The following is a 288,358-nucleotide window of genomic DNA, read 5'->3' on the forward strand; positions in this document are numbered from 1 at the left end:
ACTGCTTAAATTGCTATTATTATGCTCATAAAAGCTGCTAAAAATAATCAGTTCATAGGACAAAAAAATTCATATATATATTTTGTTCCTGACAGATACTTCAGAAATTTGACCTATAATAGATGTTAGTTTTTTTTAACTTGTAACAGAATTAAATTACCAAGAAAATGACTGTTGCATCTATAAATCTTTAATAGCACTGGTATTTACGTAAGTTGGGCTTTTTGGACACAAAATGATAAATGCCCAAAGACAATTTGAGCCATATCTGTCTGCCTTTGTTTCTGATCCAACTCAAGAAATATAGGTAGGCGATAACAAACACCACATTACAAATTGCTTTGCTTTTACTCTTAGGCACTTTTTGTTTCGTTGAGTAAATATGTCCACTGGATAGTGGCTGTCCCCCATCTCTTCTCAGTCCCCATTAGAGCAGGAGCTATTTGAACATGAGAAATAGAGCTCTTCCAAATAACAAATCTTTGCTCATATTTTCAAGCATGGAGGCAAACATTGGCAGCAAACATGAACAGCAATGAAAAAAAGTCATTTGAAATGGATTTTTCCTCTCTTTAGAATCAGCAGCACATTGGTTGGCGCAGTCACCACAGCAAAGAAGTGCATCCTGGTGACTAATGCAGATGATCTTGACCCTGAAAAGGCTTCCCAGAGGTTGTTCTCCTCTATCTCCCACTTCTGGAATTAGAGTGGCCCAAATGCTCTTCCTTTTCAAAACATCAGCTATCTGCCTTTTCCTATTAAATATACAAAAAACAAGCCAACAAAACCTTGCTTTATACTTTGTGTCAACAATTCCTAATCCAGAGATTGAAGAAACTCTAATATCCTATTACCTTAGTTCCATTTTTGACAGTTCTAGACATTTCCCTCCTGTCTACTGAGTAAAAACATAAACTTGGGCTATATGACATTCTAAAATTATTTTTTCAAGAAACATTCAACAGTCTAAGTTAAATGTGACTTTTTTGAATTATTAAAGATTGCCTTATATTTCAACAACACTTTATAGCTTATAAAAATTATTTTGTATAGAACCTCATCTGACTCGACTAACAACCTCCCAAGAAGGGCAGAAGAGATATTGTCCCCAAGTGCAAATAAAGAACCTGAGGCTCTGAGAAGTTTAATAACTTACCTCAAGAAAGTAACCATGTCAATTCAGAGTCAAGACTAGTATTGACTCATCTGATTGCCAATTTAGTGCCGTCCACTCCAGCAAATTGTCTTTCTTTCTCCGTTGCATTTGGTGTTTATTTCCCTTGAACCTTCTGAAACTTCTTTCACTTCAGATAGAAAAAACTGGAGCAGAATATGGATTTTTTTTGTTTCTTGTTTTTGTTTTTGAGACTGGATCTCATTCTGTCACCCAGGTTGGAGTAAAGTGGCCCAGTCACAGCTCACTGCAGCCTCGACCTGCTGGGCTCAAGTGATCCTCCTGCCTCAGCCTCCCAAGTAACTGGGACCACAGGCCAGTGCCACCATGCCCAGGTAATTTTTTGTAATTTTTGTAGAGACGAGGTCTCCCTGTGTTTCCCAAGCTGTTCTCCAACTCCTGGGCTCAAGCAATCCTCTCACGTCAGCTTCCCAAAGTACTGGGATTACAGGTGAGAGCCACCACGCCCAGCCTAGTGGTTTTATATAAAGTGTATTTATGCATAAGAATTAGCATACTTCTGAATAATGACTTTATATTTTAGTACGTCAGTGGTGATGTAGATGTAATTTGAAAACCATGATGCCTGTAGATATTTTTCTAACTTATTTACATAATATTAGTCCTTGAGTGATCAACAATTCCTAAATTTTATTTGTAGTTGTTTTATTTATAAATAGTATTGGTGTTGATATGAATGGCAATATCAGGAGAATGCAAGAGCTGACAATGAGAGGGCTAGTTTTGATACAGTTTTATCATATGTGATTAGAAAACATATATGTGACTAGTGATGCTTTTCTGAAGTTTTACGCTTTTACATAGTCCCCTTGCAATGCCCTACAAAGAGAGGAGATCCTTTAATGAAATGGAGATTCATCCTGTACCTTCGCAGCTGCCTTTCCATTTGGTGTGCAGTCAACTGTGTATTTAATACAAATATTGCTTCAGGATTTCCATAGCAGATAAGAAGGCTGCTGATGTCAGAATTCAGTACAGAGAGAATCTGCACACAGGTAGCCCTGTGAAATTTAGCTTGGTGAATAATTACCGTGATGATCATAATTAATAATTATCTTGTGCCAGTGGAGAATTGTACTAATTGGTAATCTCTTCTCTTAAAAGTCCTAATATTTTATTTCTGCTTATTGCTAACTATCAAGTGGAATGCTAATGGAAGTGTGGATGACTGGTATTGTAATAATTATAACTGTAATCACATTCAGCAGCTAACCTCTAATTAAAATAAATCAGATGATGTAGCAAATTGGCTACGTAGACTTGTGTTTCCAATAATATATCTTATTGGGAAAAAAATTTTTTTTTCCCACAGAAAACCTTTGAAGATCAGATTAAAAATTATGTGGATGTATTGTATTTCTAAGGAGATGTTTTCTGTGGTAATAAGTAGGTTAATTGCATATTCATCAGGTGATGAAGTTTCAGGACAAACACAAGTTAGCCTGTAATAAGTACAACTCTTTCTAATGGAATTATAATATTGTTATCTTGCAATTACATGCAGGTCACTCTTGGATATTCAGCCAGTAATGAATATATGTACACAAACCTCAAATTTCTTGACTGAATTCTAAAAAGCAATCAGGTTAAACTATTTTTGAATTTTTAAAATTTTGAATTGTGTGATTAGGGGGTAATCATGTTTTCTTTATTTCTGAGCATTTTCCAAAAAGAGTCTAAAATTAAAAATGATATATGTCATATACATGTGCATATATGTATGTCTCTATGTGTGTGTATGTATATATATATATACACGGATTGATGGATGGATGGATGGATGGATGGATGGATGGATGGATGGATGAACGGGTGGATGGGTGGATGGCTACATATCCCAAATATCAGTTCAAGTTATCTTGGACTGATCACTATTATCATTCACCATCAATAAAGACAAGAAAGCTGACAATAACTGCATATATTCCTATCTTCATGTGGATGGAAATGGAGGACAGGGAAAATCTCCTGAAATGACAAATGTGAGTAATAACTAAATATTTTTAGAAACATTTTATGCTGCTCTCTGATCTTGCCTCTCCCTGCTACACAACCCATTTTCATTCATTTGGTCAGAAAATTTTCTGTGGAAAGTGCCGTATAGTAAATATTTAGGCTTTGTGGGCCATACAGTCTCTATCACAGCTACTTAACTCTGCCATATAGAGAAAGCATCCATAATTAATATGTAAAGGACTATGTGGCCGTTGTTCTGGTGCGGTGGCTCATGCTTGTAATCCCAGCACTTTGGGATGCCGGGGTGGGTAGATCACTTGAGCCCAGGAGTTTGAGACCAGCCTGGGCAACATGGCAAAACCTCATCTCTACTAAAAATACAAAAATTATCTGGGTGTGGTAGTATGTGCCTGTTGTCCCAGTTACTCGGGGGTGCTGAGGCAGGAAGGTCACCTGAGCCTTGGGAGTTCAAGGCTGCAGTGAGCCATAATTGCACCACTGCACTCTAGCCTGGGTGACACAGTGAGAACCAGTCAAAAAAAAAAAAAAAAAGAATATGTGGCTGTGTTTTATTAAATCTTTATTCATAAAAACGAATATCTTCAAGAAAGGAAGATATAAACTGCTATTGCATAAGATTTCATGAAGATGTTGCCATTTGAAGATTGTCAGTCATAGTTATATCAAAGGCAAAGAGCTACAAAAGATGAGGGCATATTTGAGACCCAGTGAGTGTCCTGGGAGAACACTAGTTAATAAGAATCAGTGATGACGGGCCTGGAAAGTTAATTCGGACTGAATCATGGATGCTCTCAATCTCCATATTGAAGACTTTAAACTTTACCTAGAGTGACTGGTGTGAAGAAAGTGGAGCATCACAGAGTGTTTCTAAGCATTAAAAGCCATGATTTGATCTGAGTATCAGAAGAATGAGTGTAGGGAGAGTGTGGAAAGCAGATTCGGATGGGAGCTTTGTGGGACTACAGGTCAAAACTACAATTCAGAGTGTAATATAATAGCCTTATAAAATACAATGAGGGCCTGAGGTCACTTGCTGTCCAGGGTTATGGAGAAAAAGATGGCTTCTAGAGGCTTCGTCTAGAAGGGGGTTAGAAGATCTTGGCCTAAAGCAACTCATCTTGCTCTAATCACAGCCTATCTAATGCTTACACTTGAGTTCAGCTGTCCTATCACACTTATTGTTAGCTTTCAATGAAAGAAAATGAGGAACGAGTAAGTGATGACAAACAGCTCTTAGAGACAGGTGCAAAGCTTAATGTACTTTTTCTTCCAAGTCTGAGTGGGAGCAGGAGAAGAGGGTCACAAAAGCTAGTAAATGCTATCCATTTTTAATATGTTTGCTTCCTTTCTAAATGGGCCTGAGTTCATCTTCACTGCCTTTCCTTTTCTAAAAACAAAAACAAAACAGAACAAAAAAACCAAGCTTAAAAAAAAAGTTTCCTTGATGTTCTTGCCTGTCGAGGTGCAAGCCACATGATCCGGGGTCATTGGATTCTAGGATTAGTTTAAAGAAGGACCCTGACACCTGGACTTGCAGCACTGCAATCTAAAATGTCTACAGGTTTAAGTGGTTTCTGAGTTCTAGAAATAGGATAAAGATGGCTGAGATTCATTTATTAAATGTATCACTCCAAAAAGTAACCCAGTGGAATGATAAAATACAGAAACCTATTTCAGCGATACAATGTTTAACTTCAACAGATTTAAATTCAGGTATTGTGTATTAATCACATCTATTCACATTATCAGATGATTTTTATTATCTACTTTTCTTTGGGAGCCAAAAAACCCAAAGTGTTACGTGAACATGAAAAATTTGCCAAAATGGGTGTAATTCAAATTCTACAACTACATGAGGAAACTCACCCCCATATACAGACATGCATGAATGTTCATACAAATTCTATTTGTTAAAGAGAAAAATTAGAAACTACCTACTTTTTAATCAACAGGATAACAAAGAAATAAAATGAACAATATGTAGTAGCTGAAAGAAATGAAACAGATACATATAAACATGGCTAAATCCAAAAAGCATAGCATTAACTAAAGACAGACAAATTACAGAATGGCATATTTTATTTGACACCATTTATAAATAACTTTCAAGACACAGTAACAATATATTGTCCAGACATAAAATTTATTAAAGTAATTGTCTTTGGAATGAGAGATAGTAATGAAACTATTGAGGACTTCAACTTTATCTGTAATATTTTATAACTTTTTATTCTACAAAGATTTGAAGGAAATGTTAAAAATTAGCAGATCTGTGTGGGATTATTCTTTGATCACAGTCAGATTTCTTGGAGGCAAGAAATACATTTTCAATCATTTTAAAAATAGTTATGTTTTAAGAGCATACAGGTTTATTTCAAGCTAATTTTTGTCACATGTATATTTTCCTTGTATTTATTCAGTTTGTGACATTACGTTCGCACATTTTACTTAAATATTACTGATTAAATAGCAATTTTTTCAATTAAGTGCTGTTTTTCAATTAAAGCTTCTATATAATGAGAAACTTTTCAGATCAAATTTTGACCAGCAGTATTTACCTAGATACTTGCATTTTGACTCAGTAATATGGACAGTGCTTTGGAATCGATAGAGGTGATGGTTCACCAGTAAAATCAAGGTATATTTTGCATTTAACTGAAAAACACACACCAGAGCTAGGAGAGCAAATGAAAAGGCTGAGTATATCTAAAGCACAAGCCAAAGAAAACCACTAAAGCACTAACATCTGTGAAAAAGTTTTTGTATATAAATATATATATATAAACATATATATATTTACATATATGCTCTGTGTGTGTGTGTGTGTGTGTGTGTGTGTGTGTGTGTGTAGCGGAATGGGGAATATGATACATATGAAGGGACGTCAAAAAGTTTGTGGAAAAAATGAATTAAAAGGTAAAAATTAAAAATATAAACCTTATTTCTCAACATGAACTCTGTCAAGTTCAAGACATTTCGGTATGCAATGATGTCAGCTGTTTAGTCCATCCCTGAAGATCTGAGGGTCTTGGGAATTTAATCATGTCAATGCAACCTTTTTTACATTATTAATGGAAGAAAAGGGGGTGCCCTTTAAAAAAAACTTTTAAGAATAAGAAACAACAACAATAAAACCAGAAGGAGCCAAATCTCATAGTCTTATAGCAGACTAAAGCCTAATGCGTTCCCGTTGAAACGCTCACAAAATTGCCCCTGTTTATAAGAGGAATGAGAAGGGCATTTTCATGGTGGAAGACTCCCTAGTGAAGCTTTCCTGGGCATTTTTCTGCTAAAGCTTTGGTTAACTTCCCCAAAGCACTCTCATAATAAGCACGTCTTATCATTCTTTGGCTTTCCATAAAGTCAACAAGCAAAATGGCTTGAGCATCCCAGAAAACTGTTGCCATGACCTTTGTCCTTGACTGGTCTGCTTTTGCTTTGACTGGACCACTTTCCACCTCTTGGTAGCCATTGTTTTGATTCTGTTTTGTCTTCAGGATTATACTGGTAAAGCCACACTTCATCTCCTTACAATTCTTCAGAGAAATGCTTCAGGATCTTGATTGTACTTGTTTAAAATTTCTACTAAAAATTCTGCTCTTATCTGCAGCTGATCTGGGTACAGTTGAGTCGAAAGTTTCCTCAACTTTAATTTTTCTGTTAGAAATGTATAAGCCAAACTAACTGAGATATTTGTAGTGCTGACTATCGTTTCAGCTGTTAGTCACCCATCTTGTTCAATTAGTTCACAAACAAGGGTGGGCACAGTGGCTCATGCCTGTAATCTCAGCACTGTGGGAGGCCACGGCAGAAGGATTGCTTGAGCCCAGGAGTTCAAAACCAGCCTGGGCAACATAGCGAGACCTTGTCTCTATGAATTTTTTTTTTTTTTGAAAAATTAGCTGGTTGTGGTAGTATGCAACTGTAGTCTCAGCTACTTGGGAGACTTAGGTGGGAGGATCTCTTGAGCCAAGGAGGTTGAGGCTGAAGTGAGCCATGATCATGCCACTGCACTCCAGTCTGGGTGAGTGAGTAAGACCTGATCGAAAAAAAAAAAAAAAAAATTAAGAACACAAACAAGATTAATTTTTTTCTGGCAAATTAATGTGGATGTCATCTTCAACATCATCTTGTCCCTTCTTAACACAAGTTATCCATTTGTGAACTATTGATTTCATTAAGGCCTTGTCTCCATAAACTTCATAAAACATCAGCGATTTCAGCATTCTTCCACCCAAGCTTTACCATAAATTTGATGTTTGTTCTTGCTTCAATTTTGGCAGAATTCATGTTGCTCTGACAGAGGCTCTTTTTACACTGATGTTTTATCCTTATTAGCGTCTCAAACTAGATTCTGTTCAGACATGTTGTAACAAGTTAGTATGAGTTTATTTTGGTGCAAAAAATTGGAATTCATGCACAGATTTTTTCATAATATGCACTTTCCATGTACATTTTGAAGGCCCACATACATATACACATACACATACATATTTGGAAAAAATTAGAACACTATTTGACTTCTTTATACATATTTTACTATTTAGATTTTTTAAAATTTGACATCATATGACTGGTTATTTTCTATACTGTTTTCAGTGTTTTGGGCATCTTAATCTAGTTCTGCACATGCTTTTTGTCTGTTCACGTTTACATAGGGAGAGACTCTTCTGGACTTTTCCAGATAGATCTCTTTGCAAAATGGTCTATTATCAGGGATCAACTAGCTCTGTTTCATATAAACTTGAACTTTTCAAAGTCCAAAGTGAGTACAGGAACATGGGGCAGGCTGTACTCATAGACTCCACAGAAATGACCTCTAATTCATAAAGCGGAAGGAAAGTCTGCTCCCCAAAACCAAGGGGGTTGTGGGAATGATGAACGCAGGCCAGTCGGCCTGTGCAGATGCCAATCAAAAGGCAAAAAAAGCTCTTCACCAAACGCTACAACCTGGGGGAGAAGAGCAGACGCTTGAGAGGTTTGACTCCAGCACGTCTGTTTTCCACTTTGCCTGAGATCTCATGGAGGCTGCTCTTTGTTTTTCCCTTGGAGATCATGCAGGAATCAACTGCCAAGCATGCCTTACACCTCCATGCCATCTAATTATAGCCTGTAACTCTCCGGAGTGCTGACAGTGCTGAGCTATTGACTCTTGACACTCTCTAAAGCTCTTAATTATCTTTTCACATAAGCCCCTTTCAGACCTGTCAACTTCTTTGTATTGTTTATGGAGGAAAAAAAGTAGCATATTAAGATTTCAGGTCTGTGCACTCAGAGGCAAACTTGCAGTTACACTTGTGAGTGCTCTTGAAGGTCTGTGCACTCACACACACACAGACAAGTGAAAAGTGTGGAACACACCTGCCGGATGACAATTCAGATGCCGATTTGTCATGGGGATAAGTAAACTTAATCAGGCAAAATAAAATTAACCCAAACCTTAATTCATATATTTGAAGTCATTTTAACCTTTTTCAAAATTCAAATATATAGGGATATAGATATAGGTATACACATACACACATTGCAATGACTGAAAATGTTTTTTTAAATGTATTCAAAACCTTACGAGGTTTTTTAGCTCATCATGGAATCAGGGAATTTCAAAAGGATACCAATGCTTTACACTCTCTTAGAAATTATTATTATATAACTCAAATGTTTAAGTACTTAAAATATGCACATATATTTTTTCTTATTAAATATTCAAAACCTCTGAAAGACACAGACATTTGGGCATTACTGCTAACTGTGAATATTTCAAATAAAGTGTAGCTCAAAGATCTAGTGATGTGACCAAAGTCCTCTAATAAATAGCGAAATAAAACTACATTTTGGCTGGGTGCAGTGGCTCATGTCTGTAATCTCAGCACTTTCGGAGGGCGAGGCAAGTGGATCATTGGAGGTGAGGAATTTGAGACCAGCCTGGCCAACATGGTGAAACCCCATCTCTACTAAAAATATAAAAATTAGCCAGGCATGGTGGCGCATGCTTGTAATCCCAGCTACTCAGGAGGTTAAGGCAAGAGAATTGCTTGAACCTGGGAGGGTGAGGTTGCAGTGAGCTGAGATTGCACCACTGCACTCCAGCCTGGGTGACAGAGTGAGACTCTGTCTCAAAAAATATATAATAATAATAAAGACTACATTTTTGCTGCTTTGTCTGTTGAGTAGCCATTCTTAATTTCCTTTTCTTTCTTAATAAACTTGCTTTCTAAGAAAACAAACAAACAAAAAAACCCCAACATTTCAACTTAAAATTTGAGTTTCTATCCTAAAGTTAGCATGTATTGCAAAAATTGTAATTAATTAAAATTACCATTGAAAAATCTATTCTATATCATCCATAAAATAGAATGCACGGATGCACTGTGCACCACTTATTTGGCTGGTGTTGTCTTGGATGTTGCTGCCACTGCTATTTGTTTCTCTTACCACTGGAATCAACTTCTGCCTCCTCCGCAGAGAATTCTGTGATGTTGTTGGTTGGCATTTAGGTACCATGTTGAATAGGAAACATATCTGAAAACCCCAGCATCCCTGTCCAAATGTGGGGATGCTCAATGAGAGGTAACAGGAAATGAGGCCGTTTTGAAAGGTCAGGGATTTACATTCCATAAAGCGCCCACCCTCTGGGGCATACCATCACCCACCAGCATCGTTGGAATTATTCCATTCCCCTAACTTTCTTACTATTTCTTTGCTGACGTGTATGGTTGAAGTCAAGTAAGTTAAATAGACGTATCATGACCCTCTGCCAAATGAGGCTTTGGACCCTGATTTCAGCCCTTTCCTCATATGTTCTTTCATTCATCTCTAACCTGCTGAGCTGTGGAAGCAAATGGAATAAAGCCTGGCACTGAAAGAACACAAGCCTGGGCAACATAGTAAGACTCCATCTCTACAAAACATTAATTAAAAACAAATTAGGGGGCCCAGTGTGGCGGCTCACACCTATAATCCCAGCACTTTGAGAGGCCGAGATGGGCGAATCATGAGGTCAGGAGATCGAGACCATCCTTGCTAACACGGTGAAACCCCGTCTCTACTAAAAATACAAAAAATTAGCTGGGCATGGTGGTGGGCACCTGTAGTCCCAGCTACTCAGGAAGCTGAGGCAGGAGAATGGCGTGAACCTGGGAGGCGGAGTTTGTAGTGAGCTGAGATCGCGCCACTGCACTCCAGCCTGGGCGACAGAGCGAGACTCCATCTCAAAAAAAGAAAAAAAAAAAATAGCCTGGCATGGTGGTGCACACCTGCAGTCCCAGCTACTCAGGATTCTGAGGTGGGAGGTGAGGTGACCTGCCTGAGCCCAGGAGGTCAAAGCTGTAGTGAACTGTGATTGCCCCACCGTACTCCAGCCTGGGCAACCAGGTGAGATCCTGTCTCACAAACATAAAATAAAATAATAAAATAAAAGAACACAGACTTCTTGGTTTTCCTTATGGAACAGAAAAATAGTGAAACTGCCCATGTTCAGCAATGAACCTACCAAATGCTTCAGGCCTAAAAGTAAAACTGAGAACAGGACGGCAAAAAGATACCAGTGACCATGAAATGGGAAAGAAACATTCATTTACAACTCAGGACGATGCTTTTTTAATTGGGAAAGACAGAAGGGGTCATCTTTCATTGGATGGTTTATACCCCAGACACGATGTGAATGAAGAGCAAGGAGCCTTAGCTGAGAGAGCAATGTGAGTAACGCACCTAGAAGAAAGTCCTGGCCCTTACCTAAATTGTGGTACTTTGTCCTAAGATATGAGGGGTGCCCAGCAGACCCAGGTGTAAGCAAATCTCAGACTCAACCATGTGCAGTTAAACAAATTCTCTAACTCCTTGGGTATCAGTATTCTAATCTATAAACTTAGAGTCATGATACTTAGTTCACAAAGTTGCTGCAAAGATCAAAGATGGAAATATGCACAAAGTATCTGCAACACGAGGTTTGGCATTCAAGTCTTATCTTTCACCAAAATCTTGCAGGGGCGAAAGGGACACAGAAATTCACAATAAAGAGACGAAACTATCAAATGCATCAGCTCTAATCTCACAATTGCATTTAATAATGATTGAGGATAAAATTTTATCAACATAATAATGACTGTAATTGCTTAGATAGTATATTATAATGGGATTAAATTATAAGAATTTTAAGAATAAGATAAAATTATAAGATTTTTTGTGCTGCTTACATATGAAAGACATCTTCTATCAAAAAAAGAAACCATCATATTTCAAGAAGCAGCGTAAGACTGAATTATCAATTCTCTCATTTGTAACTTCGTTGTAGAACCAATTTCCAGACATTCTTTTCTTTCTTTTTTTCTTTTAAGAAATGCCATTTCTTAGCATGAAAAGACTTGTAGGTTGAAAATCTGAAAAGTTTAATATAGAAGCAGTGGGTGATAGTTCCACTGCATAAAAGCAAAACCAGGACTGTAAGATGGATATGAGTGTGCTCATGATCTGGTGGAAGACCACCAACATGTTTTATTTCTCAGTCTAATTTTTGCACATCCCTGCAGGTTTCTCCTTCTTCTAATAGCAATAATGCAGAGTGGACTCCAAGGAGGAAAGCTGCACTGTAACTGCCTTGAAAAATTCACTATGAGGTAGAATTTTATAGTCTGGGTTAGAAAAGAAGAGGAGGCCTCCGGGCAGGAGGCGGCAATAGGGAGGTAAAGAAGAGAGGTAGCAAAGCTCAAAAGATCAAAGGGCTGAGCAGAACATAGAAAGCTCAGCCTTAGTTTACATCTACCACTCAGACGTTAGCTCCAACTCAATCTCATTGGATATTAAATGAAACATTTTCCAGAGCCACTTCCTAGCAGGGATACAGCATCTCCAATAGTCCCACCTTCCACAAGCTGCTTTCATATGACATCAGGTAATTGGGCTTTATTGGACATTTGATATAGAAAGATATAAGAAAATATATGTGATATTCAGAATAAGTGAGAAGACCAAATGTACCAGTTAGGATGATTATCAACACTGGTAAATGCTGGCTAGTCTTCATTTCCCAAGTAAGCTGTGTTAAAAATAATTTTGTAAACCAATGTCTAAGAATCTAGAATATATTTTTCTCATAGACACTAAATCACCAGTAATTGTCATTTTTGAGACTAGTCTCCACAGTCTATTTTATCCGCATTCTAACAAACATGTTTTGCAATGTGCATGGTAGAGGGGACAGTATAAGGAAATGGAACACGAGAATAGCTTTGGCTTAATTCAAATTTTTCGTTAGAACTTATTACAAGATAAGTCAAACTTGTTAAATTGCACATTTTAAGCTTGTGCAGTTTACTGTATGTCAATTAAAGTTCAGTGAAGCTATTTTTTTTTTTTAAGTCCAAGAAGAGTTAAGGGAGCTCTTTCTTTTTCCTGTCTTAGGCATCACATAATAAGAGAGAAGACAGTAAATTTCAGTTTCTCTTATCAGTGCTGAAGCTAAACTAAATGAAAGTTTCAGAGGTCTTTGTGAGCTGACCTCAAATCAAAACAGAATTTAAATTGTCATCTTTATCTAAAAACGTGGTCTTATCTACAATCAACATATTTGCCAATGAATTAGGCTTATTCAGAATTTGAGAATTGGCTCTATCTGTTTATCAACAATTATCTCCTTTAATTTGTGTACTAACCTGTGTTAATTGTAGAACAATCAGAAAATAACAATGTGCAGACAAAAATCACATTAAATCCTATCCCTGGAGATCTTCTTACCATCAACTTTTGATTTTTTAAATTCTGCTTAAAGGCTATGGATACAAATTATCTAAAGTGGTACAAAAATCAAAAATAATATGTATTTGGCTTTAGAAATTGCCTTGGATTTGATTTTTATATATTGGGAAATCATTCACCTATCAAATTACTACTATCTTCCTGCCTTGAAAAAGTAATTATTTCATTATAAAGGGCTGCTTCACCAGCTCCTTATGAACTAGAATAAGTAGTAAGATTTATGCCCTTATTATTAATTCATATAAATTAGATACAGTTGCAATATGATGATTTTCTCAATTCAGAATTTACTTCCTACATTCATACTGATAGGTAGATATGACACCACAAAGATCCCATCCCTGCCCCTCTCATGCACAGACACACACTTAAACAGGATATCGTGCAGTCTAGCTTGTTAACATTGTACTACTTGTGACATTAAAAAGGGATCACTGAATTCTGATTATGCTTTTTATTTATAAAAAATATAAATATTTGGAAGCAATTTTTATCAATATTACTTCAAGAAGTTACTGCCATGATTTTTAAAAAATTTTCTGATGCCTAAGAATGGTGGTGGTAATAAAGCAAAATATAACAAATGGTCTGTTTTTCCTTTCACTTCGTTTTGGCTTCCATTATTGTCTTTTCCTTGCCTTATCCATTTCTTAGTCCTCATTATTTTCTCTTTCCTTACCTTCACAACAACACAGCCCATTAGCAAAAACCCCTGTTGCTTCACATATTCAATTACATGGTCTTTCTGACTCTTGCCTCTAATTCACCACCAACAACAACTTTTATTGCAAATCATACTCTAATTTTACTTTTGTTAATCTCACAGAATAAACAAGTTTGGAAAACACTGGTATGGATTCTACTAGGGAAAGAGTATTTGTGAATTAGAAAGCATGGTCTCTGAGATCACACACAGTTGGGTTGTAATCCCAACTCTTTCATTAACTAATTAGGTGACTCAGTTAATAGCTTAAAAACACTGATGCTCATCTATAAAATACCATGAAAATGTATACTTCATAGGCTTCTTCTTCTCTTTATCATTCATAGAAACAGAAGTAGAATCAAAACCTAAAATCAAAATCTCTCAGAAGGATTTTTCCTTTGACCTACAGCAGTCCCAGAACTTCAGGGTAAATTACTTGTCTTCTCATCTGTAGGCTGCTCTCCTCTTGCTGTCTCCTACCTTTTCTGCCATCTCTACTACGTCCTCAGCTCCAGCATGTATCTCCTGCCATGACTCACTCGAGATACCAGTATCCCAGCCAGAAGCTCTGGTTTGATCTAGAGCAAATGAAAAGGCAGAGAACCAGAATCAAACAGTAGGATACAAATCTAGACTCTGCCACTTACGATCAAACTTTAGCAAGTGATATAGTTTGGAGGTTTGTCCCTTCCAAATCTCATGTTGAAATGTGATTCCCAATGCTGGAGGGAGGTCCCAATGGGAGGTGATTGGGTTATGAGGGCAGATCACTCATAAACCATTTAACATCATCCCCTTGGTAATAAGTGAGTTTTTGCTCAGTTAGTTCACAAGAGATCTGGCTGTTTAAAAGCCTGGGACCTCCTCATTCCTCACTCTCTTGCTCCTACTCTCACCATGTAATGCATCTGCTCCCCGTTCACTTTCTGCCATGATTGTAAGCTTCCTGAGCCTCTTACCAGAAGCATGCTGGCACCATGGTTCCTATGTGCTCTGCAGAATCCTGAGCCAATTAAACTTCTTTTTAAATTACCCAGTTTCAAGTACTCCTTTGCAGCAGCACACATACACTAATACAGAAAATTCATACCGAGAAGTGGGATATTGCTATAAAGATACCTGAAAATGTGGAAGCAGATTTTGAACTGGGTAATGAGAAAAGGTTGGAAGAGTTTGAAGGGCTCAGAAGAAGACAGGAAGATGAGGGAAAGTTTGTCACTTCTTAGAGACTTGTTAAGTGGTTGTGACTGAAATGCTGATGGAAATTTGGACAGTGAAGGCCAAGCTGATGACCTTCACTGTAAAGTTTACCCATGCTATACCTTAGCAAAACACTTGGCTGCATTGTGTGTATGACCTAGGGATCTGTGGAAGTTTGAACTTAGGAGTAATGACCTGGGGTATCTGGCAGAAGAAATTTCTAAGCAGCAAATCTTTCAAGATGTGGCATGGCTGCTTCTAACAGTCTATGATTAGACAATGAAGTAAAAAAAAAAAAAATGACTTAAAGTTGGAGCTTTTATTTAAAAGGGAAGCAGATCATAAAAGTTTGGAAAATTCACAACCCGGCCATGTGGCAGAGAACAAAAAAAAAGCATTTTAAAAGAGAAATTCAAGTAAGGTGTAAAGCAACCACTTGCTAGATAGATTAGCATGACTAAAAGGAACAAAGTGCTAATAGCCAAGGCAATGGGAGGAAGTTCTTGGAAGCACTACAGAGATCTTGGAGATAGCCCCTCCCATCCCAGGGCCAGAGGTCTAGAAGGAAAACATGATTTCAGGGCTCAAACACAGGGCTCTGTTGCTTGTGAAGACAGGACACCGCTCCCAGCATCTGGGCTGCTCTGGCTCCAGCCTGGCTCAAAGTGCTCCCAAGTACAGCTCAAGCTGCTGCTTTGGAGAGTGCAAACCACCACAAGCCTTGGTGGTTTCCACGTGATGTTAAGTCTGTGGGCACACAGAACGTAAGTGTGAAGGAGGCTTGGCAGATTCTCCCTAGATTCCATAGGATGTATGGAAAAGCCTGGGTGCCCAGGTAGAAGTCTGCACCAGGGGCAGGCCCGCACAGAGAAACTACTAAGGCAATGTCAAGGGGAAATGAGTTAGCACCCACACACAGAGTTCCCACAAGGGCACTGCCTAGTGGAGCTCTGGGAAGGGGGTCTAGTGCCCTCCAGACCCCAAAATGATAGATTCACTGGCAGCTTGCATCCTGAGCCTAGAAAATCTGCAGGCACCCAACTCCAGCCCAAGCCGCAGAGGGTGTACCTTGCAAGGCCACAGGGGTGAAGCTCCCAATGCCTTGGGAGCCCAGCCCTTGCACCAGTGCACCCAAGATATGGGAGATGGAGTCTAAGGGGGTTATTTTGGAGTTTTAATATTTAATGACTGCCCTGATGCGTTCAGACTCGCATGGGGCATGTACCCCTTTTCTTCTGGCCAATTTCCCCCTTTTAGGATGGAAATGTACACCCAATGCCAGTTCCACCATTGTCTTTTGGGAATAAATAACTTGTTTTTTGTCTCACAGGCTCATTTGTGGAAGGAACTTATCTCCAGGTGAGACTTTGGAATTGGAACCAGGGAATTGGGACTTTTGAGTTAATGCTGGAATGAGTTAAGATCTCAGGGGACTTTGGTGGAGGCATGACTGTATTTTGAAATGTGAGAAGGACATGAGATTTGAGGGGCCAGGGAGGGAATGAAATGGGAGTCCCAGTGTTACAGGTGGGGCCTGGCGGAAGGCGGTTGGATTGTGGGAGTGGATCGCTCATGAATGGCCTAGCCCCATTCCTTTGGTGGTGACTGAGTTATTGCTCATTAAGTTCAAGTGAGATCTAGTTGCTTAAAGGTTTGGGACCTCACCCCTCCCATTCTCCCACTCTCAACATGTGATATGCCTGCTCCCCTTTGCCGTCTGCAATGATTGTAAGCTTCCTGAGTCCTCATCAGAAGCAGATGCTGGCATCACACTTCTTGTACACCCTGCAGGACCCCGAGCCAATTAAACCTTTTTTCTTTATTAATTACCCAGTCTCAGGTATTCCTTTACTGCAATGCCAATGGAAATACAATTTAACCCCTTTGTATTGCAGTTTTCTCAACTATAAGATTGACTCAATGATAGCCACCTCTCTTGCTTTTTTTTGAGACATGAATATAAAGTGTCTGGTGCAGTACACTTTAGTGGAAAATAGTAGATGCTAAATAGCTGGAGTGATATCAGCATATCTCTTACAATGCCCACAAGTTATATTACCTGTTTGATCCAAATCTAGTGTACCCTTGCTGACTTCCTAAAATAAAAAATAGGAGCAAATATTCACTTGGCGATGATAATCATGTGATAGTTTGTCATGTTAAGAGATACAGAAAGCTCTTTGTGTATACTTTACACAAACATGAGCAAATTATATTAAATCACCAAATCTGTATTTCCCAAAGTAGAAGGAATTATTTTGTATGAGGTTTGTATTAAAATTCACATTCCCAGATCTCATACTTACTGATTCAGAATTTCTTATAGGGACCATGGAGCTAGAAATCTGGAATTTTTGGATAATTTTATGTTGGCTTCAATTTTTTCCAAGGTTTACATACTGCTGCTAAGTGAAGGTCATTCACTGAGCATGAGTAGTAAATTTATTTGAAAAGTTCCCAGTGCATAGAATTATTCTCTGACCACATATATGGGGGGTTTCTTTTCTTTTGAAAAATAAAATAAAATAGTCATGAGGAATAAAAATGTGTGGGAGCCTGAAGCTAACAAATCCAAAGTCGACATTGTTATATTTGTTTATAAAAATCCTGGTTGAAATGCAATTATGTGGTACTTGGAGGTGCTTGTAATTCAATGGCTGAATGCCTTTCATTCTTGTGCCCACCATCAACCCAATGGGTCAGTTTCCCTCAGTTCATGGTCCTTTCACATCATGAGTTCTTATATGCACATACCTTCAAGAACTATAGAATTATATATTCATTAACAAGGCTTATTTTCTGAGGCTAGCCCTTGACCATGAAATCCCTTCTGCTTGAAAGCTAGACCAGGAGATTGCTGTCCACATATAAATGGTTGTATGGTTCACATTTTTTTTTCCCCCAAAAGAACTAGGAAAGCTTACCAAGACAAGTCAATCAACACGGGCTGTACTCTCTTACAGATCTTTTCATTACATTCCTGGAACAACAATTTTCCAGAGAGTGTTGCAAGGTAAAATAATCTCAGGGGATTATTGAAGCGTTTTTGAGTTGAGCACTAGGGATCAGGGTCTTCCTCCTATGTACAGCCAAGCCAACTTAGTCAGCTCCTATGAGAAGACAAAAGGGAAAACATTACACCTCAATTGGGATTACGCTCTGCCGATGCCTCACACAAGCATACGCATATCCACTACTGCTGAACACGGCATTCCTGAATGCCCTCTGGGGATTCGTGAAAAGCCTGGTCTTTTTATTCTCATTAACTGATACTTCAATTAAAATAATCAATTTACCTGTATGACAGTCCAGATACTTCATGAGTTGTTGTTCTGACCCAAAATTTTAGCAGATACTAGCTGGCTGCTTACTAATCCCATCTCATCTTCTCCTCAGGCACAAAAATCAAGTGTATTCTCTAGCCTTCCTTGCAAAGACACATGGTTGTGAGCCTGAGTTCCAGCCAATGAAATTAAACAGAAGGGATGTGTGCCACTTCCAGAGCTGGCTCATAAACAGCCTTCCACACCATATATACTACGTTCCTTCTCTGTCCAGTGGCTTGTATACATAACTACGTAGGAAGCTATGTGTTAAAGATAATAAAGCGAACAACAACAACAACAAAAAACCCAAGTTCTTGAATCACCACTTGAAGAACAGCCCACCAATCAAGACTACCTATTTTATATGTGCAAGAAATACACTCCTATTGTATTAAAGAATTGCAATTTTAGCTTTTTATGTGGTATGGTGGTTAGCACTACCCTAATACATAAACCTAGCACACGAGTGTATCATATGTTGGAAACAAACCAGTTACAGCCACCAGACATTGAGTCCTCCAAAACACACTTCCAACTCAACTGTACACAAAAAAAGTTTTACATAGTTCTCATATTAAGAACTATTTTTCTCATAGTTTACTTAATTATCACTGAGAAAGGAATTCAGTTTTAAAATAATGATAATCCTTGACAAGAGTTTACAAAACATTTGCACATTGTCCTCAGATAAAGATGACAGAAAACATTCTCATTTTCTCAGAAAAAAGAAAACTAGGGGAGATGAAATGACATTTACAAAATAACCCCGGTAGGTGAAGAAACTAGAAATCAGACTTTGGTCTTCTGACTCTAGATCAGACCAATGTTCTAGAATTCAGAACTTGGTCTTTTGATTATTTCCCTCAAACTAACTTTTTCCTTTGCACTCTTGATGAAAACTCATAGCCACTTCTCATAGAGAGCAAAATCAGCTCAAGCCTGTTTGCCATAAGGCAAATGTAGCACAAAACACTCCTATTTAGTGTCAGGGTCAGTTGATAACTTGAATAGAAACCAGTGTATTGAGAATGTCCTGCCTCCCCCTAAAAGTCTATGGGGTCCTATTCCTGATTCTTATTTGCATTTTTGAGTTGCTAGTGTCGTCTTAAAAATAATCTGGTCTGATTTGAGGCTCCTGATTCCAAACTCTGACTCTCAAATCATATTGTACTTGCCTCAAGCTAACATCCTGTATCTAAACTTATTTCGTTTCATTTAACCAAGTTTTCTCAATTGAAAGTACCCGATTTTGAATCTTTTCTTGTGTAAGAGGTCAGAACAAATGTAAGCAACCAAGTTTGTTTTGCTGAGATCCAGTAGAATGACCACAGCTGGATTTGTTCTGATTCTAGACTCTGAAGAACATTTCTGTCTGTCACTAATTTTTCACTACCCTTAAAAACTTCTGCTGGCAAAGGATTAGATGTTAGTTTGTGTTCTTCCACAGGCATTTTTCTTTTAAGCCCAACAGATTTTCTCTCCATGAGATGCATTGACTTCTTAGCGGACTCTAGGATAATCCATCCCACTGGAACACCCAGTTTGCATCTCAGTGTGACAGCAGCCCTAGCACGCCAGCACCATGATGGTAATAACTTACAGCTGAGCTTGCTGCATTCTAGCCCGTTTAATGTAACTGTGTGTGTACAAGTATAAATATTCCCAGAGACGAGGAAAATATGCTCAATTATTTTATTGCATTATTCTACAGTGTACATCGTGTTTCTGCAGGCATTGAAAATAGCCCAAGTAAACCACAAATAAGATAAATCCTGTGATCATCAAAATGAGGACACAATCCAAAATATGACTTTGGTTTGTGGTTGAATATATTTGAGTGGAAGATTATTGTCTGTTTCATCTTGATTCTGTTTCTTTTATGTTATATTTAAATTAATTACATATGGAAATACTTCTACAATGAGATATAGTGATGATTTCCTAAGAACGAAGTGTGGCGGAAATCCCTGAATTTATCTGGGAAACATTTGATGCGAAATTACTTCAATTTTTATTTAGTTATAACTCTGACATCTAACAACAACAACAACAACAAAATGCTGCATGTGACAATTCTCATTGTCAATCTTGTTTCTTCTTATTCAAAAAGAAGAAAAGAAAAGAATGAGAAAAACAAAAATCATTACTGTAACGATATGAAGGTCAATTAAAAAAACATATTGCAAGACCCAGGTAATTGGACTTGCCAATCATAGTTTCCTTTCTCATGTATTACATTATTTAGTGTCTATTAGGCATCCTAAACTCACAATATGTTATTTACCACGTAAGAAAGGCATGGATAGTTTTTACTCTAAGTGGAACACGAGTTCCTATTTTATGCTGTATAAATATAGTTTCTAAAAGCATTAGGTCCCACTTTGAAATGCCTATGTGAGCCATAGATGAGGTGAACATTTCATTTCTAAAAAGCACTGTGCTTTGTCTCTTTATCTTGCCCAGAAAAGATGTCCAGAGAACTAGCCTGGATACTCAATCAGAAGGAAATAGCCAAAGTATTTCATTAATATACTGCCTTAGTTATCATAAATAATAAAAAGACTAGAAAGAATAGCTAGGTTTAAACAGAACATAGGTGTACAATAATTAATTGTTGAATTAATGCATGGAGGGATGAATTGATGAATGATTGGATGAAAATAGATGGATTATTGCTGCTGGGTAGGTCCATGTCTGAGCTGATGTCAAATGTGATGATAGAGGTATGAGGAAATTTCCTATGGAGACCTTGCTGAGGAGGAAGGGGCCCACTGTGATGGTTATCATCAGTATGGAGCTTTCACAAATTTAAATAAATTTCTTTCCATAAAAAGTATCTACTATTTTTCCTTACATGACCCTTTACAACGACATTCTGGGAAAATAAGACTTCATAGAGGAAAGTGTTAACATGCTCTTCCATAAAAAAAAGTAAAAGTCTGAAGAAGGAATAAGATTTGGTGAGTGTCACCATCAGAAATATCCATGGTGACACAATGAGAGAACACTCTATACTTGTTAGAATGGTTATCTTAAAAAGAAAGAGAAAGAAAACAATAAGTGTTGGTGAAGGTGTGGAGGAATTTGAATTCATGTGCATTGCTGATGAAAATATAAATGATGTATGCACTTGAAAAAAGGGATGGTGATTCCTTAAAAACATTAAACCTATAATTACCATACAATCCAGGAATTCTATTTCTGGATATATACCCAAAAGAACTGAAAGCAAGGACTCAGATATTTATGCACTCGTGTTTACCGCAGCATAATTCACAATAGCTAAAAAGTAGAAGAAAGCTAAATGTCCATTAATAGATGAATGGGTAAGCAAAATGTGCTGTATAAATATAGGGAATATTATTCAGCCTGAAAAAGAAAAAAAACTTGACACACACTACAACCTGGGTGAATCTTGAGGACATTATTTTACGTGAAATAAGCCAGTCACACAAAAAGACAAATATTGCATGATTCTACTTGTCCAAAATAACTAAAGTAGTCAAATTCAGAGACAGAAAGTAGAATGGTGGTTTCTAGGTGTTGGAAAGTGTGGGATAGGAAGGGAGGAATGTGGAGTTAGTTTTTTGGAAGGTATAGATCTTCACTTGGGAAAGAAAAAGTTCTAGAAAGGGATGGTGGTGAGGGTTCACAACAATGTAAATGTACTTAATGCCACAAAACCATTCACTGAAAAGTTATGTGTATTTTACCATAATAAAAATAAATATCCATTAGAACAAAAGCGTAATTATGCAATTAAATATTCTCCCAGCAGAAGTCCAGGAACTATGAATCAAAGGCTAAGATTTAATGACCTTTGTAAGAGTCACTGGATCTTTGCATTTTCTTCTTGTATTAACACTTTTTCTCTCTGACTTCACTTATTATTTATAACAGAAAAGAAACTTAAAATTCTAATGTCCTGTTTGTTGACCTTTAGGAGGAAGAAAACTACCAGACTTTCTTTAACTCTGAAGCAAGCAAAAAAAGGCAGAAAATGCTGAAGGAATTCATAATTATTATTATAGACAGAAAGGAAAAGAAAACTAGGACTAGAACACTATGGCAAGAATGAAACAGTACTGGATGACATCATGTTTTATATGACTTTCCAATAACAGTTCAGATAGAGCCTACAAGAGACCAAAACCTCACCATCAAGAGAAATAGAAGCAGAAAGAATAAAAAGGGCACCGAGGAAGCACAACATAAAGCTGAGGTATGGCAGATCACCAGCTCTTTGCTGTATCTCGATTGTGTCATTCTTCTACATTGAATTCTACTTAGAAGTATTTGTGCCGATCTTGCCTACTAGGCTTGGAATTCTCTCAGTTGGCATGTAGTAGTCATTCAATAAACATATGCTGAGGAAATGCATGATGAATAAATAAATATGTGAATATGCTAACATCAGTTGGAATTCAATTCAATCCATAAAACCTTTCAAGTGCCTATGATGTGCAGTGAATTTTCTTCTCCAGGAATTGCAGTGTATCATGCAAGCCAAATACATAAATAATTAATAGTAGTGGACTCTGATAAATGTATAATAGAGTTGAAAAGAAGTTAAGAAAAATGAAGACCACAGAAAGGCTTTTCAGAGGAGGTTAGATTTTAATAAGCCTTTGAAAAACGGGAAGATTCTGGAAGGTAGCTAAGAAGCAATTAGAATCCTAGAAAGACAGGAAGACCAGTGTGCTTTAGGACACAGAAGCAGGAAATATACAAGCTGTCATTGGAGAACGGCAAGTACCGTTTCTAGTCTCATAGAATTAAGAATGTATTAGTGAAGGTCTTTTGGGAGTTTGGGGAAAATTGTAAAAGTTGGGTTGGAAGCCTGAGAAGCTGTATGTTATTTTTCACATAATGGGAGGCTATTGGAAAGCTTTGGGTAGGAAATAAACTTAGTTCCTGTGATGGTTAATACTGAGTGTCAACTTGATTGGATTGAATGATGCAAAGTATTGTTCCTGGGTGTGTCTGTGAAGGGGTTGCCAAAGGAGATTAACATTTAAGTCACTGGACTGGAAAAGGCAGACCCACCTTCAACCTGGGTGGGCACAATCTAATCAGCTGCCAGTGTGGCCAGAATAAAGCAGGCCGAAGACTGTGAAATAACCAGACTGACTTAGCCTCCCAGCCTATATCTTTCTCACATGATGGATGCTTCCTACCCTCAAACATTGGATTCCAAGTGTTCAGCTTTGGACTCTGACTGGCTTCCTTGCTCCTCAGCTTGCAGCTGGCCTATTGTGGAACCTTGTGATCATGTGAGTTAAAACTCCTGAATAAACTCCCCTTTATATATACATCTATCCTATTCATTCTGTCCTTCTAGAGAACCCTGACTAACATAGTCCCTTTACGTTTAAAAATGATAACCCTGGAAGCAATGTGGATTATGAATCTGCAAGAGGGAGTAATGAGAGTGATTATGAACAATAAGGAGGATATTTCAAACAGCCAGGATAAGCATCAAGGACCCAACTAGGGTGATGGCAATGGAGATGGGGATGCACATGAGAGACTCCTACAATTCTATCTTCTGAACGGTTTGGGAACTTTGGGAAATGGAAATATAATGGGCATGAATACCTTTGTATGGTAAGATGGAAAACAATGCATGCAAAAGAAAGTGGTTGAAATAATATTTTTTACTATGTAACAATTTCATCCTTAGAAAATTCCTTTAACGTAGCCCCCTACAGTGTTCTGCTGAGGTTTTTTTTTCACCTTACATGGTTTCTGCACTGATTTTACTTGAGCAATTGTAAGTTTATCAGCACAGTCTTTGTTGGAGAGCATAATCCATCTGTACTGATCAAAAATAGCTGTGGTCCCTAATTTCAGTCCTGAGCACTGTGAACATTATCATAAGCTGGGACAGGACCTAGGATGCTGAATGGACATTGACACAGGCTTATAGGAGGAACAACTGACAAAAAAATGGGAACAATTCACCTAGAAATGGAGGGAGGTTTGGAGAAAAGAGTCCCAACAAATGAACCAGAAGAATCTTGGTTTTTCCTTTATTTTAGCTGAACCTCATTTTCCTTGCCTGTAAACAATTAATTTCCCTTACCTCAGAGGGCATTTCAAACATGATTTTTAAGTGGTCCATAAAATTAAAACTAAGAAAGAAATAAGGGTTATTTTTATTGTACTGGAAGGGTCATGAGCATTTCTGAATGCTCTCTGTGTGGAAGAAATGGGAGACATTTTCACATCCTCTTGGAATAGGATCAGAAGCTTTGTGCTCAACAAGGGAACAAGTTTGGTACAATGGGAAATGCTGTGAAGATACAGTAGCTTGTTTTAGGCTATGGAGAGTGGTCTGTTGTGTCTCTAGGAAAGCATGCTAGTCTAGTGGTTGGTAAGATTAAAGCATGAAATGGAGAAGTGGAGTATGTGTTTCTTAGATCCCACATTCTATAAGTCTAAGAAAAGTTTCTCTCTCATTATGACTGAACAATTTTAGATGGCACTTTAAAATGCGGTGCCAACAGGTTTCAAACAAACTAAAAAGTAATGTGAACACAACTATTTTCTTAACGGCAAAACAAAGAAACAAACTTCTCTGTGAGAAGCTGGAAGAAAAGCAAAGAAGTCTAGTTTCCCAGTGATTCTTCAATCTGGAGAATTTGAATGTGACTCTGTTGGAAAAAACTCTCAAACCATTTTTCCTCCGCTCTCTTACCAAAAGAACAACAACCATCAACACAGAAGACATCTGTGATCACAAAATATGTGGTGATTTCTCCCCACCAGCAAGAAAGCAATCAGTTCTGCAGCAGATACCAGCTGGGTGTCTTCCAATGCAGTTCTGACCCTACCTACTTAGAGATATTGTCAGATCCCACAGATTGAGGGCTCAGTCCCCAAAACTGCCTCCTGCCTTCAGACACTTCAGTCACAAGTTTGGGCCTCCAGAACCTCTGACTGGCTACAAGTTGGGGTTCCTGTGACCCCTCTTTGGGTTCAACTAACTTGCTAGAGCAACTCACAAAACTCAAGGTAACACTTGTTTTATGTTTATTGCTTTATTATAAAGGATATCACAAAGGATACAGATGAAGAAATGCATAAGGTAAGGTATGGGGCAAGGGGTACAGAGCTCTTATGTCCTTCCTGGGTCTGTTCTCACACTGCTAATAAAGACATACCTACCTGAGACTGGGTAATTTGTGTAAAGAAAAAGAGTTTTAATGGACTCACAGTTTCATGTGGCTGGGGAGGCCTCACAATCATAATGGAAGGCAAAGGAGGAGCAAAGTCATGTCTGACATGGCGGCAGGCAAGAGCATGTGTGTAGGGGAACTGCCCTTTATAAAGCCATCAGATCTCATGAGACTTACTCACTATCATGAGAACAACATGGGAAAAACCCACCCCCATGATTCAATTACCTTCCAGCAAGTCCCTCCCATGACATGTGGGGATTATGAGAGCTACAGTTCAAGATGAGATTTGGGTGGGGACACAGCAAAACCATATCACTGGGTGTGTCTAGGAACCTCCATGCACTCAGCTCTCCAGAAGCTCTCTGAACCCTGTCCTTTAGGCCTTTTACAAAGATTTTATTTGTTATCCATAATTGACAACCATGTAGAAATGTGATTGGACAAAAAGGGTATGATCTAAACCCAGTGAGGCCTGTGTGTTCAGATTCTTCTTGGCCCCTCTGTGCAGCATGTGCAGCATGCCTTTCTCTGGGGTATGGGCCAGGATTCTCTTTGGAATGATAGACTCAGATGTAATGATGACAGTCAGATAGAGTCCTGCCTTGGGCGGGTGAAAGGAGGGCAGAAGAAGGTCAGAGAAAGACATGCTGTTTCCTGAGACCTGCTTCTGAAGGCTAAAGGACCACAACATTATAACCAAGGCTGTAGGAGCTACAAGCCAGTAACCATGAATAAAACCCTATAAAATATCACATAATCACTTCCTGATGAATGAGAGAGTAAACAAAGAGGATAGAGATCATTTCTCCTACCACTTTCTACAAGAGTTTTCTCCAGGAAATGCTACATTTTTATGCTATACCACAGATTTAATGGAAAAACAAGATACAGTAGATATGGTCTGGCTTTGGAATCCATAGTACCTCTCACTGGATGTGAGGCCCTGAGCAACTTCTGTAAACTCTTTAAGGCCAAGTGTACTCAACTGTAAAAATCAGGTAATAATTCATAACCTTTATACCTAGTATTAATGTGATAAAGTGGGGAAGTGTCCAGATTTGTGTCTTAGTGGGATATGTAACTCATAATGTCTAGCAGATAGTTGGCCCAGCCTTCCATAAACGCCTTGAAGTAGAGGTTGAGGAGCTGTCCATGAGGGAATCCAAGCTCAGTTCACCACTGAACTGATATACATGGACATGTCTTATAAGCTGTCGAGTTTTGTGCAATCAAAGCCAAGAATAGGCTGGGCACAGTGATGTACACCTGGAATCTCAGCACTTTGGGAGGCTGAGGCAAGCAGATCACTTGAGCCCAGAAGTTTGAGACCAGCCTGGGCAACAGGGCAAAACTCTGTCTTTACGAAAAAATACACACACAACAAAAAATTAGCTGGGCATGGTGGTGTGCTACTCAGGAGGCTGAGGTGGGAGGATTGCTTGAACCGGGGAGGTTGAGGCTGCAGTAATCATGCCACTGCACTGCAGCCTAGGCAACAGAGTGAGAACATTTCAGAAAAAAAAAAAAAAAAAAGCCAAGATTATTTATTGGGAATAAAAGACTCATGTTAAGTGAAATTGGAACCAATGAAAACAGTACAACAAGAACAACAAAAATAAATATAATAGAAATATAATAGAACAAAACCTCCATTTGTGGAATAGATGAATGAGATATGAGCCACAAAAATCTATTTGTAGTAGCAATTATTAATAAGAGGCTCCTAGGGGGAATGTGACCTTAAGCAGTAACAGAACAAAGGATTATGAGTTGGTCCATTCACAACACTCAGACTTCTGAATGACATCTGCCATTCACAATGTCTCCTGACTCGACAAGAGGAGTGGTGAGAGGGATGAAACTGAAATAATAATTTCTTTTAAAACCCTAGCATATATCTGGCTGCAGCCATGCTATGTGATATTTTCCAAACACTGTAACCAACAGAGGAGAAATGTTTTATTTCACTTTGCCATGGGTGGCCATGTAGGTTTATCATCACCAGGACTCCAAGGAATCAGTTTGGAAGCTTCTAGTTGAAGAGTATGGGTGAGCACATTCAGCCTGGAGGTTCGCTGGCAGGTTCCCAGGAGCCAGGATGCTCCACAAGAGAGCATGATACCAAGAGGGTGCCCAGCAGAAGGACCTGGTAGAAGACTGGAGTGCTAGGAAGGGTAATGTTCATGGTAGAACAAAGCAATATCCTGTACCAGAGTGAAGAAGTCTCTGCTTAATGAAAATATTCTTTCAAACCCTGAATGCATAATAGTCAGTGTTTAGAAACCAAAAAAGAAAAAGGTATATATCAGGGATGAAAAGCCACAAAATGTTCACCCATCACTTCTTAAAGAATTTTTAAGATGTTACTAATGTATGTAAGTTGACTGACAGACTAGCTGTCCTTTCATAATGCAGTGCTCCAAAAGAAGTCGGCCTGATCACAGAAACGACAGAATCAGAATAGCTAACACACTAAGAAACCCCAGGGTTTCCAGTTCTTATGTTTTCTGTGACCTTCAAGTTTAACTTCAAATCTCAGATTTATGTGAACTTTAAAATAGATTCATGAGTTTCATTTTAAGTCACTGTGATTTCCATGGGTTTCTTAAAAAGACATTAGCAACAAATCACTCAGGGCTCATTTCAATTACACCCTAGTCTTTTGATAATTCTAGAACCTAAAGAAGCAAGAAAAGTTTGGGGAAATTTGTTCTAGTGTATTTATATTTTTTTCCTATGGATACAAAATGGGCTGGGAGAAAGGATTCAGGTTCACGCTTGTATGACAATGGTTGTAAAGAACTCTGGCTCTGATTATAGTAAAGGGGGAGATTAACGGGTTGATAAGACTTCACTGATCAAACGCATACTTTAGTATTTAGTTTAAGAATCTGAAGTGAACTCCAGATGTGTTTATGAGAGCCAGGCACCCTGGTAACCAGACTGTGAAATAAACCTGCTTAGGCAATGTCTAGGTGAGGGTAAAATAACTGGTTGACTCGGAAATTTCAATGATCAGACAAGACATTGTAAAATAGAAAAGCCATCAATTTGTTGCGAAATTTAGCTAGCCAGTTTGGTCAGAAAGATCATTTTGTTAGACCTGACCTTTGAATTATGAAATATCTAATAAGAAAAATTGTGATATGATAAAATATTAAATTTCTTGGGTAGCCAGAGAACTGCCTACAACGCAGACACAGTTTTGAAACAGAAAATGTAAAATAGATAGCAATCTCCAGGAACAGCATCAACAATTTCAGCAATTGCTAGAGAAGTAAACTAAATGAAAATATTTACAAAAATTATTTAGGTAAGATCCAGAAAATATTTTGTAGCACTCCTCAATTAAAATAGCATTCCATTACATAGGGCCAACAAGAGAATGCATTTTTATAACCCTGGATATCTCTCCCAGTCCTACTTTTGGTAATGTAATGGATGGAAAGAAGGTAGGCACTGCAGTAAAAGGAAACTCCATTTAATTGACTCTCCATTCATTTACAAGGAAACTCTGCTCCTTGAGTAACATGCAGTATTGGGTATGCTGGATGCTAGAGCTCAGAGGCTGGCTCTGACACATCTACTCCTCATGTCTCCTACCACCTATGCAGCTACACGCTTAACAAGATGGGTAGTGTTTGTTCCTAAAACTATTACAGCTACTTTTAAGGGGATGAACTATGAGGAAAATAAAAGTATTTCAGAAAAATTGTCATTTCTCTGAAAACTAAGTTGAATGCTTAGTAAAATCTCAGTAAAAATGAGTACTAAAAATGCTGTAACATTAAGTTTGAGGAAGAAAATTGTAAGGTGTCCTGTTTTACATTGTTCTGCAAGTGTGTTTAAATTGTCATTCATCTTTAAATAAGCCAGATCTGGAATGTAATGACTTATGGGCTTGATCTACACAATAAATATAATATTCTAACTGATGATGCCAAATTCTAATCAGTGCAATAAAAGAGGTTTGATTGATGCCACATAAGAACTCAAACTGTATTGACTGATTGGCAGAAACTCTACAAATATATAGTTCACATTAAAATAAAATGTGTAAGATATACGAATACATTGCATGATATTGTGTATATATGTGTATGTATTACTGTATGAATCATATTGTATGATTCCCTGCTTTAATTGAAATTTCTGCTTAACTGGCCAAATACTTAGGGAAGTCATTTTCAATAAGAGGACTTCTACAGAATAATCATGTACCCTTTTAAACTATCAGCCTAAAATGATAGAAATTCAAGAAACCCTTGATATATAAGACCATTTATGTCACTCAAGTGAATTTTTTTCCACTTAAAGGAAAAACTAGAAGTTGCTTCACCCTGCCTTTTTCCAACATAGAGTGGAACTTTGCACAAAAGTACAAAATGAAACAAGTAAAAAAATTCTGAGAAATTGCAAGATCAAAAAGAAAATGTGAACACAATGCAGTTGAACAAACTGAAGTACAGTATAACTGAGTAGACAGGAGTAAGCTCGGAATCAAAAGACAATTTGGGTATCAAATATCCTGGCTGTGATTTTGGACAAATAAGTGACCTTCTCTGTCTTACTTTCCTCTTCTGTTAAATAGTAAATGAAAAAAAAATACCTAATCTATAAAGATATTTTAAGTATTAAATAAAATGCTATACTCAAGGTGCATAACAAAATACATAACACATATATGGTATTGAATAAACGCTATCATTAGCAATTTAAAAAAACATTTGTTAACATAGTACTAGTAGCTACTTATATGTTGTGCTGCTAAAATCCTCTTTTCAGCTATGAAAATTTTTCCCAAGTAGATGAAGAGTTACTTCTCTGTTCTAAAAATATACCAGACTCACACAATACAATGTACTTATTTAATGTATAAAAATAACATTTGTCTTCATACAGTGTGTGTTTATGTGTATCTATGTGTATATATAAGAATAAAGTAGAATTAAAATTGATTATAAATGTATATATGATTTCTTATGTAACACATATTTTATATTAGATTTAAATGTATATACAGATATGTGTGTATACATAATACATATATATATATATATATATATAGTGAGTGTTTGTATGTGTAGTTTTTTCTGCTGGCCTTAAACCACCAAACATATTTTGCCTAAGATGATGCAGTCTTTAAAGAATACTGCATAGCTACTCATTCACAGATGCATCTGTCTCTGAAATGGGATGTACAAAGAGCCTAGAAGCCACTCAAATCAAGGTCTTATAAAAACTTTATCCCCTTAGAACCAATAAAATAAAACAATGAAAGATGAATGAACACAAAATGCATTTTTCCCCTAAGATGAAAACAAATGTAATTTTGTTCTTATTTGATGGAATTACTATGTCTTCTAAAAATTGATGAAACTCTGTATCCAATTTTTAAATGCAGATTGAATAATTTATATAGAAAGTTATTAAAATAAATTAGCACAATGGTTATGCTATAATCCTTTTATAAAAAGTATGTATATGTATATAAGTTTGTGTATGTATATATAAAGGTAAATATAGAGTTATACATACTGGAGATTCGGTATTTTAAGGAGCAGAGGTTAGTCAAGGACGTGAGAAAATGAGGAGAGAAATTATTGCTTTTATTAATATATTTTATATTAGTGTAGTAGAGTAGATACATATTTTTCTTATCTAATTTTAAAAATCCAATGTAATAAAATGAGTAGAATAGAATCCAGGTTGTTCTCTACAATGATTGACATGGGTAAACTAATTTCACATTCTCAGGTGGCAGAAAAAAAATAACTGATATTCCTACTTAAATAATTCTAGGGTGTTCTATTGCAGTAATGATACCCTAGGCATTTTATACCAAATCTCCCATTGAAAATATGAACAAGATTAAAAATCTCTTTGAAGGCAATGGAGAAGTAACCTTTCCATGAAGAATTACAATGCCAAGATCCAAGAAAAGAAGAAAATCTAGAAAGTTGAACCCAGCATTTCAGGTTGCTTTTCTTCTGGGTTTCTTCCAGTTTCTAATAAGATAGTTAAGAAGCCAACTTGTTGATCTGTGTAATCAAACCCTCACAGATCTAGAGAGATAAAAATTAGAATTTGGGTCTTGGCAATGTAGGTAATGGGTCCCTGGAAAACTCTCCAAGTTTTCAATTAGGATTCTGAAGGGCCACATACCCCTAGAAGCAAGGTAAGCCAGAAATAAAACAATCCTAGCAAAGTCTAAAACTTATCTTGGCATCATCTCAGTTTTTGATTGGACTAATGTGACCTGGGATGGCTAGTTCCTCTGTCAAAAAAAAATATGTATTTTTTTATTTCCAGATGCAAATGTAATTCTTTTCAGAAGGAAGATACCATTGACAAAAGTAAATTTATCTTTTCAATTTTTCATATACAATGTCCAGCATTCAATCAAAACTACTCAGTATGTGAGAAGACAGGACAGTGTGATTGAAAATCCAGAGAAAAAGACCCTATAGGAACAAACCTACAAGGATTCTAATAAATAGAGATAACAGACACAAACTTTAAAATAGCTGTGCTTAATATGTTCAAGAATAGCAAAGAGTTAGAATTTCAGTGGAGAATTAAAAACTATTGAATAAAAAGATTCCCTGTAAAATAAATTGCTTTCTTCTCTATTATGTAATTTTGTATGACTTTCAGAACCTTTGAATTAATCGTATCAGTAGCTAAGACACCAATTAACCCAAACTTAATGACCTTATAATGTTTCTCGTCACAGTATCTGTTTTCCTAGACATTTTAAAATTTGGAGGATCAAAAATTGATTTACCAATGTCAATTTCATAGTTTCCAAAGATTATGGTTCTTTCTGATCACATTATAGTTTGGAAACACTGTTTTACTCTTTTTGATAAGTGACTCATTTCATCCAATTTTTGGTCTCTCCCTTCTTATTCCCACATAATTTTCAACTTGATTCCCTTCCTATTGAAAATGTCTTCTAACAATTTCCTAATTATAAGTATTATGAATATAGATGAATAGCTACAGAAAACGAGCTATATAATGTCTGCACTACAGATAATATACCATTAAACCATAAAAACTGAGAATTTAATGACAGAATAAGTGTTGAAAGGCATAAAATTACATGAAAATAAATTAAAAATTAAAATCAAGCTTATTGTTTCTTTTATTTAGAGAACAGCAGCTGCTTCTGCGTTATTTTTATTTGAAAAGTTTTATTCTGTATTGATATCTCAGCGTTCTCTATATATGTATGCATGCATACACATTCATCATATTTACAAACCATGGAATATATAGAAAACAGCAGGCCAAATTGACATAAATTTTGTGTTCTAAAATATCTCCCTTGGCCCAAAATTAAAAATGGAGAATTTCATCCAAGAAAAACAAATTCTAAAATTATGAAGTTATGGCATGTTTGAAAGTACAAGTTTTCTTTTTTGAAACAACGTAAATGGGTACACTTTAGTCATAATCATATTAGAAAGAAAGCAACCTTTGATAAAAATTATATGTTAAAAGGTTGACCGGGAGAATTCTGCTGCTTCTTGATGCTGTAGCTCATAGCATACCAGTGCTGCCGCTGAGAAAAACTCTTAAAGCCCTCAAAATACAAAACATCTGTTTGTAGACATCAGCATGCTACTGTGACAAAAAGGACTGAAGGACCCAGAGTATACACCAAAGGAAAGCTCGTTGAAGTGAGCTCAAATTCTGCCTGTTGATATATCCTACAGCACTTTTGAGCCATGGCATGAGATGATGGCCTAGAAAGGAAGGCAAAGTTTAGTTGCTAAGACATGGGAGTGCTTTAGGCCGTCTCATGAGCATGGGAAGACAAAACTTGAAGTTTAAGGCTGCCAAAGCAGCCAGATATTAAGGATCCGAAATGTAGGACAGACAGGCCGAGCATGGTGGCTCACGGCTGTAATTCCAACACTTTGGGAGTCCAAGGTGGACGGATCACTCAAGACCAGAAGTTTGAGCCCAGCCTGGGCAACATGGTGAAACCCCGTCTCTGTTAAAAATACAAAACTTAGCCAGGTGTGGTGGCACAAGCCTGTAATCCCAGCTGCATGGGAGACTGAGGCACAAAAATTGCTTGAACCTGTGAGACACAGGTTGCAGTGAGCCGAGATAGCACCACTGCACCACTCCAGCCTGGGTAACAGAGCAAGACTATCTCAAAAAAAAAAAAAAAAAAAAAAAGGATAGTATTGAGGTATAGAGAACTAAGACTAATACACTAATATTTGGAACTCATTTTCTTCTTGAGTCACTTGCTTAATCTAAGACAGACAATAGGCTAAAATGTCAAGATTAAGATGGGTGAAAGGCATAAGAAAACATTATCCCTTTTTGCTAGGGAGCAAAAATTAGAGTTTATGACATGCAAAGTTGGAAAGGGCTTAGGAAGCTCCAGGCTGTGAGTTGAATCCACTGAAGGTGGATGAGTGGAAGAAAACCAGAAGTAGAATGATCCTTACAAAGATTGCAAACCAGCTTTGAGTCAAGACAGTCTGAAACTTAGATTGAGTTGATCTGACTTTCTGCTGTCTGCCAGAAGAAAGAATGAATCCCCTCTGGAGGAAGATGACATTATTCAAAGCCTCTACAATTTTTCATCATAATATTCAATATTTAATCAGAATTACCAGCATACCAAGAAATAAGATGAAGAGAAAATAGAAACAACACAAACAAATCCAAAGACCTAGATATTGATATAATCAGAATGTATTTTTAAATAAGTTATACATTTCAGAAAATAGAGAATAATGTGAAATACCTCAGGAAAGAACTTTAATGTAAGAAAAAGAGTTTAATGGATGTTAAAGAAATGAAAAATATGGTAACAGCAAATAGGAACTCAATACAGTTGGCCCACCATATCCATGAATTCTGCACCATGAATTCAATCAACCACAGATCAAAAATACTTGAAAAAATAAAATAAAAAATAACAATACAATAACAAACATAATCCAAATAAAATATGCCGCATATCGACTATTTACATGGCATTTACATTTTATTAGGTATTATAAGTAATCAAGAGATAGTTTAAAGTATGCAAGAGGATGTGCATAGTCTATATGCAAATACTGTGCCATTTTATACAAGGAACTGAAACATCTGTGGATTTTGGTATCCACAGGAGGTCCTGTAAGCAATTTCCTGTGGATACTTAGGGATGACTGTACATGGTTATAAAAGTAAATTGATCAGAGTTAAAGAGAGATTTAGTGAGCTGAAGAAAGTCAGTAGAAAATATCTAGACTGAGGCATGCAAACAAAATATATGGAAAGTACAGAAAATAGCATTAGAGATGTAGAGAACCTTATGCAAAGGGTGAATATGAAGGAACTTGGAGACACAGAAGGGAGAGAGAAAGACAACAAGTTAGAAGCAGTAGCTCAAGTGTGGTGGCTGAAAATTTCCAAACAGGTAGAAAACATCAAACCCCAGATTTCTTTTTCTTTTTCTTTTTCTTTTTTTATTATACTTTATGTTCTAGGGTACATGTGCACAACAAGCAGGTTTGTTACATATGTATACATGTGCCATGTTGGTGTGCTGCACCCATTAACTCATCATTTATATTAGGTATATCTCCTAATGCTATCCCTCCCCCCTCCCACCACCCCACAACAGGCCCCTTCCTGTGATATTCCCCTTCCTGTGTCCAAGTATTCTCGTTGTTCAATTCCCACCTATGAGTGAGAATGTGCAGCGTTTGGTTTGCTGTTCTTGCGACAGTTTGCTGAGAATGATGGTTTCCAGCTGCATTCATGTCCCTACAAAGGACATGAACTCATCCTTTTTTATGGCTGCATAGTATTCCATGGTGTATATATGCCACATTACCCTTTGCCCACTTTTTGATGAGGTTGTTTGTTTTTTTTCTTGTAAATTTGATTGAGTTCTCTGTAGGTTCTGGATATTAGCCCTTTGTCAGATAAGTAGATTGCAAAAACTTTCTCCCATTCTGTAGGTTGCCTGTTCACTCTGATGGTAGTTTCTTTTGCTGTGCAGAAGCTCTTTAGTTTAATTAGGTCCCATTTTTCAATTTTGGCTTTTGCTGCCATTGCTTTTGGTGTTTTAGACATGAAGTCCTTGCCCATGCCTATGTCCTGAATGGTGTTGCCTAGGTTTTCTTCTAGGGTTTTTATGGTTTTAGGTCTAACATTTAAGTCTTTAATCCATCTTGAATTAATTTTCGTATAAGGCATAAGGAAGGGATCCAGTTTCAACTTTCTACTTATGGCTAGCCAGTTTTCCCAGCACCATTTATTAAACAGGGTATCCTTTCCCCATTGCTTTTTTTTGGTCCGATTTGTCAAAGATCAGATGGTTGTAGATTTGTGGTATTATTTCTAAGGGCTCTGTTCTGTTCCATTGGTCTATATCACTGTTTTGGCCACTGTGGCCTTGTAGTATAGTTTGAAGTCAGGTCACATGATGCCTCGAGCTTTTTTCTTTTGGCTTGGGATTGTCTTGGCAATGCGGGCTCTTTTTCGGTTCCATATGAACTTTAAAGTAGTTTTTTCCAATTCTGTGAAGAAAGTCATTGATAGCTTAATGGGGATCGCATTGAATCTATAAATTACCTTGGGCAGTATGGCCATTTTCACGATATTGATTCTTCCTGTCCATGAGCATGGAATGTTCTTCCATCTGTTTGTGTCCTCTTTTATTTCATTGAGCAGTGGTTTGTAGTTCTCCTTGAAGAGGTCCTTCACATCCCTTGTAAGTTGGATTCCTAGGTATTTTATTCTCTTTGAAGCAATTGTGAATGGGAGTTCACTCATGATTTGGCTCTCTGTTTGTCTGTTATTGATATACAAGAATGCTTGTGATTTTTGCACATTGATTTTGTATCCTGAGACTTTGCTGAAGTTGCTTATCAGCTTAAGGAGCCCAACCTAAGCCATCATATCCCCTGTGACCTGCACGTATACATCCAGATGGCCTGAAGCAACTGAAGACCCACAAAAGAAGTGAGAATAGACAATTCCTGCCTTAACTGATGACACTCCACCATGGTGATTTGTTCCTGCCTCACCCTAACTGATGAATTGACCTTGTGACATTCCTTCTCCTGGACAATGAGTATCAGAAGCTCCCCACCGAGCACTTTGTAACCCCTGCCCCTGCCCGCAAGAGAAAACCCCCTTTGGGGGTTGAGATGGGGCTGAGAAGATGGGGTGTTCTAAATATACAATCATGTCTTCTGTAAACAGGGACAATTTGACTTCATCTTTTCCTAATTGGATACCCTTTATTTCTTTCTCCTGCCTGATTGTGCTGGCCAGAACTTCCAACACTATGTTAAATAGGAGTGGTGAGAGAGGGCATCCCTGTCTTGTGCCAGTTTTCAAAGGGAATGCTTCCAGTTTTTGCCCAATCAGTATGATATTGGCTGTGGGTTTGTCATAAACAGCTCTTATTATTTTGAGATATGTTCCATCAATACCGAATTTATTGAGCGTTTTTAGCATGAAGGGCTATTGAATTTTATCAAAGGCCTTTTCTGCATCTATTGAGATAATCATGTGGTTTTTGTCTTTGGTTCTGTTTATAAGCTGGATTACATTTATTAATTTCTGTATATTGAACCAACCTTGCATCCCAGGGATGAAGCCCACTTGATCATGGTGGATAAACTTTTTGATGTGCTGCTGGATTCAGTTTGCCAGTATTTTATTGAGGATTTTTGCATCAATGTTCATTAGGCATATTGGTCTAAAATTCTCTTTTATTGTTGTGTCTCTGCCAGGCTTTGGTATCAGGATGATGTTGGCCTCGTAAAATGAGTTAGGGAGGATTCCCTCTTTTTCTATTGATTGGAATAGTTTCAGAAGGAATCGTACCAGCTCCTCCTTGTACCTGTGGTAGAATTCAGCTGTGAATTCATCTGGTCCTGGACTTTTTTTGGTTGGGAGGCTATTAATTATTGCCTCAATTTCAGAGCTTGTTATTGGTCTGTTCAGGGATTCAACTTCTACCTGGTTTAGTTTTGGGAGAGTGTATGTGTACAGGAATTTATCCATTTCTTCTAGGTTTTCTAGCTTATTTGCCTAGAGGTGTTTATAGTATTCTCTGATGGTAGTTTATATTTCTGTGGGATCGGTGGTGATATCCCCGTTATCATTTTTTATTGTGTCTATTTGATTCTTCTCTCTTTTCTTCTTTATTAGTCTTGCTAGTGGTCTATCAATTTTGTTGATCTTTTCAAAAAACCAGCTCCTGGATTCACAGTTTTTTTGAAGGGTTTTTGGGTCTCTATCTCCTTCAGTTCTGCTCTGATCTTAGTTATTTCTTGCCTTCTGCTAGCTTTTGAATGTGTTTGCTCTTGCTTCTCTAGTTCTTTTAATTGTGATGTTAGGGTGTCAATTTTAAATCTTTCCTACTTTCTCTTGTGGGCATTTAGTGCTATAAATTTCCCTCTACACATGACTTTAAATGTGTCCCAGAGATTCTGGTATGTTGTATGTTTGTTCTCATTAGTTTCAAAGAACATCTTTATTTCTGCCTTCATTTTGTTATATACCCAGTAGTCATTCAGGAGCAGGTTGTTCAGTTTCCATGTAGTTGAGTGGTTTTGATTGAGTTTCTTAATCCTGAGTTCTAGTTTGATTGCACTGTGGTCTGACAGACAGTTTGTTATAATTTCTGTTCTTTTACATTTGCTGAGGAGTGCTTTACTTCCAACTATGTGATCAATTTTGGAATAAGTGCAATATGGTGCTGAGAAGAATGTATATTCTGTTGATTTGGGGTGGATAGTTCTGTAGATGTCTATTAGGTCTACTTGGTGCAGAGCTTATTTCAATTCCTGGATATCCTTGTTAACCTTCTGTCTCGTTGATCTGTCTAATGTTGACAGTGGGGTGTTGAAGTCTCCCATTATTAATGTGTGGGAGTCTAAGTCTCTCTGTAAGTCTCTAAGGACTTGCCTTATGAATCTGGGTGCTCCTGTATTGGATGCATATATATTGAGGTTAGTTAGCTCTTCTTGTTGAATTGATCCCTTTACCATTATGTAATGTTCTTCTTTGTCTCTTTTGATCTTTGTTGGTTTAAAGTCTGTTTTATCAGAGACTAAGATTGCAACCCCTGCCTTTTTTTTGTTTTCCATTTGCTTGGTAGATCTTCCTCCATCCCTTTATTTTGAACCTATGTGTGTCTCTGCATGTGAGATGGGTCTCCTGAACACGGCAAACTGATGGGTCTTGACTCTTGATCCAATTTGCCATTCTGTGTCTTTTAATTTGAGCATTTAGCCCATTTGTATTTAAGGTTAATATTGTTATGTGTGAACTTGATCCTGTCATTATGATGTTAGCTGGTTATTTTGCTCGTTAGTTGATGCAGTTTCTTCCTAGAATCGATAGTCTATACATTTTGGCATGACTAATGATACAGACTTAACAGAATTAGTTTAGGAAAGTTACTAAAGAACAAAGCAGCAGAAACAAAAATAAACAGTAGCAATGACATCTAGAGATGGAGGAAAAATTTTATTTTCAGAGTTATATTAACTTAATATTAACATAAATATTAATCTATTAATATAATTATATTAATTAGAATGAGCAATTTTGACAAAATTAAGAGAGACACAAAATCAAGAAAGTAAGAAAGTGTGGCTTATACAGAGAAAGAAAAAATTAATCAATAGAAACTGTCCCTGAGGAAGAACAAACATTAGACTTACTAGGCAAATACTATAATTCAGCTTTTTAATTTAACTTTAAATATGTTAATTTAATTTAATTTTTAATTTAACTTTAAATATGTTAAAAGAATTAAATAAGACCATTTTGTGAGCTATAGAGAGTATTAAAATAATTTCTCACCAAAGAGAATATTAGTAAATAAGGAGAAATTACAAAAATAGAACAAAATAGAAATTCTGGAGTTAAAATAATAACTAAAATGAAAACTTTACTAGATGAGCTCAATAGCAAATTTAAGCAGACAGAAGAAAAAAATGAGCATACACAAAAACAAGTCAATTGAAATTATCCAGTTTGAAGAACCAAAAGAAAAGGAAAGAAGGAAAATGAACAGAGCCTCAGGGACCTGTGGGATATCACTAAGGATATCAACATACACAAAATGGGAGTCCCAATAAGAGGGGAGAGAGAAAGAGGGCAGAAACATATTTGAAGAAATAATATCCAAAAATTTCTCAAATTTCTTGTAAGACACGAATCTTCATATCTACGAAAGTCAACAAATTTCAAGTAGGATAAATTCAAAGACATTCACCCCTTGACACATCATTTGAACTGTCGAAAGAAAAAGACAAATAAAGAATCTTGAGAAGCAAAAGAGAAGTGACACATCATGTACAGGAACTTCATAATGATTTACAGCTGATTTTTCATTAGAAACCATAAGATCGGCAGGAAACAGCAAGGCAAATTCACAGTGCTGAAATAAGTCAGGTCTTAATCAAGAACTCTACATCCAGAAACATACTCTTTAAAAATGATGGAGACATTAAGAGATTCTTGCATAAACAAAAACTGAGGTATTCTTCAATGGGATGCCCATCCTACAAGAAATCTTAAAGAGAGAATTTTAGGCTGAAATGAGAAAATACTGGAGAAAAACTCAAGCACACATGAAGAATTAAGAGGACTCATAAAGGTAACTGCATTGGTAAATGTAAAGGACAGAATACATCTGTTTTTTATTTGTCAATATTTTGGTCCTCTTTGATTTAAAAGGCAACTACATAAAGAAAAATAGTAATAAATCTGTGTCAATGGGCATATACAAAGATTTAGTTACTATGGTAATAGCATAAAGAAAATGAGAAACAAAGGAGCTACCCATATAGGAACAAAACCTGAATAATATTGGAATTAAATTGATAATATTTCACACTAAATTTGTATAAGTTGATAATTGGAAACCACAGTGTGACTATTAAAAATATATTTCAAAAATGTGGTAGAAAACCCTAGAAAATGAAAATTATACACTAAAAAATATTTATTGTCAAAATAGATGGCAATAACGGAGAGACTGAGAACCAAAGTAAGTATAAAGAATGTGGAAAACAAATAGCAAAATGGCAGATGTAAATTCTACTTATCAATATTTACTTTAAATATAAATGAATTGAATACTTCAATAACAAGGGAGATATTAGAATAAAAGATAAAAGAATGACATGATACCATTATATGCTGTCTACAGGAGATACACCTTAATTTCAAAAGCACAAATATATTGAAATTAAAGGATGGAAAAGTGCATGCCATGCAAACAGTAGCAAAAACAGAGTTGAAATGTCTACAGTAATATAAAACAAAATAGACTATAAGGAAAAAGATGTTACTAGGGATGAGGAAGGATATATTACAATGATAAAAGAGTCATTCTATCAAGAATCTAGAACAAGTATAAGTATGTATGGGACTTAATTGTCATTTGGGATTAACAACATAGTTCCAAAATACATGTAACAAAACATGACAGAACTGAAGACAAACATAGATGAAGATTTCAATACTCCATTTTCAATAATGGATAGAACAACCACACAGATAATCAGTAAGGAAACATAGGACTTCAACAACATCATAAACTAATTTGGACTAACAAATGTCTATAGAACATTCTACCCAATAAGAGAAGAATATGCATTCCTTTTAAGTGCACGTGGAACATTCTCTAGAATAGATCATATGTTGTATGGTCTCAATATATATTAAAACAGTATCAATATTTTTAATTGAAATGATACAAAATATAGTTCCTAAGATATATTTCATAACCACAATGGAGTGAAATTAGAAAGTAATAACAGAAGGAAATTTAGGAAATACACAAATACATATATTTTCAATGACACACTCCTAAATAGCCAATGAGTGAAAGAAGCTATTATAAAGAATATTAGAGAATACTTTGAGATGAATGGAAATGAAAGTACAACATACCAAATTTTTAGGATGCAGTGAAAAGAGTGCAAAGAGAGAAATATATGTCTATGAACACCTACATTAAAAAAGGAGAAAAATTTTAAATCAATAACCTAATCTTCCATCTTAAGAAACTAGAAAAAGAAGAGTAAATTAAACTCAAAATAAGCAGAAGGATGAAAATAAGTATCTGAGGGAAATAAATGAAGTAGAGAATACAAAGACAACAGAAAAAAAACAAATATAACCAAAGTTGGTTATTGAAAACATAGACAAAATTGACAAAATTTTGGCTAGACCAACCAAAAAGGGCATGGGGAAGAGAAGAAATTAAAATTACTAAAATCAGAAATGAAGGAAGAGGCAATACTATCAAGCTTACAGAACATATTTCAAAGGATTATAGAGAAATACTGTGAACAGTGATATGCCAACAAATTAGATAACCTAGAGGAAACAGACAAACTCATAGAAAACAAATTATTGAAGCTGATTCAAAAGGACAGAAAATCTGAATAGACAGTGATATTTAGTTTTATGTGTCACCTTGACTGGGCCACGGGGTGCCTAGATATTTGGTCAGACATTATTCTGTGTGTTTCTGTGAGGATAGCCTTGGATGAGATTAATATTTAAATTTTAGACTGAGTAAAGCTGACTACCCTTCTTAATGTAAATGCCCTCATCCAGTAAGTTGAAAGCCTGAAGAGAACAAAATACTAACCCTCTCCTGAGTAAGAAAGAATTCTCCTGCTTGATGGCCCTTAAGGCTATCAGCTCTTCCTGGTTCTATAGCAGCTTCCAGCCTTTGGACATAAGCTGGGACATCTGCTCTGCAGATTTTGGACGTGCCAGCCTCCATAATCATGTGAGACAATTTCTTATAATAAATTACACACACACACACACACACACAGAAACAAGATATATATCTATATATCCATCTTGTTTCTGCTACTGCAGAAAATCCTTACTAATGCATAGGCCTATAACAAATAAAGATATTTAGTTAGTAATCAAAAAACTTCCCACAAAAAAATATTTGAGGTTCAGATGGCTTCACTGGTGAACTCTACCAAACGTTTGCATCAAAGAGTACTATCAAAAGTGTGATAAGACAATGCACAGAATAGAAAAGGAAACTGCAAATTGTATGTCCAATAAGACTAGTAGTCAGAATATATAAAGAACGCTCACAACTCAACAATAAGAAAATAACCTAATTTAAAAATGGGCAAAAGACCTGCGCTGACAACACAACAAAGAAGATATACAAATGGGCAAAATGGAGACAGAAATACTCTGAACATTATTAGTCTTTAGCAAATGCAAATCAAAGTCACAAAGAGATACTACTTCACAGCACTAGGAGGGCCATAATTTAAATAAAAAGGAAAAGAGTAAGTGTTCACAGAATGCAGAGAAATTAGAACCTTTGTAAATTACTAGTGGGAATTTAAAATGGTAAAGCTTGGCTGGGTATGGTGGCTCATGGCTGTAATCACAGCACTTTGGGAAGATGAGGTGGGCGGATGGCTTGAGATCAGGAGTTCAAGACCAGCCTCGCCAACATGGGAAAACCTCGTCTCTACTAAAAATTCAAAAATTAACCAGCATGGTGGTGCATAACTACAGTCCCAGCTACTCAAGAGGTTAAGGCAGGAAAATTGCTTGAACCTGGGAGGCAGAGGTTGCAGTAAGCCAAAATCACACCACTGCACTCTAGCCTAGGTGATAGGACAAGACTCCATCGCAAAAAACAAAAACAAAAATAAAAATAAAAATAAAATAAAATGGTATAGCTGCTGTGGAAAACAATTTGGAGGTTCCTCAAAAACCTCAACATAAAATTAACATACGACTCAGCAATTCCTCTCTTAGATATATACCCTAAAGAAGTAAAAACAGGTACTCAAACAAATACTTGTACACAAATGTTCATAGCAGCATTGTTGATAACAGGCAAAATGTGAAAACAACCTAAATATCCATCAGCTGATGAATAGACAACCAAAGATGGTATATCCAGATATATCCATATAATGATATATTATTCAGTCATCAAAAGAAGTGAAGTACTATATCCAAAAGAAAGGAAATCAACATATCAAAGCAGTATCTGCACTTCTGTGTTTGTTGCAGTACTATTCACAATAGCCAAGATATGAATTCAATCTAAATGTCCATCACAGATGAATGAATAAATAAAATGTGGTATATATACACACAATGGGATACTATTCAGTCATGAAAAGAATGAAAGCCTGTCATTTGCAGCAACATGGATGGAACTGGAGGTCATTAAATTAAATGAAATATGTCAAACACAGAAAGAAATATAGCATGTTCTCACTCATACGTGGAGCTAAAAATGTGGATCTCTTGCCAGTAGAGAGTAGAATGGTGGTTGCCAGAGGCTGGGAAGGAAAAGAGGAAGGGGAATGAAAAGAGCTTGGTTAAGGGGTACAAAAATGGAATAAGTTCTAGTATTCGACAGTACAGCAGGAAAATTATAATTAACAATAATTTATTGTATATTTCCAAATAGCTAGAAGAGAAGAATTATAAGGTGTCCAACACAAAGAAAAGGTAAGTGTTTGATGTAATAGATACCCCAATTACCCTGATTTGGTCATTACATATTGTACACTGATATGAAAATATCACATATACCCCCAAAATACATACAACCATTATATATCAATTGAAAAATAAATCAAAAAATGAACAAAATGCATGAAATGGTGGTTTAAAAGACATTGCTTATCAACCAATGAAGGATAGTAATACCCAAGACATGTGAAAAAAAATGATACGAGCCCAACTATTGCCTCATGTTACTGCTTTGAGGGAGCTTCTCAGCTGTGTTGTGGTAAGGACCTGGGAAAATTTTCTGAATTACAAAGGCAGAACTAAGAGTCTAAAGAACAAAGTAGTTCAATATCATTAAGTCATTCTCCACATTCAGTGATGAGAAAGAGAGCAGCCATGCCAGTCCCATCCAGACATAATTGCTTTGTTTTGTCATTAGTCCATGGAGACATGGGTCATAACACTACAGGAACAATCCAGAAGAAAAACAAAAGACACAAGAAGGCCTTCAACCCTTTCATTGTATTCCTGACTGCAAAAACACAAGGTACTTTGCATGACATGGACATCTTACAACAAGTTCAAGAATGAAGGACTACCCATTAGAGATGAAGGAGATAATGTGTATAAGTAGTTTGAACCACCCCATGTGGACCATAACCTGCACCTCCTGTGATTTCTTATTATGTGTGGCTGATAAACGTACGACATTATGAAATTGTTTTTAAAAAGAAAGAAGTGAAGTACTGATACTTGCTACAACATGGGTGAATCTTGAAAACATTATGCTAAGTGAAAGAGCCCACCACATAGGATGACTTATTGTATGACTCCATTAATATGAAACATCTAGAAGAGACAAATCCATAGAGAGAGTAGATTTCTGGTTTTCTAGGGCTGGAGACTATGAGAAGATTTGGAAGTGATACCTAAAGTTTTGTGGGGCTTCTTTTCACAGTAATGAAATAACTCTAAAATGTATTGTGATGATGGATGCACAGCTGTGTCAATCCACTAAAAGCCCCTGAGTTGTATATAATATAAATGGGAGATTTGTATGGTATGTGAATTATATCTCAATAATGCTATTTTTAAAAACTGGTGAGATTCTATTGAAGCAGTCATAGCATATATGAAAAATAAGTTAAATGATTTAAGATCATCACAAAATGGTCTAAAAATTCACTTCGTAAAAGGGAATAGGCAAATGGATACTAACTACGAAAAATTTCTCAAAATAATTAGAGAAATGCAAATTTAAAATGCAAGATATTACTACATACCCATCATAATAGTTAAAATGTTAAAAACACTGTCAAGACAAAATTCTGGCTAAGTCCTATGATTACTTCATAATAACTAGAACGCTGGTATAATGCTGGAGGGATTATAAATTGAACATTTTTCTTTGGAAAACTCTTTGCCAATAACTAATAGAGCTGAATCTGTGAAGACTTCTGATGCAAAAATTCCACTACTGAGAGGTATTGTGAACAGAAATGTATATATGTAAAATAATCAGACCAGTCCAAAGTGAGGAACATTATGCTAAGTAAATACCCGAGATGCTTCAAAAATATTAATGTCAAAAAAGACAATAAAAGGTTAAGGAATTTCTTTTAACCAGAGGAGATTAAAATAACCTGGCACCTGAATGCAAGATTCTTAATTCTAGATCTTACAATAATAACCATTGTTTTTAAAATGGCAGCCATAAAACACATTATTAGGATAAACAGAGAAGTCTCAATATTGATGGTATATAATTATTAAATAATAGTATCACACCAAAGTTACATTTCCTGAGTGTGATAATTGTATTTCCATAGAAAAAAATGCCCTTGTTTTTAAGAGATAACTCAGTAAAGTACTCAGAGGTGAAAGAAATAGAAACAAAGAGAAAATGTGATAAAATGTTAATAATTAGTAAAAGTAGATGAATGGCATAGGGGTATACATTGTACTATTTCTCAATATTTTTTAACTTTTATTGTTTCCCAAATGAAAGATTGAGGAAAATTTTTAAAACTCCATATAAATGTACACCAAAAAATGCATGCACAATATTCACAGTAGTAATATTTTAATAGTCAAAAATGTAAAAGTCCCTGACAATCACCAATAGTAGAATGAATAAATAAATTGTTATAATGAAATATTTTACTGCAATGGGAATGGATGAATTCATGCTAGAGAACATAACATGAATATCTTTCATGAACATAATAGAGACGGTAAGAAGCCAGCCACAAAAAATGGAATAGAGAATTTGATTACATGAATTTCATAAACAGGAAACACTGACGCGGATAGACATTAGGACTGTGGTTACCTTTGCAAGTATAGTGGCTGGGATGGTGCAAGAAGGGGCTTCTGGGATGCTGATAATACTTTTAATCTGAGTCATATTTATAAAGTTATACTCTTTATAAAGTTATATTCATCAATCCATACATTTAAGAGTTATTCATCTTTCTACACGTAGGTTATTCTTCAATAGATATATTTTTTTAATTTTGGTGGCTTAAAAATTATGAGTAAGAATCCAATATAAAGTTGTTGATGTTTCCCCAAAATATCTTCAAATCCCAAGTGAAAATTACTGTAATTTGCCAGGCACTGCGCTAGTTATATTTACATATTGTCATTTACATTTTTATCTCCGTACTGTGAAGAAATCAGTCTAGATGCTTATGCCAATGAGAAAACAGAAACTCACAAAGGTGTTGGCTCAAGATTCATCCCCAGGTCATAGAGCTTTAATTTCAGTGACTTTTATTCTTCTTTACAGAGCCTTACATATTATAAGTTACAATTAACTTTGAAAATTACCGTAACAATAGAACATAAAATTTATTCTCACCATTTATCTAAAATCACCCTGCTAGTAAGTGTCTACCAACTAGGTCTTCTGTCTATTGTGACAAAGCCAACAAGCTGTCATCTAAATCACTTTGCTTATTTGTGTCATTATTTAGACTGTGCTTGTCAGTGGCAGCAACTAAATACATCACCAGCTTGGAAGAACAAGTTAAAGAAATTATGGAGATTATTGACTAGCCAGAGACAAAATGAAAATTGGTTGATGCAGAAAGAGACTTAAACTATGCATTTCTAAGGTTAAATGTTTCCTTAAAAAGCCCTGGCCACAGCACTGCAAAGTTAATCAGAAAAATTTTACACTTTGCAATCAATAGTGCTTCCTAGTTAAAATGAGTATTAAAGAAAGAAAGAAAAAGGTGCTGAAATTTGTCCAGGTAAAATAAAACAAACCTCAAAATGCTGAGTGGGATCTTTCCTATTCAGGTGGAACATTGCCATATTATAAAAGGCTTCTGCCCCACACCTCACATTCTACTTGTTAATATTTAAAATAAGTATTAAATAAAATGTGTTAAGTGGGCAAAGCAAACTTCTTCTCCATACTACTCCTTTCCTCTAAGATGACAGCTTTTACTCCAAATAGCCAGGATTCTTTCCTCTTCTCTATCTCCATGTGGTCTTGAAAATGATCTGAAATTAGGCCTTTATACCTCAGAAAGAGCACATTTATGCTTTTGGAGTCAGATGCCCCATGATACAGCCTTTTTTCCCCTCAGTGAAAACATCTTCCAGCAGCTCTTTGGGTAGACAGAAATAGAATGCAACCTTTATGCATATCATAAGTAGCACCATTTGACAAAGGTGAGTAGAAGAACCCCTGGGCTGGAGAGGAGCAACATTAGTTTGAATTAGCAAACAAAAGCAGGCATTGTGAAATGATGGCATCTGAGGAAGGGAAAAAATGTCAAAGGAACTCAGTGGTGCTTCCAGGAGAGAAGAGAGTTATATACAGCAAATCTCTCTTCTCTCTAGGATGTAGAGTGAAGGAGATAGAGTAGGACTGTCAAAGCTCAACAAATGTCCAGTGGAAAGGAATGAGAACGTCAAAATGAAGCTCCTAAGTAAATTGTGTGTACTGAGAAACATGATACCAATGGCCCTCTTTCTCATCATTGCTGCAACCTGAACATTCTACACCTGCTAGAAGAAGCTACCTATGACAGTGACTAGTCAACTCCAGACATGACACGTGGACATGACCTCCAGAGGCCAGCTCCACAACTGTGAACAGGGCTGACTTGCCAAGACTCCAATTCAGGATCCAGAGAGTGTAGCTGCTGTTCTGCTCACTGCATAGCTTCACTGCAGAGGCTCTGCTACCTGCTGTAGGTAACTCAGTCTCCTTTCCACCCCATCCAGTTGCTTCTTCCCAAGGCAGGGGCATACCCAGTGTGTTTGCTGAACATGAAGGACAAGCAGTAAAGAGGGACAATAATAGATGACAAAAGAAACAAGTAAGAGCCAGATCTTGTATGACTTTGTAGTTACAGTATGAATTTCAGCTTTTATTTTGAGTGAGATGGGAAGCCATTGGCAGTCTGTGTATAGAAGTGACATCATCTGATTTATATTTTAACAGGATTATTCTAGCAGCTGGGCTGAGAATAAATGACAGAGGAAATAGTGGAAGCAGAAATACCAGTTTAAAAAGTAATGACTAATAGAGGGAAAATATGATGGTAGTTTGAAATAAAGTGCTTGCATTGAAGGTGCCAAAACCAATATTTATATACTTTAATGACTGCAGTTTTTTTAGTATATTATAATATCTGCTCTCTATTCTTACTTTAAATTATTTCTAGATTTCTGTTGATGCTTTTTTCTTTCAGATGAACTTAGGAGTTCACCAAGCAATTTCAAACACATGAAAACATCATATCTGTACTTCAATTAGAATGATCATAAATTTGATGCATTTGGGAAGAACATTCATCTTTACAATATTGAGGCATCTTATTTAAAACAATTTTCCATCTTAATTTGTGTCAATAAAAATTATATTTTGAAACAAGTCATGCATATTTTAGTTGAGTTTATCTATACATGAAGCATATTGATTATTGTATAGTGAATTATACACACAGGTCACTAAATTTGTCTTACTAGTTTTAAGGGCAATTCTCTAGGCAAATATAGATTATCTGAAAATAGTAATGGTTTCAACTGTTTTTACAACATGAAGGTGACTCCTAATATTGAATAATAGACAAAGAACATTTAAAAGTTATGATCAGTATGTTTAAGGATTGGAAAAGTGATCTTAACAAATGAAAAGATGGAAGATATCAGCAGAGAATTAAATACTGTTAAAAATAACTAAATGCAATCTGGAACTAAAAAGTGTAATCTTAAAATGAAAAACTTATTGGATAGGCAAAGCACATTGAAAACAGAAGAATGGACCAGTGAACTTAAAGGCAAAACAGTAAAAGTTATCCCAGCCAAAGGAAAGAAGAAAGATGAATTAAATAAAATAAACATAGTTTAATGACTTATGAGCTAGTATTAAGTAGTATAATACATGTGTAACTGAAGTCCCAAAAGGAGAGAAGAAAGAGAATGTGAAAAAAAAAATTGGAAGAAAAAATTGCTTTACAAATGTCAAATTTTGTTCCAAAAATATAAACAAAAAGATTTAACAATCTCAGACATCCCAAAGTAGGATAAAACAAAGAAAATCATAACCAAGCACTGCAAAGTCAAACTGATAAAAATCAAAGAAAAGGCTGGGCATAGTGGCTCACGCCTGTAATCCCAGCACTTTGGGAGGACAAGGTGGGTGGATCACGAGGTCAGGAGTTCAAGGCCAGTCTGGCAAACATGCTGAAACCCTGTCTCTACTAGAGATACAAAAAATTAGCCAGGCGTGGTGGTGTGCGCCTGTAATCCCAGCTACTTGGGAGGCTGAGACAGGAGAATCACTTGAGCCTAGGAGGCAGAGGTTGCAGTGAGCCGAGATCACGTCATTGCACTCCAGCCTGGGAGACAGGGCGAGACTCTGTCTTTAAAAAAAAAAAAAAAAAAAAAAGTCAAGGAAAACAAATCTTGAAAGCAGCCACAGGAAAAAGATACATTCTGTATATAGAACAACATGAAGAACAGCTAATTTATCATTAGAAGCAATGGAAGCCAGAATATGCTGAAAGAATATCTTCAAAATGCTGAAATTAGAAAAAAAAAAAAAATGTCTCAAGAAAACAAGAAGGCTAGGAAAAAATATTTGCAAAAGACATATCTAATAAAGGACTGTTATCCAAAATATACAATGAACTCTTTCAACTCAGCAATAAGAAAATAATCAATCCAATTTAAAAATGGGTAAAAGACCTGCACAACTCATTGAAGATGATATACAGATGGCAAATAAGCATATGAAAAGATGCTCAATAGTATGTCATTAGGGAACTACAAATTAAAACAACAATAAGATACTACTACACACTTATTATGATGGCCAAAATTTAAAACACTGACAATACCAAATGCTGGCAAGGATATGGAACAATGAGAACTCTCATTAATTGCCGGTGGGAATGCAAAGTGGTCACCTGCTTTGAAAGGTAGTTTGGCAGTCTCCTTCAAAACTGAACATACTTTTACCATATGACTCAGCAATCACATTCCTTGGTTTACCCATAGGAGTTGATCAATAGAATGGAAGGCTATTTTTAAACAGTTTTAAGATGAATAAAATATAGAAAATACTGATAAACAAAGTCAACCTTGGATACTGACAGTTCCAAAGTCTGCTCAATGCATGAAGGATGCTGACAAGGAAGAACGAAGAAAAATAATAAGCTGTGATCTTTTTATTTATGCATTATGTTTTATAGGCAAATTGTTTGTGTCATGGTTTGTCTTCAGAAGCTGTTAGCATATTGTCTTTATCTTTGGAAGTCTGAAATTCTGCCACATGGTATACCTAGACAGATTTTTTTCTTTGTTTTCATTGATTTTGGTAGGCCCTTGGGAAGCACTTTTATCCCAAAGTTCCATGTTTTACTTTATCAAGTTTTTAAATATTATGTGTTTATTTCCTGTCTTCCAGTTACTGTTCTCTCCTTTTTTAATTCTTATGAAAAGAATATTTGAAATTCTATATCTATGATTCCCACTTTTTAACTATGTTTTCAAAGTTCATATTCTTTTGCTCCTTAGTGATAAATGCTGGACAATTCTCTGGCTCAATATTTCTGTTCAACAATTCACTCTTCTGCTGCCTCCACTCTGCTACTGAGAATTGAGCTTCTGTTTACAACCATAATTATATTTTTTACATTCTAGTTTTTCCTTTTTCATGAAAAACTATTCTTTCTTCCAGATGAAATATGCTTTATTTTTATCTGTGTATATTAGTTATATTTATTTTATGTTTACTATACTATTTTCTCTTTTATGGTGTTCATTTTCCTTAAATATGAGTGGGGTGAATGTGTGTGTGCACATGGGGGTCCTTGCTAATTTTCAATCTGATATTCCATGTTCATCTGTTGATAGGTGTGTGTGTGTGTGTGTGTGTGTGTGTGTGTGTGTGTCTTTGTGTTCTAATGTATTCTTCAGCCAGTGTTGGGCAGTGATTTATTCAAATAGTCATACCTACTTGACTTTGTCACTTCATTATTCTTTAAATTACCTAATCCACTGATGACACTTCTGTGTTTCCCATAGCTAGATTTTATTGTAATTCTAAAATATCCCTCTTTCACAATTTCTAAAGCTGTTTTTGAAAATGAGTATGCAGATACACGTACCTAGTCTTGCAGTTTAATCCATTTCTTGTATATAATGTTATAATAATAAATTTATTCCAATATGCAAGACTCATATTTATTAAGTGTGTATAATGCATAAAGAGTTTTTTGCTGGTTGATAGGAAATATAAAATACAGAAAGAACTCAGAAAAAAGAACTCAGTGTAGGGAGATGGACAAACATATAAACAGATCATTATAACATAAAGTGGCATGTATGAAGATGATAGAAATAAGTAGAAAGTATATAGTGTGGGCCAACCGTGTGTCAAGGGAAGGGGTGGGAACAGTTTGGTGGCAAGGAGTATTTTATTACAACATTGCTTAATGGTGATAATTAAAGCAAACCAACAGTTTTATTATTTTTTAAAATTTTTCACAAACAGTAACAAAAACAAGACTTCTAGCCTGCATAGGTGACGGATCACTCCCACTCTTCCCCCTTGTTATACCAACTGTGGAGGCTCAAAAAGGCCAGTGATGTGTTCTACTGGGTCTCATCACTTTAGAGATGAAAATCTTTGTAAGTTGGCATGTTAGAGAAGGTGAGGTTTGAGAGGAAGTGATAAGACACAAGAATCGTAAAAGCTAGACACGAGGGTTCTTATTGGTGATTTGGGTACTGAGGACGAAAGTGTGGACAGAGTCTAGGGTGACTCTTAGGTTTTTGATTGGCAAGACAAGTAAAAAAAGGAAGCGCAGGTTTAGTGGAATGAAACATGCAATGAATATGAGATACCCACAGAGCACTCAAGAAAGTAAGCTAGTAGCTCCCTCTAGAAACAGATTCTGAATTTCAAGAAGGAGATCTGGATTAAAACACAAATGTTATTTTAGTAACATGTTATCAACAAGTGATGCCCAGGTGTTTTAAAGTGAGGAGAATAACCTGAATCGCTTGTTTAAAATGCACATTCTAAGGCCCTCTCCATTTAGAAACTTTCGTTCAGTCGGACTCAGATGGGACACAAATATCTGCAATTTTTAAAAGGGAAGTGGATCCTGTAAAGGTGGCCCTCTGATACTTTAGAAAATTCTGCTATAAATACATCAAATCAATGGCCTTGTCTAAAAGACCCTCTTCTACGTGGCACCAGCAATGCAATAAAATGTGTCAACCCCATGAATAGTTATCAGCTTAATCTAGCTCCCACAAATTTTCGCCAATCCATTAGTTGTCTCCTTTTTAATACCAGTTTTTATAACACTGTGCTAGCATTTTAGAAAAAACAACAGTGAATATGCTTATCACATGGTATCTTTTCAAGAAAATAGAATGTGCAAATACATATTTACATAATTGATATTATTCACGGGCTAAATATTTGCACACTTTAAATAAGGTTAAAGTGAAAAATGCAAGTTATTGACAATTAGAGAGACCAGTATAGTTACCTTACTTGTATGCAAACAGAAAAGAGCTGAGCTCACAAGAATATATTGAAAACATGAAGGAAACACTTTGGAAAAATTGGGAGAGGAAATGAGGATTTTAGGGACAGTGACTTAAAAGGATGGGCAGGATTGGAAGTGAGAATGCTAGTATTTTAGCTTTTTTATGTGTTGCTATAAATTCTTTGCAGGAAGAATTTGAATTGCCTATAAATAAAATAACTTATGCCCTCTCATTTCCCTCTGCAAATATCTATAATGTCTCTATGATGAGCGATCCCAAAGAGTTGCTGCTACACAGAAGGAAAGAGATGAATATTGCCACTGACAAGAATTGATACACTGTTTTTATTTTCTCAGACATCTATTAAAGTTATCAATGGATCAATTTATTTTCTGTAGATTCAAAAAAGTAATGTTAAGTAGCAGGCTCTGGAAGCTGTGGGAATCTTCTCCATTTATTATTTCTGCACTACCTGGGAAAATATGTTCCTTTGTTGTATTAAATTGTGGTACTGGAGTTAAGTCTTTCAATTGAAAAGAAAACAAGAACGCTGGAGAAGGAGCTTGGGAAAGTATTTCAACAAGTTATTTACATATTTTCCAAAGCAATTGCCAATGTCTGGCAAAGGAGGGCCAAAGTATTTTTATGTATTCTGGAGGGATTAATGGGAGGCTTTATATGTTATATATCAAACTGATCTTGTATAAAATACATAGCACTATTTTAAGAAGTTCAAAAGGGTTCTTTCTGGCAACACAAATAAAACTAGAACTTGCAGGAAATACAATATGCTCATCCATTATCTGAATATTGTTTTGCTTTGTTTTTGTTTTGTTTTGTTTACAAGACAACTGTTTCTGCTTCTTGTCTCTTCAACTAAAATAGTTTATAGGCCAATTGAAGCTGGACAAACAGAATCGTATCACTGAAGCTGATGCACAATGTCCATGAGGAAAACTTCACAAAACTAGAAAATGTACTTCTGAGAATAGAAGACTACAAAGGTTGTCTCTCAAATACCTTTAGGGAGTGGAATGGAGGTAATGCCTTAGTGATTTATCTATTCTTGATTTAAATTCAAGGAAATGGACCAAATAGAAATGAGGGCCCACAGTTATGCATGTGGAATGATTTAGTAATAAAATGATTGATAGGTATTCAAATATTTTATCAAGGGAAGTTATTAAAAATAGGGCAAACCACAAACTCTGCATTACCCATTGTTAAAGCCTAAGGAGTAATTTTTTAGAGGCAGAAAAAAACTCAATTACCTGCTATATTTTTTCCTAGACCTAAAATTTTATGACTATTTATAGTAGTTTTTCATGTACAGAAAATATTAATATTTGTTCCGGGGGTCTTCCCTGACCTCCATCCCTATAGCAGGCCACATGCCCTTCCTTCACTATGATTTTTAAATTCATTTGGCCTCATTCATTATGTACAGTCCATAGTCAGGTGCCATTGGTTCTCCCTGCAGAGAGTTTGTCTTGTCCAGTTCTCCCTCTCTACTCTACAGACAATTTCTCATCCCAGCCTCTGTGTTCTCCCCTTCGCAGACTTCAACATTGCTTTGCTTTCCTACCCTACAGCTACTTCCAGCTGGCAATGGTATCAACATTCTTCCAGTCACTTGAAAATGAAATATGAATTAGTTTTGACATCTTCCTTCCTTTCCACTCACCACCTCCATATATCATCAGAGACCAGGTCAATTCTTTCTTCCTCACGTGCCTTGAATCTGCTATTTGCCATTTTCTCTGTGTACAAGCTGAACTTCTGTTCCTCTAATATGGCCTTTCTTAAAATTGTTTAATAGTTCATAGCTTCTTAAAAGTGTTTAATGGTTCATGGCTTCAGTCTCATTAAAATAAGCATCATTAAAACCTATCTTATTTCACATAAACAATGGTCTACTAACTTCAAACTATGTGTGATGGTTAAAAAAAAAAAAAAATCACAGGATCCCTAAATAATTTAAATAATAAAACAGTGAAAAATAAGCTTAAAGTCAGATTTTCTAGCTTCCAGTCTTGTTTCTGCCACAAACCTGCTTTGTGATCTTGGGTTTTGTGTACTCATTTGTGCTATGAGCAGGTTAATAAGCTTCAAGGACCCCCTTTCTCTTAAAGTCTAGAATCCTCTGATAAATTTCTTTGAAATTAGATCCATTAACTACTGAGACTTGCTCTTCCTGACTCTTTTATCTGTGACAACTATCTTAGTCCATTTGCATTGCTATAAAGAAATACCTGAGACGGTTTTTACAAAGAAAAAAGATGTATTTGGCTTATAATTCTGCTTGCTGGACGACTGGCTGTCTGGTGAAAGCCTCAGGTTGCTTCCACTCATGGCAGATGGTGAACAGAAAGCCAGCATGTGCAGAGATCACATGGCCAGAGACAGAACGAGAGATGGGAGAGGTGCCAGGCTCTTTTTCATAATCAGCTCTCACAGAAACTAACAGAGCGAGAACTCTTTACCACCAGGACAGCAGGATAGCACCAAGCAATTCATGAAGGATCGGTCCTTGTGGCCCAAACACCTCCCATTCGGCTCCATCTCTAACTTTGGGGATCAACTTTCAGCATGAGGTTTTGGGGGGATAAATATCCAAACCATAGCAGCAATGATGTGTCATGTCTTCTGGTCCCCTTTCCTTCTAGGACCAATAATTTTTCTCAGCTTCCACCTTAGAGTTCTTCCTTCATTTACTTTGGTGTTCCTGTTGTACCGTATTTCTCTTGTATTTTCTCTTCCTAGATTATGCATACTCACACTGGATTTGGATTTTTCTAATATCCTGCACATTTACCCATCAGAACATTTATCATGGGGTCTTGTTACAATGTTTTACTCACGCACATTTCCAGTGCCTGGCCTAGGGCCTGAAACGTAAAGATGGCTCCTTACTTTCTTCAAGGGAACTAAACCAAGAAGGTAAACACTACGGCACCACAAATGATTGCATCACTTGGGCACTGTCAGTTCAAATGGATCCATGGCAATTCTACTATAATACAAGCAGAAAGCTGGTGCTTCTGTCTCATGGCCCTTTTTTCCCAATGAAACTGTCCCCAAGGTTTGATTTTAAGTGACCATTCTTCTCCTCTTTCCTCTCCAAAGCAACATGATAGCAAACACATTATTTGGGGCACCGAAGGAGGACATCGCATCTAACAAGCAGGAAACATAGTAAATATTCTCAGGCTTATCACTTACTTCTGTCTTTCTGCATGTTTTATGTAATCGGATTTTTTAAACAAGCCTTAAGTAGATGTAAATTCTAGGCCTTTAGATTTTTGGTTGACATGGGTGATAAGAGAAAGTTCTACATTTTATTGACTGATTATATTACATTATGAACATAAACATAGCTTAATTCTGAAAGTTTGGTCTCTTGTTTCCTCTGAGCTATTAGTTTTATCATTTTGATATAAAGAATCATAGGCAGTTGGGGTTTGAAAGAACCTTAAGAATCTTGTAGTATGACCTCACCTAAGCTGGGTTACTACAGAACACTTGATTTGCAAGATTTGATAGGCGTTCTGAGAAAAAATTTAAAGATTTGAGAAGCAAAAAAAGAAATGAAAGTTCTGTGAGTAACAATATTTGGGAAATGCCAAGTTTTTAACATCAGATTTGTTTTTCATATATATATACACATTTATATGATATATACATACATTTATTTCATATATATTCATATATATACACATATGTATATATGTATATGTATGTATATATGTATTTTTTAGAGACAGAGTCTTGCCCTGTCACCCAGGTTGGAGTGCAGTGGTGCGATCTTGGCTCACTGGAACCTCTGACTCCCAGCTTCAAGTGATTCTCCTGCCCCAGCCTCCCAAGTAGCTGGAACTACAGGCACGTGCCATGACGCCCAGCTAATTTTTGTATTTGTAGTAGAGACAGGGCTTCACCATGTTGGTCAGGCTGGTCTCAAACTCTTGACCTCGTGATCCACCCACCTCGGCCTCCCAAAGTGCTAGGATTACAGGTGTGAGCCACCGTGCCTGGCCTTTCTTGTATTTTTGATGCTTTAATATGATAACATTCCTAATGAATTTTCAAGACTACAACAGGATATTATATAACATATCCCCAATTTTTTGATTTTTGAAATCTTTTTTTAGTGAAATGCATATGAATATCCTTCAGATGAGTTTACTGAAAAACATATTTGGAAATTCTGAGATCCAAAAGATTATAGCTTATCTATAAATATAGATGATTAGAGAGTCCTAGAACCAGAACCAGAACACTTAGAACCTCTCTTTCATTCTCTATGACATCATGTATTCTGACACCAATCTATACTGTTTTCCCATATTTTATGCTGCTTTGGATAAAAGGACAACACCCAAGAACAAAAACTACTCAGTAACAATAATCATATTTAGACAATATTTTAAAAATTTTGACCCGTTCCTAGTGCCAGTACTGTTACCTGAAAAAGCAAAAATTGCTAATCAATTAAAAAGTCTTAAAGATTTCTGGCAAATTATTTATAACATTGAGAAAAAGCATAAAAATAAGTCTGAGTAATATTTTATATGGGTGTATATGTATGTACTTATACATGGTGTTTATAAACTGCCCCATTTTTATTTTTTAAATAGATACAAATTCTTGATTTTTAAATAAATATGTCAGTTAAAATTGCTTCCATTATATAAGCAAATCAGAATCTGTGGTAGATTCTGATCTCACACAGATTTGTCATTTTTATTGTGCTGTGCAGAATAAGTCAATTAATTTACATTTTTAAAAATATTCTTCAGAGACAAAATATCAGACGAGTCCAATTTTCAGTTCAACAATGACATGTGGCTTTATGTATCTTGCTAGTCTAAATTTGAATTTGCATTAAATTTTCCAAATAGGAATGTTTTTTTAAATGGAGTTATGATGGCTTATCACCATGAAATAAATAAATAAACAAACAAACAAATAAATAAATAAATAAAACTACACATTGTTTTTGCAATGGCAAAATGCTTAAAGGTCACCATTAACAAATAGGAAAAACATGTCGCATAGTGCAAGAGAAATGGAAACAAATTTGACCGTGAAAATGACTTCTGCTCTTGTATGTCTGCAGAAATCTGGAAGACAAGTCAAGTCAAGACACCCGCTTAGCCTTTGACTCCACTAAGTATAGAAGACAATTTATATGAACACTGTTGGTAACTCCTCCATATTGCAGTAAAGAAAATACAATGTAAGGAACAGAGACTTATAGAATCCTATGCCTGAAATAAATGTAGAAAGAACATTTTCTGTCTTGAAAATAATTCTCTCTAATAAAGTAAAAATACCAATACCTATTGAAATATGTTTGGACAAATATTTGATATAGAAAAAAAGAAAATATCCCTTCTTTGCTTTGGAATCTTAATAGGCCCATATATATATATATGCCAAAATCCCAAGACAGAAAAACTCATCCAAATAGAGTGAGGTGGATTTGGGATACGGAGGAGAAGAGCCCTTTCTAGGAGCGGTATCATCAAATGTCATGCATCACCCATATGTTCACTCACCTAAGGATTAGGCTTTGAACATCTAGGTGCCCAGTCTGAAATCTTACATTGAACAGATATTTACCAAAAAAGCAGTATGTGCCAAACATTATTCTAGATATTGGAGATTCAGTAGGGAAGTAAACAAGTATGGTCCCTGTTTCAGAAGCTCACAATTTACCAGGAGAGATACTCCATAAACAATATCACACAACGGAAATGCCATGAAGAAAATAAGAGAGAATGATGCTATTGGTGGTTAGAAAGGGACAGTCTGAAGAGACGGCATCTGAAATGACAACTAAATGACAAGAAAAATCCATCCATAAAGGGTTCTGGAGGAAAGATATTCCAGGCAAAAAAGGATGGCAGATGCAAAAGATCTAAGGTACAAGCGAACTTGATGTGCTTGATAAAGGGCTACGGATTGGAAACATACTCAGCAGGCAAGAGGGGCTGTAGGATCAGGAGGTGAGACAGGCAGGACCAGATCATGCAGGGCTTAAGCAAAGAGATTTTATTCTATGTATCTGAGAAGGTATCGGATGGTTTTATGCAGAGGAGTAGCATGATCAGATTTACATTCTTAAGAGGACTGCTTCCACTCCTGTTTGGGGAATCAATTGTAGTCAGAAAAATAAGGAAGAAAAACAGTTAGCAGGCGAGTGGCTTAATCCATTTGCAATGGTGGCTTAAAGACTTAGACTAAGGTTAATAGTAAAAATGGGGGAGAATAAGATAGATTCCAGATATGTTTTAGAGATTGAATTGCCTTGACATGCTGATAGAATCAATTTTGGGGAAAGTGAAAGAGAAAAACAAGAAACATCTTCTAGCTGTTTGGCTTAAACAATTGAGTAACTGGAGGTGGGAAGGTGCCTTTACTGATACAGGTAGTCCTAGAAAAGGAAGGGATGTGTGTGTGTTTGCGGTGGTGTGTGTGTGTGTGTGTGTGTGTGTGTGTGTGTGTGTGTGTGTTGATGGAGACAGGCCGTTTATCAAGACTTTTAAAAATATGTTAAGTTTAAGATGCCTATCAACATTTGAAAGAAGATGTCAAGTAGCACATAGATCTAGGAGCTCAGAATTCATGAGAGAAATCTGGTTTGGAGATAAGAATTTGGAAGTTATTATCATATAGATAGATATGTAAAGTTACAGACCTAAAAGCATTCACCCAAGGAAAGCGTGAAGGCAAGAGGGCTCACTCCGAAGTCCTAGAGCACCAAAACATTTGAGCTGTCAGGAAGGTGAAGAGAAACCAACACTGAAGGCTGAGAAAAAAATAGCACTGTGTGCCCATCTGTGATCACGAATGGAAAGTATGACCAGTCAACAGAGAAGGTGTTTCTCTTCAGTGGTGTTCACAACATGAGTTTTTGTCTTTTGAATACAGTCCCCTAGGTCCTCTGTGGAGTAAATGATCTAGGATTTCAGCTTATTACACAGCTCTGGAATAAAGAGGTCCTCGTGGCTAGAAATCTGTGGACCAGTCTGACAAGACTAGATGATTTGGACCCACTTTTATGTCCATTTGAGGAAAAACACCAAGAGTGGCTGATCTCCATGAGGGGGAGGAGAAGGGAGAGAAAGAAAGGGAGAAAGGATGAAGCTCAAGGTTAGAAGGCCTCGCTGGACTGACGTTTTTAATGGCACTTGGTTTTTCCCCTCCTATGCCTTACTCTATAGCTTCCCTTAAGTGGATTACCTTCAGACACAGTAAGCCATGGAAAGGACACTTTCTGTCACAAAGATAATAGCCATTTTCATGTGAGCTGTTGTTGCGTTTTTAAGTTCTCGTGTCCTTGAATCAATTTTCTAATAACTAATTAGCATCCCTTTCAAAGTTCAGAAGCCTTGGAAAGGGCAGGCTATAGTGAAGTAGCTAATTTCTGTCTTCTGATTTTCAGTCCACACATCTGTTACTTTGCAATCCATCAGATTTCATGCAGTCCAGCTAAGATGTGATTTAACTAACAAGTATTCAAGCATAAGGTATGGTTTATTTCTGTTCTCAGCTATGACATTTGAGGAAGAGTGTATGATTAGAATCTTACGATCATACTGATGCTGGATTAATTCTCTACAACTATTTATTGAGGTAAAGGTTTATGAAAATAATCCATTAGCTTTGGCTGTCTCCCTTTTCTTTAAGGTTCTTTGGAGGGCTGTCATGAATATTAATGTTGTTGTTACCACTTAATTCTTCTTCCTGTACCATTTCCTTCTCTGCAGCATTCTTTTTGAAATTCACAGGGCAGTTACCTCTCACCAAATTCACCTAGAAAAACTGTAATTCTCAGGGCAACATAAATGTTCTGTTTAATTAAATGTTCTTATTAACAAGGGGTTAACCCAAAAACGAAGCAAATAAAATGGTGAAATTCTCACCATTCTTATTTAAAACAATTATCCACACAGTGATAGTATTGGCTACCTCAGGAAAGCCTTGGTGTTTGACACTAAACAACACAGAGGGCAGAGGAAGAAAGGCTCAGTCTCCAGACAAGCTAGACTTTGGTGTTGGAGAAGACAGGAATGATAATATAACTCCATCTAACAGAATACTCCGCCAGAATAGTTTGAATATTTCGGAGTTTGTTTTTCTCACATCACAGGACGCCAGGAGATAGGTAATTGCTGTTCTCAGTTCTGGATCTGGGTCTGCAGAGCTCTTGCAGCTTCCATTTTGCCCTTTGGACCCTAGCCATCACGTAAAGACCTGCTCTCCTGCTGGAAGAGAGGCCATGTAAAGAGAGTCCCCTGGAGCATGAGAGAGAAGCCAGGTAGAGAAGACTGACGAGCCCCAACCAGCAGCCAGCACTGAATCCCAGACATGTGAGTGAAGCCACCTTGGATCCTCAAGCCCAGCTGAGCTGCTTTGGTTCACACCATGTGAAGCAGAAACGAGCCAGCCCCCACTGCTCCCAGACATCATTCCTCACTCACAGAATTATAGCAATAAAATAGTTATTGCTTTAGGCTACTAAATTTTGGGGTGGTTCATTATGCAGCAATAGAAAACAGAAACAGAAGGTTAAGCAAGTTCTCATAGTGATACGTTTCCCCTGGTAGAACTCAGTTCTTTATAGAACCCTTTTTTGAACTTTTTACCTCAATGATTCCCCTTTAGATTGTTGTATTTAGTGTTACCAGACTCCACCAGTTGCTAGAAAATCAATGTGTGTGTGTAAGTTTGCACACAATGCATATATATTCTTTGAATAAAGACCAAATACCTACTGATCTACCAATGAATGTTAATAGCAAGGAAAGAATAATTATAAAATCCATATATTTATTTCATCTATCTTCCTAGTCTTGGAAACAAATTATTTACTTAAGAATTACAATCTTGTTTATATTAATAGTAACATTTGGCGTGTTTCTTTGAAACTCTCCTTCCTAAGCTCTGTCCTACATGATGTAGCACTCTATAAATAACACTAATGTTCACAATCAGGCTTTCATCCTCTACTTGAACTTTTTCAACATGTTTTCAAGCCACTGGTTAATGTCATTTAATTTTTTTGAACGGTATCAGGTAGATAGTACAGGTTTCATTATCTCTGTTTCACATACAAAGCAACTAAGACATTGACTATTACACAAAAAATCTAAGCATATGTAGCAATATACCAGCAAGACTCACTAGAGAAAAACTTTCATTCAGATATTCCTCTTTTAGGGCGATGTTCTTTGCAAACCATAATTAAGAAGCTTATGACATCTAAGTGTGCTGATATTTCATGGTGCTCTCTGTGTGTCCAAGAGAATTAAATGTTTAAAGAATCTTCAAAAAGAAACATACGATTAATTTACCTCAATGGGAAATACCTATAAAAGCAGGTGTCTTACAGCTCGCACTCAGGGCCTAACATTGTTTTAGAAGCAAACAAAATCAGCTCGGCCTCACAAAAACTTTCCAAAACCATTAGGGCTGCCAAAATGCTGAGCAGCCTTCTATCAGCAAATTCCTATTTTACCTTCTTACATTTATCTAATCTACACTTTTATTTTGTCCCACCACATATTCACAGACTGACAGAGAACACTCTGACCCCAAGACAAATACAACTCTGACAAAGATTTCCACCTCCTCCCGCCCACCCCCAACAAATAAAGAAAAAGAGGGTCTCTATTAAATTTCCTATAGGCCCATTGCCGCCTTCTTATGAGGCCCACCCTGGTCTCATGATGCAGAAGAAGGAATACATAAACGTTCAGCTTTCATTTTACAACTCTGGAGAAGAACCATAGCCTTGCATTTTGTAACCCAGATGTAATTAAGAAGATTACTGCTCAAATGTAAAACTGAAGCTTGTTTTTTCACATCTTTATTAGTCATATGAAAGAAAATGATTAGGTTTGCTTTGATTTCATTTAGGCGCTGGGAACACGGACTAGTGTTTGTTTTCAAGGCTGCCAACGTTTAAACCTTCCAAGCAATTTTGGATTCAACAACTGAACACATTTAACAGCTAATGTATAACACACTATGTCCTCAGTCGAAAACCCACAGCAACTCCTAAAACATTTTAAACCTTAGCTTTTGTCATGAAACTATTGTAAATCTATGTTCAAAATCTTGTTTAAATTTTGTTTAAACCTTTCTGTAAGTGGATGCCCTTTGAGAAATAATTTCTGGAAGTGTTTATATCAGAGGCACTTATTAAAGTCTGCACTGCAGTTATTGCTAAGGATTTAGTGAGGCTAATCACTTTATTTCAGTTTTGGAGTCAATATTCCTTGATTCACTAACTAGAGTGCTAAGTGGAGAAATAAGTCTTCTGATTAAAGAGAATGAAAAAAGAGATTCTTAAGTTTTCAATGTAATGACTTTTCTCCTTTTCTCCTCCTTCCTCTCTTCTTTTCCTTGTTCTTTGCCAATTTGTGCCATGTGGTTCAGACAAAAGTGCCTAGGAGGCAATCTATGTGAAAAGGATGATCATAAGATTGATTTCTCAGAAGAATGACAGAATATTGATCATTGAAGTTGACTGAAGTGTTCGTGGTGAGAGGATTCCTTATACTAATTTCCTATCTTTGTATATTTTTGAAAAATTGTATAATGAAAAGTAAAAAATATTTTCTTAGGCAAAAATCAGTAACCAATTAACCAAAGCACTTAATAATTTCTGAGTAACAGAATTAATGCTAAATTTTCTACTTCCTACTTGAAAAAACAGATACTAAATTTTAACGTTCCCTGCTCTGTACTGTCAAAAGCCCTATGACATTTTAATGTGAAAAGAACTTAAAGATTTGGTAACGTTAGGCTATTTAAAGGATAATTTGGCTCCAAAAGCATAAGTTAAAACTTTTTCATATAGGTGATAAAGAACATTTGTGTTTTTTTTTTTAGAAGATTACCTTTTTAGTTTTATCGGCAAATAAAATGTTAATTTCTTTGTTTCAGTTATCTATTGCTGCATAACAAACTACCCCCAAACTTAATGATTTAAAATAACAGCCAAATAACATTTGCTTGTGAATCTATAGAGCAGGAATTTGCATAGCAAGAGTGTCTCTGCTCCATGAAAGCTGGACTCTTAGCTGGGATGACGCAAATGGCTGGGAATCTGGTGGACAGCTCTGCTGGGGTCACAGGTCTGGGGCCTCACTTCTTCCTGTTGGCAGGGCTTCACAGTACTCCTCCCCATGGCCTTGCCAAATATGTGACTGGACATAGTCACAGCCCGGTGGTCTCAGGGGTGGTTGGATTTCTTACATGGCAGCAGACTTCCCAAGAGAAAAAGAGGAAGCTCTCAGGCTTCAAAAAGATGGCTCAGGACTGGTACACAATGAATTCCTGCTGCATTCTATGAATCAAAGCAAATCACAAGGGCCAACCCAGTTTTCAAGGAAGGAGAACTAGATGAGTCAGGATGCCTTACCTTAGCGGGGGTAAGAGAGGTGTAGGACTGTGGGCAGCCATTTTTGAAGACTATCACGTAGTGGCTCTAAAAGACCTTTATATTTGGATGTATCTGGTACTTGGAATTTAAAGCACATTGGAAAGTACCATCACCTAGTGGCAAGATGCCCTCAGTTTTGGCAGCTATCTAAAAGGGGAAAGGACTTTAGGATAGTGAAATGTAAAATATCTTTAGTACCCTTTCTCACAAATTAAATAAAAATTACTAGTACAGTAAAGGCACAGAGTTTAAGTCACATTACAAAGCAGATTTGGGGGGAAATGCGATTTCTTTATTCAATCTCTAATCTGGATTTGTTCCCCCAAATGACTGTACACTGGTGAGTAGGAGGAAAAAAATATATTGAGTACACATTTTAGCTTAAAGTAATGATCTGTAACCTAAACAGTCCACTAGGTAATGTTCAGCCATGCCCCTCTCCTCTATTAGTCTTCCAAAGAGAGCATCTGAGTGCATAGAAATAGAAGAACACTTTATGTGTTCCTTTGATGTTGACAGAAAGGGGCCCCTGAGCTTGTTCTAGTCTTTGTATATTTACCAAATATCCAAAGGGATACCCCTTTTTGTCCTGGTCATCGTGCCTCCTATTGGTGCTGTCATCTGTGGCTGATGAACTTACATCTCCTTTCTCCTTGGGAAAGGTTCTGGATGGTACTCCCTGGACAACTTGGCCCCCTTTACTCCTGTTGGCTGCAGATCCTAACTGCTGAGTTGTCCACCTGGACCAGTGATCCCCACCCATCCCAGCCTGTCTTGCACAATCAATCCCATTGCACAGCAGACTCCACAGCAGTCCCATGATCATTTAATACAGCACTCATGCCACTTAAGAACTGAAGGCTGCCAGGAAAGCCTATCACAGAGCCTGTCTGCCTGATTACCCTCTATGCAGAAAAGAGTCACAACAAGCCTGAGACTGCTATCCTTAGGCCTGCTTACGAGGTTATCCCATGGCTAGTGTCTGGGACTTGGATTTTGGGAGGATTCCCGCCATATTAACTAATAAGAATGGATCACTGTCTCTCAACTATTTGTGCAAACAATGTGGTTTTTGCTGAAGACCTGTTTTCCTTCTGGGAGCCTGGAATTTGGCACCTGCCAGGAAGAGGCTACCTTCATGACCAGCTCCCAGTAAAAACTCTGGGCACTGAGTTTCTAATGAGCTTACTGGTAAACAACATTTTACATGTGTTGTCACACCTGGTTGCCAGGAGAATCAAGTACATCCAATGAGAGTTCACCAAGAGAGGACTCTTGGAAGCTTGGGTCTGGTTCCACCAACTTTGTTCCAGGCCCTTTTTCCCTTTGCTGATTTTACTTTGTATCTTCTCACTGTAATAAACCATAACCATGAGTACAACCACAAGCTGAACCCTGCGAGTCTTCTAGCAAATCGCTGAACCTGGAAGTGGTCTTGGGGACCCTCAGCACATTCTCTGCCACCATGAGACTTTGATACGGTGGCATCTCAGATTCAGAATGTATGGTACAGCCTACAAGATAAGGTTGGAGGAAATCCAGAAAAGATGAAACTCGGAACTCACTTATCTTCACTTCTTTCTTCTTTCTTTCTTCTCCTGAGTCTGGAAGGGGGATCACATTATTCACCTCCACTATATCAAAATTTACTACCTAAGGCAGGTAAGCCTGTCAACGACATCAGGAGCTAAAGAAGTAGCTTCTCTAGACTGAAATAGAAAGTCCTCTTTCATGTCAATAGCCTGTCTTACAGGGTTTTTTTCTGACTGCATAGTCGTAGGTTGCATGTTGAATATCATCCATCATGTTCTATCCACAGTCCCTGTGCAGACGGATGCTTTGAGTGGAATTAATTAAGAGCTTATAACTGCAAAAGTAAAGGACTAAAGCATAATAAAACATTTCAAGATATTACCTCCATTATATTAACTTAAAGTTCATTGCTTTTGTTCATATTAAGGTTAATAAAACTTTATTATAAAAAAAAAACTAAACATGTGTGTATATACTATATATGTGTGTGTGTGTGTGTATGCATATACACACATCACCTCAAGTTAATAATACATGGTTTTCTTCAGTTTTCATGTGTTAGTTTCCAAAACTAAGTTGCCATTACTTTTAATGTCAAAAACCACAATTGCTTTTGCACCAGCCTAATAATTTTACTTCATAAATTTTATCTTTTTTCAATATAGAAAAGAGATTCACCTAATCAGAGCAAACCCACTGGCAAATTTTCTCTTGTAAAGCGATTTTAAATAAAATACTAAATTTAGAACATCACTAAATGGCAGTGTTTAATATTATACATGATCCAACAAGTTTTTAATATATTGAGTCAAAAGTAAATTTTACCGATGGTCCAAAAATAATAATCAGGCTGAGTGATCAGTTTTACCTGGGAAGGCTGTGAACATGAAGAAAAGAACATTAAAATAAAACAACTAGTGACGAGAACATTCCCATAATGGCGAGTGCCATGTCCCTGGGAGAGCACATATCCTTGTAATAACCGCTTCTTCAAACTCAGTCTCTCCTTACCTTCTTTGCTTCCAAAACAACCTTCTCCCCTGCATACTAAATAAGGAGATAAATGCACTCAAGCAAGCAAGCATTACCTGGATTCCACGAGGTAAAAAATAGCGTGGTGAGGGTCTTTTAGAGGAAGTTAGTTGTTCTCATGCAGCACAGTCTGATTTTAGTATCACCTGCTTTCATTTGGAATTAAGGAGAATCCAAAAATAAATGAACTGGCTCAGAACCACTTGATGAAAATAGTGTTGAAAGGCCCTGTCTCCAGCTGGCCGCCACACTGCAGAACCATGGCTGGGGTCCCCACCTCCCTCCTATTTCCCTTCCTATGTGAGAGCAGCTCATTCCTGCTGCCAGTGAATATTTAACATGAAATTCTTCAAGTACCACTGCAAAGCATCCAGCAAACACACCACCTCTAAAGTTAGTCTTACATATGTAGCCAGAGACATGGATAAATATAGAGACCTAGAAATATATACAGAACGCCAGAAAAACGTGCTCTGGGCCAGAAACATATTGTGAATATGCAAATATCTCAGTGTCTGGTACTGACGCTCTGCCCTTTAGCACTTGCCTAACTCCATCTTTCTCTTTTTTTCTCTTTGCACCACGTCCCCCCGCCACCAGTATCTTCCCATCTGTTTATTTTTTCCAAACTTTCGTTTTAAAAAATATGGTATCACCGCTTAAAAATAAGAAAAATATGGTGCCACAAATACGGCTGCCAGGTGTAACATATGATGCTGCTTCTGGGAGTCAGGGAACAAAATGTATAAAGGAGGCTGCATTCAAATTTTCTTACAAAGGTTACCGGAAATGGATTTTATCCATTTTATCTGAACTCTGTTGGTTCCTGGTTAGATTTCAGGTCTGCTTTGTACTTTAAAGAAATTGTATAATCCAGGCCTTGTCATCAGCTTTCTTAATTTATTTCTTTGAAATGACAGGCCTGGCAGAGGCAAGCCTGCCTCTCAAATGTCTGGATTACAGTGTAGCTATGGAAACAGGTGTTAAAGGGGCATGGATGTCAAGTTACACTGGTACTTTGCACATCGCGTTCTATGCGGACAGCATGTTATTTTACATGCTGACCGATGCAACTGCATCCCTGTGCTTGATTTACAGGAGACCATCACAAAGGAGATCTGCCTCGAGGAAACTATCAGATTGGCCCAGGATAGAGAATGAAGACAGCAATTTGCTGTGTTCTCTAAAGCTCTGATTCAAGTTCCCTAGTCTGCCGAAAATAAATAAATAAATAATTTGACATGAAAGAAATGGACAAATAAATAAAATTAAAGGAGAGACAGGAAAATCAGAATACATTTTTATTCTATTGGGTAATTTTCCTTTTCTTGTCTAAAAGGAAGAAGAATGAGAAGAATATTTTAAGAAACAATCCTGCTCTAATTCACATACCCTGTCTGTAACTTTCACGAGTATCCCTGTTCACAGTATTAAAGACCTAGTGAATCTCAGCATCATTATATAGGAGAAGCCATTTTCAATAACTTGCTAAAAACAATGCTCTGCATTAATCTGACCTACTCAGAAAGAGAAAGAAGCAAAGGAACAAATAGTTCTGGAGGAGCCACTGTGTGCTGGCCTAGTGATCAGACATGAGTTATTGTATTTCATTTCATCTTTACAAACAGCACTGCAGGGGAGGTATAATCCTTGTTTTATGGGAAAGGATACTGAGACTCAGAGAGGTTAAGTAATATGCTCAAGGCCTCAAGGTTACAAGTGCAACAGCCAGAATTCAATCTGAGGTTTGTCGACAAAGCCCATGTTCTTTCCGCTAATCAACCTAGGCAGTAAGTTTAGGGCATGTAAGGGCAAACTGGCATGCCCTCTCCCTGGCATGCTTCCCCTCACTTCAGCTGGTTTCAGAAGACAAGGTGTCACATCGCAGGCTGGGTCACAATAATTAGGTGTGGTCCCTTGGCACTCACATTATGTTGGCCAGACTCCAACTTCTATCCCTATTAGCATTACTCAATTGAAATTGTATCCAATCTTTGATGAGTTATTAAATCAAAATCCAATTTAAATTGATACTGAGAAACTATACTGTTAAAAAGCAGTGGTATAAAACCTAATGGATCCTATCTGCTTACTTTATAAATACTTGTGGTGATTTTTGATGCATCATTGATCTTCTGACAGGCAAAACAAGAATAAGAGCAGAGGTATTCCCAAATCCACATATACATAAATTTTTAAAAAATTAAATTTATGCCTCTGAAAAGTTGTGGTGAGATACATTTGCATTCACCTTAATGTGATCATTTACATGCAAAAAAGTTTAATATAGAAGAAGCTAACTGATTTACAGGTGTCTATCCATGTCTATCTGACAAGCAGATAAAAAGAGTCTCAAATAAAACAACCCTAAAAATTAAGGAAGGTTGTTGTGAACTGGCTATTGAAACTAGCAGCAATTGGAAAGTTATAGCAAATTCTACTTTACCACCATTGCTGTACTTACAGTTTCTTTTGAAAATCTATACTAATACATAGTAAAGATGTAAAGCAACATTACCAGTAATAGATTTTGGCCTCAAGTTCCAATATTCAAATTGTGCATCTTTCAATCCTGAGGAGTTGTTGCCGCAATCTTGGCAATGACAAGCCAGTTCAAAGATGCAGCTGTACCTCTGCAGTGAGATCTATCTTCCCCTTCCCTGGAGTAGGGGTGGTTTTAGAGAGGCTAACCAGCAAGCCTGAAAGAGTGGTGTTGATCAAAGTCAGAGGAAATGCATCTCAGTTTTCTAATTAGGGAGCTTCCTTCAGTGTATTATTTGAGATTCAATTTCTATTGATTGGGATATGGGGGAACATTTAAGAAGTATATGTGTTACATGTTGAAGGAGAAATGGAAATTCATTCATTGTGACGATGTGGCTGGTATTGAAGGACTAGTGAGGCTCCCTGAAAGTTCTTACAGGGTCTGCTTTGCAGAATAGGAACTTGGTAGAACAGAGAAGGAGAATTTGGGCAGCACTCAGAGCACCTGACACAATCCAAACCACCTTCTGAGACACAGAGAAAGAGAAACTAATACTATGTATATGCATTATCCTTTTGGACATTTAAAATGCCATGGAAAATTGCTCTTATTATTCCTATTATTAAGTGGTGATGTCAGGATTTGAACCCAGGCATACCTGCCACCCCCTGGGCTCCTGCTTTAAGACCATACGGATTATCTGTCCTGCCTTGCCTGAATTGTGGTCATGCCAAGCCTTTCCTTGAGAGTTTAATTAGTCAAACACACCTATGAGCCCAGATTCTAAGTCCACAGCACTTAAAATTAGCAGAATTCTATACTCAGTCACTCCTTGGATAGCCTATTTTCTACCATTCATCACCTCGAAATATATTCCAATTTGATAAATATGATTTTCTTTTCTTTTTCACCTCAGCTTTGAAATAGCCCCTTTACATCCATTTAGGAAATAATGATCTTGGAGGCAGTGGACACAACAAGCTTTTCCTTTGAGGTCCAGAAGGATTTATTTGTAAACATCCATTCATTCAACATTATTTGAACACCTACCAATATGGTTTGGCTGTGTCCTCACCCAAATCTCATCTTGAATTCCCACGTGTTGTGGGAGGGACCCCGTGGGAGGTAATTGAATCATGGGGGCAAGTCTTTCCTGTGCTGGTCTCATGATGGTGAATAAGTTTCACGAGATCTGATGGATTCATAAAGAGGAGTTCCCCTACACAGCTTCTCTCTCTTTGCCTCCTGCCATCCATGCAAGAAGTGACTTGCTCCTCTTTGCCTTCTGCCATGATTGTGAAGCCTCGCCAGCCTTGTGGAACTGTAAGTCCATTAAACCTCTTTCTTTTGTAAATTGCCCAGTCTCGGGTATGTCTTTATCAGCAGTGTGAAAATGGACTAATACACCTACTATGTGTTCAGTATGTTTAGTGTTATGAAATGCAAATGATTTTAAGTAACTTACAGTCTAGTTGAAAAAGCAAGCCAGTTATTATCTGGATAGTATAATAACAGAGGCATGTACAGAATAGTTTGACAATAGGAGAAAGGGGCAGATAAGTCAATATTCAAAGATGGAGAAAGGTGGATGAGAGCATTAAAGAAGGTTTCTTGGGAGAAGTCACATGTAATTCATAAGCAGGGGTTCATTCTGTAGGTTAAAAATTGCATAAACTGTGTTCATGATTCAGCTCCAAATTATACTGTCCCATCATATTAGCATAAGAACAAGTACTCTGAGGTTGTATTCTTTTTTTTTTCTTCAGTCTCCAGTTTATGGGAAAATAAGTTAGATTTATAGGAAACTTTACTCAGACACACTCACACTCACATGTACACGCACACACCCTAGGTGGGACAATGTGCTGCTGCAATTGCTTCAATCCCACACCAGCTCACATAGGGCACTGGGAGGATGGGCATCCACTTCACCCAATGTTGCTTCCAGTAAGGATCAAGTGGTGTATGTTTAAATTAGGCAAGGTAACATGGGTCTGCAACTGACCAAAGTCAGAGAAACAACAGAGAAGCGTCACACCTAGACGTTCTGTTGCATGCAGGCTTAAACTAACTCTTGTGTACGTAACTCCAGGTCTTTTTCTCCAAGTCCTAACCTTTGGTCTGTGGCACAAAACTTTCCAACATTTCTCTCCAGACCATCGCCCCCGCAAAATAGAGCTGGCTAGACCACGGTTGGGCTTCACCTGTAAATTAGCATTCATTCAGATATCATTTTATCTGAGTAAGCTTTTCGTTTTGTTTCATAATAATAGCTTTTTCAAAAAGTATGGTCCCAATGCCTAGACAACCAGAAAAGGTACAGTTTGGCACGTATGGACTTTCTCTGCAGTTTGATTAAATCCCAAGTGAATTCTTGGCTTACCTCATTTCCTTGCTAACAAGAATGCAAACATTCTCTGGTCTTTCCTCCTTATTTTGTCTGTTTCCCCAAAGGTCCTGGTGACTGGCACATGTTCCCTAGAGGTACTGATTTCACACATTCCATTGGGCTGTATTACCCTGAAATATTTCCCCCTTTTCATGCAACAAATACTCCACCTCATCCGTACAAGCCACTCAACATATGTAGGTGTTCATATATCACTAAGTAATGAATACAGGATATATATGCCTCTGTATACTAGGTTATGACAAACCTATTTACAATTATAATCCCCTTGCCATTTGGTATCTGAAAATCTGTTGGTGTCTAGAATAAATTTTCATTCAATGCACTGATACATATAATTGGTATATGGGCCAACGAGTTGTGTCTTTTTCACATATCTTAAAAAATAAATATCTTGTGATACTTTTGATAGCATGTAAATTTATATGCTCCCCCTTTTATTCTTAAAAATAATGTTCTCTGGAATGATTTCCACTGACTGAGGATGTGAGTTCACAGGAAAAGATGATCTTAAACTCAGCCAGGACACAGAACTGTTGTACGTTCTGTTCCCTGGATTCTTTTTCGTATTTTAAATTGGCTACACTGGATATACTACCTGACTTATGGAGTGCTTTCTATTTATCCCCTACCTTTCAATCCCCCTAAGGTACAACTGTGCAAACCTTGTCCTTTATACGGAAAAACACTTTGCTGTCCTGGTCAAATGGAAGACTGCAGTGCATACTTTGGATGGCTGAAATTTTCTCTTAAATGAAATATAGGAGCCATAACTCAGTTTCTCTGGCAATGAACCATAGAGGCCATTCATCAGGATGTGGCAGACATTTATCTCCTCAAATACTCCAAGGCAGATGGAAATAGCATCTAGCCTCCTGTCAGAATAAATAACCCAAACATTGCCCCCTTCCCGAAAAGACCCAAACACATCAGCAGCCATAGATCAGCAGGAGGCAAAACCAAACCAGTCAGCTGTAAACCTTCGCTCCACTCCCACCTCTTCTTCAGGGGCATGGCAGTCTCATTTCACAATGGGTGGGCGTTTTACAGCCAAGGCCTTTGTTCTGACCCTCTAAGTAAGAAGTCCAAAGCTAATGTTTTGACTGTAAAGGTCCCGTCTTTCCCGCTTTTGACTTTATTGGAAAAAAAAGGACTTTTTTCATGTTCAAACCTAAATACAAACATTTAAAAATGATCTCCTCCAGGGAATAGTTTGGGACAACAAGCTTTTTCCCCTATTTTGAAGCAAATTAGGCCTATAGACTGGAAAATGTTTAAGTAATAAATCCTATGTTATGTGTATTTTACCACAATTTTTAGAAATTAAAAATTTTAAACAAAGATATTAAATTAGTCTTAAAGAAACTCAAGGGTAGCTAAAATTAATAAAGTTTTAAAATACTCATCTTTCTTAATTTTATCATATTTATAATATATTTAAGTCTTCTGGAAGACAAGCAGAATGTAAACTAGCTTTTTCCTGTGTAATGCTGGCCTTATATTAAAATTGTTTATTAAATTTCTGAGACACTCAAAGCTCCATGGTGATGCTTTCATTTACAAAGTTTATGAGCAGGGCCAACTCCACACCCTGAAAAGCCTAACCTCAGCCTAACCAGACTAGCCTAAGAATTCTACCGGTTTTTCCTCACTCCACTCCCAAAGAGAATTTCTGACTTAAAGGTTGTACTTTTTAACTTTTCTTTAAAAAGTTAAAAAGAACTGATTGGCTCTCTAATATCTTAGCTCATGAATTTTTAAAACTGAAAAGTCTCAAGAAACTAAGACACTTGTTTTGCTTTGTTTTGTGTAAAAATATGACTTTTCCCCCAAAAGTTCTCCCTACCCCTTTTTGAATAGCCCCATCATTGTTCCTGAGGGGTTGTAAACTTTTTAAGAAAAGAACTTAATGGCATGGTGTCTGTAAGTCCACCTTACATAGCACACTGCCATGTCTTCATTAGGCATTCGAAGTGCTAATGGCATTGATTTGAACTGGCAGGACAATAGAACACTCCTGAACAAAAATGTTTTGGAAATGACAAAAGTGAAAACATCGTCTTCAATGAACTAGTGGTGTCCATTCAATAGCCAAACACCATTCCTGAAAAGGGAAGCATGCAGAAAGATAGACAGAGGGCTTTGTCTGTTCTAGGCTCAGTTGCTTGGCCAGTAGTAGAACATTTTTGGCTTTAATGTCAAGCCACACTTGAGCATCTCCTTGTAAAGGGAATTTAGGAGTACGAAAAACAGCTTAAGCACATTTTCTACAAGTGAAGTGGAAGAACATCTGTAAGTACCCAACTATGAAGTTAAGGAACCTCAGATTGTTCCCTTGGAGAGTAGACCCTACGACATTTACTGAATATTCTCAGCAGTTTGTGGTTTTTACCCAATGTTAAATACGCACATGCATACACAAAGGTTCTGAAAAAAGCAGAACCTTTAATACAGAGTTTGAAATCTAAATAAGAGTTAGCAGCTGAATTTCTTCTGAAGAACTAAATAATTCCTGAATATGATATGAAAACTGAAAACCCTTCAATGGTTCTCCAATACTTGTAAGATAAGGTCCAAACTTAAGGCTTTAATTAGTGTCCACCTCTCTAGCCTCTTACCTGTAATTCCTTCAATCTATAGCGAGGCTTGTTACTTTCCATGGGAGCCATATTCTCACACCCTATGCCTTTGTCTAAGCTGCCCTATCTCTATTGAATATTCTTCTTAATACTATCCTACTGGCAAATGCCTACACACAACTTCACACACTCAGGCCATGGGTGAGGCTTTCCCTGGCACTACCTGGGGAGACTCAGGGACCCCTGCTTTCTCCCTCTGGCCTCTGCCGTGTTGCAGCCAGACCACCTGCCATGGTGCAGCATTTGCATCACTCTCTCTAGATTATATAGTGTCTACAATGCAGGGAGGCTACCTGTATATATGCAGGAAAAAAGGAGGACAGAAGCCGCAAAGCAAGGGAGGAAGGAGGAAAAAGAAGATTCACACACACTGGTGCTAAAAAAAAAAAACATAGTAGGGCATTCATTCATTCACGGACCCATTCTTTCATTCACCCGAGGGACCTGGTTATAGGATGGTGCTCGGAGGAATTGAGAGAAAATGCTAGCTGGTGTCTTAAAGCCTAAAGATAAGATAAAGTCAGTGAACCACTGGTATGAAAGTCAAAATCAAGCTCAAAATCCAGAAACCAAGAAGATGGTAAAGTTGAGACAGAGCCGAGGGGTTGAAGAGCAGAGCATTCTGTCCTCTTCAGAGGGGACAGGTGTGGTTTTCAGTCTCCACCATTCCTTAATACTTCATTTAGCTAGACTCATTCCACTATATTACCAATCTAGATTCTGTAGGTATTTTGGTTGTGGACCTGTGACCTAAGGGATTTATTTAATACATGAGTGTTTGGAACTCATCTGATCCACTGGTTTGGATGCCAAGAATTTTGACACTTCTGAAAGAAAAATAGCTTATTACTGACAATGTTTTTAAACTACAGAGCCTTAAAGCCTTGGTAATATCTCTAGCTTCATTCATCAAACCAGGCATTCTAATAGTTGCTTGAGGGCAAGGAGCATTTGATGACAAATGACTAACAAAATACACAAACATACAACACACACACACACATCCCCACCCTCACCATCACCACCACCGCCACCACAAGAACAAAACACACTGGCCCTTTTCTCTCATGATGCTAATTTTCCTCAACCTGCCTCCTCCAAAGAAAACTTTATAATTTTGTATGCTTTACAAAGCTCCTGTACAATACTAGAAATAACCTTTTTTTTTTTTTTTGTTCTTTCCAAATAAGAATTATGACCTCATCATTCAACACAAGAGTACAGCTGCTATCACAGGAGGGTTGTTCATTTTCCAGCAAAGCTGAAGGGTGACTGCATTTAGTTCATAATATTTTTTTTTAATGAGGTGGTGTCTATGTTTGCTCCTTGAAAGGCAGGGCTGGAGGAGAGATGGCAGGGAGCGGGAAGTCCTTGAAATCAATTGGCTCTGTGGAAAACTAAGGGTCTAAGATATCCTTCATTTGCTCTAACCATAATCCATTGGACTTGCATTTCGTGCTCTGTCTATCAAATCAAACTTTCCCCAAGGAAAACCTGATTCTTTTAGGCTCAGCCTGTGCTCTGAGAGCACAAGCCACATGGCCTCCTTCAATAAGTCCCCATTACTGCCGACTGCATTGGTTTCGGAGCCAAATCCCAAGGGCTCCAAAGATGGATCATTCAATCTTCTGAGTAATCAATCCCAAGAGCTTGCCGCCCCGGCCCGCTTGGCTGAGCTACAAGAGTAGCTGGCCTCGTGGCCAGTGCGGTATCGGGCCTGGGGAAGTGGGAGCAAATGCATAACCTCCCCTTTAAAAAGCCTATACATGAATAACTTGGAAAGGGCAGGAGGAAGGTGTGAAAACAGAAGCAGGGGCTGGTGTAGGAGGGTGGGAGATTCAATCCCAAACAGATTTAACTTAAGGAAAAAAAAAGAGGTTACCTGACCCTGTGCAAAAGCCTCACGCCCCGCGGTGCCCTTCGGGAAACGCGAACCACCCAACGCTGTTGTCACATACTGAACCCACACCCAGCGTGTTAAGTATCACTGGCGCTCAGACAGAAAAATATCATCATTCCCTCCTCCTGGCTGGTGTCTTTAAATAGCTCCTCTTATTTACGGTGTACATAGTGTTAACGTCCTTCAGTTGCTCTATTTTCAAGGATGGAAAAGCCGTTGCTAAGCATTTCTAAATGACAGCCCCAGGGTTCATTAAAAATATGGCAAACATTTGCTAAGCTCATTAAGTGCAATTTTTGTGTGTGTGTATCAGATTCCTCCTCTGCATGTTCTGCGTGACCAAACATCTATTAACCCTAATCCCATTGATGAGTCTGATACATTCAAACCGGCAATTAGACAAAACAAAAGGGATATTTATGGAGAGACTCCTAAATGGGCTTTCATACTGGTCTAAGCTGTTTCAAAACGACAGTTTAATTCCCCTCTGTTAATCCCTCGCTTCCAGAGCACTCCCTTTGTTTGATTATAGGCTGTCAGGTTTAGGAATTCTGATTGAATCAAAATTCGAAGCAAACTAGAAACACATAATAATTACACTATTTAAGCACTGTTGCCTACCGTATAAGCAAACGAAATGCTCCACAAATGAACACTCCTCAGCACAAAGGGTTTCTAAAATGTACTGCTTGCACAATTAGAGGCCATAGAATGTGCATTAGGCGGTTGTTTGCCCCCGATCCTTTTAAAAATGCTCCAGTTGATGAATCTGGTGGTAAAAAAACACCATGCATTAAATCTGTTGACTAGGCAAAAATATTTTAAGACAGGCTCCCTCTGCCCTTCCTCCAGGCCACCCCTTCACCTCTCTCCCGCCTCCCCGCCCCCCGCAGCTGTGGACTGGTCTGACCCGCAGTGGTTGATCTGAGCACCGGCTCTCATTTGGCCATTCCAGCTTTCCATTAACTCAGGGCCGCGGTGGTGTTATTATTAGAGGCGGAAAGGATTCCGCATCACTTACATGGTGTAAAGCTGGACAAATAAACAAGTACTGACTGTGGATGTCTCCCAATCGCACCGGGCCTCAAATTTTGAATGCACTCTTTCAAATAGCAAAATGACCCTTCTCTCGCTTGTAAAACCTCTCTTTGTTTTCCCTTAAAGAAAAGGAAACTCACCAAGAGGAGTGGACTTTTGACAGAGTTCCCCCTCGGTAACATCATTTTCAAGTGGCTCTTGACCAGCTGAGCTTTTTCAAAGTGTAACTTTTATAGCCACAGAGGATCATGTCTTATTTAGGTTCATTAAATTTCCTCTTACTTTGCAAAGGGCAGACCAAACTCACAGCTGCCGAGAGACAGAAGCCAACCCTTCATCATTCTTCAAGTCGATTCAGCACTGGTCAGGGCTCTATTTTGAAAGCCCTACCCAGAATTGGACCTCATAATTTAGTCTCTGTTGGATGAAGCAAACAAACAAATAAAAAGAATTTTCCTCTTTGGGTTAGAAATGGATCTTTTGTGTTTTCGTTACTGGCAAAAGTTCTGGTGTTGCCATTGTTAGCGTGGCAACAAGATACAAGGTGATTTACAGAAGTGCTGCTGAGTGAGGCAAGGGTGCCCGGACTCACAGGGCTGGGTGAGAAACATTATCTAAGGAATAGAGACAGGATGAACAAGAGTTCAACTGCCAGATTGTCTGTTGTCCACAGAGGCATCCCCACCACTGCCCCTGCCACTCCCTGCCCAGGAACTACACTTCCCAGCATCCCCTACCACTAGGATTCCAGGCCAGATGCTTCCAAGGAAGGGATCTCACCAAGATTTGGAAGGGGAAGAGAAAGAGAAGCCACTCTTCTCCAGCAGTAGCTGGGACAGGACTTGCAAGTCCCAGTGTACTACCGAAAATCACTATGAGGCTGCCCGAGCTTCCCTCTGCTTCCTGCACTTCCAGATTTCTTAAACAGGCAGTTCCTGCCTGACTTTGGCTCCTAGCCCTCCTCATGGATGTGCAAGCCTCTAATTACCCATGTTAAAATACTTCCTGCTTCACATACCTAGCTGAAACCTGACTGATGCAGGTAATAGGTGCCTGGAACTGGGGAAGACAGCAGAGTTGACTAAAGCCAGACCATTTTGAAAATGGGATCGGAAGCTTAGTGTGGGAGCATGCCATTTCATTCGTGCATGCAAGCCTCCTTTCAACAAATTTTTACAGGGGACACCTATAGTATCCCAAACTTTCTGGTAGAAACTAGTGATAGAGCTATGTACCCTAATCCAGAGATCTTATCGCGTAATACAATAAGGGAGTGAGAAAAGGAGCTGCAGCTGCCATTTATGGGGAGATTGATTAAAAAAAAACAATAGTAATGAATTTAGCAATAATAATAATAATAACAACAAAAACAACAAAAGGTTAGTTGGGAACCAAGCTATATAATCTTTCTAATCTTGTAGCCTTGAGGCAATCAAATCAGTTTACTGAGTGTCCACTTCCTGATTCCAGTCTTCTTTCATACGTGATTGCTATGAAATTAGAGATAACAAAGGTAAAGTACCCAGCACAACAGCCAATGCACAGTAGTCAGCCAGCAAATGGTCCTTGTACTTTTTGTTCCTCACTAGGTACTAAGCTTCTAAAGGCAGCTGCCAGGTTTTACTGTCTTGGTGTCCCAAGTATTTACTTTGCACAGTGTCTTAGGTTTAAAAGATGTTCAATAACTCATGAATGAATGATGAATGCTGGAATAAATGAATACTTGAATAAACTGTGTGGTACATAATACATGCTTGGTAATTGAGCTGTTCATGTTATAATTGAGTATAATTAGTATCCTGTAAATATGTACAAAGCCCAGTGGGAACAAAGGAGAAGGAAGTCTTGGATGAGTTAGGAAAGAAAAGGAGTATTAAAAGCTGAGACTTAAAGGATGAGGACGACCCAAAGGTCCTATCATTTGGACAAATGATGGCACAACACAACCAGTTGAAAAGTGTGCCCAGTATGCTGACACAATCTTCTTACTTGGGTATCTCTGGGCCTCTTGCTCTGAATGATGGCCAAGGCTTTCCCACTGGGGCCAGGGTGAGCCTCCTGTGACCTGTTGAGTTGACTCTGAGCTCTGTGATTCTATGAGTTCTTGGGTAGGGAAACCCACACATCGCACAAGAATGCCCCATGAGTGACGCAGGCTCTCATTTCTGCTGAAGGAAATGAATTCAGAAAGAAAATGATAATCTACAGGAGTAACACCCACGCAGTTATCACTCAAATGATCCCAAAAGGCTCTGAATCTGATTGGAGCAGTGCTTCATAAACTTCCTTTCAAGGGGTTTCTTTGTCATCTTAGTAATTATGAAAGACTTTTATATTCTGATTAAATATGCTCAATCTCTGTTCAATTTTATACTTATTTTTAAACTTTACCTATTGTTTCTTTTTTCTAATTTTTTTGCCTATGCATTCTTAATTTAATGTATTTTCTCCTTTTGCCTCCTTGCTACCTCCTTCTTCTCACGCCCCCTTCCCAAATGTCAATAGCAATATTCCAGAATCATTTCTGGGTGGCCTCATTCTTTATTCATCGTACATTTTTCCTGATCTTCTTGTGGGAGAATCTCAGATCAGTGATGGCTGTAGGCCTTGCTAGTTTCTCTGCTCATTCAATAATTTAGTCATTTATTTATTCATTCATAAACAGCTACTGAGCATCTACTATGTGCCCAGCAGTGTGCTCTGGGCACTGAGAACAGATCAGACAGGTTGATGCTTATGGAATTTAGCTTTTAGTAGGAGAACACAGAACACAGGTGCCCCTGGATATATCATAAAATAAGTAAAGGAAATAAGTAAAATCTAACACTGATGCCCCTCACTTTCCCTTTTCAATAACTATTTTGTCCTGTGTTGCTTCTTTTACTCTGCTCACTGACAAAACTTCTTTCTGCTGGATTTCCCACAGCTGCCGGGTCTTCACTGGAGGCCCCCAGTCAAGCAGACCCACTCTGTGTTTAGGCCCAAACCATCTTACTCAAACGAAGTCAATCTATCTTATATCCCAATGCTTTTCAAATTGGATACGAGCATGGTATACCAGGAATTTGCAAAACCACTGGAAAAATCCAATGCAGCTTCCTGGAACATCAAGTCTGCTGGAGGATAAAAAGGAGTATAACAGAGCATAGAATATAAAATTTACATGAAAATTTTAGATAAAACAGAAGGAAAGAGAGATCATGCTTATGGTCAATTGCGTTTTACTGTTCTTCAGAGTCCTGAGAGACAGACAAATGGGAAGAGAAAGGGAAAACAAGGCAGAGACAGGAGTGAGTTGAGAAGTGGGAGATGCACATTCAGAAGGATGACATCAGGAAACCCCTGAGAATGGTGCCGGATGCTGCTTCCATAGGGCCCAGGTCTCCAGCTGCTCTCCAGCTGAAAACCCTGCAAAGCCTTCCCTTGGCCATCAGGAACACACCCCTACCGAACACTACCCACCATCTGTCCTTGCCCAGCTCTCAAAGCTCACGCAATACCGTTTTTCTTTTCCTTCCTATGTACAATCATTTGGTTCCTTCTTGAGGGTTTTTGCACTAGCTGCTGCCTTTGCTTACAATGCTCCCACACGCCACCCTCTCCCATATCTTGTCTTCACAGGGTTAGAAGCTTCTTTCCTTCTTGTCATTGGCTCTTTGCTAAATGGCACCTTCTTAGAGAAGTGTTCCAAGCAGAGGGGCCTTCCTGTCCATTGTTCCAATGTCCCCCTGTTTCTATTCTCTGTATAGTACTTCTCACTGCCTAAAATGATGTTATTTGTGTATTTATATGCTTAATGTCTGTCTTGCCCAACCTGGATCACAAGTCCCCTGAAAGCAGGGATCTTGCCTGTCTTATTTCCTGACATATCAATTCTCAAAGGTGTCAGGGATATAGTAGATATGCCATTAATACTTGTTTTGTAATTGAAGATTGAAATAACACCTTGCATAAGCCTTTTCTGAAAGAAAATGATGTGAGTGGTGTTTTAAGAAGAGGAGAAAGGCTGGGAGTGGTGGCTCACGCCTGTAATCCCAACACTTTGGGAGGCCGAGGCGGGCGGATCACCTGAGGTCAGGAATTTGAGCCTAGCCTGGCCAATGTGGTGAAACCCTGTCTCTTCTAAAAATACAAAAGTTAGCCAGGCATGGTGGTAGGCGCCTGTAATCTCGGTTACTCGGGAGGCTGAGGCAGGAGAACTGCTTGAACCAGGAGGCAGAGGTTTCAGTGAGCAGAGATCATGCCATTGCACTTCAGACTGGGCAACAAGAGTGAAATTCTATCTCAAAAAAAAAAAAAAAAAAAAAAAAGGAGAAAAAGTTGTACAAATGAGAGTGGTCTCCCTTTCTAGTTTGTCATAGAGCTACATCAACAGAGCCACTGAAACGGGCAACTGATCATATCCACTAATTCCCAAGAATGGTTTCTGTATTCAGCCAGTCAGTTTTTTCATTTAGATTTATTATTCTAGACATCGTGTGAGCACAGAAGACCTAGAGAGGAATGCTGCATTATTGATATCTTTGAGAAACTAGGGAGAGGGTTACTAACAGGATAGAAAGTGCTTTGATGGAGGTGTGTACAAATTATTTTGAGCAGAAGAGACCAACTAAGTCTTATCTAGAAGAGTTACAGAACCAGTACTCACATACGATCTGGGTTTTGGAGGATAAGAAGAAACTTTGCAAGCAGAGAGAAAGGGAAAGTTCAGGCTAGGTAGAGGGGCAGCAGCATATGCAGTAAGCTGAAGCTGTAAAACGTTCTTCTTTACAATCAGGAAAAAGGTGGTGCCCATATGGTGGGAAGCCAGAGAGTCAGAGACAGGTAGAGGGAGAGGGGCCTGTGAAGGGCTTTTGCTATCAAACTACATGACTGAGACCATACTGTGGCCACTAAGGAGTTAGGGAGAGGTTTAAGGATAATGGAGGCAGTGTGAATAATGCATGTCCAGCAGCCACGACAGAAGACCATAAGGCTACTGCATGAACACAGGCAAGAGATCGTCAAGGCAGTGCATTGAGGTGAAGAAAATTAAGCCAGAGGTAGGAGTGACAAGACTCACTAATTAGATGTGTGTGGTGAGGAAGTGAGAGAAACCAAGGACAAATGAGGAAACTGTTAACAGTACATGGCAGGAACAGTAGGAACATAGGAGAGAGACAGGTTTGAAGGGAAGTCTCTCAAATCTTCATACAGTTTAATGTGCAACTCAGTCCAGCAGTCCTCGCATTTTATTGGTTGCTAAAGACCGCTAAGCCTTAGTCAGTGGGAATTTAAAGGCTGAGATAAAAGCGTCATGACAGGCCAGCAAGAGAGGTCTGTTTAAAAAGAGTGTCTGTCCCAGAGTCCTCTCTCCGCTCACCCACAAAGACCACTGCCTTCATTAACAGAACATGGGCCATGCCTGCTGCCAGCCACCACTAACACCCCCCTACATCCCCATCGTCATGCATTATAAGTTATTTCAATCCATCCAACATAATGAGACCACTTTGCAATTCCGTTACAATTTGCTCTCAAGTTTAAAAGCTATAGCCAAACCACGATGAAGGAAAAGCATTAGGGAAGTGCTGTGCCATCCTCTGGGGTTCCACATGCTTCCCGGGCAGCCAAGCCAACATTTTGAGCATATAGGACTCTTAGAGGGTATTTGCCAATCTCTTTTTCCAAGAGTATTAGTAAATATCTATAGCTCCCTGTTGGATACCAAATGCAGCTGCCACCCTCCTTGTTGGTGCCAGCAAAGTACTTCACATAGACAGACAGCTTTCTGAGGCTGCTTTATTTCTTGTCAGCTTTTCAAACCTCACTCCAACAGAAATCTTTTGTATTTAAGCTAGTGGCCACAAAACCAGAATGTGTCTTCTGGTCAAATGTCCCTTTTATATGTCATGCCACGTTTCTTCTCCCTAATTTTTTTTTTTTTTTTTAAGATGGAAAAAATTGCAGTGGACTCTTTTGGATACTACTTTCATTACGGCCACAAACTTCCTCACAGAAGCATATCTGTTCACATGGAGCCTTCTGGTGCCCAGAGAAATCCCATTCACAATTCAATAAATGTATCAGCCTCATCGCCTTTGAATACAGGCTTCCTTGGTTTAAATTTTCTGTGAAACCACTGACACATTGTCAGAGTTTGATTAGTTAAATGAACCAATACATTTCTTCTTTTTTTTCAGCAACACTTTGTGTAGTCCAGTTCTCAGCCTCTCCAGGGTAATGTTTGCGCAGTTTTAAAAGTGGAGCCTAGAGCATTCTTCTTTAGCCCAACACCTTCTTCCACCACCATATTGAAACTGAAGGTTATAGGTTCCCAGATCAAAGCTCTGAATTGGCATGAAGCCTAGCTAATTACTCTGCTGGCACTGAGCCCCTTGGGAGATCAGATAGGCCTCCTTCACCTTCAATACAGCTCAGTAATGGGGAATTAAAAACTGGATAAGAAACTGAGAGGAATAATTCACTGCAGACAGAGCTGAACAGAAGTATCTGTTGGAGGACAAGGGCCCCTTGGCACCATATCTGAGGCTCACAAATGACAAAGCAGATGTGAAACACTATTGGGGGCAAATGGATTGGGAAAGACCTGGGAAAACTTTCCCATCATGCTAACCCTGAGAGATGGTATAATCCAGAGAATGGAGAAAATATCCTCCAGCCAGAAAACTAGCAAATCAAAATATGCAAATTTGTGTGTTTGAGTTATAACCTTCCCTTTAAAAAATGATTTTGAAGAGCATCTCTATAACTTCTTTGGCTAATCCCTAAAGAAAAACCTCAAATATACGATAAAATAAATATCTGCTCACATTTTCTAACTAACAACACACTGTGTTAAGCACGATGAAGTCTTGAAAAATCAACAAATTATGGTCCTTGCCCATCAGAGCTTTACAGTCTGTAGAGACAGGCAGTCACTCCATGAATGTATGCAGAGGTCTTTAGAAGGAAAAGAGATAGTAAAAATAGGTGAAGACAGCAGGGATCTAGGTGTTATGGAAGAGGAGAGATTTGACTTGAGCCCTGAATAACAATTTGAACTTCAATTAACAAGGTAGGGAAATGGAAGGAAATTGTCCCTTCTTTACTGAAGGAACAGTAAAAGCAGAAGAAGAAATCTGTAAAAGTTTAGGGTATGTTGAAGGAACAGCAAGCAGAGTTGATATATGGAACACATGATGTATGATTGAACCCTGTGGAGGGGTGAAAAATGGGAAATATGCAAGTCAGCATTAAAGTCTGAGGTTTGAGGGTTTTCTCCTCTGTTCAGCGAAGAACCATTGAATGACATGGATGAAGGGAGACGTGTGGACACGCCCCAGCTGTAGGATAATAATGGGAAGCAGTGTGCATGTTAGATTGGAGGAGTGAGGTATTACAGATGGGGGATCTGGTTATGAGGCTATTAAAATATTCCAAGCATGAGGTAAGGCAAATCTGATGGTAATGGGAGAGGGGAATGGTGGTATGTATAGTAGGTGAAATAATGGCCCTCCAGAGATGTTCACATTCTAATCTCCAGAACCTGTTACTTTACATGGCAAATGGGACTTTGCAGATGTGATTAAATTAAGAACCTTGAGAAGCAAGGGTTACTCTGGATTACCGGGGTGGGCAGAATCTAATCACAAGAGTCCTTATAGGAGGGAGCCCAAAGGATCAGAGTGAGAAAGAGAGAATGAAAAGATGGACGCAGAGGTCAGAGAGGAGAGAAGATGTTACGCTGATAGCTTTGAAGATGGAGGAAGGGGCCATGAGCCAAAGAAAGCAAGTGGCCTCTGGAAGCTATAAGGCAAGGAAATGGATTTTCTCCTAGAGGTTCCAGAAGGAACTCAGCCCTGCTGATACCTTGATTTGAGTCCAGTGACCCTATTTTGGACTGTGACCTTCAGAAATGGAAGATAATAAACTGGGGTATTTTTAAGCTACTAAGTTTGTGGCAATTAGCTACAGCAGCAATAGGAAACTAATACAATGTGACACACATTTCCCAGGTAGTATTGATATTACACATCCACTGATTAAATTGGGAGAATAAGAAGAACAAAAACTTGCAAGTGGCTTAGTGAAATCATTGATAAGTTAATTCACCATTAACAGAAACATTGGGTAGGTGAAAGAGGATGAAATTCAAAGGGGAAGAAGATAGGTAAAACAAGGGAGCTTAGAATAGGACCTTGGAGAAGGGGACATCAGTCCTTTAGATGTCCTTTAGAATGAGGTTGACAGATGTCTCAAAGGAGGGGAGGTAAGGGAACATTATAATGTCCTGGATGTCACTTTATGCCTTACTATAACAGGCAATTCACATTATTCACCTTATTAAAGAGCTTATAATTAGTCATTTCTGGATTTTATAAAACTAATGCCAGGACCATGCACAACTTGATTTTCGGTGGGTTTCTCTGCATACCATGTGTCCCTTTGCTAGAAGAGCTGTTCTGATTTATATTAACTCTGTTATATGTATTACTTAGAGTTTAATTTCCCCTTGGTTGTGAGTAAATCAAGCTCACCAGAAAGAACTCAAAACAACCACTTGGTAGTTCTATTTAAATCCGTCTTCTCTCCAAACTCTCCACTATGCCAGATCCAGCTCTCCTGACACCTGTTCCCTCATACTTGGATGTTCCCACAGTAATTTTCAATATCTATCCCTTTCATTAGTAACAGCAGCATCCCAACTCTCAGGCCTGGGCATCAGTTGGCACTGAGGACTGTGGAATCTCTGCTTCATTTCCAATAGCTTTCTCAAGAACTTCCCAAACAAAGACGTTCTCTTCTTCCAATGAAGTATAAGAAAATAATGTTTACTTCATAGTGTTACACATGTATTTATAATACATGACTTCAAGTTTTTGTGGAACAAGGTAACATGCAAATAAATAAACACTGTCTTGCCTTAACAAGTCAGTGCCCAGAACTTTCAAGTATCTCTTAGAGCAAAAATCGCTTGCCCAGTGATCAGAAAATATTCAACCCTTTCCTTTCTCTTCAGTTGGGAATGCAATTAAGCAAACTTTAGAAACAACACACCACTCCAAAACTGAAGATAATAGGTCATTTGTTCATATCTTTGAAAAATCGTCCTTCCAAATTGTACCCAACTGTCTACACTGGCTTAGCAACTGTCTTCCTTGTGGTGGGCTCAGCTGGGAACAGCTGCCTTATCAACTGTCATACTAAGCACAATGACAAGAGCACAAGAGCTTGGGAGCTATTTGGGAACCTATGAAAATGATAGACACCTGAAAAAAAGTTATTGCTTCTAAAATAGAAAAAAAAAAAGACTGAAATTCAAAATTAATAAATGTTTAATTAAATGTCTATAATATATTACACTCTTCAGATTTATCAACCATTAAATTTGATACCGATAAAATTTCACTACAACTTGAAAACAATCAGCACACATTTTCTCACATAGGCAGAATTTTGAATGCACAGTGATTTCAGAGAAGTCACAGCAAATCATAAAATAAATGAGTTATTTGATGTCAAATAATTTTGAAAGTCAGTTATAAAAATCTTGTCACTTTACAAGAAAATTTATATTTCATTTTGGATGTGGGTATATATTAATATTTGATGTTGTGTGACATAGAAACTCCAAAATACCATTTCTAGTGGTTTATGAAGACTAAAATGGCCCTGACTGAAGGTATTCTATGAAAGATCCTCTCTACACTCATCCTCTCAGACAGTGATGTTTCTAAGCATTGCTCCCCATTCATTCGCTCACTCAGACTTGCCGATGCCTTATTGAAAACTCTTGAGTCTTTCGCTTGCCCTCTGCCTGCTCCAAAGAACATATCTCCTCATTCATTTATTCAGCCTTGCTCTGATCTTCTGAGGCATCTTGAACTCTTTTTTGAAAGCACCTGCGATACGTAACAGGCTGTACTCTGGACTCTTCAAAAGAACTTGACAAAGGCATTGTGGTTGCTGTAAAGTTCCAGAACTATTCTCCCGTTATCTTCTCTCTTGAAAGCTACAGGTGCAGTCTGTACATAGTGATACAATGGTACAATGTCATTTATAATCTGAACTCAGAATCTAGCACATTCCATTATCATCAGCACCAGCAGAACTACTCAAGGAGGAATTAATCTCTAGCCCTGAGCTTCCATTGAAAGGCTCCATGCTCCAAATCCTCTGTCCTTTTGGAATCTTGTGGCTTCTCTGTATGCCAATTCCCTATTCTGTGTGGCTAAATCTCTCCACTCTTCCCGTGTTCCGGCAGAGTGGCCCAACCAGAGTCGGAAAGCCAGACTCTTTCTACATGTATAGCTATGCGACAAGTGGTTCTTAAACTAACTGCCCCAGTCCCCTAGAAAAAAGCCAGGCTTCAGGCAACACCAAAATAACCTATCTCCTATATTTAGAAAAATCCTGAGAAGACTACAACTTTCCACAAGAAGCTCTGAGGAAAATCCCTGCCCTTTAAACAGAGGGAGTAAAAGAGAGATGCCCAGGATTCAGAAAGCCAATACCCTCACTCCACCATTTAGCTTTGGAGACTACAATCACTAAATTCTCCTAAATATATTGAAACTCTCTATTGTCTAAAAGCACACAGAGGAGCAGAATGTATGGTTTGTAAATGGACCCATTTAGTGCATTTTAGGCTTTTGAACAATCCCTCACATCCCAGGGCCTCCACAAGTAAGTAAAGCACTAAATATATTACTTGTTCCCATTCGGGACATCCTGGAATCCAGAAATGCATTTCATTTGGGATTTATTGGTAAGCTTTGCAGCCTCCCTGAACCAGCCTTAGTTTTGTTGCTGCTTTTATTCTGCTGGCTTGCTGGCCTCACATACTTGAGAGAGGGAAGGTTAAGTCACAGCAACACAGCAGCCTGGGCATTTGGCTTTCTAGTCTAGTCACTCATTTGCACCGGTTTCTATAGGGTGGCTGGCAAGTCTTCTCATAACTCCATCTAATTTCTCTTCCTTCCCAGATTCTCAACATCAAAAACAACAGAGCCTTTCCCCCTCTAAATCGATCTTCATTTTCATAACCTGCACTACATTCCTGAGGTGGTTAGAAATGTCTGTTTCTACCAGAGGTTTAATATTACAGTTGAGAGCTTGTCAGGTTGTTACAATGTAGAGCGTTTGTTCAGTAATTCAGCCGTGGAACCCTTGCCATCTGGACTGAAGAGACAGTCGCCTTCAGACTCCTGGACTAGCATCGCAGGTCTCTCCGTCTGTGAAGGCGTTTGACTCAGCAGGCCTCGTGCCTAGTCATTTCTGTGCAGAATTCCTACGCTAGAGATGTTAAACTGATGTGGAATGGAAGAAAGAGTCGCTCTTCTAGTCTCTCTTTCCTTCTCCTCCCTTTGGTCTCCACCTCACAAACTCGGGAAAGAGACAAGCGGAAAGGAAGCCGCCATGTTGCTCTCCTAAGGCTGACCAATTGCACAGAGAAACATCAAACGGCTGTTACACGTGACTCACTCGTTTAAAGGCAATACTTTATAAATTAGGTAAAAATGTATGTGTGAAGAAAGGGAGTGGTATACTATGGAACATTTTATCATGAATGAGGCAATTATCAGTACCTCTAGAAATGACCTCCAGTGTTCTTCGCTTATGTGGCAAGACTGCTGAAGCAACCGCTGCCTCCCGGTTGCATAATCTCGGCGAACCACAGGAGAAGTAATTACGTAGCATACTTAGGGGTCTTCGTCTTCCAGCACTATTGATAGGGACGCTTGTATCACGCTTGAGGAATGTTTTCATGAGCATTCTATATTCTTTATAGTCTCGTCTCTTCTTTTAATATTTGAAAGCTTATGCACCTACTTTGTGCTGGCAATCTATTCATCCCTATAAGGCTTTTCAGAGTGAGAGTAGTATAAGTGAGTGGATAATACAAAATATGCCACTAATTTTATGCAGTGTTATATTTAGAAATATAGGCGGACTCTCCAAATTATAGTAATTTGCATTAAAATGTGAAATGGGCCTTTGTTTAAAGAGTTTTTGTGCTCTTTTCACAGAAAATCTTTAGCGCTTAAATAGTTAAATTGCAAAACCTTTGGAGAGTCCTCCTAATAGCACCAAAATATTTTCACAACATCGTAAAGCATCCTAAAACCCTCACCAAACTGTTAATGCGGTGCCTAGGGCCTGAGCCAATAGTGTGCTTTTTAACTCGTTTTGTAAATTCTGATATTATAGACTAAAAAGAAAAGAAGATGCATTTAGAACGTGAATTACACAACAAAACAATTGATGTTTTCAACCTGTGAATTTCATAATAAAAGAATTCTTATGGGAAAATAAAAATACAGCATTGTGGCAGGTGTTGTAAAAGAAATTTCAGCTTTATACCCAAAGTTTGGAAACAACATCTTTCTAAAATCTTAAGTGCAGAAATAACATGTTATAAAGGAAGAGAACAAACAGCAGAATTTATTTGCGATGTTTTTCTCCCAGTGGTGGAGCAGAAACAAAATATCGACATTAAAAGCAAGATGGTCCTAGCCAGTCATGCCTCCAGCCCCAGAGGCCTTCAGGCTCAGCGATTCCAGAGGTCTTAGTAGATTTTCCCACTGACTTGCTGAATCTAACACTAGCATGAGTATCCTTCAACTTGCATAGCTCTCATTTAAATGCATATCCTATTACAATGGAACAGCAAGTTTCTACATCTTGACCAGGCTGGCATTTTGTTCCTAAGAAAAACAGAACAAAACAGTTTACAAAGGGGCCACTGATGTTAAACTGACTCTGGCTAAAACCACAAGCAGCTTGTTAGGAACCAAGCAGATGATTTGCCTGGGTTTCCTAAGCCTGTGTCAGCACCAATCTGTAAAGGACTTGGGGCCAAAATGAAGGAGGGATGAATGGCAGCCCCTTGTCCATGACACCTTACACAAAAGAGCAGCCCCTGTATCAACTTTTGCTGTTGCCTTGAGAAAAATTAAATTGCTTTGAAGAATTCTTTCAAAATTAGTCTTCAAATTTTCAGGCTTATTGCAAACATTGAATAACATTTTCTGTAGCATTTGTTTTTTGCTATTTGCCAAGCATTCAGGTTGAACTAGCATTTATTGAGCACTGTTATGTGCTAGCAGCTTTGCAAATATTATCTTGTGTCATCAGCAAATAAAACTATAAAATAGGTACTCATATTCCTGCTGTGTAGATGAAATATAGAATTTCAAAAAGATTAAATGACCTGCCCAAAGTTCACTACTAGTAAATGATGGGCGCAGGGTGGATCCCTTGTCCTTAAGGTCAAGTCTTATGTCCTTTCATCTACAACCCAACTAACTACCTCTAGAAATCAGTGTACCAGAGCATATCAAGCTGCATCAGCAATATTGGAGTCCCAACAGTCCTGCAGGCTGTAAAATATCTTGAATTTTTACAAGATTTTTTTCCCCAGAGCTTCCATGGATCTCTTGTGCTGTCACAGAAAACATGAAAAAGCCTCGGATTAGAATTCCGGCTGTGGCACTAGCCATCCATGGGAACTTGCACAGGTACTTATCTTTTATGTACTTCAGTTCAGTCACCTGCAAATTGGGCATAATGATTGTGACTTGATGGGATTCTCGACTCTCTTCACCTGTCTGTTCTTTTCCATTCTGTACATATCCATGTTAGGCTGTGTACGGCAGCAAATATTACTCAGAAAGAGATTTGTTTGATTTGTTCTTAAGAAAGCAAGGATCCCTCTTGTTATAACAAATCATCTGGGAAAATATTATGAGACAATACAGAAATTTGGGCAGTACCTTCATTTTTGATAATATGAAAAGAATTATCGTTAAAATTTTTAGTGTGTGATGGATTGCATCAGTGTCAATTTCCTTGTTGTGATATTGGACCATAGTTAAGCAAAACGCTACCGCTAGGAAAAATTGGGAAAAGGATGTATAGAATATCTTTGCATTATTTATTACAACTATAATACATTTGAATTTACAATTATATCAATATAAAAGTTTTTTTTCTAACTTAGATGTGAATATTTTAGATGTGTTATTTTGGTTATGCTAAAAAATTATAGAGATTAATAGTAAGAAATTTGGTATGAAATAAATAATTTTAGAGACATATATTTAACAAAAAAATACAGTTTAAATGCTGTTTTCACATGATACCAAAAAAAGATTAGATTTTCAAAAAAGGATTTAAAGAAATTATCAGTATAAATGTCTATTAAACTACTCAAACCTGTATCATAATCCTAAAAATAATTCATCTTTGATCTGTGTTCTCATTTTTGTGAATCAATTACAAACAAACCATTATTACGTATATACACATATATATTTATGAGAAATGTATATAATACAGATACAGAATCAGTCTATAATCACTTGTGTGTCAAAATGAAAAGAAAAATAAGTGGTATGAAAGTAAAAACGTGTCCAAAATCTTATTGGTGGTACAATTAGAAATGTTGAAAGGTGGGCATATAAAAGCAAATTTCAACAACTTATGGCAAAGAATTCAGGGAAAATGAAATGAGACTTGCAGGCTCAGTCATGAAGTGATGCTGACCAACAGTTAGGTCCCAAGAGAAAGAAAACAAAAAAGTGTTTAAAGACCAGGCTCGGAAGTAAATGCTTTCTCAGTCCTTTCATGCGAAATACTTTTTTCTTACTTGGAATTTGATTTACATAAAATTATCCTCATTTTATCCTCACAACACCATAAATACTATTACAGCTACACACATTTCACAGATGAAGAAACTGAGGCATCAAGAGGAGAATCAGCTGACCCAACATTACAAAGATAGTAAGTGATCGAACCAGGATTCAAATCCAGGCAGTCTGATTTCAGAACCTGCACTATCAGTCAAGGCAGCCAATATAGGTAAAAGGTTTGATTGTTTTGTAGATACTCCTCTCAAGTATTTGAAAGACCTAAAGCCTCCTCCTATAATGCACACAAGGATGTTGCACTGTAATTTAAACTAGAATCCATTTATCAAATGAAGTAGAAATTTCCAACGGGAAAATGAAGCACACATACAATTAAGGACCTGTGTCTCCCAAATCAATAAGAATTGATTGAAAAATAAGCAATTGCCCTTTATCTGTTACAGTCAACTGCCATCCTTCTCTTTCTAAATGGTAATAAGAAATGTAGATTGAGCTCAGTGGTTTCTCAGAAAATAGACACATTTCCAATGTGGATTGGGATGATGAAAATTCGGGCAACCTACTTTATTTGAATGCTGAGTGTCTCTAAGTTTCCATTGCAGAGAAAGTTAGATAAAGCCTTTCCAGAGAGAGGGAGAGAAAAATTCTTGGCTTCTAACATTCACTCACCCCATTTCCTCTACCTGGATCCTAAACAGGAGGCTGAAGTAGGTTAAGTCTGCATCCAAAAATGGTAGAGAACTAAGTCCTGTATCTTTTCTTCAGTGCCTCACATGGGGTCCTGACCTTTGTGTGTTGTAGGAATACTTGGTTTTGTTATATTTCTTGTTCCAGAGCCCTCCTTTTTTAGGGGAATATAGAAGAAATCATTCCTTACTCAGTTAGAAAGTTCCCCAGTTGGATATTCTCTCCTCCTTCCCGTCATTAAAAACCTGCTCACAGGAAATTTTCTGATTGAGCCATTTATCCTAGACTATAACCAACCAATCACCTTTATTATTGCCTTGTTCACAGTGTTTACATTCTTCAGTCATTTGTCAGTCAACAAATCTTTATTGAGTATATACTCTATGCTAGGCTCTGTTATGTGTACAGACTGGAATTCAGACCAAACAACAAATCTATAACTGTGGTATTTTGTTTTCGGTGATTTAGTCAAGATTTTACGTTGCAAATATCCAAAATATATTGAGCTAACTTGAATAAATAATAATAGAATTTATTAGAGAATGTAGTATTATATAGAAATAAAAATGTTATGAAACCTGAGAAAGGAAATACAGCCAAGGCCTTGGAGAGTCCAGAATGAGGAAACCATCAAAAATAGGCAACTATTTTCACCATTCTCCCTCTTTAGGACAAGCTGTCCTGCCCCTTGTTTCTGTCCCCCTAAGTCTGCATTCTTCTTTTGGCAAATTGGCTTTCTCTATTTCTCCATGCCTACGTTTGTCCATAGCTCCAGAAGTTTTGGTTCTTAGAAAAAATAATCTTCTTTCTCCAAACGGGTTAGGTGTATACACCACCCAATAAGTAGGGTCAGGGGAGTGGAGTCATTGGTACAAACACGGCCACAGGGTCTCACATGGGTGAGGCTGGCAGCAAGCAAGCTGTAAGAGAAGCAGGTATGGCTCACATCTGTGATGTACATTCAGGAAGCAAAACCCTTCCTAGGGTCCACAGAAAGGCTTGTACGAGAAGATTCATAGCAACTTTACTCATAACAGGCAACAATTAGAAATGTCCCGGTATTCACCAATTGAAAAAAGGATAAACAGTGTTATGTCTGTGCAGTGGAATTTTATTCAACAATTAAAGGGAGTGAACTACTGATAATAACAATATGATGAGTCTTAAAAACATGTTGAGTGAAAGGAACCCTACAAAAGAGTATCTAATTTATGATTCTACTTATATCAGCTTCTAGTAGAGAGAAATCTAGTCTACAGGGAGGCGGGAACAGTGGTTATTTGGACAGAAAGAATTAGGGAATTTCTTTTCTTTTTTTCTTAACCTGCACAGGGGTACATGTGCAGGTTTGCTATATAGGTAAACTGCATGTCACGGCAGTTTGATGTACAGATTATTTCATCATCCAGGTAATACACATAGTACCTAATAGGTATTTTTTAGCCGTTGTGGAAAGCCACGTGGAGATTCCTCAAAAAAGTTGAAACAGAATTACCATTTGACCCAACAATTCCATCATTACGTATGTACCCAAAAGAATATAAATCTCTCTACTATAAAGATGTATTAGGGAGCTTCCTAGGGTGATGATGATAATGTTGTATATCATTAGAGGGATTTGATTTATACAAGTATATGCTTTTATCCAAACTCCTTTAATGGCACACTTAAGATTTGTTCATTTCATATTATTTAATTATACCTCAAAAATGAACTATAAACAAATTTTGAACTCTAGATAATGATATGCAGGCTGAAGTGTTTTGGGGTGTACCATACTTATGTCAGCAGTATACTTTGTCATATCAACAAAGGATAAGATGATTGATGGTTAGATAGCTATATTATAAAGGAAATACCGAAAAAATGCACATTGTTCAATCTATATGAGTATCTACTGTATAATTCTTTCAACATTTTGTGTGATAGTAAACTCGGCAGAAAAAACTAAGAGATTTCCAATTTAAAATATTATCCAAACCAGGAGACAACTGAAAAGGGCTCTCAATGTACAAACCTGGGTTAATTTGAGTCACAAAATATATAATGATTATAAACGAATATCCACGAGTATATACTGACATAAATAAATAGTTTCATAAGCAAAGAGAGGAGAAGGGCGAGCTCTTGTTACAGCAAAATTCCAATGAACAAAAGTAGATAGAGTGATGGAAATAAAAAATTACCAATTTAGTAAACATCACAGTAAGAGTTGTGAATAAGAATGATCAACAGATATTAAAATTCATGTCAGTACCATCATCAATGAATGATAATATTAGTGGGCAAAAATGGGAAACAGGATCAAAGAGAACAGGAAAGACAAAAACCAGCAATCCCTTACACAGCCTACTCCAACAGTTCACAAAAATGCCTAAGAAAAAATAGATAAAAACAGCACACTGAAAACTAAGGCTGACAGTCTCCCTAAAGGCTTGTTGTGAAGACTGAATGTGATGATGCATGCGAGGTGTTGTAGACCAACGGTATTAGAGAAAGTAGTGGTAGTCATAATAATCATAATAAAAAAAAAAAGCTAACATGCAGTGCTTACCATGCAGGAGACACCAGACATGGATTATCATGTTTAGTTATGATAACAACTCTATGGAGAAAGGTCCACTCCATAAATGCCGACATTCGAAAATGCTAATGTATTTCCAGCAACTGAGAAAAAATTTAATGGAGGCGGGGAACATGACTTTCTTGTTTAGATATGTGTCACCAGGATGAAGTACAGTGCCTTGCACATAACAGTGATCCAATATATATATTTGTTGAATCAACTACTTAATACGTAAAGTTAAAAAAAAATGTGCCCTCCCCATCCTTTGCATTATGGCTAAGCAGTTCTGCTCACCCCTCAAAATATAGGGGAATAATTTTCACCCTCCCACAATTGACTGGCAATCTGTATTAGTCATTTAAAGAATTTAGTCATCTCTGTGCTGTTAGCACTTTGTTTTACTCCTTGCCTCATCTTTTTTGTATCTACCCAGAAATCACTGGTCTCAGAAAACAACAGGTAGAGAAACATGGGGGAGAATAATGGCATGTTGCTCTGTAGAAAGTATAGTCACCCAAAGTAAATTGTTGTGGATGGACATAGGAAGAAATCTGGATGCAGTTCAGCTTAAGGAAGTCTATTTTGTATACACCATATTATCTGGAATCTCAAGAAATTGAGCAGTGATTGAGAACAGGAGAGCGTTTCACTTTTTTCAACAGAGCAACACTAGATTAGAGCATGCTTAGTTTTAGAATTTAAGCTGCAATTCTACAGGTATTTCCATATGTGGATGTAGAAAGGGGTCTCAATCAGTGCCCAAGGAATGCGGAAGTAAATCAAAGTAATTACAGATGGACTGAAGGCTGGTTAACTGTGTGGATCGAACACACCACACTTGAGGATATGTAAGGAGAGGAAAGACAAAATTGGGCCTATTCAAAACAAAAAGTACTGAAAAATAAGGAAAAGGTAATTTCATACTAAACAAATTTCTGAAAATGATTCACTATAGGAACCAGAAGAAAATACTGCAAAAGCTTTTGTCAATGTAATGTAGTCAGGCCTCAGATGAGATTTGAATTGCAAATCCTCAAAACCAAAGCGATTGGTCTCTGCCTCTCTCTCTATGCAGCAGCATATACTTCTTTCCACATTTCTTGTTATACCTGGTTTATTTTCTCTTTCTCTTGTTAGTTTCTGCTCTTTGAAACTTGGGCATATAATGAAAAGGAACCAATGGGCTGAAACGTAATTATAGTAGATGCAATGCATAGATTACAAGCTAAGATAAAATGTTACGTAAGAAAGTGTTGCATGTAAACCCAATTTAGACCAGAAAAATTTTTAATGTTGATAAAGAGAATGGCACTGCAGATAACAAAAAAAAATCAAGGTAGAAGAAAAACATAAGAAACACTCTAAATTTATAGGGTGTAAAAAAAGAAGAAAATCTTTGAAAGAACATGACAGATAAGGAAATAAGACAAAGGAGATCAAACTTATTAATTATGTATGTTCCCAAGGGAAAAAAAAGTGAATGACTGGAATAGAAGCAGAAATAATAGATGAAGAATGTGTTCCATCACTAACCATCATTGAAAAAATGGTTGAATATACTTATCAAAAGTGTCAAGATCGTAAGACACTGTCACAAACCAGAGGATATTAAGGCAGCATGAAAATTAAATGCATTGGATACTGAAAGAGGAAAAAAAGTGGAAAAACTGATGCAATCCAAATGAAGTGTATAGTTTAGTTAATAATACTGCATTAATGATAATTTTTTAATTTTGACAAATATATCATGGTTGTATAAGATGTTAACATTAGGTAACTTTGAGTAAAGAGGATATAAGACCTCTCTGTACTACTTTTGCAATGCTTCTGTAAGTGTAAAATTATTTCATAATAAACTTTGGGGTTTTTTTGAGACAGAATCTCACTCTGTTGCCCAGGCTGGAGTGTAGTGGTGCAATCATAACTCTCTGAACTCTTGGACTCAAGCCATCCTCCTGCCTCAGCCTACTGGGTAGTTGTGACTACAGGAGACCACCACCACATTTGGCTGATTTTTCTAATGTTTAGTGGAGATGGTCTTGCTATGTTGCCAAGCTGCTACTCAAAATAATTTTTTTTAAATAACTGAGTTGTCAAATCGAAGGAGTTGTCTTGGGCAACTCTAACCCTGTGGATTTGCAGGGTATAGCCTTCCTCTCAGCTGCTTTCACAGGCTGGTATTGAGCATCTGTGACTTTTCCAGTCACATTGTGTAAGCTGTTGGTGGATCTACCATTCTGGGCTCTGGAGGACAGTGGCCCTCTTCTCCCATCTCCACTAGGTGGTGCTCCAGTAAGGACTCTGTGTGGAGGTTCTGAACCCATATTTCCCTTCCACATTCCCCTAACAGAGGTTCTCCATGAGGGCCCCACCCTGCAGCAAATTTCTGCCTGGGCATCCAGGTGTTTCCATACATCTTCTGAAATCCAGGCAAAGGTTCCAAAACCTCAGTTCTTGACTTCTGTGCACCCACATGCTCAACACTACATGGAAGCTGCCAAAACTTGGGGCTTGCACCCTCTGAAGCCACAGTCGAGCTCTACGTTGGCCTCTTTCAGCCACAGTTGTAGTGGCTGGGATACAGAGCACTAAGTCCCTAGACTGTACACAGCAGAGGGACCCTGGACCCAGTCCATGAAACCACTTTTTCCTCCTAGGCCTCTGGGCCTGTAATGGAAGCCTCTGGGCTGCCATGAAGACCTCTGAGATGCCCTGGAGACATTTTCTTCATTTTCTTGGGGATTAACATTTGGCTCCTCGTTATTTATGCAAATATCTATATCTGGCTTGAATTTCGTTTCTATTGCATTGTCAGGCTGCAAATTTTCTGAACTTTTATGCTCTGCTTCCCTTATAAAACTGAATGCCTTGAACAGCACCCAAGTCACATCTTGAATACTTTGCTGCTTAGAAATTTCATCCACCAGATACCCTAAATAATCTCTCTCAAGTTCAAGGTTCCACAAATCTCTAGGGCAGAGCCAGAATGCAGCCAGTCTTTTTGCTAAAACATAACAAGAGTCACCATTGCTCCAGTTCCCAACAAGTTCCTTATCTCCATTGGAGACCATCTCAGCTTGGACCTTATTGTTCTTATCACTATCAGCATTTTTGTCAAAGCTATTCGGCAAGTCTCTAGGAATTTCCAAACTTTCCCACATTTTCCTGTCTTCTTCTGAGCCCTCCAAACTGTTCCAGTCTCTGCCTGTTACCCAGTTCCAAAGATGCCTCCATATTTTTGGGTATCTTTTTTGCAACACCTCACTCTACTATTACCAATCTACTGTATTAGTCTGTTTTCACACTGCTGATAAAGACATATTCAAGACTGGGCAATTTATAAAAGAAAGAAGTTTAACAGGACTTATAGTTACACATGACTGGGAAAGCCTTACAATCACGGCAGAAGGTAAGAAGGAGCAAATCACATCTTACATGGATAGCAGCAGGAAAAGAGAGAGAGCTTGTGCAGAGAAAGACCCGCTTTTAAAACCATCAAATCTCGTGAGACCCACTCTCCATCATGGGAACAGCACAGGAAAGACCCACCCTCATAATTCAATCATCTCTAACTGGGTTCCTCCCACAACACGTGGGAACAATGGGAGCCACAGGATAAGATTTGGGTGGGGACACAGAGCCAAATCACATCACAAATATTAATTTTTGGGGAAAAAATATAAATAAAAATAAAATATAATAAATGATGAATATAATAAATAATAAAGCATATATTTATATAATAAATATTAAAATAGAAATTAAGAAAATAAAAAACTGTATAATTATAAAAATTAAAACATCTTGATAGAATGTTTGGGTTTATGGAAAAATAATATGTTATCTAAAATGATTACATTAAAAAGCATAAAATATGAAAAGACTCACAGAGAAGTTAATTAAAAGTTTATCTAAAAATTACCTTTAAAAGTAGCTTACAAATTATATAGACTTTCAAAAATCAGATTATTCTTGTGCTACAAAATCTACTCAAATTTTTCATAAGCTAACAAATCCTAAGGCCAAAATTAGACATAAAGAGCACACACACACACATAAAATCTCATTTATTAATATGAATATTTCAAACTGAATTCATTAATACAAAAGAATTAGCTACCATGACTAAGTAGGGTTTATCCCAAGAATTCAGGCCTAGGATTGGGAAATCTCTTAATATAATTGTTAAAAAAATAGGCCTAATAAGAAAAAAGATAAATAATTTAATTTAATCATTCAGCTGTTTCAAAGGCATTCAACAGCATTCAATATTCCTATTTAATTTTTATAAACTATAGAAAATTAAAAATAAATTTTTTTCAACATTACAAACTTGTATAGACAATTCAATAGTGTAAGTAGCAGACAAAAAGAGAGAGATGACTACTGGAGATAACTTTTTATCATTAATAAAAGCTTATTTATGTATTCATTCAGAAAGCCCAGTAAATATACTCTACAATTCTTGGGATTAATAAAGCATATAAAGTGATCAGATATAAGATAAATATACATGGCTCAATTGTTTTTCAAACAAAGTATCAACAATAGCACATCAATAACACACATACACATAATTTTGGAAATGCTTTAATTAGAAACTTGGGGTTTTAATGTGAAGAAAATATTAAATTTTCTTGAGAAATATGAAAACTATCTGTGTAGCCAGAAGACTGGGTATTGTAAAAGTTTTCATTCTTATTTCTATTAGTTAGGCTCTTTTCATCTGAGTCTAGTCACATTATGGTGACACATAGCAGATAGTAAGTACATAATACAGACCTTAAGGAGGTATCATGACTAAGGGAGGATATTTTATGCCAATGGTTGTGGAAAGGTAAATGCTGCCTGAGATTTAAACTACAAACTTGACCACCAATACCATTCTTCTCAAACTATAGAGCACAGCAATTTGCCAAGAACTATGCAGGAAAAAGTAGTACATTGTTTCTAGACTACGAGTATTTATTCATTATTTTGAAACATTATTATTAGTTTAGTGGACTGTAGAGAGCTGTCCTTGTTTAAGAAATACCATACTAAATCACTCTGATTTTAACAGTAGGGTATTGAGGAAGTGATATGGACACAGATGGGAGAAGGAGAGAGCTAGACTGTTCCAAGACTCAGAATGTTCCTACTGACTCAAAGATGAGTCATTAGGAAAAAATCCAAGAAGAAGTAGCATGATATGGCAGTTTGAGTCTATGGGGGGGCGGAAAATGTCCCATGAGAAATTCAATTCAACATGATAAGATTCTGAAGCATTTTTAGGACACAAAAGTCTAATATTCCATTCCAAAGGCTTTGCTATATAATGCTGTGTGTTAAACACCATGCCTCCTGCCCTCCTATCTACCCCCAACACTCTTACCCCATCATCACCCTAAACTTTCAGTAAAAACCCCACTACAAAGAAACATTTTGGGTGAGCGAAGTGATGAAAATCAAGAATGTCTTTGCTCCACATGCAGGTCAGGGTGGAGCAGAGGGATTCTCTCAGAAAAGGAGAAATCCTTCAGAAAAAAATAAAATCAAAAATAAATTAGAACCACTATTAAATAGAAAAATATAAGTTGCCCAGCATCATGGAATTCTTGAGGCAACTTTACTTAGACTTCTGTGTGGTCCAAGGAAACTTACTCAATTTCATACAAACCTCAGTGGGCAAGGGTTCAAGAATTGATAGCAAACTGACTTCTTCTATGGACAAAGGTCTATTAGAATTATGAAGAATAAAGAATTAAATTCAAATAAATTATGAACTTCTCACATATTCCTTTAGGTCTTCTCATCATATCCACAGAGGAAAGTTAACTTCCTTTTCCTATTAAGTTTGGTAGACATTAATGTGCTATCCCGAAATAGATCAGTAGAGCTATGTGTACAAAATCACACAACAGAATGACTCAATGTCCAGAGCAAGATCTGCTTGCAACCTGTCTGAATATCTTAATATATTCTGGAAGCCATCTGGTCAGTTTGGTTTTCAGAAAAACAGGTAAATCAAGCAGATTGTGTCCAGGACTTCTTAGAGCTCTAAGAGGACTTGGTGAAAGCATAGCAGTACTCATGTCCCTTAAGGAAAGCTATCTTCAAATGAAAGTGAGTGCATCGCACCAACCTATAGCCAATATTCCTCAAATTAGACTAACGCCTCTTATTCTGGGGCCACACTCCCTTCTGGTGTAAGCCGAAGGTATTTTGGTTTTTATAGCAGTTTGCTTACTGTAAAAGAAACTATTGTCTACTACCATAAGAATACTATTTCTACCTGTTGTATTTCTCACTGTGCACTAATAAATTTGCATTCAGACTTACTTAGCAGTCTCCTGTGTAGTCACACTATCCCTGAAAGACTGACCTCCACTCAGTGAAATAAAAAACTTAAATTTCTAGGCCTAGAAAACTAAGCATCAAAATGAAGTTAATCACGATTAAATGTCTCTTTGTTTTCTTACTTGTAAATGACACATCCTACTGCCACATGCATTCCTTCAAATATTTTTAAAGGACTCTATTAGCGTAACTCTTGGTTTGAAGGCTTAATAAAGGAAAATGTGACAATTATGGGAAATAGCAAGGGTGGCATTTGGAACAACTTCCTTTCTTCTTTCTATCACAAACTCAAAAAGTTAACCTTGACCATGAATCTTTGTTAGTAGGATTCCATTCTTGATATAGAGCAGCGGTTCTCAAAGTGTGGCCCCCAGACCTTCAAGATCAGCATCACCTTGGAAATTGTTAGAAACACAAATTCTTGGGCCCTACCCAAGACATATTGAATTCAGTACTCTGGAGACAGGGCCCAGCAGTCTGCGTTTTCACTAGAGTGTGTGAAGTTGTGATAGCCTTTGAATTTTTTCATTAACTTTACTAATTGAAAGTGGCAAGAATACCACTGTCTCCATGATATCAGAGTGAATTTACCCTCCCTGAGGTATTTTGCAAGTGTAGGGGTCATTAATTTAAACTGATTTGTCTCTTAATGTCATTTGTCACCATTAGCAAACCAAGTTGTGTGCCCCAATGGGAGACAAAAAAATCAATCACCACTGTTTGGTCTTAAGCCAAGTAAGCATTGTAATAAACTATAATCAAGACACCTAACTGATTCCTGAGGCTCAATAGCTTATCAAAATCTAGGTAGAAGATGAAAATGAAGGGTTCTAGTTTTGAGAGGCTGAGAAGTATACTAAAAAAGTGACTGGACCAAAGTCCAGAGAACTGGACGAATTTTACTTTATTGACTTCAGTGCCCTCAGTTAACATTAAAAATTGAACAGAAAATTAGTCTGAAATTAACATTTAAAAAAATCAAGCACAGGCTCTTGGTTCCTATATAACTTTTAACTCATGATTTCTGTCAAATGCACTTTAAACGAGTGATTCAATGACTGAGCTGTTACGTGGTGCTGATGAATATCAGAGACAGTAGAATGAAGAAACACTGTGCTGGGAAGTGTAGATCTAGCTTTACTCTCTACACTTCATTAAAGTTGTGTGACCAGGAACAAGTGTCAACTTCCAAGAGCTTTAGCCTTCTTGTATTTATGCCCAGAATTCTTTCAGTTGTAAACAAACAGAAACCGAAGTCAAACTGGCATGAAAATAAAGGAAAGGGGTGTGTGTGGATGGTTGAGTGTGAAGAGTTATGTATTATGTGCCCCTAAATCTAGGTGAAATCAGTCACAACTGAAGAAACCAGGCAATATGTAATTGTTTGCCTTCAAACAATTCATTTGAAGGCAGCCCTTCTCCACCCCTGGGTCTGCTTGCCTCTGCGGTGGCTCCATTGTCCTGTAGGCTGCTCCATATGGTAGCCCCAGAACTTCTAGACTTTCATCTTCCCTGTTTCAACTGTATCGAAAAGAGAGACTGCTTTCCCAAGAAAAGTCCCAGAATAGAATCTCACTGGTTGTGATTTTGTCACATGACTGTCGCTCGATCAATCACTGTGGCCAGGGGAAGGAAAGGTCTTTGGCCAGGCTTATGTCAAATCTCATCCCTGATGACAGGGATTTGGTCAGCCCTTCTTGTTTTGAACAAGGATGGTATGAGGGCGCGGTAAGCAAGGCATCTAGGGGACAACCTTTAAGAAGGCACTATTTTGGTTGCCAACCTTGTACTTTTACAACTCTGGAAATGAGCACCTCCTTAAATTTCACACCCTAAGTACATCACTTGCCTCATTCTACTAACAGCAGCCCTGTTAATGAGAGTTAGGTGAGACCAATTCCCTCAAAGGAAAATCAGAGTGCACCTTACCCAAAGAAAAGGAATGAATGATGCAGGGCCCAAAGCAGATGTCCACTATATGATTATTTACATGAGTGAAGACAGGGGACTTGACTAGGTAATCATTCTAGGTTCTACCTTGCTCTATATGGTTTCGTGTTCTGTTCTCCATCCCCACTATCTACATTCAAGAAAGAAACAAGATCAAATAGAGTCCTTCAAAAAAGAAAGAAAAAAGAACAGTGAATGCCTACAGATGAGAATCATTTCACCTCTGAGCTGCTTAAAAAACACACCATATCTTCTAACCTTTCTACTTATATGGAAATGAAATAAAATTCACCAATTTCCTTAACTGGCAATCATGAATATAACAGAAATAGATAGACTGGCCATTGGATGATACGAGGATGATCCTTGGTTGAATGAGGACATAAACCACATCTAACATCAACATAAGGCAGAAATGTAATTAAGTTTTATAATTGCCATGACCATTATAAAGTAATAATGAAGCTGAGACCACAGACATAAACAGTGACTGTCCAGAACAAACTGGGATGTATGTCATCCTAGCTTAACAGAGGTTTACATAAAGTGTCAGGAGAGCACAGAGCAAGAGGCTTTGAATGGAGTTTCTAGAGCTCAGTACGAACAGTCTTAATCAAGGCCTTGACCAAAAAGAAAAGTATCCACAAAGGCAGGGAAAAGATGTGGTACCAACAAAAGCACATGGATGAGAAAAAAAGAAAAGAATAGGGTATGTTTAAGAAAATATGAGTGCCGGGTGCCTTGGTTCACACCTAAATCTCAGCACTTTGGGAGGCTGAGGCTGGTGGATGACTTGAGCCGAGGAGTTCAAGACAAGACTGGACAACATGACAGAACCCCATCACTACCAAAAGTAAAAAATTTACCCAGGCATGGTGGGGCACAGCTTATGGTCCCAACTACTCAGGAGGCTTAGGTGGGAGGATCGCTTGAGCTTGGGAGTGAAGGTTGCAGTGAGCCAAGATTGCCCCACTGCACTCCAGCCTGAGTGACAGACTGAGATCCTATTCCAAAAATGGAAGAAAGAAAATATGAGTAAATGAGGTTATCATAAATTGAAAGAGGACAGAGAAAAATAAATGAACATAAAAGCAGGTTGGGGCCAGATCAGGGAGAACATTAAATGCCATGGAAATATTTCCTTCATTCAAAAAACAATGAGGAGCCCTGGAGAGTGACATGACTTAACACAGTGGTAAGGGACACCATAATCTTAAGTAAGTTATTCTAGGACAAGCATCCGCTTCACCAGAGAAACTGAATAAAATAGAAGGATGATTACCTAAAGCAGTGTTACTGCCCTGGCATCCAGTTAAGTCAAAAAACTTATTTTGAGTGGCTAATGTGATGGAGGAAAAAAAATTAATTTGAATGATTTTAGACATGACATTCTAGTTCAGCCACAGACTTCACTATTCCCAATTACCTCACACTAAATAAACACATTTACTTGAAAGCCTTGAAGCCATTTGTGTTTGAGAGAATTACTCAAAACAGATATTTCTTGGTTTATCCTCAGGCTATTGCTAAGATTTTCTGCAGATAAAAAAGTTTATTTTCATCTGTCACAGATTTAAAAAATTCACAATGCCTCTCTTCTTTAATGAAGAACTTTATTAAATATAAGATAATAGCAATAAGGATATATGCATTTGTGAAATTTATTTCTGCTGATGTGTTTACTGGGCTCTACTCCCACTAAGTATGATACAAAGGAAAAGAAATTTAATGAAACAAAGAAGAAAAAGAGGTGAGAGGAAGATATGAGGAAGAGAAAAAAAGATATGGAAAAATGAAAGAAGAGAGAAAGAAATTTGAGAGTAAATTTAGTACCTGGAAAATTTGAATATAGCCAATTCCAGGATCAAATCTCTACACAGATGGAGTTTGGATGTCCCCAAATACACAATATTTGTATCACAACATCCCTATACAACCTGTAAAAACAGACACAAGTGTGAGTATGAATAAGGAGAGGTGGGGGTGGAAAACAATCCTGTCTCCCAGATTGAGGAATAGAGTGAAAATAAGTTTTTTATCCAGGATTTTCAATCTAGGAAAAATAAAAAGATGTCAACCCCACAGTGTACTGTATAGATACAGAGAGTAATTGGTCCAGGAAATAAACATATGTCATCAAAAAGACCGTGTAAGCTTGAGAACACATTTCTGTATGTCAAGAAAAGCATGAGCACAGCACTGTGTGCAGACAGTGTGGGTAGCAAGAGCTCAAAAATCATCCTTAATGTGCTTGGTGGGTTGCAGAAAATACTTCGTAGCAGCAGAAATCCTACCCCCACTGGTGGTGGTCCCAAGGGCCCAGGCTCCATGGGCTAAGGGGCAGATGATTGACAGAACGCTCCCAGGCCACTGTAGCCCAGGCATTTGGGGTCAGGAAATGGTAGGTCCCTCTGGTTCAGATATGTTCCAATGCTCCAGTTGAAATGGACATAAAGGAAGCCTTCTGCTGCACTGAAACAGCTATTGAGTTCTTGACTTTGCCCAACATTTATTTTTCTTTCCCCAGCCATCTGACAATTGTTTGGTTTTGGATGCTGGCTGCTGGCCATTTTCCTAGTCAAAGCACTGCTCAGAGAAAGCTCCACACTATCCACCTTCTTGGGTGGGCCCCACAATGGCTGCCTACACAGCTTAAGACATCTCACAGGGGCCATTCTTAAGCCCCTGGAGGACGGTCAATGAATATGAAAACCAATGGTTGTAGAAAGAGCTAGGTTTAGGAATAATAATAACAACAATAATAAATTTTTAAAAATACTTACAATTGAGTCATTGCATGTTAAGGAGCAAAGAAACTTTAGAAATCTAATACCTAGGCATATGGATAAACTAATTTTCCCAATGGGGCACAATCAATCAGCAACAGATCTGACATTAAAACTGAAGACCTTTGTCTCCACATTTAATGGGGCAGGTCATTAGGGGAAAGGGATAATTTTGGACATCAGGGTGGGTCACTCAACAGTTGCGTGAGCTTGATCAAGTCACTAAGACCTCCAGGGCTTCAGTTTCCAGGTTTGGAAAATAACAGTCTTCAGTTAGATGATTTCCAAGGCTGTTTTTAGCCTCCAAATTCCAGTACTGGATGCACTGTGCTCCTCACAATGTTTCCCCAGGACATGCCACAGATATACACACGCTTTCATCTGGGTATTTTCAAATAGAGTCCCCTGCTTGATTTTTCGTTGGACTGAGTTTTATCAGAGGCATGTGACATTTGCTCAGTGGATCGTGGGGAACCATGAACTTTGTACACTTTTAAAGGGAGGTCAACAGGGACCTGCTTCCCGAGAAAACGGCCTTCTGTGAGCCTCATCAGTTTATTCTGAAGCTAAAGGGCTTGAATTATCTCAAGCCTCTTGCGGGTTGAGTTGTTGCAGAGTTTGCCCAATGGCATTAAGCTCTTCTATTATATTTCTGAGTAGGTAAACTCAGTGCCCTCCCTTATTAAAAAGATAGGAATGGGATGTTTGCTCCAAACCTTAAGTGCACATTTGCTAGCTTTTGCTTCCTTTATCTCCACCTCCTTTTCCTTGTCCACTTGCCTCTAAAAACACTATTAATAGTAGTAACAGTAATCAGATAACAGTGATATGAATAGTAATTAGTATCAAGTTCATTTAGTTGTGAAAATAAAAACATAAGATCACAGGTTGAAAGACCTGAGAAAAGTGCCCTGCCTTTAGTGAGCACTCAGATCAATGTTGATTATATGTATTGTGCAACAACCTAGAAGGGTAATGGCATTTTAAGAAGAAAGTAAATTATAAGTGTTTTTAAAGAGAAATGGATTACGTGGTCACAGAAATTCTCCTAGGCATTAGGAATGCTGGTGGAGCTGTGACTCTGACTCACAAGTTTTATAGAAAAATACGAATTACTTCTTCCTGTGTAGAAGGTGACAAAAGGGCACCAACCAGTTCACTGAAGGAGTCAAGTTTGAAGACAGATGAAATGAGCCAGAAAGGAAAAACCAAGACAGCCCAAGAGATTTAGGGAAAAAAGCTGGGTGGGGTAGGGCGGGGGACTCTGTCCTAGACTCAGTCAGAGAGCTAAGGCACAAGGAACGAAAGCTAGAGAGGTCAAGATGACAACAGCTATCTTGGCTGAGAATCAGAAACTAAGCCTGAATATTAGCAGGGCTGTCTCGTACAGATGTGTGGGTTGAGCACTGCACAACTCTACAGAGCCCCATTAATCACTCACAACTATAATCATCCTTGATTTGTTTATCTATAATAGCAATTTTCTGGTAGATGGCAGTAAAGTGTCACGAGGAAGGGACATCTTTTTCTAATCTGTTCAAGATGTACTATGTGCTGGTGGCAGTCCTTCATATTAGACAGGAAATAGGTGAGAATTCCTACCCTCGATTAATAATTAGCAACTTTCCCACAATGAATGGCTAATAAGCATAGGAAGAAATATTCAACCTCACTAAAAAGAAAAGAAATGCAAATTACAATAACGAGAAGATGTAAATTTTATTCATCATCTGGCAAAGATGTAAATGACTGTTCATTCCTTAATATTGGTGAGAGTATGAGAAAACAGGAACTCTCATAAAGTGTGGCAGGAGTCTAAATTAGCATAACCTTTTGTGAGGCACTTCAGCAAGGTATATCATAATTAGAAAAGTGCATTCCATTTGACCTATCATCCCCACTTGAGGATTAGCAAGAGACACGTGCACTGGTATACTTACACACATACATACATATATATTAAATATATATCAGGATATGTATCACAGTATTGCTTTTAATAGTAAAGAATTGGAACTACAAAATTTGTTTACCAAAGACCAGTTGAATCTATCTGGACACATCCGTACCATAGCACACTTATCATAGAAAGAGGTTGCTCTGCAAGTGACTTTGCTAAAATGAAACAAATACAAAATTGTTAAAACACTGCAAAGAAGTGTGTATGGTACCTTCTAGTTTTAAAACAGAAAGAGAAATGAAGGAAAGAAGGGAGAGAGAAAGTGTAGAAAAGAAGGGAGGGAAAAAGAAAGGAGAAAGTAAAGACAGGTATAGGGTTTTATATGTACAGGAAAACATCTAGAAGGAAACATAATGAACTAGTTCAAGTGCCTACCCCAGATGAGTGGGAATATAGGAAGCTTTTGTTTTCTTTGCTTTCTATTTTCTTATTTGGATCTTCCACAACATAAATGTGATAATTTGCCTAACACGTGTTACCTGTGCACTTGCTATTGCCTTTGCGGGAAATAGTCTTTCACTCCAGATGTTTGCAAAGCAACTGCTTCACCCTATTCAAGTCCCCGCTCAAATTTCACTTGTCTTAGAAGACTTCCCTGACCTTTCATCCAGCCCTATCCCTCCATGCTGCTTCATTTCTCTTTATGGCTTTTATCAGTACCTGATGTTGGAATATTGTAACATATGTTTGTCTGTTTTTTTATGAAGGCTCTTCCCTGCTAAATGTTCATTCTGTGAGGGTAAGTACTTCGTTGTGTTTCCCGCACTATGCCCAGAGCCCAGATGCCTAAGTTGCTTTAAAATACTCCCGCAAATGTAGTGAGAGACGGACACTAGGGTTAGCCAAAGCCTAGATGCTAATCGGCAATGTGCAAAGGGTGGCCTACCCAGAACACACAGATGGGGTAGTCAGTTGGCAATCCGAAGAGGAAGGGTCACACAGCAGAGGAGGCCACCACGCACGGTCATAACTTCTCACCCTTCCTCAAAGTGAACGTCAGGAATGGATTCTTATTGTGAAGTTAGCAGAGTGAGAAACAAGGTCTCTAGCTATTCCACATACACAGAGTAATAACTAAGCACACTTTGTCGACACCTTCTAACCTGGTGCGTAAAGAAGGTTCAAGAATCCAGTGAGGTTCAAGAATCCAGTGAGTGCCCTCACCTGCACCCTTAAAAATGTCACCCAAGCTTGAGCCCTGCTCAGCCTGCTACCCAGGAGGATTTCTGTTTGTCTGACACCAACCAGAATGCAAAGTACTGACTCTGGAAGCCTGGGTCAACCTACCATGAGAAGAATGCTGGGACCATCTCAAAGAATGGAGAACTGGGATTTCTTGGGCTAACAAAAGAGATGATTTCAACCTTTTGCAGTGCCATGCAAAACCATTTTGAAGTCTGAGGCAGAAGATAAAATCAGTGATATCGATCCCATCTTTATTTAAAACTTGTATGTTTTTTCATCATGTGTCTATTGCATTGATTTTGGTTTTAAAAAATAATATATTAAAATATTATTTATTTTGATGACTGAATTTTTTGGCACCCCCTTATATGTTGTGCCCTAGGCAAGGGTCTCACTCACCTCACACTAGTCCTGCCCTCGTTTTTGGTTCCTGTTTTGCTAGCGAATATCTGTTTAATAACTGTCCATGTCTGTGACAGAATGTGGTCTGAGACTTCCTTTCACTGTACCAGGTAGTGGCATTGTAGGGAAGCTGCTAACCCTCTCCACCACAGACTTCTTGGATGGCTCACCTAACTTCATACCATCATCCATCCAAAAGAATCATCAAATTTTCTGCAACCAAATTGGCAGATGTCAGTTCACAAGAGCCTACCAAGTAGCTGGCAGGCAAGAAGCGTGCATCAAGAGTGGAGACACATTTGCTGAAAAGCCAAGGAAACTCAATTTCTAGGGCAACTCTTTCACTTGCTTGGCCTGCTACCAATGCCCTTGCAGAAGACTTAGCAATTGTCAGTTGTAATTCTGTCATGCTTTTAAAAAGGGTCCCCCATTTGTATAAACTTCAGGCTCCTCCAAGCTTGGATTCATCCCTGAGCCATGGACATACCCATTCTTAAGCAAACCAATAGTTGAACTTTTAGGTTTAAAAACATAATAATTTGTAGAGATTATTTACTTTACTTACTTCTCATGGTGACAGGTGTTACTGGATTCTTGTAATACTCCTTTCACCTTTGCCCCTCTAGCACCAAAGGCTTTTAGCTGCTGCTACTTCCTGGGTGCCTTAACATGCATCCTACAAGGTAAGTTCCAAACCTTTCTTATGCCTCTGTTAAGTAGTCCCATTTTTTGAGTTTTCTTGTTTAAACCATCCAAATGGATTCTGTTTTACCCAAAGAATACATTATAATAAATTGCTTTAAAAAGTTTAAACAAATACAAAGTGTAGGGGGACAGTTAAAATAAATAACACAGATAAGTTAGGCTTATATGGAAAGTACTAAGAAAACATCTGTCACAACAGAGTGTTATTTGTGAACCCTTTTATTGCTTGTTCCATTTAAGAGCTGACATTCCACACTTGGAGGCCTCTTCTTAGCTCCAACTGTGTTTTTACTATGATTTGACCTTAATTGTGGACATTCACTATGGGCTGAATTCTGGCAATGCCAAATCTAACATTTATCTGTCGTTTAATTTACTCTTCAAAGAACATTGAAAAAATTATTTTAGGAAGTTTTAACATGTATGTTAGACCAATATCTACCCATTTTAACACAATTATGTCAGTTTTTACTAATATATTAGACATCTTAATAATCTGTCATGTGTGAGAAGAGGAGTATTTACAAATTATGAAACTTGATTAAAGTACTTAATATTTATAATTGGCACTTCTGCAAAAGCATTGACTAGACGTCTTTGAAAGTGTTTTCTTTTCTGATATTATTGGTCTCACAATATTAAATAACCAAATGAGAAGAAAAGTCCTACACAAGGACCCTTTCTTCAATTCAACAAGGTATAATGGTTAATTCTTCATTTTTAAAATTAATAATAATAATTTTCAGTAGCATACTTACTCTAGACTCAGAATTTATTACATGATAAGAATGTCTTTATTTGGTATATTAATGTTTCTCTGATTATTTTAGTGAAATCTATAGTATTGCCACGAATTTGGCTTTAAAGATTTGTGGAATATTTCCTCATCTATGAGTATGAGCTATAAACAGCCCTGCACATGTATTAGACTTATATTTTTAAAATTATACAAAGCAAATTATACAATTATACACAGGGAAACTCCCGTTTCCACCTGAGTGGCTGCTGGGTCTGGACAAAATGTATTGCTGAGAGGATAAGTCAATAACGTGTAAAGTGCTTGCAACAGTGGTCCATGCAAAATTAGTGTTCAATAGTGTCAGTTGTGATTGCTTTCTGTTGGCAAAATTTATTCATTCACTAGACCAGAGGCAAATTTGCCCTGAAGTTAATGAGCTTAAGCTTCAAGGCGTCTCTGACACTCAAAACTGAGCATGTCGACTCCACGGGAGCTGTTGGATGTTCTAGGCAACAGGAAAAGCCCGGCTGTGGGAGAAAGCATTCTATGAGGTCATTTCTGGCCAGTTGTTTGAAAGGATGTCAAAACAAAGGGGCCTGAATCTCAGACTCCAATAGTTTATTGTGGTTTCTTTTCTCACTCTAAAATAAATACTCAGTTTCTTACCTGCTTTCATCCAGAATTCTGCATTAGTTTTCTTAAAATGTCCAGTAAGTTAAAGAAACTTCAGGCCAGAGATTGTCTCATCGTATTCCCCAAATACAGGCTTGTCCAGAAATGTGGGTCTTACAGATGACTTGTATGAATGCAGAAAGAGTCTTATTGCTGAGAAGTAATGACTTAATGACTTTATCATTTTTCAACAAAGAAAGCACATTTGCTAGTCAAAGAAATGTGATGCAAGAGGCTTCAGCTTTTCAGAAAAGCACTGTTTGCAGTAAGGGAACATCAGCTAAAGCCAGAGGGCAGTGTGAGGATCAGACCTGTGAGAAGTCAGGGGCAACAGCAATGGACACCAAGAGAAAATGAGAATTTTAAACAAAATATTCCTTAAAAAGTACATCTCTCCATTTATGATTCATTTTTCCTTCACATTCAATTCATGATAGGGCTGAAAGTCAATAGCATTTTACAATTTCTAATTTCCTTCCTGAGGCAAGGAAAGGTAGCATGATGTTCTCGAAGATCCAACAAATACAGTGAAATTTTAACTAACTTTTCTTCTCTACTTCATTATTTCGGACATGCATTAAATTAAGAAAAGCAAACATTTCATTCCTTTTGTAAAATATTGTAGATCTGTCAAAACTTTCAGTTAGCCATTTATTCTACGTACATACGCTGAAATATTGATTTCTTTGTGTCACTTTATCCTTAGAATTTAAAAAATAATTGTGATGAAAATGATTTTGTTTATTTCCAAATAAATATTCAAGCATATGCATGTACTTCAAAAATAATGAACATATGTGTTTAAATTAAAACAGGATGTAGGGGGAGTCCATGAAAATACATACACTAGCAGCCATTGTAAGGTCTATCTCATTATGTTTGCCAAACTTTGAAGTCTGGGCGAGCATCCCATTTCTGTGCCCGCTGGAAATCCTGCAAGTAGCTGATTTGTGAGACAATGCCAAGGCATCCAAAAATGGAGAGATGCGATTAGGTTCTGCATAACACAAATACTGTGATCCTATCAATATAATCTAGCTGCAATCCCTTTGTTTGTATGTCTAGCAAATGATTAATATTGCATTTCAAATCTGAATGAGGAGAGAGATAACAATAACATACAAATAAAGAAGCTATTACGGGGAGGAATAGGAAGTCCAAGATTTGTTAATTAATCATCTGGACAAACAAGACGTTGTCTCCTTTCATTTGAGCTAGTTTTCCCATTCAAATGTGTATTTTCAAACAATTATCTTCTGATGAAACAGGGATACACACAGAAGATCCAGAAGGCATCCTGTCTGATGTTTAAAAAGATATGGCTCCTTTCCTAATTTAGAAAAATGAGAAGGAAAAGATCCTTTAACGACACTGCAATTGGAAGGAAAAGAAAGTATATACAGTGCTTTTACTTTTTACAAAGAGAATGCATTTGAAAAATCATGTAAATACGTTTCTCTGTGTTTTATTGCTGACTTAGTGATCTGCAATGGGTTCTTGTTTTAGCACCACACTTTTCTCTGCCTTGTATTTTTCACTAACATTGGTTAATAATCTAATGCTCCAGTATTCTATCGCAGCATAACAAATCATCCCAAACTTGGTGACTGAAAGTGACAACCATTTTATTAGACTCATGGATTCTCTAGTTCAGGAATTTAGAGCACATAGAATAACTTCTCTGCTCCAAGATGTCTGGGGCCACATCTGGCAAAACTCTGGGGCTTTGGGAGGCTGCAACCTCTAGGATTAGAGTCATTTGGGGACTTCTTGACTTGCATGTCTGGTGCCTGAAATGGAATGACTCAAAAGTTGGGCTTAGATGGGACTATCCACTGGAATGTGGACAGATGACCTATCCATGAGGCTTGGGCTTCTTCACAGCATGGAAGAATCAGGATAGTTGCTTTTGACCTGGTAGCTCAGGGATCCAGGAGTGAGCATTTCAACAAACAAAGCCATTCATGGTCTACTCTTAGAAAAACATATGGCATCCTTCCTGCTATATTCCAAATATTACAAAGCCACATAGAATAAAAAGGAGTGGACATAAACATCACTTCTAGATGAAGTAAATGTCAAAGAATTTGTGGCCATATTGTAAAATTGCCACAACTATATAATTGCCACAATCTACACTGTTAATTGTCAATAAAATAAGCAAAGAAACTACTATGTACTATAGAGGCTTTAAGAACACAGCCTTATTTACTCTTCATGACAGCTCTATGAAGAAATTATTATTATCTCCATTTGACAAGTCAGGCAGCTAAAACTCAGGGTTACTCAAATACACATGGCACTGTAGAAAACCCTGGTCTATTTGATTCCAAAGCCTGGTACTTTCTTATTATTCTCCACTGAGATCACCTTATGTTTACTTGCACTTTAGCAAAAATCTTTTTTCTAATAAAAAAATCATGTTTAAAATTAACTTGTATGAAAAATACAAGGTTTTAGAAAGTGTGCTTTAGTTTACACAGTAATCAAAAACTCATCAAATGCCAAAAACTAAACAATTTCAATGTATTTAAGATACTAATAAATAGACTGTATCAGTTTCCTATTACTGCTATAACAAATGACCACAAATTTAGTGGTCTAAAACCACACAGATTTTTTTAAGTTATTTTTTGAATAATAATTCAAAAAATATTTGAATTATATATTAGACTCCAGTCTTCCAGGCTGGAGTGCAGTGGCCCCATCATGGCTCACTGCAGCCTCAACCTTCTGGGTTCAAGCAATCTTCCTACGTCAGCCTCCCAAGTAGCTAAGATCACAGGCATGAGCCACGACGCTCGGCTGATTTTTGTATTTTTTGCAGAGACAGGGTCTCTCTTTGTCTATGTCTCTCTGTGTGGCCCAGGCTGGTCTTGAACTTCTGGGCTTAGGTGACCTGCCTGCCTCGGCTTCCCAAAGCACAGGCGTGAGCCACAGCACAGGGCCAAGATTTATTATTTTATAGTTACAGAGGTTAGAAGTCCAAAGTAGGTGTCACAGGGCTAAACTCAGGGTTGGGCAGGGCTGAGTGCCTTCTGGAGGCTCTGGGAGAATGCATTTCTTTTCCTCACTTCTCAGCCCATGGGCCCTTCTATCTCCAAAGCCAGTCATCACATTACTTAAACCTCTGCTCTGTCCTCACATCTCTCTCTTTGACTGATTCTCTGTCTCCCTCTTTCACTTATAAGGACTCCGGTGACTACATTGGGCCCACAGACAATCCAGGATAATTTCAGCATCTCGAGACTTTTAATCACATCTGCAAAGTCCCTGTTGCCATATAAAGTAACATATTCACAGGTTTGAAGGCCATCACTCTGCCGACCACAGAGAGCATTACACAACCACAGCATCAGAGCAACCAACACCTCCATTCTTCATCCCAACAGCCTCCATATTCTGTCATCCACTCACAGGAATGTGTTATGTTTACCAACTGTCGGGCTGTTAATTACATTTCCTCTCTTACATCTAAATTAACTCTCCCATCAAGCTTACTAAAGACCCTCACTCTCCCATCCTAGAGGCCACAGAGAATCTCAACCAGCTCCACGTACTCAGCACCCTTCCTACTGCCCCTCCCCCTCAAATCCCTTGACAGACAGGCACACCTGAGTGCCCAAACAAACTTACCAACTCACAGAATTCAGCCCAGATTTGAAGACTCACATTAGCACCTTCTCCCACAGTGTAGAGCACGTCTGATTATGCCTAAAAGACGCTGAGGAAATGAGATTTCAAGCAGCGTGTCATGTCTAAACACGACAGGGAAGTCTGTGCCCTTTCCCCACACTTACTGCCATCTTTTGTCAGGTGTTGTTTTTTACCCCCCACCCTAAGACCCAATGAGAACAAAAATGCAGTAAAAAGTCAAAAGGTAGAATCTTAAAGTCCCTATTTTTATGCAGACATTCTCATTTGTTCAAGCTTAGCATGTAACCATGAGCCATGACTAGAATTTATTAACTTGCTAAAATTGATGCTATGAGGTCTTCAACCATTGTATGGAGATTGTTTGCTTAATTATCCATATCTAAAGAATGGCTTTGGCTGATTTGTGATTCTTGCCGTTTTCTAGGCCTGGGCAACCCTCTGTTTAGTAATGGCACAGGTCATTGAGTACCTACTGAAAAGTACCCTCTAGAGACACCTGGAGGGCCCACCACCGTGAGCCTGGTGCATCCCACATTCACAGAGTCTGTGGCCACTGGTGCAAAGACCAAGAATCCACTCTGGGTGGGCAGTGAAAGGCTCAGAAATGCCAGTATATGCCAAAGAGATGCTGGGTAATTTTATTCCAATTATACTCTTAGTGCCATGATGTCACAGCATAAATTTGTACTTTTGCATGCAGCTCATGCTGGTGTGATGACAGCTCTTAAAATATTGAGTGATTGTGGGCCCGTCAGCATAAAATTATTCTAACATGGTGCCTTTATTAGTGCTTCAATAAATGCCATTCTTCTTGTGTTCTGAGGTGGCATTTGCAAATGAGCTAATTTCTCTGCAGTAAAATAATTGTGTTGCATTTATTTTGCGGGGGAAAAAACAGTGCTATTACATAAAGGGGGCTCTTTTTCCATCAAAACCGCATACGCAGTAGTTAGTCAAGTTTAAAAAAGAATGCATTAACTAAATGACTAGGTAATTATTTAAATGAACTCGCTGCTTTAAAAAGCTGTGGATGGGATAAACACCTTAAAAATTCCTTGTTATTACAAAAAGATGTGGCAAATTAGTCACGAGGTTATCCACGCTCCAACTCAGGGAAAGAAGGTGTTTGCTGATTGGTGACGGTCATTTTAGGGCTTCATTATGGCTCTCTTGACTTCAGGTCACACTGGCTTTTTTCTTCAGAAATAGTGAAATGGAAAGGGGACAGGGGAATGGGTCTATCTGAATTTCACCCTAGGTGTTTGCTGCCTGAATCCTTTGGCCTGGAAGTCTAGAATGCTCTTAGAAGTCACCTGGTCAAAGTTTCACCAGCACAAGGCCCTTCTGTACATCACTGACAGATGGTGACCATGATAAGGATAGGGCCAGCTCTGCGCTCAGTGAGGTCCTCTGCAAAGTATGCACCATCTCCTCTTCCCACAGTTTAGAGGACTGTGCACCAAGATTAAGAACCGATAAGCTGCCTGCTCCAAGTGTTTGTAAGACACTCCATGCTACTTTTCATTCAACTTGCAAAAATAAAAAGAGGGGAGGGAAAGAAAGAAAGGAGATGGGGGTGGGGGAAGGATGAGCAAGTGCAAAAACAAGAGAGAGAATTAATAAGAAAAAATAGGAAAATAGGAGGAAAAGAAATACAGAAAAAGTCAACCTGAGATTTCTCTGAAAGATGTTGCCAGGACTGAGAAATAGGAAGTTGTGTTTCAAGATAAAAGTCAAGCACATCTCAGTGCAAGGGTAAACTATGAAATTTATTGAGGCTTATACTTCCTCAATAAACTAATTAGGTTCCTCCTGACTTCCACACTGCTATGAAGATCTTTGAGCTTTTTCCTCCCTTAGACATTGTTCCTCCTTTAACGTGGCCTATGAGCTAAATAACAAAAAACTAAAAGTGTATTTAGCTTTAAGAAGAATGCAATATGCTTAGAGAAAAGTAATAAAACATAACTATTTAAAGGAGAATTAGGTCATGTTGGATATCTGCCATGTAACCAGGCACCAGGTTAGGCGATTTGCCCTGCTCCTTTTGCTGACCCATCTCTACCACGGTGAGCAATAGTTCCAGGCTCTGCTAAGACTCTCGGAGCCCTAAGGAACACTTTCCTGACAATGTGCATTTGGAGCTAGCTAAGATCCAAATGTCAGCTCTTCGAGAGGATTGGAGAGGTAGGCTTACTGTTAAGCTTTCGCCGGGTTTCCTAATACCTCGCCCAAGTCATAGCTGGCCCCCAGGAAGAAAACCACACACCTCCAAGTCAGGGGCAGGTGAGGCCAGGGAGACTGGCAAGCAGGCAGTTCTGAAGAGGGAAAGAGCCTGAGCTGGACACACTCAGTTCCATCTCCAAATTCACCAAGCAGCTGAGCTCCCTTTCATCTCTGGGGAGGCATGAGTGGGAGGTGGGGAAAAGCAAAATGTGTTCATTCTGTAATTTCACAATTTTCCCTCTCCGAGAAGTAGAGTGGAAATCTCATCCCTTTTACAGAAGTAGAGAATGTGTTGTCCCAGGAAAAATTCCCATTTTACAAATACAAAAGTGGAGATCTCTGAAAGCTAATTTTGTCTAAGTCTGAAGAGCCTGTAAATAGAAAGTCAGTCTCTGGCCTCAGTTTCTGACTAGGACTATGCTATTTTCCACTAGAGTGTGTTACACTTTCAAAAGCAGAAATAATGTTTATGGGAGAGTGGGAGTAGGAAGTCAAGCCACTTAACAACTGAGAAAAAATTATTCAATTTTTACCATCTACATTTCAGTCAAAGTGTAGACTTAACAAACTATAGACACAGTCTAAAAAGTATTAGGAATGGATTCCCATTGCTGAGAAGAAGCAAAGTGTTGCTTATGTAACCACTTTAAGCAGAACTTAACTTTCATGTAGAATGATGGTTCTCATCCAGGATTGATTTTACCCCTCGGGGACATTTAGCAATGCCTGGAGACAAACTGCCCTCACAGATTTATTTGGCAAAATATATGCATATATAAAATATATATTATATATAATACATTATATAAAATATATTATATATAATATATAAAATATATAATATATTATATAATATATAAAATATATTTTATATAATATGTGAAATATATAATACATCATATAATATATAAAATATATTAATATAATATATAAAATATATAATACATTACATAGTATATAATACATTACATAATATATAAAATATATAATACATTACATAATATATAAAATATATATTATATATATTTTGCCAAATATATGTTTTATATAATACATATTCTCTCATATATATATAAAATATATATATTCTCTCATATATATTTTTTCTCTCATATACATATATTTTTTTCCTCTCATATATATAAATACACACACACACACACACACACATATGAGACCGAGAGAGAGTCTCGCTCTATCGCCCAGGCTGGAGTGCAGTGGCATGATCACTGCAACCTCCTCCTCCCTGGTTCAAGAGATTCTCCTGCCTCAGTCTCCCAAGTAGCTGGGATTACAGGTGTGTGCCACCATGCCCAGCTAATTTTTATTTTAGTAGAGGCTGGGTTTCTTCATGTTGTCCAGGCTGGTCTCAAACTCCTCACCTCAAATGATCTGCCCTCCTTGGCCTCCCAAAGTGCTGGGATTATAGGCGTGAGCCACCACGCCCAAAATATTAATAGTTCGGTGGCCAAAAATATTAATAGTTCTGAGGCTGATAACCCTTGATGCAGCAAAAGTTGGTGGACTACAAGGTATGATTTGGAGGAGGAGGAAGATCTTTAAGTCAGTCTTCTCCAATGGCGGACCAGGCCAAAAATTCTACAGTTAGAGAATATTTGGGATTGCACTCTGATGTCTTCACAAGCCTGTAATTAAAATAGCATTTCCAATAGGAATAAATGCAAGCAGATATTGCTTTTAATGTGATAGCTAGCCAAGAAAAAAAATATATGATACCCAAAATGTAAGGGGAGGGGGTAGCGGAGAGGCCCAGGCAGGCTCAGATGGGAGGCTGCCATGGGTCCATTGAGGAATAGAGGAGCAAGTGAGAGAGAGATGGGAGAAAATGGTCTAATTCATGATTTCGCTCAGGGCTGACCTTAAACCCCACAACAAAAACAAGAAGCACCACCAAACAAAACAAAACAAAACAAAAAACCCTGTCTATGAGGTTTCCAGACAACTAAAGCTACATTTAGCCAAATGCTGGGAAGCAGGGCATGATGGTTTGGAAGCTAGCAGATTTCAGTTTGAATCACAGTGCTGCCATTTTCTATACTGTTTGACGTAAGGGATTTTACTTAAGCTCCCTGGGCTCTACTCTTCTCATCTCTGAATGCACAGGAACAAGGCTGACTGAATCAGATTATTGTACAGATTCAATGAGGTATGTGGAGCCCCTGGCCCCTAACAGAGACACAACACCACAGTTGAATTCTAGAGCAACTGACCAAGGCCCCTGCAAAAATAAGCATATCGGTGGCCTTAAATTTTCTGTGGAGTCAGAGTAGGTACAGATAAGTAAACACAAAAACTGAACCTGTCCTTGGGCAAGTGTCAGATATAAAAACACAAAAACATCATGTGGTTTCTATCAATGATTTTTCTCAAAGGTACTTGAGACATGAGAATAGCATTGCAAATAACCTCCGTAGAGAAGACCACACGATCCCCAAAGTTGAATCTCTACTTAATGGTTTGTAAATTAAGTTGTTCAAATGGAGAAAAAAATATTCTCAAAATAAAAGGCAACTTGAGTGGACTTTACACTGATATGCCTTAATCCAGCTCCATGACACAAATGCTAATCCTCAGTGCATGGATTTCTCCCATCATTGATCTACATACCATTTAAAGTGGTGACTTTAATGCCAGAGGGGCATGACTAAATCTACTTTATACTCTAGGTATGATACAACTTATTGAGTAGGCTTAAAGTAAGTCATTTTTCTTCCCTGTTTTTCATTTTACTTTATCGTAAGTAGAAGAGTAAAATTTCATGAAGATGTCATGAGGATTAATGAGAGGGGCCTTCTTGAGTGATGTAAAAGTTATATATCTTGTTTTGATCTGCTTTTTTGACATATCTCAATATAAGCATGAGGCCATGGGCAAGTTTCTGGATCTTTCTGGGCCTCATTGTTTTTATTTGTTAAGTAAAGGAGTTGACACATAGAACTCCAAGGCTTTTTGATCCCAAAGCCTGAAGCGTCCCCTGGGAGCTTGTTAGAAATGCCACACCCAGACCTACAGAGTCAAAATCTTTCCCAAGATCCCAGGGCAAATCATATGCAATTTTAGGTTTGGGAAGCCTGCAGTAAGGCTTGTTCCATTGTACAAGCCTACACTGAATAATTTCTACTTTCAATTTCTACATTGAATAATTGTAGAAATCCATGACATGGTAAGAAAAGCTAGCAAATGAGAGGCCAAACATTGTTACAGAAAAATTAAAACATATCCCACTCCCTCCACCCTGCCTCTCTCCAGGATTTCCTTGATGTCTCTACCTGATATTCTCCTTGGGACTAAGGATCCAATGGTAGCTGAGTCAAAGGGGATAGGCAAGTAGAAAAATCCGTTAGTTACCACTCCTTTTACTCGTTTATAGTCAAAGCTATATGTGTCGTCACAAAACGTTCTGCTCAATGGGTCGAGCACTCAAATACTAAGAGAGGCAGCATAGTCTGGGGTTTCTTGGCACTGACCAAGGAGCCCAAGGTCCTGTGTGAGTTGTAGTTCTGCCACTGACGAGCTGTGTGGTTTGGAGTCATTACTTTATCCCCTGTATTTCACTCCCCTCATCTGAAAAGAGGGAATGATAAGGACTTCCCCACACCATTTAAATAAATAACTAAATAAGTTAATATTTGCATAATTCTCTGGCCAGAGTGTGACCCACAGTAGGCACTACGTAGATCTTTGTCCAATAAAATCCAGCAACATGTAAGAAATGCTTCCATTTTCCTCTTTTGCCTCTAACAACAGAGAAATCAAGTTCAGCCAACACTATCTTGTAGTAATATCTTTGATCAAGGCAAAAGATGTTTATATTTGGCATTCTGACAACTCTTCATGATTTTGCTATTAATTTTTCCCTTCAGGTTTACTAAATGTATGGGATAGATAAACAATACAAATAGTTTAAATAACATATGTATGCTGTATGTATACTTACTTAATAAGCACGACAAACTTATGAGATATGCTTGGCATCCATCCCCATGTTACACATGACAAAAATGAAGCTTTGACTTACCTAAGGTCAGACAGCTATATGGAGAGTGGGGCTTTGAAATCAGGCAGCCTGGCTTTAGAATTTGTGTTCTTAAATATTATACTAGAGCATACTCTATATTATATACTAAATGCTGTGCTATGCTCCCTTTCTCAGAGGGATTCATCCTTTCTGGTTGTACTTAATATTTATGCCAGTGTTATTTGTTTTAAATTTATCTCAGATAACACATCTCTTAGGGGCAGACGATTTCTCTGCTTTTTTCTGTGTAAAGTCAACCGAAGCAACTTGTATAGTTAATCACTTACTAAATTCCTCGTCATAACAATGACATAATATATTACCAAATTCTAATAACATCACAGAAAATAAAACAACGTTGAAAACATTTCTTCCCTCTGATGTTCCCCTGAATGTGACTGATGCATTTATGCTACAATTTTTACAAGATATTTACATTAGGTTTGCACAAAATATTTGGAAATCCACTTGGATAAATTATCCCAAAAGCTAGTAAATGACCCTTTTATGCTTCTTTGACAAGATCAGAGGCAGTAGCCAGTCTTTACTATCATAAAGAGAAAGGGGAAAACAACAAACTGAAGCTGAAATGGCACACAGGGCCTCTAAAGTTATATTAGAGATGTTTCCCATCTTGTTATTCGTACCCTGTCATAGGCAAACAGCTTAAAAATAGACAAGGGAGCATTCAGGCTTCTTGCAAACACAGGTGGGTACAGCCTGCATCAACACTGGCTGTAAATGGCAGACTGGGGAGAAGGAGGGAAGTGGATATTCAGGGCATGTGAGAGACAGGGCACTCTAGACTGGCTGCCTAGATGCAACTGTGAGAAGAGTCCAACTCCCCAGTGGCACCCACTATGCCTCCCCTGGCCCAAACACCCCTACTCCCAGGCCAGGTTGCCTTTTCTGTGATGCATCACTCCTCTGAACACACACAACACTTAGAATCTGAATTTCCACTTGGCTTAACCACAGATCAACGATCCTGTCCATTATCTCCTTCTGTGGGAGGCAATAGAATTGATTTAAAATGCAGCCTGGAGACAAACTTTGCATGCTCAGGTTCTAAGCCCTGCCACTTGCTACCTGTGTGATGCTGACAAGCTTCCTACCTCTTTTAAAACCTCTGTTTTCCTATTCCTAGAGGAGGGAAAATAATGGTTTCCCAATCCTGGGGTTATGGGGTTATTGCAAGGATCAATTCCAGCTAATGTGTGTGAAGTGCTAAGGGAAGTACACTGGATAAATGTTAACTATTTTTGCAAAACCTCTTTTCTGCCTAATTAGGTTATACATTTCTCCCCCTGGTACTCCTTGCTATCCTACGCAGCAGCACCGTCACAGCGGAGCAATTTGCATAAAGTAGGTGCTCAGAAAATGTTAGAAAGACACATTGGCACATTTGTTTTCAGCTCTTGTTCTCAGGTTCATGATTTGCAAATAAATGTCAGAGATCTAAGGGTCAACTGCATTCCAATCACTTCAGAAGCTTTTAAGAAATACAGATTCCTCACTCCTGCTCCAGAGATTATATGACTGAATGCCTGACACGAAGGAGATACAGGAAAATACCCTGAAGCAAAATCAGCCAACATCCAAGCAAACTCCTCAGGTTGTAGAACTCTGGGCCAAGCTTGGCAGGGTCTTATCCTTTTGAGTTTTATATAACTAAGTGCTGACTTACGTTGTAACTTAGAGAAACAAAGGCTGTGAGCGCTGGGCATGAAGGAGGTGGGATAATAGCACATGAGATCACAGAGAGGGAGGGGAGCAGGAAGAAGAAATCCACATCCCACCAGTGACACCTAAAGCACTTCTCATCCTGGAGGCCTTGCCAAGCCTGAAGCCTCTGCGGCGGCTTTCCTCTGAGTTGAAATTTGTCCTGGCAGCCACATTTGGTGAAGGGTAATGGCAAAGATACCATTAGATCTTAAAGGGTGTGACTGTGCCAGACAATAGCAGGGGCCCTGCCCCAGAAAAATCCTGACTGCATGCCAAACGCAAAACAGAAATTCTGGGCAAAGCTCCCAGGTATAGCTGCCGCTGATGCTCTTCTCCAACTCTGGCTCTGGCTTCTGCTCTATCCCCATTCCCCACAGGCTGAAGGGATCTTTGAACTGGCAAAATGAAACCAAGTACCATTCTTTACCCTTCATCTGGGTGTAAAAATTTCAAACAAGGCCTCATACTCATGCCTGATAGATCCCCTTTCAATTCCCAATCCCTGACAAGCCTAGCTATTCCTTTGCAAGAGTGAACAACTAAGACAAAAAAAAATGTACAAGGCATATAAAAAAGATATGGTAGTTCAAAAGCAAGGGATCACCATGAGAATTCAGAGCAAACGTCTTCCTATAAAATAACAAATTTACTGCAAGGAAAACGGGAAAGTGCTTTAGAACATCTGTATTATGTGCTTACAATGGGAATCAAAAGGACCTGTTTCTATAAAACTGTACCAAACGTGGAGATAAAAAACATAAATAACAAGCTTAATAAAATTAATGAAGGCTTACTAACCAGTGACTTATCTTAAAAATTCAAATTTGTAACCAGAAATTCTCCCCAAACTCAGGGAAAGCAGATAAAAATATTAAAATTGTTAAGTTAAAGGACACGGAAGGTTAATGTAGGGAATTCAACAAAGTTGCAAAGCGAGTCCTAAGAAGAATAAAATAGAAAGACAGCACTGAAGCAGTGATTGTAAGAATAATAAAAGAAACTTTTTTACCTGGAAAATACTATATTCAAGATTGAAATATTTTGCCCAAGAAAGAAGAATTTAAAGAAAAAACAAAACCTAGACATAAGCCAACATTTTTTTTCCATTTTTCCACTAAAAATATCCCTCAAGCATAAAATATGCCTTTATGAGCACACAGATCCATATAAACAACCACCACACACAAACACATCCAAACTCAGGCAGACATTTTGTTTCTCTGTAATACTTAATACAGAAGACAGTAAAGCAAAAGTTACTAGAAAGAGACTGCAACTCAAGAGATCTTAAGTTTTGTTCGTTTGTTTGTTGATTTTTTTTGAGACAGAGTCTCACTCTGTTGCCCAGGCTGCAGTGCACTAGTGCGATCTCGGCTCACTGCAGCCTCTACCTCCTGGGTTCAGGCGATTCTCTTCCCTCAGCCTCCCAAGTAACTGTGATTACAGGCACGTGCCACCGTTCCTGGCTGATTTTTATATTATTAGTAGAGACCAGGTTTCACCATGTTGGCCAGTCTGGTCTTGAACTCCTGACCTCAGGTGATCCACCCGCTTCGGCCTCCCAAAGTGCTGGGATTACAGGCATGAGCCACCGTGCCCGGCCACGTTTTTTTGTTGTTGTTTTTTTTTTCAACAAGTCTAAAAGAAACAGAAGGACATAAACATGCAACAGATCAGGTAATATAAAACTGTGTATTGTTCATTTAACTGAAAGATGTATTCCAGCTGCCAATGGGTGAATTAAATTAAGCCTATTTGAGTAACAATTTCAAAGGGTTAAATCTAGTTAATAGTCCCAGCTATTTTGAATTTTTATGAATACCAGGTTCTCATGAGCCCTGAGTTCAGTTCAGGATTCCCAAATTTACGCATCTTAATAATAATAATGATACTAACAAAAACATCTTAATTAAAATAGGTTAGGCATATTACATTCTGTTTGAAATGGGAAAGAAACAATGTTTTTTTCCTGCTCTCATACTCTACCCACCATTCTCAATACAATACTTCACCTCTGGGTACCAAAATGTGTGTGGGGATGTTTCCTCACCAACTACCAATTCCCCAGGGGACACCAACTGGATGTCCTGTAATTCAATTTAATTATGAAACTATCTACCTGGAGATAGTGGTGGAACACATAGGCTAAGGGCTCAGTCCCACAAGTCTGCCCCCATTCCAGATGCCAGTCGCAAGTCCAGGCCTCTGGTACATCTGACCAGCCAGCTATAAATCTGGGATTTCTACAACGCCTTCCTTAGGTTTGATCAATTTGCTAGAGCAGCTCACAGAACTCAAGAGAAATATTTTATGTTTACTGGTTTATTATAAAGGATACTATAAAGGATACAGATGAACAACCAGATGGAAGAGATGTATAGGGAAGATATGGGCAGGGAACACGGAGCTTCCATGCCCTCTTGGGCTACACCACTCTCCTCGCACCTCCGTGTGCTCAGCAACACAGAAGCTCTCCAAACCCTGTCTTTTTGAATTCTTAAGGAGGCTTCATTAGGTAGGAATGATTGATTACATCACAACACTGGCTACTGGTGATCAACTCAGCCTTCAGGCCCTCTCTCCTCCCCGGAGGTCTGGAGGTGGGGTGGAAAGTTCCAACCCTGTAATCACATGGTTGGTTCTCCTGCCAACCAGCCCCTATTCTGAGGCTATGCAGGATCCACCAAGAATTACCTCACGAGAACAAAAAATGCTCCTATCACTCAGGAAATTACAAAGCTCTCAGGAGTTCTGTGTCAGGGGTCAAAGACATTAGAAGAGAGGAGGTGCAGAAAATCCCAAAATATGGTGCTTTGGCATTTGAGAAGACTGCAAAAGTTCTTTCTGACTTCTCCCTCCCTCTTTCTCCTGAAGTGGGTGATAAAAACTCAAATTGTCCTCACCCTTTCTTCCTGGAAGCAGACCATAAAACTCTCTGACCTTCTTCCTCCCTTATCCCCTGAAGGCACTCAGGAGACAGAGGGATGGCTGGCCCCACACCCAGAGGGAAAAAAATGTCACACAGGGATACCAAGAAGAAACTGAATAAACAGGGCCTTGCTGAGTTTACCTCCCAGTTTATTACCATTAGATCAGACCTTTTTGTCCGCCAGTCATACTTCTGCATGGCTGTCCATAAAAATATAGTTTTCCCGTTTCTTTGAGTGTTGATTTCTGAAGGCTCCTGTATCATGTAGAACTTATATTAAACACATGTGTATGCTTTTCTCTTTTTAATCTGTCTTTTGTTGTAGAGGTCTCAGTCATGAACCTTGTGATGGGGAAGAAAAAAATATTACTTCTCCTCTACAGAACAAAAGATTCTCCTAGCACCCTTATCTACAAGAGTTTTAGGAACTCTGTCTAAGAAAAGGCGGGCAGAGACCAAATATATATTTCTTGTTGTATCACAATATCACACATTCATTAACCCAAATATTTACATAAACCTGACAGATTGATTCTATTTTCTACCTTTCATAAATAGCAAAATCATGTCTTAAGGAGATTAAATTACCTTTCAAAGAAACTGTTAATAAGTGACAGGGTCAGTATTCAATTACAAGTTTTCTTGTCTCCAAGACCCAGGCATTTCCTGCTATCCCATTTTACTTGCTCTTGGACTCACGAGTCTGTAAGACGAGAGTGAGGATGCCTGTGGTTCAGCTTGGGTTAGAAAAAGAGAATGCATGTGACTAGATGCTAACTCCTACAATAGGAATAAGACAGGCTGTGTGCCAGGGGGGTGTGTTAACTTTGTTTCTAGCTTCTGTAAACTCCATATTTAACATCTGTTCTACATGCCTTGTTGTGCACAACCTAATAATATGCCTAAGTCACTTGCCTTAGACTTCTGCTTCCCTCGCTACCTCCCCCTGTGCCCAGGAGGAATCTTCTTCCTGGGTACACTTTTCAACTAAAACCCAACAAATTTAGTCTGTACTTCCTACAGTTTTATATGGCTCTCACACTTTGATCCACTCTACACCTGCCCTAATCACCTTAGGGCCGTGTACTAGAAAAATAAGGACAACCCCTATGCCCAGAGCCTATTGAAATTATTCCAACTACCCAATCCTAAATCTGTTTACCCGGTATGACCTCTTCCTGCCTGCAGAAACCACAGGGAAAACTTACCCAGTTTCCCCCCTCCACCCTGCCTTCTGACCAAGCCCAGTACTCCCCAGGTGGCCCCCTGTGGCAGCTACTTTTATGTGTCAACTTGACTGAGACATAAGATGCCCAGATATTTGGGCAAGCGTTATTCTGGGTGCGTCTGTGAGAGTGTTCTTGAATGAGATTAACATTTGAATTTGTAAACTGAGTAAGGCCAATTTTCCTGCCTAACGCGGGTGGCCTTCATACAATCAGTTGAAAACCTGAATAGAACAGAAAGGTTAACCTTCCTGTGAGTAATGGGGACTTCCTCCTGCCGGACTGCTTGAGCTATAATGAGAGTCTTCCGCCTTTGGACTCAAACTGAAACATCTGCTCCTCTTGGGTTTTGAGCATGTTGCTTTCAGACTGGAACTTTCACCAGCTGTTTTTCTGGTTCTCAGGCCTTTGGACTCTTGCTAGAACTACACATCAGTTTGCCTTCCTGGATCTGTAGCTTGCCAACTAGAGGTTTAGGGATTTCTTAGCCTCCATAATTGTGTGAGCCAGTTCCTTATCTCTCTCTCTCTCTTTCTCTCTCTCTCTCTCTCACACACACACACACACACACACACACGTGCTTATTGATTCTGTTTCCCTAAAGAACCCTGACTAATACTCCTACCCTACCTCCAGGACGTGGCAGGCCGCTTCCTTTTGGGAAGATAGTTTTAGAACTAAACCAAGTTATCGATGGTGGTTATTTCCTGATCTGTTGGCCTTACTATACTTCAAATTGTCTATCAATACACTATATTTTAAAACAAAGGTTTCAGCAGCATGAGGTACCTACCATTTGTCCACATAAATCTTTTATAGTTAAAGTTTCATAAATTAGAAATAGTATGTGACCCCCATCTGCTAACTCTAGCACATTTAGGACGTTTAATCAGAAGTTGAGTGTTTCCTCTTTATGGCTTCACATTCACAACTGTTATCTATGGATTGAATATTAATGAAGCTAATGCTGCGTATGGGCTCACTTTCCTAACTTACCTCGGCACACTCTTTATGTCAGAGGAAATAAGGCTAAAAAGCACTAAATCAGCAGTAATTGTCCAAATGACTGGAAAATACTTTCATCAGTGAATGGTTCTGTGACCGGCTTCCCTTACACAGGTGTATTAGGGTTCTCCAGATGGACAGAACTAATAGGATATATGTACATATGAAAGGGAGTTTATTAGGGAAAACTGACTCACATGATCACAAGGCATAGTCCCACCATAGGCTGTCTGCAAGCTGGGGAAGAAAGAAGCCAGTAGTGGCTCAGTGCAAGCCCAAAAGCCTCAAAAGCATTGAAACTGACAGTGCAGCCTTCAGTCTGTGACTGAACGCCGAAGAACCCCTAGCAAACCAGTGGCATAAGTCCAAGAGTTCAAACGCCAAAGAACTGGAAGTCTGAGGGCAGGAGGAACAGATGGAAGCATCCAGCATGAGAGAAAGATGAAAGCCAGAAGACTCAGCAAGTCAGCTTAGCCCACCTTCTTCCACTTGCTTTGTTCTAGCCCCACTGGCAGCCCATTGAATGGTGCCCACTCACATTGAGGGTGGGTCTTCCTCTCCCAGTCCACTGACTCAAATGTCAGTCTCTGCTGGCAACATCCTCACAGACACACCCAGAAACAGTACTTCACCAGCTATCTAGGCATCCTTCAATCCAACCAAGTTGATACCTAATATTAACCATCACATCAGGGAATCGGTAAAACTAGAGGGAAAACTCATACGACTAAAACCAGAAAAGATAAAGATGCCACTCTACTGAATCAAATTGTTAGTCTTAGAAACCAGAATGGAAAAGGAAAGGACAAGGAGAATTTGTGCAACTGTGCTACTTTCTTGTCACACTGTATGAGTCTCCAGTCTCAAATCTCATCAGCATCTGCCTGAGTGTTACAAAATACCCAGAAATAGAGAGATGCCTCAAAAAGCCAGGACTTGGAAGAACTGATTCACTTTAAGCTTGCTGTAGCCTCTGAAAGCCCAAGGAAAGACCATCCACTTGACTAAGTCAACACTGAGTTGTTAGTTCGAATAACTGTTTTGTTACAGGTTTTGCTGTTTTCAAATTCTGAGATTATAGACAAGTATCTTTTTATTGTATTTCTAGTAGAAAGTATCCCATAAATTTAAGATTTTTTAATGAAAAGAAAGTATTAGAATATCAATACCATTGTACCAATTTAGTTTCAATCAGGAAAACAGAAGACACATCAGTTATTTTAACAAAAAGAAGCAACATGAGGAATTGAAGAAAGAAAAGAGCAACAAAGGTGACATTGAAATACCTCAGAAGTAATAATTTCTGAGAATTGAAAACTGGCTCCTTTTTTCATGAATTTTGAGACATTGGGCAAGTTACTTGGCCTCCTTAAGTGGTCTGATATACCCAGAGTTAGTTAAAGGGTGAGGTTGGAGGGCACAGCTGTCAAGACTTCCCCTTCTTCTAACATCAACTACAAGTCTAGAGGGTTAGCAAAATCACTCTCAGCTTTATAATTCACTATAAGAATACACGGAACTCACTGAAAACTATTGTTCTTCAGTTTATATTTATTATAGATCAACATCAACCAAAGGAAGACACCACAGGGCGGAGTCTTGAAGGATTCCAAATGTGAAGCTTCCATTGTCCTCAGGACACCTTAGCCTTCTGGCATCAATGTATGGCAATATGCATGCAGTGCTGACAATCAAGGAAGCTTGCCTATGCATCAGCGTACAGAGTTTCTACTGAGGCTTCATTATGCAGGCATGATTGGTTGACTGATTGCCCATATGGCTAAACTCAGTATCTAGGTCAACTGACATCCTGTATTCCAAAGTCCCCACCAATTGTAGGTCTTTCTGATGTGGCCAGCCCTGACCCTAAGGTTATCGGATGTGGCCATCCTCATCTTAAGAGGTAGGCAGATCATCTAAGGTCAGGGGTTCAAGACCAGCCTGGCCAACATGGTGAAACCCCGTCTCTACTAAAAATACAGAAATTAGCTGGGCATGGTGACAGGTGCTGGTAATCCCAGCTACTCGGGAGGCTGAGACAGGATAATTACTAGAACCCTGGAGGCAGAGATTGCAGTGAGCCAAAATCGTGCCACTGCACTCTAGTCTGAGTGACAGAGTAAGACTCCATCTCAAAAAAACAAAAAAACAAAACAAAATCCAGTGTGGTCAGCCCTAGCCTAAGCAAAGCATTTCAATCAGGTATGACAGAGATTACCTTCTAGAGCTGATGGCAAAGGCCATACATCTCTTTAACAAAACTAAACTCTCTACTACACATAATACCTCCTAGGTACAGTGACGATATGTGTTGATTTGACCAGAATAGTCCCAGTTTATTCTTTTTCTTTTTTAATTTTTATACTTTAAGTTCTAGGGTACATGTGCAGAACATGCAGGTTTGTTACATAGATATCCACATACCATGTGGTTTGCTGCACCCATCAACCCATCATATGCATTAGGTATTTCTCCTAATGCCCCATCTCTCCCCTAGCCACCCACCCCGCAACAGGCCCCGGTATGTGATGTTCCCCTCCCTGTCTCCATGTGTTCTCATTGTTCAACTCCCACTTATGACTGAGAACATGCCGTGTTTGGTTTTCTGTCCTTGTGTTAGTTTGCTGAGAATGATGGTTTCCAGCTTCATCCATGTCCCTGCAAAGGACGTGAACTCATCCTTATTTATGGCTGCATAGTATTCCCTGGTGTATATGTGCCACATTTTCTTTATCCAGTCTATCACTGATGGGCATTTGAGTTGGTTCCAAGTCTTTGCTATTGTGAACAGTGCCACAATAAACATATGTGTGCATGTGTCTTTATAGTAGAATCATTTATAATCCTCCCAGTTTATTCTTAATGCCCTGGAATAATAGCCATTAAAATGTCACACTTCTTTTGACTCTCAAAACTGCCTCAATTGGGCTAATAAACTATGAAGTCATTTGACTTATTGGCATGAATAATGTTAGAAATATTTACTATCTAGTATAGCATAAATATTGGTCAAATTGCATGGATACTTGCAGCAAACAGGTGGTGGGGCAGTAACTATTACACACGGGTGGATTGAGTGCCCTGCTCATCAGGTTGTTGTATTAAATGAACAGGTACCTATAAATCTTAAAAATGGTCACTAACAAATCTCTTTTGGAGTGAATAACATTTAATGCCTACCGAGCCTCTATTCCTCATTTCCATATTTAAAACAAAATCTTAATTTTTTATTCCATGACCCTTCTACATCCGGGACTTTTTACCTAGGGTAAGCTGCTCCCATCTCTACATCAATGGATGAATCCTGGTAAGTATAAGCTAGTGCTTCTCAAATTTTAGAATCCGCTCAGGAGAACTTGAAACATCCTGATATTCAGGCTCCATGCCCAGAGAGTCTGACTTTCCTGGCCAGGGAAAGGCCCAAATATTAGCACTTCAAGAGATACCATCCCACCCCAGTTAAAATGACTTTTATCCAAAAGTCAGGCAATAACAAATGCTGGTAAGGATATGGAGAAAGAGAAACCCTCATACATTGTTTGTGAGAATGTAAATTAGTACAGCCACTGTGGCAAACAGCAGACTCCTCAAAAAACTAAAAATAGAACTACCATATAATCCAACAATCCCACTAATGAGTATATATCCAAAAGAAAGGATATCAGTATATCAAAGAGATATCTGCACTCCTGTGTTTATTGCAGCACTATTCACAATAGCCAAGACACAAAATCAACCTAAATGTCCATCAACTAATGAATGAATGATGGACATGCAGTATGTATACATGACGGAATATTATTCAACCATAAAAAAGAATGAAATCCTGTCATTTGCAACAACATGGGTGGACCTGGAGAACATTATGTTAAGTCAAATAAGTCAGGCACAGAAAGAAAAATCAGTCACATGTTCTCACTCACATGCGGGAGCTAGGAAAAAAAATAAAAATAAACTTATGGAGATCAAGAGTACAATGATGGTTACCAGAGGCTGGGAAGTGTGGCAGGGATTGGGGGGATAGAGTAGCAATGGTTAAGGGGTACAAAAATGCTATTAGATAGAATGAATAAGATCTAGGCTGGGCGCAGTGGCTCATGCCTGTAATCCCGGCACTTTGGGAGGCTGACGTGGGCAGATCACCTGAGCTCAGGAGTTCAAGACCAGCCTGGGAAACATGGCAAAACCCCATCTTTACTAAAAATACCAGAAATCAGCCGGGCGTGATGGTGCATGCCTGTAATCCCAGCTACTTGGGAGGCTGAGGCAGGAGAATCACTTAAACCCAGGAGGCAGAGATTGCAGTGAGCCGAGATCACGCCACTGGTCTCCAGCTTGGGCGACTGAGAGAGACTCTGCCTCAAAAAAATAAAAAATAAATGAAAAAAAAAGATAAAGTTTTCAGCAGCACAATAGAGTGATGTACTTAAAAATAACTTATTCTCAAAAGAAGACATTTATGCAGCCAACAAATATATGAAAAAAAGCTCATCATTACTGGTCATCAGAGAAATGCAAATCAAAACCACAATGAGATACCATCTCACGCCAGTTAGAATGGCAATCATCAAAAAGTCTGGAAACAACAGATGCTGGAGAGAATACGGAGAAATAGAAACACTTTTACCCTGTTGGCAGGAGTGTAAATTAGTTCAACCATTGTGGAAGACAAGTGTGGTGATTCCTCAAGGATTTAGAACTAGATATGCCGTTTGACCCAGCAATCCCATTACTGGGTATATACCCAAAGGATTATAAATCATTCTGCTATAAAGACACATGCACACGTATGTTTATTGTGGCACTGTTCACAATAGCAAAGACTTGGAACCAACCCAAATGTCCATCAATGATAGACTGGATAAAGAAAATATGGCACATATACACCAGGGAATACTATGCAGCCATAAATAAGGATGAGTTCATGTTCTTTGCAGGGACATGGGTGAAGCTGGAAACCATCATTCTCAGCAAACTAACACAAGGACAGAAAACCAAACACCACATGTTCTCACTCATAAGCGGGAGTTGAACAATGAGAACACATGGAGACAGGGAGGGGAACATCACACACCAGGCCTGTGGCGGCATGGGGGGCAAGAGGAGGGATAGCATTAGGAAAAAAAGCTAATGTAGGTTACGGGTTGATGGGTACAGCAAACCACCATAGCACATGTATACCTATGTAACAAACCTGCACGTTCTGCACATGTACCCTAGAACTTAAAGTATAATAAAAAAAATTTTATTGTATGCTTTAAAATAACTGCAAGAGTAGAACTGGAATGTTTCTAATACAAAGAAATAACATATGTTTAAGGTGATGTATACCCCAATTACACTAATTTGATCATTACACATTATATGTCTGTATCAAAAACATCGCATGTGCCCCAAACATATGTACAACTATTTTATACCCCTAATAATTTAAAAAACATTTTAAAGGCCTCCCTTGTGATTCTAGTAAGCAGTAAGTGCCGAGAACCAATAATCTACCCCAATCAGAGTATTCCCGTACTCCTCGATGGTAATTGTATGGGAAAGGGGTTACAGCAAAACTGCAAGCTAAGGAGATAGAGATGTGACAAAGTTTCTCCTGCCACTTCCAGAAGAATTTCCTGCAAATGTCTGTCTATCCCGCGAAAAGAATTAACAACATTGTAGCCTAATTGTTTCTCACAATCATCTTAAAGCCACACAGAAAATTACTGTCAGGATGAAGCTGATCATTTGGACATCACAGCAAAAAGGGAGTAGCTGGGTCCTTGAGGACATGGTGGAGCTCCTGTATCAGAATGGCGCCCACAAGCCCCTCCTTTCTTTGACTGACAGTTACATGAGCCAAGATATTTCCTCACTGAGCTTGCTTTTCTGAGGTTTGCAGCTGAAAGCCTCCCAGCTCCTCACTGTCTTGTGTTTTAATCTGTGTCATGGAATTACTCTCTAATTACTCCGCTAACAATAAAGGAGGATTAATATCATGACTACAAAACACACTTCATTCTATTTGAAAATATGTTTTGCTTTCCATTTTTAAAAGACTTTATCCCACACCATAGGGTATACTATTCACAATCCCTAAGATAACCAATATCCTTCAGTGAGTGAATGAACAAACTCCACAGGCAGGTCCCTGCAAATTGGGAGAACTTCCACAAACCCTTTTGTGGGAGGGACTGCTCGCGTTCCTTGGAGTCTCATTTCGGGTTGGCAGATAATCATTTTTCTAATGCTTCCTGAGTCCTCTCCAGCCCACTCTGCCCTTCACTGTAAATGCCTGGCTCTAGTGCTCATCCTCGCTCCAAAGCCTTCATGATTCACTTACCCTCTTTTCATTGCTCTTTGAGCCTTGTCCCCAGGGAACTCTGCCCTGGAATGGACAGCGCTTTCTTGCTCATCATCTTGAAATATCGTTATGTATCAGTAGGCAGGCTCTACCTTCAGCAGGGGGGTGCTGACCTGATCTAGCTAAAAAATAAAAATGTGCTCCATGCACTTCACTTTTTTCTTCCTGAGAAAGCGGTGACATCTGCCAAGGATGCTGCTTGCATTGAAAATGGTTTCCTAACGAGTCTTTCCACCCAGCTTTGCCCGTAGAGAAAGGGCACTGGGATTGGAGGCAGAGATGTTATAACACCCAACACCATTAAGCCTTCTCTCCTTCAGGATTGCCACAGACCCTCAGAGTCTGTATCTGTAAATGGGAATAATTACACCTACATCTCAAGGTAATTGTACAGATTACACGAAATAATGTTTATAGCATGATTTGGGGAATTGGCCGGCATTCAACATACATAAAAATTATGTGCATAGATAAAATAAAAACATTTTAGCCAACGTGAAGGTCAATTTTGCTGCCACTGAGAGACTCTTCTGAGACTGGTGACTCCTGTTGAGTAAGCAGCACCATCCCCATCAATTGGTTATACTGGGGATGGCCTCTTGGCTCCATATGAGCAATTCATATTCTCTCTCCCAGGAATTAGAAGGCGGAATACAGAAGCCAATTCATTTAGTTGTAAGAAGCTGAGCTGTAAGATCATAAAAATATGGACACTGAGGTCACTGTCATGGAAACAGAGGAGTGAGCAGGAAAGGCAACAGGTAGAGAGAGAAGAGGACAAAGCAGAAGCAAAGAGAGGAGCCAGAGTGAACACTCTTTGTAGGGAGAGGAGAGAGAGACCCCACAAAGTCCACCTCCATGGGCCTGAATTTATGTAGCTCATGCATTTATATTTGAAGGCTCTTTGAGAGCATTTCTATTGCAACAAACAAACCTCAGGACAAACATTAGACAAAGTTGTAGTCACACACTCAAAAGGAAAGGGAGGGAGAGTAAGAGAGAGAGAGACTCATCGACAGTCATACATAGATTCAACTCTCTAGCCCTCCAGCTTTTCAAGACTGGTATCTCTTTGCCACCACAGACAGACATATCGCTATTGCCTTAGGGACTGTGAGAGAAGAAATCAAATTGGGTGGTGAAGGAAAGTGGACTATTTTGAGATTTCCCCCCAAGAGCAAAAATAGGAGCCATGGTAAGGACCTACAGGCATTGCAGTCTAAATGCATCACACATATTCTCCTTTGTACAATCACTGCTCTCCAAAGAGCAAGCCTTGGGCTCAAAGCCTCAGCTTCTCACGCAGAGGCAGTCAAGTCTCAAGGGCTTGGGGGGAAATACATCAATCAAGCCATTCTTTGGTAAATGTGAGGAACATTAAGATGTTGGTGAGGCCTGTGGCCTGTTATTACCATCAACGGTAATATGTGCTTCTACGGAAGTTCTCAGATTAGGGGAATTTTATAAAAACAGCACCATATTATTATATATTATAATGAGGAAGGAAGTGTATGGGAGAAGCAATTTTTAGAAAGTAGGATGACAGGGAGATTAAATATTTTCCTTATGGGGTGCCAAAAGGAATGAAATTTATCAGAAATTGGTAAAAGGGATGAGAATGAGGTGAGGTGAAGGTCTGATGCCATTTACTAACTGGGTAACCTTAAGCAAGTTCCTTTACTACTCTGTGTCTTGCTTTCCTCACATGTAAAATGGGAATCATAATAATAAAATCCTTACCTCATAGAGTTGTTTTAGCAATTAGGTGAGAATCGCACCTTGCCAGGCATCAAACACATCTCACTGCATATTCATCTGTGTTTACTGTCTTTAGCTGGGCTTTCCCAGAGAAAAAAGGACAATGAGACTAGGATTTAGGTGCAATTAATTTATTTGGGAGGTGATCTCAAGAAGCACCAGCAGGGAACTGTGGAATTGAGATCAAAATATAAAGAAATTAACTTAGGGAGCACTCCAGAGCAGCTATCACTATAGGCACTTGGTTCAGTCACACTAAGAGGCCAACGAACTCTCCATCATGGCATTCAGACAATGAGAAGGAGACATATTCAAGGGACATTAAAGTCATCTTGTCATCCCACAAATGTCACCATAGGGCATAGACCAACCTGTATTTGACCAACCTTGGCCAGTATTTTTGTTGGGAGACCTGAAATGCCTAAAATTACAGCTTTTGGGTTTGAAAATATGCCTGATAAAAATTCCAAGCAACCTAGTCATTTCAATAAAGCACGTATGTACAATGGGAATGAAATCACTATATGGATTCCCCAGAGAAGATGAATATCCCTTAACTTTCTGAATGCCTTCAAGCAAGGGCCTAACCAATGCAATCTGAGGTTCCACGTGGTTTTCACCCAGGCTTCAAGGGAAATAGGGTCACCTTAACATTTACTGACTCATATTTCACCCTCATGTCCCCTCTCCAAGTCTGTTCTATTGTTCATCCTGTTATTTCTGGCTGCAGGATGAGGGTCTCACATCTCTTCCTGAATTCATCTGTCAGTTGACAACTCAAACCTACTAGAGCACCTCTATTCTTACATTGCGGTTCTTCACCACTGTACAAAAGCGAACATCCTTCCCAGAGTAAATGTCTCTGGATGCTCCCAAATGTCCCTTCCTCCAGGCTCCAGGGCAGCACTGTGTCCCCTAAACTCTCCATGCTGCACAACTCTATTGTGTTCTGGGGAGGATAAGGTGAGCGCCCCTCTCTGCTTTACAGCACTCTCTACTGCCTGAGGCAGGAAAGTCTGGGTCCCTAAATCTCACCAAGCCCCTGTTTTTAAACAGCTCAGTGAGCTTTCTGCCCACAAACACCTTATCCACCGGGCTCACACATAAGCCAGTCAGGCACATAGATCCTTAGTGGACCTACTATGTCTTATAGGACCCTCATATGATTTAGCCCCTGCTTACCTCTCCAACAGTGTCTCCTATCAATCTTCCTCTCATGCACTCAGCCCCAGGCACATTGGCCTTCTTGATGTTTCTGGAGAACTCAAGATGCTTTTTCCAGCTTCAGTGCCTTTGTGCTGGTTACTCTCTCTGTCTGGAATGTTCTTCCCCGTGATCTTTGGAAAGCTGACCCCTTCTTGTTATTCAGAGTTCAGCTTAAATGTCATACTGATCATTGGTGTTAAATTGTCAGCTATCAGCTCAGCGCCAAGCCACCACGCCCATCTAAGGATGAGAACTATGTTTCCCAGAGTCCCCTTTTCTGTATGCTTCTAGATGAAGGTTTGCCAAGGAGAGGAGTTCAAGTAAGATGTGGAATGCAGAAGTCACTGTTCTTGGGAGGTAGTGAGTGTAAGACAAAGCCATTCTCATGGACACACTTCACAATCCTACTCAAAGAGCTAGTATTGTGCTACTTCTTGAACTTCGCTTTGAGTTCCAGCTTTTCCAGGTGAGAGTGCAAAGAGTTTCTCTGATTCTAGACCTGAAGCTTTTTGGGCCTCCACTCTCCAACTCCTCCCACATTCACACCACCCTGTATTCCTGGAATACTTGACTTGCCTCTGTTTTTCTTCCTGGAACCCGGGTTGCTACACCACCTACCTGAAGGAGTTCCTTATTCTCAACCTCATCACCCTCTTTCAATTCTCTCCTTAGCACATCTCAGTGATATTTTCTTTCTTCATTTACTTGTTTGCTTTCTGTCTCCATTGCTGCCCCACCCCCACACCATAGGAACACAATTGGGAACTTCAGCTATTTTGTTCACTTCTGTTTTGTCCAGTGTGTACACCCAGAAAATCTGAGACAGGTGTCAGTTAATTTGGAAAGTTTGTTTTGCCAAGGTTGAGGATGCACCTGTGAGGCAGCCTCAGGAGGTCCTGATGACGTGTGCCCAAGGTGATGGAGGCACAGCTTGGTTTTATACATTTTAGGGAGTCATGAGAACATCAATCAATATTTGTAAGAAGTACATTGATTCAGTCTAGAAAGGCGGGACAACTCCAAGCAAAGGCAGAAAGACTCAAAGCCGGGAGAGGGCTTCCAAGTCACAGAGAGGTGAAAGACAAATGGTTGCATTCTCAGATATGCATCGATCTCAGTGAGCAGAGGGGTAACTTTGAATAGAATGGGAGGCAGGTTTGCCCTAAGCAGTTCCCCGCATGAATTTTCCCTTTATCTTAGTGAGTTTGGGGGCCCAAGATATTTTCCTTTCACAAGTGCAAGGCTTCAAATAAAGTCCTTCTTTTGAATAGAAGTTCTAATAGCTTCATAATTGTACAACTGGTCAGATGGAAATACAGGAGTAGGAAGAATATTGTTACATGAGAATTCCACTAAATAGTACTTACTTATAGAGTACAAACCAGTATAATTTTGACTTCCTTTGCAAAGGAAGTACAGATGCATTTATTGAGCACCTACTATAGTCATGCCAAGAATTGTGCTAGGATCTTTAACATAAATTATCTCTTTCACTTGCCTATAAAATAAAGTTTCTGTATTATGAGTGCCTAGATTAATGTAGGATTCAATAAGCTTCTCAGAAAACTCAGACCAGATGTCTCTATCTTAAATTTCAAGATCTTACTTGGCCCTGGTCCTGGTTCCCTCTAGCCAGAACACAACAGCAGGCTCCTAGAAGGAAAAATGAACTATTTAAGGATTTCCTGATGGAAGCAGAGGCTCACAGCTTGATATAAACTCAGAGAAGAGCTCTGTGGTCAGTTCAGAGTCTGATACTTGAGGTTAGAAATTGTGTCTCTGCCAATGCCTCATTTTAAAGCCCAGAATTGTTTCTGGTTGGCCATCTACCAATTAGAAGCAAGACATGAATGAAATAAACTAAAACACTACTGTGATGACATACCTGAGATGAGTAATAAAGGTCACCTTCATCTGTAAATAGCTCCTTTTTGATGAGCTCCTTTGCACATTTCAATACAGTGGACTGTGGCTAAGAGTACAGTGTTCACCTATCTGTGGCTCTCTGCTCCTTCCTAGGCACAAGGAACTATACTTCCCAGGTGTCTTGCAGGTAGCTGGAGTCACATGACTGTTTCTAACCAATGGAAAGCAAGTGAAAGTGATTTGTGCCACTTCTGGTCCAGGAACTTCAGAGTAGGTCTAAATGCTCTGTGTTCCCTTTTACTTTCTCAGGTAGACCCTGGAAATCATGTTTGTGAGCTGGCATCAACACGTAATAGTGAGAGGCAGAACTAGCTAGATTTCCTTGTCTAAGAATTCCTCAGCCTAGCTGGGAAGGTGACCGCACCCACTTTTAAGCACAGGGTTTGTAACTCAGCTCACACCCGACCAAACAGGTAGTAAAGAGGGCTCACTAAAATACAACTTAGGCTAAAAGCAGGAGGTAAAGAAATAAGCCAAATCATATATCACCTGAGAGCACAGAGGGAGGGACAATGATTGGAATATAAACACCAGGCAATCGAGCCAGGACAGGGCAACCCCCTGTGGGTCCCTTCCTACTGTATGGGAGCTGTTTTCACTCTATTAAATCTTGCAACTGCACACTCTTCTGGTCTGTGTTTGTTACAGCTCAAGCTGAGCTTTCGCTCACCATCCACCACTGCTTTTTGCCTCCGTGGCAGACCCGCTGCTGACTTCCACCCCTCTGGATCAGGCAGGGTGTCCACTGCGCTCCTGATCCACTGAGGCGCCCCTTGCCACTCCCTATCGGGCTAAAGGCTCACCATTGTTCCTGCAAGGCTAAGTGCCTGGGTTCATCCTAATTGAGCTGAACACTAGTCGCTGGGTTCCACAGTTCTCTTCTGTGATCCATGGCTTCTAATAGAGCTATACCACTCACCACATGGCCCAAGGTTCCATTCCTTGGAAACTGTGAGGCCAAGAACCCCAGGTCAGAGAACAAAAGGCTTGCTGCCATCTTGGGAGTGGCCCACCACCATCCTGGGAGCTCTAATAACAAAGACCTTCCAGTAACAATAGTAGGGTTTATTCAGGCTGAATCTCAGCATTTGCAGTAAAGCATCCCACTGTAAGATATACTGAATGAATATAAATTAAATCTTTTTTCTGTTAAGTCACTGAGCTGTGGGGATTAATGTGTTACTCCAACATAACCTAAACTGTCCTAACTAATATCAACTCGAAGATGCTCTTTCCTCATGATAATTCCTATTACATAAGTGAATAATAATTAATGAGATCCTGGGTAATGATTCTGAAGGACAATGTACTTTTCTTTCGGGTATACAAAAGTACTTTGTATACATTGTCTCCTTTACGCATATAGCACTTCTATAATGAAAACTAGAATGATCATTTCCATGTGAAAACTAAAGTAAAAGAACTGAATTGATTATCCATAGATAATCACAACTCATTAGAAAGAGCCTAAAAAGAAAAATCCATGTGGACTTATTACCACCATCAGGCCTCATTCATTCACAAAACAATCTCTTGGGCTTTTCTGGGCTAGCATCCATTTCTTGCCTCTCATAAAACCCCTTACCAGAATACAACAGTGCTAAAAGAATGGGAAAAAAAAAAAAGTACAGTAGCTTTTTGGATATGAAACCTAAAGTAATTGTATTGTATGGCATGTCTGTGGCCTTAATGTAAATTATTTTTTTTCTTTTGATTTCTTCCCACTCTGCTAATAGCATGCCCTCTAGAGTAATCAAGTTACCCGGCAAACTAAGCTCTTGCATTACTAAAAAGTATTACCCAAGAACAGCATGCGACCACTAAAGCTTTTTCCCCCATCCTGTGAAAAATGTAACACTGGCTGAAAACGAAAGCCATTCTTGGAACCAATTTGGCATTGGTTGGGTTTTTTTCTTCCCCTCAGCTCATACTAACAATTTAAAGACTGAATAAGAGTCAAGGATTATATTCAATACATTGGCAACACTAGTTATTCTACTCATTGTTATACTTCAGAATATATATTCAGATAAATAGATAGATGACAAATATTAAGTGGCTTTATAATTTCTTTTAAAAAAAATTGGAGACTTTTCTTTTAAAAAAATCAAACTGAATTTTTAAACATTGAAGAAAGGTAAATAATAAATAATAGAAGAGTGAAATAAAATAAATTTATTTTCAATCATTACCATATTCCCTTTATGAGCTTTTTGGATTCATCTGATAACAGATTTATCCAAAAATAATGAAGAGGAGTGGCACTATAAGAAATCATTACTAATAATTTTGAACATAATGATTGTCTGAAAGCCTTTGTTTGTTTTGTTTTGTTTTCATTTTTTTATGTGCTCTCAGATCCATTTCTCTTCTTTTCCCCTCTCTGCTCTATTTCCAAGCTCCCTGGACACTACAGTTTTACCTCAGTCCAGCAAGGTAGTCACTGGCAGGGGATTAAAGGTGGAATCACGGAGAAGCCAGGGATCTCTCCAACCCCACCCCAACTATCTTTACTCCCCTCCTTCCCTCCTTCCCTTGGGCAGAGTCTCTGAAAGAGATTGCATCTCTTCAGAGAGTTCTAGATATGATAGAGAAATTCCTGCCTCTCTAATCCCCATATTATTTTCTAGAACTTTTGTTGTTGTTTTGCTTTTTATGTTTAGACCTATGATTGGACCCAGAATTTTGTGTGTGTGTGTGGGTGTGTGTCTGTGTGCGCACGCATGCGTGCAATGTAGGATGGGAGTAAGATTCTTTTCTAAATGTGTATGTATGATTAACTCAGCACTATTTATTTAAAAGACCCTCTTTTTCCTCACAGTGCTCTTCCCCACAGTACTGTAGCATAATCTTTTTCATAAATTAAGTGATTTTATATATGTGAGTCGCTTTTTGAACTCTCCCCTATTTTATTGGTATTCATCTTCATGTCAATATCATACTATATTACTTATAGCAGCTTTATGTTAATCTTCGTATTTGAGAATGTTTTCCTCCAACTTGGTTCCTCTTCTTCAAGATCATCTTAGTTATTCTTGCCTCTTTGCATCAAAAATTGTATATTCTTAAATACACATTAAAGAATCAGCATGCTACTTTTCAAGAGAAACAGAAAATAAACACACAAACCTGGAATTGCATGGGACCTATAAATCCATATAAGAGAACTAATATCTTTTTAGTACTTAGCCTTCCAATCAGTAAATATGGTTTATTCCTCCATTATTTTGGTCTTCTTTAACTTTTTTCTGTATAGTTACTTAGTTTTCAGTGAAGATTTACGAATCTTCCATTACATTTATTCTAGAGAGTTGATGTTATTTGATGTTACTGTAAATTTTTTTAATTGATTTTTAATCTTAATTATTTTGCTAATATATAGAAAATCAGTCGATACTTGTATACTGACATTTTATCCAGTGTTTGCTAAACTCACTTTTTAAATTTTTTAAATTTTTTTGGATTTTCTATGTTCATATCATGTCAGCAGTGAACAATGAAAGTTTTATTTCATCAATTTCAATTCTTATATACTTTCTTTTCCTCGTCTACTTGCAGGAGCTAGGACCCTATCTTGTTCCTGATATGAGAGGAAAAGCTTCGATATCTCACCATTAAGTATGATGTTAGCTGTATGTTGTAGAATACCCTTCATCAGAAAGAGAATTTCTTCTTTGCTATTCATTTGCTGGTTGCTATTAAATGTTTATATGATAAACCATTTTTAATTTTACAAAATACATTTTCTGCTCCTGTTAAGATAAATATATGATTTTCTTTTTTATTTTATTAATTTCAATGATTTTTCAAATGTTAATTAATCTTCTATTTTTCGAAAATCCAACTTGATTCTGATGTGTTAACCTTTCTATATATCATTGGATTTACTATTGAAATATTTTTGTTTATTATTTTTATAACTATGTTCAAAATGTTGACTTGTAATTTTTATGTATTTTGTTACCTTTGTCCAGTTTGGTGTCAGTATTATGTTGGCCACATGAAAATAGTAGGGAATGTTTCTTTTTCTTTCTTTTGATTTTTAGAAAAGTTTATCTAAAATTAATGTTATATCTTCCTTAAATATTTGCAACAATTTGGAAGTGAAGTCATCTAGGACTAGAGACTTACTTGTGAAAATGTTTAACTGTGGATTCAATTTCCTTAATAGATATAGAACTTTTCAAATATTCTATCTTTCCTTGAGTTGACTTTGGTAAGCTGATATTTTCTATACATTTATCTATTTAATCTGAATTTTCATATATAGGCATAAACTTGTTCACAACACCCTATTGTGACTTTCAATGACTGTATGATCTATAATGATGTCTCTCATTTATACCTAATGTTGGTAATTTGAGCTTCTCTCTTATTTATCAATCTTTCCACAAGATTATAAAGTGTTGGTTTGTTGTTGGGTTTTTGGGGGGGTTTGTTTGTTTGTGACAGGTTATCTCTCTGTTACCCAGGCTGGAGTGCAGTGGCACAATCATAGCTCACCACAACCTCAAACTCTTGGGTTCAAATAATCATTCTGCCTCAGCCTCCCTAGTAGCTAGGACTACAGACATGTGCCACTACACCTGGATAATATTTATTTACTTATTTTTGTAGAGACAGTGTCTCTCTATGTTGCACAAGCTGGTCTTGAACTTCTGGCCTCAAGTGATCCTTCTGCCTTAGCCTTCCAAAGTGCTAGGATTACAGGTATGGGCCACCTTTCCTGGCCTGGTCTCTTTGAAGAGCCAAATTTGGCTTTGTTGATATATTCTATTTTAAATATATTTTCTATTTTATTAATTTCCCATCTTTTTATTTCATCCCTTTTATTATCTTTTTCATATTCTCTTTATATTTTATTTTAATACCTCTTGTCTAATATACACAATGAATATTATAATTTCCTTCCTAAGTGTAGCATTAGTGATATCTCTAAAGTTTTGATATGTGATACTTTTATTAACAATGAGTTTAAAATATTTTCTAATTTCCATTGTGATAACATTTTTGACTTTTAAGTTACTTCAAAAGAAAACTGCTATGTTTCCAAATATTTGGGGATTTTCAAGTTATCTTTTTATAGCTAATTTCTATCTTAAATTGTTTGTAACCAAAGAATAAATGCTTATAATTTCCATCCCTTAATACCTGAGATTTGCTTTATAATCCAGGACATGGTCCGTGTTTGCAAATGTTTCACATGCACCAAAAAAGAATGTGTATTCTAAAGTTATTGATTGCAATGTTATACATTTGCTAATTCTGAACGATGATATCTCTCTTCAGAGATAATTTCCTTTTCTTCAGGAAGGCAGTTAGATAGAGGGCTGATCATCTTTATCCAATCAGGGATTGAGATGACTTGAGGTTTGGTACTTATTTTAAGAAGATCTGGCCTGTTTTCAGTTTATCTTTATTCTCAGGGTTTAGCCCTTCAGTAGACCCAACTTAAAACATGGGGTATTTATCAGAGTCCTTCATCTTTGGATAGCTATAATATTCAATTTATGTGTTCCTAGTGGCATGAAAATGTCAAACTTCTGTGCCTCTTTCTGGCTGGGTTTTTGACCTCTTGGCCCATGGTTTACGGAATCAGCAAATACCTCAGGGGGAAATCTTACTGGTCATTGAGCTCATTTCATAGCAATTCTCCCTTTCCAAGATGGTGACCCCTAAAATTCTGGATGCCTGGGTAAATTTGAGTTCCAATTATATTCTCAGCCTGCTAAGAATGCAGATAGCACTGCACTGCCACTCAGCTTTTCTATCCTCTGTAGTCCACAATAACCTACAATTATTAGTAGCAGACAAAGCACAGCTCCTCTTCAATGCACTTCTCCTCCTGCTGGAATTCTGTCTCCCCGAGTTCTGGCTGCTTAGTTTTACTACAATTCATTCAAACAGTAGGGTTTTTTTTTTTATTATTCGGATTTAATTATTGTTCTCAATAGAGACATTGTTCTGATACAAAATATTCCAACATAGCCAAAAGTGAAAATTTTGGATTTCTTTTTCTTTATCTTGTTTTTGGATTTATTAATCTTCCCGTATTTGTGGATGGTTTTCTTTCATCAGTTCCGGAAATTGTCAGCCATTGTCTCTCAGAATATTAACTTGTCACCATTCAGTCTATTCTCTTGCTCTGTCAATCAGATTAGATACGTGTCAGAATTTCTTACTGATCCTCAATGTTTAAAACTTTATTTCACAATTCTCATCTCTTGCTCTTTCTGGTTTACACTCTTGGTAATAGTGTTTAGATTTCTTTTCAGTTCACTAATTTTCATGTCAGCTGTGGCTAATGTACTGTTTAAACTATCCATTGTGTTTCCAATTATAATGAGTCCATTTTTTGTTTGTAGAACTCTTACTTGGTTCCGTTTCTTATTTGCCTACTCAGCTTTTTTTATTTCTGGTTCCTTAATTACACTTTCCTTCCATTTTTATTCCTTTAAAAAATAAACACATTTGAATGTTTCCTCTCAAATAATTCCAGTATCTACATAGTATTTGCTGGTCTGATTGTATCTTATGTTGTTTCTGCTGAAACTCACTTAGAGTCACTTGTTTCTTCATGTAATTAGTGGATTTTGATTCTAAACTCATGTTCCTTGAAAATTTATCTATGAGAATTCCTTAGCCTAGTGTTTAACATGCATCACTTCAGATAGAAATTATGTTTGTGTGTTTGTTTTCTGGCATGGGCCTAGCAGCATTAACAACCTGAAATTTAATCTGATGTGTTTTTCTAGCCATGTTGGTGATTGTGCCTTTTTTTCAAATAACCAGAGAAGACTTTATTTTTCTTCATTTTTCTTGCCAAAGACCAAACAAGCAAGTGGACAAAGTTTTGTTTTGTTTTGTTTTGTTTTTCAAAGTCCCAAATAAGAGTGGACTTTAGCTTTATATGTATGTGTGTTGGGGATGGGGGTGTGAGAGGAGTGATCTGCCACCCCATTTTCTTTGGATTACAGGCTCTGTCTCCTATCCCCTACATAGGGACATTTAAAACGAGTCTGGTTTGTGGGGTTCAGCACATGCCCTCAAGGCAGGAAGCAGTCTTCAGCTCATTCTTACCTCTCTTTTTTTTCTGACTGATTCTGAACTCTAGTTATTTCTTATATTTTAACCCTAGCTCAGACATGCAACTTTCAAATACATTTAAAAGGATTTTTTGAAGTATTGTATCTGCATTTTTAGCAGTCTCTGCTCTGAAATGGACTAATACACATGAGCTGTTAATATAGGTTATTGCATTAATAGGAAAGAGAAAAGAATAAAGAGAAAGATTTTAAATATGTTGTTTTGTATTTTTTCACATAAATTTCATAAATTTAGGAGAAAAATTTAATGGGACTTTTGCAAAATAACTGTAACATAGAGAAAACGTTTCAAAAAATACGCAATCCACAGGGATCTCAAGCATCTCTAGATACTGAGATGAAGTGAGCTGAACTGCCAGAAAGTTTCATTTTTGTACACATTAGGGTTATCCCTAAGAGTGTAATGTTTACCTTTAGCTTTTAACAAATGTCATCATATAGTCAAGCCATATGAAATTTAGTATTTTATCAGTTATAAAAATGTGATTGAGGTCATTTTTTATTACATCACTCACTGCCCTCAAGGAATTATATAATGGCTTAAAGCCAACTTTGAAAGCCAGCTGTGGCAACAAGGTTTAAGCCTTATGATGTGTATAATTATGATCTCCTTTTTATTTGATCCTGATATTTTATATCTTCTTTGTCACTTTCGTTTTGGTTTACTAGGTTATACGTGGCCTCAAATCCTCAAAGGAAAAAAATAGGCAAATAGATTTTTTAAATGAACATGTGTTGGGCAAAGGAGAATTAACCTATAACCTTTAGTATAATGACAAACTTCGATTGAAACAATTAGGAGTGATGTAATTATTATTTAATTTGGACTTTGATATAGAACAGTACAAAAAGGCAGTTTATACTCATAGAAGCAGTATAAAGAAAAATCAATAGACTGAAATTCCAATTTTGAATTAAACGAGCAAACCACATAACTTGATTGTGCCTCGATATCTTCATTAACATCTGCCTTTTCTGCCTCACAGGATTACAGTAAAGGAACACACACACACACACGCACAAAAAGATTGTTTTGATTCTTCAAAAGATTATTCTGATTCTGATATGAAGGAAAGGAAAACAGCACTTACTGTTAATTTTACTAGGTATTCCATCTACATTATCTTATTTAGTCCACAGTGCAACTCTCTTAGGTGAATATTATTATCTCCAATTTGCAGACCAGTAAACAAAGGCTCCAACATACACAGTTATCAATCAGCAGTGCAGGATTTCAAACTTACATTTATCATAAATGACTGATACAGTCACCATACCAGCTGAAGCTCCTCATCTGGGAAAGGTACTCAATAGATGTTTTGGACTTTATTTATTGCTCACTACAAAAGTCAATGCCTTCTGTATTAAGCAATCATATGGAATCAGTCATTTATTTTTGAGTGTCTACTCCACAACTTGCAAATATTTAAACTTAAATCACTTAGTGACAGTTCATGAGGCTAAGACTTTAACAAGGAAGGACCTGAGTTAATGTAATAGTTTCTGATTATTGTAACAGCAACTTAAAGGAAATGAAAACAGACTTATTGCTAACAAGGTCAGAGACTGAGTTATTTCTCTAGCTATCCCTAATATAAACCAATTTCTAGCACTGTAATTTAGGAAGCCAAGCCAGGGTTTTAAAATTGGAACGTCACCATCATTTCACCTTTAGAAGCAGGCCAGTGAGAGCTAACCGATAGCCTCGTGTCAAAATAGTCTGAGAAAACTCTGCATCCACACACTTGCATTGCTTTTTCCCAAAGGTGGCATAACAATTAAAAACCCTAAAATGGAAAATGTTAAAGGAAGCTTCATCATTGACAAATGGTAGAAATATTGGCTCACCGCCTTAGAACCCCTTCTGAAGCAAACCCAGTAGAGAAAAACAATCAGTACCAACTGGAGAACCTATGGAGTTCCCATCTCCGTGGTCCTCCATGGGAGCACGTTTGTAAATGTTTCTAATAACATAAAGCCTGAGTTCTTGTTCTTCCTATATAACAGCTTGAAATCAATTCATTGTCAGGCAGCAGTGATAGTATTTGTCCCTTACATCCCCTGGAAAATAGTTAATATATAAAAATGTTGATAGCTTCTATTTTTAATGGAAGGATTTAATAAATATAATTTCATGTACATGGAGGAAGAAGGACTATGAATTCCGAGGCAGGCCAGGCCTGTCAGGAGCAGCATCGCTTCTAATCCTGCCCAAGCAGACAACGTGATTGTATATCCTCATTAATGCTATAATTGGTATCTGGAATCTGTTCAAAAATGCCGATTTACTTTGTAACAGAGGATTATGGCTGAATTTGGAGTTCTTTATGGTCTGCAGATGCTTGTGAAATTCAAATATAAAAACTGTCAGTTAAACATCTCATGAAAAGCTGTACCTTATACTAATCCAAAGGAACATGAACAAGTGCTTGAGGGGATGAAAACCCACAATGTGTTTCGGTAGCTAACCACTTACAGAAACATTAACATTCCTGGGCAGGGTTGCTCACTGAGTTTCTAAAGTAACTTAGGAGCTATCAGGATTCAGTTCTTAACAGACTTCAACACAGTAGGGGGAAAATTGTCAGTCACAAGCCTCCAGTATTTATGAATTATTAATGTTGGCTTTCTGGGTATTTTTTTTTCCAGTTTTGCTTTTGTGTGCATGTTCAGCTGAGTAATTCAATAGACTGATGGAGACATGAATAGATATGCTAACTAGCACCAGGGTTAACCTTTAAAGTTCGTTAAAGCTGTCAGCTTTCAATGAAATATTTTCACGTTCCTTTTTTTTCTGTGAACTGGAATATAAACATTATTTGTACACTGGGATCAGAGGTGCTTAGGAGAAAAGGAGACTCCACCCTGGCATCATTTTTTTTTTTCTTTTAAACCAAGACACCACTAATGGATTCATCAAGAAAGGCATCTTTAAAAACATTTCTCATTTACAAATCATGCAACCAGAATATATTCGCGGCCTACCTTTATTACCGTATTTTTCAACTGAAAAAAAAAAAGGGATGGCATGTCCGTATTGCTACAAAAACATTGGAAAAAAAGGATAAGATTTAGAGAAGGAATATGGAAAGCTAAGCAGTGTGCTACATCAGTGTGTGGGTTGCAAAAGGAACAAAAAGTACATTTTATAGTCGTGGTAAAGATGACATATAAAGCTGGTAACCACCTTTTGTCTAAACAGAGATTCTTTGGAAAAACAGGGAAATAAAGAGGCTCCTAATTAAACCAATTACGAAGTTTTCAAAATCTTCAAGGATTTTGTATCTACGTATACTTGCTAAACAAGCCTAAATAATAAAACTCATAATTTTCCTGCTTCACAATCTTTCCTGCTACTCTTTAACGATAAAGTTCTTCACTATCTCTTGCTATGGAATTGTCTGTTGCCTGACACACACCCGGGCTATTCCACTGCCATGTCTAATGACTGCACATTTCTAAGTCCTCCTTTCATCTCAATCTCTATCAAAACAAGAAGTAAGGCAGTGTGAAATGAAATAGGAAGACATGCTGCTTTTGAAAGTCTTTAACTGCCCACCAGTTTGCAACAATTCCATTATTAAAGATACAGAATAAGAAAGCTGCCCAGTCTTGATGTGTAACAATAAAGATGTAATAAACCTAATATCTCAACCTTATTCTAAAGGGAGCTCTATTCTTCTTCAATCTTTTTCTCCATCACATTCCTTTGAGGTCAGCAAGACAGATAAGAGAATGGTTTGATCAGCTTCATAAAAGTAAAGAAAAAAACTGAAGCAAAGAAAATTTGGATTACTTGCCATCGTCCCAATGCTCTTAGAAATACTTCAGCTTAACCCTTTAATCCTTTATCAGATCAAGGACAACTAGCCCCACAGCTAATTTTCAAAGTAAATTTTGTCTACCAATAGATGCTCCAAATTAGGGCCCTAAAATATGGCTCAGACACCATCTGTTTTTTCTCAGCGTCTATGCCTTTAGAACTGCTCTCTCTCACCAGGATTGGAAAAAAAAAAATGAAGTCTTGGACTTTATTATTTATTCTTCCTCCTTTCCTTCAAAACAATTTTTCTCTTTTCTGATATCTATCTTTTACTATTATTTATGATATAGAAGCATATATTGGAGACAGTAAATTATTAATGCACTTTACTTGTTTTGCATTTCCAAGTACATGTCCTAGAGCATCCACATGCTTGGGGAGATGTTGGGGAAAGAAAAATAAAAACAAAGACTGATGTAATATTCAGCATCTGACATATGAAATAGGATATAACAGAAAGTCAATAAGCTTAAGAGCCATGCATTTTTTAGAGAGAAAGGATTTCCCAAATGCTTTTATTTACTTTTTTAGGACATCGACAGCAAATCCTGAAGGACCCACAGCCATTGAGTTCTTCTTAAAGCTAAGAAAATTTTATTTCCCCCCAAGAAGGCAATGGCAGGAAAGCTCTTGCTCAATTGTAGGAAAACAAAATGCAGGTAAAGAAAAATAAAAGATTCCCCATTTCTGGCTTGGGGAATTACAGAGAGCAGAAAGGGAAAAAAGAAATGAGATTCAAATGTTCAGTCTTGGGTCTCCTGATTTTCCCCTCAGACTTTTGCCCAGAGGGTGACTTGTGCTGAATAAGCAAACAAATCTCAAAGAAAGATGGCTCTTGCCCCTTCTTCTCTATTTGGGATTGAACGAGGAGATGACTATGAGGAGGGCCTCACACCAACATAAAGCCCCTCAGCCCAACTAAGAAAACAACCCATGTGGCTAAACAGAGGGTGATCTGGTTTAAAACTTCTCCTTCTCCCTCAAGGCCCATGGGGTATGGGTATCGGAGTTGAGAGTCAGCCACCCTCACATGGAGCCTGCTGTGCTGGGCAAGATGACACCACAGGAGAAGGTGGAACTGAGCAGACTGGTCTGAGGGCTGGGTGGGAGGCATGGTGGAGAACACTCGAGAGCTAGAAAAGGACAGGGACCCTTCCAACCCACTAAAATGGAGATACCTTGTATACCCAGGTGCCATCCTGGAAAGCAAAATAAGGAGAGACAGGACCTAAGTAATTCTACGTAATAGGAGTGGAACATGACCTAAAGAAATGGTTGCAATGTTTTGATCAGACCAAATTGGGTATTATATTACATTTTCCCCACTCTCCAGAAGAGTTTCAGAATTAGTTCTTCAGGTGATGGAGCTAATATCCTTGGAGGCAGAGGTTGCAGTGAGCCAAGATTGCACCACTGCGCTCCAGCCTGGCAACACAGTGAGACTCTGTCTCAAAAAAAAAAAAAAAAAAAAAAAAAAAAAAAGACTCTTCTAAGAAGGATGCACCCCACATTAAACTGTATAAACCTTGGCTGATAATTAAATATAGGCCAATATCTTCAGCAGGAAATGACCATGGAAAGATTATGTTGAAAGATAGTCATTTCTGAGCCTTAAAATGTCATATTTTGTGCATTTGCCACAGTTTATACAATGATTTTACATAAATTATTACTGAAGCCTCCACTTCTTCCCTGGGTTCTGTACCCTGCTGACCCAATGTATAATACCTCACAGGGCTCCGAATCCTACTCTCTTGGGTCTCCCGTCATTTTAAATTTTACTAAAAGCTTTGGAAACCTTAAAAGGTCAAATTGAAGCTTTTTTCACATTGTAAGTCACCAACAGTGGAGATTCCTAATATGCAAATATAGGGGATTGATTAAGTATATTTTCATTTCATGTATATAATGGAGAACTATTTTGCTATTACAGCTGATATTGTAGAAAAGCCTATTTAATTACTCAGTACTATGTTAATTAAAATGAGGCAAGTTACATAAGAAGATATTCTCATTTTTGGAATTCGTAGCCCATATATGTGATAGAATTGTCCACATGGAGATAGGCCAACTCTAGGTGCTTGGCTGTAATATTTGTTGCTGGCAGCAGGGATTCATATGAAGGAGAGACATTAAGTACATATAGGATATGAACTAACTTAGGAACTTGGTTTGTCTTTTATCCTTCCACTCTATTTGGCTTTAGAAACTTCAAGTGCTGCAAGATGCGTAAAGTTTATCTGGATTATCTTGTCATTTGGAGCATTCAAGTGTCTGCTTCAATATGCCTTCGAATCACGATTGCCAAATGAGAGCGATACTTTGTGCTTCTCACATAGCTTCTTACCAAGGATCCCAAAGCACCAGAAAAAATGTTAGTTTTGCCTCCCATTGCTTCTCTGAAGAAACTCAGGAAAAAGCCTAGGGCAACTTGACTCATAAAACTTACCAATTAATCCAAAGATAAACTGTTAAGGGCATGCTTTTACAAGTAGATGTGGTTATTCCCAGAGTCCATTCTCCCAAAAGATGTGAATCCCACAGAGTTATAAAAAGAATATGGAAATTAATAAAACCTGGATCCTCAGTCTAAAGAGTACATATATACATAGAAGAAGAATTACACGTATCTGAAAAAATCCCAAACTTCTTGGCCTCCTGTGGAACACACAGGACTTTTTTTTCTTTCTGCATCTTTGTGCTGGCCTTTCAACTTTTAAAATCAAATAACGATCCGTTACTATGCAAACGGATCACAGGAATGCAACTAGAGATAAACATTTTTTTAAAATATAGGTCTGTAGCCATGTGATGCTGGTTTACATCAGCTTTAGTGGTTTCCTTTTACCCGCGTGAGGCATCCACACGGTTCACGTCTTATCCAAGCTGGTTCCATAATCGGTGGCAGCAACTGACGCAAAGAACTTGGTCTCCTCACCCTCACTTCATACTGCTATATACCAAACTATTTTTTCTCCATTATTTTAATTTCAACATTATGATGAGGTCACACAGGTCTCATAACTATAAACTTATTTCATGTCAAAATCCAGGATGTTTTGAAAATGAATCATCTTCATTAATAGGCCAATATTTTAAAGCCATTTATGCGGTAATTGCTGAAATGTATCTATTTTTGGTTGATTTTGGCTTCCATGAAAAAATTTTCTTTCAACGTTTGTTTATTCATATGCACAATTTTAAGAGCCTAGGAGTTCTAAAAAGCCAAGAGCTACTAACTGTTTCTCTGGACGTGGTTAAGAGACCTAGCCACTAATTTAGTGAAATAAGTTAGAATAGGATTTATACATACATGAATGAATGTGGATTATATTTTAAAAACTGGGATTTTTGCCCCCGAGAATGTGGAATTTTGGGTTTTATTTTTATACCACATATTTAACTTTGAAATAAATAGGTTGCTACATACCATAGTAATTATGGATGGACAGGGGTCACCAGGAAACAATAAAACTGTCAACACAAACTAATGACAACAGAGCACAGGGTAGCAAATAGGACATGAGTGTTTTATGAGAAAAGGTCAGGAGGTTCAAGTCACGGGGAAGAAAGATGGGTTGTGCCATCCAAACCGAACGCACTTTACAAGTTAATTAGGCTTCTAGAACTTGTTCCAGATGGCGAAGAAATAGCGTGGGAGACGGATACACGCCAGCAATAGAGGAGTCAGGGATGAAACACAAAGTCTGGTATTGAGACTGGGGAACAGGTAGAAAATTAGGAACAGAAGAAGACAGAGATGTGGGACTTGGGACAGTAAGAAGAGATCAGGGCCACATACAGCCAGAGGTGAGGGGCTAAGCGATCCTATGGAGGATCATGAATGGGAAAATAACAGTGGCCTGAGGGCAAGGCATGTAGCTACAGGGCATGCAGTCAGCAGTCTTCACTGGCTCTATTCTTTTTCTTTTTCTTTTCTTTTTCTTTTTTTTTTTTTTTTTGAGACAGGGTCTTACTCCATCATCCAGGCTGGAATACAGTGGCACAATTATGGTTCATTGTAGCCTCAACCTCCCAGGCTCAGGTGATCCTCCCATCTAAGCCTCCTGAGTAGCTAGGACTATAGGCACAGGCCACCAGGCCCAGCTCATTTTTGTATTTTTGGTAGAGGCAGGGTTTTGCCATGTGGCCCAGGCTGGTCTCCAACTCCTGAGTTCAAGTGATCTGCCCACCTTGGCCTCCCAAAGTGCTGAGATTACAGGTATGAGCCACTATGCCCCCCCTCCACCAGCTCTTTATGACCAACTAGGACAGTTGTAGACAACAGCTAAACCTCAGAACCAGATGTGGTGCTGTGCAGCAGGATTTCCAAGCTAAACTAAGAGGTGTTGAGTCAAAAATGATGCATGTATGTTCTCTCTGTGTCTCAATCTGCTGACCCTCAAACACTTACTGTAAATTTTTAAAGAATCTCATGAAGTCAAATTAGTTACATACACACACACACACAGACACAAAATCCCAAATATTTATCATAACAATATGCATCCTATATACACTAAATTATAAAAGGATCCATTGCAAACATTTCTAAACCATGTGCTGTGACTTGTCACTGCAGTGTGAGGCAGGGCTGGGACTAAGGTGAGATGAGCAAGACACTCACTTCAGGCACAAAATATAACAGAGCATCAAAAATCTCAGTGATAGATAACATTTTCATGAAATACTTTTAAAAGATCAAAATTAATTTTTCCATGATGGGCAAAATATCAAAATTTTGGTATTTATTTATCAAAAAGATTTTAGAGTCTCCATAAATTTTTCACTCAAGAACCAAGTGCCTCACTGAACTTACCTCTGAGTGAAGTGTTTGGTGATAGGATAGGGCATGCTTAGCAGTCCTCAGTCTTTGTTAGTATCTCTTTTTGTGAAGCCTCTAACATTTCTGCAAAGCTGCAACAGTTGTAGGAGCAGACTTTACACAGCCTTAGGTGCAAGAGTCCCCTCCAAACTCCAGTCCCCTGCTACTCTGAGTCCCACAGATCTAATGCCCTTGTTCTAGAGATAGAGCTGACATTATAAGATTCTGCTGACTTCACGTTACCTAAGTCCTGTGTTTTCCCACAGGACCGGAAGTTCCAAGGCGACGGAGACCCTCTATCTTCACTTTCATGATATCGCACATACATTTTCCCAATAAATATTTGTTAAGTAAATGAGGAACTCTTCCTTAGGTTATACTCAGAGGTGAACCAAATCAGAGACAAAGCAACTCACAAAATAAAAGAAAAAGTTAATGGCAGTTGACAGAATGAATTAGCAGAGTCACTTAAACTACGATTTAAAGAATTTGGATTCAGAAAGATCCCAGTGGCTTAAAAAATAGACCAGCAAATGCATGTGTGATACATGTGTCTAGAGCAGGAGCGCTTTTCCTGGGGTCCAGTATGAAAATGGCTTTGAAAGGACAGAGTCCTTGAAATTGATTGCAAACTGTATGTACACATTTGAGAGCAGACAGGAGATTGAAGGCTCGTATATTTTTCAAAGTTTTCTTCAGATTTGGTGAAAAATCACTGCGTTAAATGGCAAAACTCAGCCCAGATGGGGCTCAGTAAAACATTTTCTATAAAAGTACTACTAATTATGTTGCATTCAAGTTGAACCTGGTGGGCTTTTCACCCATCTGTGGAAGTTTTTAGTGGCTCCAGTGATACTGCTCTTTAAGTTCTGTTACTACCATGAGGACCAAGTATACCTCTCTCCATAAGTGTTCTCAATTCAGCATGTGCTTGACATCCTGGAGCCCTGCCCGAGATAGATACAAAAATCACATAGAGTATCCCAACATTAAAGCACTTTACAAGCAGCCCTCACCTCTAGTCAATCGGCAACTTCACCAGCACCAGGTGGAGAAAATGCCTGTGTGTGACCTCTGACTGTGTTTTCTTTACCTGTTAGTGCTTTTTCCCCCTCACTGTGCTCTCCACTTTGCCCCTGAAGTTCCTACCCACCAAATGCTACAAAGGTTCCTAAGTACAGAAAATTAATAATTCTAAGGATTGGCAGGAAACTTTGAATCATCTAACCCAGAGGTGTCCACACAGAACCAGGGGATTAGAGGAACGTCAAAGGGGTCAGGTTTTATTTTCCCCCCTCACTCCTGCCTCCTCTCACATACACAGCAGTAGTTGTGTTCTATATAATATTTAATTGGGGAAAATAGTTTCAATTATAAAGGATACACTCATTTGGCAGAGGAAGAGGCAGCATTCAGCCATTCTATAATTCAGGACTCTTTTGGTAGCAATGAGAGGAATGCAAGTCAAACTACCTTGAGGGGAAAACAAAGTGGAGGGATTTACCAGCTTATTAAGGAAAACCAGAGGGCCCCCAGGAATCACTGGCTTCAGGCAAGGCTGGATCAGGGACTCACAGAGGGTTCTTAGTACTGGATCTCTCTCCATCTTGTGGTTCAGTTTTCTCTGTATTGGCTTCATTCTTGGTCTGACCCTTCTCTGTGGTTCCAAGACAGCTGCAGCAAGCCCCAGACATTTATCCTCTCGCCTTAGCAAACAGAGATCCTATAACTGTGCAATAGTTCCAGATTAAGTCCTGAAATGGAATCTCATTGTCCAGGGCTCTGTCATATGTGCATTCTTGAGCCAATCATTTTGAGTATGGAACATACTGATTGGCCAGACCTGAGGAATATGCCCACTGGAGCTGGAGCCGAAGATCAGCTCCGTTTGAACTGTGAGAAGTAAATGTGAAGGGTGAGTGTTTTCTCAGAGTAAAGTCAGGGTGCAGTTAGCAAAAACTATGAAACTGAGTGGTTTGAATAAACAAGTATTCAAGAACTGGACCCTACTGCAAATGGGAAGGCTAAGTGATATGCGCAAGGTCAAATATAATTCAAGAGTGACAGAAACAAAACAAAACCCTGTATTTCTTTATTTCCAATCCAGCTGAGTATATGAGTTTGTTAGGACTGCCATAACAAAGTACTACAGACTGTGTGGCTTAAATAACAGAAATTTATTTTCCCACAGTTCTGGAGGCCATAAATCTGACATGACAGTGTTGGCAGGGCTGGTTTCTTCAGGAGCCCCTCTCCTTGGCTTGTAGACGGCCATCTTCTCCCTGTGTCTTCACGTGGTCTTCCCTCTATGTCTCTGCCCTAATTTCTTCTTCTTAGATGGACACCGGTCACATTGGATTGGAGCCCAAACATATGGCCTCATTTTAACTTAATCACCTCTTTAAGACCCTATCTTCAAATATGGTCACATTCTGAAGAACTAGGAGATAGACTTCAGCACATGAATTTGAGGGGAACACAATTCAACACATAATGGTGGATTTTATTATACCAAGAGGGTAGTTTATGTAAATGAGTGAACATATACACATAGAGGCCATGCACATAGATAAGGGTACAAATGCATACACTGCCCTGGCAATATGTGCACAGAGGAACATACATGTGCCATCCAGATACCTGGGTGCATACACATACCCCAAAGATAACCAAAATGGATCAACTGCCATTTTCCCTCACAAATTTCACAAATTAAAGACTACACAAACCCAGCTTGCCATAAATCTAACATTTTTTTCTAAGTAAACTACTTTACAAAGTAGCAAGTTCTTATATTAAATTTTTATTAAATAAGATAAATTTTTATACCATTTATACAAATGTCAGTATCAACATTATCTTTTTCACACTCCTTATGCACAGGGCAATAAGGAATGGAAAGTACAGAGATTAATTTAGGGAACAATTACCATAATTCACAATTGCATTAGCACCTATTAAGGTTCATTGTTCTGTGGAAATTTTAATGATACATTCCTGAGTGAATAAAAGCAGAAGATGATTGGAAATAAAATTGTTTCTATGTATGCTGACAGGACTGCTGAGTGTAATTATACATTTCGGAGGCGACCTGTTTGGAGTTTACTCCATAATTTTATGTAAATGTTAAATAACTTCACGTGTTCTTCCTCCTGGGTTAAATGCTAATTTGTGTTATTTCAACAAGGAAAGTGCTTCAGGATTATTAACGGACTTACTCTGCCAATGAAGTCAAAGTACCTCCATATTCTTCTGAAAACAGCTCCCCCTTCTTAAAATTTGTAGCAAAAACTCCAAAAGTGAGAATTTTTTCTCCTAAATTTTTTCTCCTCAAGCTCATTCACAATGCTGGTTTGCATTGACTGCTTCCATCCAAAAGAAAACAGGTAGATAGAAGACATTGAAATACTCTTTGGTACAACAATTTTAATATATGTAGGTACAGATGGTTCAATATGTCTCCCAGTTCCTAGACTAAAATGAAACCAGCACATAGTAAGTGTTCTTAAGTACGTATTGACTATATATAGGAAACCCCCATCTTTTCAAACCCTCTTTAAACAAATGAGAATTAAGCCTGCTGAAGCATAATAGATCTGCTTTGTTTCTGCAGAAATGTTCACCCTTATTACCCACATGTATATTTCCCCAAGTCAACAAGGAACCGGAACAGGCATAAATGGAGAAGGAAGAGGACAGAAAAAAACCACACATCCATTTAAGAGAGATGAAAAACTAATAATTTCTCCTAAAATTTCATTATCACATTATCACTGAAATTTCATTGTCATTATCATCAGTACATTGTAGAAATTGCACTGATGCCTTTTCCAACATTATGTGTAAACATAACTATATTGTTCAACATCGTGATAATCTAGACTATGGTTTTTTTTTTTTTTTTTTTTGAGACGGAGTGTCGCTCTGTCGCCCAGGCTGGAGTGCAGTGGCCGGATCTCAGCTCACTGCAAGCTCCGCCTCCCAGGTTCACGCCATTCTCCTGCCTCAGCCTCCCGAGTAGCTGGGACTACAGGCGCCCCGCCACCTCGCCTGGCTAGTTTTTTGTATTTTTAGTAGAGACGGCGTTTCACCATGTTAGCCAGGATGGTCTCGATCCCCTGACCTCGTGATCTGCCCGTCTCGGCCTCCCAAAGTGCTGGGATTACAGGCTTGAGCCACCGCGCCCGGCCTAGACTATGATTTTTTTTATTCGTTTGCACAATTTTTAGTCTCACAAATCTCTGGAGACCAATATCCTACACTTCACTATTGCTTGGTCATATCAATTATTTTTCTTTCGGATATCTGTCAATACCTAAGGTGTCAGCGAGAAAATGTTGGTTTTTCTATTGGTATAACAGTATGTCAGGTCAAAGCCCCACTTTGAAAAACGTTCCCCAAATAGAATATCATCATGAATGTCATCATCAAAACCACAGTCAACAAACATTAACTGACTTCCTCCATGAGGCAAAGGCTTTATTCCAAAAGGAGCTTAAGTCTAGTTGGTAGAAACCATAAGCCATAGTAGGTCTATAGTTGTCCAAACTACAAGGTTGTTGCCTACATTGCATTTAAGTTCTCTACTTGCATTCTACTTTCCTTTGTGAGATCCTATTTCTCCAATATCGCCTTCTCTGTTCTTTCTATTCCAAATGTGCTTATGCCTCCTGTTCTACTAATGCAAAACATGTTTCATAGATAGTTTCCTCTATCTCAAGTTTTGCCAACTTTATCCCAGTTTCACAAACACATATACAGAGATGTCACATGTAGTGATAACATGGCCTAGAGTAAGATAAAACATAAGCCAATAGTGGATAAATTTTAAAACAAGGCACTATTTTGGTGATTCAGATAACAGATGTCAACTCAGAATATATAGTGACACATATCAGGAGGCAACTGCTGCTGAGAATTTAGAAACTACAAATAACTATTGAATCATTTCCCAAACAACTCACCATGCTAAGGGAAAAATCAAAAATAGAAGTACATTCAGTGCTTCGGTTTGTCTCCAAAGTTAGGGGTATTGATATATTTTTATTCTTAAACACTCTTTTACTAATAAGAGTTAAATATATACTTCCTCGCCACAAGAACTAAAAGTGTCCTTCTTGTCAATATCTGTCTTCTTACACAGTTACATTTTCCAAGAAAGTACTTAAATTCTTGAAAATGTAATGTCAAGTTATTTTTTAATGTATCTGTCTTTCTCACTAGAACCAAGCTGAATGGCAGCAGGAACTGTCTTTATCTTCTTTATTGCTATATCTTCAGGACTAGAAGAGTCTCTGGCATAGAGTAGTTACTTGATAATTTTTTTTGAAAGAGTAACTGAACCGTGTGTGGTATTTGGTGGCAAGAGGGTTACTTAGATATCTGATCACCTGCAGGCATCTGGAATCACCAGCCTGTAGAAGGCAGAGGTTTGGGGGATCAAATAGTGATACAATAGAACATTTTGGTAGAAATAAGGACCATAATGGGATTGGTTAGTTGCTTCTAAGTAAGATAGAAAACTTAGGGAAAGAAAACAATGAAGTCAGGGCTTTGAATTCCCAGTTCAAGGTCTGCATAAGGGAGTAGAATGCTTCAATGAATACCTTTTTTTCTCCTGTAGACATAGGGCCAAGATTTCTGAAAAACAGATTCAAAATCTGATCTTTCTGTTGGCTGAATTACAAGGCAAATTGAATTCATGTTGAAGTTGGTACGTTGACTAAGAGTGGGACTCTGTCTAACAATTAAAAGGGGACACATGGACAAATTCCAGTGAAACTGGAGACCACGAATCTCTAAATTCTTCAGAGCCCCTTTTGCAGATGGAAACCTTTCCTCCAAGACTAAGGTTAGTATTCTTTGCCTAAAGATTGCAATAACTTCTTTCAAGGTAATTGCCTTGCAAAGGATTGCTAACCTTCCTGAAAACCCTCAATGCCTCTTGTTTCTACATTTGTAACCAGATTCAAGTCTCACCAGGCCCCAGAGTGTGAGTTTCAAAGTGTAAACCATGATAGGATGCAAGTTACACCAAAATATTCCAAGAGTTTATCAATTTATATAGACAGAAACCCGAGGAATATGCATGAAAATAGATCCTAAGGGTCTGATCAGGAGGAAAGGTATACAATATTGGACAAGGATGAAATCAACGTTATAGAAACTTTAAGCCAAGATTCTGGATTCAATGTGTCCTTTTGAGTGGCTCTAAGAGTTTGCTTGGTTAATTGACTAAAATCTGGTGACCTAGACTAAATCCAGGTGAAATGCCAGAACTCCATTGGTATGTTGCAGAAGGTCTACAGGGCCCAAGGAAATCAAAATGCTAGAGTAGATTTCTCACTAAGAACCACTTGCCTACCCTCTTAACTACATCCAAGTAGAGTCCAAAAGACCCTTTACCAAGGCATGAGAAATTTAATTGTAAAGGGAGCCACAGCATCCTGAAAGGGATCATCAGTGGCTCTTCTCTATATACCAGTAATGACAGTTAGAACAGTTGCAACAGAACTAAAACTCCCAGAATCCAGTTGTCTGGGTTGCAGGGTGGTTGGAGCTATAGGCAGTGAGCTGAGGCAGTCATCAGATGGCTTTACCCATGGAGATTTTTGTTGCTGGCTAATATATATTCTTAGAACTGGTTTGATTAAGAAAAAAAGCTGTTGGTGTGGTGACTGGAAGTCTAATAACAATCACCACAATAGATATCTGCAGTCCCTGAACCACTTTTCAGGCTTGAATCTCTTTACTTTTCTTCTTTCTTTCTTATTGTGTGTCTCCAAGTCCTGAGTCTACTGGGGTTATGTAGAAAAAACGTTTTAAACACTTTTTGGGAAATAATTGCAAAGTTACAGCTAAATTATAAGAAAAAAAGAAGAGTTCTATACATTTTTACCCAGGTCCTCAAATTTTTAAAATTTTGTCAGATTTGTTTTCTATATATACATATCAATATTTTTCCTTAAGCTTTGAGAATAAGTTGCATACAACATGGTCCTTCTCTAAGTACTTCAGAGTATATTCATTCACAAAGTAGATACTTCGGTATGTACAGAGGTTACCAACTTCAGCAAATTTAACATTACTAAAGAAATTTTATTGAATCTTCTTTCTGCATGTCAATTCTGTCAGTTTACCTAGTAATGTCCTTTATAGCACTGTCGTCCCTGGAGTACTGGTCTACCATAAGACCACATGCCATAATCGGATAGTATGCCTCTGTAGTCTCCTTTAACATTTGAAATTTCTCAGCAACTTTTTGCCTTTTAGAATACTGATTTGTTTTTTAGAAATATACTTCAGGCCATTTGTAGACCCTATTTTCTCACATGGAACTTCTCTCTCTAGATCTTACCTATGTTCAAACTTTGAAGGGTATTTTTAGATCTAAGAGATCTGGGTCTTTAAAGTCAGTCTGGGCCAGAATCAGGCTGCAAATGCCAAAGCGAGAGATGTCAGAAATGAGTTGCGGGTCTTTGCCAAACAGAGCATCATCTGGCAGCGAAAGGAGAGCAGAAGAGGGGATTTCGAAGTGTAAGTCCTTTGATGGGGAGGGATTATGAACAAGCTGTCTTGTCAGAGAAAACAAACAAAAAGGGAGATACCAACTCTTGTGAGGTTTCATCACATGGGAGGAAAAAGTTTTGGCTGTGGTTGATTTATTAGAATGATCATGAGACTTGAGGAAATCAATGAGGAAATGATACGACGCTTGCTTCCACCAGGGTGGAATCTTAATAACATAGTAGTGAGCATCAAACTCTGCGAAACGGTGGGATGCTCACTCTTTTTAAAAGGTACCATTGCTGGTATTCCATGGTGTAAATACTCCATCACTCTATCATTTCAAGATACCAACATGACAGCACTGCTACAGGGCACTGAGAAGGTGTGCGCAGTGGCTTTCAGGACCCAGCACACCAATGAATGGCAATGCTTTTTAAGCTAAGCTAATTGAATCTGTTAATATGAGGATACAAAATATGGGAGCAGTCGGGCGCGGTGGCTCATGCCTGTAATCGCAGCACTTTGGGAGGCCAAAGCAGGCAGATGACCTGAGGTCAGGAGTTCGAGACCAGCTTGGCCAACATGATGAAACCCCATCTCTAGTGAAAATGCAAAGATTAGCCAGGCGTGGTGGTGGGCGCCTGTAATTCCAGCTACTGGGGAAGCTGAGGCAGAGATTTCAGAATCACTTAAGCCTGGGAGGTGGAGGTTGTAGTAAGCCAAGATCGCGCCACTGCACTCCAGCCTGGGCAAGAGAGCAAGACTACGTCTCAAATATAAATACATAAATAAAATATGGGAGCATGTGTGTGTATGGCATATGTATGTGTGTGTGCATACGTATGTGTATGTGTGTGTATATGTACACTCACATACATACACCTCATAAAACAGCCCTTCATAGGGAAACAACCACTGGTGTGATTCAAAACAAAACAAAAAGACAGTGCTTTATATCACTGCAACTTCTCTCTTAAGTTATACCAAATAGAAGGCCTCCTATCTGTACTTCAAACCTAGATGGCTTTAGAATGTGCAGGTAGGCATAGGGACTTCTGGGAGCTGGCTTGCTCTGTATAAAAATGGAAAAATATTTTCGATTGTTGGGAGAGAGGGAGAGACCCTGGACAAGGGGAGGAGGACGCTGGCAGGTTGGGACCACATGGGTACACGTGAGAGGGCTGAGAGCCCTCAAGGGCCAAGCAGTGCAAAAGGGACTTTAAAAGGAAATTATCACTAAGAGACAGTTTTAAATTTGGGGCCACGGGGTGTGCTCAGTGCTCCCTCCACCTCTGTCGCTCTGATAAAGGCCCCTTTGCTCACTGATGCTTCTCTGTAGATGCAGATTTGGGGGCAATTGTGGAAGTAAACTGGGTGGCTGGGTTCAGTTTTCTCAGAACTCTGGGAAATAGCCCAAGGAGCTTCAATGGAATGAAAGCTCAAGTAGCACAAAAGCAGCTTAAAAATAACAAGGCAGCTTTGCTGTGTGTTTCCTTGCCCTCACCCCCACTCTCTGCTTGGCGATGGTCTTGAAGAAGGTGACCAGGTTCCCAGGATGGGACCCTGGTCCTTGGTTCCCCAGGGAGCAGAGAAGAAAAAAGAATTGTGTATGTTTGTTCTAACCTGTCCAGAGGTTACCTGAAGGACTGACACAAGGCCGTTGCATTTGTTTTACCTAACTCAGAACTCATTCAGGGCAGAAAATCTGCAGCAATGGTGTAGTCAAGATGTGGGAGGATGCAAACTTTGCCAGCGTCCTGTCCTGGGAGTGCTCCTGGCTGTAGTTAGTACCGCCTGTCTCCTGCAGCCATCTGGGGAAGCTCCTGTTGAAAGTAGCCTTGTGCAAACTCTATCAAGATCTCTGCAGACAGAGGTGCCGCAGAACAGCTAGGGGAGCAGGACATCCTGTCGTGAGAGCTGGTGGAGGACGCTACTCCCTCTGTGTCCCCCTGGGATGTCATAGCTTCCCTGCTAGAGTCCTTGCTAACCTTGGCCTTTTCATCTCTTGCTGTCCACCCTCCCACATGACCTAGCCACCCCATCACTGTCCTTTCCTTCCCTTTATCATAGAGTTTCTTTGTGCCCTGGTCCTCAATCTGTTAATGGTCTAGTTCTCATGTCTAGGTAGTGATGTTTTCTTTTTAACTCCAAGGCACTCTCAGACACTGGATTCCATTGCCCATCCAAACCTCTTTTGGTCTCGAACCCAAGCTCCCCATGTGACCCACTCTCTGTCAGAATGTCAATCTTTCACCTACTTTAACTCATCCCAGGAGTCACACTGATTCACTGGACTGGGATCTGCACCTACCACCCTCTCTGCTCCTCCTTGGGCAAACTCTGCTTTAACTCGGACTCACGGGACTCAGTCGCAATCTTTGTTTTTTGTTTTGTTTTGCATTTTTGTTTGTTTTTTTGTTTGTTTTTTGAGAAGGAGTCCTGCTCTGTCGCCAGGAGGGAGTTCAGTGACATGATCTCAGCTCACTGCAACCTCTGCCTCCTGGGTTCAAGCAATTCTCCTCTCTCAGCCTCCCGAGTAGCTGGTACTATAGGTGTGCACCACCACACCCAGCTAATTTGTTTTTGTATTTTCAGTAGAGAAGGGGTTTCACCATGTTACCAGGATGGTCTCAATGTCATGATCCACCCACTGTGCCCTGTCCTGAGTGCTGCTATCTAGTGAGCCCTGGCTGGGTCGTCCCTTCCTCCCTGAAGTCTCAGGCAAAAAGCACCCAGCCTACCCCTTCCCCTGACACAAATGTGTTCCACCCCCTTCTCCCTCTCCATTCTCTTGCAAGAGCTCATTTCTAGCCACCTGCCAGACGCCTGTCTCTGGGAGGCCCTGCAAGCAGGCATGTGGAAGCTGCTAGACTCCTGCTCTGTGATGTCCACGAGCACCTGGAGAGAAGTTACCCAGAAAGGGGATGTCTGGATTTGGGAGGACATATAAAGGGGGGATCATTTCCAAAACTCCTGAGGTCAGGCTGCCAAGTGAAGACTGGAAACACCTGAGAGTCAGTTGTTGGCAAGCAGGACACCGCAAGTGTCCAAACTTTCAGGAGCAACGGACAATGAGAGCAGCAGCACAGGCCATAGTGGCCTCTGCATCCCACAGCCATGGGACACCCTGTGCGGCAGGTGTGGCGCCAGCTCTTCAGGGTGTCCTCTGCCTGCACAGTGAGACTCAGGGCTGATTCTCCCCATCTCTGGTAGCTCTTCCCCACTAGGGTCCCCTCTGTCTTAGGTGGGACAGCTCATGCACCCTCAGTCCTAAAGCAGGCTAAGTGGTCCCCACCCACTCCTTCCTCTCCCCAGAGCCTTCCCCACCCCACAGCTGTGCCACAGCTCTGTGTTGAAGCCCTGCCAGTTACCACCCCACATCCGGCCCTGGTGCAGCCTCAGGCCCCACTTCCACCCGGATCCTACCTTGTGCATTACAGCTTAGAGTCTGCACTAGTTTTCAATGCAGAGTTCCTACACATATTTTATGTTTATTACTAGGTATTCCATGTTTTTGATAATGTTTTCAAATTTTATTTTCTACTTCTTTATTGCTAATATATAGAAATAAAACAATTTTATTCTTTCAACTTGTGTTCTATAATATTGCTACATCCGAGTATTAGTTCTAATAATTTTCTTTTAGATTCCATAAGAGTTTCTAGCTATAAAATTATGTTATCTGCAGATAGCTTTCCTTTTCCTTTCAAATATTCATCCCTCTCATTTTAGTTTTTGCACTTGGTAGGCCTTCTAATACAATGTTGAATAGAAATGATGAGAAAAAAAACATCCTTTTCTTCAATCTTTGAAGAAAGCATTCAATCTTTCATCATTATGAAATCTTTCATCATATTTACCATAGGACTTCTACGGGTGCCATTTATCAGGTTGACTAAGGTTCCTTCTATTCCTAGTTTACTGACAATTTTTATGAGCAATGAGTTGTATGTTTTGTCAAATGCTTTTTCTACGTATAGTGATTATATAATTCTCATTTTTAACCTGTTAGTGTGGTGAATTACATTAATTGATTTTCATATGTTAAATCAACCTTGTAATTCTTGGACTAAAACCAATTCGTTCATAAAGTATTGTACTTTTATTATACTATTGTAAGATTTGCTTTGCTAATTTTATGCAATATTATGTTAAAGATCGTTCTTTAATTCCAATAAGACATTAAAGTCTTATTCTATGAAAAGTGTCTTCAGTTGAGAATTACCACTGTAAAAGAGAAATTTTGTATTTATTGATAGAAAAAGTACCCAAAATAGGTACGAGGCAGAAATCAGGCAATTATTGTCCTTCTGATATTATGATTGCTATTCACCTAATGGCTACCAGACATATTTAACAACACTTTGAGTTAAATGTGCTCACTTTGAGAACTTACTGAGCAACAGCATAGTCATAAATATAGGCACAAATTAGATCCCTGAGGTTGAGAAGGGAGTATCCTGTTATAAGGGGATTATTCAGAGAATTAAAAGACAAATCTATTAAATTTGTAAATCTTCTTTTAAATAAAAATATAGTATTTTTTAGATTTCTCACATAGAACTCTTGGATCTTTGAGAAGATGTTTGTGGTTGAATCCACAAGGATCTATAGAACCCAGTTTGAGAAAAGACAACTTAGAGGAATGTAGGGTTTCAAGGAACGTGCTTAACAAATAAATATTTAGGTGAAGAAAAAATAGTATAGCATATATGAATGTTTGGTTGGTTAATTAACTTATTAACCTATTATTATGGCAAAAGACCATTGAAATTTTATTAAACAGCCTTTCTTATTTGAAACATAAATTCCAATCAAAGGAATTTGTGACTATTTATTCCTGCACTGTCCTTAATAGGACACAGTGTTATTGATAGGACACAGTGTTATTCTCTTTAAGATGATAAGAAAAGTCAGGGTCAACATTTAAAAAGAGAGAACAGAAGATGAGAAGACAGAAAAGAGGAAGAGAAAACAGGGAGAGGAGGGGAAAGGGAGGAGAGGAAGGGAAGAGGAGGTGAAAAGAGGGGACAGAGAGAGGGGAGAAGTTGGGGGGAAGAAGGAGAGGGAAGGGAAGAGGGGAGAAGGGAGGGAAAGGATGGGGAGGGGAGGGATTGGGAGGAAAGAGGAGAAGAGAGGGGAGAAGAAGAGAGAAGAGGAGAAGCTAGACAGGTAGTTACAGTTTGTATGGAAAACAAAAGGATGGAGAGGACATTCTAGATTTTGAGGCCTGTGGAAAGAGAGATGAGGGAAACCAAAGCCTTCAAAGCAGAAAGGCAGACAAAGATATAAAGAATACTATTCCATATTTTCAGGCAACTAGTCTTTGATGCAATATTTCATGCCTTGCTCACATTTCAGTTGGTAAAAAACGTTTATATATTTACCCTCAACACTAGTGAAGAACATGTTTTTTTCTTAATAACTTGCTCTAATGCAATTGCCCCAACATCTTAACATTATTCTGTATTCATCTGACTGTACTACTTGATAAGAATACACAACCAGAAGTACGCATTACAAAGTACTGCAAATTGACATATTTCATAGACTATAAGTAAATTGAAATTCCCTAAGATCACCTGCTTGTTTTCCCAAGAAGTCATTTCAGTGGCAATCTCCAAAGTCTAGGAAATTACTCAGTCCCAAAGAATTCAGCCACGACTTCTGTGTCTCTTGAATAGTCCCTGAACTTGGGATCTTGAGGATCAGGGAGTGTCACACACATAACCAGAATTTCTGCAGGTGTCTTTAACTTGCTGATTTGTAGCTCTTCATGTAAGCTGGACATACTGCAAATATCTACTTCAGTTGTGACTTGCTTTCATTTTCTCTTTGGTGTGTTTACATGAAAAGAGAAATTCTTAACTTCTGTAAATTAGAACTTAAACCAATTCTGTTTGTATGTTTTACATTTGTTTAAGAAAGCCCAACTCTGCACTCATAATAGTCTATAATTTTCCCTACAAATCCAACACTCTCATTTCTCAGATGTCCAGGTTACATTGGTCTGTTCCTATTAGCGATGTATTCTGCTCCATTGGTCAATGTCTCCATCTCTTACAGTACAACAAAATCTTGAGTATTATAGCTTTATAACAACTCTTATATAGTAAGGCAATTCCTCCCCCACTTAAATTTTGTTTAAGGATAATTTTGACCATTCTTGGTATTGATGTCTGCTATGTAAATTTTAGAATCATCTCATCAAGTTCCTCAAAAATATTCTACGGAGATTTTGAGTGGAAGTTCTTGAATCCCCTATGGATTGCTTAGAGTAAACCATCATCTTTAACACCCTGAGTCTAATGAATATGAAATGTCTCACAATTTATTTAGATCTTCTATAATATCTTTCAAGACATATTTTTAATTTTTTCTATAGAGGTTATGCAACTTTGATTCCAATATACCCATTTTTAAAAAATCAGTATTTCTAATTTCTTTTGGTTAATTGACTTAGAATAATTTGTCCATCCTTTTATATAAAACTTTCTGTGCCCTTAAGTGTTACGCTTGTCTAATACAAACAGTATTTGTCAAGATTTTCTTTTTTTTTAATCTGACAATTTGTTTTCTAACCAGCTAGTTTAATATGTCTAAATTAATGTGGTTAATACTATATTTAGACTTGTCTACTCTTTTATCCTTGTAATGTGTCCCTTTGCTTCAAGAATTTTTTTTTCTTGCTTTCTTGCCTTTCTTTTTTAACTTTAAGAAAAACTTTATCTTATTTTATTGATTCATAATAGATTTAATTTGGGATTACATGTGATAATTTAATACATTCATATAATTTGTAAAGATAAAATTAGTGTACTTGAGATATTCATCAACTTCAATATTTCTCTTGTCTTTATGGCTAGAAACATTAGAATTATTCTTTTCCAGCTATTTTGAAATTTAAATAGATTATTATAAATCATGGTCACCCTACTGGTCTATCAAACACTAGGTCTTGCCTCTCTTTTTCATTCAACTGTTGTTTTGTTTGTTATTTCATTCCTACATACCCACAGGCTGAAAAGTTTTATATGCTATTTTAATTTTAGTTACTGATCTTAACTTGTTACCATGTATGCTTTTAAAAAGTCTCTTAACCTCCCCTCAAAAACAGTATGAGAAATGTAATGGCTTGAACTCCTCCCTCCTGGTGTGCATGTCATTATTTTTATCATATTTTTGTCATTTTCAACACTACTAATTAGACAACACTATAATTACTTCATATGATATGGCTTAATTTTATTTAGCTACATGTTTATCTGTTTCTATGCCTTCTTGATCTTACATGTGAGAATTTCCTTCCGATGTTATTTTTTTCTTCTTAAGTATAACTTTTGGAAGGTGCTTTACATAAAAACTTCTAGTTTTTGAGTGTCTAAAATGAAATCTTAATTTTACATTTATTCTAACATGTATTTTTCCTGAGTGCCCAGTTTGGTGCTGACAGTTACGTTTTGTCTTCTAATTTCCCTTGCTGCTATTAAGATGTTAATTGTCATGTAGCTTTTGTAATTTGCTGGATTATCTATATTTTCTCTCTGGCTGCTTTTAACCTCTTCTCTTTGTCTTTGATAGTCTACGGTTTCTCTACAATGGATCTGGGTCTAGATTTCTTTTTACTTACATCTGTGAATTCACGTCTTTAATCATTTCTGGAAAAATACTCCTCAAATATTTCCTCTCCTCCTTTCTCTCTTTATATAACTCTGATTAGATGTATGGTGAAACTTAGGGCTCTGTCCTCCATTCCCATTGGCCTCTTTTCATGTTATACATTTTCTTGTCCCTTTGTATTACATTGTCTGATTTCTTCTGATCTAGCTTCCAGTTCACTAACCTTTTTTTCAGTGTGCTAATCTGTTCTTTACAGAAGTCCTTGAGGATGTTTTTTTACTCTGACAATACATTTTCATTTCAAAACACAGTACATGATTCCTTTTAATATCTGTACTGTGTTCTTATTGCTTGTTTAAATTTGTGATTACTTCTTTTATTTATTAACATCTAATAAGAGTCATTTTAATACTCCATACTGAAATATTTAATATCAGAAGTACCTGCTTTTTCTCCACATTTTTACCCTTGGTGGCTTATTTTGGTGTATATTCGATGACCTTTGGTTGTGAGTTTATATGCGCTTGGTTGACATTATTCTGTGGTTTTGCCTTTGTATCTGCTGGGAACCAGAGGGACTTCCTATCTTGAACTACTTCCCTATTCAGGGTTTCTGGTTTTACACACACAACTATGGGTCAGATTTACTTCTTTATCATTAGCCTGAGGCTTAATTCACATGATTAAGATACTAATGTTGGTTTTGCCCTTGGGAAAATCCAATTTTTATTTGCTTGCCCTTCGCTGCTCTACTTTCAGTACACAGATGTGTTTCCTTCTTCTACAACTTTCGTTTTTTTCTCTTAACAATATAGCTTAGAGAAAATTCTATGTCAGCACGTCAGAACTTACGGAGGTACCTCATTTTAAAAATGGCTGTAAGGTGAGCCATTATATGAATGCACTATAATTATTTTAATCAGTTTCCTATTAATGAGTCTTTTAAAATGTTTCCAGACCGTTACTAATAATAACAATGGACACATATCTTTGCTCCTGTGTTAGACACATCCATAGGAGAGAGTCCTTGAGATGTAATTGTCGGGTCAAATAGTAAATACATTGAAAAATGTGAAAGATATTTTTAAATTGTGCTTCAAAGTGGCTATCCCAATGTGCATTCTTGTTAAAATTGCCTGAAAATTTTCATTTCTCCACATCTTCAGCAATGATTTTTTGTATGAATATAAAAGTTAAAATGATATTTCAGTTATTTTAGTTTTAATATAAAATATGAATGCTACTGAGCATGTATTCATATGGTCTAAGCTATTTATATTTTCTTTTTTGTCAAACTATTCATGTCTTTTCCCTATTCTCTATGGATTTATTTGCTCTTAATGATTTATAATAGTACTTTAAATGATAGTTTAATTCTAAACACAATCGTATGTACTGCCAATATTTTTTCTTTTCTTTTTTTTTTTTTGACATTAGGATAGTTGGCCCTAAAAAATGTTAAGGTATTGAGATTTATCAGCTTTCCCCTTGGGTCAGTGTTTGATTTTCTTTATCAAAAAACACAATAATATTTTTGGGGAAATAAATGACTAGATTATTCCACACAATTATGGACATAGAACAAAGTTTTAGTTGCCTTTCATTAAGAAGAAATACATTTTAGAAGAAAACACAAATAACTTGGAAACATGCTTGAAGAGATGCTAAATTTCACCCATAATTAAATAATAAAATTTAAAATTTTTCATTAAAAAAATTAGATCATCATGATTTTCATCAATAGCACGTAAGAAAACCTTAGTTATTATTTTTGAGAGTATTAATATAAGATTTTGCAATAAGAATTTTGTTTCTACTGGTATTCTTCTAGATTGAAAAGTAGCAGTTGCCCTGGTACATGGCAGAGGTTAAGTAACACAGACGGCCCCTCATCTAAGAAGCCCCACAGGTTCCAGTTTGCTTGGCTGTGGGGACCTAGTGAATTCAATAGGGCCTGGAATATACTATGTCACGAGGCAGCATCTCTTACAGCGCATTTTAAAGTTTAACTTGCCCTCTGTATCTTAACAACCTGTCTTACAGCTTCCTGCACACTTCTGACAACTTGATTGAACACCCTTGGAGAAGTCCATGGCGTTGCCTATGACAGAGTCCGTGTAGGCAAAACCCCAGCCTATGCTGGAATTTAGCTTTTAAAAAGCAACCTAAGTAGAACACAAGATTGTAAACTATAAGGAGATTCTAACACCAAAAGAAAGTGTGACTTGAGCCAATGAAATGCCAAAATCCAGTTCTAGCTGACAACGTCAGTGGTGGGGGACAGAATTCCACTTGCCATTTGAGGACAAAGCATGTGGATTCGTGACTGTAACAGCATATACCCCACTACCAATTACCAAATCCCATGCACATGCCTGTTCTCCAGTCACTTTTTCTCCATAAATGTTTGTTGTGTAAAATTAAAATCTTCCCAAATATTAACAAGTAAACCTTTATTCTCTGATTTAATTCTCTAAACTCGTACTGCCTTCATATTCAGTGTCACTGACTTGCACCCAACAGTTCTCAGCTTATGTTGTAAGTGCTATCTCATCTTAAACTGATCCTGTTCTCGAGTTTCCAGAGTGAGTACAGCCCTGTCACCTCTGGAGTTCAGCCCAGTGAAAGTGCTTTCAGACTTCTGACGTCCAGAACCGTAAGAGTATACATGTATTTTGTTTCATGCCACCAAGTTTGTGCTAATTTGTTACAGTGGCCGTAGGAGACTAATGCATACCTATCAGGAACTGTTACTCCAGTGAAAACATGTGACTGCAGACACAGTGAAGAGCCTGACACACAGCTGTTAACCCTGTTCTGGGGAACTGAAGCTTTGGTTTTAAGGGATTTCTGAAACCAGTACAATGACTGTCACTTTTCCCCGTGTTCATCCGGGGAATAAATGCCTAGACACCTGGCAGCAAGAGGTCTTTTCTTCCCCAGAGACCCTCTCTTCTCCTATTACTTAAAGGGAAAATGTTACTGCTCATCACTGAAGTCACATATTCTTTTCCTTTCTGAACTTTAAGGCAAACAGAGTCTTGTCTCAGGGGACTTAGGTGCCACCCCAAGTTAATAATCCAGCCATATCTCAGGCCCTCCCCAGGACTCATCCCTGAGAACTTCTGAACTTAAATTCTCCCCAGGTTCCAGCATCACTCACTTTCTCATTTCTCTCTTCTGCCTTTAGTTCAGATTCTTGTCAATTTCGACCTTTCTCTACACATGGTTTATAATGAGGTGGTACAGCCAAAGGACAAAAGTTCAGATGGTCTGGTTATAAATCTGGGTTTTTGCAGTCTACCAACTGTGTAACATTGAACAAGGTATTTAACCTCTCTGGGTCTCAGCGTCCTTAAAAAATAAAAAAGGAGGATTATAAATGACACCTATCAATATAGTTATTATGAAGATTAAATGAATCAGAATTTGCTAGTGACTTACAATAGTGCTTGGCATAGAGTAAGCACTATTTGTTAATAATAAATGCAAATCCCAAGCTTATCACTTACTCCACTTTCTGTCATAAGTTTTGATGTCCATCAAGATTAGGCTCACAAATATCTCAGCATTTTCAAGGCTTGCATTTTCTGTGCGTATATGAGATATATATTTGGTGAAATCATCAAACTTCAAGGGAAATCAAAAGAAATACTTTTTAGTGATTGTCCCTGTGGCTAACTTGTGCATTTCACTAGTCAGTGCTTCTAGCTTAGGCTAGTCCAATGGCAAATTAGAAATTGACCTAGTATGTGTTTTGAACCCTTATTTCAATGCACTATCCCCACAATGCCCTATCCTTTTACTCATAAATGTTCATTTTTCCCTCCATCCTGTGGGACCTACTTCCAGGAAAGCCTCTGATATTAGTCATTAACAAAAAAATAAGAGCTTAAAGAAAAGGTGCTATTTACCTAAGAACCATTTTTTAGCAGAGGTTCTGTTTGGTTTTGTTTATCTTGTCCCTCCCACACCCTTTTCCCTGCCTTCAATAAATCCAGGATCTAGATCATGACTCTAACACTTAACTGCTATTTGATGCTAGGATCCTCAGTTTCCCTATCCAGAAGGCACTCCTGAAGATGACACTCGTGTCCTGGGACTTCTGGGAGAGTCATTCCCAGCTCTATCTCAGGAAAAGAATGAGCTGTTGTTCAGAGGCCCTCACTGCATGACACTGCCCTGGAGTCACAGCAGTGACTGCTTCAGGGAGGGTCTGGCAACGGTCCTTACAGCCAGGGGCGGTTTCTAGATCTCTAAAATGACAATATTTAGAGCCAGAAAGACATGCATCCACATCTCTGAAATTCTCACATTTCCCACAAGCTGCTTTCTAGTTCCTGAGAAGCAGATGCAGAAGAGATACTCTGCTTATTAATAACTGGGGTTTTATCCTCACTTGCTATATAAAATTATTTATCTGATGAGATGAATGGGCCCTTGGTAAGCCTTTGTCTAAGGCCTGAAGCAGCGTTTGGAGGAATATGAAATGTGGACTGTCTGCATCAAACTTACCCGGAGTGCTGGTTGAAGTCCAGATTCTTGGCTCTACCACAGATCTAGGAAGTTAGGATGATGAGGTGAGAATTAGACATTTTTTATAATGAGTGATTAGTGAGCACTTCTGGCCTAATCTAAAAGCAACATGAGTGGCCCCTTGGCCCTCTTTCTTCTGAGACTATGTCCTAACTTTGGCTTTAAAGCTTCCAAATGGAGTTAGGGAGGCACAAGGTTTCTGGAAAAGGGAGTGATCCAGTCACATAAACAATATTGAGTCTGAAAATATGAAATACTCTTCTCATGGCAAAGAATGCAAGCATTTAAAAGAGAAAGACAAGTCAAATTGTAGGAAAAGCAATGAAATCTATATGGAAAAACAATAGTTGAAGTAAAATGCAAACTGGAATACAGCAATAATTGATGGAAAAGACATAAGTTGGGGCCTTCTACCTGCAAAGAAGAAAATATAATCCTATCCCACTATTTTCCCCAGGACTGAGCAACACTTAAATTGACAGAGGTGAGTTGTGCAAGGGAAAAGGAAAGGCAGAGGAGTCATAAGAATACAGTTTTGAGCATAAAGTCCTAAGATTAGAGTAAACATTGATAAAACAAGAACTTAATATTAATAGAAAATACTCAAGATTGTGTATTGGACGCTAAAGTCTACAAGTGCATTACTCCACTTAAGCATCATGAGCAGCCCATATGGTGGATGTGGTGGATCTCAGCCTTTCCCCTGATTTACAGATAAGGAAGCAGAGACATAGGAAGGCTCTGTAAATTACTCGGGGTTGCAGAGCTGATAAGCTAAAGAGCAAGGACTCCAAACCAAGTAGTCTATTTCCAGAGCCAATGCTTTTAGCCACTATGCTACCATTTTCCCTCATCCAAAAATCTTACACAAAACTACATGAAGTTATAAAACAAAAGCAGCAAAATTAATAAAATGAATATGACACATGGGAAAGAAGAGATGGGGAATATGAGCGGAAGTGGGAGTTTATCGTTCTGCCTCATGTTAGAGTGGTAGAACTATTTTCTAAAATGGATATGTCACGATACAGCAGAATAAGCATAAAGTTTAGAAATATAGGGGTAACAACACGGTGGCTAAAGACTGTCTTTGGAGAGGGGAACTGGAGTAGGAAGGGTTGAATTTCAGTATTATTCAAATTTATATTATACTTATTTTAATAAAAACAGAAGAATCTATTTGTTTAGAAATAGTTACAGCTGTGTAAGTGCATCAAAACATAAAAATCAAATTCATCTTTATATCTCTCACATATTTTTTAAAATTTGTCTTATCCAAATAATAATTGAAGGTCTTCTCTAAAATGTCAAAAAATAGGAGTTTTTAAAATTTGTTGTCCCTGGTAATATTATTGCCAGGCATGGTAGAGACAGGGGGCAGGACTATTAAAAGCACACAGATTTTGTCCGGGCTTCTCTGAGGCAGTTCTGACCACAAAGGACAAGTGATTCTCTGTACCCATTGTGCAGGAACTTTGACCCTCTGGAACTGTACTAAGCAACTGAGAATAAAGGAATCAGGCAGCAGGGTGCCGGGAGGAGTCCATTAGTCTCTTTGTGATGGTTTTGTTGTTACAGGGCTAATCTCATACATATTGCACTAGGCACAATGCTGTGCATTTTCAGTCCTATTTATCATATTTTTACAGGTGCTTACTTCATAAAAGTGAGCATTTTTATTCTCCCTTTAAAATAGAGTTCTTCTATTTGCATTGCCTAATAAAGGCAATCAGAGGACCACTGCCTAAGGAACTCACTCACGGAGCACACATATATAAGTATCTGCTCTCTATCTTCATTATGCATCTGTCTATCTACCTATCAAGCTACCTAGCTACCTTCCTACCTAGCTACCTATCTGTATTAGTCAGCTTGGACTGTGTATCAGAGTTCTCTAGAGGGACAGAACTAATAGGATAGATATATAGCTATAGCTATAGCTATAGATGTATAGATATGAGTTTATTAAGGAGTATTAACTCACACAATCACAAGGTCCCGCAATAGGCCATCTGTAAGCTGAGAAACAAGTAAGCCAGTCTGAGTCCCAAAGCTGAAGAACTTGGAGTCTGATGTTTGAGGGCAGGAAGCATCCAGCATGGGAGAAAGCTGTAGGCTGGGAGGCTAAGTCAGTCTAGTCTTTCCACATTTTTCTGCCTGCTTTACATTCTGGCAGCACTGGCAGCTGAATAAATGGTGCCCACCCAGATTAAGGGTGGGTCTGCCTTCCCCAGCCCATTGACTCAAATGTTAATCTCCTTTGGCAATACTCTCACAGACACACCCAGGATCTTTGCATCCTTCAATCCAATCAAGTTGACACTCAGTATTAACCATCACAGGCTCCTATAACAAAATGACAGAGACTGGTAGCTTCAACAATAGACATTTATTTTCTACAGTTCTGGAACTTGGGAAGTCCAAGATGAAAGAAGATACTGTTTCTTGTGATGACCCTTTTCCTGGCTTAAAGACGGTCACCTTCTTGCTATGTCCTCACGTGGCAGTGAGAAGAAGCTCAGGTGTTTCTTGCTCTTCTTATATAGGCACGAATCCCTTCACGGGGGTTCCATCCTCATGACCGCATTTAAAACTAGACCCCTCCCAGAGGCCCAACCTCCTAATAACAGCACATTGAGGGTTAGGGTTCCAAAATATGAATTTCTGGGGGAATGCAAAATTTCAGTCTGTACCTCTTCATCTATCTATCCATCCATCCATCCATTTATCCATAGAACAATAACAACAATGGCTTCTAAGTTACTTCCTTATATTATTTCATTTTATCCTTTTAGAAATTTTCTCAGGTAAACAGTCCATAGCATAAGAACTGACTTCATTGAGACTCTTGAAGGTTGACTCTACTGTTTGTACAACTAATAAATGGTGGTGCAAGGAATTTACCCCACATCTTCTCTGTCCTCCTCCCCTCACTCTCTCCCTCCCTCCCATGTACTGACTCCATTCCAGCCACATTACCTCACTAGCTGCTCCCTGAAGACCCCAGGTGTCCTTCCCCTGAGCCTCTGCAGTGACTATTCTTATTATCTGGGATGCTCTTTGCTCAGATATCTAGCTCAGTTGCCTCTGACATTCACATTCCACTTTCCCAGTGAGGCTTGTCTTGTCCACAGTTCAAATGGAAACCCCTGCTTCTCTCTATCCACAATCTCAATCCCCCATGTACTTCTTTATTCTCCATAGCATTTGTTACTGGCTAACCTACCAGATAATTTCCATGTTTGTTGCTTCTTTTCTCCGCTTCAGCTAGAATGCAGAGTCCACAAAGTCAGGAATTTTTCCTTTCTTGTAATTGACACTACTACCTACAATAGTCCACAGCACATCCCTGATGCTCGACAGATATGTTAAATTGATACAGTGAATGAACTGCTTTCCAAATCGAATCTGGATTTTCCATCATCATCTCACACTATGAAAAGTAGAACTTATATTTTTGCCAAAATCACTCATGTTCGTTTACTCAAGCCAGATGATGAGGATAGACCTGGGCTCGTTGCTGTCACCCAATTCACTTCCCTCTTCTCTGACCTCCTCACCATCCCTGCTGTCAGTTCCTTTACACCAGGAGCTCATTGCTTCATCTTTGCTTGGCCCACTGAAGTATCATTAAGCTTCCTTGCCTCTGCCCTGGCACCATTTACTTCTTCTTTCTCACACAGTCACAGGGAGGTTTCTAAAAGCTACATATAATCTTGTCATATCTTTGCTTACAATCCCTTCATGACTTTTCATACTTTCAGAAAAATGAACAGATGCCCTGTTGTGGTAGTTAAGTTTGTTTTCTTTCCACCCTTGTTGAAGCCTGCAGGTGCACCTCCCACCTTTGGTTTCACTCTTCAGACACACCTGACTACCCGTCTAGTGTCCCACTGACTGGTCATCTCCATTCTTTCTCTAGCTTTTTAATGCTATGGCTTTGTCCCTGAAGTAGCACTTCTCCACTTCTCTTCCTTGAAGTGCAGTTCATCCTTCATTTACCCCAGAAGTAGCTGATGTTCTTCTTACCTGCTCCCATTATCTCAGCATCTAACTATCCAGTTAATTGTTTGGTCTGGTCCTCTGTCCCCCCAATTACATTGTAAATTTTCTGGGGCAAGAGATGTCTTTCAACTCTGTATCTTCAGGGCCTAGCACAGTTTATTATAAAGTCATCATTAGCAAATGTTGAATATGCTAGAAGCTGAAGGAAATTCTGGTACTTTTCTCCTTTCCCCATCTTGAAATGGTTCTCCTGGGTTGCAAAATACCTTAGAAAAGATTGTATTTTCAGCAATTCAGTCTAATGGAGACCTAGCAGAATGCTAGGGTCAGCCAGATCTGGGTGTAATTGTAACTCTTGTGATTTGATATCTTGGTGATTTAGACTAGAGCCAGAGCAGTTCTTAAAGAGAATCTTTTCTGATCATTTTAAGCAGCATGATAAATTCTAAGTAAACATGAATTTTCAATAATTACAGAGTAGGCATGAGTGCTTCCTTTCTTGGTGCCTCTATGTGCAAGAAGCTGGATGCTAAGCCCAACCCCTCTGGGTGAAGTGGGAATCTGTAAGAATGACATGCCTAAGTCTAAGTTAAACAAAACGACACAAACGAAAGACATTTAAACACTTTTTTAAAATGAAAATGAGAAAGTGCAGGTTCCTAACACACATCAGGAAATATATTGTTTCCAATGAGATAGGAGTGGTTGGAGGGAAGAACAGATGGAGGAGACAAGGACGGGCCACCTGGTCGCTCCCTGGTGTGAACCTCATGTCTTACTAGGTTGTCATCCCCGATGCTCAAACCTCACACAGAGACTTCAGGACTCAGCCTGTGAAGTCAGAAAGGGTGGCTGCTTCCACATCCACCCTATTCCCTGGCACACAGAAAGTTTTGGGTAAAGTCAGCCTCAACACATCATTCCTCATACATGTCAATTCTTCCTCCACAGTGGAGTCAAAGAGCAAAGATACATGAGCAGAGGCACATTAGCAAGAACAAGGTTTTAATACACACAATCGGGAAAGACAAGGGCCCATTGAGAAAAACGGGCAAGTGGAAAAGTAGCACCTGTGAATAACAGGGGGTATCCTGCCGGTTCAAAGATTAGAGAACTGGCTGGGGACTTGGGGCAGCCAGGTTAACAGTCAAGCCATGGGGAGTACAGCTGACACATGCTGGTTTCTTCTACCTTCCATAGGGGAGTGTCTCAAATACACTGTGGTTCTGACTGGGCTTATCAGCCTCCTCATGCCCTCCAATATACACACACACACCCATTGAGGTTTGGGGCCTCTGTCTTCTAAAGGGAGAGAGCAGCTTAAGTTTAATTTAAAGGGGCTGAGCCCCTTCCTCCAGGGGCAAAGTTTGTTCATGGAGATCGCATGTGGAGAAGAACTTGCTTCTTATTTGTCCCCCATCACACCACCTGTGTGTACCAGGTGGGCCTCAGGTGCTCTTTGTGAATGGGGGACTATAAGTGTGACCACTCACAGCATTTGTGGTGCTGTCCCCCACGACACCATCTGATCATTGTCCCGGTGGCCTTGGGTGCCTGACTGCTGGGCCGGCACATGAAGGCCTCTCATTATAGCTATGGTGGAATTCACTATAGATGCACTACCTGTGTTTTGTCCAGGTGAGCCGATCATGGACTGATGGAAAAAGGAACCACAAGGACCTCCAACAATAGGAATGTGGTTGCCTCTTCCTGGTGCAACACCTGGGTTCTGGAGCGGTGCATGCCAGGTATTTGGCATGAAGGTGGAACAAGCAGGGATGGTGCTGGTGTTTGTAGCCACAACCAATGTGGTGTGAGCAGGTGAGCCCCAGGCTACCTGACCAAATGGGGGAACAGACTGGTGCTGGCTGTTTCCCTCCATCCTGGTATAGTTTTTGGTGTTCTTGATGTGGAACTGCGGAGACGTGCTAACCCCAATGTTTTCACCATGTCTAAGGTCTCCAGGTCTCATTATCCCCCGTGGACCTAGAGTAGAATTGTCGACTGATGCAGTTACTGTCTCCGGTGCCAGACATCCTGGTGGTGTCTCTAAACGTAGATGACTTGGCTGTGCCAATGAGGAAAGCACTTGGGTTTTTAATCATATCTGGCTGCACATTGATAGGCAGGCCAAATGCAAAATATGGTAATGTCACAGTGGTGAGATCTGCTGCCACTATGCTGCCACTGTGTGGCTGGGCTGCAAGAACACCTTAGGCCTATAACTGGTGCTGGGGTCGCTGGGTTTCCCAGAATAAAAGAACGCTCTGACTTATCCTGCCCATGAGAAGCCCCAAATACGGGCTGGCAAGTGGAGCATGGATTTACAGCATGGTGGGAAGTTGGGATCGGACCCATGACTGACTGTGCAGGTAAATTAGTGAAGATGTGGGCTGAGACAATGTTGCCACTGGGTTCATGGTCCAGAACCATGAAACACCAGACAAGATAGGATGCACTTCTTCCTTGAGACAGCAGCAGACTGAAAGACAACAGCTTTTCAATAAGGAGTCGTATCCACAGTGCTGCTGCCAGTGGTAGGAATGGATGATGATGATGCAGAGGTTCCACTCCCTAAACTGGAGGTGTCTGGAGGAGCCATCGTGGGAAGGCTCAGGAAAACAGGGTTACTGGGGAGACAGACTTTCCAACACTGTCTATCAGGGGCCTCCAGTGTGAGCTGAGCGGTGGCGCCCGGATTTACAATGTGATTAGAAGTTACAGTTGGTCCTATGACTGACTGTGCAGGCAAACTGGTGGAGATGTGAACTGAGGCAATGTTTCTATTGAGTTGTTTGTTTGTAGAAGCAGAGAGCCCCAGATAAGACAGGATGCACTTCTTCCTTGAGACAGCAGCAGAGTGGAAGATGGCAGCTTTTGAAAAATGGGTGGTATCCATAGCCTTGCTGTCAATGGTAGGAAGGAAAGATGATGTTGCAGAGGTGCTGCTTCCTATACTGGAGGTGTCTGGGAAGTCTCAGAAAACCACTGAGGAGAGAGGCTTTCCACTGCCGACCATCAGGGACCTACAGTGTGAGCTGAGCAGTGGCTCCCTGATTTTACAGTATGGCTAGAAATTACAATTGGTCCTACCACTGACTGTGCAGGCAAACTGGTGGAGACACGAACTGAGGCAGTGTTGCCACTGGGTTGTGTATTCCCAGAACCAGGGAGCCCCAGATGAGACAAGGATACACTTCTTCCATGAGACAGAGGCAGACTGGAAGATGACAGCTTTTGAATAAGGGTAGTATCCACAGCACTGCTGTCAATGGTAGGAATGGATGATGATGTTGCAGAGGTGCTGCTCCCTAAAGTGGATGAGTCAAAATGGGATGACTCAGAATAACAGGGGTACTGGGGAGACAAGCGTTCCATTGCTGCCCATTAGGGGCCCCCAGTGTGAGTGGAGTAGTGGCTCCCAGATTTACAGTGTAGTTAGAAGTTGTCATTGCTCCCATGACTGGCTGTGCAGACAAACTGGTGGAGACTTGGGCTGAAGCAATGCCCAAGTCAGGGGTGGGAGGAGGAGCTGGGACCTGGGAAGTGTAGGTGGCCAGGCACAGGGAGTATGAAGTCTCTGCAGGTGTGAAGACAGTAGGTGCAGGCTGGGGGGTGCTGCGGTTTGCCTTGGCCAAATCAGGGGTCCCAAATTTGGGCTGAGGGGTGGGACTGGGGAATAGAAATGTAGCTGGGTGGATGTAGGTTGAGTCTTACCAGGGTGGTCCTGCTGTACACGGCTATCAACTTGGGAAATTGGGAGAGCTCTCATCCTGGAGCTTGAGGAAGTTCTGAACATTACAGCCGTAGGTGGGAAAGTGGTGTCCCTATCGAGGACCTGAGGATCTGAAGGAGGCTGCAAGGTCTGGTGGGCAGATGTGTTTGCTGTGATGGTGGAAATGACTGCTGTGGAATTCATCTGCTTGCTGGTGATAACAGAGAGCCTGGTGGAAGGTCCTGGAAGAAGAGTAGGAGAGGAAAGAGGAGGAAGGGAATGTACACACGTGGCTGAAGGGGACTCCCTTCTGAAGGGAAGCTGGAAGGAGAAAGATGTGGGGCGAGGTGTCGGGGGGTCAGAAGTGGGAGGTACTGAAGCTACTCCAGAATGAGAAGAACCTCCTTCCTCATTAGGTGCAACCCTAAAAATGGGAACAAGGTCAGTGGGAAGAGACAATGGAGAGTTAGGGATTTTGGATATTCTTGGTGTGAAGGACAGGCAGGATAGGGGATCTGGTAGCCAGCTCAGCCAAGTCAAGAGTGGAAGGAGGAGCTGGGACCTGCTAAGTGTAGGTGGCCAGGGACAGGGAGTCTGAAGTTTCTGCATGTGGGGAGATAGCAGGGGCAGGCTGGATGGTGCTGCAGTTTGCCTTGGCCTCTGTTTTATCCTCCAAGATTTTGCTATTCTGTTTACACCCCATGCTGTTCTCCAAGTTGCCCAGGTATCCCTCAATAGACAGGCAGGGAAGCTTAGCAGGTGGAGACAGCTCACCTCTATTACATCAATCACAGGCTGGGGTGAGGGCCAGCAGCGGTAGAATCTGCTTTTTCCTTTTGCAGGGCCTGTTGCTGGCAGCTCTGGGTGGAGAAGAGTTCCATGATGGAAGAGCTGAAGGCTTCTTGCCCTGCATCTTCTTCCCCTACATCAGCAAGCTTGGAGAGCCGCGTGGGTGGTCTTCATCCAGCACCTTCCTGGCCACCTTCACTGGCAGCAGGGAGCAGCCCGGGGCCAGGTCCGGGAGCACTGCTGGGGCTGGGTCAGGCTTCCCAAGGGGAAGGCCACCTCCAGCAGGGTTGTGTGAGCTGAGGGCTTCGTGGCCCTCCCAGAAGGAGCTACTCACTTACTGGAGACACCTGGGCCTTCTCTCTCAAGTGGTTTTCTGACAAGTAGAGGTGGGCATTTCCCTGCAGAGGCCCTGGCCTGTACCCGAAAGATATGAGGTCTCCCTGGGTCTCTAGGTCCCTAGTTGTGGATGACGTCTCACTGCCGTGGCTATAGGGGCCCTTTTCTTGTCATCCTGCTCCTGGGTCTCTACGTGATGCTCCTGCGTCACTGTTCTGGGCTCCTCTTTGGCCCTTCCCTTAGTCTCCTTCGGGAGCCTGGCTGGGACCTGCTCAGGTGGTGAAGGCAGCCGGAGAGCAATGTTGCGGCCGGGAGGGTGCAGCAGCCTCCGGGAGTTCCTAGCAGGTGGCTCAGAGGCCACAGCCTGCAGGAACCCCAGAGGGTCGCCCTTGTCATGCGGGAGAGGACAAGGGGTGCCACACAAGCTGCCTGGAGAGGAGGGCCTAGGAGGCCACAGCGGGTTGAACAGGAATCAGAAAGGGCCTGGGTGTCCCAGGCAGGTGCAGAGGCCTTGAGGGTGAGGGGCGGGAGCTGGCCCGGGAGCCTGCAGCCAGACCAGGGAAGAAATGTGTGAAGTAAATTGCCCATCTCAAGCGAAGGACAGAAGCAGAGGTGACGAACCTCCATCTGGCTACAGGAAAGATTGAGAAAACACCATGTCTCCACAATAAGGAGTCACACGGGCCAGAGCTGAGCTGTGGAATCACACAGCCTGGGTTCACAGCCTGGCTGGGCCACTGCCACCTGAATGACCTGGAGAAGAGTCTCAGGCCCAAATGTTGTTTTAGCAACATCCAGTACAAAACGAAGGAGTGTTTTAGCAAATTTGTAAAAAGAAGCGAGCACAACTCGCTCGAGATGGGCAATTTACATGTATTTTCTCTGGGTACTTTGCATGGTGGCATATACGTAATAAGCACATACACTCCCAGGATGAGGCCTTTACCTCAACTCATAAGTTGACCCTGGCCCACACCGGGCTCCAGTCCACTAACAAAATGTAGGGCAGGGACCAGCAGTTGTCACACTGGGTCATGCCACATTTCTCCTCTAATGGAGCCTTGCAGCCCAGACGATCTTTTTGGTCCAGTGTGAAGTATCTAAGTATATAAAGATTATGTTCTAGATCCATTATGGTCTATCCAGAAAGAAATTCACCAGTGGATTATTTCTTATGGATAAGAATCCATGTTCTCCAGTGAGAACAGTTGTTCACAGGGCGGGGAACATCACACACCGGGGCTGTCGGGGGGTGGGGGGTTGGGGGAGGGATAGTATTAGGAGAAATATCTAATGTAAATGATGACTCGATGGGTGCAGCAAACCAACATGGCACGTGTATACCTATGTAACAAACCTGTACGTTGTGCACATGCACCCTAGAACTTAAACAATAATAAAGAAAGAATCCATGTTTTCTGGTCTTCCTGCAATATGTCTAGAAAGCAACTATATCATTTACTTGCCAGTTAATATTGGAGTAATGTATTGAATTAAAATATGATCAATACAATTTGGTCATTGTGAGCATGCCAGCTGGATCTACTCCTCACCACACGTTATTGTCACCTAAGTATCACTCTAAACCTTCTTATGCCCAAGAGAGGAGACATGATCTTCAGTGTCAGGACAAGAGAAATGTGTGTTACTGTCCTAGGAACTAGAAGCTTCAGCATGACAAGAAAGATCTGAAAATCCTACAGGAATTTGCCTAGTTCAAATCTTATTTCTCGGGCTTATTTCAGTGATGTGTTTTTCCCTCTTGGGCTGATGTGGTGTATGAAATATATGACATGCAGAAGTTTCAGAACCAAGAACAGAGCTCTCTAAACATTTTTCATATAACGTTACATTTTAAAACATCTATTTAAAATAACACTGGACATAATTAACATACTATAAAATTGGTTTTAGCCCTCTCCTCATAAGACTCCTTTTATAGCATATCAGAGCAAATTTGGAGTTCTATTCCCAACAAGGCTGAGGTTGGTAGAACACAAAAAGTTTTGCTCAGACCCAAATTCTGTTTGAAAAGAGAAGAAATATTATAAGCCCTTTCTAACCAGGGCATAAATGGATTACAGTTATGGCATTTAACCATAATTCCTTGCTATCATTTGGAGAGAGTTCAATTAGGAATAATCTCTTGATTTTGTTTTCTGGAACAAAACAAACTGGTACAAATTTTGGACAAAGATTTCCTAGAGGAACTATGAAGAAAGATAATCATATGTCAGACTTACTTACAAATAATAAATTACTATCATATTCATTTTTTTCTCCAAAAAGGAAAAACATTATTAAACATATAATGCATATTTGGACTTCAGGACAATACAAGGAAATTTGGACAAGGATATTCCACAAAAAATCACCTCTTTCTTTTTTTGAGGGAAAAAAGGAACAATTTTCAATCATAAAAAATGAACCTCGGGTTGGCCAGTTTGGGATGGAATTGTGGTAGTGACAATAAACCATAGCTGGCAAACTGTGGTTGACGCTCTTACTTGCCCTTTTCTTGTCTTGATCACCAACAATCCATTGGAAGTCATATAGAGTCAGCATGGGGACATACTGAGTCCTCTGGACTTTACTGACCTATGGAGTTCATTAAATAAACTTTTTTCCTCTAAAATACCTTTTGTCTCCTTGCTGTCAGTCACTACACATTCCTCTCCTATGAACAAAAGTTCTCTAATTTGGTGGAAAGAGACTTTATTCCAATGAATAGTTTGGAAACTATAGCCTCCTGTACAAAGCAAAGGAGTATTCCAGACAACAAAGAGAAGGACTAGGATGGGTTTTAGGTTTGGTGTTGCTTTTATCTTTTTATGTTAGATTTCGGAGGCACATGTGCAGGTTTGCTACCTGGGTATATTGTGTGATGCTGAGGTTTGGGGTACAAATGATCTCATCACCCAGGTACTGAGCATAGTTACCTAACAGATTTTAAAGTCTTGCCCATCCTCCATCCGTCACCCCTCCAGTAGTCCCCAGTGTCTATTTGTTGCCTTCTTTATGTCTATGAGTACCTGAGGTCTAGCTCCCACTTATAAGTGAGAATATGCAGTATTTAGTTTTTCTGTTCCTGCATTAATTTGCTTAGAATAATGGCCTCCAACTGAATCCATGTTACTGCAAAGGACATGATTTCTATTTCTTTTCTATGGCTGTATATTGTTCCATAGTGTACATGTACCACATTTTCTTTATTCACTCCACCACTGATGGGCACATAGGTTGATTCCATGACTTTGTTATGGTGAGTAGCACTGAGATAAACATGTGAAGGCATATGTCTTTTTGGTAGAATGATTTGTTTTCTTTTGGATATGTTTCCAGTAATGGGATTGCTGGGTTGAATGGTAGTTCTGTTTGATGTTCTCTGAGAAATCTCCAAACTGTTTCCCACAGTGGCTGAACAAAGTTACATTCACACCAACACTGTATAAGTGTTCTATTTTCTCCCCAGCCTCACCAACATCTGTCATTTTTTTTTTTTTTACTGTTTAGTAATAGCCATTCTGACTGGTGTGCGATGCTATCTCATTATGTTTTTAACCTGCATTTCTCTGATGATTAATGATGAGCATTTTTTTCATGTACATTGGTTCCTTGTATGTCTTCTTTTGATAAGTGTCTGTTCATGTCTTTTGCTAATTTTTTATGGGGTTGTTTTTTACTTGTTCAATAGTTTAAGTTCCTTATAAAATCTGGATATTAGACCTTTGTCAGGTGCATAGCTTGTAAATATTTTCTTGTATTTTATAGGTTGCCTGTTTAGTCTGTTGAGCTGAGCAGAAGCTTTTTAGTTTAATTAGGTCCCACTTGTCAATTTTTGTTTTTGTTGCATTGTTTTTGGGAATTTAGTCATAAATTCTTTTCCAAGGCCCATGTTTGGAATTGTGTTTCCTATGCTTTCTTCTAGGATTTGTATAGCTTGAGGTCTTATAGTTAAATCTTTAGTCCATCCAGAGTTAATTTTGTCCAGTTTTGTTCTTCTGCATGTGGTGAGACAGCTATCACAGCACCATTTATTGAATAGGGAGTCCTTTCTCCATTGCTTATTTCTGATGGCTGTAGGTGTGCAGCTTTATTTTTAGGTTCTTTGCTCTTTTCCACTGGTCTATGTGTCTGTTATTGTGCCACTACCATATTGTTTTGGTTACTATAGCCTTATCATATAGTTTGAAGTTGGGGAATTTGATGCCTCTGGACTGTTTTGTTTTTTATTAGAATTGCTTTGGATATTCTGGCTCTTTTTTGGTTCCATATAAATTTTAGAATAGTTTATTTCAATTATGTATAATTAAGCTCTGATTTTAGTGGATTTTTTTCTTCTGCTAGCTTTGGAATTCATTTGTTCTGTTTTGTAACTGTTCTAGGTGTGGTAGTAGATTATTAATTTGACATCTAAGTATTTAAGTTAGACCTATAAACTTTCCTCTTAACATTGTTTTTGCTATATCTGAGAGATTTTGGCATGTTGTACCTCTGTTTTCATTTCTTTCAAGTAATTTTTTTTTATTTCTGCTTTGTTGTTCACCCAAAAGTCACTCAGAAAAAAGTTGTTGAATGTCCATGTAATTGTGTAGTTTTGAGAGATCTTCTTAGAATTGATTTTATTTTTATTCCACTTTGGTCCAAGAGTATGGTTGGTATGAATTCAGTTGTTTGGAATTTATTGAAACTTGCTTTATGACTAAGCATGTGGTCAATCTTGGATTATGTTCTGCGTGCAGATGAGAAGAATGTGTATTTTGTTGTTGATGACTATTCTGTGGATTTCTATTAAGTCCAATTCATCAAGTGTCAAGCTTATGTCCAGAATTTCTTTGTTAGTTTTCTACTTTGATGATAACTGTCTAATGCTTTTAGTGGGGTATTGATGTCCCCCACTATTATTGTGTGGCTGTCTAAGGCTTTTAGTAGATCTAGAAGTACTTGTTTTATGAATCTTAGTGCTCTAATGTTGGGTACAAATATATTTAAGATATTTAAGTCTTTTGTTGAGCTGAACCCTTTATCATTATGTAATGCTGTTGTCTTTTTTTTTTTTTTTTTTTTTTTACTATTGTTGGTTTAAAGTGTCTTTTATCTGTTATGAGAATAGCAACCCCTGCTATTTTTTGTTTTCTATTTGTGTGTTAAATCTTTCTTTAACTCTTTTCTTTAAACCTATGAGTGTCATTATGTTTGAGATGGGTCTCTTAAAGGTAGCAGATGGATGGGTCTTATTTTCTTATCCAACTTGCCACTCTATGCGTTTTAACTGGGGCATTTAGCCCATTTATATTAAAGGTTAATATTGATATGTGAGGTTTTCATCCTATTGTGAAGTTGTTAGCTGTTTGCTTTATAGTTTCTATGAGGTTTTTGCTTTATAGGGTCTGCGGGCTATGTACTTAAGTGTGTCTGTGTGGTAGCAGGCATTGTGTTTTCATTACCATGTTTAGAACTCCCTTAAGGATCTCTTGTAAGCCAGGTCTGATGGTAACAAATTCCCTTAGCACTTGCATTTCTGCAAAAGATTTTATTTCTCTTTTGCTTATGAAGGTTAGTTTGACAGGATATGAAATTCTTGGCTAGAATTTCTTCTCTTTAAGAATAGTGAAAATAGGCCCCAAATCTCTCCTGGCTTGTAAGGTTTCTGCTGAGAAGTTTGCTGTTAAAATGATGGGGTTGCCTTTCTTCATGATCTGCCCTTTTTCTCTACCTGCCTTTAAGATTTTCCTTTAGCATTGACATTGGATAGTTTGGTGACCATATGCCTTGGTGATGTTCATTTGGTATAGTGACTTACAGGTGTTCTCTGGACTTTTTGTATGTGCACGTTGATCTCCCTAGAAAGATTAGGTAAGTCTTCTTGAATTATTCCCTCAAATATATTTCCCAAGTTATTTGCTTTTTCTCTTCTCTCAGGAATACCAATAATTCATAGGTCTGGTTCCCTTACATTATCCCATATTCATTGAAGACTTTGTTCCTCTTTTTATATTATTTTTTCTTTATTTTTGTCAGACTAGGTTAGTTCAAAAACTGGTTATCAAGCTCTAAAATTTTTTCTTCTGCTTGATCCAGTCTATTGATAAAGCTTTCTACTGTACTTTGAAATTGCTTAAGTAAAATTTTCAATTTCAGAAGCTTTGGCCTTTTCTTAAGATGTTTATCTCTTTCTTCATTTCCCGGATTGCTTCTGCGGTTTCTTTGTGTTGATTTCCAACTTTGTCTTGGATCTCATTGAGCTTCCTTGCAATCCATGCTTTGAATTATTCACCTGTTAATTCTGAGTTTCCATTTTGGTTAAGAATCAAACCTAACTAAATCTCCATCCACTGATGGAGAGCTAGTGTAATCCTTTGGTAGTGTCACTACATTCAGATTTTTCATGGTTCCAAAATCATTTGACTGGTTTCTTCTCATCTGGAGACACTGGCACTTCTAACTTTTGTAGTTATTTCCATGCAGGTAGTATTTCTTCTTTTTCTTCTTTCTTTCCCTATAACAATAGTATTATTGTTTTTTTTTCTTTCTTTCTTTTTCCCTTTCTACCCTCACCCCTCTTTCTAGGGTCTAGGGGGTGTGACTGTAGAGAATGCTGAGTAGAATCTTTTTTTTTTTTTTTTTTGTAAAGACAGAGTCTCACTGTGTCACCCAGCCAGGCTGGAGTGCAATGGCGTGATCTCGGCTCACTGCAACCTCCTCCTCCCAGGTTCAAGCCATTCTCCTGTCTCAGCCTCCCGAGTAGCTGGGATTACAGGTGCCTGCCACCATGCCCGACTAATTTTTTGCATTTTTAGTAGAGATGGGGTTTCACTATGTTGGCCAGGCTGGTCTCGAACTCCTGACCTCATGATCCACCTACCTCAGACTCCCAAAGTGCTGGGATTACAGGCATGAGAGTATAATCTTTTGACTTTGCTTCTATAGCCCCATGTAATTCTCTTGGTGGGTTTTATATTAGGCTGCACGGTTCAACCTACAAGGAAGGCTTGAGTTTTAGAGCAGAAATTTTCTGTCTAGGTTCCCATTCAGGTCCATTTACACAAATGAAAAGTTAGAAATGCTTAATTCAAATTGATCAACACAGCTGAGTTGCAATAGTTTGATGTAACTGAACTCTAATTAACTGATGCAGACAACCCCTGCCTGGTTCATACAGCTGAGCCCTGATTGGCCTAGGCAGGCAAGCTCTAATTGGTTGGTTGAGCTCTGAAAGTTCCAAAGTTAAAAATGGTGTGGATTTTGAGGGAATTCAAAGTACCTGTGTGACCTCTAGTCAGCCAATGGCTGCTTGGATGTATTTTAGATTTAGGCCCAGGTAGCCGATCAGGGTCCAGGATTGGATCTTTCAGGTTCACTTTCTTCACATGCTTCTGCCTTTGACTATACACAAGGTTCAGCAAAAACAGACTGGCTTTGGGCCGTTGCTTCTTAAGATACTCTTCTTGATTGTTTTATTAATTACCCTTCCAGTTCGCTTTTTGTTTTCTAGACATGTAACAAAACCTTTCTATGGTTGATGACTTCCACAATCTCTTGACTTTTATTGGTCTACTAATTTTGGTATCTCATATTTTCAGGAGGAACACAAGGCTAATATGTGTTCATGGTCTATCCTTTTTTACTACAAGTGCCTACTGATTTTAGTATCCAGCATTCTCACAGGAGAAAACTAACCTGTGTTAACAGATGTAGCATTTATGATTTCAACTTTTTTTGAGCAATCAATCACTAAGGATTTAGAATACAGTAATTTCTTCTTCTTATTATTATTATACTTTAAGTTCTAAGATACATGTGCACAACGTGCGGTTTTGTTACATGCGTATACATGTGCCATGTTAGTGTGCTGCACCCATTACCTCATCATTTACACTAAGTGTATCTCCTAATGCTATCCCTCCCCACTCCCCACACCCCACAACAGGCCCCGGTGTGTGATGTTCCCCTTCCCGTGTCCAAGTGTTCTCATTGTTCAATTCCCACCTATGAGTGAGAACATGTGGTGTTTGGTTTTCTGTCCTTGTGACAGTTTGCTCAGAATGATGGTTTCCAGTTTCATCCATGTCCCTACAAAAGACATAAACTCATCCTTTTTTATGACTGCATAGTATTCCATGGTGTATATGTGACACATTTTCTTAATCCAGTCTATCATTGATGGACATTTGGGTTGGTTCCAAGACTTTGCAATCATGAATAGTGCAGCAATAAACATATGTGTGCATGTGTCTTTATAGCAGCATGATTTATAATCCTTTGGGTATATACCCAGTAATGGGATGGCTGGGTCAAATTGTATTTCTAGTTCTAGATCCTTGACGAATCACCACACTGTCTTCCACATGGTTGAAGTAGTTTATAGTCCCAGCAACAGTGTAAAAGTGTTCCTGTTTCTCCACATCCTCTCCAGCATTTGTTTCCTGACTTTTTAATGATCACCATTCTAACTGGTATGAGATGGTATCTCATTGTGGTTTTGATTTGCATTTCTCTGATGGCCAGTGATGATGAGCATTTTTTCATGTGTCTGTTGGCTGCATAAATGTCTTCTTTTGAGAAGTGTCTGTTCGTATCCTTCATCCACTTTTTGATGGGGTTGTTTGATTTTTTCTTGTAAATTTGTTTAAGTTCTTTGTAGATTCTGGATATTAGCCCTTTGTCAGATGGATAGATTGCAAAAATTTTCTCCCATTCTGTAGGTTGCCTGTTCACTCTGATGGTAGTTTCTTTTGCAGTGCAGAAGCTCTTTATTTTATTAGATCCCATTTGTCAATTTTGACTTTTGTTGCCATTGCTTTTGGTGTTTTAGACGTGAAGTCCTTGCCCATGCCCATGTCCTGAATGGTATTGCCTAGGTTTTCTTCTAGGTTTTTTATGGTTTTATGTCTGACATTTAAGTCTTTAATCCATCTTGAATTAATTTTTGTATAAGGTGTAAGGAAGGGATCCACTGTCAGCTTTCTACATATGGCTAGCCAGCTTTCCCGGCACCATTTATTAAATAGGGAATCCTTTCCTCATTTCTTATTTTTGTCAGGTTTATCAAAAATCAGATGGTTGTAGATGTGTGGTATTATTTCTGAGGGCTCTGTTCTGTTCCATTGGTCTATATCTCTATTTTGGTACCAGTACCCTACTGTTTTGGTTACAAGATACAGTAATTTCTAATAAGGAAATTATACCTATCCCAAGGAGTTGATTTGAAGGTGAAATGAGATAATTAACATGAAAATGCTTTGTAAAATTATAAGTTCCATAAAAATGCTTTGTGTTATTATTTTTGTTATTACTATATCAATTTTATGTATGCTATTGACTAGATAACACAGTGCCTTTTTGTTTGTTCTTTTACAAACCAACCATATTTTTCAATATCTCAATGGAAATGTATGACATTGTGAAGGTTGGGAATGAAACCATAGACGTTTCTTGACACTTATCACTTCACAATGTTTTTAGCAACTATTTTCTCATGTATTCCTCTTTCCAATTTTATTGAGGACCTACATCCAGTTATATCCTTTACTTGAAGATTTAGCAAATATTTTCTAGACTTTAAATATTTTAGGCTTTGTGGGCTGTATACAGTTTCTGAAGTTCCCCTTCCTCCTCCTTTTTCTTTTTCTTCGACAACCTTTCAAAATGTAAGAATCATTCTTAGCTCACAGGTCATACAAAAAGATCTATGGGCCATTTTTTGCCCATCACTGATGTATTTCTTTACTTAGTAGAAAGCAAATCTTTGAATAAATCACTTCTGTAAAGGAATTGATCTCCCTGATCTCTTTTTTTAAACTTTTCTACAATTTTTAATCAACATTGCATCCAGAGAGATCCTGTTAAAACCTAAATCAGATTGTATCACTCGAACCTCTATAACGGCTTGCACAAAGCAAAAGCCAAAGTCCTCTAAATGCCTCCAAACCCCTAGCAACCCATGCTCTCCGTTTCCTTGCTGACATCATTTCCTTCTCCTCTCCACTCTGATCCCTCTCTCCCTCACACACTGATGCCCTTTCTGTTCCCTAAATACTCAGGGACACTCTTGCCTCACTGCCTTCCCATTTGGCTGTTCACTCTGCCTGTAACACTCATTTCCCAGATAAGCCCACTATTGTTTCCTGGAACACCCTCAGGTTCCTTCTTAAATTTCACCTCCCCCATAATTTCAAATTGCAACCTCCTTCCACCATCCAACACTCTTTATCTCCTTTCCCAGTTTTCTATTTCTCCGTAGCAATTATCCGATGTACTATTTATTTTACCCATCTATTTTTATTCATATATTTATGCCTATGTTTATAAGATTGTTCGTTTGTTTATTTTTGTGTCCCCCTCCAACTACAAGGTGAGGATATTTATCTTTTTTTGGTTATGGCTATATTTCCTCAACATACCTGTTAAACATACCAAAGGACAGTACCTGGCATTTGGTAGGGGATTAATAAATTATTGAATGAATAAATGTGTGCATGGATTAGTGAATGAATCCCCATAGTGTCTGAATTGAAGACTAGTGTGAAGAAGAAGGTAGCATAGTTGGGACAGGGTACTGCAAGAAGCAGTGTTTGGAGTTCTCTTCTATGTATATAAATATATAGGGTTTTGTTCATTTAGGTAATTTTAATGGAGTTTGGAACTATTTGAGAGAGACACATCACCATTTTTTATAGTGCATTCTATAGAATTCATTTTAAGTGCTTGTAAATATTGGAAATATATGCAGGCATATACACATCTATTGAGTTTATTATAAGAGCCCCTTGAGGTAGAGACCGCAAGTATAAGTATCTTTCTTTTTTTGTTTGTTTTGTTTTGTTTTTGAAAATTGAACAACCATTCTTTATTTAAAAAATAATCTTAGCAAACTAGGGATACAAGAGAATTTCCTCAACCTGTTGAAGGGCATCTTTAAAATATCTACTGCTAACATCCTATGTAATGATGAAAGACTGAATGCTTTCCCTTAAGGGTGAGAATAAGACAGAGATGTCAGCTCTTACCACTCCTATTCAATATTGTACTAGAAATTCTAACCACTGCAATCATTTTTTAATTGGGAGTGGGGAGAAAGAGGGAGGGAAGGAGGATAATAAAATGTCTTTAGATTGAAAATAAAAAAGTAAAACTGTCTATTCACAGATATTATCATCAATGTAGAAAACTAAATCCATTACCAAGTTACAGAAACCAACCAGTGAGTTTTGCAACACTGCAGGATGTATAATCGATATACAAAAATCAATTGTGTTTCTATATGTTAGAAGTAAACAATTAGGAATTGGAATTTTAAAAATAATACTATTTTCTGGCCGGGCACGGTGGCTCAAGCCTGTAATCCCAGCACTTTGGGAGGCCGAGACGGGCGGATCATGAGGTCAGGAGATCGAGACCATCCTGGCTAATATGGTGAAACCCCGTCTCTACTAAAAAATACAAAAAACTAGCCGGGCGAGGTGGCAGGCACCTGTAGTCTCAGCTACTCGGGAGGCTGAGGCAGGAGAATGACGTAAACCCAGGAGGTGGAGCTTGCAGTGAGCCGAGATCCGGCCACTGCACCACAGCCTGGGCGACAGAGCAAGACTCTGTCTCAAAAAAAATAAATAAATAATACTATTTTCAATATCATTAAAATATAAAATTATTGGGAATAAACCTGACAAACTATGTGGAATATCTGTACACTGATAACTAAAAAGCATTGCTAAGAAAAATTAAAGAAGACCTAAGTAAATATCTTGTTCATAGGTTGAGAGACTCAACATTGTTATGATGTTAATTCTTTTCCATATTCATCTATAGATATAAAGCAATTCCCATCCTAAGCCCAGCAGGCTTTTGTTTTGTTTTGTTTTGTTTTGTTTTGTTTTGTAGAAATTGAAAACTGGTTGTAAGATTTACATGGCATGCAGATGATCTAGAAGATCCACAATAACTCTCTTGCTGTGTAGCCTGGAGGCAGAGGTTGCAGTGAGCCAAGATTCCAACATTGCACTCCAGCCTGGGTGACAGAGCAAGACTCTGTCACTTCAACTAGGTGGGAGGGAGGTGGCATCTAGGACCAATAATAGCATTGAGGACTGGTGAAATATATATAGGTGGTTCTTTAGAATGAATGGCCCCTGTCCTGTTATCAATGAATGAGGAGAACTCATTAAAAGTTTCAACGAAAAGACTGGCAAGAGTGACATTAGCAAAATGGTAGACTGGGAATCTCTAAGCTCTGAAAACACCAAAAACACCAAGGAAGAACCAGAAACTGGCTAAACTAACCTTATAGAAGCTCTGAAAAAAAGTCCAAGATTTACAGCAAATGAATGTATGCTCAATCAGGAAAAAGCCACCTTCATATGGTAGGACATTTTATGGTGTTTTCACGTGCCTTTGCCCAAATTCCCATCTCCCTTCTTTGTTTCATGGTCTTGGCCTAGAAGAGGTAGCAGCCCAGTTACCAGTTCTCCCCCTCAAACTGGAGAGAGTGGAGAAGATTTTATTTGCAATATTCTAAACTGTCCAGGGGCTGCTCAAAGGCCTGGTTTCTATTTCTCATAACTCACATCTTAGGTGGTAAAAGTATCAGGTTCCACTTCTGAAAGCTGCAGGCAGACTTCAGACCTGATGCTGATGATGTCTATGACAAAAGATTATAGGTGGAGACATAGAATAGACCATCTAAGGCCCTGACAAGAATCTAGGGTAAGACTCTTTGGAAAATTATGACATTTGAGAGAAGTCATGCATAAGAGTTGAGAAGGCCAATTTCAGACCCTCAAAAGATGAATACTCAGAAAATACCTTAAATTTCCACCTTTAGCTGATCCCTAGGCTCAGAGAAAATCCAGCTAATCAGTGAAATGCTATCCTAGACAGAGTCTTTCTTCAAAAACTGGAAGATGTGTCTGTTTTTCAGATGCCCAGTTTTCAACAATTACAACAAATTATAAGGCATGCAAAGAAACAAGAAAACATGACCTATTCAAGGGAACAAAATAAATTGTCAGAAACTATTGATGAGAAAGCCTACAAAAAAGAATGAAAAAAGTCAAAAAGGCTGAAGATACCTATGGCATCCCATTAAGAGGACCAATATGTGCATTATGAGAGTTCAAGAAGGCAAAGAGAGAGAACAAAGGGCAAAGGGATTAGTTGAAAAAATAATGTCTAAAAATCTCCAAATTTGATTAAAGGTATGAATCTACAAATCCAAGAAGCTCAATAAACTCTATGCAAGCTAAACTCAAAGAAACCACACTGAAACACATCATTACCAAACTGTTGAAAAATAAAAATAAGGAAAAAGAGAGGAACATGAAAACAGCAATAAAGAAGTGATTTATCATGTGCCAATCATTAGCAGTAAGATTATCAACCAATTTATTAGGAAGAAACTTTGAAATCCAGAGTCAGTAGGCTAATATATTTAAAGTACTAAAAGAAAAACAAAACTGTAAACTGAGAATTCTATGTGCAGCAAAACTGTCCACCACAATGAGGGAAAAATTCAGACATTTTCAGACAAGCAATAGCTGAGGGGTTTATTCCCACTAGCTCTGATTTACAAGAAATGATAATGGGAGACTTTCAGATTGAAATTGAAGGATGCTACACAGTAACTCAAAGCCAGCCTTTATCAAACTTTTCTAAAACTCAAAGAGCAGGAAATCACTTTCTAGCTAGGAACCAGGCTACACAATAAGTCTTTTGAAAATTAACATAAAAAAGTTTAAAACTTCAACAAAATATGAACAAACTGATTTCAGCAGCATATGATTATACACCTGTGATCAAGTGGGATTTATTTCTGAAATGCAAGGATGTTTCAACATATGAAAATTCATCAAATACATCATATGATTTAGCAATTCCACTTCCAAGTATATATGCAAAAGAATTTATATCAGGGACTTGAACATATATTTGTAAACCAATGTTCATAGAAGCATTATTCACAATAGCTAAAAGCTGGAAACTGACCAACTGTCCCATTATGGAATAATGGATCAATAAAATGTGATATATACATGCATACCTTATTTTATTAAACTTTACATTATTGTGCTTCACAGATATTGTATTTTTTGCTAATTGAAGATTTGTGACGATCCTGCATCAAGTAAGTCTATTGGTACCATTTCTCCAATAGTATGTACTCACTTTGTTTCTCTATGTCACATTTTGATAATTGCTACAATATTTCAAACTTTTTCCTTACTATTTTATATATTATGGTGATTAGTATCAGTAATCTTTGATGTTGCTATTATATTTAATACTTTTATAGGTCTGCCATAACAAAACTCAGTTGCCACTCTATATTTGTGGGAAATTGGTTCCAGTACCCCACGAATACCAAACTCCAGGGATGCTCAAGTCTCTTATATAAAGTTGCATAGTATTTATTAGTATAGAACCCAAAAATGCAAAAGCCACAATTATGTTTGCACCAACCTAGTAATTGCTTTGGAGCATCACAAACTTCATCCATATAAAATAGCCAACTTAATTAATAAATGTTTTATGTGCTCTGACTGTTCCACAACCAGCAGTTCCCCTGTCTTTTCCCCTCTCCTTGGGTTTTCTTATTTCTTGAAACATAATAATATTGAAATTAGGCCAATCAATAGCCATACGGTGGCTATAAGTGTTCAAGTGAAAGAAAAAGTTTCAAGTCTCTCATTTAAATCAAAAGGATTATGCTTAGTGAGGAATGCATGCCAAAAGTTGAAATAGGCCAAAAGCTAGGCTTCTTGTACCAAACAGCCAACTTGTGAATGCAAAAGAAAAATTCTTGAAAAAAGTGTTACTGCAGTGATAAGAAAGTGAAATAGCCTTATTTCTGATATGGAGAAAGTATTAGTGGTTTGGATAGAAGATCAAGCCAGCCATGACATTCCCTTAAGTCAAAGCCTAATCCAGTCCACATCCCTAAATGTCTTCAATTCTTTGAAGGCTGAGAGAGGTGAGGAAACTGCAGAAGAAAAGTTTGAATCTAACACAGGCTTGTTCATAGGTTTAAGGAAAGAAATCATCTCGTAACATAAAAGTACAAAGTGAAGCAGTAAGTACTGATGTAGAAACTGCAGCAAGTTATTCAAAATATCTAGCTAAAATAATTGATGAAGGTGGCTACACTAAACAGCAGACTTTCAATGTAGATGAAACAGACTTCTATTGGAAGATGTCATCTAGGACTTTCATAGCTAGAAGTCAATGCCTGGCTTCAAAGCTTCAAAGGACACAGTGATTCTCTTGTTAGGGCCTAATGCAATTGATGACTTTAAGTTGAAGCCAATGCTCATTTGCTATCCAAAAATCCTAAGGCCCTTAAGAATTATGTTAAATCTACTCCGTCTTCGCTCTATAGATGGAGCAACAAAGTCAGGATGACAGCACATCTGCTTACAGAATGGTTTACTGAATATTTTAAGCCTACTGAAGAGACCTACACCTCAGGAAAAGAAAGATTTCTTTCAAAATATTACTGTTCATTGACACTGCACCTAGTCATTCAAGAGTTCTTGAATGGAGATGTACAAGGAGATTAATATTGTTTTTATGCCTGCTAACACAACATCTACTCTGCAGCCCATGGATCAAGAAGTAATTTCAACTTTCAAATTTTATTATTTAAGAAATACTTTTTGTAAGGCTATAGCTGTCATAGTGATTGCCCTAATGGATCTGGGCAAAGTACATTGAAAACTTCCTGGAAAGGATTCCCCATTATAGATGGCACTACGAACATTTGTGATTTATGGAAGGAGGTGAAAAATCAAAAAGAACAGTAGTATGGATGTTCTTATGCTAACACATTGCCACAGCCACCCCAGCCTTCAATAACCACCACTATGATCTGTCAGCAGCCATCAACATTGAGGCAAGACTCTCTGCCAGCAAAGATTACAATTCAGCTGAACAAGGTGGCTCACGCCTGTAATCCCAACACTTTGGGAGGCCAAAGCAGGCAGATCACTTAAGGTCAGGAGTTTGAGACCAGACTGGCCAACATGGTGAAAACCTGTCTCTATTAAAAATACACAGAATTAGCCAGGCATGATGGGGCACACCTGTAATCCTAGCTACTCAGGAGGCTGAGGTGGGAGGATGGCTTGAACCCAGGAGGCAGAGGTTGCAGTGAGCCAAGATTCCAACATTGCACTCCAGCCTGGGTGACAGAGCAAGACTCTGTCACTTCAACTAGGTGGGAGGGAGGTGGCATCTAGGACCAATCTCTAGTTGACAGAGCTTAAGATTACAGCATCACAGATCTAAATAACCACAGCAGAGTCAAGAGTACTTTTTATCCAAGAATTGGAGAGGTTAGTAGAGTAAGAAGATTTCATTAAGAAGCTCTCATTTAGGTAGACTAGAAAAGAGAATAGAGATGCTTGGAGCTAGTTTAATTTTTTTATTTTTTGGAGAGACAGAATTTTACTATTCAGTCCAGGTTGATGTTGAACTCCTGGCCTCAAGCAATCCTCTTGCCTTGGCCTCCCAAAGTTCTGGGATAACAGGCATGAGCCACCACACCTGGCCTATTTGTGTTTATTTTTATAGTGAACAAAAATATACCACACCAATTCTCCTCTTTGCTCTTTAACAATTAAACTGGAGAAATACAAATTTATTATACTTTAACAATTCATAAACATTATTCAAAGCTTTTTATACATTTCTTGCATTTTGATAACCAGCATTTCTGGTTAGAGAGACTTTTGCCACAACTTTTTACTGGTGGAAAGTTGTTTGGAAAAATTTCTTTCCACCAGTAAGATAGTGATCTATTAATATTACACAAATTTGATAACTTTATAAACAGGAATTAAGAGAGCCTCCATGGTGATGATATTTCAGTCTAAATATCTCTGTTATCAGCTATGATAACACAAAAATAACTGAAATCCCATTGATAATATCAACAATTTTATTGCTTATAAATTTAATTGACTTAGTCGTAGTCTTTGGAAGGTTGATTTTTTTTTTCTTGAGCTTTGTCAAGATGGCTGACTACAAACAGCCAGGAAAAGCCTCTCCCATCAGGAGAGACCAGACCATCAGGTAGACTGGTACATTCCGAGCAGATCTGAAAGTAGTTTCTGAATGACTTTTGGGCATTGAGAGTTGACAGAAGGAGGATGCAGGCTGCAGGCTAAAAGGAGAGGTCGCTGGGAAACCTGCATGGGGTTGCTAAGAACCAACACTCATACCTCACCCTTAGCAGCTCCTAGGGAAGGAGCAAGTGAAACAGGTGTGGACTGGCCAACTGTAGCCATGGTCCTCTGGGATTGTAGCTGCAGGGGACCCCATGATCCCCATAGACATCTGAGCTGGTAGGGAGAACTGCCCAGAGAGTTTGCACAGGCACAACTCCAGCCTGCACAGAGCCCAGGAGGTTTGGCATGGGAATGGCTGCAGTGCAGAATGTTTATTGGTGCCCATCCTCCAAAGGTCAACATACTCTCCCAGGTAGCTTTAGCTTTTATTAGCTGCTAGACCTGGACAAAGCCAGGCTGTCTTGCCAGTGGGGTGAGGCTAGAGTGATCTGAACATCACTATATCTGCCAGCCTCTCCCAGGGTCCCTGCCTGGCTGAACCCATTAGCAGCACAGCCCCGGCTTGCTAGCCGCCACCACCACAGTTCTTTCACTGACAGACACCTACCCATCACAACACTTTTGAAGTTGGATCTCCACCAGCATGGACCCACCCACAGCCTTCCTTGTCCTGTGCCCACTCACACTCAGCCTCCCCACAACCAACCGATTGCTGCACATGTGCAGGGGGCCAGCCACTGCCCCATCAGCATGCATACATGCACAGACTTACAGATGCACATGCACCTGCAGATCCACAACCAGTGCACATGCACACAAGGACCCCTGCTGCTTTGCTGGCATGCATATGTGAGGGAGGTCACCACTGCCCCCCTGGGGTGCTTTTGCCAGCAGCCTCCATTGGAGTTTTGATGCCAGCAGACTGGGAACCCCTTAATCCCTCTAGTGCAGCAGGTGCTTAACCTTGAGGGGACAGAGAACAAAGCTGCAGGTGACCTGATCCCAGCCCCCAAGAGTTAGGGCTTGCAGCCCAGGAATGCCAAGATAAAATTTGGTCCCCTGAAAGCATGTAGAAATGATGCCACTTGACTAAACCCAACCCATACCACAGTCAAATGCCCAAAGGCATCAAAGAATACAAAAACAAAAAGCCTCATCCAAAAGAGAACAACTTCAAAGAATAAGGGAACATTAGGCCACCCAGATCAAAATGAACCAGCACAAGAACTTTGGCAACTCCAAAAGCCAGACTATCTTCTTACCTCCAAATGACTGCACTAACTCCCCAGCAGTGGTTCTTAACTAGGCTGAAATGACAGACATAGAATTCAAAATATTGATGACAAAGAAACTCATTGAGACAAAATAAGGTTGAAATCCAATCCAAGGAAAACAATAAAATGGTCCAACAGTGTAAAGATGACATAGACATTTTAAGAAGGCACCAAACTGAACCCTTGGAAATAAAAAATTTGCTATGGAAATTACAGAATTCAACTTGAAGCATTAATGACAGGATAGACCAAGTTGAGGAAAGAATCTCAGAGCTCAAAATTCCTTTGAACTAGCAAAGTCAATCAAAAAAAATTTTAATGATTTTAAAAAATGAACAAGAACTCCAAGAAATATGGAATTATGTAAACAGATCAAACCTATGACTCTTTTACATTCCTGAAATAGATGTGGATGAGAAAATGATTTGGAAAACATTTGAGGATACTGTCCATGAAAATTTTGCCCACCTTGCTAGAGAGGGTGACATGCAAATTCAAGAAATTGAGAGAAGTCCTGGAAAATGCTGTACAAGATGGCCATCCCTAAGACACGTAATCCTCAGATTCTACAAAGTCTACACAAAAGAAAAAATAATACAGGCAGATAGAGAGCATGAGCAGGTCACATGTAAAGAGAACACCATCAGGCTAACAGTGGACCATTCTGCAGAAAACTTACAAGCCAGAAGAGATTGGGGCATGTGTTCAGCATCCTTAAAGAAAAGAAATATCAACCATGCATTTCATATTCAGCAAAGCTAACCTTCAGAAGTGAAGTGGAAATAAAATCCTTTTCAGAGAAGCAAATGCTAAGGGGCTTCATTATCACCAGTCCTGCCTTACAAGAGTGCTTAAGGGAGTGCCAAACATGCAAACAGAAAACAGTTCCCTGCTATGACAAAAAAATGCTAAGTACATTGCCAACTGACACTATAAAGCAACTACATAATCAAATTTACATAACAGTCAGCTAACAATACAAAACAATATCAAATCCTCACATATAAATATTAACATTGAGTATAAACAGGTTAAATGCCCCACTTAAAAGGCACAATGCAACAAATTGGATGAAGAACTAAGACACTACTGTATGCTGTCTTCAAGAGACCCATCTCACATTCAATAACATCCATAGGCTCAAAGACAAGGAATGGAGAGAGAGCTATCAAGCAAATGGAAAACAGAGAACAGAAGTCACCATTCTTATTAAAAAACAAACAAACAAACAAAAAACAGATTTTAAACCCATAACAATAAAAAAGACAAAGAAGGGCATTACATAACAATGAAGGGTTCAATTCAATAAGAAGACTCAACTATCTTAAATATATATGCACCTACACTAGGGCACACACATTCAGAAAGCAAGTTCTTAGAGATCTAAGAAGAGACTTAGGTAATGGCACAATAATAGTGGGAGACTTGAACACCACACTGATAATGTTAGACTGATCATCAAGATAGAAAACTAATTAAAATATTTAGGACCCAAACTCAACACTTGACCAAATGGATCTAACAGACATCTACAGAACACTCTACCCTAACAGCGAGAGAATATATATTCTTCTCATCTGCCCATAGCACATACTCTAAGATCAACCCCACAATCGGCCATAAAAAAATTCTCAAAAATTCAAAAAAACCAAAATCATACCAACGACACTTCTAGACCACAGCACATTAAAAATTTAAATTAATACTAAGAAGTTATTTCAAACCACACAATTAAACAGTAATTAAACAGCTTGCTTCTGAATGACTTTTGGGTAAAGAATAAGATGAAAGCAAAAATTAAAATTTTCCTTGCAACTAATCAAAACAAAGATACAACATACAAGAATCTCTGGGATGCAGCTAAAGCAGTGTTAAGAGGAAAGTTTATAGCACTAAATGCCTACATCAAGAAATTAGAAAGATTTCAAATTAACAAGGTAACATCACACTTTCGAGGAACTAGAAAAACAAGAGCAAACTAAAAGTTACCAAAAGAAAAGAAATACCCAATATTAGAGTTGAATTGGATGAAATTGAGGTTGGAAAAGCCATACAGAAGATGAAACCAAAAGTTGGTTTATTGAAAGAATAAGATTGGTATATCTAGACTAATGAAAAAAAGAAGATCCAAATAAACACAACCAGAAATGACAAAGATGACATTGCCACTGACCCCACGAAAATACAAAAAAAAAAAAAAAAATCAGAGTTTCTTATGAATGCATCTATCCATACAAACTAGAAAACCTATAAGAAATGAAGAAATTCCTGGAAACATACAAGATCCCAAAGTTGAACCAGGGAGAAATTGAAACTCTGAACAGACCAATAACAAGTTCCAAAATTGAATCAGTAATAAAAAGCCTGCCGACCACAGAAAACCCTGGACCAGACAGATTCACAACTAAATTCTATCACTTGTATAAATAGCAGGTACCAACCCTATTGAAACTATTCCAAAAAAATGAAAATAAGGGACTTCTCCCTATCTCATTCTATAATGATAGCATCATTCTGATACCAAAACCTTGCAGAGTCACAGTGAAAAAATAAAACATCCGGCCAATATCCCTGATGAACATAGATGCAAAAATCCTCAACAAAGTACTAGTACACCAAATCCAGCAACATATCAAAAAGCTAACTTACCACAAACAGGTAAGATTTATTCCTAAGATGCAAGTCTTGTTCAACATATGCAAATCAATAAATGTGATTCATCACATAAACCTAACTGAAAACAAAAAACATATAATTATCTCAATAGATGCAGAAGAGGCTTTCTATAAAATTCAACATCCCTTCATGTTAAGAAAAAAATCCCCAACAAACTAGGCATTGAAAGAACATACCTCAAAATGATAAAAGCCATCTCTGGCAAACCCACAGCCAACATCACAGAGAGCAGACAAAAATTGGAAGTGTTCCCCTTAAGAACCAGAACAAGAGAAGAATGCCCACTCTCACCATTTCTATTCAACATAGTACTGCAAATCTTAGTCAAAGCAGTCAGGCAAGAAAAAGAAATGTAAGGCATCCAAAAGGAGAGAGGAAGTCAAACTATCTTTCTTCACAGATTATATGATTCTATACCTAGAAAACCCCATAGTTCTCCTCAGAAGCTCCCAGAATAAAGAACTTCAGCAAAGTTCCAGGATACAAAATCAATTCTATACACCAATTACATCCAAGTTGACTGCCAAATCAAGAATGCAACCACATTCACAATAGACACAAAAATAATAAAATGTCTAGGAATACAGCCAACTAGGGAGGTGAAAGATCTCTACAATGAGAATTATAAAACACTGCTGGAAGACATCAGAGATGACACAAACAAATGGAAAAATGTGCCATGGTCATGAATAGGAAGAATCAATATTGCTAAAATGGCCTTATTGCTGAAAGTGATTTACAGATTCAATGCTATTTCTATCAAACTACCAATGCCATTTTTGACAGAACTAGAAAAACTATTCTAAACTTTATATGTTACCAAGTAAGAGACGTAATACCCAAAGCAATCCTAAGCAAAAAGAACAAAGCCAGAGGCATCAGATAACCCAACCTCAAAATATACTACAAGGCTACAGTAACCAAAATGGCATGGTACTGGTACAAAAACAGACACATAGACCAGTGGAACAGGATACAGAACCCAGAAGTAAAGATGCACATTGACAACCATCTGATCTTTGGCAAAGTCATCAAAAACAAGCAATGAGGAAATGACTCCCTTTTTAATAAATGGTGCTGGGATAACTGGCTAGCCATATGCAGAAGATTAATATCAGATCCCTTCCTTTTGCCATATACAAAAAGCAACTCAAGAGGGAATAAAGACTTAAATATATGACCTAAAACTATAAAATCCCTAAAAGAAAACCTAGGGAATATCATTTTGGACGTAGGCCTTGGCAAAGATTTCATGATGGAGATGCTGAAAGCAATGGCAAAAAACAAAAATTGACAAATCGAACTTAATTAAAATAGAGCTTCTGTACAGGAAAAGAAACCAGAAATAAACAGACAGCTACTGAATGGGAGAAAATGTTTGCTAACTATGCATCTGACAAAGGTCTAGTAACTGGAAACTATTAGGAACTTAAGCAAATTGACAGGCAAAAAAAAAAAGAAAAAAAGAAAAAAAGAAAAGAAACCGAAACAACTCTATTAAAAAATGGGCAAAAGGACATGAACACTTCCTTAAAAAGACATGCATGTGACCAACAAGCATATGAAAAAATGCCCAGCATCACTAATCTTTGGAGAAATGCAAATCAAAACCACAATGAGATACCATCTCACACCAGTCAGAATGGTTACTATAAAAAAACAATAACAACAACAACAAAAGAAAATAACAGATGTTTGTGAGGTTACAGAGAAAAGGGAACACTTATACACTGCTGGTGGGAATGTAAATTAGTGCAGCCACGGTGGAAAGCAGTTTGGAGGCTTCTCGAAGAACTTAGAGCTACCATTCAATTCAGCAATCCCTTTACTGGGTATATACCCAAAGGAATATAAATCATTCTACCAAAGGACACATGCACACATATGTTCATTGCAGGGCTATTCACAATGGCAAAACATGGAATCAACCTAGATGCCCATCAACAGTGAACTGGATAAAGAAAAATGTTGTACATTTATACCACGAAATACTATATAGTCATAAAAAAATGAGATAATGATGGCTGGAGGCCATCATCCTAACAAATTAATGCAGGAACAGAAAACCAAATACTGCATGTTCTCACTTATAAGTGAAGGCTAAACAATGATTACACATGGACACAAAGAAGGGAACAGTAGGCACTAGGGCCTATCAGAGGGTGGAGAGTAGGAGGAGGGTGAGGATCAAAAAACTACCTATCAGATACTATGCTTATGATCTAGCTGACAAAATAATCTGTACACTAAATGCCTGCAACATGTAATTTACCCGTGTAAGAAACCTGCACATGTACCTCTTGAGTCTAAAATAAATGTTGGAAAAAATGAATCCTATAAAAAAAAATAGACATTGAGGACTGCTAGAGAGATAAGTGAGGGAGGGGAAAAAGTGCTAAAAAAATTACCTATTGGGTACTATGCTCGCTACCTGGGTGACAGGGTAATTTATACCCCAAACCTCAGCATCATGCAGTATAGCCATATAACAAACCTGCATATGTACCCCTTAATCTAAAATAAAAGTTGAAATTATAAAACAAAAAGTAGTGCTAAAATTAAGAAACCCTGCTCTAGGATACTTAAAGAGCTAAATCATGACTCGCTCATCATTGTATCTCCAGAATTGTGTCTGGCAATAGAAGGAATTAGATAAATCATTTAAGAGGACCAAAGGCAGTAAGTACTCCATAGAAACTCATCATTTAGGGAGTTATTGAAAAGAGCATGCACTTCCAGGTCATCTGATTTTTATGTCATTCACAACATGCTCTTTCCATTCCAATCCTTTAAATGGTAGGGACCCTGAGAATTTTCTCATTGGTCCTTTTCTTTTCTTGTATTCTCTTATTTCCTCTTTTCTTATTCTTTTTGGAGTCTCATGCTCATAGACTTCCTAAATAATCTCTTCCAATTGTATAACTCACTATGAAATATATATTAAAAGACCACAAAGTTCTATTTTCAGCTCAGACATCCTCTGTGGCTCTAGTATTGCCTACTCACATGTGAACGTTCCCAGTCTCCTTTCTGTACAGAATCCCTGTACACACCACTCATGATGAGTACAAAGCATATAAATCAGATCTCCCTCCAAATTCCCTGTTTCAGCAGATGAAGGACCAAAAACCCTGTTTGTTGCCCAACACCGAACTCTTCTCTGATCTCTCAACCTCATTTTCAATCCCTACCATGTGCTGTAAATTCTACTTCTTAAATAGACTAAACTGATGGTGAATTTATACCTTCTCTTCAGCTTGACCCCTAGAAACATATTTCTTACCTGGATCCTGTCCACTGTCTCTTAGCTTGCCTGCATGTTTCCATTTTTCCTCTTCCAGTTCCTTCTTGGAGTTACCTCCTTAATCTTCCTATAAATATATGTCTTCTTATATCCCTCTCTGTCTTAAAATTCTAAGATTTAAGTATATGGATAAAATCTAAACTTCCTAGCTCTAAAATGCAAGACAACTTATGATTTTTTCAGCTCACCTTTATAAATCTTTTCCTTCACTCTGAGTTCTTTCTTTCTTTCTCTCTCTCCTTCCTTCCTTCCTTCCTTCCTTCCTTCCTTCCTTCCTTCCTTCCTTCTTTCTTTCTTTCTTTCTTTTCTTTCTTTCTCTCTTTCTTTCTTTCTTTCTTTCATTTTTGCCACCTTCCATCCCACCTGCAACACTCTGACTTTCTTTCAGTGCTTCTATGCACATGCTGTTCCCAGTGTCTGAAACACCCTCTCCCCACAGTCACCTAGTTAGTGGAGAAAGCTGGATGTTTTCCTCACTATTTGTGATGGTCCATCAACCTGGCTAGACTATAGAACCTAGTTATTCAAACACTAATCTAGGTGTTGCTGTGAAGTATTTTGTAGATTTGATTAATGTCTATAATTAGTTGTCTTCACAGGAGGGAAATTATCCTGGATAATCTGGGTGGGCTTCATCCAAGTAGTTGAAGGCCTTAAGAGCAAAACTGAAGTTTCCCTGAGGAAGCAAAAACTCCCCCTGTGAACTGCATCAGCCACTGGTTGAGATTTTCAGTTTGCCCTTCCTGATGATCCACCCTACAGATTCTTGATTAGCCTAGTCAGTCCCCACAATCACATAAATCTCATTTTACACACACACGCACACACACAACATACATTCTACTGGTTCTGTTTCTCTGTTGAAACCCTGGCTGATATACTACTCATGCCTCTCAATCTGACATTCTGCACACAGGAGGAAGCATTATAATAAACACTTAGGCTTGCTCTCTCTCTTGCTGTCTCTCTCCCTCTCTCTCTCTCTCTCTCTCTCTCTCCCCCCCCCCCCCACCAACTGTCCCCCAAGCTCACTCTTTTCCAAGGAAAGAGGTAGTGACTATGGTAACCAATTTAAATAGCCAGGGCTGGTATTCAAATGCTCATGCTGTTTTAACCAATGAGTGGAGTTACTCTGTCTTGTAAACTGAAGCAAGACTAGCATCCTGCTCAAGCATGTACACCTGGGCGGGATGCTTCTGTGGTTTAGATATGATTCGTGTGATCCCTGCCAAGTCTCATATTGAAATTTGATCCTCAGTGTTGGAGATGGGGGCTGATGGGAGGTGTTTGGGTCTTGGGAGTAGAATCCCTCATGAATAGCTTGACGCCATTCTCATGGAAATGAATGAGTTCTTGCTTGATTAGTTCTTATGAGAACTGATGGTTAAAAAGAGCTGGGTACCTCCCTGCCTCCCCTCTCTCACTTCCTTTTTCACCATGTGATCTGCACATGCCAGGTCTCCTTCACCTTCCACCATGAATGGAAGCAGCCTAAAGCTCTCACCAGAAGCAGATGCTGGCACTATATTTCTTTTACAGTCTGCAGAACTGTGAGTTAAATAAACCTCTTTTCTTTATAAGTCCCCAGCCTCAGGTATTCCTTTGTGGCAACAAAAATGGGCTAAAACAGAAGATTGGTACCAAGGAGTGGGATGTTGCTGTAAAGATACCTGAAAATGTGGAGCAGTTTCAGAACTGGATAATAGGCAGAGGTTGGAAGAGTTTGGAGGGCTTGGAAAAAGAAAGACAAGGGAAAGTGAAATTTCATAGAGATTGGTTAAATGATTGTAACTAAAATGTTGATAGAAATACGGACAGTGAAGGCCAGGCTGACAAGGTCTCAGATGGAAATGAGGAACTTATTGGGAACTGGAGTCAAAGCCACTCCTGTTACACTGTAGCAAAGAACTCGGCCACATTGTGTTAATGCCCTAGAGCTTTGTGGAAGGCAAGTTTATCAATCTTAATATCAGCCTTCCACAAAGGCTGGAGTGTACAACATGTTCACCTAAACTCAATTGGAAAAATTTTCCATCATGAGGTTCAACATACTGCCATATGCTCCTACCTGAGCCTTACATAAGGCCAAAGCTTCCTTGCCTGAGCCACTGCTGAAAACTTTCTTGTGTTGAATCCTGACAAGTGAAGACCTCTGCCTGCCATGTGATTCTCCTCTCAAACCTGCAGTGACTGTGGATTTCTTTAGCTCCGTCTGGCTGACACAATCTCCCCAAACCTGTGGCTCAGTGGTCCCTGAGAAATAATGAACCTGAAAGCTTTTCCTTTTCTCAATTTTCTGGAACAAGAAATGTCTAAGCAGCAAAGCATTCAAGAAATGTCATCGCTGTTTTTAGCAGCTTATGATCAGATACAGGAGCAAAGAAATGACCTAAAATTGGAATTTATTATTAAAAAGTAAACAGAGTGTAAAAATTTGGAACTTGCTAGAGAGATTAGCAAGAATAAAATGGAGCCAGGTGCTAATAGACAAGACAATAAGGAAAAGGCTCTGAAGGCACTTCAGAAATCTTTGAGGCTACCCTTTCCATTATAATCCCAGAGGCCTAGGAGGACAGAACAGTTTTGGGGAACTGGTCCAGGGTGTCACTGCCCTGTGCCACTTCAGGATGCTGCTCCCTATCTCCATGCCACTCCAGCTCCAGCCACAGCTCAAAGGACCCCAGGTATTATACAGGCTGCTGCTCCAGAAGGCACAAGTCATAAGCCTTGGTAGCTTCCATATGGTGTTAAATCTGTAGACTCCCAGAATTCAAGAGTGATGGAGGCTTAGCAGCTTCTACCTAGATTTCAGAGGATATATAGAAAAGCCTGGGTGCCCAGGTAGAAGCCTGACACAGGAGCCCATGCAGAGAATCTCTACTAAGGCAATGCCAAGCAGAAATATAGAGTTGGAGCTCCCACAGAGAATGCCCTCCAGAGCCCTGCCTAGTGGAGCTGTGGAGAGGGCTGCCATGCTCCAGACCCTGGAATGATAGAACCACTGGCAGCAACATGCACCCTCAGCCTGGAAGCCGCAGGCTCCAGACTCCAACCCATGAGAGCAGCCACATGGACTGCACACAGCAAAGCCATGGGGGTGTGGATGCCCAATGCTTTGGGAGCCCACCGCTCACACCAATGTGCCAGGATGTGGGACGTGGAGTCAAGGGAGATTATTTTGGAACTTTAAGAATTAATTTCTTGGCTGGGCACAATGGCTCATGCCTGTAATCCCAACACTTTGGAAAACTATGATCAGAGAACTGCTTGAGGCCAGGAGTTCAAAACCAGCCTGGGCAACATAGTGAGACCCCATTTGTACAAATGGCTTTTTGTTGTTGTTGTTGTTTAATTTGCCAGGTGCGATGATGCACGCCTGTGTCCCAGATACTCGGGAGGCTGAGGTGGGAGGGTTTCTCGAGCTTGGAGATTGAGACTGTAGTGAGCCATGATCATACCACTACACTCTAGCCTTGGTAACAGAGCAAGACCCTGCCTCAGAAAAAAAAGAAAAAAAAAAAAAGAAAAACATTTAATGTCTGCCCTGCTGAGTTTCAGTCTTGTGTAGGAACTATGGCCCTTTTCTTTGGGCTGATTTCTCCCTCTTGAAATGGAAATGTTTACCCAATGTCTGTATCACCATTATATCTTGGAAGTAAATTGCTTTTGATTTTACAGGCCCACAGTTTAAGAAACTTGCCTTGAGTTTCAGATGCAACTTTACACTTTGGACTTTGGAGTTGATGCTAGAACAAGTTAAGACTTTTAAGGACTATTAGGATGGATGATTGTATTTTGCACGTGAGAAAAACATGAGATTTGGAGGACCAGGGGCAAAAGCCTGCGGTTTGGGTATGATTCATTTGGCCCCATCAAGTCTCATGTTGAAATTTGATCTCCAATATTGGAGGCAGGGCCTGATAGGAGGTGTTTGTTTTGGGGGGGCAGATCCCTCATGAATGGCTCCATGCAGTTCTCAGGTAATGAGTGAGTTGTTGCTCTATTAGTACTTGTGAGAGCTGGTTGTTAAAAAGAGCCTGGCACCTCTCTCCCCTCTCGTTTCCTCTCTTGCCGTATAATCTCTGCACACATCAGCTCCCCTTTTCCTTCCACCATGAGTAAAAGCTTCCTGAAGCCCTCACCAGGGACAGATGTTCGTCCCATGCTTTCTGTGCAATCTGCAGAATGAAGAGCCAAATAAACCTCTTTTCTTACAAACTACTCAGCCTCAGGTATTCCATCATAGCAATACAAACTGGCTAATACTGACACATATCTGCATAGGACCCACAACTGTCTTTTACAGGCAAGCTTTTCGTCCTTATTTATGGAGCTATTTGGGACAAAGGACCAGAGATTCATTTGACCACTTTTAGTAGAAGGCAGGTCTCCAGGCTTCCAAAGCAGAAACTAAATGATCAGCTTCCTTTTTCACTCTCACATGCTCAAGAGAAGCATGAGCTTTTTTCTAGTTCCATTGGTTATGGTGAGTGAGATGCAGGCCACACTCCTCTCTCTGTTCCAATTCTTCTGCTGCTTACACTGTAGATCATTATGGCAGCTCTAGAAATGACAAGGCCAAGAATCTGGACCTAGCAATCATAGGCCCCAGCAACTGAGATTCATCTGCATCTGTGCCAGGGATCCTAATGCAGTTGGCCACGGGTGGGATCATAACTAAAGGAACTCACTGTTTATTTGGAATATCGAAAATGAATAAGCAGGGATTTGGTCTGGAGCAGAGATACAGACTTCTCATCTGGCATCAGTTAAGTTTTCTTGGACCGTCTAATTTCTCCAGGAATTCAGGATCTCACAGGGTCTTTCACAGACTATAGCCCTAGAAAGAATAAGGCCTTAGGTCAGGCACAGTGGCTTAAGCCTATAATCCCAGCACTTTGAGAGGCTGAGGCAGGTGGATCACCTGAGGTTGGGAGTTTGAGATCAGCCTGACCAACATGGAGAAACCCCATCTATGCTAAAAAAAAAAAAATACAAAATTAGCTGGATGTGGTGGCACATGCCTGTAATCCCAGCTACTCAGGAGGCTGGGGCAGGAGAATCGTTTGAACCCAGGAGGAGGAGGTTGTGGTGAGCTGAGATCACGCCATTGCACTCCAGCCTGGGGAACAAGAGCGAAACTCTGAAGAAAAAGAAAGAAAAGGAAGGAAGGAAGGAAGGAAGGAAGGAAGGAAGGAAGGAAGGAAGTAAGGAAGGAAGGAAGGAAGGAAGGAAGGGAGGGAGGGAGGGAGGGAGGGAGGGAGGGAGGGAGGGGAAAGAAAAAGGCCTTTAATAGAGTTAAAGAAGACTCATCTCAAAGGGCCTGGAAACATTCAAATGTTGGAGAATTGATATGGATGAGATGTTTGGAGAGTTGAGCAAGTGAGAGGCAAGGTTACTTGCTTAGTTTTTCCCCTTCATTCATTGCTATGGATTTAATGTATCAGGACATGGGTGGTTGACAAGGGATTTTGTGCTGCCTCTTGGGCAGCTAAATTTATTCGAAGCCTGGGGGAATTAAGAAAAAAAATTGGAAAAAGGAAAAGCTTTTGGGGTTCTTATTTCTCAGGGACCACTGAATCACATGTTTGGGGGTTTATGTCAGCCAGAATGAGCTAAAGAAATCCACAGTTACTGCAAGTTTGAGAAAAGAAGCACATGGCAGGCAGAGGTCTTCACTTCTCAGGATTCGGAAAGAGAAAGTTCTCAGCAGCGGCACAGGCGAGGAAGCTTTGGCCTTATGTAAGGCTCGGGTAGGAGCATATGGCAGTATGTTGAACCTCATGATGGAAAATTTTTCCAACTGAGTTTAAGTGAACATGTTGTATACTCCAGACAGCTGGCATAGAGTAACTGGCACACAGGCAAATCCAAAGACAAGATGATTTTTCCTTTCATACTTTTTTTTTTTCCTCTGTGCTACTTCCTCCACATAACAACACCAACTCTCTGCTTTGATCCATTGCTGGCTAAAGTAAGAGGGGAACATCGCTTCTATTTGTGAAATGCTTTTGCTGTGGGGATTATGTATAAATGGTGTTTGTACGGGTCTGATGCTCTGATCAATCATCTTATGAGTCAGGGTGACTTTTTGACCCTTTGGGAACCTGGGACACACTGGAGCTCTGGGGTTGGCTGAATCTACTCTTAGGAAGATACAGCAGCTGCAGCACTTCCCTAGAAATCAGAGCAGCCTGCAACAGCCAGGCAAGACTGACTCTGAGCAGAATGGGAGATGGAGGAGGAAGGTATTTTAGAATTATACATCTTTGGTTGACAAGGGAAAGGGGAGTTCCATTTTTATTTCACTTTTGAGGTCTAATTTCTTCTAGGACTTTAGTAGGGAAATAAGTTATCTATTCTTGATATCGGGGAATCAATATTGCATTATTTTGATCCAGTCCCTAATCTTGGATAAGCTATTTTGGTTAGTGTGCCTGAGTATTGGCTGAGGAATGAACTCAGCCTAAAGTTCAGCTTGGCCTTTGAAATAAGTTAACATCCTTTTGTTACTCTTCTCTATTCTGCTGGAGTAAAAACTGAACTGAACTGCCTGGCACTCTAGGGCCAGGAGACAATCCTCAGGGTCTTGTCAGGTATTGGGCAGTGGCCCAGGAGAAGGAGCAGAGTGGCCCTGGCGCTGCTGACCCCTTCTCTCTGGGGACAGCTGTGTCCTTGGCTGATCATACGTTTAACCATCAGTCCAAAGGTTTGAGAGAGAACAGAAAGCTGAGGAGAATCTGGGAACACCTGTCCGCCTCTCAACCCGTTTGTGCTCATGCTGTCTCACCATGCGGGAAAGCGTTGGCAGGAGAGACTCTGTTTTTTCTCCACTCACGTCTTTATCCACTCACCCTTCAGGGATGGAGAGGAAGTCGCTAGCCTAATAGGTGAGAATTTGAGAACCTCAGTTTGCCTCGCAGCACTAGTGGGTGCAGTTACTGAACTCACACTCCCACCCCAGCGTCTGGGCCAAGGGAGTGAGATGGTGGGTACTGGGAGATGATAGGAGATGTCCATGTTCATGTTGAGAAATGTTCTATCCCAAACATTGTCTAGAGGTGTCAGAGCATGATGATAATATGAAGCAGAGGACTCTGAGTCAGTACTACCATTGTCTTTAAATTCTCTCCAGACAGTGCACCCCCTATTGCAGGCACCAAGACAGACCACGCCCACTGCCCTTCCCGGGTGCACCACTGGGTAGAGGTCCCCAAGGCTTCCCTCTCATACACCACATTATATCCCAGATTCACCCAGCCCCCTTTGTCTCTTTCTTGCCACCCTAGCTACCACCATCATCTGTTTTCTATTTGGACTTTTTTTTTTTTTTGAGATGGAGTCTCACTCTGTCTCCCAGTCTGAAGTGCAATGGCACCTTCTTAGCTCACTGCAACCTCTGCCTCCTGGGTTCAAGCAATTCTCCTACCTCAGCCTCCCAAGTAGCTGGGATCACAGGTGTGTGCCACCAGGCCTGGGTAATTTTTTTGTATTTTTAGTAGAGACGGGATTTCACCATGTTGTCCAGGCTGGTCTTGAACTCCTGACCTCAGGTGATCTGCCCACCTCGGCCTCCCAAAGTGCTGCAATTACAGGCATGAGCCACCATGCCCAACCTCTTTCGGACTTCTATAAGATAAGGCCTCCTCATTGTCCTTCCTTCTTCCTATTTGCCCATTTCATTCCATTCTCCTCACACCAAGTAGAGTGAGAATTCTAAACTTAACCTCTGCCCCCTGTAGTGTCCCATCATACTGAAAACCACATCCAGTATCTTTCTGACAACCCCCAAAGCCCTGCTCATTCCAGCCTTCTGTTACCTCGTGGTCACGTGGCTTCAGCCACACTGGTTGCCTTAATCAGTTCAGGCTGATTAACAAAATACCACAGACTGTGTGGCTCACACAATAGGTGCTTATTAAATACCACAGACTGCGTGGTTCACACAATAGGCACTTATGAAATACCACGGACTGTGTGGTTCAAACAATAGGCGCTTATTAAATACCATGGACTGTGTGGTTCAAACAATAGGTGCTTATTAAATACCACGGACTGTGTGGTTCAAACAATAGGTGCTTATTAAATACCACAGACTGTGTGGTTCACACAATAGGTGCTTATTAAATACCACGGACTGTGTGGTTCACACAATAGGCGCTTATTAAATACCACGGACTGCGTGGTTCAAACAATAGGTGCTTATTAAATACCACGGACTGTGTGGTTCAAACAATAGGCGCTTATTAAATACCACAGACTGTGTGGTTCAAACAATAGACACTTATTAAATACCACGGACTGTGTGGTTCACACAATAGGCGCTTATTAAATACCACAGACTGTGTAGTTCAAACAATAGGTGCTTATTAAATACCACGGACCGTGTGGTTCAAACAATAGGTGCTTATTAAATACCACGGACTGTGTAGTTCAAACAATAGGTGCTTATTAAATACCACGGACTGTGTGGTTCAAACAATAGATGCTTATTAAATGCTACAGACTGTGTGGTTCAAACAATAGGCGCCTATTTTCTCACAGTTCTGGAGCCCGGACATCCATGTCAAAGTGGCTTCAAGTTTAGTCTCCTCACAGGGTCTTTCCTCTGTGCACATAAATCCCTGGGTGTCTTCCTATAGGGACACCAGTTCTATTGGATTAGGGCCCCACCTTTATGACCTCAGAAAACTTTACCACTTTAAGGCCCTATCTCTGAATACAGTCACATTGAACATATGAATTATGGGAGAACACAATTTAGTCCCTAACACTGGTTTCCTGCCCCCCAGGACCTTTGGCCATGCTGTACCCTCTGCTTGTAGGACCTCTCCAGGTCTTGGCATGGCCAGCTCTCTCTTGCCATTTAGCATTTAGCTTGAATGTCATAACTCTGGAGTGACCCACTGGTCACTGATCCCAATATCCCCCAGCCACTTGCCATCACTTCACCTGTTTTGATTCCACCACAGTACTTGCTCTCTCCTGCTATTGATCATATATCTGTGTGTTTGCTTGTTGCCTGCCTTCCTGCATCAAAACAAAAATTCTTTGAGAGCAAAGGCCTTGCCTGCCATGCCCACTGGTCACTACTGTGTTCCCACAGGCACACAGCAGATGCCCAACAAACATCTATTAAATGAATGAAACAAAATTGCCTTTGCCTTCAGAGTTAAATAGATACATGGATTCATAATGAGGTAAGTCAGACGGCTTTCCAAACTGAAAAATAAACTATCATTGGTGCCCAAAGAAGATCTTCTTCTGATCTAGCGAGCAGAGTGTAGCTCCAGGCCAAGTTGCAGGGCATTAGAAAGTTAAAACACTGGCAAAATTCTTGCTGAAGTGCCTTCCAAAACAAGTGAGATGGTTCACACCACCATCAGGAAGGCACGCGTATGCTGGGTTCCCACCCTATCACCAATGCCATGTGGGATCAAACTCATAAATATTTATCAATTTTACGAGTAAAATGATATCCTGTTTTAATTTTCATTTCTTCAGTGATGAGTAAGATTGTGTATCTTTTCATTTGCTTATTAACCCATTGTATTTTTTCCCCGCCGCTTATCTTTTCCTTTACCTAGTTTTACATTTTTTAATTCATCGTTTACTTATTGGAACACTGTGAACCTAAAATAAAATGCCTTATTTATCTAACCAAAAATATATGCGTACATTCTTTAAACCAGAAATTATACTTTTAGGCAGTTAACCGGGAGATAGATTTGCCTTAGCGCACAAAAATACATCTGCACAAAGTCTACCGCAGTTTTGCTGTAATAACCACAAAATAAAATCCACCTAAATGTTCATCACCAGGGACAGGTTGCCAAAAGCTGTTCCTATTAATGAAACTGTTCACAGTGGTTAATAGTTACAGTAATAGAAGAGGAAGCAGGTGAGAAAGAGATCTTAAAGATTCAAAGGGTTTTATGTTTTTTATGACTTTTTTAGAGCAATTCTAGGTTCATAGCAAAATTGAGAGGAAGATACAGAAATATCCAATATATCCCTTGCCCCCATAATGTGAATACAACCTCCCCCATTATCAGCATCCTCCACCAGAGCAGTACATTTGTTGTAACTGACGAACCTACACTGACACATCACATCACCCAAAGTTCATAGTATACAACAGGATTCGTTCTTGCTGTTGTACATTTCATGGGCTTTGGCAAATGCATAATGACACATATTCATTATACATTTGTGTAATTACAGTATCCTGCAGAGTATTTTCACTACTTTAAAAGTTATCTGTGCCTCACCTATGCAACCCTAACCCCCAACCCCAAACCCCCTGGCAACCATGGACCATTCTACTGTCTTCATAGTTTTGTCTTTTCCAGAAAGTCATAAAATTGGAATTATACAGTATCATTTCATTTTTAATACAGGCCTTAAAGAAGAAAATCTCTTTCTGTCATCCCTCTAGCTCTGCAGACATTCAAAATTGCCGATAGAGTTTTCTCCATTACCTATTTCTTTGAAAACACAGAATACTTCTTTAAATTCTAGAATCAATCTTGACTCATTAAAAAGTATTAATTTTTGCATCAGGCCATTCTCCTGCCACTTATTAAGCCTAGCTGTGAGGGAGGAAGTGCATTAAAGCTTGTAGCTCTGCATGCAATATTATGCCACTAAGGGCACATTACAAGAATCCTACTTTCATTCAAGCATTTCCACACAAAGCAGTGGCTCACATACAGTGTGAAAATTTAGTGTGCACAGCTCTCAAAACTCGGAGTTCTTGCCAGGGTTGAAGAGGTTTCCACTGGAGCTAGCTGTTTTGAAAGTATTTGGCATCCAAGCCAACTGCTTTCTGGTAGCCCCCTCTCTGCAGTCCAGGTGTGCATCCCCAGAAAAGTATGCACTATTGCATCCTCAGCACACTCCTCACACCCAGGACCTGTGCTCAAGCCACCAACATGCTGGTTCCTAAGAGCATCTCTGCAAACCAGATGTCTCTTTGTATGAAACATGCTGGGAGGATGAGTGGGGCACCAATGTGGAATGAAGTGGTCTCTCCTCCTAGAAATTATACCAGTGAATGCACTTGAGGTGCAACTGCTTGATCTCACAACAACGAAAGGATAAATGGACACAAATTCAGCTGCTTTTGATATGTTGAAGACAGGCCCCCACTTTGATTTATTTCTGAGGCTTAACAATGACAAGAATAGAAAAGTGGAACTATTATTACCACCCTGTGACTTTTGAGCTGGGCATGGTTTGGGGCATTGAAATTAGAGTAGCCTTGACTCATCTACTCCTCAACTCATTTCCAACACCGTTTTCCATTGCACACTTTCAAACTCTACTCGATTGAAGAACCATCCACACATCCAACTGAAAAAGATTAACCTTCCCTGGTCTCCACACCTCTCCGAGATTTCCAAGCAGGATAAGACTGCCATCCGTGGCCCCACATCACCACTGTCAGGAATAAAGAGAAAGCCTCAGAGCACTCCCAGCAAGACCCCATCACTCACTGCCCTGCAACACTCCCAGCCTTCTCCTCAGTGCTTACATTGAGAACATCAAGGCAAATCTCGTTTTGCCATTCTCTCATGTACATCAAACTTCACAAGGAGCCTGCAGCTCCCAATCAACTCTGATCTCCCTGGACTCTTATATCTATAGTCTCTCTTTTATCAATTATCTCTATAGTCTCCCTTTTCTCATCCACTCTGCCACTCATCCCAAATACCTGAAACCAGTCCACACTGTCTTCTTGAAGTCACGCTCAATTGTTAGCTTCTCCTTACTTCTTCTCAGAACTTTTTTTGACTTCTTGCTGTAAATGGACAGACTCTCAGGAAACCACTTGCTTTTACCCAGCAGTCCGAAAGTGGTAGCTGTGGTATCTTGCAAGGTTCTCATAATGCCAGATCTGGAGGTAGGGGCAGGTGTTCTGCTTTCATACTGCCACTTAAACATCTTTTTTTCCCACCACAAGAACAAATAACAACACAAAGTTTTCATCTTTTAATACCATGTGATTAGTCCTTATCAATCACCATTTTAGCTTACTGCTGTTACCTACAGACCCACAGGTCACTCCCCTAATTCCTTCAAGATTTTAGCACCTAACTCACCAACACTTCTCCAACATATTTGGTAATTTCAATATCCATATATATATGATCTTTCCAATGTCCTAGACTCTTGGTTTTTCGAGGCCCTCTTTTCCAACTCTCACATTTTCCACCCTGCCTCAACTACTCTCTCCACAGGCCATACTCTGGCCTTATCATTACCAGCAAAGCCATCCATAATTACAATTTCTGTCTTTCCATTCTGTCTTTCCAGCTCACTCTCACCAATGTCCCAACTCCAAGAAACCCTGATCCCACTAGGAGCTATTAGCCATTGACTACTTAAGCTTTTCTTGGTCCCTCAATTTTCTCCCTGGCCTAGATTAGATCTGATGGTCCATCATCTCACACTCTTGCATACATTCTTAACAATCTTGTTAAGAAGATTAACAAGACCCCAGGCCAGGTTAAATCAACTCGGTTTACCCTGCACACCAACACAGATGGCCATGGCTGGAGAAAGCCACACAGTTTGCTGACTGATCTCATTTTAAGTTGATAACCCCTACCTTCAAAAAGATCTCGAGCCCTGCCCATCAATCATTCAATATTTCCATAATCCATTCATTCTCCTGTTACCCTAAACTGGTGATTTTCAAACTTGAGGCTGCCACAGAATCATCTGGAGGATGTGTGGAAACTCAGATTGCTGGGTCCTGACCCCTGAAGTGTCTGAATCAATCTAAGGTGGACTTAAGAAACTGCATTTCGAACAAGTTCCCAGATGATGCTGACCCTGCTAATCTGGACCATGCATTGATAACCACTGCCCTAGATGATTATTTCATGACTTTTTCTTTCTTCTCAAACTTCCAACACATATTTTCCATCCTTACTCTCCACTGATGGCTTAACTTGCACTCACGTACACGCACACATACACACATCAGAAAAGAGCTTCCCAAGCTCCTGACCCCAAATCTCCTTCCTTACTGGGAACAGTGTCCATATGTTTGTCCTTCCCTTCTGCCACTGCAGCTGAACTGTCTAAGCTTCTCCCTAAAGCCAACGCTTCACATGCATCCTAGATTCCATCTCCTCTCTCTCACATAAACCTGACACCTGAAACTTCTCCTCTCCCATTGCTCTCCCTACATCAAGAATTTCTTCCTCTCTATTGGGTCATGCCCATCAGTGTCAAGTGTCTTATAAAGAACCCCTTCCTTACCCCCATATTATCCTCTAGTTCCCCTTTACAGCAACATTCCATGAAATTTGACCTCCTCAGTTTTCTTCCAACTCAACCAGGCACACTTTTACCTCATGGTCTTTGACCAGATTTCTCTCCATTCTGAAGATTCTATAAGGCTGACTTGAAACTCTCCTTCAAGGCCTTAATCAAATGCCATCCTGTGAATGACATTGACCAACCCACTAAAAATTGCAACATCTGTTTCCCAATGGCCAGCAGCTCCCACCTCTCAACCCCACCGACCACCAGTCTCCACTCCTCCTCTCACCTTTATTACTCGCAGTCTGAAATTCAATCTCAGTTGGAATTAGGTAATAATTGGCATTAGGCAAAACTAACATCTTTCAGACAGGGCTTCTAAGAATGCTCTTTGACAACATCTAAATTGGTTAAGGCCTTCCTATTGTTTCATCCTCTTTGTTTCCACACTTTGTGATGAAGTTCATGACCAACTGGACACTTCATGGCTTTGTCTTTGTGACATTTAAATGCCATTGGGTCTGGGAGACTAACAGATTTCTCCTGAGGCCTCTTCAAATATAGCTTAATTCTTAATGTTTTTGTGGCTTTTGTTAATTTAAAAGACAGATCTGTAAGACCTACCTCGTCTTCCTTTCTGTCTACTCATCCATCTCCATATTAAATCCTGCCTGGATACACCAGGAAAGAAGAAGAAGAAAAAAAAAATGGCATGTCCTTGTCCTAAAAGAATCACCATGGCAGTGGTGTCAGAGGAATTCCTATGTCATTCAAGAGGTGCTCAAGTACTCTTAAGAAGTCTAGCACTGGCTTCGAGCAAGATCCCTGGTATATCACATCACCTTCCACACAGTGAACCAGAGGGGAATGAATTTAGCTGAATCCAGCAGAAAATGTATGCTGTGTAGTACTTAGGAAAGAAAATAATCAAAGTGACAAAACCAGCGGATCACCCTGAAGACTGAAGGGCATGCAATTTCTCCTCTGCACAGTGCCCAGATAAAGGAGAGGTCATACAAAAACCCCAGACATTAATGAAAGAAAAAATGATAATTAAAACATTTGTGGACTCTCCTTCTAACAAGAACTCTACCACTTTAGCTTGTGGGGGTAGTTGGTCAGCAATAAGAAAAAAATGAAATCTCCATGTAAAAGACTTAAAAGTTAGGTGAATTTTACATACCATGGTTTCTCTACTTGAGTGATCTAAAAAATAAATAAATAAGTAAAGACTCACCGAGGCTTTAAGTGCTGCAAGTACCCCAGGCAGAAAGATCAGGCTTGGTTAAACTATTACATAGTCCGCCATTTGTGTATCACGTCATTGAAGGTGTCAGGGAGGAAAAGAAATATACCTCTTCCTTCGTGTTGGCCAAAGTGACAGAAATCGGTGTTCAGAACTGAAATGACAAACCCTTCAGTTTAGAAGAATGCACATTACAGCATAGACCTTTCAGTTCTCTTATGTTAAAACAAAATAAATAAAATAAAAACACAAAATTTTAAAGGAAGAAGGGAAAATGCTAGGGCAATCTGATCGGGAAGATAAAATCTCCCCCTCTGGCAAGGTTCAGGAACATTCTGCAGCAGAAGTTCTCCACTTGTCAGAAGAATTTATTTTTCCAATTCCTTTCTCTTGGGGAGCATGCATTTCCCCAGCAGATATGAGAATGATCTGATTCTCCCAAGGTAGCAAACTCTCAACTGGAACTCTGTTGCAGGCGCTCGTAGAAAATTTCCTGTTCCATTATTGCACCAAATGAGCTCTGGGCTAATCAGACCCTCTAGGGAAAGGATAAAAAATAAAAAGCACCCATCCCCTAAAGCGAGACTCTAAGCTGCTTTGAACTACATTTACAGCCTTAATATAACCCAAGAGATTTCACAATTCACATGAGAAGCTAAACCCTTCTTCTAATGAAATATTTATTGGGTTCATCATGGAGAAAAGGAGAACAATTTTTGATGAGCATATTCTTCTATTTATTGTGTTCATTAGAAGTGCCAGTGAGAGGTTTCAAAGTAATTTTTTTTATTGTTGCTTGGGATGAAACATATAATTTTCATCATAAGCAAGATGACCGTAAATAGAATACAATTCTTGCTTGAGTGCTGCCCAAGTGTTTGGTGAAGAGGAGGGAAATGTATATCAAATGCCTCCTCCTGCACCTTACTGACTAAGCCTTATGTTGGCAACAACTCACCCCTGGTATGCACTCTCTGCATTCTGTAGCTTAGTGAAGGATTTTGTCAGGCCAAAATAAAGTGACACTAGCAAAGAAATCAAGATCCCAAAGCAAGCGACTAGTGAAAAACACACTGGGGAGACGGTGCTGCTTGCCCTTGGAGCCTTGAGAAGACACAGGGTTGTAGCCAAGCAGTCCTGGTGTCCACCAGACAGGAGAGGGAGGGTTTAAAACTCCACCGATTTTGTGGTGCTCTCTTTTGCCTAATAATATGTGTATGTTTCACCCTCACTTCATACTGAGAAAAAGTAACAGACTCATTATTTTATTACAGGCAGATATTCTTACTCTGTTTTTTTTGTTTTGGTGAAAAGTGTGCCGACACAGCACTGAGCGTTCCTCGGCTTCCAACTGCCACCTCTTCTCCCAAGGGGTAAGAAAGCTGTTATCACTTCGATGCTAATAATAGAAAATTTAGCACAACTGCCTTCCCATCTTTCAAACCACTTCAATATTTTACAAACAAAAAACAAAACCCCCTTGGCTCAAGAGGAAGAAAGAAAAGAAAAATTAGATTACAGTTGATCAGATCTGAAAGCAGTTGTCTAACGTCTCTGTGCAGGCTTTTTTTCCTATAATTAAAAGAAAAAATTTTTTGATGTCTCACTTTTGTCCTATCAATTATGAGAAAACTGAAGCACCCACATTATACTCCTCGTCCTGCATTTCCTGCCTGTACCACCAGGCTGTTCTTTATTTCTTCCTTAGACATAAACTCTCACCTAATGAATGGGTGCTGTTATGAAAAAGAAGTTTAATTTATATAAACATTAATGTAATACCCAAGGAACTTGCTGAAAAATAATGTATTTTTTTTTTTTGAGATGGAGTCTCACTGTGTTGCCCAGGCTGGAGTGCAACGGCGCAATCTCTGCTTATTTCAACCTCCACCTCCCAGGTTCAAGCGATTCTCCTGCCTCAGCATCCCAAGTAGCTGGGACTACAGGAGCCCGCCACCAAGTCTGGCTAATTTTTGTGTTTTCAGTAGAGATGGGGTTCCACCATGTTAGCCAGGGTGGTCTTGAACTCCTGACCTCAGGTGATCTGCCTCCCTCGGCCTCCTAAAGTGCTGGGATTACAGGTGTGAGCCACCGTGCCTGGCCAAGATACAAATTTTAAGTTCATCTCTGGTTCATAGTCCAAGTAAGTACAGTTCACTGGGTTATGTACATTTTTTGTCCTTCAATATAAAAATATAAGATTATTACAAAAATATAATCATGGCACTATTTAGAATTTAGATAACACCTTTCCTCTTAGGAAAAACATATCTGGAAATAGATGTTCTTATTTCATATTCATTACAGTCTTGTATGTTAGAAGAGGTATTCTATGCTAGTATCCCTATATCATAAGGAAGAAAGAGGAGTCTTAAAAACTCAAGCATCTTACATACTAGAATGGAATTTGAGCACCAGAGTTAAAATATTGCTTGGGAAATTCATAGAAGTAGGGCTACTCAGTCATTCATTGAGTTCAGAGTTTGTAATGACCCCCACATGGTGCTAAAAACTTAAACCTCCAAAGTGTTCCCAGTCCTCCAGACCAGCACATTTGTCTAAAGCAATTTTTTGACCCAAAGAAGGACCAACTGAACCAACTGAATTAGAATTCAACATGGTCCAATTAGCTGGGCTTGGTGCTGCTTGTTCTTCCCGGGATGTCTGGCTGGCAAGAACTCTACCCTTACCGGCAAAATGGGGGATGGAAGGACTGTAGAATTAAGCTCTAAGGGTAGAACAAAAACTACTCTGAATATTCACATTTCCTTTCTTTTTTCTCTCAAATGTTATTGTAAATGAAATTATGTCAGAGTAAAATACTAATAAACCAAAGTGGGTTTTTGTTTTCCTACTATGGAGAGCAACCAGTCAGCTTTACACTAGCTAGATGTGGTTTTCCAGTCCTGGTTTAAAAAGCAATGCAGGTATGTAGTCATTTACTTTCAGCCTGCAAGTCCTTTTGATAAAAGAAGCCCTTTGCAAGAAGCATTTCTCTCCTGTCCTTATAAATCAAATAAATAAAAATAAAAATTTCTGCCAAGCCATATGCTTCTGCTTCTCTCCTTCAACTGGCCTAAACTAAAAAAGATTACCCCTCTCTGTTCTTTTTCCTATCCTCCTACTTGAGGGGGAAAAAAGAGCTAGAGAAAGAAAAAGAGAGAGAGAAATCAAACAACTGTCTAAACAAATCAATCCAACATTTCCAAGGGCTTTTGACCTGCAGCAATGTCAATCTCGTCTTTTTTTCCCTTTCTTTCTTTGAATCAACATAACCTATGATTCTGATCACTCCAATATGTCAGTGCCTGCTGAGGGCACGTTTTATTGTTCATAAAGCCCCCAGACGATAATGAAAAATAAGCAGGGAAATGATAAATTCATCAAAGTTGTGAGAATATTCGAGGAAAAAAGGAATTTCCCGAGGTAACTGTCCTTGACCCGGCTCTTTAATCGAGTGAAATTTCATCACTTTATCTAATATCATGCTTCATGCTTCAGGCTCCCAGCAATTCTATTTTAGTGTGGTCTAATGGGCAGCTGGCACATCCACTCAGCACCAGACTGCATAATATGTGCTGACACACTGTGTGGCAAACTGCCTTGCAAGGGCTGTTTATTTGAGCCTCGCCAGGAAAAATGTCATCACAAAAAGGTTCTTTATAATTCCGGGCTCAGCTTTCCGGGACTGGGTGGACTTCCCACTTTAAGAGGTCTGGGAGCCCTTGCGGGAAGGCAGGCAGTGATTTGGGTGGCTGTGCACATTTGACTTTGGGTGAGAGGTTGGGAAAGCCCCGGTTATGGTTGTCTGAAACCTGAATCTAGATAGTGTAATGAAGAGTGTCATTCTAACGGCTTTGCAGGCTGCTCTTCTCAGAACCTCTGATTCAATTTGATATTCTGAGGTTAACGTACTGTATTGGGCCTGAAAACAGGAATGCACATGAAAAGCTTTTATACTTATTCAGTTCAGTAAGCATGGCAAACTCATCAACAGCTATTTGTACACTGTAGGCATGATGGGACTTACTTTGATGTTCTGATTTATGCTTGCTATTTTCCCCTCAGTGTTACTTTGGAGTTGAAATGCACTTTAAAAAAAAAAAAAAAAGTCAGCTTTTGACATAATAGCTAAGGATATTATCATAAATGAAGCAACACACACACATGCACACACAAACATAGAAATGCCACAACCTTTGACTCTAAATTTCCAATGTAGACAAACTTCAAATCTGAAAAAAATATAAAGGAGATTAAAGATAACTAGATGAAATGTGTGACCCTGGGCTGAATTCAGTGCCACAGAATGGAAAAAAATGCTATCAAGGACGTTATTAGGACAACTGACAAAACATGAACCGTAGATTAGAGAAAAGTATTGTATCAAATGATAAGTTTCCTGAATTTAATTACTTGTTGTGATTATGTAAGAAAATGTGTTTTCTTAGACAATTCACAGTGAATTAAAGCTACTAAAGAGTATGGGGCATGGTGCATACAAATTACTCTCAAGGGTTCAAAAAAATTTAATTAGAGAAAGAGGGAATGATAAAGGATATGTGGCAAAATGTTAAACATTACCGAATCAGCAGAGCAATGCAAAATAATTCTTGTCGAGAAGGAGTAAATAAATTCTGTCAAGTAGAGGTTCAATTGTCTTCCCTCCACTTCTGCAGAAGAAGCTAGTTTGCATCCATATGCAAATGTATTTCCATATTCCTGATCTATAAATGAACCTTTGAACTAGCTGTAATATTCGCCTGTTTCCCTCACTAACGATGAGCTAAAACCTCTAGCACGTGTTCCTTCAAAATAAAATTGGTTAATCCAAATAAAGTCTTTAATTCTCTAAACCAATCTTGTGACACTTTCATAAGTCTGAAATCATTGCAAAATAAATATTTTCTAAAATTACTATAAACAGAAAATAACTATGGGTGGGGAACTGGTGTAAGAATAAATACCTGCTGCATGTGCACGTATTAAACAGAAATGTGCTTTACAGGAAGATAATGTGCTTACTCCAAAACTGTGGCACCAGTAAGGTTAAGCAAGCTATGGTCAGTCTAATATTACCACGACTCTGATCATAATGGAGTTCTGTGATTTGTGGCCTCATTAGAATCCTGGGATGGCTATTTAGATCTCCGTGTATGCTATGCCTTGCTTCACCTCACAACCTTTATATTTAAGAAACTGGAGTAGAGTCGCTTTACATTTCCCAGAAAGATCAAATTTAATCTCAAATGGAGTAAGACATTTCTATCTTATGCAAAGTAAGAAGTCACACTGGGACTGGCCTAGTGATCCCCACAGTCTATCTACAGAGGAAGAGTCTTTTGTCACAAAATACTGGTAGTTGCAGTTAGGGAGGAAGAGCATGATGGGGTGGGATGTTAAAGCCGCAAAGACATCTGTCCATCAAAAGGTTGAAAGCAGGGCATTTCTTCAGTGGTGAAATAAGAACATTGTTCCGTCTTACAAATGCCTACATTTACACCACAAACATCTTTCACTTTAAGCAGGAGTGCTTTGGTAAGACCTATCAAATATTCCTTCCCCAGTGATTTCCAGCTTTGCTTTTTCTAGAAAGGAATTAGTACTGGTAGCAGTATAATAGGAGCCATAATGAAAATAGCCTTTATATTAGATTGAGCCCTTACAATGTGCCATATACTCTGTCAACAACATCACATTACCCCTTTATTCTTCACAGTTTTCTGAACCAGATATTATTAGCCCATTTCATAAAGCAGTAAACTGAGGGACAAGGAGGCTAAGTGATTGTGATATCAAGAGCTAAGCAGTGGCAGAGTTAGATTTCATATTAGGTGAAGTCTGGTTCCAAATCCAGGATGCTTGCATTTACACTACACAACCTCTAGAACACACACTTGACGAAAACAAGCTCACAAATTACTTTTTTAAAAGCTCATTGGTTCGGGTGTGGTGGCGCACATCTGTAATCCTAGCACTTTGGGAGGCTGAGACGGGTGATCACCTGAGGTCGGGAGTGCAAGATCAGCCTGACCAACATGGATAAACCCCATCTCTACTAAAAATACAAAATTAGCTGGGAGTGGTGGTGCATACCTTTAATCCTAGCTACTTGGGAGGCTGAGGCAGGATAATTGCTTGAACCCGGGAGGCAGAGGTTGCAGTGAGCTGAGATTGTGCCATTGCACTCCAGCCTGGGCAACAGGAGCGAAACTCAATTCAAAAACAACAATAACAACAACTTATTGAAGAAAACAATACAAATTAAGTGTTCACAATATGGTACTGTTCATGTCGTGGCCATGGTGATCAATAGTCTTGTAGAACATCATGCCAATGAAATAACTAGTTTAAATAAAGCAGGTAGATTATTTTGAACAAATAATGCAAAGCAATAAAAAGGTTATTTCCTTTTATTTCCTTAGATTAGCTAAAGTTACTAAGAACAGATAAAAGGAACTACTATTTAATTTTCCATTTTGAAGATTTTTTTTTCCTCGAGATGGTATCTTGCTCTGTCCCCCAGGCTGGAGTGCAATGGCACAATCTAGGCTCACTGTAACCTCTGCCTCCTGGGTTCAAGTGATTCTCCTGCCTCAGCCTCCCAAGTAGCTGGGATTACAGGCATGCACAACCATGCCTGGCTAATTTTTTGTATTTTTAGTAGAGACAGGTTTCACCACGTTGGCCAGGCTGGTCTCGAACTCCTGACCTCATGATCCACCTGCCTTGGCCTCTCAAAGTGCTGGGATTATAGGCATGAGCCACTGTGTCCGGCCCATTTTGAAGATTTTAATACTCTACTTGGAGAGACCCTATGTTTTCTAAAACTACAAAACAAAACTGTCAAATTATGAGAAATTTTTTAAAGCTTCAAGTGTTGTTTTAGTAATGGTAATAAACTATATCGACATTTTTTCTAGTAAAAGCAATAATTTTTCTAAAGGGGAAAACTTTAATTTATAAAGACTTTCACTAGTCAAATCATGGCTAGAAGTATTTGGGGTCTGATACTTTAAGTAAATTGATTGTACCTCAAAATTAATCCTGTCCACCATTTTATGTGAACGCCAATTTTCTTTAATTACTGGAAAGTATCAAGTCTCGTCAATGAGACTTTTAAAAAGTCTAAGAGAACATAAGTCAAATAAAATGGTGACTTTGGATATTATTTCATTTGTTGTCTGCCTGTTGGGTCCTTCGTTCAGCTGAGAGGAACACTTATTGAATGTGTTTTGATTCTTGCTCTCAATAATCTTAAAATACAAAGATGAGATACAAATAAACAGTTGGCTGTAACAGAGGGCAAATGAAAATACCCAATAGAGAATGTAATGAATAAAAACTACTTTTTTTGGAAACCGTTTCTCACTCTACATGATTCTACCTGTTCATCACATGACCCTACCTCCTTCATCATAGAAACAAGTTTATGACCTGGACTGGCCAATCAGAGAACCCAGGCTTCCCAGAAACAATGATAGCCCCAAGATAGACACATGCCCCACCTCCAAACAATCCAAGTCATATGACGAGTTGATATAAATGCTGTGAAAGAGGATTTCTCTCCTTCAGAGATTGAGAGCTAAAAATACTATATAAATCTGGAGCTTCTGAGAACGGCTTTCCCATCATGTATGAGTGTAGGGTCTGCTTAAGACTGAACCCAACATGGAGAAAACCAGAGCCAGGAAATATAATAAGGGACAGATCTCTGAGAACATTAGCCAGGTACTGAATTCAGCCAGCTCAACTACTGGATTTTCAGTTACACGAGCCAATAAATACGTATATTATTTACCCTTGTTTGTATCTTTCATTGAAAACTAAATTGCCTCTCCAATACCAAGATGATCCCTGAATGGAGACTGATTGAAGTGTAAAACTTTTTCCATCTCTAACATCATATTAATTTACTTCACATGGGGGATAGAGGAAAGAACAATCACCTTCAGCTGAGTAATACACTCAGGGTTTCATGGAAGAAGTGATACTTGAGTTGAGCTAGGATTTCCAAAACTATAAAAGCAGAGTAAGGACTTTTGGGATGAGGAATTAACATGAACAGAAACAAAGAAATATGAAAGTATCCAGTGCATTTGTGTAACTCAGTGGTACAGAAATATAACAAGGAATGGAGGAGAAGTTGAGAATGGGAAGGTATTTGAGAAGTCAATGATAAAAGATCTTGAATATTTGCCAGGTAGTCCAAACTCTTATTATATAAGCAAATGCAAACCATTGAAGGTTTTGGAAGAAAAAAAAAATTCAGGATTTGTTGTATTTCCTGGGAAAACAATCCTGCTAACAGCCTAAAGAAATAATTAAATTAGTAAAGATTGGAACGGAAGGCAACCTAGGACCTTGGTGAGAGGTGTCAAGGACATAAAGAAAGTGCCTAGAGGGATGGATAAAAGCAGATATATTCAAGAGACATTTTAGAAATAAAATTAATAGAGCAAGGTAACTAAAGTTAAACCTTTTAAATGATAATATCTGCCAAGAGAGAATTTTAAAAAAGAAATTGTGATCTGATGAAGTTTTGAGGCAACAGTTTTTAATGGTTCAAAACACGATCTTTCAGGCAAAGTGGAACTAACCTTTGAGAAATGCTTAGAAATGATCCAAAACAGGCAGATGTACTACGCTCACTCTAGTATCAGGAAGTGAAAGAATTTTACTTCTAAGTTTTGACTTTATAACACATTTTAAACTGCAGACAAATGAGCTGGCATAATGATAGAGTCACAAAATGAATTGCAAGTTGAATGTTAAATGATGCTTGCTTCCTTTGGGTTTTCATGTGGTCGGGCTTAATCTCAGGACAGCAACCAAATGTGGATGCAGACTGTCTTCATTTCCTTCCTTCCTCCCTTCTCTTTTCTTCCTCTGGCTCTCTTCCTTTTTTCTTTTTCTTTCTCAGTCTATCCTCTTACTCCCCCATTATTATTAAATTCGTAGCCAGATTTAGACAGAAAACTTTTTATTTTCATAGTGGAAATTAATCAGCGTGCTGTTTTAAAACAACACAAGAAAAATTAGCAAAGTTTTCCATGACTTTAAGAGTGGGTGACCTTTTAAATTTTAATGCAGCAAATATTTATAGAGTGCTTACAATGTGGCAAGCACCGTGCCGAATGTAGTCATTGTCTCCAAAGACTCAGTGCCCAGAATCTTCACTTAGAGAGTGGTGATTTGTCAAATTCAATAATTAGAAATTTTCTATTTCAGCAAAATTACATTTCTAATCATAATACGAAATTTTAGGATGATTTTATTTCCTGAATTGACTATATTATCATTTGAATTCAAATAGGGAGTATGGCAACATTCCAGAAGTTTCCATACTAATTTTTATAAAGGTATATGCAAATGTTGATTTCAAGTTGTAACCCCTGGGATGGGAGGTGGTGCTTCATAGCCAGTTTTTAACTTTCAGGTGGATAGTAGGCATTAATTGGTCATATTTAGTTAGGCATTGAACTTAATAACAAACTGTAGTATCCATTACGTACTGTGAACTAACAAGTGTTCAGGGCGGGTCGAGGGGGCTCATGCCTGTAATCCCAGCACTTTGGGAGGCTGAGGCTGGCAGATCACCTGAGGTCAAGAGTTCAAGACCAGCCTGACAAACATGGTGAAACTCTATCTCTACTAAAAATACCAAAATTAGCCAGGCATGATGATACATGCCTGTAACCCCAGCTACTGACAAGGCTGAGGCAGGAGAATTGCTTGAAGCCGGGAGTCAGAGGTTGCAGTGAGCTGAGATCGTGCCATTGTACTCCAGCCTGGGCAACAAGAGTAAAACTCCGTCTCAAACAAACAAACAAACAAACAAACAAGTGCTCATGTCAGGGAGGGACAGTAAGTGGTAACTACAGGATGACTGAAGTTGAAGGGAGAACAAAAAGGAAATCTAGTTGTCAACACCAGAAATCAGTTGGCAACCATCATCCATTAGCTACCTCAGTGATTTTTTTTTTCTTTATTTTTTTGAGATGGAATCTCGCTCCGTCTTCCAGGCTGGAGTGCAGTGGGGAGATCTCGGCTCATTGCAACCTCCACCTCGCGGATTCAAGCAATTCTCTGCCACAGCCTCTCGAGTAGCTGGAATTACAAGCGCCCACCACCACGCCTGGCTAATTTTTGTATTTTTAGTAGAGACAGGGTTTTACTATCTTGGCCAGGCTGGTCTTGAACTTCTGACCTCATGATCCACCCACCTCAGCCTCCCAAAGTGCTGGGATTACAGTGATATTTTTAACTGTACCTAAATCTAATACCATTTAAAAAATAAGAATTAAAATTTTCTTAACTCATAGCATCTTTTCAGGTAAATACCATATACTATTATTATTACTCTAAGTAATCATCTAGGAGTTTACACACAAATAATGTTTTCTTCATCTTCAAAATGCAAAGAGGAAAAAAATGAATTCCTATAATCATCTTCAAATTCTCCCTCAAAAAAAAAGGAAGCTGGGATACAAGCCAAGAGAAAAATCCAATTTTAGAACTTCAAGATCAAATACCTAGGCCAAGGGTGAAAAAGGCATCCTTAAAGAGACCGAAGTCTTAGAAACCAGTTCTGAGGAACTTGAACACGGTTTTCTTACAAAGTTGAACTTGGCCGGGCGCGGTGGCTCATGCCTGTAATTATAGCACTTTGGGAGGCTGAGGCGGATAATTCCAGCCCTTTGGGAGGCTGAGGTAAGAGGATCACTTGAGCCTAGGAGTTGGAGATCAGCCTGAGCAACATAGGAAGTCCCTATCTCTACAAAAGATTATTTAAAAAAACCAAAACACCTATCTAGACCTGCTGACACTTGCCTGTAGTCCCACCTACTCAATAGGATGAGGTAGGAGGATCGCTTGGGCCCAGGAGCTTCAGGTGGCAGTGAGCCATAATCATGCCACTGCACTGCAGCCTGGGCAGCAGAGCGAGAGCCTGTCTCAAAACATCTATACATATATATAAAAACAAAAAGTTGAACTCATTAAACTGTCCCAGATGAACAAACCGGTTAACACTATTAAAAACACTTTTCAATAAAATATAACTTCTAAGTTACAATATCACACAGATCAGTGCATTAATTAAAAAATAAAAGATATATTTAACTCAATCAAAATTCTTGAGTTTTCAGATCTTAAAGAAAATTATGTTCTTACAATTTCCTTTTTCAACTTCATAATCAACTAACAGTTTAACAAAAGGCAGAGGAGAAATCTGTAACATGCATTAAACTTTCACTTTCATTAGCAAAACAAACACTGAATGAATGTGCTTTTTACCACATCTGCTTAACCTTGAAGACTCCGTATTTTGTTCACTCTTCTTCTGGAAGTTTTAAATGGCAAAAACATTCCTGGTTTCATTTGCAGTCTGAATGAGTAATTTCAATGATAACAATGACATTTGAAATATTTGTGGTTTTGTGCAGCCTTTCCTCCAGGAATAATAAATAAGCCAAGAACATTGAATAATGCAAAGAAGACCTTCCTTAAGAATCATAGAGGAAAACAAGATCCTGTGCAAAAGTCATTTGTTCTGGCCTTGTAGCCCCGTTCAGAGTGGAATTCATACTACTCAGACTCTTGGGGTTTTTTTGGACAATTAATTTATTAATAATAAATTTAATTAAACAATCAATGAATCAGTATTTAGGTCTCCATTTCTGAGCTGATATTTGTCCAGCAGTGCTTAAAGTCCGGTTGTTATTTGTTTAAATTTAGACTTATATAGATTCTATATGTTCAGAGGATCTTTATCTTTTACTGTCCTCTCTGTTGGCCAACATTCGAGCATGGGAGTTGGGGAGTGGTGTGTGATGTTCCAGTTCAAAGGCTCTTTTAGCCAAACTGAGCTTAAATATGTACATAGGCATATTTTAAGGTGAGTACACAGTATTAGCTGGTCTCTCAAGCTATATATGTTTAGATAAAAAGCACTTATACTAAATACAAATCCTTTCTGAAGTAATCAGACCACGAACCACAATGTCAAAACACTTTTAAGGAAACTTCACAAAAACACCAAGCTTCAATTGTCTCCTTTACTTGTAGCAAAATGAAACAAACAGGGCCAAAGGAAATTTCCCCCAAACCAACACATAGACAGAAAAAGACTTCAGAAATCCAGGAGCAATGACAAACATTTTTAAAATAACATTGGATTTTCAATTAAAGTCTTAATTAAAGTGGTTCTAAAAATCAATGTGCTCTGCTTAAGGGAAAGAGGGAAGATTCCAACACACTTGTAAGCACACAGTAGGCATTCAAGAAATCATTGTTGATTGCTAGCAAAGCAGTGACAAAAATCTTATGTTTTTCTAGACTAGAGGCTGAATCAAGGCTTTCTCTCTCTCTGGATAGTTTGGATGTTCCAGAGAGTGTAACAGTGAAAGGACAAGAAAGTAAGAAAGAAGCACTTAAGGGAGTGAAAGAGAGACTTTGGAATTAACAAAGACAAGATCCGTTTCTCATTTCCCTATCCCTTCAAAACAGTTGGGGAGGGGGACTAGTTATCTCATCATTGTAATAAAGGAATTGATCTAGATGTACTCTATAGAGGGCCGTAAACTGCCCAGTAGACATCATTCAATCGATTCTCACTATATTATTTTATAATTTTTTGAAAAAAATGATGGTATTTTCTCTATGTTCCTCATAGTATGGAGAAAGATCTAACAAGGACCTAAGAGCTCCCTAATCAATTGGTCCTCATTGTTCCAGGAAGTTAATAGACAAGAGATTGCTTCCAGTTTGGGGAAAATTACCGAGTCATTCAATTCTTTCACCTCTCCAGATCCTTCTCGATATCCAAAGTAAATAAAATGCAGAGATAATGGGACCACCGGAGGAACTCTCCCCACTGTTCCTTTAATATCCAATTGAATGGCACTGTCTAGCCTCCGGGTAAATATCATTGCTCCATGCATGTGCTCTAGCCATACGTGGAGAAGGTGTAACCCTGAGAAGACTGAAGAAGAGAGAAGCTAAATAATCACTGTTATAGACAACACAGAAGATTTCCGGTGGCATGTTCCTAAAAATCAAGGACTTTTTCCAAGCTCACTGTTCAAGCAGGTAGACAATACATGCAGATTCATTGCACTCTAGACACAGCCACCGGTGTTTCCCTGTCTTAAAGCGTTACCATTAAAAAGGAATTATCCTACTTAGAAAAAAAGGCTGTGTGTATTTAACTTGAAAACAAGATTTGACAAGGTGACCATCTGTTTTCTCTTTCCCACTTAATTACAAAAGGAATGGTACTTGAAGCCAACCAAATACCCAGGGAGGAATTGGGATTATGACATATTCATTTTCTCTGCAAAGTGCAAACCTAACACTTGCTCATATGGCCACATTGAAGGGAAGCAGAATTAGCGCAGCTGCAGCTGATCTCCCACCACAGCCACTGGGACTGAAGTTAGTTAACCTGAAAACCTGATGCCACTCAATGTAAGCACATTGAAGGGCACCCAAACCATTGGTAAAGCCTCCCCTTGGGAAGGACAAATGTTCCACTGGATAACATCTTATTTCACCTGCTTGCATGGGGTCATCTCCACTCAAGGTCTGAGTTTCTTGTCTTTCCTTTTTCTTTTTTCTTTCCTTTTCTTTTCTTTCTCTCTTTTCCTTTCCTTTCCCTTTCTCCTTCCTTCCCTTCCTTCCCTTCCTCCGTCTCTCTCTCCCTCCCTCCCTCCCTTCCTTCCTTCCTTCCTTCCTTCCTTTCTTCCTTCCTTCCTTCCTTCCATCCTCCCTCCCTCTCTTTCTTTCTTGACGGAGTCTCGCTCTGTCACTCAGACTGGAGTGCAGTGGCGCAATCTTGGCTTACTGAAACCTCCTCCTCCTGGGTTAAAGCGATTCTTCTGCCTCAGCCTTCTGTGTAGCTGGGACTACAGGCATGCTCCACCATGCCCCACTAATTTTTTGCATTTTAGTAGAGATGGGCTTTCACCATACTGGCCAGGCTGGTCTCGATCTCCTGACCTCATGATCCGTCCATCTCGGCCTCCCAAAGTACTGGGATTACAGGCGTGAGGCACCATGCCCTCAGTCTGAGTTTCTATCAGCAGAGTTTGTTTGGTGAAATATGGTTGAATCCAATTGTATAGAAACAACCCCTTGTAATGGAAAACACAGAAGACTGAAAGTCACAAAATCTAGGTACCAGTTCCAGGTAAGTCATTCCTTACCTATGTGGCCCCAAGCAAGTTATACAAACTCCCTGAGTCTCAATTTCTTCATCTATAAAATGGGAACACTAATACCAACTCTGCTTACCTTATAGGATGTCTAGAAAAGTTTTATAAGCTAATTGGAAACTGATAGGTAAAATATAAATTATTTTACCAATATAAAATATTAATAAAAATATCAACAAAAATATGGTCACAGTAAACCTAAGTAAACTTAAGAAGAATCCCATAAGGGACATTTCTACATCATACGTAAATACTCCTTGCAATAATAAGATAATTTTTCTAGCTGCTCCTTTTTGTTTAAGCAGAGCTCTCCTGACCAGCTTCCAAAAGGCCACGAAAATAGTCAAACTGTCCCAGAGAAGTAATTACTTCAGAATATTTGCACTTGTATAGACATGACTTTTTGCAAGAGCTTTTTGCATGACTTTTTGCAAGAGCAAAAAGTGAATTCTGTTCACTTAAGTGTATTCCCTTAATTCTTTGGTATTTTCCTGAAAATATAGTTACCTTCATTCCAGTGCTGACCTATGCAGTATGGGAGCCTGCAGCCACATATGCCTGTTTAAAATTAAATTAATTAAAATTAAATAAAATTAAAATGTTAGTTGCTGAGTCACACTAACCTCATTTCAAGTACTCAATAGTCCCAGGTAGCTACTGGCTATATCACAGCAGACAGCTCAGATGGAGAACATTTTCATCAGAGAACGTTCTATTGGACAGCACACGTAAGGCTTTAAAAAGTAAGACTTTACTGGGATCAAACTGGGGAAGGAAATATACTATGTGCTTTCAAATTCAAACTTTGACTCAATTCTGCTTTCACTTGAGTGAATGTTAAGTTTAAATTCCGTAAGTCTCAGTTTTCTTCATCAGTATAATGGGGACAATAACAGCAAGTCTTCATAAAGTAATGATAGTAATTATGAAGACTAAGTGAAATAAGTAAAGCATCAAGCATATTATACATACTCAATAAATGTTATTTATTACTGAATTTCATCAAGTCTAAGATGCAGAACTTTTCACATTTTAACATATCTCAAATTCGCATGTAATTTATAACCAGTGCCAAAAGAAACTTGGCAGGGGAGGCAGTTGTGACATAGATGTCAATGCCTGCACATGTGCAAATTTAGCATGTGTGTAGAAGGTTAGAGATTCATCTGAGTCTCACCTAAGCTGAGATATAAGCCTTGTTAGTATGGCATGTTGCTGAACCTTTTTTTAAATTTGGATTCCAATTGTCATTTAAAATGTCTTCGAAAAGAACATATGAAAATTTTACAGAGAAACAAATGAGTATTGTTTTTGCAGAATTGTCGTGCTCTATGTAGTACAATTACATGCAATAGCAATTGCCAGATCTCTTAGGATGGGCATGTGTTTCTCAAAACTATGAAGATTTGATGATGTCTGTTCTTGAATTCTAAATGACTATCACTCTGATACCATCATGCATCCATCAGAAATTCCCAGCTGACTCTTAGGAACTGTTTAATGTCCATCAATATGTGATTCAATTAAAAGGGAAAAAATGTAATGATGATTTTAATCACATGGGAACTGTTCATGAAGTCTGAAATGCTGCTATATGCCTTGAAATTAGTCTTTTGTTCCTAACCATGCTAAAGAGGAATAGATTATAAAACTCAAGTTCTGAGAAGTGGAATCACCATGATCCCATGGACAGTGTCCAAATAGACTCAGGACAATATTTGGACTTTAAATGTAAAAAGCGTATACTCAAACCAAACTTACGAACTGAAGAATATGTATCTGTCAGGAAAAAGAAAGTTGTGCGATTTTATAGGTACCTATTTTTTCTGAAAAGCTGTTATTCCGTTCATGATGTATTTAGCAACTTATGGTGTCTGCTGTCAAGGAAATGTAGGATTATCAACAAGAAAAGACATATGATGAGAGAAGAAAGAGATAAATCCCCAAATCTCCTAATCTTAGCTCTAGAGGAGAGAATTTATCCAGTTTTTTTCTTTTTTTTTTTAGTTTTGTTATTATTAATATATTTCAGCAAACCCAATAACTTAGCTGAAGAACACACAGTTATTTTAATAACCAGCAACGAAAAAAACTTACCAATTAAACTGATAAAAATGCCTTTGTATTATTTAGATTTTATTTTATACTTATTGAAATTATTTCTTAACACTTATTTTTCCAGACTCCTCTGTATCCAAAACAATGAAAGCGTTAGCTAAAATGCTACCAGTTAAGACACTATAAAAAAAAAAAAATCTTCGTGGAAAGAACCCAAAAGGCCTTTCCAAGCTCATCTTGAGAATATTATACCTGGGTAATCTGGAGAACAACCAATAAGGATTAGAGAAAATCCCCCATGAGTCAGCATCAAAGACTGCCAGAGTCAGGGGTGGATGGGCTGCTTGCTTCACAAGCAGGAAGAAGCAGGGTCCATTGACACAAAGACTGTCGAGGGCCTCCACAGTCAAGAAATATGATTCACCGCCAGTCAGTGAGCCTGAGGACATCTAGAGCTTCTCTGACAAACGCCATCCCACAACCCGGCATATCAGTCTTCTGACATGGCGCCTTTACAAAAATAATATTTACTGGGTTTTGTGGGGTTTTCTTCTGGTTTTGAAAAGTATCCTTGTTTATTGTAAAGAATCCAGAAAAACAAAAATAAGATATAAATGAAAAAATAAGTGTCCCAGAATCTCATCATTGGTAGCAATCTGATATATTTCTTTCCAATCTTCTCCCTGGGTGTCAATTAGGATAATATTGACTCTGCAATGCTGTTTCTTATCATTTTCATTTAATATTTCCCAAAGCTAATAAATATACTGAAAAAAATTCTAAGAAAAAAATTCAGCAGGAATCACTTTTATACACAAAGTCATCAATTATATGCCTTGAAATTAGTCTTTCTATGTTTTTCTTTTTCTTCTCTCTCTTTTTTTTTTTTTTTTTTTTTTTTTTTTTTTGCGATGGAGTCTTGCTCTGTGGCCAGGCTGGAGTGCAGTGGCACTGTCTTGGCTCACTTCAACCTCCGCCTCCCATGTTCAAGTGATTCTCCTGCCTCATCCTCCTGAGTAGCTGGGATTACAGGTACATGCCACCACACCCAACTAATTTTTGTATTTTTAGTAGAAATGAGGTTTCACAATGTTGGCCAGGCTGGTCTTAAACTCCTGACCTCATGATCCACCTGCCTCAGCCTCCCAAAATGCTGGGATTATAGGCGTGAGCCACCATGCCTGGCCTCTATGATTTTTTAAATAGTCTATCTATGTTTTTCCATACTATTTTATTGAAAGCTAATACATACCTCGAATATACTACGATAGAATACTCCTCTATTGACTATGGAATTTTCTTCCAAAGGACTGACAACCAGTTGGCATGTGTTGATACTGGTACTTCCTTGATCTTTTCAGGCAATATCAGGACACACATTCCTTTCTCAAATGTTCTTACTTGGCTTGCTGTCACCAATATCAAGGAGTTATTGAGGTCTAGTCATGAATATAACAAATTTATACCCCTCTGTTCTGTTTCTGTGTTTCTGCACACACAGTAATTTTTCCTTTCAATACATAATCATAGCGTAGTCTTTTTGAAAAAAAAAAGTATGGCAATTAAACTCAGCACACCTAATACCACACAACTCAATTGACGCAATAACAATATAAATAGCCAAGACAAGTTTACACAGGCTGGGCAATGACAACAGTATCATAAGTGTCACCTGAGAAATTATAATACAATGCCTTTGATGATAAGATGTGTCCTAATTTCAATTTATGAAAAATGCTATCTTAAAAATAAATGATTACCAATTTATAAGGAAATATAAAGGACATGATGAATGAACACCACAGGGATCCAACTGGCAAAACCCAGACTACAGGAAACTGCAGGTCAAACAAGCTGGCTTCTTCAACAAGAAAATTGCAAGAGACAAGAGAGAAACAATAGATTAAAAGTGACTTAATATATATTTTTAAAACATAATCAATTTCAATGCATAATGATATTCATAAGACAATTGAAAACTTCAACACTGGATATTTGAGAATATTTTTGACATATTTGGTTAAGTATTTTTTGAAGGAGCTCTTATCTTTTAGGCATATATGTTGAAATATTTACAGAAGAGATGATATGAAATCTGGGATTTGCTTTAAAATAATGTTGGAGGGTAGAGATGAATGGAGGCATGGTAGGCTGACTTCAGAAGTGGCCTCCAAGGATTCCTGCCTCCTGGCATGTGATCCCCTCCCCCTGGGTGTGGGCTGGACCTAGTGACGTTTTTCTAAGGAATAGATATGGCAAGGGCGGTCAGGTACCTCTTCCGTGAGACTGAACCTTCCCCTCTTGCTCGCTCTCCTTTGCTCTCTTTCTTGCTGGCACTCTGATGAAGCAAACTCCATATTGTGAGATGCTCTCTGTAGAGCTGCCCACGTGAAAGGGAACAGAGGGAGGTCTACAGCCAACAACGAATGAGGAACTGAATCGGGTCTAGGAGATGGATCCTTTCCAGGTGAGTCTTGAGACGACTGCAGCCTGTGAGAGAACCACAGCCAAAGGACCCGAATAAGCCTGATGCAAAGACCAAATCCACAGAAACTGTGAAATAATAGATGTATTTTGTTTTAAGCTGCTACAATATGGGATGACTAATTTCATCTTAATAGATAACTAATAAAGTCTAGACAAGGCCATGGATGGTTGGCTTTTGGGGCTGAGTGACAAGTATATGTTCTTTTACTATTCTTTCTACTTTTGTATATGTTTGAAATTCTCCAAGAAAAAGAGTTCTTAAAAAGGAATCGTGAAATATGGCATTAACAATTCACCATTCTTTCTGTCCTGCACCATTTAATGGCAATAGAGTTCTTTTCCATATAGCTAAGTTTTGTCTATCTCTTCTGTTTTGATGCATTTTCTACTCTGATTTGTCAACTGAGCTCTGTATGACAGTAAACATTTGCTGAGTGTCTAATAACTACTAATGAAGAAATGGCCTAATGCACAGATTAAAATAGAAATGAAGAGGAAAGACTCTTCTTATATTACTTTTATATCCAATTTGGGGAACTGTAGCAGGATAAATGGAGATAAACTGAAGGGAAGATTTTAAAAATGTATAAATAAAGGAGGAAAGGAACTCCGGCATTGGACTAAGATAACACAGATAAGGGCAAATTTGTGAGTTCATTTTTCAGGCTGTGGATTAATTGGTGTCTCTGTTTTTATTTTGTTTTGTTTTGCTCTATGTTTTTGACTCGACCATTTCACTAGTTTTTAAACCTCCACTAGCAGAACAAGAGAGAGAAAAAAAAGGTGAGCGGTAGTCAGATATTTCTCCTTGTCACCACATGTAGGAAATGTTAAAGATGATGGAAACAAATAGCAAAATTAAACACTGAGTTAATTTATGCAAAGTGAATATTGAGTGGGGATTTGGATTCCTAGTGAGCATGTAGCTTGCTGATACATTATAGGTCTAAGTTTATAAGGTCACAGCTCGATAAAATTTAACAAGTGTTTTAGAAGAGATGTAAAATGTTTTTTATCAAACCCACACGTAATTTTCTTATCTTCTTTTGACAGGGATAATTTTAAATTAGCTATTTGCCACTTTGTTCTCATAAAACGATTATAGGATGTGACTCATTGAGGCCTAAATTATGTGCAAGTGCTAGAAAGAAATCTGCTGAGCATCGGCTGTTGAGGACCAATAACAGTTCAGACCCCAGGAGCAGGCTTCCTTCCACTGTGATTCAGCCACAGAGGGAGAACTATGCAGAAGAACTTCAACATACAGCCTCTGGGTGAAACCACTGCCACCCGCAAAGGGCACGAGCTTGGGAAAGCGGTTTAAATGCTCAAAACTTCAGTGTACTCATCCGATAAGAAAGTAAGGTAATAACATAGTTAACCTCTACGTTTGTCGTGAGGAGCAAGTGAAATAACACACATAGGTGACTTAGTACATGGCTCAGTTTCTCAGTAAATGAGAACTAATATTGTTGCTATTACCAAAACAAACGGATGATCTTGCATCCTTGGCCACCCAAACTCACACGCTTAGGATGTATGAATGTGAATTATGGTGTAGAGTACAAGAAGCATCCTCCTCCTATTCAGGTGATATTTTGATGTTAAAACGGAGGAGGTGAAGTTGGGAGGATGGGTTTATGCATACAATTTGCTTCTTTATGATATTTCAATGTAATATCCTTCTAGGACCTGCATGCCCCTAACTCAGTGGTTCTCCACTGGGGGCAATTTTGCCCCACAGTGGGCCCCAGGGGACATTTGGGATATTCAGTTTGGGACATGTGGAGATATTTTCATTGTCATGACTGGGGAGGTGCCAAACATCCTAAAATGCACAGAACTGCCCCCAATAACAAAGAGTTATCTGATCCAAAATGTCAAGAGTGCCAAGGCTGAGAAATTCTGCCCTAGCTACAGCCAAGGACAGAATTCTTTTAGGTTTGGGGCAAACATTTCACAACAGCTAAGACTGCTTTTAAACTCTCTTACTTTCAGCCAGTGGAATTACTCATGATCCTTTAATTACACTGACCAAGACTTCAGAGGACCTCTTTTTGGTGGGTGCTGTTAGCCAAATCAGATTTTACTGGGAGAAAAAACAGGGAACAAATAGACATGCCATGAGTGAACAAAAGCTTTTCATTATTCCTCAGCATTGTGGCCTGGGAACATAGATGTATATTGCACTCTCTCTATAATAAATGTATAGCATATAACTACAACTGATGTGCTATTCTATACCCTCCAGTGCCTAGAACTTGTGGTCCACATGACCCAATACCATTGAAAGTGAAGGATGGGCAGGAGAAGGTAGGAACTGAGCACCACTGAGATCTCCTCAGTAGCTCTGATCTTCCAACCCATCTTCCTCTCCACTCCAACCAAAACACTTCTAACAGTCTCTATGGGTGTTTTTACACTAAAACCAACAACAGATCCCCACCACCATCAGCTTCCACAGCATTTCACAACACCTATTATTTGAAGAGCTTGAAACCAGAAGCCCTGTTTTTCCACACTGAAAATATTTGAATGGGCTGTCAAAAAGCCTCTCAGAAATACGCCCCATCCAACAGCAACAAACCCTGTGCAAACAAATCAAGTGGTGCAGAAATCCTTTGCACAAGATGATAGGGAGGCCTCCATGCTGACACTGTAGGCGAGCCAAGTTTTCATGTACTTGGATGGCTGACCTCCAACTTCTGACATATTCATTATATTCCAGCATGTCGGCTGCAGATTGCATTGAAGTGATGACAGCTACAAGACAGCCAACGAGGAATATGGCCATTCTGGCAACAGGTGGCCTTTCACTTGTACTGGGAAAGTTAATCTAGTTTATCATCAAAGTATATTGTGTTCAAGGAGTGTCATGTTTTGAGAGCTCTAGTGACAGATCAAATAGAGAAAGCATTCTTCCATGGAACGTGACATTTTGGGGAGACCAACCCTTTCAAACCACTTCATTCTTTATGCTTGATTCAAGTCTGTTAAGTTACTCAGTTGTTTCAAGGTTTACATTACAGGTTCTGAATTATGGTTTGTGTCTTCTGTCAAAGGCTGACAGAGGTATCCACAGTCTTACCTTAAATAATCAACTGCCTCTACTGCAAGGAATTTTTAATGGCCCTAATTTGTCGGCAGAATAATATATTGAAGAAAAGGCCAGCAGCAAAAGTATATTCCTATCCATGCAAACTGACTATCACATTTCCAGTCACATTTTCAAATTATAGATGCTCAAAACCAACTCTGCCTCCTAACAATCAAAATACAATTTTAAAGTAATCAATGAAATTACATGGACCCAGAGGGTGGAATCATAGACATTGGAGACTTGGCAGCATGCGATGGTGGGATGGTGGAGGTGAGGGATGAAATACTAGCATTGGGTATAATGTACATGATTCTGGCTAGAAGCCCAGACTTCACCACTAAGCAATATATCCATGTAACAAAACTGCACTTTTACTCCCTAAATCTATCATTAAAATAAATAAATAAATAATAGTCTATGAAGGTTCATAATGGAGGCACAGTGGCCCCTGGACTGGACTGCCTTCTCTCTGGGTTTAACTTTAGAATTTGGCAAGAAATCCCTCCCCAACCTTGCCCACATCCTACTAAAGCCTGAGAGAAATTATGCTAGATGGTAGTATTTATTCAGTCATCCCATTCCATGGCTGTCTTCCAAGTGGAATGATTATGTTCTGCTGCACTTTGGACCTTATCTGAAGAACTCTTAAGATGTCTACAACATAGGGAAATAATCCAAATGCTCATTTGCCTTGTGAAAAATAATTTTCCTTTGTTTGAAAGTCTTCTACTCTATTGGGTCATACTTTATGAAGAGTCTTAGTATAAGAGGAATAGAATTGCACTGTTTAATTTTCATTTCTACATGAACTCCTTTTTGCCCAGGAACAGTCCAAGACATTGAATCTCTAAAAGCAAATTCATCTCTCTAATCCACAACTACCTTTCTGTACTTGAAAGGATGGCAATAGTCCCATGAACATATAGAGAGAAGGCCACCTATTCATGATACTTCTCTACTATTCTTGGGCTCTACTGAAGAATCTAAGAGTAGGCATCAGCTGACTCATCTCAGATGTTGATGATTCTGAAGCAGTAACCTCACACCCTACCAGTACTACAAGTGCTTCCTTGGATATTGGTCAAGTTGAGGACCCTTCAGGCTAACAATCTCAGATTTTGCAGTTCAGCTGGTTACTGAATACTTTAGAGAAAAATAAATATTGGCATATGTAAGAAGATGGAGCAACATGATTTAGTTTGTTTTGTAATTACACCATTCACTTTTTGCTTTAAAAATGTATTATGCATTTTATTTCAGTCAAACAATCACTTAGATAGCAATTAGTAGACATTGTTCTCAGTGCTATCTATCAATCTATCTATACCTATATATACATATATATGTGTGTGTGTGTATGTGTGTGTGTATATATATCCTCATAAAATTGCCATGGGGTAGATACTATTATTGTATCCTTTTTGCAAATGAGAAACTGAGGCATAAGAGGTTACATGCCTTCCCAAGGCCACAGAACTAGTAAGTGGCAGGCCAAGTTTGAACCAACAACTCTTACACCAGAGTCCACAATATTAACTATCATGTTTTGCTATGTCCACCAATAACATAACAACAATATTAATAATATCTAAAATTCAATGATCCAGGCTAGCCACTGTGCAGAGTATGCTGAATCCTTATCACAGCCCAGTGAGGAAGGTACAATTATTACTCCATTTATACATGAGGAAACTGAGTATTCGGGAGATTCAATAATTTGTCCAAAAACTCACAACCAGCAAATGGTGGAGCTTGGGCTGAATACTGTGGAGATAAAGAGATGAAATGAAAAATTTTTCTGTTCAAGTTTATAATCGTTTATAAAAGGAGATATTTGTTGGTCTGGAAGCATTGGGAACATTTTTAGAAGTGTGATTTTTACTATCCCTAGAAATGGAAAGTGAAGCTGAAATTTTGCTTTTCTGGCCTTCCTGAGATATTATGTCTCCTTCCTAAAGGATCTGGAGATTTAGCTGTTACTCTGTTAAGTTAATAAGATCTTGAATCTTTAAAAATATCCAAAGCTAATTTACTCATGATAGGAAACTCAAATAATTGAATTCTTTCACAAAGGTAAAATTACATTTCCTTTAAGAATCCCAGTGTTTATCATCCTTTTTTGAAAGGAAAATAATTAGATATGTAAGACATCGACTTTAGAAAATACAATAAAAAATAAATAATACTAGCAGATGTCATTGTTTCATTAGGAGAAACACAAACCTCCCAGGAAAAAAATAACACAAATTTTAAAATTTTCAATAAAATATTAAGTGTAAAGGCTATACATATGCTTAAATATTAAACAAGCATTTAAAATTGTGTTTATGAAGATTTTTATAAACTTGGGGTAATATGCATTTATGTTAAAGAAAAAAGTAGCCTAAAGCTCTGTACACAGAGTATAATTAACTTCTTCTAAAAATCCATTCATTTAGTAATTTATATGCATAGAAAGCTTAAGTGGGAACTGGTAACACCATGCACCAAAATGCTAACAAAGGATAGCCCTGAGTGTTAGAAGTGGAATACCCACTGAACAAGGGATACCCACTGACTTAGAAGAGTGCGTACTTTCTTCTTTATATTCTTTTCATTTTTCAATTTCCTCAATTACTTATTACTTTTATAGTCAGAAAAAAAACCCTAATCAGAAAACTATAGAATAACTATCCCAATCTGCACAGGCCCTGATTCCAGACTGACTACTGTGAGCTCTGCACCTTCTCAGCCCAGGTCCCGGGAGTACTGGAGACAGATTCCTAAACTGGACTGAAACTACCTAGAGAGAGATGTTTAACTGAAGAAAAAAGGAACAATATAAAAAAGTATAAAGGAACAATAAAAATCAAACACAGGAAGTCAATCAACAGATGTTTCAATGTCATATGTGGAAACACAACAGCATCTGCCCTATGGGGTATGAGGAGGAAAGTCCAAAGCCAGAAAGACCAGAAGCAGAAGTGGAGAGCTGGAACTGAGCAGGGGTAAGTTTGGAAAGAGGACCAGGTATCACAGGAAGCTACAGAGCTTCACTGTATGCATTGTTGGTGCATGTTTCTAAGATGGTCATGGTAGCTTAAGGGAGCTATGCAAGTCAGGATCAGCTCATGGCTGGTTTCCTAACACTACCAACTACCATGTGTGCCAGTTACGTAGCAGGGAAGGATAAGTCCTTGACACCTAGAGCAGAAACACCCAAGGAGGCCCCTGTCTTCTGCCATATCTTTGAATTCAGGACAGCTTTAGCATTCCAAGAACCATCCAGACACTCAAGCCTGTATAGAACAAGGTTGGCGGGTCCAATGACCATAGCTACTTTTGGAAAGCTAAAATGATGTGGATTTTAGTACAAGTTTAAAAAGAAAAAAATTCTTAAGAGATTTACAAATTCCAAGAAATGAATCACCCTGAAGTGAACTACCCAAGTTATAGGGATCCCTGAGTTGTTCCTGAAGAGAACCAAAATTAGCCTCATTCAAGGGAACTCCTAATCACAAAGCAGGCGAGATGAAAAGCCTATCCCACCCCCAGATGTAACCAAATACATTGAGCTTGTTCAGATACAGATACAGCTTCTTGGAAATACTGTTAGTGATACTTCATTTCTCTAAAGTCCTTTTCTTTCCAGCCTGTTATCTTTCTTTTAATTATCCCTCAGTTCTCTTTTGTTGTTGATTTATTCCTTGATTGTGTTGTGGTTAAAGTAATCTGTGGATTACCAATCCTTTGAAATTTGTTGAATCTTGTTTTCTGGTCCAGTACATGGATAGTTTTTATAAATGTTGTACGCATGTTTTAAAGGACACCATTTTGCAGGAGTCTATGTATTTCCATTAAATAAAACCTCTTAATGACACTGCTCAAATCTTTTATACTTGAAGTTTTGTCTACTTGATCAATCCATTAAAGGGAAAAGTATATTACAATCCACACTATGACCGTTAAATTATCCACTGCTCCTTGAAATTTACATCATTTTCTTTATTAGGTATTCATGTCCAACTTTTAATTTTCCCTCCCATACCTGCTACTTCTCTGCTGTTCTCCTTCTCAGTAACTGACAACTCTTGTTTTTCCGGTGTTCAAACTAGAATGTGTGAGGTTATTGTCTGCATTCCTCTTTTTTTTTCACCTCAAATCCCATGGACTCTATTTTGAAATTTACCAGAACCTGATTCCTTCTCCTCACCTCCAGTGGTCCAAGTCACAAACGTGTGTCATCTGGACTATTGCAATAGCACTCATACTAGTCTTTCTGTTTCTTTCCTTGCCCTCGGAACAGTCCAAACTCTGTACTACAGCCCAAGTAAGTCTTTTAAAACAAAACACACCTTTGCTCAAAGACTTTCTATCTCACTCTGAAAAAAAAAAAACATCCAAAATTGCTACAATGGCCATCAAGGTCTCAGTAATCTGACCCCCTGTGACTTTTTGGACATTATTTCTTGCCACTTTCTGCATGATACACTCCCCTCCTATCATACTGACTTCCTCACTGTCCCATGAACACATTAGGCATACTCTTACCTGAAGGACATTGCACCTGCTAATCCCTATGCTGTGAAAGATCTTCCCTCATATGTTTACATTGCTTATGCCTGCTCTTCCTTTGGGCCTTAGCTCAAATGTCATTGTATTTTTAAAACTTTATTTCACCACCCTATGAAAAGTAGTACCCCTGTATTGTTTTTCTTTCTCCTCTCACACTATTTCATTATTTTTCATAGCACATATTACCTCCTGAAAATTTTTCTTTGAGATGGGGTCTTGAACTGTTAACCAAGTTAGAGTACAGCAACAAGATCATAGCTCACTGTAATCTTGAATTCCTGGGCTCAAGTGATCTCTCGCCTCAGCCTCCTAAGCAGCTAGGACTTCAGGTACATGCCACAGCACCCAGCTAATTTATTATTATTATTATTATTATTATTATTATTATCATTTAGAGATGGTATCTCACTGTATTGTCCAGGCTGGTTTCCAACTCCTGGCCTCAAGCAATCCTCTTGCCTCAGCTTCCCAAAGTGTTGGAATTATAGGCATGAGCCATTGCACCAGGTCTAGTAATCCTTTTAACCCTAAAGAGCTTCTTGGCCAGAATCAAATGTAGCTATACCAGCTTACTCCAAGTTAATGTTTCTGTTGCATATATTATCCCATTCCTTTCCATTCAGCATTCCTCAATCCTACATTCCCCTACAAATCCTTTGTGTTTGCCTCTGTCAGACCACCAAGAGATATTATCAGACCCAGACTGATGTTGACCATAAATTCTTGACTTGCAGATTACAAAATTATAAAAGTAGTGTAACAAACCTACTTGAGTGTAGAGCCATAAATATGAAATCACACGTTTTCCCCCACCCAGAACACAAGTCCAAAAAACAAGATTGTTTTCCCCCTCTCCTTGGGCTGGTAGGTAGCTTTGTAGTTTGGTATTTATTTCTTCATATTTGCTTAGTTGTCTTCTCCTACACCATTTTCATTTGTTAGGTTCCTATATGTGGAGATTTAAGATAAAGTCCTTTTCTCTTCTAATCCCACTCCTTACATAGACCAGAGATTCAGCTCCTCTTGTCCTTCTGATGGTCATTAAAATATATGCCCATAGTTTTCAGAATCAGCACTCCACCTCGATCCAAAAGCAGTCAAAAGTTAACTCTCACATTCAGCTCAGTTCCTCAGGCTCCTTTTCGTCTTTGGTCCCTAGGACTCCTTTGACTTTCTGCAATGGTCAGATCTTCATTTAGAAATGCCTTTGCTACACTTTATCAAACAGTTTCAGCTGTTTTATAGCCCAAGATTTTCTTGCTATTGTTATTTTTATGCCATCTAGTCTGCCATATATTGCCAGAAACTGAAACCCCAATCATCCGTCTTTAAAATGTATTTCCTTTCCCTTTGTAATCTTCTGCTGCTACAAAGTCAAGCACCCTTTTGTGTGTAATTTACTTTTGATCTTACTTAAAATGTCTTCATTCTTTATGGTTGGAGTTGGCACAGTCAGCCTCTGCCTTGATTTGGCTCTATGCCTGGTTGAGATTTTCTCCAATGCCATGTGTCCTGCAGTCTGAGGCTCTTTCAAAGTGATGTTCTTTTCCTCCCTTTCTCCTTTCATAGGTGTCAAACCTTTATTACGATCTGAAGGCTTTCTCCACCTGTATCTGTTCCCTATGCTTTTTATCATTCTGGACACTTTCCCCAATATTTCTTAATATATCTGTCTTGGCATCTGGCCCATTCAACCCATTACACTCAGTGAAAATGAAGTTTGCTTCTTATGCCTGTTCATCTTTGTCATATAAATTTCATGGTACTTTTGCTTAAATTGCAATAACCTCTGTCAGATTTTCTGTATTTCTCTGAAGCTAGTCTTCCATTGTTATTACTCCCTCACCAGGACTCATGTGCTCCAAACTGATTTGGAGAAACTGCGGGTCATGAAATACTTATGGTCAGTGTTATATTTGCAGGATAACCTTCCTAAATAGTTGTGGAACCTCCTTGCACAATTGCCATCCTATGGCTTGATAAAAAGAACAGTGATTTGGGCTGGCCATGCTTCACAGTTTGTCCAGGTAGGAAAGCTTTGTTCTTTACACGCCTTCCATGGGTTCTCCACATAGCCACTGATTAGGAAGGTTTGGATAGAATAAAAATCCCTCGTCTCTCAGGAGTTCTCCCTGACACACTCCCCAGCCCACTCCCAAAACAGTTAGCCTGTTTATCGAATTATACTTCATCATAAAAGTTTGATTACAATTTTGGTATTTATATAGTATTACTCGTGACACTCAGATGGTCCAATTCTCCAATTAAACTGAGGTTTAGATAAATGAATCAACATTGTATAAGTCTATGTTTTGCCTCTTTCATTTTGATTATTCTTTGAATGCAGTGAGTTTACCTGGTATTTCTGCTTACACTGCGCAACCCAGATGATCACTACATATTTGATTAGATGTCAAATTAAAACCTAAAAATGATTTACTTTTCTACTCATTATATTTAATGGCCAGGTTTCCCAAAAATTAAACTAAGTTTTATAAAGAAATATGCAGAGATGAAGCACTTTTACTAGAAGTGTTAATGGGTATAAAAATTTTGAAGTAATAATAATAATTCCTTTTTATTTTATAGATGATTCAAAGGAGAATCTTAATTTATTTCTATTTTTATATAAATTGGTTCAGATTTTGAAATTACCCATTAGGTGTAATCCTTTGGAGAAGAATTTAATATAACATCTTTCAGTTTGTAAGCAATTCAGAAAATATATTTGAGAAAGTAATCACATAATTCAGTCTATTTCTTCAAATTAACATTTCACTATTTAACTGCCACATTAACTAATTTTCAATTAAAAGAATGTACTTTTAATTTAATAAATAAGAAATTAAGTTTCACTAACGTGTCCTATTAAATACTAACACAATACACAAATAGAAAGACAAGATGGAAGAAATAAGTATTAATTGACCTTCGGTATTATAATGAAACATATATTAATTGGATTATTTTTAATAACATAATACCAAAAAATATATTATGTAGATTTTTAAAGATCAATATAAAGGAAAAGATAAAAGAACTATGTGTTTCCAGAGTCTCTTTTTATTAGAAAGCTTTTTGTTTTGGGATGCTATTTTAATCTAAACTTCAGAAAAACGAGGTGCCAAGATGTTCAGAGCAGTCTTACATGTAACAATTTAATCGACCACAACCTAAATATTAGCTATGATTTGAAATGTTTAGCAAATTATTTAACATGGATGGAATGGGATATAATCTGAAACAAAGATGTTAATAATATTCTAACATAGAAAATACTTACGATTATCATTATACTAGTAGGATAATCTTCTTGAATATTCATGGAAACTCTTTTCAGAATTACCAGACTAGAGCAGCATTCTAGAAACTCCTATGGATTAATAAAATGAGAAATGATTTGGGCAGGTGCCCTTCATGTTCCGTCATTGTAGGAAAACTTTGTTCTATACATTCCTAGAGCAAGCAAGAAGAATGAATAATGCTCTTATCATATGATCAAAGTCAAGATTATTAGTTCCCATTGCATAAGATGAAAATATTGAGAAAGAGAAAAGAAAAATTATCAAACAGACCATAAGGAAAGTAGCAAAAATTAGATAAACTCTAACTACAGTCCAGAGTTAAAAGTTTGACTCCCCTTTTATCATCTCACCCCTCAAGACCTCTGCAGAGGCAGCAGAAATCAGGAGGTAGAGAAGCTTTGGCATTCACTGAGCAGATAGAGTGTAAAATTGGCAAAGTGCAAAGAGTTCTCTGACTATCATTATTTCCGTATTGAGGAGTAGCCTATTCTGTGAAATGCAAGAGATGGGGAGGAAAGAGAATTGAAGTCGGGGAGAGGATTCCTATAAAGGAGGTAGCTATGGGCTATGGAAAAGGAAGGCGAGAAAGGACGGATGTCAGAGAAGAAAGGTAGTGCAGAGAACTGTGGAATGCTTTTTTTTTTTTTTTTTGGAAGGAGTCTCGCTCTGTTGCCCAGGCTGGAGTGCAGTGGCATGATCTCGGCTCACTGCAAGCTCCACCTCCCAGGTTCATACCATTCTCCTGCCTCAGCCTCCCAAGTAGCTGGGACTATAGGTGCCTTCTACCATGCCCAGCTAATTTTTTGTATTTTTAGTAGAGACGGGGTTTCACTGTGTTAGCCAGGATGGTCTTGATCTCCTGAGTTGTTGCCTTAAGTTGATATTTGCCTTTTGGTATTAAGACTGATGACCAAGACTAAACAGAGGCCAGATGTTTATTGACTCCGGGTGACAAACATAACTCTGAAGTGCCTTTTTAATCTGTGAATAACAAAAGATCAAAATTTCCATGAAATTCACTTCTACAATTTTTAGAATCCTGTCTTCTCACCTAATACTTTGGTAGTGAGGTCTCCTGTGTTATACAAGGTAACCAGATTAGAGTGTAATACTTGATCTACCAACCCACCCTCATACTGCCACACCCTATCTCCAAGGGGCATTGACAATCACTACCTAAACCCCTTCTTTCAGAGACGTGCTGGTAAAGAATTACCTGGCCCATGGAGAAGAATGGTTCCCTTTCTCCATGGCTGTTGATAGATATTGACCACTTCCTTATAGATGGTTAAGGATATCCATCTGTGAAAAGCTGTGGACCCGCGAGTGTTGAGAAGTCAGGACAAACTCACAGCAACTACAGTAAATCCAACATTTCTAAATTCCTTTTTACCACTCCTTCATATCCCAGAGTAGGTAAAAATAACCCTCAGGGGTAAAAGAGGTTAGGGAGCACATGTGTTGAAAATAGCAGCAAAAACAAAATTCATTCTGTGCTTAATGACATCATGTTCGAATTAAATAGCAAAATATGTTTACTTATAAGCATATTATTATTTTGTTTGTTTGTTTGTTTATGAGACAGAGTTTCATTCTGTTGCCCAGGCTGGAGTGCAGTGGTGTGATCTCGGCTCACTGCAACCTCCACCTCCCAGGTTAAAGCAATTTTCCTGCCTCAGCCTCCAATGTAGCTGGAACAACAGGCAGACATCACCATGCCAGGCTAATTTTTATATTTTTAGTAGAGACAGGACTTCACCATGTTAGCCAGGCTGGTCTCAAATTCCTGACATCAAGGGATCCACCTGCGTTGGCATCCCAAAGTGCTGGGATTACAGGCGTGAGCCACCGCACTCGGCCTACTTATAAGCATATTATGTCTTCCCATATAATACAGGTGTTTTCACACCCTTTTTTAATCAATGTACAACACCCTCTTTCCTTTTGTGTAGTCAGACAAGTCAGCCTCAGGGTCCATGCTGCTGTGGAAACAGTAGGAGAGGGGAGGAATAGAGCAGGGAAATCGTAACAGAATATGCATGTATCTTTATTGGCTTATATAGAAAAGTGGTTAATCACATCATTTCCCCTTAATTCCTCCTGAGTCTACAGGTTGGAGAATAGAAACACAATGACACAATTCAATGTGGTTTTCTAGCAAGTGAGCTGCTACCTCCTCCTCTTATTTTCTCACTTAAGCCAGATAAGGAGTATAAGATGAATGGGGCAGAATTACAGGGAATGCTTTGCAGAACTTTTTGTAAGAACAGAATGCTCTATATGTGGAAGTGAGCAAGAAGACAAAAAAAAAAAAAAAAACTTGGAAAACAATAGCTCTATTTACATATTATTTTTAAATTCTTTACCTGGGGGGAAAAAAAGACTAGAAGGAAATATTTTCAAAATAATTCCTTTGGGTTTCATAACTCTTTTTGTCTTCTTTTCACTGTTCTGTTTGTTCCAAATTCCCTCTCATGAGCAAGTATTGCTAAAACTTTTAATATATTTAATAAAATTTAATAAATACTTGTTTAAGAACCAAGGTACATGGTGATTTCAATAGATTTTAAAACTGGTAATTTTAAAATGTTCTTTTTTCTTAATAAGCAATATAATTTTTATCTCAATTTGATACATTTATCCTAAGAAAATGAGAAGAACTTTGCCTCTTGGAACAAACATCTTTATAGTTGAAGCTGGGCACCTGTGCGTGGAATATACTTAACTATTTTTAGCACGGTTTTTCTACCTAGGCTCAGCATTAGAAAGACTCCAGAGACCCTCTGGAACAGAGCTTTAGAGATGCTGTAGATCTACCTCCCCAAAGGCTGAAAAGAATTAACATGCACCCAGCAGTATCCAGAGCAGTGGTTTCAGCGCTATTGTCTTCGTTGTGCAACATTCAGAAGGTGGAAATGATGTTAAATCATTTTGTATAATTTTTAGCAAACTGTCAAAACAGAAAGTACTAATGCAAAATCTTGGAAGGCATTTTTAAGCACAGTCGTAGAGGGAGCATCATAAAACTAAACAGGCACTGAGAGATAAATATACAAATGGACAATGGCTGGACCATATGTAAAAGTAGAATGCTGACCCACAACCTGAAGCAACCTGCCCAGGAAACCAACTCTTTACCTACAATAAGCAGCCCAGGAAACCAGCCTAATAGAAATCAGACTTGAAGAAAGTCAGACTCCTATCTCTAGTAACAATCCAAGAAGCTTAATGATAACTTCAATAACAGCACAAAATGGCGAGGATTTGGTTAACCTGACAGCTTCCCTCATTTTTGTCCCCATTTCTAATTTAAGACCAATCAAACAAAGCCAAATATGTACCCCTAACCAATCACATAGGATGCCCCACTTCTAGTTACCCTGCCTACCAGCTTCCCCATGCCAACAACCTTCAGTCAGAATATACCTGAAACCTTCCCTTTTTTCCACTATAGAGCTTTCCTACCCTTCTGCTTGCCTTTCAGTCTTTGCTAAAATGCAAGCAATGGTAGCTGATTCCCTTGCTATAACAATCTCTGAATAAACAGTCTCTACTTTTGGTTGGTCTTCATATATTTCCACACCATGGAAGAACAGAAAATTCCATACCAACTTGTAGAAGAATTCATTGAAAGGCACAAGAATTTAGCAATTGCAAATTGTGTACATGAAATTTACACCTAAATATGACATACAAGGTAATAAACACACGTACACTTCATAGAGCACTCCTTGGGGAATCACTACAGCATCTCTTTTTAAAATGCATTCTCACATAAAGTGATCTTCAAGCATTTTTAATTCAGTATGCCATCAATAAATGTTTAGCAAGCATTCCAGAAATATAGATACTTATTTATACATCTTACACACATAGCAAATTTAGAAAATTTAAAAGATGAAATAAAGTGTGTGTTAGTTCACTTGTGTGTTGCTATAAATACCTGAGGCTGTGTAATTCATAAAGAAAAGAGGTTTATTTGGCTCACCATTCTGCAGGCTGTACAAGAAGCATGGTACCTGCATCTGCTTCTCATGAGGGTTTCAGGCTGCTTTCTTTTATGACAGAAAGCAAACAGGAGCAGGCATGTACAGAGATCACACAGCAAGAAAGAGGAAGCAAGAGAAGGTGGGGCCTCTTTTTAACAACCAGCTTTCTGGGGGACTAATACAGCAAGAACTCACTCATCAACCTCAAGGACAGTACCAAGCCATTAGTGAAAGATCCACCCTTGTGACCCAAACACATCACATTAGGCCTCACCTGCAACACTGGGGATCAAATTTTAACATGAGATTTAGAGGACTGAAACAAAACAAACTATAGCAAAGTTAAATAAAACTACTTGTAAACATTCTGCAAATCATGATGACTTCATACTATTAGTAGCTAATACCTTTGTTATGGGTATAAATTCACATGTCAAAAGGTCTTCTAGAAAATTTCCAAGTTTTATGTCCAAGAATTAGATCATTAGATTGTCATTGCTTTTACTTCTTAAGTGACGAACCATGAACTCATATTGTAGGGGGTAGCAAAAATGTCAGCTCTGCTTTTTTTTTTCTGATCCTTGCCTGTTGTTTACATCATTATTAATATATTTTATCTTTGGTATCTTTGCAAGAATCTTTTAGTCCACTTGCCATATAAAAGTTGAGATGCACACAAGATAAAATTGCCTATAAAACCACATAAGGCCAGGAGAGGTGGCTCATACCTATAATCCCAACATTTTGGAAGGCCAAGGCAGGAGGATAGCTTGAGCCTAGGAGTTTGAGAACAGCCTGGACAAGATAGCAAGACCCCATCTCTACAAAATTCAAAAAGAAAAAGTTAGCCAAGCTTGGTGGCACATGCTTGCAGTCCTATTTGGGAAGCTGAGGTGAGAGGATCACTTGAGCCCAGGAGTTTGAGGCTGCAGTGAGCTATGATTGTACCACTGCAGCCCAGCCTGGACAGCAGAGTGAGACCCCCATTTCTAAAAAATCAATTGCTTACTTTTACAAAAGAGAACCACTTCACAGATTGGCTATAAAATGTTGCAAGATGCTGAAAGCAAGCAAGTCATCAATCGTCTACCAACATCTCCTGTTTGTGGAACACTGAAATAAATATATCCAAGCCAACCAATAAATTAAATTTTAGTAAATTTAGTTCATTTCTCATTTTGGAGAATACATTAATGAAGTAGAAGATTAAGAGATAAAGGGAAGAGCTACTGCTTTTTTCCCATGTTTCAATTGATCCCTCTGTGGAGACATGCTTTGGAGTCTAGACAGTCTTCCATATTATTTCCCTGAGTTTGATAAACTAACACAGCTTTTTTCCCTTTTTGCAAACAAGAGTGAGAAGGAAATGAGATGAAGAATGTGCCTACATTTTCTTAGCTTAAATTCACACCAGATAAGGGATTATGCATAATCCTTTTCAACTATTGGCCTTCTGAGCTAAAGTGGAGAGGGGTCAACTTAAAGAATAAAACCCTAGAGCTGGTGCCTTCAAATATTTGTTACTCAAATTTCCCTCCTTTTTTTCTTTGAAAATTGGCAGCTCCAGAGTTCAATGCATTTAGATATTTAGTTCATGTTAAATCAGCACAATTATCTTATAAAAATTATGCATCATAAGTAGTTTGGTAAACACATTAGCTAATTCTTGTATTACCCAAGAGAGGAGGCATACCAACCAGATGTGCTGATATATCTAAGTTCCAAGTACAGACTGTCACTTATCTGCATTTTTAGTAGCCATGTTTGCAGTTTTCTTCATTATTTATCAGTGGTCTAAACTCTCCTTCCTTATTTCTTTTCATAATTACAGAATGTAAACACTAGAAGATCAGCCATTTTAGAGTCATTCATGTTATGTCCCTCTCTACTGATTATTGAACTTTTCAAAAACTTTTATCTGTTTCTTCCCTGATATATTTGTAAAAGTCCCATTATCATTATCTCCCTCTGCTAACAAACTCCATTTGCGTTTTGGCTATTATCTTTTCCTTGTCAGTCAGAACTAATGGGGCAGAATCTTGTTTAATTTTTTTCCATCTATTCTATTCCTGTCATGCATTTATTACCCCCTACATATAGATCTTAAAATAAGTCAAAGGAACCAGTTCATTAAAAAATTATTTGAATGCTTCTCACAGCACACAGGCTTTCATTTTGGTGTCAGCTCAGATTCTTTATCTCATTCTTATTCTCCCAATTGGATCTTTTTCTTGCTGTAGAATACAAGGAAACTCTTTAAAATAATTTTTCTTAAAATCTGATACCCAACGTTATAATCTGTAAAACCAATCTGTATGATAGTTAGCGTTGAGTTAGCCATGGTAACTGGGGAAACATTGACCTGTCCTAATTAATGGAAAGCTCTCAAAAGAAGCTGGAATTCAGGTACAGTATAGCTCTTTACCCTCCACCAAACCTGCGCTAATATTCACATAAATATCTGCATTCAAGAGATATCATTCTAAATGTGTTCATCTATTTTCCCATAGGCATGCTAATAAACATTCAATTATGTAAAAGACGGTCAAAAACAATAGCTGAAAAGGAAGTATAGACCACTGACACCAATTCTTAAATGTGGTTACTTCTGGGAAAGAGTGTGTGATTGAAGAGTGAGAGAGAAGATAAAAGAGGATGTTCAAATTCTATTGTATCTTCCTCTGTATCAATGTAACATTTTACAAAAGGCATGTATTTTCTATAATTTAAAATAATATAAAGAAAAAGAAGGGGGTATATGAAAAATAATTACCTGCTTAAATTAATTACCTGTATAAACAAAAACATTAGAATATATTGTCAGCAATTTCCAACAAAGTATATACAACTGTGTGGCCAGCCACCATCCTCTTTAAGATAATAGGACTGAGAAGACAGCAAGGCACCATGAGCAGCTTGGGACACATGGAAGTGAGGTCTGGATTGGGTTTAGAGAAAAGCAAGCTAAAATAATAACCAAAATGTACCTGTGCCAAGTGTTTGTGACTTGGATATTTTGCTAAAAGCCAACCCTACTGGAGACTTGCTGCTACATATGCTTCCACACAGTCACCAGTCACCCAAATAGACATGTCATTTTCTAGACTTCCTCTCTGCCTCAAAGGAGACAGGCACATATTTGGATCAAGTCTGGTGGGAGATGTGCTATTGCTGGTGTCAGTGAGACTCTGCACATTCCAGGAATTAAAGACAGGATATGCATAGCTCCTCTGTAAATGCTTTATGGGCAATTGGTACAAGCACCAACATCACAGAAGGAATTTTTTTCTTATGATTCCCCAAATGAGACTATTCTGTCTTGTGGGAAAAAAAAAAAAAAATGTACAAAGTAAATTCAGATGGAAGAGACAATGGCAGAGGTGGGGGTGAGGAGAGACTCTCCTGTTGATAGTCGAGTTTTTGGAAAATGTTCTCAAATCATACTTGGCCACAGTCCCCAGACAAAATCCTTTGTCATACGCATCTCTCAGCAAGGTGAAAACACAAGAACAAAGCGTAAGTCAGAAGCACAGTGGAGCAAAGAGGGAGGCATCTCCTGCTTCACTCAGAAAATTAGGTTCTGGCAATTCTGTAAATTCATCCTAAAAATGACATCTTTATTTTGATTGAGTGACAAATAACATCTTATGACTTTAAGCAGAAATTTATGTATATGCTCCCAGCAGTCAATTCTTCAGGGTAGAGCATTTGAGAATAAAAATTTTCCATTGCAGCCCCTTGCTCCTTACTAATACTGTTGCTAAGTTTGGCAGAAATGTTCCTTGATGTTCTCAGGTAACAATGGGGAAATTACACAGAGGAGCACCAGGAAAAAATGATGGGAAAACCATTGGGCTACCCTGAGAGAATAATACAGAAACTGAAACAATGTCATCCAAGCCACAATCAAAATATCCTATCTATCCAACTGAGTTACCTGAGAAAGGGACACTCCTGATTAAGACAGTATTTAAACCAAGAGAGCCTGTAAGAGTTGGAAGGTGGCAACCTTTAATGATGATCATTTGAGTTGAGATCACTCGAAGAGTAAAAATATCTGCCCAGTGGAGTCTAATTATGAAGTTAAAAACAGCCACAGCTTGGACAATATGTGCCTTCATTCTCTCTTTTAGTGAATCAGTCAGTCAACATACACCACATCAAGAATCTGAATCTGTAAGAATAAACTATAGGTTTGGTATCTCCATCTTAAAGACAAGAAAAACAAAACCAGAGATGTTAAAGAACTGCTGTAAGTTGTTTCTCGAATAGAACAAACTCAAGAAAGGCCACCTTAAATGCTATCAGCTTTTCATTCCCTGTCCCTTGACAATACCTGAGGTAGATTCTACAGATTTTCAGTCATTTTTAGGCAATGAAAGAATTTCATTTTCAGGTATTGAAAAGTCCAATCCAGCCAGGTGCGGTGGCTCATGCCTGTAATCCCAGCACTTTGGGAAGCTGAGGCAGGTGGATCACGAGGTCAGGAGGTTGAGACCAGTCTGTCCAACGTGGTGAAACCCTGTCTCTACTAAAATACAAAAAATTAGCCAGGCATGGTGGTGCACGCTTGTAGTCCCAGCTACTTGGGAGGCTGAAGCAGGGAAATTGCTTGAACCTCGGAAGTGGAGATTGTAGTGAGCCGTGATCGTGCCATTGAACTCCAGCCTGGTGACAGCAAGACTCCATCTCAAAAAACAAAAAAAAAAAAAAAAAAAAGGAAAAGTTCAATCAGGTCCAAATCAAAACTTCAATCTCTTTAGCAATTAAGAATTTCTCCCATCCTGCACCCCTAATCTGAACCCACCATTTCTCAGACCATGAGTGGACAGTAGAGGACACATGGTCTCTTCTCTGCCTGTCCTTAATCCAACTCTTCACCTACTCATCCTGTTGGCTGTAGCTCCTCCACAGTCAAGAGCAGTAAGTGGAATAAGTGTTAAAGGAGCAAAAGCTTTTTTTCTTAGCTGATGCTTTTTATAGCTCTTTTTTATATGCCTAATAGCTCTTGCAAAAGAGTCATTCAAACTCTGGCTCTTCTGTGGGGTTCACTGTAAATGTTTTCAGCTCCTCCTCAGAGATCTCCCCACTACCCCATTTCCCCAGGGCAAGGGATGCAATTTCAAGCTTGTCTCTTTTACTCCACCTTGATCCCTACCCTCTATTTGTACACCATATACAATCTCTTTCTGTGGGGACCCTATCGTCCCAGAAAACATTTCTCCTGGACAGCTTTTTCCAACAGAGTTCACTCTTGGCTGTCCTGCTCAGGGTCAATTAGCCTCCAGGAAACACTGCGAATCCTTGTCCCAACAAACAATTCAAGTGCAGGCCTCTGCATGTCTTTGTCTGAGTTCCCTAAAAGTAGGGCCTGAGACAGAGGCTTGCATGGAGGTAGTTTACCTGGGATTATGATTCTAGAAAGCAAGAGAGCAGGTGAGCTAGAAAGAGACAGAATGAGGCAGAGTCACAGCAGTTATGCTTTATGAAGTTGAGCCCAGTGAAGGACAGGGGTGGTCATCCTGTCATGGCCAACTATGGACCTTTATGAAATGCACCTTGGAGCTGAGCAGATGGTGGCCGGGGTTGGGGGGTGACAGGTAAGCTGAGAAAAGCAGAAAACATGTATCTATTGTCTCTCATTCTTGGTTGACCACATGTGGCCCCACTGGTATTAACCCTTCACAATTCCAAGTTGAGTATAAATGAGTTGAGGGTCACTATATCAGAGAAACCAAAGGCCAGGAAGGGAAGGCTACGCAGTTTGGGCCTGAGGCCAGGACCTGTCTCACTGAACCTGTAGGAAACACAAGCAGTGACTGGAATGAGAGGTAGGTGGCCAAGAAACCTTTGAAGTGATGCACAAGAGATGCCCAACACACTTTCTCTAAGCCCTCTCCCCTTTTCCTGGCTGTTAAAGAATAATTGCTTTCAAAAGGATAAAATTGTCAGGCACAGTGGTTTACACCTGAAATCCCAGCACTTTGAGAGGCCGAGGTGGGTGGATTGCTTGAGCCCAGGAGTTGAAGACCAGCCTAGGCAACATAGAGAGACCCCTTCTCTACAAAAACTATTTAAAAAGTTAGCTGAGTGTGATGGTGTACACCTGTAGTCCTAGCTACTTGGGAGGCTGAGGTGGGAGGATGGCTTGAGCCTGGGATGCAGAGGTTGCAGTGAGTCAAGATCACACTACTGCATTCCAGCCTGGATGAAATGTCTCAAAAAATAATAATAATAATAAATAAAAGGATGAAATCATGATTCTCACATAAATATAAAACGAACATGCATAGGCCAGGTGCAGTGACTCTTGCCTATAATCCCAGCAATTTGGGAAGCTGAGGTAGGCAGATCAACTGAGGTCAGGAGTTCGATACCAACCTGGCCAACATGGTGAAATCTCATCTCTACAAAAATACAAAAATTAGCTGGACATGATGGTGGGTGCCTGTATTTCCAGCTACTGAGGAGCCTGAGGAGGGAGAATCACCTGAACCCAGGAGGCAGAGGTTGCTGTGAACCAAGATGGCGTCATTGCACTCCAGCCTGGGCGAGAGAATGGACTCCATCTCAAAAAAAGAAAAAAAGAAAAAAAAAAAAAGAACATGCATAAAGATTATCTGCAAGTCATTAATTAATGAGGGAACCAGTAAGATGTTAGAATCACTTCAAAAAAGAATCCAAAATGCAGATTTACACTTAGGCCCTTAATAATGCTGAAGTAAAAATAATTTCCTTAGATATAAAACTGGCTTCTTTGGAGAAGGGAGGGAAATCAAGCACCTCTCCATTAGACAAAGTTCACTTGCATGTCTATGGACAGGAACAATTTGCATGACTCAGTTTTCTATAAGTTACAGCATTGTAAAGTTACTCAAAGCAGATGAAAGAGACCCCAGGAAATCACACAACTATGGAGAATGTTCTAGGAAATGTCTAGCTTTCTATTTAAAAAGACCCAGTTATCTTTTCTGCTCCTTTCAAAATCTTTTACAATTTTTCCCAACAAGGCCGTCATAAGATACTCTGGTCTTTATTTTCCCATATACCCATCAGCCATTCTTCCAGGAGTTCATTTGTGATCCAACCAAAAGAACTAAAGGATAAATCTGTAAGTCAGGGGTCAGCAAACTATGACCCACAGGCCAAATCTGACCAGTCTATTTTTGAAGATAAAATTGTATTGGAATACAACCATATTTATGTATTATCTATGATGCCTTTCACTCTACAACAGCAGAGATGAATAGTTACAACAAGGACCTACGGCCCACAATACCTGAAATTTCACAGGATTGTGAAATGTCTGTTGTTCTTTCTGTCAGATGGTCCTTGTCTCTAACAATGGTTTTTGAGAGATTGAGGCCAACAAGGGAGTACAGGAGAAAAACGCTGGCATTTCCTAAGCCTGTTATGCCCTTCGATGAATCCTCCTCTTCTCTACTGTATCCCCTAACTTTTTCTTATGTAGAATGAAGCTGGGCAATAGGGGCAAATGGTGAAATGATGAGTCTGGCCGCTTTCTAAGGAAGTCTACATAGAAATGTCAGCACTTCTTGCAAAGTATGGGCACTTACCACCCATTGTTACAGTTTATGAGACTTCATTGAAATTCCTAGATCTCGGGAAAGGTCTTATGCTACACTACGTTCCATAACTACGCAAAGGTAAAGCTGCTTAATTAAGGTATTAGGACTGAGATTCAAATCCAGGTCTGACCTAATTCAAAGCTTGCCCCGCTCTCAGTATAGGCACGATTCATAAATAGAGAGCTGAGCTCGTAGGGACCGACCTCGGGCTGACGTCATAGACTTTCAGAGCCATTTTGCTGCTATTTTAAAAGACATTGGATATGGCAAGAGCATTAGGGTGAGAAAAAATGTTTTGGGTGGAAAGCTTGATACCTCCTTTCTGCTTCCTCCGATATTCAGAAGAGGGAGGAGGCATGGGTCGGCTTCCACACCAGCCTGGCAGAGGAAACAGACATCTGTCTCAGGACGGTATTTCTTACTATCGATAGCAGCCAGGAGTGCTTTCTGATCCAAAAGAAAAAATGTGCCTCAGCTAAGAAATGTGAGATTAAAATTCAAGCATATTGAAACTAAACTTTGAATTAAGTTTCTTTCTTTCCTTTTTTTTTTTTTTAAGAACTGCTTAACAACAACAAAAAGAATCTTCACATTTCTAAAGCACCAGGTAGAGTGTTTCTAATGAAGACTTAGAGAAATAAGCATCCAGAAGCCAATTAGTGTAAGGCGAGGGGAGACCCACATCATCAAGGTGCAGCATTTTCATCTTTCTTTCAACACACAGAAAAACCGGCATAGTGATTCCCTTCTAAAATTACGATTATTGTTAATATTGTTATTATTTATTATTATGGTTATAACAGGAGAATGAAAGATATGGATTTTGAGGCAATTATTTTATAGTGCAAATAGGGACTCTCAATCTGAATGTCAAGACTGTATCTTGGGCTGACATTTGAAAACCTTAACTTGCTTTCCTGGTTTTCTGTGAGGGTGCTTCCTCTGGTTATTTTCACTTACGGAGGTCAAATGTCACATTTAAAGTACTTGTGGGAATGTCTTGCCCCACTCTTTCTTGAGTCATCATGAAATAATCAGGGGATGCCATATAAAGTATGGTGTTTATAGTATAGTGACAGAAAGGTATGGTGACTTTCTTTTCCCATCAAAAGGATCACAGCTGACACTCCTATAAGAAAAAATAGATTAACACAAGAAAAGCATAACAAATGTATTTAATCCAAATTTTACGTAGCATGGGAGCCTTTAGAAATGAAGACCCAGGCAGGGCATGGTGGCTCACACCTATAATCCCAGCACTTTGGGAGGCTGAGGCGGGTAGATCACCTGAGGTCAGGAGTTTAAGATCAGCCTGGCCAACATGGTGAAACCCTGTCTCTACTAAAAATTACAAAAATTAGCTGGGCGTGGTGGTGGGAGCCTGTAATCCCAGCTACTGGGGAGACTGAGGCAGGAGAATTGCTTGAACCTGGGAGGTGGAGGTTGCAGTGAACCAAGATTGCTCCAGCGTAGGTGACAGAGTGAGACTTGGTCTCAAAAAAAATAAAGAAAGAAGTGAAGACCCAGAGATCAAAGGAGGTTGGGGGGCGGGGTGGGGACGGCGGCGGCACAGAATCTATCTGTTTTTAAGCTTAGATGTGAAGAAGAATGAACAGCATGTAGAAATGTGATTGGACAGAGGGTATAATCTAATGAAAATAGACTGAGGAAGGAAGTCTGGCCAGGCCTGTCTGTTCAGATTCTTCCTGGCCTCTCTGGGTAGCATTCCTTCCCCCAGGTATGGCACAGGTCCCCTCTGGAAAAAGAGTCTTCAAGGGAGAAGAGAGAGAGTGACCTTTCTAGGTTTTATGACTTGCTTTGTGAGAGAGAGGTTCTATCTTCTATGACCTCCTTGGGGAAGAGGAATTTTGGTTTCCATGTCTTGTTTTGAAGGAGAAACACAGCGGAAGATAGGAAAGCAAGAGAAGTTTCAAGAGAACTTTTCTTCTCAGGCTGCTTCTGAGGCCCTCCAATCTGCTTTCAACGTATTCAGGATGCCAAAGCACCATACTTTGGGGCATTTTTTTTCTGAGCCCTCACATTAGTAAACTGGAAACAAGTTAAGCTTTTAGATTTGAATTTGGGTTCAAATCCTGGCTCTGCCTTTTCATATCTTTGAACTTTAGTTTTCTCATCTGTGAGTTAGGGACAATGATAACTTCTTAGTTTTATTGTGAGATATAAATGAGAAAAATTAGGAAAATCTTACCACAGAGACTGTTATATGGTAGGTATTTCTTTGTTTGTTCGTTTGTTTGTTGAGATAGGGTCTTACTTTGACACTCAGGCTAGAGTGCAGTGGTAGGATCACAGCTCACTATAGCTTCAACCTCCCTGGGCTGAGGTGATCCTCCAACCTCAGCCTCCAAAGTAGCTGGGACTACAGGTGCACACCACCATGCCTGGTCAATTTTTGTATTTCTTGTAGGGACAGGGTTTTACCATGTTGCCCAGGCTGGTCTCAAGCTCCCAAGCTCAAGCGATCTACCTGCCTCGGCCTCCCAAAGTACATGGTAGGTATTTCAATAAGAGTTTGCTCCTTCTCTCTCTTGCTATTCTGCTATACTCAGAAGTTATTATGCTTCAGAGAAATTTTATAAGTTTGCATATTGCCATTACCCAAAGAGGCACTCCACTACATTATTAATTTCTCCTGTTTTCTATCCCATTCCTATCACAGATGCATCTGTATTTCTCCTCAGGTTAGCTGGCAACTTCTTGACCAAGGAAAACAAAGGGAACTCAAACTAATTGCCCATAACAAAACCCATCACCAGGGTTGGGTCTGATTGAGAAATTTTTCTGTAGGTTTTAATACCAAAGGGCCCTCAAGAGACAGTGACACAGTTGAAGACAATTAGTAATGACTGGCATTTCGGAACAGTGGAGAACATGGATGTAAGAAGAGAAGGCTGAGCTTTGCAAAGTTAATGACGTTTTGTGTGTGCAACAGACCATCAGCTGCTTTCACGGAGGGTAGTTTCAGAACAAGGTCCTTGGGTGTCTTGAATTCAAAAGGAAAAAGAGTCCTAAACAGCATGACAACAAAACATATCAAATATGCAGAAAGTCTAGAAGCAAACAGTCTATGAAAAGACGTTGGCTGTTTATTTTGGTTTAGATGGACTTTTCCAAAAGGAAAAGTCACATAGTCAAAATAATAAACACTGGTAGGGTGTGGCTTTATGTTGATTTTTAAGTTCTTCAATGGATTGGAAATAAAAGCTACATAACAATTTAAAATGTGACTTTCTGTATTTTTCTGAGCCAAATAATTTTACAAATTACACTAGGGTTAGAATTTGCTGGAGGCCAGAAATGTCCTCGTACATAACCCAAAATAAGGAATAGTATGTACTTAATATAAATAACACCAAAGGTGTCTGCTTTCAAGTGTATGAATGGCTTCATGGTATTTTTTCCAGTTATTCCTCTAGAAAGTCTCTATTAACATTACCAAACAACCCCAGACCAAGAAAAAAGTCTATCAAAATTAATCTAAAATCCAGGAACCTGGCTCACAGTGATCCAGTTTAATCAATAATGCATGTATGAGAGCCAAGGAGACCAAACAAAGTAAGGTGATACTTCCTGGTTATTTTACCTTGGCATCTGCTTCAAGCAGATTTTCTGCCATTAATAGCTGTCATCATAGAGGACTTCCCAATTGCAACCTACTCAGTGCAATATGTGTCAAAAGGGAGAATTATTTTCTCATCAATTGTGCTACCTTAATTCCAAGAACAAAGAGCTACACTCTCGCCAAGTCAAGAGAGGTGGGGAATGTCTGTGGCTCAAGTTGCTAATAGTTACTCACTCTTTCCTAAACACTCATCTTCAGAACACATATTTTATGTTAATATAAATTTATACAATAATACTTGAATTTCTCTGGTGATGACTGCCAGTTGAAAATAAATTTCACAAGCATAAAACCACTAAATAATTTAAGCTATAACTGTATCCTTAGCTCTTAGAAGAATGCCTGGCACACAGAAGGCATTCAATAAATGTTTGCAGTGTTAATGGTTGCTGGCAATAAATAGTAATTAAGCCAAATGAGGGGATAAGCTCACCCTTGGAGAGTGTAGGGAAAGAGAAAGAAAGGGAAATATGGGAATAAAAAGGAAGACAAAGGAAGGAAAATAGGGCCTTCAAAGTAACCATGGAAACCACCAAAAAGTAAGTTAGAGCAAAAAGAGACTACCAAACAAACTGAGTAACGGAAGCCCAACAGATGGAGAAAACCCCCAAAATACAAGACGTTGTGGAAGAGTAACATCAGACTCTTTTAGAGAAGTGTACAATATTTCCTCCCTTTTAACTAGCCTTTTCCTTTCTCTAGTGTCTTCTAAATAAACAAATATACTCATTTTCAACTTCAAATTTATTTTGATCCTTTGTAATAAAAAATGTTACGTATCTATAATTCTACTGACAGAAAACAAAAAATAGTAAAATAGAATTAATTGTGATAGAAACACTTTTCTCTCACATTGAGAAAGACAGAATAGAGAGATGAATATGTAAACCAAATTAAAATTCCAAGACTGCCCCCAGCCAACTGAACGGACTTCCCTCTCAGCCAAAGAGATTTTAAAGAAACCTGAAAAACTAGCTCAGGAAGTGATAGGAAGGACGGGGCAGACATGCCTCATTATACCCTCTCCCTTTTGGATTTCAGACACAACTGACCAACATTAACATTAAAATAGAGACTCTAAGACTAACGGAACAGACTCTTTGTAGCAATAAGACACCAACTCCAACCTGACCCTAGTATAACACCACATGACAGATAATAAGTCCTAAAGGAAATCAAAGTATTTTACCCCTAAGATCTATTTTTTGACATAGTTTGAAATGGCCCTGCAAAGCTATCTCTTGTCAGAGAAATCTACATTCTGTAGAGAATTCCCGTCCCTTTCCCAGTCTTTTCCTGATCCAGGAGAGAATTAACTAAGAGTCTGAAACCTTGTGAAGTCCAATAAGAGATATTCACCATCTATCTATTCTCTCTGAAGCCTGCTACCCAGAGGCTTTATCTACATGACAAGAATCTTGGTTTCCACAACCAATCCCACCCCTTACCTTAACTCAAGCTGACTTCAACTCTTCAGGCTGAGCTTAACTCTTTCAACCAATTGCCAATTAGGAAATCTTTGAATCCACTTATGACCTGAAAGTCCCCATTTCAAGATGTCCCACCTTTCTAGGCTTAACTAATGTATACCTAATATATATTGATTTATGTCTTTGCCTGTAACTTCTGTCTCCCTAAAATGTATAAAATCAAGCTGTAACCCAGCCACCTTGGGCACATGTTCTCAGGATCTCCTGAGGCTGTGTCACAGGCCATTGTCCTTAACCTTGGCAAAATAAATCTCTAAATTGAGACTTGTCTTGGATACTTTTTGGTAAATAAATAGATAGGCACAAAGACACTAGATGGATTATACAGATAGATGTGATATATAAATGGTTTAGCTCATCCTTGATGGTACCAATTTAATTTTCATAGAAAGTACCCTGAATAAGAGTTTTCTAGCAACAATGCAGAAGCTGCCTCACCTTTTATCACCAGCCTTGGAAACCACACAGCATCCCTTCTGCATACTCCATTGGTTGAAGCTATTACAACTCCACCCAGATTCAAGAGGAGGAGAATCAGACTCAACCTCTTGATAGGAGAGGAGAAGGTCACATTGCAGAAAAGCATGAGAGACAAGAGATTGTAGTAGCTGTCTTTGGAAAATGCCATCTGCCACAATGGCATTCTGAAATTCCAGGTAGGGTCAAAGTTCGGGGTCCATCTTTTACTGCAGGACTTAACCCTGCTGCCTTCTCTGGGAATGCCTATTACTTTCAGACTAAGAATTCTTTAATCGCCACAGACTTTCTTGCTCAGCTGGAATTGTATTCAAAACCATCAACTTAATTCCTCAATCACTCAGTCTCCAGACCACAGAAAGAAAAATTACTTTTTCATGTCCAGAGCTTGTGAAATATTGCCATGGACCAAAACTCCTTCTCCTAAACACAAGAGCCTGAACTCCCTTCACTCCCATCCTAATAGAAATAGGCCCTCCTTCCCTTATGCCTCATTCTGTAGCTCTTACGATTGATTGTTCTTATCAAATTGTATTGCAAAGGTCCTGGTTTTCCTGTCTCCCAGATGAACCTCCAAACAGCCCTTGAAAACAGGGAAGATGTCTCATTTATATTTTATATTGGTATATAATAATTACACATAATTATGGGGTACATTTGATAAATTTGATACATGCATACAATGTGTAGTGATCAAATAAGGATATTTATTAATAGAATATCTATCATCATAACTATTTAGCATTTCTTTGTGTTGGGAACATTTCAAATCTTCTCTTCTGGCTATTTTGAAATACACAACAAATTACTATTAACTGTAGCCATTCTACATAGCTATTGGACACTAGAATTTATTCCTTCTAACTCTATGTTTTTGCCCATTAACCAACCTTGATTTCAAGGAGGTAGAGAGTAGAATAATATCTCATTTTTCTTTGTATCTCCAGGGCTAGGCCTAGCTAATCATTCCTATCTTGAAAATCATAATGCTGTAACACAGAAGTCAGGACTCAGGTAGAGAATACCTGGGTTCCTAAATTAGTTCTTCAGTATACCAACAGGATGATGCTGGAAAATTCACTGAACCTCTCTGAGCCTCAATTTTCTCATTATTAACATGGGGATGTAAAAACTTGACCAACCTGTATCACCCAAGGTTATTCTGAGAATCAACTGAGATGATAAACTCTGAAATTACAAAGCATTGTTTTCTAACATTAGTTTCTAAATGAATATAGGTCTTTACCCTTTATTGCCAAAGCTTGTAAAATTTCAGTACTTTGCACTGCATATTTTCTCTGCCACATCAACCATACCAGATTTCATACACTGTTGACTTTAAGTGTTTAGGGTCATAAATCTAAGCTGCACAGACTATAACTCTTGAATGTGCATTTTAATTAACTAAATAAAGGTTTAAAACAGATATACAGAGTAATTTCTCCATGGAGTATTTCATTTCAAAGCAGAAAAAAATTCTAGCATATAAAGAAAAGATTACTAAGAAGCACAGAGGAAATGGAAGGGGTATAGTACACGGCTATAACTGTACTAAAGCAATATGCATATTGTTTTTCTAGGGATTTTGCCTGGCATTTTGCACTTAGAAATAGTCTTCTTGAAAATACTTGTCCCAAAAAATATATCATCATCCCTCACTCATTGTAAACTATACTTTTTAGAGAAATAAAACAATTCACCTTCAAGTCAATGAACATTTCTTACTTCAAAAGCAATAACATTTAAGTCATGCTAATAGCTGCCCTCTCTTCTTCCAACTCTCAAATCTTATTTTCATAAAACAAATACTTACAGATCATAAAACTTTTAAGGTTACTGCATTTAACAAAAGCAAGAACCAAATTCAGAATATTCACAGCAATAAAGAATTGGCTTGATTTCTCTCTGGGGGATTTGCAACTCAAAAATGTAAGAGAATATATGATGAATCAAATACAATGCTTTTACTCATTTTCTCTAATGTCAAGAAATGTTGGTTGTAAAATTAAAATGCAATTGAAAAAAACAGAGATTAAATAATATTTATGTGCAATTAGTTCTCATACAGGAAAGTTTTCCAACCAATTTTCAATCTATCAAGAGGAGCTATCCCACTCATACTAACATGTATCTAAACCTGTAACTAACCCAGCTGAGGAACTGGATTGCTGTCTCTAAAGTTGATATGAACCAGAAGTTTCACAATCCTCACCAGGAACTAAGGAACTTACAATGTCACCATGTGACAATCAAACAGCCTTGGAAACCATGGCCTGAGCTACATTCCATTTCCAACCTCCTTCCTGCCATTTCTTCTGTCTGTCTTCCCAATGCTCTAACACCCATTTAGCAACCTGCCTTGTTCTTCCAGCTCACCTTGTCGCTCTGTCTTTCTCCCATGTGTGATTTAGGTACCATAATATGCTGATATTCTCAGAGTTAACACTGACAGTTTTGATTCTTCGGAACCATGGAGGGCCGGCCAAAAGGCAAAGAAATTTGTCATGTTGCCAAAGCAGGAATTTGAATCCTATGTATTACAAAGCCACTGTGAGGGCAGAACTCAGTTTAACAGGGGACTGTGTTCACTTAGCTTCTCTGCATGGCCCTCAACACATCCCGTAGGCAATAACTCTGGTCCTCAAAAAAAATTCCAATGATCACTGCCAGTAACACAGTGAAAAGAACATGAGGAAGATTCTTATGTATTATGTGGGCTCTTAACCAGAAAACAGAAGCTCACCAAACAGTCCATGTAGTAGATTGGTCACATTTCTATGTCTCTAGACCTTTGCCCTTTGCCATGTAGCTGTGCATGACCTCTGATGGTGAACAAGGTGATCTCCCTCACCCCTTCACTCTGAGCTCAGCCATGTGACTTGTTTCAACTAGTAAAATGAAGTGTAGAGTTGCCAGATCTAGCAAATAAAAAATACAGGACATCCAGGTAGAAATGAGGTGTATGTGTTCCAAGCCTAAACCTCAAGAATCCTTGCATATTTTCATTCACTTTTATGTCTCTATCTGCCTGAGCTACACTGTTATAAAAGATGTATATGAGGTTGGGCACTGTGGCTTAAGTTTGTCATCCCAGCACTTTGGGAGGCTGAGGTGGGCGAATCAATTGAGACCAGGAGTTCGAAACCAAACTGGCCAACACAGTGAAAACCCGTCTCTACTAAAAATACAAAAATTAACCAGGCATGATGGTGCATGCCCATAATCCCAGCTACTTGGGAGACTGAGGCAGGAGAATCACTTGAAGCCAGACAGCAGAGGTTGCAGCAAGCCAAGATGGCACCACTGCACTCCAGCCTGGGCAACACAGTGAGACTCCGTCTCAAATAATAACAATAATAATAATAAATAAACAAATAAAATATATCTATGGACCAGAGTAAAATCTCCACTGTTGCTACAACTAAGGTAAGCCTCAATCACCCATCAAATGTTTATTCAAGTGAGTGAGCCCAGCCAGATCAGCAGAACCATCTGCTTGACCCCCAGTCGACCCCCTGAATCATGAGCAACACATACTGCCTGTTATGTGCCACCAAGCCTGCGGTTATTTGTATTGTAGCATTATTATATTAAAAGATAGCCAAATAGCCCATAAGGGAAATATGTGATAGTGGAACTTATGAACTTATTGATTAGAGAAGGAATCTAGTGATTTCCCCCTAAATGCAATGAATACACTCCTCTCCCTTCCTACTACATTCCATACATTGAAACACTAGCGAGAAAACATCCTCATGTTTTCTATCTCTCCCCTCACAACAATGAGCTAAAATCCTTCCTAAGTGCTCATTACCCTCCCCACCTCTACATCCAAGAATTGGGTAGAAATACTGGCATTGCCTTGTGCTTCTTTGTTGTTGTTGAGACGGAGTGTTGCTCTGTCACCAGACTGGAGTGCAATGGCACTATCTCAGCTCACTGCAACCTCTGCCTCCTGGGTTCAAGCGATTCTCCTGTCTCAGCCTCCTGAGTAGCTGGGATTACAGGCGCTGTCACTACACCCGGCTAATTTTTTTCTTTTGGTATTTTTAGTAGAGATGGGGTTTTACCATGTTGGCCAGGCTGGTCTCAAACTCTTGACCTCAGGTGATTCGCCTGCCTCTGCCTTCCAGAGTGCTGGGATTACAGGTGTGAGCCACCTCACCCAGCTGCCTTTTGCTCTTAATAAAAAGGACTGGTCACCATAGGTGTATTCTTCTGTGGCTTCTGAAGTTGGCAGACCCAAATGGCTTGCCCAATATTGCTGGGCAAGGACAGACTTAAAGGCCCATCACTTTCTAGACAGAGCTATTTTGGGTAACATGTGCAGCCATATGTGAGAACTGAATTCTTCCAGCCTCAGCTTTGACTTGGATAAAACAACAGATACAGAATATCAAAGTGAATAAAACAAGACCTTCACCTCCTTATACAAGTGGGAAAAGAACATAGCCTCAAAACCTTGTCCCATGAATCTTCAACCTTCTAGCCAGATCAAAATGATAAAAGGATATCAGAGAAGGTAGACAAAGAAAACTGGCAAGGGGTTCTTTGTTTGTTTGAGAGAGGTGTTGCTATACTGTGAACCTCCACTCTCCTTTTTTTGGGAAATGATGAGGGGACAAAGGTATAGGATGACAGGCTGGTGAAGGAGATGTCTAAAACCCCACAGTACCTTTTGCAATATGTTCCCTGCAGTTGGTAGAGGACCGGTTCCTGATTCATGACTGAGAAAGCCAAAGTGAAGCATTGTCTAAGGCCTGCCCTCCAGTGGGGAACAAGGAACTGTCTCACTCTTTCATGACAAAGCCAAGAGAGTGCTCCGTGTGGGGTCGGCCTGCAGGCCCAGGACTTGTTGGGCAAAAGATCCTGGGGACTGGGGTGAGCCATGCCCCTGGAGAAAGACCCAGCTCATCTTGTCTTGGGTCCTGCCCAAGAGGGTAACAGAAGGGTGGGAAGACCTCAGCAGGAGTTGAAAGGGTACAGCTGGATCCTACAGGCTGATTGAGAAGTTAGAAGTGGCCACCTAAAAGACAGAAATCCACACAGGCAAAGGAAGTCACAGGAGAAGGAGCTCAGCAGGGTACCTCAAAGACCCCAAAAAAGCACCCATGGAGAAAGGGTCTGTTTTAATCATCTTGTTATCCACAACCTACCTAGAGACAGCAGCCTCAGGCCTAAAGATAACAGAGCTATCCAGCCTTGTAAAAACCACAATGCGCCCTTATCTCTCCTTCTCCCACCTTTGACCCTGGCAAGGAACCAGAAGAAATAAAAAATGTGCGGGAAGAAGAGGTGAGCAGGGAGAGGCAGTTGAGAAAGAGTCAACCAGAGGATGGAGCCCGATGCAGGTCAGCACTGAAGAGATGGAAATGATTCAATGCTATCACGTTCAAAGTTTTGATGAGCATCTTTACCATGACATTCTAATTACTGAATTGAGATTGTGTTTGCAAACTGCAGTGACCTTGGAGTACCTTTTGTATAAGAATGGAGGCAAAAGCAGTAAGATCCGCAGAGCTGACATCCCAAGCCAGGGGAAAATTAATCCCACTTAATTGAGCTTCAAGATATGCTGGGTGAAAGACTATAATGCTGTGTTTTGCTTACGACCCAACTGATTCTTGTAAAACCCACTGGTTACATATGCAAGAAGCTCTATTTTCTACTCCTGATTTATACTTATTGTTTTCCGGTGTCTTGCCAGCACTTAGGGACAGGTGAAATTCTTGTGCTTTCAGTTACTGCATCCTGGTTGTGATCAGAAAGAGACTAGAGAGGATGAAAATTCTTAAAGATCAAAGACCACTGGGGCCTGAAATATCCAAGATGGATTGGAAGGACTAGGGGACATTTCATGTCTCCTTTATTGCCCCTGTGGCCTGATTGAGATATGTTGGATCATTCCAGTCATCTGCTTCCAAATGCCTCTTTTCTCCTGCATATTCCACAGCCCAGAAAGCCCAGCTGAGTCACCAGGAGCTGAGGAGAAACTCCTTCCCCAAGCCCTCAGACTTCTATCTCTCCAAGCCCTCAGACTTCCCTCTCTCTCTCTCTCTCTCCCCCTCTCTTCCTGTCTCCCCCTTCCCCAAATCCAGGTGCCACTTAAGAAAGTAGAGATGGGAATCAGTGTCAAGAAAGAAATTGTCTAATATTTCAGTTAGGGGGCCACTGCTGATATAGAACACCCCCTGTTTTAAAACAAATGGCCCAAAACAAGATGAAAACATTAACGTAGGAAGAGAAGAATTTCTGTATTAGCTTTTCATTTGTGAACTATTGCGCCCAGTCCTTAAGATGTACAAAAGCAAGCATAGATTATTATTTTAAACAGCAAAGGCAAGCTTTGCCTTGGGGTTGGTAAAGCTAATCCCCAACCAGCTGGTATGAAAGGAAACTTGTTGCTTACATTGTCTTATCTTCTCCTGGCGCCAAACAAGTCCAAGCCTGGTGGCCAGATGAGATTCTCCCTCACAGGGAAAGGAGGTCAGCACTGCACTCCAGACTGAGAGAGAGGAGAGGGAGGAGAGCAGCCCTGCAGGAGCCCAGAGAGCCCCTCCCCTCCACTGACAAAAGAAGCTCTGCTATAACCCAAAGAGAATGCCAGAAAAAGGAAAGCTCTTCAGTTAATCTGAAAAAGCAAGAAGGACAAACAGACCATATAGGAGAAAACAATGAAAATGATAGATTGCTCAGAAGGAAACAGATCTACACTGGCTTGGTGTAGAAATCAAACTTGCAAATGTGTCTATGTGTCTACTTCCTGGGGGCCTCATCTATTTCTGCCTCAATCCACCACCCAAATCTACACATTTTCAAAAATATTTGATGTTCTCACTTCAACCTGGACTATGGCAGATTTTTAATCTGCTTCAATTCAACAAGAGGTCATTGGGCATTCACTTTGTACAAGGCACTGTGAAGGGTGATATGGAGGCAGCAATGATGAGGAAAATATGAATCCTACCCTCAGAGAGCTTTCAGTCCAGGTAAGATGTGAACACAAATAATAAAGATAAATACAAGATAGTTTTTGGTGTGTGCTATAATACAGGAAGCACAAAGGAAAGATTAAATCCAGCTCCAGAGAGGAGGAAACGATATTGGAGAAGCCTTGCAGACTAGTAGCCTCTGACATGCACCTTGAAGGGTGTAAAGTATTTCAAGAGGTGGGAGAGGGAAAAGGAGGATGGAAGAGCCTGTTTGACTGCCTGACAATAGGTGAATTCCCAATGTTGCCAACCTGCATTGGACTAACCCATGCTAAGGGGCCAAATGGATGGAATTCCTAAAGGTCATGGCATTGGGGGAAAATTGGAAACACACAATGTGTTGTTACTAGAGTCATGGGGTAAGAACAGAGCAGAGAATCAGACCCTGCTCCTTTTCCATCCTTAAAAACATCAGTTGTCACAGATAGCTCAGCATTCTTTGGCTCATATGTGAGCAAATCCAGTGCTGTCTAGCCTGGCCCCCGGGTGGCACTCCACCTATGCCAGCTACTATAACTGACAACACTTGGGATTAAACAGCCTAGGGTTTGAACTACTTGCCTTCATCAATTTTACCTGCCTTCCACATTCTTTCTTACTTTACTCCAATTTTTCAATATTGTCTGCCAGCATCCCAACAAGAATCTCGGTTTACCATTCTGCTACAGCAGATCACCTGCTTTGATCATCCCATCTCAGTTCAACCAGACCTCAGCTCTAGGCATCCTACCCTGGTCATGTTGTCAATCAAATTTGAATCAGGTTCTTCTGGGTTCAAAGAGCAGGAGTGGATCCCAAATGCAGTGCAGGGGCTGTTACCATGCTGCCCAAATTATTCCTGATTGCCTATGGAGTAACTTGATGTTTAATTCCACTTTTTAAAATCTTCCTTTATTTTACAGTAATACGTGTCTTCGTCCGTTTTGTGTTGCTATAAAATAATACCTGAGACTGAGTAATTTATAAAGAAAAGAGGTTTATTCAGCTCACAGTTCTGTAAGCTGTACAAGAAGCATGGCTCCTACATCCGCTTGGATTCTGGTGAGGTCTTCTGTGATGAGTCAAAACACATCAGAAAAAGTCAAAGGAGAAACAGGTATGTGCAAAGAAGGGACAAACCTGGGGATACCAAGCCATTCATGAGGGATCCATTCTCATGATCCAAACATGCCCCACCAGGGTACACCTGTAAAATTGCCACTCCAGGGATCAAATTTCAGCATGAGATTTGGTGGGGACCAATAAACCCTATCCAAACCATAGCAGCATTCCAGAAGATATAATACGCAATTTTGGAATTTGCTTCACAAATGTATTCAAACTGAACATACTATCAAGAGTGCTTTAAAAAGTCATTTGAGAAGAGATGCATGAAATGTGAGATGTTTTACAGAACCACAGGCATGAGGTCAGAGACTGAGAAAAGATCTTAAAATTACAGGTGCCCTCCATAAACACAACCATCTAGGCCATCTGCTCTACAACATACAGGATCTATTATCAGCGATGTCTCCTGGTGGTACTCTCCTCCACTGTTCAGACTGTCTTTGTGTGAAACAAATATACTAATTGCTTAGTGAGCAAATGGTGCAGGCTAGATCATTTAGGAAAAATTCACTGGAAACTGAGATCTTCAAGTCAATAGCTGTAAAACATAAAGGATCCCTAGCAATAGAAGAGCGCGAAGAAAGCCTTGCCTCTCTCTGTCTCAGTTTCTTCCTTTGTGCATTGGGGCTAAAAATGGTGCCCACTTCATGGAGATGCTGTGAGGAATAAATGAGCTAAGACCTGCAGAGCACTTGAAAAACAAAATGTGTCACATAATAAGTACTCAGTAAATGTGCACACAGGGCAAAGGAATAAAAGGTCGGCCATTAATCTTTCCGAGGCAGCCGTATTATTGGAATTAATACCAAAGGCATTCATTTCAGTGGTAAGATTGCCCCATCTGAGTGACGTGGGAGTGATGGAGGCTGAGCAGAATTTGATTCCCACCTCTCTTCTGCCCCAAAACCACACACGAAGAGAGATGAGAAGCCTTTCTAAAGAAAGAATAACTCCTCTATGGTAATAGCCTCAGCTCTCCCCTTCAAACCGACCTATTCAAACCCCTATCCAAACCGACCCCCTGCACTGTGACTGCCTCATCTACGAGTGTGGTTTTTGTAAATGACCACACACCCCAGGAATCCCTTCCTTGGCTGGTCAGGTACCTCAGGCAAGCTCAGACTCTGCCACCTCAGATCACAATCAATAAGGAGATTGGGAAGTTTACAGAAACCTCACCTCGAGGCACTTACAAACCTTCAGCGATCACTCCTGAACAGAATCAGATAAGTGCTATTTAGCTTTATGTTTCTGCTTTAAGAGAACACACACCAATAAGCTCACTCCGTAAGAGAAAACCTAACAATGCTGAATGTCTTGCAATGAGGATATAATACTTTTCACCTTCTCTTCCCTGATTTCCTAGGGATTTCTGCCTGGAATCTAGAGTGAAAGCATATCCATCAGGTGCTGCAGGGGACGGCTGTAAAGGCCAAGAGTGCTAATCCCACTGAATCTCCACTGTATATCAGACTCTGCTGAGCTTTTTTCTATCAATTAACAAAGTCTCTAGATGTTGATGTTGGCTTCCATTTGTACTTTCTCAAGTGAGTCTGGCTTTGGGCTATTAAACAGAACATGTGTAGTAAATCCTTAATCATATGGAGATTAAGTCTGAGGGACTGAGGAAGGGGTTTCTGTTAGCTCCTGCTGACTCAGCAGGGGCTTTCGTGTATCCATTTTACTGGTGAAGAAACTGAGTCTCAATTGGGTTAAACAATATCTGAAGGTTACACCAATGCTAAGCTCACAAGTTAGGTGGATCAAAACTGCCGTCTGCCGACTTCAAGTTCAGCACTGTCCTTCCACTCCGCCCTCCTCCATTTGCCCGAGCAACTGCGGTTCACACAGGAACAAAACAAAAGGCAGAACAGAAAGCAGTCACCAGAGTTCGTCTGCAGGGGTCTGTCGTGGAGACGAATTCAGGCTGGAAGCACCTGACCTATGGTTAGGTGGAGCTCTGCTGATCATTTTTGATGCAGAGAGATAGTTTTTTTAATGTCTCTGGTGTCTGCTTGGTTCGGCATAAAGACAGATGGAGGTACATCATAGGCCAGCAACAGTGGCAAGAAGACAAAGTGAGTCGGTGCTTTAGGAATGAACCCCAAAGGGTTCTCTCTGCTTTCTTTCTCCAAGTGGAGTGACCATAGATCAACAACCAACGTGGGGAACCTGGAAACAATAAAAGCAAAACTCCTAATGAGCACGCTGCATTGGAATCTTGGAGAAGTACCAGGGGACTCCAGCCAGGTCAGCGCTCACTGCCCTGGTCACAGGGGGGAACCCCTAGACAAGGCAGGCTTGGATGAGGAGTCCCGGAAAGGGAGCATCCTGCTTTCTGGGGGCAGAGAATGAGGATGGACCGTAGAGCGGATATTCTGGGTGGAAGCCAGATGTTTGTACAATCATGACAATAATGTATGGTCTCTATCTGTGCATGCCTCTCCCTCTGCTAACTGAATTTTGTTCCATAAACTTGTACTTCAAATGTCAATAAAAGATTTGCCAATCCCTGCCTATCTGGAACAGGCATTCCCGGGGAATGGAAGAGGAGATAATAAACCTAACCTAGGGCTCTGACGGCGGTTCACAATGGCACACTTGTGGCAACATAATCCTGTAGAGATGGTACTCAACACTTCCCAAACTTTGGTTTTGTAGCCCGGTGTGTGGACTTGGCTGCCTGCCAGCACCTCTCCTCCTCATGAAGTGGCAGTGTGAGCTGCAAATGGAACTGGGGCCGCAGAGCTGATGAGTGACTTAATTGACTGCTCATGAAAAGTGGACTTCTCCATGGATTCATGGGTAAAGAAAGATGTTACATTTAAACCCAGAAATTTTTCTGCCTGCTAAGAAAAGCAACAGAATAGATAATTAAAACAGTCCTTTTTAAGAACTCAGAAGGAAAAGACAGCCCAGATGAAAGGCTGGCTTCTCATCCCAGGCTCTTTTTCTATCCCTCTGTGTTATTAGAGGTTAAAGCTGTTAGGCATGAAGTCTGGCCCACTTCAAAAGCTGGAGGACTTGCCTTAAGGGGTCATGATTATTTTAGTTCCAGCCTTCTGTAGTATCAGCCACAGCATAAGAAGCGAAAATGCCTAGAATTGAGGGTTTTTTAAATGACATTAAAAATATACAAGGTATAAAACTGTAAAGTACACAAGGCATGAACTCTAACATGTGAAGAACAAAAAAAAAAGGTGTATCAGTACTATGATAAAATGTAATGGAGAAGAAACGTAGAAAGCTTGATCTTGTGTGAACACTGGAACACCACTTTACTTTAATGCCTTTACTATTTCTTTAGAAAATATTTATTTACTATTCCTTCAGGTTATTCATACTGCCTATTTAATGTCAAAGCAGCAACACTGAAAAAAAAAAGTTACATTGATAAAATTCCATCTATTTCATCCAGACCCAGGATGGGTGTTTGAGCTGGTCTATCTTTGTGTAACGGATGGAGTAAGGGAACATTTTAAGTGAACAAAATTTGGACACAGTACCGCAAATTTGTAAGGAAATGCTCCTATTTATGTGTATTTAGGTATTCGGTAAATTATTAGGTTTTCAGTAATTATTTTGTAATGGGATCCGTCTTTTTGTAGAGGCATTATCATTCTACATATATAAATTTTCACATACTGAGATTTCCTACAGCGAGGTAGGCCTGAGTTTTATCATCTTATTACTTCTGATTGGCTTGATTTTTGTAAGAGTCTTGTACAATTTGTACTGCTAGTATAAAACATAACTACACGGGGCCTGACCCCATAAGCGAGCAGAGAATAAATTGGAGGCCACTGGGGTACAATTCGGTATATTAACTCACCCCTGATTTACATTCCAGCCTAATGGAAGGAAATGACAGCTGGGTGGAGAGAAGAACGGTTTTCTGCCAGTCCATGGCGCTGCCCAGGCGGGATGAAAACGGACCGGACTGGAGCATCCTGGGCAATGGCTAAGGCTGAGCATGCGCGGAAGGGTTAAAGTGCTCCGGACTCACCTAGAGTCGCATAGGCGCACATGCGCACCAGCCAGATTGTAGTGCTCAGCGTAGAAATTTAGCGGCGGGCAACAGAGATCCAAAAAGAATCGGATCTTTTGGAAAGGAATTTATTTCTCACACATAAACGGGCAATTCATGACTGTCGGGTGGCTCCTCCTTTATCTGGGACTCAGGGTGCCTCTGTCCTTTCTCTCCTCTGTCGCTGGGACATGATTGCCACCCTCATGGCCCAGGATGTGATACCAGCAATCATTCCACTTTCGAAGCAATGTTGCATAAGACAAGTCTATGGGAGGAACTTTATACCGTTATATCTGTTCTCCTTTCCCAAGCTAGTGGAAGCTACGTGGCCACCTGAACTAAAAATCACATTCCCGGTGCTGCAACTAGAACTTCTGGCTAAGGGAACATGAGGGAGTTTCCTGGTTGTTTCATTAAAGGTAGTGTCTGCAAGCGGCTTCTCCCTCCCTTTCCTCCATCTTGGACAATGAGGTCAAAGTCCCCTGGGACCTCCACTGGAGCCAGGACACCAGCCCCGCTCTGCCTATAGTAAGGCTTTTGCTTACGCATGAAATGAACTTCTATCTTTTTAGCCACTGTCCTTTGAGTCTCTGTTGAATGCTGTGGAACTAAATCTTATCTAATACACCCATCTTAAGGGAAATTTCATGAGAGGAGAAAAATCGGCATTTTAATTTACTTGAGTCCAGTGGTTAGCCCAATAATCTGACCACTGGCCCTTTTCATTTGTGCATTTAATACACATCTATCTAGTATGTGCAATGTGCCAGGCCCTTAAGGTGATGCAAAATGAAAGTGCCCTCATCCCATCCCTCAAGGAACTTCATCGCAAATGGAAGACAGAAAGAAGGGATTAATGGTTTGAATGATAGTGATATGCCAGGTACTGCTGTCATGGTTTTCACATAGTTGTGTTTTTTTTTTTTGTTTTTTTTTTTTTTTTGCATTTGCTTCTCATAAAATGTCTGTGTGATCCTCATCTGATAGAAGTGGACTTTAAAGCTCCAAGAGGTTATAGAATTTGCCCAGGGTTACACCTAGAATAAGGGATGGAGTCAAAATTTAAGTTCAGATTTCTGACTCATGAGTCAACGACTGCACCAGGCTGCTTCATGGACATGTACACGAAAAACAAGAATACGTGACTCTATGTGACAAGTGCCCAACACATCAAATGCCTTAGCTGATGTGTAACTAACTCCTCTGAGAGGCCACTCAGATATTATAGTTTTTCCAATGTCACTATGTGTCTTACATCAAGCAAGTATAGTCTTATTCCTGCCCACTCTGTAGAGAAGAATAAACTCATGTAAGATCACCATGCCTACATCATGGGCACAAAAGTGTCACCTTACAGGTTCCATTACTATGACTACAATCTGCAATTTTATATATTTTTTAATGTCTGCCCAAAAAAAATCACTGGAAAACTCCCCTTCTGACCATCATTTTTGCCTGCTCATTCACTTTGGTTTCTAGCCTTTTTCCCTTGGCTCATTTCTCTCCCCACATTCCACATACATAAAATAGCGTTTGTGGCCTGTATTTCCCCTCATCCAATGGGTTTATTATGTGTAATCTACCCTGAAGCATAAAAAGTAGCCTGTCCAGACTTTTGCACAATTATTATGCCATCTCCTAAATCATATCACACCTTCTGCTAAAAATACCCAGCAATTATTTTACCATTTGCAAAGGTAAACCAATGTTCAAAATTCCAGACACCCAAAAAAGTCTAAATGGGATCCATTGTTTTAATCAATCAAAGCATTTTTGTGTGCCAAATTATAATACTAATTCTGAATGATCACTCAACACATGGGCAGAGCCTGACTTGCCTAGCCACTTTAAAGGTAGTGAGAAAAGATGACAAGCCTCTTTTTTATACCAGTCTCAAAGACTTGTCCTAGAGCATTATCTGAATTCAACCCAGCAGAATTCCTTGTCAGAAGTATCTTTGAAGAAAGGAACTATGATCTTTTATTTTTTTTGATGGTTACTAACACTAGCTCATGAAACTAACAACCTCCAAATCTCACTGACTTCATAAAATAAAGGCTTATTTCTTGCTCACATCATCACCCAATTGGGTTTTCAGTGGTCAGCCTTCAATGTGGTGATTTGGGAACACAGGCACCTAACATCTATTGGCTCCTCAGAGTGGTTTCTCTGCATTTGGCTAAAAGAAAGAGATGTAAGAAACTATGAAATATTCGGCTGCTGCTCCACCATCAGGCTTGGACATCACATCCTGTGTAACACGTTCCATTATCCAGAACTTAGACCCCATAGCCCTAACCTAAGTAGCCTTGCAGTGTGCACTGGACAAGGAAATGGGGCTAGAGAACAAAGAGCCAGTTTCTGCCCCATGTTTGAGGACAACACTGTAGAGGTTGGCTTCACCAACCACGTCAGATGATTGGCATGTGTTTTCTCATGCCCTCAATTGCCTGGATGCAGGTATGTCCAACAAAAATGATTGGCCAGCATCCTCTGTGAAACACAAAGAAAAGGGGAGGTCCTGGGCATAAATATGCAACCCCCAGTGGTCATGTTTTCCAATAAGCTTGGATTTCTGTTGATATCCCTGCCTGCCATTCCCTACCCATCTTTAGTGCCACCCCAACATGACATTCTACAGTTCTGGGAAGTAGAACAGTGAGCCTTTCACCCCTGCAGATAACAGACAAAATCCATGAACCTTTATACAGATAAGAGGCTTTTACTCCATGACGATGACTTTTGTTTGGACTGAGTATCCTGTCTTCAGAAGGAACTCTCTCCTAAGACCATCAAGATCATCAAGAAAGAAGCCTTTTTTAAGTCAGCACTTTGTATCTTTATTAGAGTTGTAATGGAAAATAAGCACAAATGTGTGTTCTTCTAGAGCATGGGATAGAAGCAGCAGCAATGAACTCAAAATTTAGCTATGGTTATACGGTAGTCATTATGGCCTTTAAGTCTGTCCACAAATACTCAGGTTCTCTTTCTACAGACAAAGTGAGATTGTACTTTTCTGACATCTTTGAAGTTAGCAGGGCCTTAGGACTTGACTTGGCCAATGCAATGTGAGTGGAAGTGACATGTCATTTCCAGATAGAAACCTGAAGAGCCAGTGCTTGACTCATCATGTTCCTGTCCTCCTCCCCTGCCCCAAATCTGTCATGATCTGGTGATAACTTTCTCACAGGCAGTAATCACAGAATCTCTTTTCCATAGAAACCCTTGAGTCTGGGTCCCCAAGTTACCACCATAATCAGAGGTCCCTAATGACTCTCAATGGACATGTAGCATGAGAGAGAAAAAAATTTTACTTCATTAAGTCACTGAGAATTTGGAGAATAAGCTAATGAGACATATAGGTCCCATGTGATTTGTTTTTAGTCATACTCTTCCATGTACTCATATTTTGTTATAAAAATTTCACACTTGCAAATTTTATATAACATACCTGCCTAATTTTTAAAATGCACACATGAACCTACAACCCACTTTCAGAAATAGAACATGATCAGTTCCTTCAAGCTCCACTGGTGACTAACCTCGACTGATTGCCTCTTCCCAAAAGATGACCACTCTCTCACTTTGTGTTAATAATTCACTTGAATTTCTTAATCATTTTATCTCACATCTAGAATCTCTGTGTTTTACACATTGTTTAACTTTATGCAAATGCAATCTTCCTGTATGTATTCTTCTCAAACTTACTTTTCAATCTAATATTAAGATTCATCCATGCTGATGCATGTAGCAGAATACTATATTGTGTGAGCATAAGAAAATGAATTTACTCTTTCTCTTATTAGATGGTCATTTGGGTTTACTGTTTGGGATTTTTGCTATTAAAAACTACACTAATAAGAATATTCTTGCATATATTCTAGTGCATATACACAATAACCTCCTTAGGGTGTACACCCAGGAGGGGAAATGCTGAATTGTGTAGTATTCAGATGCCCTACTTTATGAGATAAGATGAAATTGTTTTCCAAAGTGGCTGTGCCAATTCACACTTCCACCAGCTTGTATAAGTGTCTTTGCAAAACGTCCTCACCAACACTTGGTATTGTTGGCCTTTTTCTCTTTTTGGCACTGTGGTGACTGCAAAATGGTATCTCGTTGTGGTTTTAATTTGTATTTTCTTTAGGGCATACCTTTCATCATATATGAATTGAAGAAACCAAAATGAGAAACATTTGAAACATTTTACCACCTGTAACCCTAAAAACCAGAAAAACTTCACAAATTAGGCCCCTTCTTAGAGGAGAGGCTGAATAACTGGAAAAAGCACAGTTATTCATTTTCTGGATATTAGAAAATACCAAAGGGCTTATGCTACTGTTTGTGTTGTAGGTTAAACAGCTGTTTCTTAAATGGCTCATCCTAGGGGGTATTATCAAAAGCTGTGAGAAAAGCAAATACATTTCAGGGAAATCATAAACATTCCCTTTATCTTACCAGATAAAGAAATTTAGTATAAATCCTAATGCACCCACTTGGCTGTAGACAATTTATAGCAGAGGAAGAGTTTGAAACACTTTCATGTAAACAATCCTAGATTTTTTTCCCTGAAGGTTGCTAAAAGGCTGTTTGACACTCTTTGTAAGTGGGGAACATCTCAGAGTAAGAACCTGTTCTGGTTAATATCAGAACTCATTTCCCACTAGCAAAGCAGCTCCATTAAGCACTGTTTTCATCTCTGCAGTCTTTACTTTTAGGTAATGTTTACATCATTGACACCTTCTCTTAGTGAATCCCTAATATAAACAAGGGGTATATTTTAACAAGATTTAAATACATTAAGCCGTAATGTATTTTAACAAGATTTAAAAGGATGTGGCCTTGGGATGAGAATAGCCAAATGGAGTACAGACTAAAACAAAAGTTGTATAATACTTCCATCTCTTATGACAAAGACAGCTCCATAATTTAAGCCTGGGAGAAAAATAGTCTCCTGTGTTTATTCATCAATTATAATTTGATGGCCTCCAAATGTCATCTGACCAGCCAAATTTCACAACACAACCTTTTAGCAGAAAATTATAAACTCAGCCCTATTTGGAAGAGAGACACGAAAGCAAATTTGCTTTGCTCCATGGTATCTACATACTCATGGGAACTGTGAGTTTCATGAACCACAACAGTAATACATGAGGAGCAAATCTTTGTAATTCATCATCCTAATGCAATAGAAGACAAACCATCCACCTGATCTATTTAAGCTGAAAAGGGTCATTTGAAAGTGTGTTTAGTAACTGTTTGACCAATCTAGATAGAAGAGGTGGCTTCTGATTAACTTGCATGTCCATGCCTTTATTCTCTGTAAGGCTCGTGGTGTTTCCCTGGCAAAGATCTTTGAGTTCTAGGCAGCAACAGTGGCTATTCTGGATCAGAAAGGCCAGTGAACTGGAGAGGTATGGTCTGGATGAATGCTACTCTAATGTGGTCCATGGACTGGTACCAGCCCAGGGACTCTTGTTACCAGTGTCCAATAAGAAATGTACACAAGTTAGAGTAAGTTTTTTAAAAAACTGTTGTAGCAGTTGGACATTCCTGCAGCAGGCCAGTGAGGGATCACTGGATTTGTCTTGCTGAATAAGAAATTTTCTAAAAGAATGGGTCAGTGACAAACTTAAAATAAAAACAAGAAATTTAGCTCCTTCTCCACAGATGGTTTAGAAAGCACTGGTCTGACTCATCTAGGGATGTTGTCAAAATGCAGATTCTTTACTTGACAAATAATAATTGTATATATTTGTGGGGTTTTATGGGGTACAATGTGATGTTTTGATAAATGTTTACATTGTGGAATGATTAAATCAAGCTAATTAGCATATCTATAACTTCACTTACTTATTTTTTGTGATTAGAACTTTTAAAATCTACTCTTCTAGCAATTTTGAAATATGCATTATTATAACTAAAATCGTCATGCTGTGATGATTCTGAAATCATGACTCGAAGTTTAGATCTCTAAAACTTACTCCTCCTGTCTAACTGAATCACTTCTTTCCCTCCCTATCGCTCCCTCCCTAGCCCACAAGTTCTGGTAACTATCATTCTACTGTCTACTTTTACCAGCTCGACTTTTTTCAGATTCTGCACATAAGTAAGATCACACAGTATTTGTCTTTCTGTGCCTGGCTCATTTCACTTAA

At 38.9% G+C, this 288,358-nt stretch overlaps 1 long non-coding RNA gene across 1 annotated transcript; it reads right to left on the minus strand.

Annotated features, from left to right (window-relative positions):
* Positions 1 to 13,957: 13,957 nt before the first annotated feature.
* On the minus strand, positions 13,958 to 220,455 carry LOC140713038 (uncharacterized). Its single transcript, XR_012094921.1, has 3 exons — positions 220,359 to 220,455; positions 17,756 to 17,941; positions 13,958 to 14,209 (listed from the first exon to the last, which is right to left on the minus strand). It is a non-coding gene; the product is annotated as an uncharacterized lncRNA (long non-coding RNA).
* Between the last annotated feature and the right edge of the window lie 67,903 nt (positions 220,456 to 288,358).

Source organism: Chlorocebus sabaeus, chromosome 12 (assembly GCF_047675955.1).
Source record: "Chlorocebus sabaeus isolate Y175 chromosome 12, mChlSab1.0.hap1, whole genome shotgun sequence".
Taxonomy (NCBI): Eukaryota; Metazoa; Chordata; class Mammalia; order Primates; family Cercopithecidae; genus Chlorocebus; species Chlorocebus sabaeus.